The sequence below is a fragment of the Lissotriton helveticus genome, chromosome 1_1, assembly GCF_964261635.1.
Source record: "Lissotriton helveticus chromosome 1_1, aLisHel1.1, whole genome shotgun sequence".
In the NCBI taxonomy this organism is placed as follows: Eukaryota; Metazoa; Chordata; class Amphibia; order Caudata; family Salamandridae; genus Lissotriton; species Lissotriton helveticus.
The window spans coordinates 1,414,539,849-1,414,828,206 of NC_136057.1; the positions used below are offsets into that span (position 1 = coordinate 1,414,539,849).

The 288,358-nt window shown below is 44.4% G+C and overlaps 3 protein-coding genes across 4 annotated transcripts in view; 1 reads left to right on the plus strand and 2 right to left on the minus strand.

Annotated features, from left to right (window-relative positions):
• Positions 1–2,610: 2,610 nt before the first annotated feature.
• Positions 2,611–136,715, minus strand: C1_1H19orf38 (chromosome 1_1 C19orf38 homolog). Of its 2 annotated transcripts, XM_078658052.1 has the most exons (9): positions 136,616–136,715; positions 122,040–122,075; positions 104,652–104,933; positions 75,705–75,761; positions 68,670–68,759; positions 39,535–39,562; positions 7,245–7,291; positions 6,719–6,756; positions 2,611–3,024 (listed from the first exon to the last, which is right to left on the minus strand). In XM_078658052.1, exons 1-9 carry the CDS (start codon positions 136,644–136,646, stop codon positions 2,908–2,910), a joined length of 726 nt encoding a protein of 241 aa, XP_078514178.1. In that variant the 5' UTR covers positions 136,647–136,715; the 3' UTR covers positions 2,611–2,907. The 2 variants fall into 2 exon arrangements, with proteins under 2 accessions (XP_078514178.1, XP_078514187.1); XM_078658061.1 differs by lacking the exon at positions 122,040–122,075 and having other exon boundaries at positions 136,616–136,711.
• Positions 136,716–230,226: 93,511 nt separating this feature from the next.
• Positions 230,227–255,493, plus strand: TMED1 (transmembrane p24 trafficking protein 1). The gene is made up of 4 exons (XM_078685077.1): positions 230,227–230,447; positions 232,807–232,904; positions 251,420–251,603; positions 254,395–255,493. Exons 1-4 carry the CDS (start codon positions 230,259–230,261, stop codon positions 254,611–254,613), a joined length of 690 nt encoding a protein of 229 aa, XP_078541203.1. The 5' UTR covers positions 230,227–230,258; the 3' UTR covers positions 254,614–255,493.
• Positions 255,494–279,178: 23,685 nt separating this feature from the next.
• The window catches only part of DNM2 (dynamin 2), a 779,238-nt gene continuing 770,058 nt past the window's right edge, over positions 279,179–288,358 (minus strand). The window contains exon 20 of the mRNA XM_078685110.1: positions 279,179–282,183. Within this exon, the coding sequence (XP_078541236.1) occupies positions 282,144–282,183 (40 nt within the window). The 3' untranslated portion in view covers positions 279,179–282,143. The remainder of the gene's footprint in view (positions 282,184–288,358) is intronic.

Here is a 288,358-nt window from a genome sequence, read left to right on the forward strand (position 1 = left end):
AGAACACACACACACACACACACACACACGCACTACACACATATATATATATATATATATATATATATATATATATATATATATATATATATATATATATATATATATATATATTTATATATACACACACACAAACACACACACATGATGAGTGTAATATGCTATTTATTATCATTGTTGTGTGTGGGAGGGGCTATGACTGCATACATGGTTATGCCAGGGTATTTTCATGTGCATGTTTTAATAAACAGTATTTAACAGAAACCAAGAGTCAAGGTGTTGAATTTGTTCACTATGGTAAAATCACATTGAAGAGCCCGCATGAGTGTTTCCCTCTGAAAGGTAAATGTTACATGCAATCTGTGAGGCATTAAAAGGGCTTTTCTTATGTTATGTTTGAAGCGCTTTGGTAATAAACTTGAATTTGACCTTTGCACTATTGTAATAAATGTGTGTTTATTAGTACAGTTGCTATAAAGAACATGTAATTTAGCCACATTTATATTCTTGCCATGGCATTTATATATAGCCCCTCTACAATTTCCTTATTACATGCGACTAGTGACGTCTTTAGTCGCCTGTAATAAAAAAAATTAATTTAGCTACTCAAATGTAATAGTATTAACTAATTACACTTGAGTTCTGACGTCCCAATGCATGCTATCAGAACCTGAAGCCAAGGGGAGAGGCAGATCACTGACCATAATTAAAGCTGCAGTTTAAAAAATTGAAATTAAATGTGGCTTTTCCTGCTCTGTGTTTTTTAGATGAATAGTGAGCAGCAGAAAGTAGAGGCACACCCTAACCCAAGGATAGTTGTGTTATGGTTGGTAACGCCATGCAGTGCCCACAAATGTGACCAGTCTATTGTTATTCTTCAGAATATTCTCTTTCCTCTGGCACAAATGTACTTCAGTCCATCACCACCCACTTTTGTACCACTTTGTTCGCCATAAGTTGGCTGGGTATGCTCAGACGTGAGTCCCTTGCTCACTTTGCCACTGGATTCAAGCAAGCCGGGCTGAAGACGGCTGAAATGCCAGAAACCGGTCCTCGGAAGCTTGTTTCCGGTCCAGGGAAGGCATGGCTTGGCAGTTCGGGCTGGACTGTTGCCATGAGGCACAGGGTCAGACTGATTTGCATATGGCCATGTCTGAACTGGGGTGGCAGAGTGGGCTAAAGAACGTTGATGGATTACGCCCAGATCTGTTGACTGGGTGTGAGTGTTTGATTGGTTCAGATGCTCCGTCCATCACCACCCCCTTTTGTACCACAAATGTACTTCTGCCATAGCTCACTAAAGTTTGCAAATGTACGTAGCATTCACATGAGCAGACCCATTCCATTCACACTCCATGTGCATCATCACAATATCAAACCAGGCTGGTTTGCAATGGAAACCTGGTCCTTGTTTGAAAAATCGCCTAGACTTCCAAAAGCCTTACAAATGGCACACTGAGCACTATCCACATGGCAATACTATACCCTAGCATAACTGTCAAAGTACTGATGGTACTGCGGCCCGTTCTGGGTGTATAGCCCAATACCTTAACATATGACTTGATTAAGTAGGGTGCCAGTACAGACTCTTGGGGGATCGCTTAAGGGACAGGACTAACCAACACCACAGGGGAACCATTCTGCTTTCGTGCAGGGCTGTCGCCCCCCCTGCACCCTTCGGTTCAGTGCTTGAAACTGTACCTTAGCTTCTCTTCACATTCATTCGCCAGAATCAGCTTTTTCATTAAAAAAATACTGTTTTAAAGGATGATCAAAACCACAGACACAAAATTATAAATCAGAAAACAGCAAATAAAAAAAACTGGTCAATCAAGAAGTGCGGAACAAGACGAAAAACGGTGGCATCTTTCTGTAATTTATTTCTCTTACTATTAACCACTGAATTGTCTCTTGGTGCTTGAATAACAGGAGTACTCAAAAGGCAGAATTTTTAATCTTCAAAAGAATGAAAAGACAGAGTCAGCGTTCTTGGACTCAAAGCTGAAACTAGTAGCAGGTTACTGACACATACAGAACAGTCATTAACTGACCAACCTGTCTTGCAAGGAGTGAGTGCAACCTGTGAACTGAAGGTTACACTCAGATTACTGCAGAAGGCGCTCCACCATAGACTGATTTATTATGCTTTGGAAGCATGTGGCACCCCCAGACCATCCAACAACTCCTCCCCAGGACGTTGACACCACTGGATACCTTGTTAAACGTGGACAACTGGAATTTCTTTACACTTGGATCTGTCTGAGATGGGGATCATACCAAAATGGAGGATGGTAGGGGTGGGACAATCAGATGGGTATGCACCTGTTACAACGCATTCGTTACTCCGCACTACCATTACAACGCGACTTTTATAACGCATACCATTACAACGCATTGCGCTGGGGGGCGCTATAGGATAGGGAATGGTATAATTTACTATCCAACACCTTCCCTAGGGTCCACGGGGACTGGAGTTAGAATAGTAAATTATACTTACCACTATCCAGCACCCCAAAGCGCTATGCGTTGTAATGGTATGCGTTGTAATGGTCGCGTTGTAATGGTAGGTAGTTGTAACGGTATGCGGAGTAACGTCATACATCCATCAGATGATAGTTACAAATACTTACAAAAGGATGGCAACATGTATTACGTTTCTAGGTCAGGGAACTCGGCAACATGGTCACCATAAAACACGTGCACATTCATTAGGAAGAAACACAATAGTATCATTGAAAAATTATGAACACAATTGAACACCAAGCCATTTAAATTGGGTAAGTTTCCTGATGTGTTTTCACACCGGTGGTCCTTGGCTCACTGACTACAGGTGAACCACAAAGAAGTAGCTGGGCTCAGAAGGAAGGAAGGGGGTGAGAGGGTGCAAACCCAAGACGGTGTCCGACTTCACTTCCTGAAAGTGCTGAAGTGTGAGCTGGATGGCAGTTGCATCCTCTCTGTCTTGTTCGGTTCCAGGTGGTCTGTCGCGTACTGAGGGCAGGAAATCCCCTGCCCATATGATGGCTAATTCATGGAAATAAATAAGAACACATGAGTTTGATTAAGAAGGATATATTTTTTACAGAACTGGTAATTGTACATAGGGTAATGAGGACATGCAAATCAAAATGCAGTTGACGTTGCCCCACTCCATAACAAAAATTTGATCAGGTTTTCTGATTGAACGACAAATATGAAAATAATATCCAATGAAATGCGTTTTGTTGTAAAAGTCCATCATATATATTCACTATGGCTAGTTTGAAAACATGGCTGAAGTTTACTCTTCAGTGGGTGAATGCCTTGCCATTTCCTCATAACACCACTCATTAACACTGGAGATAGAGGATGGTAGGCTGTAGTGCCAGTGATCAAGAGAAGTGGGATTCTGTTTATGTGGTGATGACTTGATGGGTTCTGGTGCTGAAAACACCTTCAGAATGACACCAGCAAGTGTATTTCATTCTTGATAGTCAGATTTTGGTCAGGCTGTTAGCTGGCTGTACTATTTCTGCCATTGATAAAGCTACCATGGAATGCATGCATCACTACTTAGATCAGGGATGTCAACGTTGGTCAATATCCATGACAACTTTTTAGACTATCAACAAAAGTTAAGTCTTCGTAGAAATAACCTGAAAATCTGGCATGCATCTACTCTCCTTGTTGGACACTGGGCACCCTAGCTATGAATCAAGCACTTATGAAAAGTCTGCAAAGAAAGGAGGGACAAGGGCCCTTTATAGCATCACTCTCCCATTCTATGAAAGAGATTGTGCTCATTGAACATTACAGCAGGTTCCACACAACCTGGTGGATTCAGCAGCCTTAGGAAAATGTCTCTGAAACCCCCACCCAAACCACAAAGCAGCACAGTCCCCTGGCCAGTGAGGATTCACCCCAATTGGTGTGCACACTTCTGTGTCAGACAATTACTCTGTTGGCACAGATTATGGGCTAATACTGGTGGTGTACTTAGCTTTATACCAGGCCCTCATGGTATGTTGTGTATTAATGGTATGGTACCAGAATATTAGAGTTAGAATATTATCCGACAGAAATATACTGTCTTAAATATAGTTTACAAAAAATGTCACTCAATTAGAGTTAATAATAAAATATCTATACCCAATAGGATGATATTTTTATAAACAATATTTATGTCAGAAGGTATTTAACAACAATATTAAGAATTAAAAGGAGAGGGAGGAAAGGTACTAGAGCCAGTTCACTTCCCCTGGTATATATGTTTCATCAAAGAGTACTAGCTCTGGAGTGGGTGCTCCTAGCGTATGTTTGTTTTGGAAAGAAAACACATTATGTTTATATTAAAGCCCTCACTCACCAACCTAGTTGGTGACATGCTTTATCATCGGCCCTCACCCAAGGCACCGAGTGCACCTACTACTTAACCCCTTGGGCGCGGCCGCGATTCTGCGCTTGTGCGGCCGTTTTAATGAGTGAGCGGGTCCATGACGGCCCCCAGCCGTCATCGGCACACGCCCACCGTGATGCATGACGAGCGGGGGCCGTCATCAGCATGGAAGGGATAAGGAGCAGCGTTAGATCTATCGCCTTTCCACTAACGTACCAGGGTTAAATGACAACATACCCTAGAATAGCCTGAATCCTACCTGAAACCACAGCATCATGCGCATTGGAACATCGTACTTCCAAAGAGGCCAAATCTGGACATCATACCATCACTACTGTGAGTATAACACTATAAAACCCCTTGTCTTTTCTTCCAATTGGCCATCAGGAACCACATTACCACCTGAGTGCCAAGAGCACCACTTGAGCTATAGACTGAAATATCCTCGTTCCACACTACATTGTGATTTCAAGTGTACGCCTACGCTACACCAAACTTTTCTTCTCTTCTTTGTGATATGTTCCAAATTAACATTAAAAAATGTCACCAGCCATACTAAGAAGGCACATTCAAACTGATAACACCAACACATGCTGACTTTAGCGGTGCCTCCAGGTCTTTTATAAAATTAAATTTTATCTTTATTTTTTCTGCACACACATGCTTTCGACACTCCCACAGGGGCGTGTCTTTTCTCTATGTCTACAATCCCACAGGGGCGTGTCTTTCCTCTATGTCTTTTCTTTCCTGCAGATTCACCGGAAGACAGCTTAAACCAGCACCTGAAACCCATTAAACCGGTCAGAGCGGTTCCCAATTAACAGAACTCTCTGTTGAAACCAGCTGAGTATTTAAACCACCCCTCAGCTCCACTCATTCTACCACAGAGCTCCATGGCGGCTGAAGCAGGTATCGAGGAGGGTCCTAGACCTTGACAATGTAAGTGGGAACTTCCTAAGGCGGGTACGGTCTAACACTGTCCTTCCACCCCGCTGCTGGCAGACTCTCACAGCCTAGCATGCGGGTCAGTTTTTGAATCGCTTTTGTCTTCTTTTTTAACTTTATTCACAAAAAGTGTGACTACAGGTCGGGCCACCGCATGGAACTCATGGGGCATTTTCCGGATATTGTCTGAGTAAGAAATTTTGCTTTTTTCGCCTTTGGTTCAAGTCTCACGATGCACCATGATATGCGCATCCTTGATTATCACTTGGTACCGTATTAATTACCAGGCGTCTACTATAACCAATTACACGACACTCGGTCCTCACTGTGCCTTTGACCGCATAAGAGCACGGACACTCCGCTCCCGAAACAAATATACCAGTATGTTAAATGTTTCTCTGTATGTTTGTTTGTCCGTTTCCTTCCACACAGGAAAGCGCCATGAGAGGAAATCCTCCTCTACGACATACCACAACATAGCACGTGTGTCACATTTATGATCTTCCAATAACAAGGTTTTAGGCCATTCACTCTGCACTACAGATAGGTCCTGAAGAAAGCCATACCACTAAGAGAGCATGGCTGAAACATTTTGAGCAACTAGGATATTGGAGTTACCTAACATCTCCTTAAATATCCACTTCTCGTTTTTATCAACTGCCAAGGGCCCATTGATTAAAATAGTCTTTTTCATCCCAAGGACCCTTAGGACAGCTTTTTTAACATTCACTCACTCCTTCTCGCTGCACTCTCACGGCACAATACCAGCTCCGCTGTATCCAGGCATTGTAGCACACCCAAGGTGCACTTGGTGCCTTGGGTGGGGCCCGATGAGGGAGCATGTCACCAACTAGGTTGGTGAGTGAGGGCTTTATTATAAACATAATGTGTTTTCTTTCCAAAACAAACATATGCTAGGAGCACCCACTCCAGAGCTAGTTCTCTTTGATAAAACATTTAACACCAATAGTCTGACACACAATTGTATATATTCATCATAACGGCGTACTGGGTATTCTTTTTTTAATATATCAATGGGGCACTAGAAAGCCTTTAGTTACACTAGAAATGTGTGATGAGAGCCATGTCACTAGCCCCCTACACATCGTTGTAAGTTGGGTGCGCTTAGAAATTGTCCTAGGTACAAAAGACACAAACTTATTTCTGTACATAAAATACAGCTGTATTTTTAAATGTAAAAGGGCATGTATAATTTTGGAAGCCCTTAAGTACAATCAATGTAATTTATATAGTAAAATCTTTTCTCTTCGAAAGACAAATGGGATGCCCTCAATGTAACCATTAGAGGCAGCATTACTGAACATAAGCAGATAAAAATTCAATATTAGCATGCAGTGGCAAGGAGATGATTGAGAACTGAATGGGGTGCGTACTTACCAAACTTTCTTCAAACATAGAGCCCCTAAAGGCCAGATCTGTCAAGGAAGAAGAAAACTGGTTATGTATGTGCCTTTTTTTATCTCCTTTTTTCTATACTCAGTGAGCTCAATCAACGTGTGGCAAAAAATATGTTTATTATCAAAAAATTCAGTAGTAATCAATTTATCAACCACAGAAGGATGAAAGGCTGAGTCAACCATCCCAGGATTCCAAGCTTTGACCTGCATGCTAAATAAAGATTTCAAAAGCATGTACATGTATGAGAACATGTGAGGTGGATGTTGTATTTGCATACAGATCTTTGCAGCAGGTATTTACTTCATTAGTTAAAAAAAATATATATGCTTTATTAGATTTTCAGCTTTACCAACAGTTTACTGTGTATACATCACCGTACGTTGGCAAAGCATTTGTTACATCATATATGATCCAATGACATTATCGGTGCTGCAGCAGGTATTTTCTTCATCAAGCATTCTTAGTGCCAACATGCCTAATGTTGCAAGCTGAAGTGACATCTTACTTGTTTTACTGATGTCTGTGTTTTGCGTCCAGCAGGAATCCTTTTCCCTGTGTAAAAGAGGCATAAAAGAGAACATTTACTGTAAAATATCTTATAGAGAAGATTGCACAGTGAGAGGGCCTCATCCAAGAAACTGTGCTACAATTGGTAGGCAATCTCCTAATTGTATCAATTTCTGGAGACAACATCTAAGTTTTGTATATCATTCTAGAGACCACATCTGAACTTTTAAGTTCTGTTCTATTGATCCAATCTAAGCATTTGTATTTATTTCATATGAGGCTTTGAAGATTAAAAGGCCTGATTTTGAGTTTTGCAGACGGGGTACTCTGTCAAAACATGTCGATGTCCTGTCCATCAAACTTGCAATTCCCCCATTCTATTTTGAGTCGGGGGAAGTGCTATATTTCTGATGGTGGATCACACACTGGAAAGACTGATGGCCAGATGGACATAGGGGCGTTGTTAAAAGTACCTTTTCATGTTTCAGGTGGACTTCCAGGAGAAACCTTGCATTTTCAACAGGAAATGACCCCCTACATGCTCGGAGAAAACTCCCACTGTACAGGGACAATTACTTTTGTTCTTTCAATATTCAATAGGAACTCCTTGTTTAGGAGTTTGCTTTTGAAAAACAAAGAATTTTGCTGAGAGGATATATTAAACAAGGCACCAGCACAGCTAAGTCTTAGTGCCATCAGCATAGCCGCTTCAACAGAGCCTCTGCCGTGGGCACAAAGATTTCTGTCTGCCCGTTGGAGAGCTCTAAGTATGGTGGTCGATCTTCTCCAAGGACATCAATGAAAATCCCTTGGCTGCCCTGGTAGCCCGAAAGACCAGACGCTGTACTCTGAATGAGGGTCAGAGTCAAGAGCATGACATCCATTTATAGAAGCCTCTACTGAAGTATTATGCCCATTGCTTAAGGTCACGTCAGTAATATTATTTCCAGTTAGATGACAACACAGCGGATGTGGCCTCCAGACAAATGCACAATAGTACAGATAAGCCCTCAGTGCTGATGTGCGTGCTTGCAAATTCCCCTTCGCTTCGCTTTGGGGCCTATTTATAGACTGCATTTTGTAGTATGTTTAGTAGTATTATAATAGTACTATTGGAGTACTACAAAATGCTATTCACAAACCTACATGTGTAAATCTCCACTTACACCTCTGCTATCTTTTTCATGGGGAGATCCTTACACATGTAAGTTTACCACCTAGTAGTAAATGTGGGAGAGACACGAAGAAGTGGCTGAAAAAAGGGGTGTACTTACTACTAAATGGGAGTGGTTTAGGGTGGAGTAAGGATGGGTTTACGGAGGCTTATGGTAGGGTGTAGGGAGAGATATTCATCCTCTTACAAAGGAGTAAGCTCATTGTTATTCGTTATCTGTATTTCTTTAGTTACCACAGCCAAAAAGGGACCCAGAACAGTAGTAAATGACTCCAGCTCATAACTTGAGTAAGTCCAGGACCACACATGGCCAACTACTAGTACTCCAACACCCTCCTATATATAATGATAGAGGTAGAGAGTTAATATAAACCCCCATAGGAAATAATGTTAAATTAAATTCAACAAATGAGTCTAATGATAAATTTAAATAAAGACATCTTAATGCTAAAAATATCTAAAAAGAAAACAAATGTATTATTTATTTATAACATATTTTACCAAATGCTATTGAATTTATAAATAATTGTAACATTCATTTTGTACAAATTATATTAAAATATAAGGTAATAAGTATTTTTTACTTCAGGTGCGGATTTATTTTTTAATTTAAACATCAGAAAAAATATTTTTCCTGTTGTTTAATGTATTTAAATTAATTAGATATTTAATTCTAAATTATGGTTAACAATGCTGTAGCACTTTTGAACTTAGTTCTACATATAAAAGTAACATAAAAGATGTATTTATTTATCTTTGATTTACTTTAAATAATTAAATTTCATTTGGCAGAATTGTTTCTTGTGGGGATATATTTTAAGTCCCTACCTCCATTATTTTCTATGGTAGGGTATTGAAATACCAGTGGTTGGACATGTGTGGTGCCGGACTTACTATTGTTTCTACTTTGGCAGTGGTAACTTACTATAAGACATTGGGTTATTAGTTGCACAGGAAGCGCGCCCTTCACAAGTAACAAGTCCACAATTATCTTCCTACTGGGAACCATGTACCCCATTGTAGCATTTGACTCTGTCAGGGTAGGGAGCAGAGCAGTCAAGCGCTGATTAGGGGAGGTCGTGTGGTCTAACAAACCCAAATTGCTGGCACACAACAATAACACTCAGTATATTATTGTCCAGTCAGTTCTTGTTATTTCAATTTGAAAATTACTTTTATTACACACACTACTCTAAATACTACGCATTAAATTACACACCTCTAGCTGACATAGCACAGCTGCCTGAATCCTTCCCACCAAAATTTCAAAGGTGAGTCCTTCTTGCATTGACCCCAGAGATCTGCACTTCTTCTTTGTACTAGTGGGCCTGGGCTGCCCTAGTCCAGGTGCAGTGTGACTATCTAATTATCAAATTCGTATTCCCCCTTCCTTTCCCAGGAACTGAGCCAACCACTGTTGGTTGCCCTTTTGTGTGGGGAGGAACATCAATCCTCTGCTGGGAAGTAAAAGTATTAACTTGGCCCAATAGGGGGCACAAAGGCCTGGAATCGGATTATGAGCTGAGCCGGAGAAATCTGACAAATCGTGACGTCCCTCAAGATGTGTAGGTAGGTAGGCCAGAAACCGGTCCTCGGAAGCTTGTTTCCGGTCCAGGGAAGGCATGGCTTGGCAGTTCGGGCTGGACTGTTCCCAAGAGGCACAGGGTCAGACTGATTTGCATATAGCCATGTTTGAACTGGGGTGGCAGAGTGGGCTACAGAACGGTGATGGATTAAACCCAGATCTTTTGACTGGGTGTGAGTGTTTGATTGGTTCAGATGCTCCGTCCATTACCACCCCCTTTTGTACCGCTTTTGGCCGCCATAAGTGTGGCAGGGTATGCTCAGACGTGAGTCCCTTGCTCACTTTGCCACTGGATTCAAGCAAGCTGGGCTGAAGACGGCTGTAATGCCAGAAACCGGTCCTCGGAAGCTTGTTTCCGGTCCAGGGAAGGCATGGCTTGGCAGTTCGGGCTGGACTGTTCCCATGAGGCACAGGGTCAGACTGATTTGCATATAGCCATGTCTGAACTGGGGTGGCAGAGTGGGCTAAAGAACGGTGATGGATTAAACCCAGATCTTTTGACTGAGTGTGAGTGTTTGATTGGTTCAGATGCTCCGTCCATTACCACCACCTTTTGTACCGCTTTTGGCCGCCATAAGTGTGGCAGGGTATGCTCAGACGTGAGTCCCTTGCTCACTTTGCCACTGGATTTAAGCAAGCCGGGCTGAAGATGGCTGTAATGCCAGAAACCGGTCCTCGGAAGCTTGTTTCCGGTCCAGGGAAGGCATGGCTTGGCAGTTCGGGCTGGACTGTTCCCATGAGGCACAGGGTCAGACTGATTTGCATATAGCCATGTCTGAACTGGGGTCGCAGAGTGGGCTAAAGAACGGTGATGGATTAAACCCAGATCTTTTGACTGGGTGTGAGTGTTTGATTGGTTCAGATGCTCCGTCCATTACCAGCCCCTTTTGTACCGGTAGGTTATTGGGGACTGCAGATTTAAACTGGGCGTGCATGTTTTTCCCCAGTTTGGTACCTTGTTGGACTCGGTGAGCCTAAGTAGATCGAAACTGTAGTATAGGCAGATTTTGCATACGTAATACAGTAAAAATCCCCCAGATTTTCCAGAAAGAACTTCAGACCCCTACCATGGATGCCCACTCATAATTCAAGACCTACCACAGGCCGGTACCAATCCTTCTAGAGTCCCTTCTGCAACAGGCAATGTGTGTGCAGATACAGGGCTGTGGATCATGGTTATCTCACACAGCCCTTCATAAATGTGCACACATGGGTGCTTATGTGTTCATGTGTGACGAGCCCAGTACCTCTTTCCCGTGCTGTGCAGCAGCTGCCTTATCTTAAAATGTAGACTCTGTCGGATAACACGCTCAGTCCAATTGCTGTGAATTTACCAAAAGTGAAATTCTAGTAGTGCCACTCACTCACTCACAGTGAAAGTCGAAAAATCAGATAGTCAAAAGTGAAAAATCTTAGTGGACTAAATATACGGTAAGTCAAAGGAAAAATCCCTGGAAAAACTACTTCGCTATTTGGCTAAAGTTGCTACCTGCTATTTGTATCCCATTCGTCCAACACACATTATTCGAAAGATACGTCCAGTTAAAGTTTCCACACTAGAATGTAACGTTTACAATCTTTTATTTAAAAAAATAGGATGAACAAATATCCTATACAAGTCAATTTAAAATTTCAGCAAAAAAGTTTTTTCCTGAAAGCATATCTAATAATACAATAATTAAAAAAAAAAACATTGCACATTTCACTTCATGACATTTGAACAAAATTGTCCACAAAATCTCATACACTATAGGCACAGTCTAATAAAAACATTAGCAAAATCCTAGTCATTAAATAGAAAACACATTACATTTATCTACAGAAAACCCCCTTTGAATGGTAGCTTTAGATGTTTGTGCTACAACATTGCCTGATCCAATTGCCTGAATATCTGATTTTCCCTAGGCTCCACTTGGATTCTGTATTGAATCCAAGTGGAGCCTAGGGAAAATCAGATATTCATGAATTCTTGATAATGTGACTCCCAGTCTAATAGAAAACTTTTTTTGTTGACATTTTAAATTGACTTGTATAGGATATTTGTTCATCCTATTTTTTTAAATAAAAGATTGTAAACGTTACATTCAAGTGTGGAAACTTTAACTGGACATATCTTTCGAATAATGTGTGTTGGACGAATGGGATACAAATAGCAGGTAGCAACTTTAGCCAAATAGCGAAGTAGTTTTTCCAGGGATTTTTCCTTTGACTTTCCTTGTCTTTAGTACCCTGTTCCCTGGAACACGTGGGGTCTTCTCTCTTTTCTTAAAAAAAACCAACAAAAAAAACAAACTAAATATACGGTAACCATTTCCTACACTTCCAATCATAAATTTGGCTTCATCCCATTTTTCAGGGGGTGGAGACATGTAAGTTTACACATTTGGGTAACTTTACACTCTTATTTTATGAATATGAATGCCCAAAAGTAGTAATATAATTCAAATGTGTAAGAGTAAATTACTCACAATTGTAAGTTGCCTTTGTGAATAGCCGCATATATGTCTCCCTGGACCCCATAATCTCATTTAAGTTTATAGATATGATTAGATCCCACTGCTATTCAGTGATCTTACAAGCATAGCCTATAATTTCTCAGTATCCTTAATGACCACACATACCAATCTTTCAGCGACATTTAAGACCAAGTCCCCTATTTTTTAAGTAACTTTAAACACCTCATTTGCCAGTATCTCAATGAACTTCTAATTTTTGCCTCTAACAGCTAGATTCATGAAAGGAAATTGCGCTCGCAATAGCTGCGAATTCGCAATTCCGCTCGCAATTTGAAGGGAAGGAAGTCAAGAAACCCAAACAACCAAAATAGCGAATTCGCAATTTAAAAATAGCAAATTCGCTATTAAATTCGCAGAATCCTGGAGGATGGGCATTTGCGAATCGGAAATTGCGAGGAACCATGGATTCTGCGAATTTAATAGCGAATTCACAAAAAAGTCATTCATGAAAAATCGCTAAAAGCGAAAAACGTGAAAATCGCTATTTGCGACGCGCAATTTAAGAAGAACTCAAATCAGGTGGTAACCAGTACTGAAAAATAAAAATTCAAAAAACAGTTAGGTCACTCCCAACAGGTGCAGAGCTGATCAAACACATTTAAGGACATGCAGCTGGAGCCTGGTGATTTCCACAATGCCTGGACTTTACATGCTGGTGAGGCGGCGTAGGCTGCCGCGAGCTGCACGCAACAGACGGAGGATACAGGAGCGGATACTCCGCCAGCGGGTCACCCTTCTTGGCCAAACCAGGGAGAAAATCTATGCCAAGTACCGCCTAAGTGGGGCCATGATAATCAAGCTCATCCGGGACCTAGACCCCCTGATGCAGCACCCTACAAGGAGGACCAATGCCGTGCCCACACATGTGCAGGTATTGTGCTGCCTGCACCTCCTGGCCTCCGGGAGCTTCCAGGGGATGGTCGCAGTTGCAGGGGGGGTTTCCCAGCCCACCATGTCCCGCTGCCTAAGGAGTTTCCTGGAGGCAATGCTGACCCGGCTACACCACTATATATCATTCCCCACCAGCCAACAGGACCTCAATGATACAAAGCTGCAATTTTACAATGTAGCTCAATTCCCACACGTCATTGGATGTATTGACTGTACGCACGTCCATATTTGCCCACCTGCTGAGACGGAGTACATGTACCGCAACCGGAAATGCTACCACTCCCTCAACATCCAGATGGTGTGCAATGCCAAAACAATAATCACGGACATAGTGGCACAGTACCCAGGGAGCACACATGACTCCTTCATCTTCAGGCACAGCGGCATCCACACACGACTGGCCAGGGGAGACTTTGGGGAAGGACACCTACTGGGTAAGTACACATGCCCCAAATGTGTACGTTGTGATCATGCAGCTGCGCAGAACAGGCACTCACTCTCTGCTCCTTACATACAGGTGACAGCGGCTATGCTCTCCGTGAGTACCTCCTCACCCCATACCTCAACCCTGCAACTCCACAACAACGGCGATTTAATGCATCACACATTCGCACAAGGAACTGTATTGAGAGGACATTTGGCCTGTTGAAAAGCAGGTTCCGCATACTGCACAAGACAGGTGGGGCCATGAAATACGATCCTGAGGTCTGCTGCCGCATCGTGGCCGTGTGTGCGATCCTTCACAACATTGCTACCAAGCGCAGGATCCCTGTTGACATCTCTGTCAGTGAGTCAGAAAGGGACAATCGGCCACCTGCACATGTGCGTCACGCACGTGGGGAGAATCCAGCAGAAGGACACAGGCGCCGCAACCAAATCTGCATGAACTATTTCTAGGGCACCCACACCCATTACTCAACTCATGCATGACAACATTAATAATGACATGAGGCACTTTACGTTATTCAGAATTTTAGTTACTGTTACTGCACAATAAACATGGCATTCTGAAAAGTGTGAAAAGATTGACATATTGCGTCATATGTCCAGGTTAGTCTGTATGGCATGCTTGTTGCGTCAGCATGTGGCCTCATTGTAATGCACAACAGTTCAGTGGCGTCTCCGGGTAGTTGCCCCTGACCTCCTCTCAACGTCCTCCTCCAGATTCTGCCGTGCGGCAGCAGAGGGCCTGCTGCTGCGGCGGGGTGCTACGACCGGTGGTATGGACTGGCTGCTGTGGCTTGATGTTGCCTCACTGTTGTCGTCTGCCCCCCCCCGCCTGGCCATGGCCAGTGGCCTGCATGCCCTGCATGGCTGTTGCTATGTTCTCCAGGGCTGTTGCGACGTCCTGGCAGCACTGCACCATTTGGCCCTGCATGGCCAGGGAGCGTCGCGAGAGCTGGGAGGTGGCGTTCCCAATAATGTGATTTGACCGCGTATACGCCGACAGGCGGGTCAATAGTTAGCGGTGTCTGCGGCGATTGACATTCCGCTGCCTGGACATTGCCTGAGTGTTGGCCTCCATAGCTGCTGTCATATGTGCCACATTACGTGCCGTCTTGTCCAGTTGGAGGTGGATGGCGGCTAGGTGTCGGGCCTGGGTCTGGTGCACACTCAGCATCCTGCGCTCAATAGAGAGCCCACCTGCTCGCACAATTCTGCCCCTGCCAGCGCGGGATGTGTTGGTGCGCGGCTCCCTGACCAGACCGCTCGTCTGGCTCCTCACAGCCGCAGGGCGGCGGGTTTGTTGGCGACCTGCTGCTGGTGTTGCAGGCCCCACTGGTGGCTGTGTGCTGTGTGGTGCTACAGCAGCGCCTGTTGTCACGGGGGTGGCACGGGCCACAGGGGCGGGTGGTGGGATGACCGGTGTTGTGGCAGCTTGCCCCGATGGTCCGGGCTGTGGGGTATGATGTGTATCCCCCTCCGTGTCCTCCGTGTTCTCCTCAATCACCAGGGCCTCGCTGTCTGTGCTGGGGACATCAGCGCCACCTGTGATGTGAAGTGGACGTTGATTAGTGACATGTTCCGTACACAGTTAGGCTTGCTACATGCATGCAGTCTACCATTCCCTGTCTCGCTGCGGGATTGAATCTCACTGGACATGTCAGGCTCTATGGTACAGGATGGTAATTGTGGGCAGACTACATGTCCCACAATGCAATTGCGCTATGGAGCTGTACTTTGGCTGCATGATTGGGGTTTGTTATGGGATGCACTGGAGTCATGGACGATGTTAGGGGACAGGGGGTTGCAGTCGCATGTCACTTACCTGTGTGTCTTGGGTGGGTCGGGAGGAGTCAAGCTGGGTCACACCCACGCAGGCCTGTGGGTTGATGGTCTCCTCCACTTGGTCCTCCAGTGGGGTGTTCGGTGGGACAGTGGGCTCCCCTCCACCTGTCGCTAATTGCTCCCCCAGCCTCTCAGCAATCTTTTCTTTTGCCCGCCCTCTTAAGTCATACCAGCGCTTTTTCAGCTCGTCCACCGAGCGCTGGGTCACCCCCACGGCGTTCACTTTGGCACGGATGCGCAGCCATATGCACCTTTTGTCCGCCTCTGGTACCTTTCGGGAGTTACTGCCAAATAGGCGGTTGTGATCCTTGGAAAACTCCTTCAATTAGGTGTTCGAGCTCCTGCTCAGAAAACTTTATTTTGCGCTTTCTCCCACTGGTGGAAGCTCCTGCTGCATCCTGTGCCATGCTTGCCACTGTGGTGTCTCCTACTGCAGTCCTGTGGGAATGCTGGAGGGGAGCTCTGCAACTGCGGCCTGTACTTCAGCCTCTCACTGCTGAATGAGGGTGGGAGCTGCCTACTTCCTGGTTGTGATGTCATCACTGTGCTCAGGATGCTAATTCCCGTTTTTGCGATCTCGCAGTTAGCGAGATTGCTTTTTGCGATATCGGTAATTGCGAATTCGCAATTTCAACAGGGGTATCGGCGGAATCTGCGATTTTTTACCGATTTCTGGCTTCTCGCAATCGGCGATTGCGGCCGCTTGCGAATCGCATTTTTAACTCGCAAAACTTCATGAATGCCGTTCTGCGAATTCTAAATTGCGATTCGCATTTTATCGCAATTTAAAATTTGCAGAATTGGACATTGATGATACTGGCTGTTATTCTCTTAGTGACCTTTAAGACTGTGCTATTTATTCTCTCAATTTCCTTAAAAACTTCCCCTCCCATTCTCTCAGGGGCCTTAACTTATTGGTAAATCACAAACAGCTACAACGGTTGTGGTAGCCTGTGCTGCATACAATAACACGTCTCAAATAGGCAATACAAACTGTTTTTACTTGATCTGCATTGTGACAGTAGTTTTAAACCATGTTCTAAATTTGTGATCCAAAATGTACAATTTTATGCTATTAACTTCTTTGTGAGAAAAGTTACGGAAGGCTTATTCAAGCTGGAAGGGAAGGAGATCAGAATGACAAATTCAAGATCGCAGAAATATAACATTACTAGAGAAGAGAACCAAGCTCTGTATAAACTTAGGCTAGAAGTTATAATTGTGGTTCAGAATACTGATAAAGGTAGAAATGTGGTGGCCATGAATGAAGTGGAGGTTATACATTAGTTATCAGATGTTAACTCACCAATCCAATTTTCCAGGCCTTCACACTCATCAATACCCACTTTACACATTGGAGGAAAACAGGATTGATTTCAGGAGTGGAATTTAAATATTTGAAGGTTGATTGTCACAGATACTCCATTAAAAAAATTCACAAATAGACAGTATTTCCTCCAGGTCAACCTATAATTTATGGTATAGGGTCACTTACAGAATACATCTCAGAATTTGTGGACATATTCCTAACACCATTGGTTGTTAATATACCCTAATGTGTCCACAACTCTACAGATATTCTCTGTAAATTTAAGGATGTTGATTTGGACAGTGATGCTATGATGCTCGTTATCCTGGATGTGGACAGCTTGTATACATGCATAAAACAAAAATTTGGTATGAGAGCTTGGGATCTAGTTTTGTTCACCAGAACTGCTAATTATTACGAGCATGCACACATGCTACAGGAGATGCTGGACAACATACCGTCCCCAAATTACTTTCTTGATGATGAGCAGTTGCATCTCCAACTACAGGGGACAGCAGTGGGTTCCAGGTTTGCCGACTCATTTTAATGGATTGGAATGAAAGAGTATGCCTGGTCCCCAAAACCCTCGGATTGGCTACAGTATGTATATTTCTGGGAGAGTTACATCAGCAATATTATCATCATTTGGAGAGGATCCAAAGAGAAAATACCTGCATACTTTGTCTACTTGAATGATAATGTCTTGAATTTGAAATTGACCAGGTCCATGCACAATGTAGAGAATTATTACTATATGTCAAGGGAAAAAGACAACTAACATAGTATCTTGCAAGCTAACAGTGCATTCCTGCAAGCGTTATTAATGCTATCCACTTTGGTGAGATGCTACACAGTAGCAGAAACTCTAATGAAGACACCACGTTTAAAGCTAACCTGAAAAAATAAGCCTCAGCAAAACAAAATAAAAGATGATGAATATCCTCAGATGGGAGCTTTTGTGTACCAAACAAAAAGGCAATAGTGGTGGGAGAATAGCCTTCATTATCACATAGACAAAATCACGTCAACACATATATAAAACTTGAACAAACATTGGAATTATTTATCCACTGTACCTGGGCTTACTAATAATCTATATAATAGTCCAGAGGTGACCTAAGAAAAGGTTGTGCGATCTGAGAGTTGGCCAGCTCTAGCTACATTTTACCTACAGGAAAGAAACATAAAGCCTGGTTGTGTGAACCTCTTTGAGTTTCTATACATGTAATACTTGCTCAGCAAGTGACTTAGGCATCACTAAAAAGACAAAGTTCAGTTATTGCACCTTAAAAGAATACACCATAAGACTCTCTATCAACCGCAGTACAACACATGGTGTAGGTTATCTACACATGTCAAAGAAATCTATGTGGGCAGCACCAATAGAGAGTTAAAACATCACATTTTGGCGCCGCATTGGTGATTAAACATACCCACAAGTATCCCATAGTGTCCCAGATATGACAAAACAATACTCAAATTTCATGGTATGGACTTTATATCTGTAAAGCCTAGAGGAGGCAATTGTTATCTCATACTCAGATAAACAGAGGAACAATAAATTTACTGTATGGAATAAGTTGAAAATGGATTAAATAGAGATCAAGAACTACATCATTTTCTTCAAGGCGAATGTTTTCGATATTTGTGACTAATAATTCTTCATGTCCTATCTTGACTATATAATGGTGTGTCTCATACATAAGGATGATAGAGAGTTTCCTCTTTAGAATACAGTTTTTATGGTATATAAATGTTGGGTCTTTATCATTGATGATTACTTTGAATATGGAGGAAACATTTCTGCCACTTTGAATATGGAGGAAACATTTCTGCCATATATCATTGTAAACAGGCAAGTGAAACATCTCAAAGATACCGATTATCTAATCTATTAAATTCCGTTATGGCTAAATTTTTCCTACCGTTCACCACAGGAAATCGGCAAGTAAAACATTTTGAGGATTCTGTTCTTTTAGTATTTATAAAAAATTGTTGAGACCTATTTAGCTTATTATTTGCTCGCTTCAGAGACAGTTGTTAACATAATAATCTCTATCGTATGTATAGTATACAACACTCGAAATATATAAATGAAACATTTCCAAAATAGCATTTACTTAATGGTCATGTAGATTTTTCTTGTAGTTTTTTAATATATCATACACTTGATTCAGAGACAGTACATAAAAATAGTCTCTATCACATGCATACATTGCTGGGATATCAATGTAATGAGAGCAGATCGAATGCATGTTATTAGATGCTGTTTTTAGAATATATAGAATGGTGTTTGATTGTTATTTCTCGCACCATTTAAAGATACCGATTTTTTAGGCTGTTTTTGCACATCCAGGTTACACCTAAATTTCTTTCATTAGACGGAGCCCTTCAAGATAGCGCCTTCCTAGGAGCTCCTCCTGGGTACCATCACAGGTGATTAGCTGCGCTCTACAGATTCACATAACATATAATCAGCACAACACATAGTGCAGGTACAAAAAAGTGTGTTTTTAGCACACACTATTTTGAGGCTAGACTTATATAGCGGAACGCATTTCTTATTGCCCCCGAACATCCATTTTGGTTATGAGCAAGTACTTTTGTACATTACATATGATTCTAGTTAAAAACGATGGTATTTGGGTAGCTTGGTAATCTATACCAAGTTGCTGCAGTGACTGCATGACTGCATTTGATTGAATGTGTTGTATCTTCTACTAGAAGCCTCTTGTATGGTATTAGCCCTGCTTAGAATGTTCTGTAACATCATTATAAGATAGCGATGATTATTCATGACGCTTTTAAATTCGAGTTATACGTGAATGACTATCTCTGTTTGTATTGATTTGCAGTTATGACTTTTCTATACGTCTACACACTACCTCTGATTTAAGTCAAACACCATGGCAGTTGTGAACCTCTGTAATCTAGCATACGTTTTTGTAGTGACTATATGATAAAATAGTCAAAATAAGAGGGGTTGCTTTTTCACCCCAAACCAGTCGCACAGCTAAATGCGCAGCGCTTTTAATTAATCCATGTTTCCTCATACATACAATTCTTTGATCCTCTTTTGACTCAGCCATGCTCGATCCACACATGGGATATTATGCTGTTTTCCAAGCTTCTAGTGTTCATGATGTGACCATACGGACTTCTATCACAAACACGACCAAAGCATAATTCACTCAAGGCATGTTCTTTATTTAAGCCCAATGCATTTCGGACTGCACGAGTCCTTCCTCAGGGGTAACTGCCAGGACGATTTTTACAGCTCCGAGTTCGTCTCCCATTTAAAAGTGTGCATCCCTGTACCTGTGTGAACATATATGATAAAATGGGCCATTTTTGCATACTAGATACATCTAATATGGTATGTTTTTACCCAACCAAACAAGATCTGTAACAATATTATATAGTGGCGATAGCTGTCCAGGTCACTACTATGTTGTGTATTGTACTTGAGAAATTCACACCAACTAGGTTTCTTTTAAGATGCTGCTTGCTTTCTCCCATTTAGTGAGTTCAAATAACTTATCCTACTTTTCTATGATTTCCAACTCCAATATGACATGACAAATCTGCCAACCTTGTTTACTTCCGGAGGATGGAGACTTGGAGAGAATTATTTAGGTCACTTGTAAATTCTGAGTTACCTTTATCAACAAAGGTCCTCTATATAATGCGCTTGCTCCATACGCTGCCACGTGAAGTATACGTTTTCCTAGCATGACGGACGGGCAGAGAATAATATGGGATTTCATGCACTTTTGCCAGATGTCTTAACAATGACTTGTATTCTGGCCCTATGAAAAATTAGCCATGCTTATTATCTTTACGTGCATTTGATATAATGTGGAGGAGTTGCATACCTTAGATGTCAGTAGAAGATAGTTGTAAAAAAAATAGGATGTGCCCAAATTCTGAGTATTACTCTATTGATTTATAAGAATTAGGGATCTCCTGAATGGCATTTGCTATGAGCACTGCAATGTTTATTTTTTTTTTAAGGATTATAGTGTCATAAAATCTCACACACTATGGATAGTATATGTTATCTCTGAATGTTAACATTGTATTTGAGAGATCCATAAAAGAAGTCTTGTTTTTTGTTTAATATAGAGTTTGGTTACAATGGGTCCGCAACGTGATTGAATATGTAATCAAGGACAGGATTAAATGGAAAATGTTTAAAGGCGGTACATGGTCATTAGCGTAAGCCCCATGTACATTATTTTGCAGACAGACTATCAGATACTAGGTATGTACACAAATTCATGTCTGATGATGTTTTATAATATGTAGTATAGGACACTTTATAGATGCAGACAGACGACGGAAGAACGTAATGACTATTACACAGCAGGAAACTCAAAATTCAGAAATCAGACAGAATTATTGCATTAAGAGAGGTATGATTTAGCCATCTTTTTATTATATGAATTTTCCCATATAGTGTATTTACTGAATTGTATATGTCAATTAAATGTTATTGTGTTATTACATGAATGGATGGGCTATGCGTCCTGGCATACAAATGACTAAACAATAATATAATTGAAACACATGCTGCTTTTTGTCATAGGTTAAAAATTAACTTATAGAATTAATTGTTAGATCTTTAATAACTTATATCAGAGGTTTGGCTTCTGACAACTTGGTTCCTGCTACTCTCCTTTTGGTATGAGAGTCTGAAGATGCATTTTATAGAACCCTGTGGGACAACTGACAAAGTTCTAGATTGCCTAGGCACCCATTACACCTGCCCCCTGTAGGAAATGGCCCCCTTTTGACATGGTCACCCCCACTTTTTGTCTGGTAATTGATGCAATTTTGACAGAATGGCACTGAGTTTCTGCTATTCAGGTCCCCAGTGCAGGATCTTCCCTAAAACTGTGTAGTTGTTCCCCAATTGGTACTAAAGAGGGTCCCTGAGGGCTGCAGCATGTATTGTGCGACCCTGAAGAACCCCTCACCACACTCATGTAGACTGCCTTTGCAGGCTGTGTGACATGTGCAGACAAAGGTAAAGACACAACATTGCACACTGTGAGCCATGCCTGCAGACACTGCATGCAATATATGTAAATCATCGCTACAGCAAGCCTTACAGCCCTAAGACAGGATGCACTATACTACATGTAAGGGCATAACTGCGTGAGCAGATATGCCCCTGTGCTGGTCTGTTCCATTACTGCTAGTACAAGTGAGGACAGCGACTGGGATGTCCAATTCGATTCTTGGAATTTACCAGTGAACAGGGAAGCCATCTTGAGTATACGAAATGAAATGAATGAAATGAAAAGACCATTTATAGAGCGCGATAGCTACCCTGAGGCATCTGAGCGCTGCAGACTGCGCGGGCAGGAGAGCAATTTAAGAGATTCATCAATTTTATTAAAAAGCAGGGTTTTTAATTGTTTACGAAAGGAGAGTAGATTGAGCTCTGATCGTAGATGATAAGGAAGGGAATTCCAGAGTATTGAGGCATTATATGAAAACGACCTACCTCCACATTCTTAATCTTGGGTACTGTCACTAGGAAAGAGGATGACGATCTAAGCTGTCTGGTCGGGTTGTAGGGAGTGATCAGTGAGTGATTGATGATAGCCCCAGTTTTCCAATATGCTCGATGAGTAATGCAAAGGGTCTTAAATTCAATTCTTACTCTGACAGGGAGCCAATGAAGGCTCTTCAAACCAAATTTCACAGAGAGTCTGGGGGGAATTTGAAGTAGTGTTCATGCCGCACAATTTTGTATGATCTAAAGCTTGTTCAGAGTGATTTGGGAGGCTCCCAAATACAAAGCATTCCCAAAATCTAACCGGGATAGAACAAGCCCCTGAACCATAATCTGCCTGGCTCGAAAAGGCAGTAGGGGAAGAATCTTCCGCAAAAGCCTAAGTAGGCCACAGCAGGTAGCTGACAGTTTGGCTGCTTGGGAATTAACGTTCAGAGATTTATCCAGCCAAATACCCAGGCTCTTGATTCTGTCCTTTGGTATGGGAGCAGGACCAAGACAGGTGGGCCACAGAGGCTTGATCATAAGTGAAGGGGAGTTACCTAAGAGCATAAGCTCAGTTTTTTCGACGTTAAGTTTGAGGCATGACAGAGTCATCCATTTGGTGACCTCCTCCAGGCAATCCCTAAGACCGTTGGGCGCAGTATGTGATTGATTGAGAGCCACCGCTAGCTGGGTGTCGTCAGCGTAGGTGATGATTTTTATTTCAAACCGACGGACTATCTCAGCTAGGGGGCTCATATATATATTAAATAACGTAGGACTCAAGGAAGAGCCCTGCGGTACACCACAGTCGAGAGGGTTCCTGGGAGAAGTGATGTCGCCCTCAAAAACTTGAAAAGAGCGATCAGAGAGAAAGGATGCAAACCAGGCAATAGCTTTCCCTGAGCGATACAAAAGGGGATGATGGACGGAGCGTTTGAGCAAATCAAACACTCACCCCCAGTCAACTGATCTGGGTTTAATCCATCACCATTATTTAGCTCACTCGGCCACCCCAGTTCAGACATGGCTATATGCAAATCAGTCTGACCCTGTGCCTCATGGGAACAGTCCAGCCCGAACTGCCAAGCCATGTCTTCCCTGGACCGGAAACAAGCATCCTGGGACCGGTTTCGGATTCATAATCCTCATCAGCCAGGCTATCTTGAATCCAGTGGCCAAGTGAGCAAGGGACTCACGTCTGAGCATACCCTGCCACACTTAGGGCGAACAAAGCGATACAAAAGGGGATGATGGACGGAGCGTTTGAGCAAATCAAACACTCACCCCCAGTCAACTGATCTGGGTTTAATCCATCACCATTCTTTAGCTCACTCGGCCACCCCAGTTCAGACACGGCTATATGCAAATCAGTCTGACCCTGTGCCTCATGGGAACAGTCCAGCCCGAACTGCCAAGCCATGTCTTCCCTGGACCGGAAACAAGCATCCTGGGACCGGTTTCGGATTCATAATCCTCATCAGCCAGGCTATCTTGAATCCAGTGGCCAAGTGAGCAAGGGACTCACGTCTGAGCATACCCTGCCACACTTAGGGCGAACAAAGCGATACAAAAGGGGATGATGGATGGAGCGTTTGAGAAAATCAAACACTCACCCCCAGTCAACTGATCTGGGTTTAATCCATCACCATTCTTTAGCTCACTCGGCCACCCCAGTTCAGACATGGCTATATGCAAATCAGTCTGACCCTGTGCCTCATGGGAACAGTCCAGCCGGAACTGCCAAGCCATGTCTTCCCTGGACCGGAAACAAGCATCCTGGGACCGGTTTCGGATTCATAATCCTCATCAGCCAGGCTATCTTGAATCCAGTGGCCAAGTGAGCAAGGGACTCACGTCTGAGCATACCCTGCCACACTTAGGGTGGCTGAGTGAGCTAAAGAATGGTGATGGATTAAACCCAGATCAGTTGACTGGGGGTGAGTGTTTGATTTGCACAAACGCTCCGTCCACCATCCCCTTTTGTATCGCTTTGTTCGCCCTAAGTGTGGCAGGGTATGCTCAGAAGTGAGTCCCTTGCTCACTTGGCCACTGGATTCAAGAAAGCCTGGCTGATGAGGATTATGAATCCGAAACCAGTCCCAGGATGCTTGTTTCCGGTCCAGGGAAGACATGGCTTGGCAGTTCGGGCTGGACTGTTCCCATGAGGCACAGGGTCAGACTGATTTGCATATGGCCATGTCTGACCTGGGGTGGCTGAGTGAGCTAAAGAATGGTGATGGATTAAACCCAGATCAGTTGACTGGGGGTGAGTGTTTGATTTGCTCAAACGCTCCGTCCATCATCCCCTTTTGTATCGCTTTGTTCGCCCTAAGTGTGGCAGGGTATGCTCAGACGTGAGTCCCTTGCTCACTTGGCCACTGGATTCAAGATAGCCTGGCTGATGAGGATTATGAATCCGAAACCGGTCCCAGGATGCTTGTTTCCGTTCCAGGGAAGACATGGCTTGGCAGTTCGGGCTGGACTGTTCCCATGAGGCACAGGGTCAGACTGATTTGCATATGGCCATGTCTGAATCGGGGTGGCTGAGTGAGCTAAAGAATGGTGATGGATTAAACCCAGATCAGTTGACTGGGGGTGAGAGTTTGATTTGCTCAAACGCTCCGTCCATCATCCCCTTTTGTATCGCTTTGTTCGCCCTAAGTGTGGCAGGGTATGCTCAGACGTGAGTCCCTTGCTCACTTGGCCACTGGATTCAAGATAGCCTGGCTGATGAGGATTATGAATCCGAAACCGGTCCCAGGATGCTTGTTTCCGGTCCAGGGAAGACATGGCTTGGCAGTTCGGGCTGGACTGTTCCCATGAGGCACAGGGTCAGACTGATTTGCATATGGCCATGTCTGAACTGGGGTGGCTGAGTGAGCTAAAGAATGGTGATGGATTAAACCCAGATCAGTTGACTGGGGGTAAGTGTTTGATTTGCTCAAACGCTCCGTCCATCATCCCCTTTTCTATCGCTTTGATCGCCCTAAGTGTGGCAGGGTATGCTCAGACGTGAGTCCCTTGCTCACTTGGCCACTGGATTCAAGATAGCCTGGCTGATGAGGATTATGAATCCGAAACCGGTCCCAGGATGCTTGTTTCCGGTCCAGGGAAGACATGGCTTGGCAGTTCGGGCTGGACTGTTCCCATGAGGCACAGGGTCGGACTGATTTGCATATGGCCATGTCTGAACTGGGGTGGCTGAGTGAGCTAAAGAATGGTGATGGATTAAACCCAGATCAGTTGACTGGGGGTGAGTGTTTGATTTGCTCAAACGCTCCGTCCATCATCCCCTTTTGTATCGCTTTGTTCGCCCTAAGTGTGGCAGGGTATGCTCAGACGTGAGTCCCTTGCTCACTTGGCCACTGGATTCAAGATAGCCTGGCTGATGAGGATTATGAATCCAAAACCGGTCCCAGGATGCTTGTTTCCGGTCCAGGGAAGACATGGCTTGGCAGTTCGGGCTGGACTGTTCCCATGAGGCACAGGGTCAGACTGATTTGCATATAGCCATGTCTGAACTGGGGTGGCCGAGTGAGCTAAAGAATGGTGATGGATTAAACCCAGATCAGTTAACTGGGGGTGAGTGTTTGATTTGCTCAAACGCTCCGTCCATCATCCCCTTTTGAATCGCTTTGTTCGCCCTAAGTGTGGCAGGGTATGCTCAGACGTGAGTCCCTTGCTCACTTGGCCACTGGATTCAAGATAGCCTGGCTGATGAGGATTATGAATCCGAAACCGGTCCCAGGATGCTTGTTTCCGGTCCAGGGGAGACATGGCTTGGCAGTTCGGGCTGGACTGTTCCCATGAGGCACAGGGTCAGACTGATTTGCATATGGCCATGTCTGAACTGGGGTGGCTGAGTGAGCTAAAGAATGGTGATGGATTAAACCCAGATCAGTTGACTGGGGTGAGTGTTTGATTTGCTCAAACGCTCCGTCCATCATCCCCTTTTGTATCGCTTTGTTCGCCCTAAGTGTGGCAGGGTATGCTCAGACGTGAGTCCCTTGCTCACTTGGCCACTGGATTCAAGATAGCCTGGCTGATGAGGATTATGAATCCGAAACCGGTCCCAGGATGCTTGTTTCCGGTCCAGGGAAGACATGCTTGGCAGTTCGGGCTGGACTGTTCCCATGAGGCACAGGGTCAGACTGATTTGCATATGGCCATGTCTGAACTGGGGTGGCTGAGTGAGCTAAAGAATGGTGATGGATTAAACCCAGATCAGTTGACTGGGGGTGAGTGTTTGATTTGCTCAAACGCTCCGTCCATCATCCCCTTTCCTATCGCTTTATTCGCCCTAAGTGTGGCAGGGTATGCTCAGACATGAGTCCCTTGCTCACTTGGCCACTGGATTCAAGATAGACTGGCTGATGAGGATTATGAATCCGAAACCGGTCCCAGGATGCTTGTTTCCGGTCCAGGGAAGACATGGCTTGGCAGTTCGGGCTGGACTGTTCCCATGAGGCACAGGGTCAGACTGATTTGCATATGGCCATGTCTGAACTGGGGTGGCTGAGTGAGCTAAAGAATGGTGATGGATTAAACCCAGATCAGTTGACTGGGGGTGAGTGTTTGATTTGCTCAAACGCTCCGCCCATCATCCCCTTTTGTATCGCTTTGTTCGCCCTAAGTGTGGCAGGGTATGCTCAGACGTGAGTCTCTTGCTCACTTGGCCACTGGATTCAAGATAGCCTGGCTGATGAGGATTATGAATCCGAAACCGGTCCCAGGATGCTTGTTTCCGGTCCAGGGAAGACATGGCTTGGCAGTTCGGGCTGGACTGTTCCCATGAGGCACAGGGTCAGACTGATTTGCATATGGCCATGTCTGAACTGGGGTGGCTGAGTGAACTAAAGAATGGTGATGGATTAAACCCAGATCAGTTGACTGGGGGTGAGTGTTTGATTTGCTCAAACGCTCCGTCCATCATCCCCTTTTGTATCGCTTTGTTCGCCCTAAGTGTGGCAGGGTATGCTCAGACGTGAGTCCCTTGCTCACTTGGCCACTGGATTCAAGATAGCCTGGCTGATGAGGATTATGAATCCGAAACCGGTCCCAGGATGCTTGTTTCCGGTCCAGGGAAGACATGGCTTGGCAGTTCGGGCTGGACTGTTCCCATGAGGCACAGGATCAGACTGATTTGCATATGGCCATGTCTGAATTGGGGTGGCTGAGTGAGCTAAAGAATGGTGATGGATTAAACCCAGATCAGTTGACTGGGGGTGAGAGTTTGATTTGCTCAAACGCTCCGTCCATCATCCCCTTTTGTATCGCTTTGTTCGCCCTAAGTGTGGCAGGGTATGCTCAGACGTGAGTCCCTTGCTCACTTGGCCACTGGATTCAAGATAGCCTGGCTGATGAGGATTATGAATCCGAAACCGGTCCCAGGATGCTTGTTTCCGGTCCAGGGAAGACATGGCTTGGCAGTTCGGGCTGGACTGTTCCCATGGGGCACAGGGTCAGACTGATTTGCATATGGCCATGTCTGAACTGGGGTGGCTGAGTGAGCTAAAGAATGGTGATGGATTAAACCCAGATCAGTTGACTGGGGGTGAGTGTTTGATTTGCTCAAACGCTCCGTCCATCATCCCCTTTTGTATCGCTTTGTTCGCCCTAAGTGTGGCAGGGTATGCTCAGACGTGAGTCCCTTGCTCACTTGGCCACTGGATTCAAAATAGCCTGGCTGATGAGGATTATGAATCCGAAACCGGTCCCAGGATGCTTGTTTCCGGTCCAGGGAAGACATGGCTTGGCAGTTCGAGCTGGACTGTTCCCATGAGGCACAGGGTCAGACTGATTTGCATATGGCCATGTCTGAACTGGGGTGGCTGAGTGAGCTAAAGAATGGTGATGGATTAAACCCAGATCAGTTGACTGTGGGTGAGTGTTTGATTTGCTCAAACGCTCCGCCCATCATCCCCTTTTGTATCGCTTTGTTCGCCCTAAGTGTGGCAGGGTATGCTCAGACGTGAGTCCCTTGCTCACTTGGCCACTGGATTCAAGATAGCCTGGCTGATGAGGATTATGAATCCGAAACCGGTCCCAGGATGCTTGTTTCCGGTCCAGGGAAGACATGGCTTGGCAGTTCGGGCTGGACTGTTCCCATGAGGCACAGGGTCAGACTGATTTGCATATGGCCATGTCTGAACTGGGGTGGCTGAGTGAGCTAAAGAATGGTGATGGATTAAACCCAGATCAGTTGACTGGGGGTGAGTGTTTGATTTGCTCAAACGCTCCGTCCATCATCCCCTTTTCTATCGCTTTGTTCGCCCTAAGTGTGGCAGGGTATGCTCAGACGTGAGTCCCTTGCTCACTTGGCCACTGGATTCAAGATAGCCTGGCTGATGAGGATTATGAATCCGAAACCGGTCCCAGGATGCTTGTTTCCGGTCCAGGGAAGACATGGCTTGGCAGTTCGGGCTGGACCGTTCCCATGAGGCACAGGGTCGGACTGATTTGCATATGGCCATGTCTGAACTGGGGTGGCTGAGTGAGCTAAAGAATGGTGATGGATTAAACCCAGATCATTTGACTGGGGGTGAGTGTTTGATTTGCTCAAACGCTCCGTCCATCATCCCCTTTTGTATCGCTTTGTTCGCCCTAAGTGTGGCAGGGTATGCTCAGACGTGAGTCCCTTGCTCACTTGGCCACTGGATTCAAGATAGCCTGGCTGATGAGGATTATGAATCCGAAACCGGTCCCAGGATGCTTGTTTCCGGTCCAGGGAAGAAATGGCTTGGCAGTTCGGGCTGGACTGTTCCCATGAGGCACAGGGTCAGACTGATTTGCATATGGCCATGTCTGAACTGGGGTGGCTGAGTGAGCTAAAGAATGGTGATGGATTAAACCCAGATCAGTTGACTGGGGTGAGTGTTTGATTTGCTCAAACGCTCCGTCCATCATCCCCTTTTGTATCGCTTTGTTCGCCCTAAGTGTGGCAGGGTATGCTCAGACGTGAGTCCCTTGCTCACTTGGCCACTGGATTCAAGATAGCCTGGCTGATGAGGATTATGAATCCGAAACCGGTCCCAGGATGCTTGTTTCCGGTCCAGGGAAGACATGGCTTGGCAGTTCGGGTTGGACTGTTCCCATGAGGCACAGGGTCAGACTGATTTGCATATGGCCATGTCTGAACTGGGGTGGCTGAGTGAGCTAAAGAATGGTGATGGATTAAACCCAGATCAGTTGACTGGGGGTGAGTGTTTGATTTGCTCAAACGCTCCGTCCATCATCCCCTTTTGTATCGCTTTATTCGCCCTAAGTGTGGCAGGGTATGCTCAGACATGAGTCCCTTGCTCACTTGGCCACTGGATTCAAGATAGCCTGGCTGATGAGGATTATGAATCCGAAACCGGTCCCAGGATGCTTGTTTCCGGTCCAGGGAAGACATGGCTTGGCAGTTCGGGCTGGACTGTTCCCATGAGGCACAGGGTCAGACTGATTTGCATATGGCCATGTCTGAACTGGGGTGGCTGAGTGAGCTAAAGAATGGTGATGGATTAAACCCAGATCAGTTGACTGGGGGTGAGTGTTTGATTTGCTCAAACGCTCCGCCCATCATCCCCTTTTGTATCGCTTTGTTCGCCCTAAGTGTGGCAGGGTATGCTCAGACGTGAGTCTCTTGCTCACTTGGCCACTGGATTCAAGATAGCCTGGCTGATGAGGATTATGAATCCGAAACCGGTCCCAGGATGCTTGTTTCCGGTCCAGGGAAGACATGGCTTGGCAGTTCGGGCTGGACTGTTCCCATGAGGCACAGGGTCAGACTGATTTGCATATGGCCATGTCTGAACTGGGGTGGCTGAGTGAGCTAAAGAATGGTGATGGATTAAACCCAGATCAGTTGACTGGGGGTGAGTGTTTGATTTGCTCAAACGCTCCGTCCATCATCCCCTTTTGTATCGCTTTGTTCGCCCTAAGTGTGGCAGGGTATGCTCAGACGTGAGTCCCTTGCTCACTTGGCCACTGGATTCAAGATAGCCTGGCTGATGAGGATTATGAATCCGAAACCGGTCCCAGGATGCTTGTTTCCGGTCCAGGGAAGACATGGCTTGGCAGTTCGAGCTGGACTGTTCCCATGAGGCACAGGGTCAGACTGATTTGCATATGGCCATGTCTGAACTGGGGTGGCTGAGTGAGCTAAAGAATGGTGATGGATTAAACCCAGATCAGTTGACTGTGGGTGAGTGTTTGATTTGCTCAAACGCTCCGCCCATCATCCCCTTTTGTATCGCTTTGTTCGCCCTAAGTGTGGCAGGGTATGCTCAGACGTGAGTCCCTTGCTCACTTGGCCACTGGATTCAAGATAGCCTGGCTGATGATGATTATGAATCCGAAACCGGTCCCAGGATGCTTGTTTCCGGTCCAGGGAAGACATGGCTTGGCAGTTCGGGCTGGACTGTTCCCATGAGGCACAGGGTCAGACTGATTTGCATATGGCCATGTCTGAACTGGGGTGGCTGAGTGAGCTAAAGAATGGTGATGGATTAAACCCAGATCAGTTGACTGGGGGTGAGTGTTTGATTTGCTCAAACGCTCCGTCCATCATCCCCTTTTCTATCGCTTTGTTCACCCTAAGTGTGGCAGGGTATGCTCAGACGTGAGTCCCTTGCTCACTTGGCCACTGGATTCAAGATAGCCTGGCTGATGAGGATTATGAATCCGAAACCGGTCCCAGGATGCTTGTTTCCGGTCCAGGGAAGACATGGCTTGGCAGTTCGGGCTGGACCGTTCCCATGAGGCACAGGGTCGGACTGATTTGCATATGGCCATGTCTGAACTGGGGTGGCTGAGTGAGCTAAAGAATGGTGATGGATTAAACCCAGATCAGTTGACTGGGGGTGAGTGTTTGATTTGCTCAAACGCTCCGTCCATCATCCCCTTTTGTATCGCTTTGTTCGCCCTAAGTGTGGCAGGGTATGCTCAGACGTGAGTCCCTTGCTCACTTGGCCACTGGATTCAAGATAGCCTGGCTGATGAGGATTATGAATCCGAAACCGGTCCCAGGATGCTTGTTTCCGGTCCAGGGAAGAAATGGCTTGGCAGTTCGGGCTGGACTGTTCCCATGAGGCACAGGGTCAGACTGATTTGCATATGGCCATGTCTGAACTGGGGTGGCTGAGTGAGCTAAAGAATGGTGATGGATTAAACCCAGATCAGTTGACTGGGGTGAGTGTTTGATTTGCTCAAACGCTCCGTCCATCATCCCCTTTTGTATCGCTTTGTTCGCCCTAAGTGTGGCAGGGTATGCTCAGACGTGAGTCCCTTGCTCACTTGGCCACTGGATTCAAGATAGCCTGGCTGATGAGGATTATGAATCCGAAACCGGTCCCAGGATGCTTGTTTCCGGTCCAGGGAAGACATGGCTTGGCAGTTCGGGTTGGACTGTTCCCATGAGGCACAGGGTCAGACTGATTTGCATATGGCCATGTCTGAACTGGGGTGGCTGAGTGAGCTAAAGAATGGTGATGGATTAAACCCAGATCAGTTGACTGGGGGTGAGTGTTTGATTTGCTCAAACGCTCCGTCCATCATCCCCTTTTGTATCGCTTTATTCGCCCTAAGTGTGGCAGGGTATGCTCAGACATGAGTCCCTTGCTCACTTGGCCACTGGATTCAAGATAGCCTGGCTGATGAGGATTATGAATCCGAAACCGGTCCCAGGATGCTTGTTTCCGGTCCAGGGAAGACATGGCTTGGCAGTTCGGGCTGGACTGTTCCCATGAGGCACAGGGTCAGACTGATTTGCATATGGCCATGTCTGAACTGGGGTGGCTGAGTGAGCTAAAGAATGGTGATGGATTAAACCCAGATCAGTTGACTGGGGGTGAGTGTTTGATTTGCTCAAACGCTCCGCCCATCATCCCCTTTTGTATCGCTTTGTTCGCCCTAAGTGTGGCAGGGTATGCTCAGACGTGAGTCTCTTGCTCACTTGGCCACTGGATTCAAGATAGCCTGGCTGATGAGGATTATGAATCCGAAACCGGTCCCAGGATGCTTGTTTCCGGTCCAGGGAAGACATGGCTTGGCAGTTCGGGCTGGACTGTTCACATGAGGCACAGGGTCAGACTGATTTGCATATGGCCATGTCTGAACTGGGGTGGCTGAGTGAGCTAAAGAATGGTGATGGATTAAACCCAGATCAGTTGACTGGGGGTGAGTGTTTGATTTGCTCAAACGCTCCGTCCATCATCCCCTTTTGTATCGCTTTGTTCGCCCTAAGTGTGGCAGGGTATGCTCAGACGTGAGTCCCTTGCTCACTTGGCCACTGGATTCAAGATAGCCTGGCTGATGAGGATTATGAATCCGAAACCGGTTCCAGGATGCTTGTTTCCGGTCCAGGGAAGACATGGCTTGGCAGTTCGGGCTGGACTGTTCCCATGAGGCACAGGGTCAGACTGATTTGCATATGGCCATGTCTGAACTGGGGTGGCTGAGTGAGCTAAAGAATGGTGATAGATTAAACCCAGATCAGTTGACTGGGGGTGATTGTTTGATTTGCTCAAATGCTCCGTCCATCATCCCCTTTTGAATAGCTTTCCCTGAGACTACTAAGCTGGTGAGCTGCTGAAGTAGGATATTTGGTTTACAGTGTCGAAGGCGGCGCTAAAATCAAGGAGGATTATAGCGGCCGATCCTCCCTGGTCTAAGATCTTCCTTGCCTCCTCCGTCACTGCCACCAACGCGGTTTCGGTCACATGCATGGGACGGAGTCCTGTTTGAGAAGGGTCAAGCAGGTGGTTAGTCTCGAGGAACTCTACTAGTACCGTGTTGGCATATTTTTCCAAGGTCTTGCTCAACCAGGGGAGCAGGGAAATTCGTCGATAATTACTAGGATTTCCCTGATCTGGATTAGGTTTTTTGAGAAGGGCCTTTACCATAGCGCACTTCCAGGGGGCGGGACAGAGCTTGTAGATAGAGAAGCATTAAGCAAGTTGAGTATAGTTGGAAGGACATTATGGGTAGCTGAAAGCAGAGTACGCGGAGGGGCTGGGTCATTAGGGAAGCCTGATTTCACCTGGCGCACACTAGATTCTAATGTAGTAAGGTTGAGAGCAGGGAAAGACTCAAGGGTAGTCCGAGATTGTATATCTAAAACAGAGGGTATAGTCAGCAGAGAATCAGTTAGAATAGGGGGGAAAGAGGTGTAGATATTTAGAATTTTTTGAAAGAAGATCTCGGCAAGATTGTTACAGCGGGCCTGTATATTAGTGGGGTCAGATGGTTTTTCTGGAAGCTTAAGGGGGGTTCTCACAATGCGATAAATCTCTTTCGGTTTAGAGGCTGCTGCGTTGATTTTTCCTTCAAAGAAGGTTGATTGTGCCAGTTTAATTTCGTTTTTATAAGTTCTGAGCAATTCTCTATAAGCAATTTTCCTGGAGGGGGAGTAATCCAATCTCCATTTCCTTTATAATCCTTTACATATGCGTTTCAATTCTCTCAATCCAGAGGAGTACCAAGGGGAAGTCTTTGTGCTGTGCTTAGATTCAATACATTTCAAGGGGAGTACCGAGTCTAAAGATTTAACCCCTTCGCAGCGGGGGTAATTCCCCTGCTGTGCTGGGGGGCACGCACAGCACCCCCGTGAGGCTCAGTGCTCGTGTGCTCACGACGAGCTGAGCTCCTCGCAGCCACACCCGTTTCTGTGGAACACTCAGCACAGCAGGGGAATTATCCCCGCGTGTGAGCGTTCCACGGCTCACGACGAGCTCAGCTCATCATGAGAACACGAGCACCGTGCCTCATGACGAGCTGAGCTCGTCATGAGCACGGAAGGAGTTAAAAATCCAGCTATTATACTCCTCATTAGCTGAGATGGGGTCTGGATTATTAAGTGGTCTGGAAGTATCTAAAGCTATTAGCCAGTCATCCAAGGGAAGTTTAGCCCAGTTTCTTTGCTTGAGTATTGTAGTATTAGGGAGGGGATGCCGGTCAGGAGTGACCCAGAAGAGGGGAATCAAAAAGTGGTCCGACCAAGGGAGAGGGGAGGGAGTTCCCACTGTAAAATCTATACAATTACTAAAAACAGGGTCAAGTAGATGACCTTTAATGTGAGTTGGGTCAAGTACTAGTTGGGTCATTTGCAGGGAGTAGAGGCTTGCTATCACTTCTAGGGCAGTGTGATCGGAGATTAATGTTAAGGTCTCCTAATAGTGTAAAATTCGCTGGAGTACATGCTAGGCTGGCTATGATGGAAGGGAGGATGTTAGAAAATTGTCCTAAGGTTCCGGGGGGACGATAAATGAGTATCCCCGAAAAGGTATTGGTGGGAGAGAAGTCTATAGCGAAAGAGAGACTTTCGCAATCTGGTATCAGATTGGAGGAGCTGCAGCACTTATAGCAGTCTCTGTAAATGATTGCTAGGCCGCCTCCTTTCCCCACTTTACGATCTTGGCGTAGTATTTGATACCCTTGGGGAATAGCCTGAACCAGATCCGGCTCTGACTCTGCATTGAGCCAGGTCTCTGTTAGGTATAAGACATCTTGGTTAAGTTCTTCTAAAAGTAGGTACATTTCCAAGGAGTGTTTCAGGAGTGACCTACAATTTAAAAGATACATATTTTGCAGATTTTTATTGTTTTTTATTGGTGTTGAACAGTTGAACTGAAAGCCACAATGTAGACAAGCTGAGCACTGGTGTCGACAAGTTCACCAGCTACATGATGGCTTCAGTGAAACAAAAGATGTTTGGTACCAAACATCTCGTATTAATAAACCCACACTGATTCTAGTGATGGATTTATTAATAGGTACCCCCTGAAATCTACTCGTCCACTAGTGTGCTAGCTGACTGGTCCAGTCCAGCCTGCCACCACAGACACACTTCTGATCCCTAGGAAATGAGTGCCCTGCTCTCAGAGGTCAGGAACAATGCCTGTTCCAAACAGAATGGTTATCAATCAGCATACCAAGGCCGGAGGCTTCAAAGCCATGCTGCTTTTGATATGCTACCCCAACATGCCCCAGATCTGGGAAATGCCACCCCCTCCTCCAAGGCTAATATGGAACCAGGACTGGTGGGAAATTAGTATACAAAGTAGACGTGGAGCACACCCAGGTCAGTCACACCCCTAAAGTGAGCTGCCTGATGTGCCCCACTCTAGGAAAATCCCGCCATCTTGGTGATGGCAGAATTTTGGAAACTGGGACAGGGCTATGCCCACTTCTCACAGGAAGTTGTCATAGGGAGTGTAGTAAGTGTAAATCCGTATTTGTAAGCGTAAACTACTCACTCTTACGGGTCTCAAGGCGCTGGGGGTCGTAGTGGAAATTTAGTGAGCTATTGCCCAGAGTCACACGGTGCTGAGCTGAGCTGCCACTTGAGCTGGGGGTCGAACCGTGAACCCTTTGCTCCGAAGTCAGCTGACCTGGCCGCTGCACCACACCTCTCCACGCGATCCCAAGTGGAGGTAGCCCATTGGCTACTACTCTCCACTCCCCTAACACCCCTAAATTTAGTATTAAGGGGACTCCTTGAATCCAGATCTTTAGATTCCACTACAAAGAAGAAGAAGAGGACACTGAAGAGCTGACCCCCGCAGAAAATGAAGACTGCTGTAGACGTTTAGTGCCAAACCCTGGCTGAGGCACAGAAACTCGTCAACTTGCAAAGACTCAACTCGCACTGCAACTGTGTATCCTCCACAAGCCACGGAGGGTTGCCAGCATTTTCCCCAGTAACTGGCATCTCCTTTGGAGTAGAGGAGCTTCTCATCTGCAGACTACAGGCACTGACTGCAACATCTGGTTTAAAGAAGCTGCTGTCCACTAGGTCCACCAAGCAGTAGCTGCCCAGGAGAAGGTAAGTGCACTCAAGGGGGTCAGATCAAACTTTCTGCCAAGCCTGAAGACACCAGGATCTCCACGAGCCCTCCTGCATCAATATCCAGTGTTACCAGGCCCTTACAGCGACCAAAGCATGTTCAAAGTCCAGTACTTATGATGAAGCAAGATTTCGCATATTACGCGACTTGCTTAAATCAAGAACCTCGAATCACATTATAATCCTATAATTAAATCTGTACGTTTTACTAATTTCCTTTTATTTTGGATATGCATGTATCTTAGTGATGCTTGCCTATGTGTTTACTAATACGAATAACTCGTGTCCCTATAATGGCCGCCGCTTGATGGGTTTGCTTCTGCGCATGCGTTAGTCACACTCACGTGACGTGACGTAGTTGCAGTTCTGGTGGGAAAATGTGCGCATGCGTGCTTGCGTCTAAAAATGGCTGTCGGTGTTCTAACGTGGTGAAGCTTGTGCAGATGCTCTCGTGTTATTGTCTGTTGCACTAATTATAATGCCATAGTATAATTTTTCAATTTAAGGAGTATAAAGTAGCTAGTCATAGTATGCAGTGAATTCATTTATTTCTATGTTTTAATTTGTTTTCGCTTACTTTTCATGTACCGCGGTATTGAGGGTCTGATACAATGCTCAAAGACTCCATATTGATGTGAGGTCCTGCGCATGTCCATATTCTGCCGGTGGCATTGACCAAGTGCCAACTGAAGGTCCCTGCCAAGACGTGCCTGGGAAGATGCACCTTCACCCAGCCGGACAAGCTAAAATATGTTACATTAGAAACAAATGTTATATTTTCTATTGTATTCTGTCATTTCTATAGTGAGAACCCCAAACCTGCTAGGCAGTCTCAGAAAATGGTAATTTAGGCTTGTAGAAGTTTGTTCTGATTGGGGTGTTGACCTATCCTACTTGGGGACCAATCGAAATTGGGGATTCTGACACTTGCAACATTTGGGGGGTGGTACACTGACCCGAAAACTGAACTAGCCTAGGATTAGCTAGAGATTTTGTCCGACTTGTCTGAATAGCTGACCTGTCACTGACCCAACGCACTCAATAGGTGACTGAATACAGAGCGCTGCGGAGCACTCTGTCCGAATTTGACCATAGACTCTAAAGGTTTTACTAAACCTTAAGTGCTGGCGGAGCACTTTGCTGGGGAGTTCGCTAACCCAATCGGGGTTCTGACTGATAGCTGCAGAGAGGGTGGAGCGCAGGCGTTGCTTCCGAACTGCGGGTGCTGGTCGTGCCTTGGTGGTCTGGTCCTGATCCTAATCTGGTTTTCCTGTCCTGTCCTGGGGTGTCCAATCTGCACCTGCTGTCCCATAGATGACTGTCCTTCCTTGGGGTATTTCCTGTTCTTAACTGACCCGTGGCCAGGGTTGGTCTGCACACCTTTCTAGGTAAATATAGTGCGAAAACTCTATACTGCACCTTCTATTTTCCTGTCTTTGCTTTAATAAAGACATTTCTTTGCATACGTTAATTTTCCATGCTTTCCGCAACCTACTATAAAAGTCACACAGTATATTTTTCCTTAGCATGTTCCTATGTTTCCCTACCTTTTAGAACACATTCTCTCCATACTGTTTATGAATCATAAATGTGGTATATAATTTTCTCCTGCAATCTGATTTTGACGTAATGATGCTAGAACTGTAGCGTGTTCCACTTTTCCCCCCTCCTATAGATGTATAGGATTTCCAATCTTTACCTTGCAGTATTTTCAAAACAGTAAAAGTCTAGTTCATGATCCATTTTCTGAAATCTATTTAGTATATCGCTTTGTTATTACTTTCCTATAGACTCATAAATGGCTGCCTTAGTTTTCTTTTTATATGGTTATGTGCTCTTCATTATTCTGATTATAGATTGTTTTCTCGTTGTAAATTGCATACACTCAGAATCTGATTTCTAAGATAAACTTTTAAAACTTCCCAGTAGTCTGTGGTTATTTGATAAATACAGGAGAAATAAAGTCGGTATTTGTATTTTGCCTGCCTTTTCTTTTACAGCTAGCTCCCTGATCCGTTGTGGTCATAGGTACCCGTAATGGTGGATTGGTAAGTCGGGTACAATAGAAATAAATAGGAAGGAACCAGGGTTACTGGTAGTAGAGTTGTTAGGTCACCCGATTAATGTATATGATAAATTGGAAAAATATGGGCCTGGTACGTGTATGGTGAAAATTATTGGCCGGGTGGCCTGCGATCTCTATCACTTACTCCAACAACATCACAGACGATCAGCCGACGAAGGATATCAGCATCACAGAGGCCAGCACCAAGAGTGGCCCAGTTGTCCTCTCTTTGTCCCCCTTGCTGGTCCTGATCGACAACAGAGAGCACCTTGATGCACGAGAGCAAGCCCACTACAAATACTCTCCACCTGGGCCACCTGGCCCGGGCCTAAGGAAACCGACTGCTCTTCCATGTTCCCAGGGTCCTCACAACCCGAGCCCCCAGTGGGAGCTCCCGAACTTGTCCCCAAGTCCCCCTTTGCAGCCTATTTCCAAGTGGCTCCTCCTACGATCTACCACGTAGCGTGCAAGGCTAACAACTCAGCCAGCACCTCTGCACCCAGACTCACCTGGGAAGGTAGGACCAATCTGCTGGTTGAACTTTGGTCCTTGTCCCACTACCACCTCACGACCGACTGAATGGGGGGTCCTACGGAAACGCATTGCAAGTATATTTATGCAGGGATTGTTCTTTCTCCCATAGGAAAGCATTACGCCTAAAAAAGCACTGCTGGTTAACATTGCTAAAACTGAAAAAGTCTATTCCGAAAAAGTACTTACCTTATTACGCAGTTTTGGGCTCAAAATATATATCAAAAGACCTGTTATTTTTCTAAATTGGTGTGGCTCTCCTTTTTTGAGTGTGTGTATCATTTATTGACTCTGTGTGTGCAACAACTGTCTAACACTGCTCTCTGATAAGCCTAAGACTGCACAACCAAACTACCCTAGATAGAGCCCCTTGGGATTGCTAGAGCAAACCCCTGTCCATTCACAAAGAATGCCTGGACTCTTTACAAAGCATACCTCTTTTTGGCATACTATATGAAGGAACAGCTTCCTACACGAACCATCTCAGAAATCATCCTACTCTATTGCATGTGAGCATCTCACAAATGTACTGTAAAGTCATACATTGAGATGTGAAGGCATACATACAGACATTTCTCCAATTCTCATTCTCACCTTTGCTTTCGTTTTCTTGCGGCCAGTACTAGTAGAAAGGAAATAAACACTGCATTGTGAACAGGGTAATAAGACAAAATACTGACAATCACATTAACTGTGCATCTTTTCTCTGTTAATTGACACTTGCTCTATTTTCCCATTACCTTTATTTTGTTCTCCTCATTATTTTGTCTTTTCTCAGTCTCCATTATCCCCATTCCCTGCTTCAGACGTCCTTACCGTTTGTGGCTTTCTGGACCTTAATCCAGGCTCTCTTTGTACAAATCTCTGCATAAAGGTGCCTTACAAGGACTGGTTATTTCATGTTCTAACAGATCACTCTAAGATGTTAGTCTCAAAAAGGTGTCAAAGAAAATCAAAGTAAATCATATCCTATCATATGCACACATTTTACAATGGAACTCAATTTTGTTGCACAAACCATGGTACTGATTTTGCTGATAAACAAATGCAGCAACTTTCACCCCCCTTTTTTACATATATATATATATGTGTGTGATCAAGGTCGTGGTAACGCGACCGAAACGCGTCATGCTGAATTGCACATGATTTTAACCTTTGTACTATTAAATTAATGGCTTTGTTTGCTGTTTGTTCGAGACGAGTCATTCATATAAAGTTGTACTGATCCACTGGGTTATTGTGAATACAATAATACTGATGATCCTGAATTATATAGTTATATATAATATTGGAACCTTTATTTTATGTTGTCAGGTTTTGTACTATTTTTGCACTTAGCACTTTAAGTCATGTGCAATATCTGTGGAACTAGAGCGATTAGTCTCTGCAACTTTAAGTTTTTATCATGGTGATTTTGTATATATATAAATATATCTTTTTTTTCAAAAATAATCATGAATTTCAATGATGGAGTTGCTCTTATGTTATGTCATTTTAGCACGCACAGTTTTTTTTTTAACCAATTTAAAATCATTTTTTATATTGCTATGAGCAGATCGCACTTTATGATATCATCAAGATTTATCAGCATATGTTGTTGTTTCAAGACCAAGAGAGGATCGATTGTTTAGGTTATATATAATAAGGGCACTTGCCCATTATAGTTTTTACAAATATAACCAGTATATGATCATTCATGTTATTTTGACAATGAAATATTTTGAACTTTTGCATCAACATGTATTTATCACGTGATTTTATTATGAATGAGCTACAATGTATATACTCACAGTATCGCTCAGTCTGTTGTCCACCTCTATTGTGGGGGAGGAATGCATGCTCTATTAGTTTGCAATATAAATTCACTTGATGGGTCGGGGCATGTCATGTGATCAAGACAGGGGCTTCCCTGTCGAAACGCGTCATGTCTGCTTTGGTGGAATAAAAGCATTGAATATTGCATTTGCTGTGTGGAAGTTCGTTTCCTGATTTTGCTGTCCAGACAGCGTTTGTTTTTATCAGGACTTTGTTTATATATATATATATATATATATATATATTGATGCTCCAACAGCCCTTCTCCCAGCCGAGAGAGAGGCAGAAAAGCAGCACTCGCGGGATGGGTTTCAGAGTTTCTTTTTATTTTTTAGTGCAGACGCGTTTCGGGCAAAGCCCTTTGTCAATTTACATTGACAGGGGCTTCCCTCTCGGCTGGGAGAAGGGCTGTTGGAGCATCAATATTGCACGGCGCGTCGACCGTGTAGCGGCACCCACCGCCTGAGCCCCGTCTTTTCGGCGCGATTGGAGCGTTTATATATATATATATATATATATATATATATATATATTCACTGAAAAAACCATAGGTTATAGACCATATATAGTTAGGAATTAGCATTTAAAAAACCTTATTTTACTCACACAAAACCATTGAAATTCCATATATAGTTAGTTGTACTAACTATATATCGCGCACCCGCAATCCACTGCTGATGATGTCACATATTACATCATTCATGACATGGTCAGTGACATCACTGATGACATCACTGATGACATCTCAAATGACATCACTGATGACATCACTGATGACATCTCATTTGACATTACTCATGACATCATTCATGTGATGATACGATGAACCTCTTCAGACTCTAATATAACCGTAGATACACTCAGTGTAAACAGACACTCACAGACTGTCACTCATCCATGGAGTTACTCACACACCTAATCAGTCTTGCAAAGAATCAATCACACCTCCATTTGCTCAACTATATCGTTAAACACACCTTACTTATTGAAAAATATAATAACACATATTTACTCTGTTATACAATCCCTGATACAAGTTCACAATAATCCATACAGCCACTCACACATTCACTGGCTCTTATGCACAGTTATTTATATATGTCAACTACCACATGTACTGTGTTTTACATATGTACTTACTTTGACATGTAGCACTGAGATATCCATTCACTCACCAATACACTCATGCACACAGTAAACCGCCCATACAGCTGTTTCCACATGCACTTTTGAACCCATACATCTATGCACAGAGTCATACACCTCCCAGCCACCCACACACACTCTCAGTCTCCAATACAAATGCTTGGGCAACCAATCAATAACCCATATAGTTACTCATATAGCTAATGATCAACACATGCAGCAGTTTACAGAACAACAGACATAATGATGCACAAATTAAGACAGTTTAGTCACTAACCCATGCGCTCAGTGAGACACATTTAACCACTCACTCATACAGTCAGTCATGCACCTACTAAATTCATCTTCCAGACACTTATACATCCACTCATTCTTCAATATATAAGACATATTTTAACTTTACAGAAACATACAGTCACTGGATGTTGTCATCAGTGATGTCATCAGTGATGTCATTTGAGATGTCATCAGTGATGTCATCAGTGATGTCACTGACCATGTCATGAATGATGTAATATGTGACATCATCAGCAGTGGATTGCGGGTGCGCGATATATAGTTAGTACAACTAACTATATATGGAATTTCAATGGTTTTGTGTGAGTAAAATAAGGTTTTTTAAATGCTAATTCCTAACTATATATGGTCTATAACCTATGGTTTTTTCAGTGAATTTTCAAGGTTTTGTAAATGCTAATTCCTAACTATATATGGTCTATAACCTATGAATTTCATAGGTTTTTTAATAGCAAATCTTTATAAAAATAATACATTTTAAATCTAATTTTATATTTTATAATTTTTTTATTTTTTTTTTAATATTATTTTTAGTGCGCTCCCGGGGCGCGGACAGGTGAACGCACGGGTAAGCGCAATCTTGCGGCGCGCCCCAGGGCGCGTACTAATGCGCGTCCCGGAAGCGCTATTGCCGAGAACGAAAACAACATTGTGACGTATCGCGTAGCCGCCACGCCTTGCGTCATAAGACACGTATCGCGTAGCCGCGAGATGCGTCTTATGACGTAAGCGCACCCGGAAGCGCATACGATCGCGCAACGTAAGCGCCCCGATGCGCTTACGATACACGCCCGGGACGCGCCCCGGGGCGCGTAGCGTAAGCGCGTCAAACCATGTGACTTTAAAATAACACTTTTCATTGGTTCAGAACTTTTTTTTTTCCAAATTGTGTGAAACCCACCCATTTCTCTCACTATTGCTTTGTACTTGGAGAGAGCAAGAGCTGTTGTGTCTACTCTATCTCCTACTTTTCTGATCTCCAGCAATGGCTGCAAGAGAGTCATCCAGCAGTGATTCAGAGGGATTTTTAGATGAGGACCCTCCTCAGCAAAAGAAAAAAAACCATTTCATCTGGAAATTTTACGAAATCCCAGAAGGACAGAAAAAAGTCAACGCTCCCAAAGTAACATGCAAAATATGTGGGAGTAGTTTATCCAGAGGCAATCCTCTGAAAAAATATAGTTTTGGGAATGCTAATTTGATCCGGCATGTTAAAAGAAGACACCCTAACAACTTTGCCAGGGAGAGTGTCAGAGAGCTGGCACGGAATGCACCCACAGATGGCGGCAGCACCTCCACTGGTGGAGCAACACCTTCGGGACCACCCCGTGGAAGAATGGTCCCTAACATTCAGCCGGTGTTTGCGGGCATCAAATTTTCGTGCACAGAGTGTGACGAACTGCTCTGCTATGGGGAGCAGAGTGTTGAACTGATTGCCCTAAAGAAGCAGCAACACCGCTGCTCTGCCAGTCCCAAATTTTTCAATTTTTTTTGCTCCTGTTGAGCAGTTTTGCAATCCTTGTTTTTGTTTTTTCCCTTGAAAAAAATCCAAAAAAAATATAAAATTGTTTTTAAAAAGTCTAAAAAAATATAAAACAACAAAAACAAAAAAATATATATAAAACAACAAAATCAAAAAAAAAGTTCTTTTCAGAACTACCTCCAATTTTTAAAAAGAAGCTTTATTTTTTTAAAAGTCTGTCATTTTTAATCTCCATGGTACGCTCCCCCGTACGCTCCCCGGTGCGCGTACCGAGCGCTCACCCCCGCGAAAATCGTTTTTTTTTAAATTTATTTTTTCACCCGCGGGAGCCTTTTATGGCCCCCACATGAAACCTAGGGGGTCAGGGGGTGTGTACCCTGCCCCCTCTTGCTCATTTCCCCCTTTGATTTTTGCCACCTCTTGTGTCTCAATCCTACCGAGACACAAGATGGCGGCCGCTGCGGACTGTTTCGAATGTTTACAGACACCCGAGAACCAATCAGCTTGCCGTGCGCAAGTCGCGTTGCGCGCCTGGAGCGCTCCCCGGTACGCGTACGGAGGAGCGCTCCAGGCGCGGCTCTAGATATATATCTTTTTTTGAACGTTAATTTCTCAAAATCCACTGTAGCACATATATTGAGACCTACAAAAGGCACATCGGGCTACCAGTCCCTACAATTTTGCCAAGTTTCATGCAAATCCATTCAGCCGTTCGGGCTAAAAGTGAGGCCAACCGCCCTATGGAAAACTCAATGTTAAAAACACGTTTTGGGACCCCCCTTTTTTCTCGGCCCCCCCTTGACGAACCCCCCCCAAATTTTCAAGGGCTGCTCAGAAACAAAATGTTCCATTTTCCTGAAAATTTCAGCCAATTCCGTCTACAAACGCCAAAGTTATTAGACATAGAATTTTCAAAAATCCCATAGGGAAAAAATCCTAACTATATATACCTACTGGCGACCGCCAGTAGGTAATATATATATATATATATATATATATATATATATATATATATATATATATATATATATATATATATATATATATATATATATATATGTGTTTGTGATCAAGGTCGTGGTAACGTGACCGTAACGTGTGTCATGCTGAACTACCAAAAATAAAACTGCACGGAAGTTTATACCAGCACGCTGTGGTCTGTACCTGTGTTCCTGTATGAATGACTCCATGGGATTGTGATTCGTCATAGATATATGTATGTGATCAAGGGCACTTGATGCCCGAAACGCGTCATGTGAGGAGTGAGAGAAAGGAGAAATAATCGTACCTGTCATTTCAAGCTGCCTGGTGGGCCATTGATTTCCATGTTCGCCGAAAGGAAGTGCTGGAAGTAGTTGCTGGTAAATATATATATATATATACAGAAAATCATTTGGGAAAGTGAGCTGGTTTTAAAGAATAAAAGGTGTTTCCTTCCTCTGTGAAGTGGCGTCTCTGAGCTCGGGGGCATTGTTGGGATGTTTTGACACGACGGCCTCGGCCGTGGGAGATTGCACCGCCTCATGAACTGGAAAAGAGGTCTGTCTGGCTGTTTGAAAAACGTCAGCCAGCATTCAGCACGGAGGAATTTTGTCATTGAAAACCGGAGCACCTTCCAGGAGCCCACTGGAGGGCTACGAACATTGAGAGTAACATTTGGGGAGTACAAATAATGACAATCACACGGACCCCACCGGAGGGTGTAATTTTGGACTGCAATACCCAGCATGCCACGTATTAGAGGGTGGTTACATTGTGGGTGAAAACCTTTTGCAGTTCTACTCCGTGTTTTTGATCTTTCCCCCTCCCTATTGAATAAGATGCAGGTGCATTGAAAGAGGGACAGAAAATCATTTGGGAAAGTGAGCTGTTTTAAAGAATAAAAGGTGTTTCCTTCCTCTGTGGAGTGGCGTCTCTGAGCTCGGGGGCATTGTTGGGATATATATATATATATATATATATATATATATATCAAACACACAAGAGTTGCCCCTATGAAAACGCCACACACTTGGAGAGGTTTACTCCGTTTATTGCAGGTTTGCAGATACATGCAGTCCTCAAATTCCGGGCACATTCTTATCGCCAAACGCGTTTCGGACAGCCTTCTGTCCTTGATCACTGGCACTGAAACAAAGTCACGGCTGTCATGGGGGATGACTAATAAATGCTGAGTCCCGCCCCAGTGGGCGTATGCCCCAAGGCTTGCTGGTTCTCGTAGTCCCCTTGTGATAAAACCGCAGTGGGTGCTGCCATGATTTGCTGAATTTCATAAAAAAGTTTTACCCATGTGGGCTCCTTCGATTTGAGGCTTGCTGCTTGCACTGCCATTAATAAAACCCACAGATAATGGGCTCTCCAGTCCTTGTTGCGTGCCGATTATGCAGCCTCGCAGGTCCGCTCGTGAGCAGCAGGGCGTTTTCGCGGCTTAGGCGTACCGCTCAATATCAAACACACAAGAGTTGCCCCTATGAAAACGCCACACACTTGGAGAGGTTTACTCCGTTTATTGCAGGTTTGCAGATACATGCAGTCCTCAAATTCCGGGCACATTCTTATCGCCAAACGCGTTTCGGACAGCCTTCTGTCCTTGATCACTGGCACTGAAACAAAGTCACGGCTGTCATGGGGGATGACTAATAAATGCTGAGTCCCGCCCCAGTGGGCGTATGCCCCAAGGCTTGCTGGTTCTCGTAGTCCCCTTGTGATAAAACCGCAGTGGGTGCTGCCATGATTTGCTGAATTTCATAAAAAAGTTTTACCCATGTGGGCTCCTTCGATTTGAGGCTTGCTGCTTGCACTGCCATTAATAAAACCCACAGATAATGGGCTCTCCAGTCCTTGTTGCGTGCCGATTATGCAGCCTCGCAGGTCCGCTCGTGAGCAGCAGGGCGTTTTCGCGGCTTAGGCGTACCGCTCAATATCAAACACACAAGAGTTGCCCCTATGAAAACGCCACACACTTGGAGAGGTTTACTCCGTTTATTGCAGGTTTGCAGATACATGCAGTCCTCAAATTCCGGGCACATTCTTATCGCCAAACGCGTTTCGGACAGCCTTCTGTCCTTGATCACTGGCACTGAAACAAAGTCACGGCTGTCATGGGGGATGACTAATAAATGCTGAGTCCCGCGTGGCTGCATAATCGGCACGCAACAAGGACTGGAGAGCCCATTATCTGTGGGTTTTATTAATGGCAGTGCAAGCAGCAAGCCTCAAATCGAAGGAGCCCACATGGGTAAAACTTTTTATGGCGATAAGAATGTGCCCGGAATTTGAGGACTGCATGTATCTGCAAACCTGCAATAAACGGAGTAAACCTCTCCAAGTGTGTGGCGTTTTCATAGGGGCAACTCTTGTGTGTTTGATATTGAGCGGTACGCCTAAGCCGCGAAAACGCCCTGCTGCTCACGAGCGGACCTGCGAGGCTGCATAATCGGCACGCAACAAGGACTGGAGAGCCCATTATCTGTGGGTTTTATTAATGGCAGTGCAAGCAGCAAGCCTCAAATCGAAGGAGCCCACATGGGTAAAACTTTTTATGGCGATAAGAATGTGCCCGGAATTTGAGGACTGCATGTATCTGCAAACCTGCAATAAACGGAGTAAACCTCTCCAAGTGTGTGGCGTTTTCATAGGGGCAACTCTTGTGTGTTTGATATTGAGCGGTACGCCTAAGCCGCGAAAACGCCCTGCTGCTCACGAGCGGACCTGCGAGGCTGCATAATCGGCACGCAACAAGGACTGGAGAGCCCATTATCTGTGGGTTTTATTAATGGCAGTGCAAGCAGCAAGCCTCAAATCGAAGGAGCCCACATGGGTAAAACTTTTTATGGCGATAAGAATGTGCCCGGAATTTGAGGACTGCATGTATCTGCAAACCTGCAATAAACGGAGTAAACCTCTCCAAGTGTGTGGCGTTTTCATAGGGGCAACTCTTGTGTGTTTGATATTGAGCGGTACGCCTAAGCCGCGAAAACGCCCTGCTGCTCACGAGCGGACCTGCGAGGCTGCATAATCGGCACGCAACAAGGACTGGAGAGCCCATTATCTGTGGGTTTTATTAATGGCAGTGCAAGCAGCAAGCCTCAAATCGAAGGAGCCCACATGGGTAAAACTTTTTATGGCGATAAGAATGTGCCCGGAATTTGAGGACTGCATGTATCTGCAAACCTGCAATAAACGGAGTAAACCTCTCCAAGTGTGTGGCGTTTTCATAGGGGCAACTCTTGTGTGTTTGATATTGAGCGGTACGCCTAAGCCGCGAAAACGCCCTGCTGCTCACGAGCGGACCTGCGAGGCTGCATAATCGGCACGCAACAAGGACTGGAGAGCCCATTATCTGTGGGTTTTATTAATGGCAGTGCAAGCAGCAAGCCTCAAATCGAAGGAGCCCACATGGGTAAAACTTTTTATGGCGATAAGAATGTGCCCGGAATTTGAGGACTGCATGTATCTGCAAACCTGCAATAAACGGAGTAAACCTCTCCAAGTGTGTGGCGTTTTCATAGGGGCAACTCTTGTGTGTTTGATATTGAGCGGTACGCCTAAGCCGCGAAAACGCCCTGCTGCTCACGAGCGGACCTGCGAGGCTGCATAATCGGCACGCAACAAGGACTGGAGAGCCCATTATCTGTGGGTTTTATTAATGGCAGTGCAAGCAGCAAGCCTCAAATCGAAGGAGCCCACATGGGTAAAACTTTTTATGGCGATAAGAATGTGCCCGGAATTTGAGGACTGCATGTATCTGCAAACCTGCAATAAACGGAGTAAACCTCTCCAAGTGTGTGGCGTTTTCATAGGGGCAACTCTTGTGTGTTTGATATTGAGCGGTACGCCTAAGCCGCGAAAACGCCCTGCTGCTCACGAGCGGACCTGCGTGGCTGCATAATCGGCACGCAACAAGGACTGGAGAGCCCATTATCTGTGGGTTTTATTAATGGCAGTGCAAGCAGCAAGCCTCAAATCGAAGGAGCCCACATGGGTAAAACTTTTTATGGCGATAAGAATGTGCCCGGAATTTGAGGACTGCATGTATCTGCAAACCTGCAATAAACGGAGTAAACCTCTCCAAGTGTGTGGCGTTTTCATAGGGGCAACTCTTGTGTGTTTGATATTGAGCGGTACGCCTAAGCCGCGAAAACGCCCTGCTGCTCACGAGCGGACCTGCGAGGCTGCATAATCGGCACGCAACAAGGACTGGAGAGCCCATTATCTGTGGGTTTTATTAATGGCAGTGCAAGCAGCAAGCCTCAAATCGAAGGAGCCCACATGGGTAAAACTTTTTATGGCGATAAGAATGTGCCCGGAATTTGAGGACTGCATGTATCTGCAAACCTGCAATAAACGGAGTAAACCTCTCCAAGTGTGTGGCGTTTTCATAGGGGCAACTCTTGTGTGTTTGATATATATATATATATATATATATATATATATATATATTACCTACTGGCGGTCGCCAGTAGGTATATATAGTTAGGATTTTTTCTCTATGGGTTTTTTGAAAATTCTATGTCTAATAACTTTGGCGTTTGTGGACGGAATTGGCTGAAATTTTCAGGAAAATGGCACATTTTGTTTCTGAGCAGCCCCTGAAAATTGGGGGGGGGTTCGTCCAGGGGGGGTCGAGAAAAAAGGGGGGTCCCAAAACGTGTTTTTAACATTGAGTTTTCCATAGGGCGGTTGGCCTCACTTTTAGCCCGAACGGCTGAATGGATTTGCACGAAACTTGGCAAAATTGTAGGGACTGGTAGCCCGATGTGCCTTTTGTAGGTCTCAATATATGTGCTCCAGTGGATTTTGAGAAATTAACGTTTAAAAAAAGATATATATCTGTAACAGCGGACCGGGCAGCGCTCCAGTTCGCGTACTTTTCGCGCAACGGAGCTTTGTGAAGCGAAGCTGATTGGTTCTCCGGCGTCTGTCAACATTCCAAACAGTCCGTAGCGGCCGCCATCTTGTCTCTCGGTAGGATCGAGAGACAAGAGGAGGCGAAAGGGAAGGGGCAAATGACGATAAGGGGGCATAGTAGATCCTCCCTGACCTCTTAGGTTTGATGTACCATTTTGCCAAGTTTGGTGTAATTCCGTTCAGCCATTCAGGCTGTAGACGTATCTAAATGTCAATAATCGAACGGCTGAATGGATTTGCACGAAACTTGGCAAAATATTAGGGACTGGTAGCCCGATGTGCCTTTGCTAGGTCTCAATATATGTGCTCCAGTGGATTTTGAGAAATTAACGTTCAAAAAAAGATATATATCTGTAACAGCGCTCCGCTTCGCGTACTTTTCGCGTTACGGAGCTTTGCGAAGCTGATTGGTTCTCCGGCGTCTGTCAACATTCCAAACAGTCCGTAGCGGCCGCCATCTTGTCTCTGGGTAGGATCGAGAGACAAGAGGAGGCCAAAGCGAAGGGGGAAATGACCATAAGGGGGCATAGTAGATCCTTCCTGACCTCTTAGGTTTGATGTACCATTTTGCCAAGTTTGGTGTAATTCCGTTCAGCCATTCAGGCTGTAGACGTATGTAAATGTCCTATGGAAAATTGCATGGGGAAAACACATTTGAAAGTGTTGAAATTTAGAACCAATTAAAATGTTACTTTGGTTTTGTATTTGTGTGTGATGAAAGTTAATTGGTTATGTATATATGTCAAATGAGAGGAAACCACAGCCATTTTGTGATACTACTGTCTGAGGTACATTTGTGAGGAATTTTTGGTGGTGAATTTCTGGTGTTTGATTTACACAGTACTAACACTTCTCCTACTTTTAAAAAGGTGAGTTGTTAATTTGTAAGGGGAACTATGTTGTACACTTGAAGATAATTTGAAAAATGTTTTCTGTTATTTATTTGCAGTCCTTCTGTTATACTAAATACTTCATAAAGTTAGTTTTATATTATGTATTACTAAAAACGATAAATGAAAGTGATTATTTTTTTCTGCAATTTACAGCAAGCAATTTCAAAATAAAATGGCTCACAATGAAGAGACCGTGGCAATTTCTTTTGAATTGTCCACTACATTGATTGAAATTGAGAGCACCAATAATGAAATATTGTCACAAGGAGGAGATGACTTGTATGATTCCATTAGATTGATTGAAATGGACAGCACCAATAATGAAATATTGTCACAAGGAGGAGATGACTTGAATGATTCCACTACATTGATTGAAATTGAGAGCACCAATAATGAAATATTGTCACAAGGAGGAGATGACTTGTATGATTCCATTAGATTGATTGAAATGGACAGCACCAATAATGAAATATTGTCACAAGGAGGAGATGACTTTAATGATTCCACTACATTGATTGAAATTGAGAGCACCAATAATGAAATATTGTCACGAGGAGATGACTTGAATGATTCCACTACATTGATTGAAATTGACAGCACCAATAATGAAATATTGTCACAAGGAGGAGATGACTTGAATGATTCCACTACATTGATTGAAATTGACAGCACCAATAATGAAATATTGTCACAAGGAGGAGATGACTTGAATGATTTTTTTGATCAATCTGTTGATGGCGAATTTATCGAATGTTTGGAGACCATAGAGTTACAAGAATCATCATTGCAGACTTTTCATGAGGAAATTGCTGATGAGGACATGTTACTAGTTCTTTCAAATTTAGAAAATTCTGAAGAATAAATTTATATTTAGAAATCAAAAATTGTTTGAGACATTATTCATTTTTATTTTTAATTTATGAGGTTGTAGCGAAGTGATTGTAGTATAAAATGAGACTTATAGTATAGAGTGCAACATTTTTATGTTACATGGTAAGTTTACTCATATTTACTTCCCTTCTGCCACTATATTATCTCCAATGTGTATTTGACATCTCTTCTTCATCTCCGGCCTCCTTTCTCTCACTGTGTGTCTCCGATGCATCTTATCGCTGCTATTTTGTGTAATTACAGAAGAGAGTAAAATAAAATAGTTCGGAACGTGAAAAGGGGGCAAAGTAGAGTACCCCTCACCCCCTAGGCCTTTTCAGGCGGTCCCAAAAGGATCAGTTTCTGCTTTCCTGAGAGATTATGGTATGAGTTCCATATACCACAATAATTTGCATTACAACATGCAAGATATCTATCTCCTATTACCAACTTTTGGAGATATTCGCGCTAAGCGCGAATATCTCCAAAAAGTAACACCTGCCCTGAGCAGTTCTTAGCCATGTTATCCAATGGGAGGTGGATAACATGGCTAAGAGCATTAGCTCGGTAATGCATGAATATCGCTGACTTTTTAGCGATATTCATGCATTGCGGCCGTTTATTATCGCATTTGCGATAAACCTTGATAATAGCAAGGTTTATCTTCGATAATTTCTGACGATGCTTAGCGGTAAAAAATTCGTTGGTAAGCATCGTTAGCGATAAATATCGCTTAACTTTGGTAATATGCACCAACGTCTGTTAACGTTCGATTCGAAGGAAATGAGGAAGTGTTGAAAAACATTGTTTGCGCCATCTTGCCTTTTTTGAAATGCCACACTTTTGTCGTGCACGGCAGCCATTTTAGATGCCTTGACCAGACCCACTCTCTGCACGCTGTCGATTCGTAGCATGGCTCCCCACCCTCGCAAGCATCTTCCCCAGGCACTGGTCACCCCCGCTCTCTGTCTTATGCATGGGCAATAAACCTCCCCCCATCTGCGCTGCTCTTCCCTGAGAATCACACTCTGTGCCCGCCCGACACCTCCCTTTCGCCCTATTCACTACTGCACCCTCTGACACTCCTCTTCCTCTGTGTCCGATTGTCCAGGCTATCAGCTAGCCCTGCAGATGTAGTTTATGGCTCCAGCTGTAAAGAATCACCCCTCTTCAAAGGAGTTATAGTAGATCAAGGCCCACACCCGATGAGATCCGTCACACCACACGTGTTCCTACTATCTGAAAACCATCCTGTATTGTGATTGGGGAGGGGACCGAGCCTGAAGCGGAAGATTCCAGGAATGACTATTTGTACATCAAAGTTTTTACAATTATGTGTCACATTAAAAATATATAGCACTCCAACAAAGTAGTAGGAATATAAAACTTTAATAACATATAAATATATACAACAAAACAAAAACAGTAAAAACATTTAAACAACGAAGAGACCGTGGCAATTTCTTTTGAATTCCTGATGAGGACATGTTACTAGTTCTTTCAAATTATGAAAATTCAGAAGATGTTGCCTGGGGGTGGGTCGTCAGTAGCAGTCTGTTGTGCGAATAGTTCCAAGGCAGCAGAACGCGCTGAAATCTAGATGGCACGAAAGTGATGTCTAGTAAGTTGCCGCCCAGCAAATAACGGCGTGGGGCGCCGCGGGGGTGAGTGAGTCCAGTAGGCACCACAGCTATTCTTACCGGCATTGCAGAATTACTGCTGGGGACAATGCCTGTGCTGTAGCAGGGTCACAGCAGAAACAAAAAGGATTCTGTTGAAGATGTTGTTGGTTTTCAATTTGAAAACAGTTCTGGTGTCAACTGCTATGCTAATGTAGTGGTTAATGTTTTGTTTTCTCTAGAAAATGTAAAAGAGGGGGAGGCAGTCCAAAGTTCCGTTAAAAGGGCAAAGGAAAGGATCGGTGGTTTGAACTATCAGTCAAAAAGGGGAGGGGGTGCAACAATTTTTCCTACCGGGTCACACTGTGCTTTCACCGGAACTGAGGTCTGCAGGATTCTAGTAATTCAAAGTGAGGCTGGCGCCAGCATGGGAGCGCCGACGTCCCGCGGATACAGTTTCGTCACTCCACGGGCGATCATGGCAGTCATTCCCCATCGGGGGTCGGAGACTCCCGCGGCTCCTCTAGAATCTTCAAGGTCGTGGAGGACTACGGTGGTGGAGTCAACCAGTGACCGGGCCATTTCTTTATGCTGGGCCCGCTCTTGCCAGGTCGACCGCCATTTTGAGAGTTCGGTAGCTACTGGCGATCGCGGGGTCAAATGAGCGGACGGGCTCCACCCTGCCGGGCGAGACGTTGCAGCATGGCCACAGTGGAAGAACCCTTTTCCGGGCGCCTGGAGCGCTGAGGGTGCAGCTGGGAAGCCTCCACCTGGGGAGGCGGGAGAGGCCTGTTCGCACCGTCTCTCCCTCCCAGTGCACCCCACGGCGTCTCGCTTGAGATTTGTTATGGCCGGACCAGGCGATGAGGACGAGGGGGGGGGGTCGGAGGCATGTGCAAGACATCCCCCCCCAGTGTTATCGCAGCCATTATTCAAGAAAGAAGAAGTGTCCCGTCCGTCTTCGGGCCGGGCTTCCGGTGGATGTCGGCCGGACGCCCCTGGCTCTGGCCCCATGAACGGGTTCCTTGGTTTATCGGCTGCAGCCGGATCCCGTCGGCCTCGGCCCCCCGACCGTTGGTGGCCGGACCGGAAGAGCATGTGGCGGGACTACCTGAAACTGTCAAGGGCCACCGCGGCCGGACTGGGAGAGAGAGGGGAGGGTCGAGGAGATATTCCCCCCCTGCAACTCTTCAGCGTTGTAAAGGCAATCCCCTGGCCGGGTCCCGCTGGCCTCGGCCTCTCCTCCGGCTACACCCTACGTTAGGATCTCCTGGCCGAGGCGTGGCAGCAGGACCCGCCTTATATGGGCTGCTCCCGGCTGGGCGTAGCCGCAACCCTGCCCCACCTTGGAAGTTTCCAGAGTGGGGGCGGATGTTCTACTGACTTGCATTTTCCCTAGTCTATCGATTTTTTTGGCGTGGCAGGCGGTGGGACAGCGAGGGGTGATTTGGTTTCTCTTACTGTTTTTCTGGTCTCTCACCACTGGCATATTTTAACGTTTTCTTGTTTCTAGGACATTAATAGGTTTTATCATTACGTTATGTTATCGTTTCTTTGTTCGTTGTTTAATAAAAGTTCATGTTCATCAGTGGCCTACTGATTTTCGTTTTCCTATTCTTTTCTTTCCAGGTTGTTTCATGCTAAAGTTTCTGTTAACAGGATACAGTGATCACTTCGTTATTATTGCATATGTCCTTTTCACTAGGGGTGCTCTCTGGTCGGGCCAGATGACGTATCTCTAGTAAATGGTCCGGGTGAAACAGGTGCATCAATCAGTGGGGAGTAGATAGGCATGACAGATTACAACGGGGGAGAAAGGTCCGCATTACGTACCCTTTCCCTATTGCAAAGATTTTCCTACGTATATTTGCAAACAGGGAATACCTCCAAAAAGAACCAATTCCCAAACAGTCAATGTTTGGGGAAACAATCAATCAATGAGGAACGAAATAGGCACGACGTGTTAAAGGTTTGCGTTACCTACCCTTCACTATCTGCAAAGGGAGAGAGAATATTCCTATTCTTCCTCGTTTGCAGGCAGAGAAGATTCTTAAGAGAACCAACTTCGAACAATTCAATGCTCGATTCAAACAATCAACAAGGGGTACTGTGAACACAAATGAACGCCGCTTATGTACATACACATTGGTATTATCAACAGGTTATTCCTAATGTTTCTATTTTAGGGAGGTCAAAAAGAGATCCCATTAGTGGCCTACTGATTTTGCTCGATTCCTTTTGTTTTTTTACACGATTTTTCGCTATCTGCAAAGACTAAACAGAGTATTGCGACTCTGTGCTTGTTTGTAAATAGAGAATGAACCAAAGAGAACAATCAATCAAATGGAGAGAGAAGCAGGCACGACGGATTACAACGGGGGCAAAGGCCTGCGTTAACTACCCTTCACTATCTGCAAAGAGAGAGTACTCCTAATAGAAATGAGGGGTGGGGGGCAGCATTCAAAGCAGATCAGTGTGCATAAACACGAAAATGTTTTTACTTACCACGTACTTGACATTCGACAGCTTATGATATTTGCTATTAAAAAACCATTGAAATTCACTGAAAAAACCATAGGTTATAGACCATATATAGTTAGGAATTAGCATTTAAAAAACCTTATTTTACTCACACAAAACCATTGAAATTCCATATATAGTTAGTTGCACTAACTATATATCGCGCACCCGCAATCCACTGCTGATCATGTCACATATTACATCATTCATGACATGGTCAGTGACATCACTGATGACATCTCAAATGACATCACTGATGACATCACTGATGACATCTCATTTGACATCATTCTTGTGCTAATACGATAAACCTCTTCAGACTCTAATATAACCTTAGATACACTCAGTGTATACAGACACTCACACACTGCCACTCATCCATGGAGTTACTCACACACCCAGTCAGTCATGCAAAGAAACAATCTCACCTCCATTTCTTCAACTATACAGTTAAACACACCTTACTTATTGAAACATATACTAACACATATTTACTCTCTTATACAATCCCTGATACAAGTTCACAATGATCGATACAACCACTCACTCATTCAGTGGCTCTCATGCACAGTTATTTATATATGCCAACTCTCACATGTACTGTGTTTTACATATGTACTTACTATGACATGTAGCATTGAGATATCCATTCACTCATCAATACACTCATGCACACAGTCAACTGCCCATGTAGCTGTTTCCACATGCACTCTTGAACTCATACACCTAGTGAATAAACTGCTCACACATCTATGCATAGAGTCACACACCTTCCAGCCACCCCCACACAAACTCAATCTCCCATAGAAATACTTGGGCAACCAATTAATAACACATATAGCCTCTTGTATAGCTAATGATCAACACATGCAGCAGTTTACATCACAACAGACATAATGATGCACAAATTAAGACAGTTTAGTCACTAACCCATGCATTCAGTGAGACACATTTAATCACTCACTCATACAGTCAGTCACGCACCTACTAAATCCTTCATCCAGACACTTATACATCCACTCATTCTTCAATATGTAAGACATATTTTAACTTTACAGAAACATACAGTCACTGGATGTTGTCATCAGTGATGTCATCAGTGATGTCATTTGAGATGTCATCAGTGATGTCATCAGTGATGTCACTGACCATGTCATGAATGATGTAATATGTGACATGATCAGCAGTGGATTGCGGGTGCGCGATATATAGTTAGTGCAACTAACTATATATGGAATTTCAATGGTTTTGTGTGAGTAAAATAAGGTTTTTTAAATGCTAATTCCTAACTATATATGGTCTATAACCTATGGTTTTTTCAGTGAATATATATATATATATATATATACATACATACACACACACACACACACACACATACAGACATATAGATGTATATATATATATATCTCAGTAACCACAGCACCAATCACAACACCTAATACAGCATTGGAAAGGGCAGTTGCAGCAGAAGGACATAGGCTATACAGATGGCCACCATATACATTTAAAAGGTAAAAGAACCTTGCCAGCAAAGTAGTCCCTTGTGGGCGTGTGCGGGGCGGGGCGCGGCATGACAACAAAAAAAAAGTGTTCTTTAAACGTGTGCGTTGTGCTGGGGGCGTGTGCTGGGGGCGTGACAAAGGCTGGGGGCGTGTGCTGGGGGAGTTTGCTGGGGGCGTGACAAACGACAATGGGCGCGGCAATTGCGCAATTGCGCGGGAGTAAGGGGCAAGACAAACGACAATGGGCGAGGCAATTGCGGAATTGCACGGGAGCAAGGGGCGTGGCTAATGGGCGCGGAAATGCATGGGAGCAAGAGCGTTCAATGGGCGTCTGAGTTCAGCTGGAGGTGCGCCAATTGCGGAATTGCACGGGAGCAAGGGCCATGGCCAATGGGCGCGGCAATCAGCTGCCAACAATCGCGCTACATTCCTAAATTATTATGCCAATCGCGCACCTGGGCGTATGCGTTCAATGGGTGTTTGCGTTCAGCTGGAGGCGTGGTAAGTAAACGTTCGCTCTACTCACTTGTGGGCCTGCACGTTGTGCTGGGGGCGTGTCACACATACTGGGGCCGAATGCAGTGTGTGCCTTGTGCTGGGTGCATGTCGAACAGACTGGGGCCCAATGCCGTCGGTGCTTTACTAAATTGCCATTACATTCCTGCCTGCACGCCATGTGGGTCCTAAAAAAATAATAATACCGGGAAATAACTTTCAAGGGTCACATAATTCGCATTGTAATACGGTGGCCACTGGAGCCAGGCCTCAAGCGGGGACAACGCCACTGAGCGTGCCTGTGGGGACAATAACTGCAGCGTCTCCTGCGCGCTGTCACTCAACTCTCTGCATAAACGAATTTACACACGGCGCCCAACATCAACCAGGGCTGAAGCCGGCCTCAAGCGGCGGCTGACGCGACTAAGCGGCCCTGCTGGCCCACTAACCTTGAAACTGACTGCACTTTCCCACACGCGCAGCGTCTCTAGCACGACCTGTCACCCACTCAACTCTTCATACCCAGACAACATCGGGACGGGCTGCTAGTATATATATATATATATATATATATATCAAAACAGCAGTCCATTGACGTACGCTCTCAGGACAGACTGTTTGTCCCAGTTTAATTACTCCAAGTTTACAATTGGTGTAATTAAACTTGGACAAACAGACTGGTGTCCTGTCCTTCTTTCCTGAGAGCGTACGTCACTGGACTGCTTTTTTTAAACTACTTGCCGGTACGCTCTGCCGACGTGTAAGCCACCCTTCTTGGGTCCCTGCACGGAAGGAGCAACGTGTTTTTTGGAGATATATACATACATATATATATATATATATATATATATATATATATATATATATATATATATATATATACATATATATACATGTTTCCTGGTAACCCGTTGGAGCAGGGAGGCCGCTGTTCCCCACACAGACCTTAATTAAGTGCATATTTCCATGCACGGACCATAAATGGAATCGAATAAACTGTGTTTTTTAATAACAAGGAAAAAACGCATGGCTGTTTACCTACATGTAAGGAAACTGCTCTTAACAAGAGAGCTTTTAATCCTCCCCCGCACCCAATAAAATTAGATGGAGGCTCCAACTGGCATAACAACAGAATTATCGTAAAAGGGCCCAATTAAAGAGGCAGATACGGTGGTGAAACACTTGATCCTCCGAAGATTATGTAATTGATTAAACATAATCCAACAAAGTTTTAAGAAAAAAAATTCCGTTCTGATGAAGGTGAAAATATTGGTCTAACACCGAAACGCTGCGTCGCCTGTTGTTTTTAACTTGACTTGTATGGTTGGTATATCCACATGATTAGATTGTAACCCAATAGGGAGGATTATGAATAAGGATATGTGTATAAATATATACTGTGGTTTTATTGAATACATTTATCTTTTTTACACACTTGCAACCGTACAGGAGCATTTTTTGAGAATTTGTATGCTGTGCTGTGATACTAAATATAGTGGCAAAAACAAATGTGGTTTAATGGTAGATAATGTCAGGATAGTTGACATTGTCTCAAGAGAGAATACTAGAATAGTAGTTGTGTTTAGACACCACACTACAGGGTTTTAAGTTTTTTTGGTCACACAACAAGACGTCACCGTACCTCCACCACTAAATGCAAGGTTGAACATCACATGGTGCATTACTTAAAAGGACATAGTAAACAGACTCAGCAATGCACACTAATGCCTGCCAATTTGATGAAAAAGTTGGGGACTGACACCAACATAATTGTGCGGGAAGCAGATAAAGGGGGCAATATGGTCCTATGGCCAAGACAACTTTATATGAACGAAGCAGAAATACAATTGTCAGATCTTACCTGTTATAGGAAAAGTAACATCCAGGTGGTCAAATCAGCTTTGAATGATCACTATATGAAGCTTCTAGCATGGAAAAGTGGGGGACTGATAAGTGAGGCAGAATATCGATTCCTCAAGAATGAACACCCAGTTATCCCCACGTTTTACTTAATTCCAAAAATTCATAAAAGTATTGCCACTCCACCAGGTAGACCGATTATATCGGCAATTAACAGCATTATGGAAAATACTTCAAAGTATATTGACTATTTCCTTCAGGAATGGGTACAGGGTTTGAACTCATATGTTCAAGACACTTCAGATTTTTTAAGAAAAATTTCTAATATTGAATGGAGTTTGGACTTTTGGCTGATGACAATGGATGTAATATCGTTGTACACCTCTATCAGACACAGTGACGGCACAAGAGCATATTGAACATTTTTTGAATAGAAGGCCCCTTAATTGTGCACCGCACAACAAAATATTATTAACTATGGTGAAGGGTTGCCTTGAGCAAAACTACTTTCTCTTCAACAACCAAATATATCACCAAGTGAGAGGGGTAGCGATGGGGTCCTGCTTCTCCCCCAGTTACTCATGTATTCACTTGGGGCTGTGGGAGGAGCAGGTCCTGGCAGGCATTCATAAGAAGATCATGGAAGAACATGTGGTGATATATCTTAGATATATTGATGATCTATTTTTTATTTGGAAAGGTACAGAATTAAGTGCTATCCAGTTTGTAGAAACTTTGAATACCAACTATTTCAATTTGAATTTCACTGCCAGTATTGACAAGTTTACTGTATGTTTTTTAGATGTAGAGGTGTACATTGAAAATAATGCATTAGCTACTAAACTATACAGAAAACCCACAGCGGGCAATACTGTGTTGCACGCTTCGAGTCACCATCCTCAGCATCTGATACGCAGCATCCCCTTTGGGGAGATGTTGCGTATCAGACGCATATGCAGCTTGGACGTGGAGTGTCAGATTGCTCAGCTGGCAAGTAAAAAACGCTTTATTGCTAGGGGGTATTCTGTCAACATTATTGATTAAGCTATTTTTAAAACCAATTCCATTGTCAGAGATGACGCACTGTTACCCAGGTCTCAAAAGGAAGGACAAGCTGAGAATAGAGCAGGCTCTCAAACCAGAATTATTCTCACATACAATCGACAACATCGAGAATTACGCAAAATCTACACCCACAACTGGAATCTAGTACAGGGTGACCCTGTGATTGGAGGTCTTGTATCCAGCCAACCAGCACTCACATTTAGGAAATCACAATCAATGGGCAACTGCCTGATGAGTAGCAGCCCTGAGTTGGTGACTCAGGGAACTTGGCTGGCACAAATTAAAGGCTTTAGGAGATGTCCTAGTTGCAAGGCCTGTAAGATCGGCAGCAACAGGACACACTATGTCAGTCCCTTTAAATCAGAACCCATCATGATTAACAAAAGATTGACATGCAGGACCGACTTTGCTATCTATGTGCTGGAGTGTCCGTGTGGGCTAAGATACATCGGCAGTACCAAACTGTCAGCCTACAAACGAATACTTCAGCACATGAGGGCAATCACAGGCAAAGACCAAGCCTACCCATTAGCGAGGCACTTCGAGCAGGCTCATAACAGCAACCCTAACCATTTACAGTTCTATCTTGTTGACACGGTTCTCCCTACAAAGCGAGGCGGCAATCGGGAGGCCCGATTGCGTCTCCTGGAAACCCGATACATAATAGAACTCGATACTAAACATCCAGGGAGGCTCAATTCCAGCGAAGATTTTTATACTTGTCTATAGTTCATAAGGATATATTTTTTATAGATTATATTATTATATTTATATAATTTTGAAATGTATCATTCTTGCTGTTTCCATTAAGACTATTAATTTTCCTGATATACATTAGAGTAGTTTGCAGTACCTTTGCTGCCCCTCCAGTAAGAAGAATCAGCAACGATTCCTTAACTACTGAATATTTCCAGAATAACTCAAAAAGTCATACATACGCCCTTTACTGAAGAAAACAAACTTGGACCCGCTGAACCCTGACAACTACAGACCCATTACAAATGGACCTTTCCTGGGCAAATTGATAGAAAGGGCAGTGGTCGCCCAGATGTCACAATTCATTGAAGAGAATGACATACTTTCAGACTTCCAAACAGGATTCCGTCCGGGAAGAGGCACTGAATCTGCCCTCCATGCCATCTGGGATGACCTAAGGAATACAGTTGACCGCAAAGGGGTTGCTGCGCTACTCCTCTTGGACCTCTCAGCTGCCTTTGACACAGTTGACCATGACACTCTGAAACAAAGACTTTATGAAGCCGGCATAGAGGGAACTGCTCTAGACTGGATTGCGTCCTACATTCAAAACAGAACTAATGTCATCCATACCCCACCTTTCTCATCCACACCGTACTCCACAAAGGCAGGGATCCCTCAAGGTTCTATCATCTCGTCCATGCTTTTCAAAATCTACATGAAGTCATTACCAGTACTGATCAATAAATTTCACCTCACATGCTACAACTATGCAGATGACACGCAAATACTCCTTCAACTGGAATGCCCAAAGACATTGGAAAATCACCAATTTTCAGCTCTCAGAGCCGTCGATCAGTGGATGACTTGGAGCCATCTCAAATTGAATGCTTCAAAAACTGAAATACTCACGTGTGGCGATTGGAAAAATTACAACCCGCTTGCCGAATGGCCTGATAAATTGGGATCACTGCCTCAAGTATTGAAGGAATTAAGAAACCTCGGAATGACCATGGACTCCAAGCTGTCGATGAATGCCCAAGTGGATAAACTAGCAAGATCAAGCTTTGCTGCTATAAAAATGCTGCAACTAATTTTCTCTCATTTGGGATTTCCACACAATGTCAAGCTATCATCTCCCTTGTTCTGTCCAAACTCGATTACACCAATAGCCTCTACCCCGGATCACCTTTAACGACCATGAAAAGACTACAACGGATTCAGAACTCGGCTGCCAGACTACTCTTGCATATCAAACCGCGAGACCACATCTCCCCTGCCTTGAAAGCCCTGCATTGGTTACCGGTTGCCAGAAGATCCACGTTCAAGCTGCTTTGTATCAGCCACAAAGCAATACATGGAATAGGACCACTCTTCATCAGGAATAAAATCACCAAACACATTCAAGAAAGGAACCTCCGCTCTAAAGGAGCATCTCGCCTCAAAATCCCACCATACAAGAAAAAAATCATGGGTGGCACATCCTTCTCTGTTCAAGCAGCCAAACTATGGAACTCCTTACCCCCCAACATAAGATCCATCGACAACCACTTATCTTCAGAAAACTACTCAAGATTTGGCTCTCCCCCACATAAGCACCATACGCAAACAGAAATTTACAGCACATCCCTCTGTAGAAAAAAGGGTATATGTATATAATCTTTTGTTTTCACTATAGATATGTTCCTATCTTTGTGTTTTACTTTGTATAAACATGTAAAATAATTCTGTTGTTAAGAGAGAAAAATAATAATAATAATAATAATAATAATAATAATAATAATAATAATAATAATAATAATAATAATAATAATAATAATAAAATAAATAAATATCATCTTTGGTCTACATGTACATACTTCCATTGTGAATCTATGTACCTTCCATGTACTTGGAACTGTGTGTCTGTTACTTTTCTCCTGAAACAGCATATCCAATGCACTACCCTATTTTTCATCCTGTGCCTCTATCAATATCTTTAATCTACATATACTTACTTCCTTTATGTATCTATATACTTTCAATGTACTTATGGATCTATATAGTTATCACTTTCTTCTAATTTAGCATTTCCAATGCACTACCCTATTTCTCAGCCTACACTTCGCTCAATATATCTTCTAGCCCAACCTTCTGACTCATCTCAAACTTCTTTCTACTACTCTTTCCAATGCACTACCCTATCTCTCATCCTATACATCTATCAATATATCCTCTACATCCACTCTCTCATTTATCCCAAACCCCATACCACTACTATGATCGCCAAAATAACCCTTTCTAGACTCTCTCCTACTCTACCCCTCCTTGCATCATCTGACACCTCTTTTTACTATACCGATCCCCTAAAACAAACCTTTCTAAACTCTTCCCTCTGACTCCTCTCCTCCAAAACTCCTTTTTACTCATCCAAAAGCCTCCTCCTACTGCTAAGACCTAAAATAAATAAAAATAAAAAATCCTTCACTCTTTTATCCCTCCACTATCCTTTTCAATCAAAATTAACAGACTAACATGTTCACTTCTCAAATTCCATATTCAACTATACTAATATACTACCCAAATAACTGAATAACACATCTACTACTTAAAATTACTTCATATTTATACTATACTAATTTTCAACACTAATCCTTTATGGGTTCCGGAGTGGCGTGCTACTCACCAGAAAAGCGCTTCAATACCCGTCAGGGGTAACAAGTGCTATATGAATGCAAATCTTTATTCCCCTTTTATCCATCCGCTATCCTTCTCACTTCATGTAACAGACTAATATCCACCACTGAAATTACTTCATATTTCACCATATTAATTCACCACTAATCCTCTATAGGCTTCCTGAATAGCGTGCGTCAACAAGCGCTAAATAAATACAAACCTTTGTCCTCCTCTATCCATCTGCTATCATTCCAAATCCAAATAACTGACTAACCTATCCACCACTTAAAATGTACTTCATGTTTCACTATACTAATTCAACACTAATCCTCTATGGGTCCCGGAGTAGCGTTCTACTCGCCAAAAAAATGATTCGACGCCTTGTATGGGGTAGTAAGCACTATATAAATGCAATTACAATACAATACAAAGGCTACTTCTGTGGGTGGTGCATGCAGCACTGCAGGCCCACTAGAAAAATTTAACTTACAGGCCCTGGGTATATGGGATACCACTGTATAAGGGACTTACAAGTAAATTAAATATGCCAAACAGGTGTAGACCAATCACACCATGTTTAAAGGAGAGAGTGCATGCACTTTAGCACTAATTAGCAGTGGTAAAGTGCCCAGAATCCTAAAGCCAAATAAAACAGGTCAGATAAAATACAGGAGGAAGGCACAAAGTATGAGGATGACCCTACAAAAAGGGCCAAGTCCAACAGCCACTCACACATCCACTCACTCATATAGCCACTCACACACCCACTAACTCCCCCATACAGCCACTCATGCACCCGCTCACTCACCAAGGCAGCTACTCACTCATCCAGTCATACAGATATACTGAAACTCGCACAGCCACTCAATCACCCATATAGGTACTCACACACCTTCACACTCAGCCATACAGCAACTCACACTGCCACTCACTCACCATTATAGCAACTCAAACACCCACTTATTTACCCATACAGCCATTCACACACCCACTCACCTACCCATACAGCCACCGACACAGCCACTCACTCACCCATACAACCACTCCCAATTAGACACCTACAGAACCACTTTCCATACCCATTCACATATCCATACAATCACTCACACCTACCCTTACAGCCACTCACACAGACATTCACTCTCCAATACAGCCACTTATACCCCACTCACACCCACTCACATATCTATACACACACTCAAACAGCTACTCACTCACCATACAGCCATTCACATAGCCACTCCATTACCATACAACCACTCACATAGCCACTCAGTCACCCATACAGCTACTCACACACTCACTCATATACCTGTGTAGCCACTCACACAGGCACTAACTCTCCAATACAGCCACTCACACAGCCACTCACTCACCCATAAACCTACTCACATACCCGCTAACATATCTATGCAGAAACTCACCCATACAGCCACTCATGCACCCACTCACACACCAATACAGCCACTCACACATCCAGGCATACAGACATAGAGAAACTGACACAGCCACTCACTGACCCATACAGGTACTCATACACCCACACACTCACCCATACAGCCACTCTAACTGCCACTCACTCACCAATATAGCGACTCACACACCCATGTGTTTACCCATACAGCCACTCACACACCCACTCACTTACTCATACAGGCACTGACACAGCCACTCACTCACACAACTACTCCCACACACCCACTCACATACATACAGAACCACTTTACATACTCATTCACATATCCATGCAACCCCTCACACACCCACTCACTCGCCCTTACAGCCATTCAGACAGACACTCACTCTCCAATACAGTAACTCACACCCACTCACTTACCTATACACATACTCAAACAGCTACTCACTCACCCATACAGTCACTCACACAGCCACAAACTCAGATATACAGCCACTCACACACCCATTCACTCTCTAATACAGCAACTCACACAGCTACTCACTCACCCATACAGCTACTCACATAGCCACTAACACATCCATACAGTCACTCACACACCCATACAGCTACTCAGACATCCACTCGCACACTGAAACATACAGCCACACAGCCACTCAAATGAGATGTTAGAAATAGTATGACTAATTACTTGTACATAAAGAATAGTAATTTAACGTATGCTGTAGCTTACTATATATCGTTAAGTCTCAGAAATGTTTACAAAACACTCACACTCACTGGGTGATGTCATCAGTGATGTCACTCTATGCCACTCCACTCTTCGCTATTCCACTCTATGCCACTTCACTTTATGTCTCTCCACAATATACCACTACACTCTACGCCAGAGGTCTTCAATCTGTCATGACAGGGAAGCATATCAGTACTGCTAGTACAAACATGTGTGCATTTTCCATAAACAAAGGATTTTTTTGTGAATTTTCAAGACACTTTTTCATATTTTTACAACGGTTCTGGACTACTATTGCAAAAATCTGCTTTAGGTTGACAAGGAAAAATATCTTGCTTATGACAGTGATGGGGCAATACTGCAAATGTATTTCAGGAGTTAACCCAATGCTGCATTTAGTGCTGATTTACTTAAAAATTGCAATTTTAGATATGAGGCATCAAGGGAATTTTCCAACTATTCTGTTACTTTTGCCGTCCTACTGCCAACCTCTTTCTGCATTTCAATATATTTATGCGATTTATAAGACATATATCTATAAACAGCCATTATCTTTTTACTGTTGGAGCTCTCACAATAGCCCTCTAGCAAGACTTGCACCACGCACAATTTACCCTGTGTAGTATGATTTACAAAAAGCTCTGATAATGCACCACCATCTTGACCATCAAGTACCCAATCCCAGAACTCAAAATATCATAGTTTCTGTAACTTCCCTGCAGTATATTAGGATACACCCATAAGAAGATCAAATGAACCAGTTGCCATGCAAGCCTCTTTGCTTAGCAAAGAACAGGCACAACTTAAACAGCCTCACCAGGTGCATCCATCACACACACAGAAATTGAGAAAAAGGATCCAGTTGGCAAGGCCGAACTAGAAACCCAATTCAGCCCTGGCGACCATGTTTAGTCCAGCACCACGCATATTGCAGGAGGTGAGGACTAGAATGTGGCAATGGGGGCTTTCATGTTTGCGTCATGGCAGCCCATCTAGCTCTGACGTCAGCCCCCTAGCCTGCAGCCCACCAGAAAAAGTCCAGATTAGCAGAATGTCCAGTTCAGCCCTGGCGATCTGGGAATTAAGATGAGGTCAATAGATTAATAAGAGGTTATAAAATAATATTAGACATGTGGGTTGGCTGTTTTTAATATCATCTATCGCCAATGTTGATGCTGTCTCTATTAATCACAGGGCCAACTCCATTCAAATGATGAATTCAAATAAAATAAATATTGATACTGAATGAGGAATCTTCAAAGATACTAGGACTGGTGATTTTTTTTTTAAATGATTGAGCAAATCAGTACTGCGTCTTGTACGTCCATAGAAACATATAAGGCATAACATTTCAAGTGACATTATTCCAGGAAACACACACAATGTTGACAGCCGAGGGTGTCAAATCACTGAAGCAAAACATAATTGAGCAAGAGTTGATTTCAAGGCTGCCAAACAGGAATCTGAGTCAGTAACCAAGATCAGTCGTGTGACAGCCCAGGCAGCAGACAAGGGAAGAAAAACTTTCTCCCACTGCAAATCGGAGAAAGAATTAATGTACATTCTTACACAAAAGGTATGCCAGGACCCAAGGACATGGTGGGTAAAATCAGCCATTCACACCAGATAGTTTCTAGGACAGATAACTTTCACCGGGCAGTGAAAATTCTATCATCAGCCTTTGAGTTTAAAGCTCGGGGACTGATGGACACACTGATGTGTGTGATACTGCTCAAATGGCAATCTTTGCTAAAGAAATCACCAAAGAATTCCAAGTTGGTGAGGAACTGCTCTACCTAAATCAAGTGAGAAGCGCAACAAATGATCAGGACACTTTCGATGGAGCTGAGCATGTCTTACTGAAAGTTAAGCTTTCTGAGACCAAAGTCTGTGGTTTCTAATAACTGATGGGGCTCGGACAATTGCTTGAAAGAACATTGGATTGGTTAGTTGAATGCTGAATTTGGTGCCTGACGAGGATATCAAACATCACTGCACTATTCACCAAGAACAACTATGTACAAAAACCCCAAGTATCAAAGACGCGAAGAGAGATAACTGTTAAAAGCTCCCAGGATCCGAATGACAAGTTTCTCAAGTACACACTGCTGATAGGATCCAAATAAAACCAGTTAGATATCTGGTTGTTATCTGTTTTTTTCTCATTTGCAAACACACCAAATGCAGCGGGACTAAAGGTTCAAATGTTCATGTTAATGGTTAAAAATCAAGATTAAGTTGTCCAAGAAAACCTACTTGAATACTGTTGACGGAAATGTGCTTATATGTTGTTGCTTTCTTTTTCTGGCTGATATGTTTTGTTTTCCAAGCATTATCATATTTATTCAGCAGTCCTCTACTTCTAATCTAGTAGATAGTATATTCTTCCTTAGGAATGTATGGTCTTTTTATGTTTGGACTTTGTGATACACAACTGTCTCTTCCTGTGATGTCACTTCCTGTGAACTAACAACACTGCCTTTGATGTTCTGTTCAGCCAGTAGGTGAGAACAATTTGTAACTTGGCCCCCTTGCTTAAAAAGATGGGACACCCCTGATTTAGAACTTTAGTGCAAATGATTTATTGAGTGGAGCCAGGACCACAACTCCCAGAAGAAATAGAATCGTTAAATAAAAGCCTAGGAATGGGACGTGAGGCTCTTGAAGGGGTCGAGTCATCTGGTAGAGTGGCTGCACATGCCACGGAAAAGCAACAAAATGAATACCAAAAATGAAAAAAGACTCACCACATTTGACAGCCACCACCGCAACAAGTGCAATGACAAGAAGAAAGGCGATGGCTCCTCCCACTGACACTGGCACGATCCATGCAGGTGCTGCGGGAGAAGCAGATTGATGTTTTGACTTGAGTGGAGGACACCATACTTACTAAGTCACAAAGCGGCGGCAGAAAATATCCCTGGGCTATCAAGACTTCCCCTTTCTGTACCTACTCTAGAACTCAGAGAACCTGCATAGTCTCTAGCTTTGCCCTAACTCTCCCTTCACTATGCACATTCATACTCAATATTTAGATCTCTCCACCTACTTCCTAACAAATATTTCAGATCCAGGACGTGTTCAAGGCATCAGCAAAACTTAATAAGGTATAAGGGGTCTGCAGTTCCTAGTGAAGCAGGGGGGTCTGTGAAGGTCAATGGGAGCATGACTCTGCAGGAACAAATGCCCTCACACACCTAGATAAGTGTCATGCTTCATCATTGGGCATTTGCTCCACGTCGTGCCGGTGCTGCAAAGCCCGAAGGGCTACCTCAATGGGGCTTTTTAACTGAGATCTTTTCATTCGCTGTAGGAAGTGTTGAGTTAAAAATAGGATAAGAGGTACTTCTCAGAAAAAACTTTACTACACAAATTCTCCTACCTATATTAAAATACGCTGTGCTATCCGCAAGAAACTAGTTATCTAAGGCAGCTGTAGGTCAACACGTTTCAAGCTTTAGATGAGTCATAACAATGATCTGGTAGCTATTCTTCTGGACCAATGTTACCTAATCTACTTCGTGATTGGATTTTCAATATATAGGTTCATGAATCCGCTCCCAATCACACATACCTCTGTTTTGGCGTTGATTTTTAAGAAAAATATTTTGGCGATGGCCCTAATTAGGTAATATTCAAGACTCCTTGAGTCGTGTACACCGGCATGCTGTTTGTGTCACTTTTGTTAAGAGCAGCACACTGGGCGGCCTACCCTCGTTCGCCGACTCGGAAGTTGGAGAACTTGTTCATTAAAGTTTTTCCTGAGAAAAACCTCTTATCCTATTTTTAACTCCACACTTCCTACACTCAAACACAAATCTACTTTTTAGTTCCCCACACCCTTACTTCACCAAACAGCGGACGGAAAGATCTCCGGTAAAGAGCCCCCATTGAGGGTGCCCGTTGGGCATTCCAGCGCCGGGGCGACGTGGAGCAAATGCTCAATGATGAAGCATGACACCTATCTAGGTGTGTGATGGCATTTGTTCCTGCAAAGTCACGCTCCCAGCGTACCCTGCGGAACAGACATTGACCTGCAGAGACCCACAACCCATCAGAGATAGAAGGCGTAATATAAATGGAAACCTTTTCCCCTCTTCTATCCGTCCACTATCCATCTCAATCCAAATAACTGACTAACATATCCATCACAAAAAATTATTTTAGTTTTTCACTATAAAAATTCACCACTAATCCTTAATGGGTTCTGGAGTAGCGTGCTACTCGCCAAAAAAAAGCTTTGACGCCTCGTATGGGAAAGTAAGCGCTATATAAATGCAATTGCAATACAATACATACTTCACTCGGAACTGGATACCCCCTATACCTTATTTAGATTACCTGGAGCACGTATGCTAGACCTTGATGCGCTCTAAAAGTACCTTCAACTAGTGCATAGTAATTAAGGGCTAGATGTAGGTAATCCGTAAATACCGATTCTAAAATACCGAATTTTACCGATTCGGTATTTCAGAATCGGTATTTGGGATGTATATAATAATTCGGTAAAAAATACTGAATCGGTAAGATTCTGTATTTACCGAATCGGTAATTACCGATTCGGTATTTGCCATTCAATGAATGTCAATTACCGAATCGGTAATTACCGATTCGGTAAATACCGAAAAAGTCAAGGGTGGCAGGGTGTCACTTTGACACCCTGTTGCACCCCTGATTAGTGCTTGTGTACCATGTGGCACACATACTGTCACATGGCACAGGTGTAAATGCACATATTTGCATTTACATAGGAATTCGTTATTTACCACCAACTAATAGTTGGTGGTAAATAACAAATCCTTAAAGCCCTGTAACACTGTTTACAGTGCTACCTACATTTCAAAATACAGATTCGGTAAATTGACCAAATCGGTAAAATTACCGATTCGGTAAAATTGCCGAATCTGTATTTTTTAAGGCCCTACATCTCCGTATCCAAATACCGGTCGGTAATGGCCGAAAATACAGATTTTCGGCCGTTACCGACCGGTATTTGGATACGGAGATGTAGGGCATCTTAAAATACAGATTCTGTTATTTTACCGAATCGGTAAATTTACCGATTCGGTAAAATTACCGAATCTGTATTTTCAGATGTAGGTGGCACTGTAAACAGTGTCACAGGGCTTTAAGGATTCATTATTTACCACCAACTATTAGTTGGTGGTAAATAACGAATACCTGTGTATATGCAAATCTGTGCATGTACACCTGTGCCATGTGGCACACATACATGCCATTAGGGCATGTATGTGTGCCACATGGCACACAATCCCTAATCAGGGGTGCAACAGGGTGTCAAAGTGACACCCTCCACCCTTGAATTATTCGGTATTCCCGAATCGGTAAATACCGATTCGGTAATTACCGAATTTTACCGATTCGGTAAAAAATACTGAATATTTACCTACATCAGATTTACGGAATCCAAAATACCGAATCGGTAAAATTCGGTATTTTAGAATCGGTAAAAATGATTTACCTACATCTAGCCGTAAGTTTCTTAATTCCATTAACAATTACCTCACATGGGGGTCGATTCCGATCCCGTAAAAAGCGCTCCGAATCGTCGTACGGAGCATTTTTTTCCTTACGAATCGTACCCGTAACCGTCTCCGTACGAACGGTGTAGTACGATCCACACCCGATGCAGCTATCCGTCCGAATCGTACCAGGGACCGTACGAATGAAATCCCCGTACGAATTGCCCTCGGAAGCCGCTGTACACGACGTCCATACGTTTCGCGGCTGCTTTTTACGACCCGGCAAGTACGATCCCTGTTGTGTACGCTCCGTACGACCCTTTTTCTACGGGAGCTGGAAACTGTCGTACAGTCAGAGTTCGCCCCGAAACAGGTACGGAACGGCCCCCCCGGGTACGCCGCGTACACCCCATGATCGCAGGGGTACGCGCCGTACCCCTGCGATCATGGGGGTACGTGCCGTACACCCAGCGTACATGGGGTACGTTCCGTACCCCATGTACGCTGGGTGTTCGGCACGTACCCCCCATGTACGCTGGGTGTACGACACGTACCCCCATGATCGCAGGGGTACGGCGCGTACCCCTGCGATCATGGGGGGTACGCGCCGTACGGTGTGTAGGTGATCGTGCGCTTTTCCGTACGAATCGACGTGGACCGTACGAATCGCGTCCGGGTCGCCCGATCGGGATCGGAATCGTCCGGTCGTACGGCGTCCGTACGAGTCGTACGGAAACGGCTCCGGATGCGAGTCGTACGGAGATTTTTAACGGATCGGAATCGACCCCATGGTGGGGTCAGCAAGAAAACTGGGTAATATAATTCTGCGGCTTCTTGCTCCAAAATCTCCCTTTTGAGTGTTCCTAGATAGTGCTACGGTTGTGAGCCAGACATATGTACATACCGTTAAGGCAGATTTGTGAAAGAGGCGTCCACAGGCAGGTCAAGTGCCTCCCTAATGCAGGGTCAGGAAGCAGCATTGGCACCAGCAATAGGTGGCGTGAACTAACAAAGTCCTGAAAATATGCCTTTTTCAGTGAATGGGGAATTAACCTTTTCAGTGAGTGGGGAGCACTCAAATGGCAAAAAGGTATTGTGCACGGAGTGCCGACGATCTTTTGCCCACACCCGAGGGCAGTATGGGAAGATGGGCCAGGGAAATGCAATTCAGTTTTTGTTTAATTCGGGGCATGCATATATTTCTAGATGTGCACTCCTCAAACTTCTGAGAGCATCTAACAAACAATGCCCAATCCGAACCTCTGCAAGGGCTGCTGTACCCATAGCAAAGTGTTCCAGGAAGGCCGCTTTCTTAACGTAATGTGCCGGAAGTGATGCAATTTATGGTTAGAAGCAGACCTTGATGTGACGGAAATGACGCAATGGATAGAATATAATGAGCAGCATAGAGGCGTTTGTATTTGTGTAGTGAGCCAATAACAAAGAATTAACCTTGTCGTGATGGGCAAGGGTTAGCTGCATGTTCCAGTGCCTCCTGCATATCCATAAGTTGTTGCCCTGTGCCCTGGTAGACAGTGGCTAGGGTTGCCACCTGGTCGTTTTTATACTGGCATGACCAGTATTTTAATGTCCTGCCGGTTCAAAAATTAGAAAATGACGTAAAGACGGTAATTTTCTCCATTTCAGTAACATACTTTAAATAGTAAATGTTCGAAGAAAGCACTTTAAAATGTGTTCTACACCTGCCCTAATGACACCTGACTTAATTGAACTAAATAAAAAACAGAAAGCCATGTTAAGAATGAATAAAGACAACTGTTTGTAAAGTTCTACTGAAGAATCATGTCCCGCCCTTTTGCAAAACATTAAACTGTGAACGATATTTTTCTCTGGGGAAAGGTGGCGGCCTTACCCAGTGGCGTTAACAGAAAATGAAGGTCTCCCCTACAAAATGATGGAGAGGCCGGACCCCGAATTTCTCATATTCCATTAAAATGTATTGGCCTTAGGCTGACTGGAGACCCTCTGTAGAACTTGGGGACCCTCTGTAGGGCTTGGGGCCCCCTGGAGGGTTGGGGGCCCTCCTGAGCCCCTTTGGCTGCAGTGGCCCGTGTTACGCGCCTACTGTTAGGGAGGGCTATAAATTGTCTAGGCTGTAACTTTGAGGGCATTCAGAAAGCAGAAGGCATATTTAGTGCACTTTTATAAGTAACTGACCTACAAAAAACCAAATGAAACATAAATGGCGCAGATAGTGCGAAGGTGACCAATGTCCAACCAGGATGGTCGGATCCATGCCAGATTTTCAGGATAACCTCCGATTTATTTACATTTCACTTACTATGTTAATGATTTACATTTATATTAATTTTAAGTAAATTTATCTTATGTACATATAGAGAAAGTCTGGCAATGATCCGACCCGTCTTAAATAGGATATTAACGAGTAGCAACCTGGGCAAGCTTTACATGACGGGGCAGATTTACAAGCCCCTTGTGCCTCTTCTATGCTGCCGTTTTGTCACTTTTGTGACGCAGCGGCGGCGCAAACGATGCGCTGCGGGGTATTTACAACGTGACGCATCTTGGAGATGTGTCACGTTGTAAAGCCCTGCGCCAGAAGTAGGCGTTACTGCGCAGGGGGGGCGTTCTGGCGCAGGAACGCCTTCCAAAAGTGGCTGAGTGATATCTACAAGATTTCACTCAGTCACTTTTGAGCCCATGCTGCATCAAAAACCCGCGCCTGCTTGAAGCAGGCGTAAGGATTGACACAGCATTGTAAAGATAGGGCCCCCCAGAACATTGCTGATGCTGCGTCGTGCTTGCGACGCAACTCCAGCAATGCGCCGCCTTTACGGCACAGATGAGTCACGCATTTGTGCCGTTTTTGCCCCATGGTGCGCCGCATTGTAAATGCAGCGCATCCATTGTGGTGGACCCGTGGCGCACAATAACTGGCGCATCCCTGCAGATATGCAGGGATGCGCCAGTTATTGTAAACCTGCCCCGACATGCTTAGTAAGGACTGAAGTGCATGGAAAACAATTTATTTCAGGAAACAAAACTGAGAAAGAAATTTGGTTGTGACGTTTTCTTTTTCCCAACACTAGATGTACGTAATATACCAGGGTTGTTCGAGGTGGGTGCAGGAGAGCCAAATCAAAGCCACACCTTTAAGATAGCACTTACCCTACTATGTGTGCCTCTGACACATGCACCATTTATTTTTCTTTATTTCAGCCAATTTCCTACGGCTCATTTACAAGATCACAATCTCTCCTCCCTCTGCTGAAAGTTTATACCTATGCAACCTGACAATATCTAATCTCCACTAACTCCTGTATTAATCCCACCAACCGTGTGTTTGAGTTCACCCCTCCGAACAATGATTGCGACCAACCGCTAATACTTCAGTCCACCATAAAAAACTGAAAAATGACTGAATGGAATGGTTTGCCCTGAGTGCGCAAGACTAATCCCAATAAATAACAAACAGTAACCAATAACACTGAACTAACCGTCAACCTTGGGTCCAGGCGCAGCGTGCTGCCCGGAGTAAAGCGTTTCGATGCCGCATCAGGGGTAGTAAGCCCTATATAAATGCCATTACAATACAATACCTCTGTAAATTAAATCCATTTAGAGATTCATGGTATGTAAATTTATCTCATAAGGATGTCCTGAATATCTGTCATGGATCTGGCTACCGTGGAAAAATGGTTGGTCACATCTGAGGAGAAGCGTGGCTCAATGGTTAGAGCAGCAGACCCTGATGCACAGGTCTGGCCCGGGACCAGGGTTCAATTCCCGCCTCAGCGGCTCTTGGACTCAATTTCCCCGGACCTGATCATTCTCGCCTTGGTGCTTAGTCTAATCATGGGTCCCACTCTGTGACTCTGGGCAATAGCTTGCTTAATCTCCACAATGGCCCTAGCAGCGCTTGGATGCCTGGCTTCACCTTGGGGGTGCCCAGGAGTGGACATTTCACAGGAAAGCCAGGATGGGTTCCACAGCGGTATGAATACAGCGCTACAAGACCTCTGGGTAGAAGTGCGCTATATAAATACAAACACATCTGTAATATAGATGATGTTATACACTGTATACATCTTTAGTTAAGAAAAAATGGGTGTTTATTCTTTACTTAAGCCATTACTATGCAGGTACTCGTTAATTTTTATCAGACAAATATAACTTGCTTATGCAAAAAGCTTAGCGAATCAACCCCCTATGCCTAAGCTAATGTCTAATCTTCTTGGCAGAGTCCAACCCCTCTCCTATAGGCCTTTCTTTTAGCCTTATATGTGCCCAGGTTTGTGCACAGAAACATGTATTTACCCGCATCCTTCACTGTCGCAGTGTCTTGGGTCACTGTTGGGGTGCGAAGGGTGTATTCTGCAGCCAAAAAAGACAAAGATGGAGTGATAACTTGATAGCATACTTTGTTGCAAAATTATGCATGTTACGTGCAGCACTGTAGCGCAAACAAATAAACGAATAAGCTAGTCAATCCTAGTGAAATGTCAACGTTTAATTTCAGCTGTCACATCAGATCATGTTTCCACAAAAATCATTATATATATATATATATATATATATATATATATATATATATATATATATATATATATATATATATATATATATATATACATATACACACATCTCCAAACACTTACCGCACGCGAAATCATCGAGCCAGACTCCGACACCGCCATTCCAGTACACAAGTAAGCTTTTATTGTTCCATTTATAGGGCAGTAACGCGTTTCGGAAGGATCCCCTGCTTTATTCACACAGCGGGCTGACATACTTCAATGACTTTTAAAGCTAATGCAAAAAACGCCCTGTAACATGATCCTGTGGACATGGACAACATACTTTAAAATACACATGCTTTGTTCTGCTTAGAACTGGATTCATTATTTCTATCATCATAATACTCTCGTTATTTACACATATTTTGAAGTACTGTCGTTCATATGGTTATAATTCATTTCAATTTTTTAATATTCCAATTTTATATTGGTTTTACATTTTTTCTTTTTTATTGGATTTTGTGTATGTTTATTCCAAACTCTAAGTTTGTACCTAATGTGTAAATTAAGTGCGTGTTTATATCAAACGAAACCCCTTGTGTATAACCAATTTTTTCTGTACCTAATACTAGAGCCCACTCCTGTGTCTACATCCATTTCTCTTATCGGTATAAGATGTATTTGCCTCGTACTTTTCATTCAAAGTGCAAGTGCACAAATTGACAATACGGTTGTCTAAATTGTTGTTGCCCCAAAGTGTGCAAATATGCAATTGCAATGCAAAAAGTGCTGACTGCGAGAGCTATTCGATTTCACTGGGGATCTAAATTCTCACTTATACATGGAGCCCATTCTCTATTCCATGTGAAGTATTTAATTTTCTTTTTCTTAGTTCTGAAAGTACACATGCTTTCATACAAATTGGATTTTCTGGATGAAGTGCAAATGCTATACCTTAAAATCAATAAAATACATGAAACCACATACTGCTGCAAAGTCATAAATACACACACACTGGCAACCTGCAGTAAGTTCGGCACTGACTGAGCTACGAAAATGAAAAATGAAAACTATTTTGCTCAAACAAAAAAACATTTATGTTCCAGTTGCATTGTGGTACATTGATGCTAATTATGTCACGTGATTTTAAACATTCAAATTGCGCGCATTCACGCACTTGGTGGTTGGCTTCCTTCCGTGACCAAGGCCCACCCACCGAAACATGTTGGAGTAAGGGAAGCTTTCCGATGCCGCATGACCCTGAATAAAGCCTCTTATCCTCAGTATTGGGCCTCTCATGTTTGCTGCTGATGTAGATACTTGACGGGTTTCTCCGTGCCCGTTGTCAGAGGCCGCCCTGAAGGGTCGGGGGCTCCAAATTGGAGGTTCTTTTGTGTATATATATATATATATATATATAATATTATATATATTACCTACTGGCGGTCGCCAGTAGGTAGTTATAGTTATAGTTAGGACCTGGTTTCCATAGGAAATCCGCAACATTCTATTTGGAATAACTTTGGCGCCGGTTGACGAATCTTCGCGAAATTCTCAGAGAAGAGAAGATGACCTGCTCCGCTCCGCTCGGGGTGATTTGTCAAGTGCGGGCCGAGAAAAAAGGGGGGTCCCAAAACGTGTTTTCCCCATGCAATTTTCCATAGGGACCTTTAAGTGAGGCTACAGCCCGAACTGCTGAACGGAATTACACCAAATTTGGCAAAAACGTAGAGTTTTGTTCGGAGATTACGCTTTTTGTTAAATGGTGTAAATCCGTTCAGTAGTTCCTTAGAAATCAAAAGTAAAATCATAGATATATTTGCGAAGTTGTACCGTACGCGTACCGTCCGAGGATTATACGCGTACCATTACGAGCACGAGCTGCATGCAAATTGGCTGTAAACTGTCTGTCAACACTCCAAACCCGGAAGTGTTGTCAGCCATCTTGTGCCTCGGTAGAACCGAGGCACAAGTAAATTGAAAAACAAGTGTGCAAAAGGCACAAATGGGGCAGGGTAGAAACACCTCAACCCCCAATGCCTGCTCAGGGGGTCCCACAAGGACCCCCAAGGCCAAACATTTTTTTTTTGGGTAAAAATCGCGGGGGACCGCCACCCTTCTTAATAGTAAATTTAAAAAAAACTCTCTGCAAACGCGCCCCCTGGCACGCTTGCAGAGGGAGAACTAAATCCCCTTGCATACTGGGGGCCAGCTAGCCCACCAGGAGCCTCCAGTATGGGCCAGGGGGCTGCATTGCAGAGAGGTGTAAAAAGGGGCGTGGCTTCAGAACACCTCTCTGCAACGCAGCCCCCTGGCGCATACTGGAGGTTCCTGGTGGGCTAGTTGGCCCCCAGGGACCCCCAGTATGCAAGGGGAATTAGTTCCCCCTCTGCAAACGCACCAGGGGGCTGCGTTGCAGAGAGGTGTAAAAAGGGGCGTGGCCTCATTACACCTCTCTGCAACGCAGCCCCCTGGCGCATACTGGAGGTTCCTGGTGGGCTAGTTGGTCCCCAGGGACCCCCAGTATGCAAGGGGAATTAGTTCCCCCTCTTCAAATGCACCAGGGGGCTGCGTTGCAGAGAGGTGTAATGAAGCCACGCCCCTTTTTACACCTCTCTGCAACGCAGCCCCCTGGCGCATACTGGAGGTTCCTGGTGGGCTAGTTGGCCCCCAGGGACCCCCCGTATGCAAGGGGACTTAATCCCCCAACTTAGAACGCTCTACAGGGCTCGTTTGCACAGTGGTGAAGGTAGGGGGCGGGGCTTGAGGTGATATGTGTGCAAACATGCCCTGTGGCACGTTTTAAGTTGGGGAATTAATTCCTCTTCAATCCAGAGGTCCCCTAGGGGCCAACTAGTCCAACAGGTACCTCCAGTAAGCGCCACGGAGCTGCGTTGCAGAGTGTTGTAAAAAGGTGGCGTGCCCTCTGAACACCTCTCTGCAACGCAGCTCCCTGGCACATACTGGAGGTACCTGGTGGGCTAGGTGGCTCACAGGGGACCTCAGGATTGAAGAGGAATTAATTCCCCAACCTAAAACGCGCCACCGGGTGTGTTTGCACATATGTCACCTCAGGCCCCGTCCCCTTCTTTCACTATTGAGCAAAATATTCCTCTAAAATCAGCCAAACTATGAATTCGATTTACTCACCTGTTATCACGAGAGACGTCAGTGCTGCATCTTTGAGCCCAGTACGGACCCTGAAAAGTAAGTGTAAGCATACTTACCAGTTACTTGTATTTCCTTCCATAGGAATCTATTGTGTGGTTTTCACCAGAAAAGTTTCTAAGTGTCTATTTTTGAAACGTACAAATATTCCTCTAAAATCAGCCGAACTACGAATTCCGATTTACTCACCCATTTTCTGGAGAGTCCTCAGCACTGCATCTTTCAGCCCAGTACTGATCCTGAAAAGTAATTCTAACCATACTTACAGTAATTTGGATTTCCTTCCATAGGCTAACATTGACTGGTTTCACTTGGAAATTCTTCTAAGTGTGGAGTTTTGGAACTTAAAAAAATTCCTCTAAAATCAGTCGAACTACGAATTCTGATTTACTCACCTGTTATCAGGAGAGACCTCAGTGCTGCATCTTTCAGCTCACTACTGATCCTGAAAAGTGATTCTAACCATACTTACAGTAACTTGAACTCATCTGTGATGTCATGAGTGATGTCACTGACCATGTCATTAGTGATGTAATATGTGACGTCATCAGCAGTGCATTGCGGGCGCGCGAGATATAGTTAGCTGAACTAACTATAAACGGGGAATTTCAATGGTTTTGTATGAGTGAAATGTCCAGCTAACTATAAGGTGGCTGAAACCTATGGTTTTTCAAGTGAATTCTGACAACAGCCACCCCGTGAGTGCCGTTTTCCTTCCTTCCCGGCTGGGAGAGAGGGGATTCTGGAGCGTTATATATATATATATATATATATATATATATATATATATATATATATATCTATATATATATATATGTATATATACACACACATGATCACTGTCGAGAAATCTTAGACAGATCTCCACAGCCGACTTTGAAAAAAGGGTAGGATCACTCCTGCCTATGTCCACGGATGATCTCTCTACAACGGAACTCACCACTCACTACAACTCTACTATGACTTCCATCCTAGATCAATTAGCCCCCTGAAACTAAAAAAAACAGGAACATTCCGTCCAGATCCTGGTTCAACTCAGACATCAACGCTGAAAGAAGACAACTAAGAGCCACAGAACGACTATGGAGGAACAACCCCTCTACAAGCCTCCACGAGCAACTTAAAGCAACCCGAAGGAATTACAAAAAACACATTAACAAAAAAAAAACACCTTCTTCTGCACCATCTTGGAGAACGCGAAAAACAGACCCAAAGAACTATTGAACATCATCAGACAACAAACATCCAAGCCCTCCGCTACCCCAGGTCAGGCCTCCAAAGACCTGTGCGACAACTTCGCCAACTTCTTCATAGACAAAATCACCAAGCTGGAGCTCTCACTAGTCGTCAACCCCAATACCTCATGCACAAACCCACCCCCAGAAAAGCGAAGCCAGCACATGCAAGCACCCCATGAAAGTCTGGAAATCCTTCAACACCATACCTGAAACCGAGATTCTAAAACTGATCGCCGCCTCTAAAACTGCATCTCACGCACTAGATCCTTTACCCACCCAACTGATAAACAAACTGAAACTCTCCATAGCTCTATTCTGGTGCAAGATCATAAACAGCTCCTTGAGAACTGGCGTCATACCTGACTGCCTCAAAGTAAACCAAGTCACACCATTCCCGAAAAAACCTGGCCTTGACCACAACGATCTGAGCAACTCCAGACCCGTTTCCAATCTCCCCCTTCTTACCAAAATTCTTGAAAAGTGCATTCTTTTACAACTGACTCGGCACATAGACAGCTTCAACCTTCTAGATTCCCACCAATCAGGATTTAGAAACGGCTGTAGCGCCGAGACCGCAATCCTAAACATCGTGGATGACATTCGCAAATCTCTAGATACCGACAAATGCTGCCTACTCATCCTCCTGGACTTATCAGCAGCCTTTGACTCTGTGGATCACAATCTACTCATCAAGGCCCTTCAAGACAAGGTAGGTGCAGACGAGGTGGTCATACAATGGTTCTCCTCCTTCTTACACAACTGCTCCCCAAGGATAAAAATCAAAACCTTCACGTCTGACTCACACTACGTCAACAGAGGTGTCCCCCAAGGATCAGTGCTCTCCCCTCAACTATTCAGCATATATATGGAACCCATCACCTCCCTATTGAAAAAAGCCAACATCACCTTTCACCTCTATGCAGACGACACCCATATCTATCTGGAAACCTCCTCCTTTGAAGATATTTAGAGTCTAAATAACACTCTCAAAGAAGTCCAACACTGGCTATCTATAAACCAGCTCAAACTCAACCAAGACAAAACCGAAATCTTCCCCATCTTCAACAAATAAGAAACCCCCCAAATCATGGAATGGCTAAAAGCAATCGATGCTCTCAACTGTAATCTCACTCTGGCCAACTCCATAGAATCATTAGGAATCACCCTAGACCCCAAACTTGACATGGTCAGTCACATAAAGAATTCTGCGAAGAGTGCCTTCATCAATCTGAAGCTTCTCAACAAAATAAAACCCTTCTTCCCGCCCAATGACCTCAAACAAGCCACCCAATACCTGGTGATATCTAGACTCGACTATGGCAATGCTATCCTCACCGGTACCACGAAATCACACCTAGCGCCCCTCGAAACAACACTAAATGCAGCAACCAGAATGGTCACCGGCGTCAGGAAATTTGAGCACATTGCACCCGCACTCAAAGAACTAAAATGGCTCCCAGTTGAGATGCTTGCCAGCTTCAGGACTGCCTGCCTCACGCACAAAGCCCTCCACACAGGGAAACCCGAATAGCTGGCCTCCAACTCAAAAAGGCCGGCCAGACAAGAAACCTCAGGAGCTCCAACTCCCTACTGCTCATACCTAAAAACATGCAAACAGAAAAACGCTGCACGATCCTTCACTGGAAACACACCCAAAATCTGGAACTCCATCCCAGCAGGCATTAGGACTATCCCACCCTTTGTAAAATTAAAAAAACTCCTAAAAGACCTCTTCCTCAATCGTGCCTTCCCGAACAGCTAACCAGCGCTGAAGGGCACATACCTGCATTCCGCAGCACCATGACACTTTGTCACCAAAATCTACCACCTACTAGCGCCCCTTCGCCCCCTCCCCACTCCCCCTCCCTGAAAGTGGTTCCGCATAAGACAACGTGCACTCTGCGATTCTCTAAGGACTGCCTTACCTCAATGTTGCACCACACGCCGGGACTTCCGAACCAACATGTATACCTATGCCTTATTTTGAGATTCCTGTATTATAACTGTTGTAAAGCGCTCCAATACCCTCGGGTCTGGCCAGCGCTATATACAACTCCTTAATAATAATAATAATAATAATAATAACGTGTATAAATATATATATATATATACACACAGATATATATATATATATATATATATACACACACACATAACTATATACATATATCTATGTCTATAATATATATCTCTGTAAATATATACGCACACATCTATATATACATATGTATGTATGTATGTATGTATGTATATATATATATACATATAGTCTGTCCACCACCTCCTGAGGTTCATATGCCTGAGTCAATACACCAAACCGGACTTGGTGAGAATGTTCTTCAATCAGATAGCATTTAGCAGATATTACAAGCACTTCCCGTACATGCACCCACCTCTCTGGAGCATCACTAGTGTGTTGTATTTCGTTTTTGACCAAGGCAGCATTTTCAGGAGTACACTACATATGTACCCTGTAGGTCTTGGGAATCTCAGCAGCGGTAACTCTTCTATGTCTCTTAACGCTGCCTCTAACACTCAACATGACTCCACCACGCTACTTTTTACACTTGAATTTTACGCGTCTGTGGTTTTACTTTTAAACACTTGTAATTTGTTTTCAATATAGCACAATTTTAACTTATGATTTCAACAACATAGAATTTACAGTTATATTTATGTTTGGTTTTCCTTAAGTGCTAAACTGTGTGCATCAACATGATTGACATACCAATTCTTCTATGTCCTTCAATGAATGACGGTTGCTGTGACAACCATTTTCCTTTGTGCTCTAAAACATGTAGATAAAAGCAATACATGGCAGAGATACCTGATGTAGTGAGCAAGGCGGTTTCGCCTGTCGAAACACGTCTGGGTGATCTATATGGAATAAACACTTCTCTTTGACAGAATATCCCACGGAGTCAGTATATATATATATATATATATATATATATATATATATGTATATATATATACATACACAAGTATATGCATATATGTGTGTGTGTATATATATATATATATATATATATATATATATATATATATAAAACCTGCTGGCAGGGAAACACATATTGCTCCTACCTGGCGGGAGCAAGTTTAAGCAGCTGCTCAAGCCGGGCAGGGGCAACACTGGCTCCCACAGTATGAGGGGAGCATTAGAGTATCGGGGCTCCACCCATGGCCTGCAACTTGCTGCTTGGTATGTGCTCTGGGTGGGCACTGGGGTACCCACCTACAGATGAATGATGCACAGCGGGATGTGGTCCCCAGGGCCACAATAGGCTCAGGGAAAACAGCCATGCACCCTGCTCCATTTTATAATGGCTTTCAGCCCCAGGTGATGGGGTCCCTGGGGTCGAATAAGGCTCAGGGAGGGGATGTATGACAGAACTATGCATGCCATTACCACATATGCCTTTACAACGTATCCATTACCACGTACATGTTTATACCATGCACATTTTTATCACACATATGCCTTTACCACGCATTCCTTGACAACGAAAAATATTAGTTCACACACATACACTGTTTGTGTGTGTGTGTGTGTGTGTGTATATATATATATATAGATATATATATACATATACACACACATATATAAACATATATATTCATTGAAAAAACCATAGGTTTCACACATGTTATAATTAGCTGGACATTTCACTCATACAAAACCATTGAAATTCCCCCTTTATAGTTAGTTCAGCTAATTATAACTTGCGCGCCCGCAATGCACTGCTGATGACGTCACATATTACATCACTCATGACATGGTCAGTGACATCACTCATGACATCACTGATGACATCTCAAATGACATCACTGATGACATTATCCTTGTGAAAGAGTGGCAGACCTCCTCTCAGCGTAATATGACCTTTGATACACACATTCAAAAATAGAAACAAAAATTTTCCAAAAAATGGAGATACAAATACAAGTTCCAACAACCTATTCAGTAATTCCACCATCTATATACACATCCACTCATTCACTAACAGTTCTATACAGTCACTCATACATGTACTCACTCATCATATGTACTGATACACCTATACATCCTGTTACATACCGACAGTCATCCATAGAGTTACTCACACACATACTCACACATGCAAAAAAAACTATCAAACATCCATTTATTTGCATATACAGCTATACACACACTACCACACTTACTTCTACGAAAACTTACACATACTTACTCTCTTAAACAATCACTTATACAAACACATACTTATTTAAACAGGAACTCTTCCAATCTCTCACTCTCACATATACTCACTTATATACATCAATACTCACATATACTAGATTAAAACATATGTAGTTACTCATAAAGATACTATTAAGACAGTCATTCACTCACTAACACACCCATACACACACTCATCCACCCATACAGTCCTGCACACATGCTGTCTTCAAAACACTTACAAACAGTGAGTCAGACATTCATGCATCTATGCACTAATTAATACCCCCCACCAAACCATACAGACACTCATACTGAGACTCAAAAAACAACTAATAACCCATAAACACACTCATGTAGCTACTCACCAACCCATGCAGTCACTTATACACAAAGTGAGATACTGATACATATATTGAAATATTTAAACATTACTCGTTAATATATGTATTCACTAAGATGCACTTAATTAGTCAGTTAACCAATCAATTTTACAAAAAAAACATCCATTTAGACACTTATTTACCCATTTATTCTTCCATCGACCTTTAGAGATACATATATAAAAAATATTTATTTTTCAGAAAGACACACAAACACTGGATGATGTCATCAGGAATGTCATTTGAGATGTCATCAGTGATGTCATGAGTGATGTCACTGGACATGTCATGAGTGATGTAATATGTGACGTCATCAGCAGTGCATTGCGGGCGCACGAGTTATAGTTAGCTGAACTAACTATAACGGGGGAATTTCAATGGTTTTGTATGAGTGAAATGTCCAGCTAACCATAACATGTGTGAAACCTATGGTTTTTTCAATTAATTTGCAAGGTTTTTTAAATGCTAATTCCTAACTATAACGTGTGTGAAACCTATGGTTTTTTCAGTGAATTTCAAAGGTTTTTTTAAATGCTAATTCCTCACTATAACGTGTGTGAAACCTATGGTTTTTTCAGTGAATTTGCAAGGTTTTTTTAATGCTAATTCCTAACTATAACGTGTGTGAAACCTATGGTTTTTTCAGTGAATTTCAAAGGTTTTTTAAATGCTAATTCCTAACTATAACGTGTGTGAAACCTATGGTTTTTTAAGTGAACATAAATATATATACATTTTATATATATACATACTCAATGAACACAAGGGCTCTTTTTAGAGCCAACCAACATCTAAACACTCAAACTTGTTATTTAACTGTATTTTTTTTTTCTGACGTGCGCGATTTAAAAAAAAAAAAATGTTGTTGCCTTTCGAGGTCCTTCAGGGACCCTCTGAGAAGGCCTAGGAGGTCAGGGAGTCTCTACCCTGCCCACTTTTCACGTTCTCCACTTTTGCTTTTGACTCACTTCTGCCTCGAGGGTGCGAGTAACGTGCGCGCACCTCGCGATTTAAAAAAAATATTATATTTTTTTGCCCTTCGGGGTCCTTCAGAGACCCCCTGAGAAGGCCTAGGGGGTCAAGAAGTCTCTACCCTGCCCCCTTTTCACGTTCTCCGCTTTTGTTTTTGACTCTCTTCTGCCTCGGGGTGCGTGCAACGTGCGCGCACCCTGCGATTTTTTTTATTTTTATGTTTTATTTTTTTAGGCCTTCAGGGTCCTTCAGGGACCCCCTGAGAAGGCCTAGGGGGTCAGGGAGTCTCTACCCTGTCCCCTTTTCACGTTCTCCACTTTTGTTTTGGGCTCTCTTCTGCCTCGGAGCGACAAAATGGCGGCCTACACTTTCTCGTTTCCACCAAATAGAATGTTGACAGACGTCTAACAGCAAATCAGGATTCCGCTCGCGCACACCCGATTCGCGCACGGTGCGCGCTTATAGATATATATATATATATATATTTTTTTGATTTTCTCAGGAACTACTGGATGGATTTACACCATTTGCGCAAAAGCGTGATCTGCGAATCAGACTCTACCATTTTGCCAAATTTCTTGTAATTTCGTTCAGCCGTTCGGGCTGTAGCCGTGTCTAATCGTCCTATGGAAAATAACATGGGGAAAACACATTTGGGACCCCCCTTTTTTCTCAGCCCCCACTTGACGAATCCCCCCAAAACTTTCAGGGAAGGAGCGGAGCGGGCCATCTTCTTTGAGAAATTTGCGAAGATTCATCAACCGGCGCCAAAGTTATTCCCAATAGAATGTTGCGTATTTCCTATGGAAACTAGGTCCTAACTATAACTACCTACTGGCGACTGCCAGTAGGTAATATATATATATATATATATATATATATATCAACGCTCCAAAATCCTCCACCAAGATCTTTTTGTTGGGAAGAAGTATAGCACTCACGGGATCATCAGCAAAAAACGCATTTTATTTCAAAGACAAACGCGTTTCGGGAAGCGTCCCTTCCTCGGTGTCTCACTGAACGAGCTGCGCGGCGCCACTTTTCAAGAGCCAACAATGCATAATAGACATAGATGAGGGACTACGCTGCACATGTAAACATAGGCGCCATCTTTAAGATTCTTATCGCGCACATTGCCAACATAACAATTACAAAACTAAAATAGTTTCTATACGTAATTTGTACATTGATTACAATCTTGCCGTGTATCGGCAATGGCAATCCTCAGCGGGGATTGCACCTCCCTCTTATTAACAATTTTGTCAATATGCTTCGCCCCCAGCTATGCGAATCTTTTCGTTGGCTGGTGGGAGGAGCAGGTAGCCTGGGCCCCTGGGAACACCAAATGGGTGAATAAGGCTGTGGCTTGGTACAGGTACATCGATGACTTGTTTCTTGTCTGGGATGGTCCAATAGATGAAGCGGAGGAGTATATCAAATTGCTTAATACTAACACCTGCAATTTACAATTCACTGGCCAGGTCAATGCAGAGACTGTCAACTATCTAGACCTGAAAGTTGAGGTCAGTGGAGCAAAATTGAAAACCTCACTTTATCGAAAATTAACTGCAGGAAACAGTGTCCTGCACGCGTCCAGTAGTCACCCACATAGGTTGATTAACAGCATTCCCTATGGGGAGTTTCTGAGACTTAGACGCAACTGTTCGCTTGACAGCGACTTTGAAAGAGCTGCTGACGAAAGTAGGGGCAGATTCCTCGAGAGAGGATACAATGATAATCTCCTACAGGAAGCACTGAATCGGGTACGAAAACAATCAAGGGTATCGCTCTTTTCAAAGTCCAAACAACGATCTGTGGGGATGGGGGAAGGGGGAAAATTCAGATTAATTACCCCTTACTCGGCAAATTCAAACAGACTAAGGGCCATACTTAAGAAACATTGGCATGTCTTAAAAACGGACAATATCGTTGGTCCAGATATTCCTGATAATCCACTAATAACCTTTAAAAAGGCAAGATCATTACGAGATCAATTGGTTAGCAGTCATCTTGAACCTTTGGTAAAAAAGACTAGAACTTTGAAAGATGCAAAAGGGTTCTTCCCGTGTGGGAGATGCAAAGCCTGTGCCTCTAGTAAACGTACTTTATCATACGAAGTTAGAGGTTGTAAAGAAGGCAGGAGGCTCAACAAATTTATGTCCTGCCATACTAGCCATGCCGTGTACTGTTTACGTTGTCCATGCACTCTGAGGTATGTTATGTTATGTTATGTTATGTACTTTTATTAGGCGCACAGCTGCTCCAGCGAAGGAGCGTCCTGGCGCCGCGACAAGGTAGCAGCACAACACAACGAAATAAAACACAGTGGAATGAGGCTAAGGGAACAGGAAAGTTTTCACCGCTCGACGGAATGAGGGCAAGTCCCTAAGGGCGCGAATCGCCGGGGGAAGGGAGTTCCACAGCATAGCAGCGCAGACTTGGAAAGAACGTCCACCAGCTCTTCTGCGCTTAAAGCGAGGGACAACCGCTAGTTCCAAGTCAGCAGATCTTAATGCTCGCGCAGGGGTGTAGTGGGCCAGGAGTTTAGACAAAATCACGGCAGGAGATCCCTTGAGTATTTTGTAGGCGACACAGAGGACCTTAAACTGAATCCGCTGAGCCACCGGGAGCCAATGCAGCGATCGCAGGGTACTAGAGGTCGGACATGATCTAGGTAGTCCTACCACCGCTCTCGCGGCGGCATTCTGAATCCGTTGGAGACGGCCAATTTCTGCTTGGTTTAGCCCAGCGAATAAAGAGCTTGCGTAATCCAGCCTGGAGATGACAGTGGCTTGGATCACGAGTTGCCGGGTGGCGGCATCAAAAAACGTAAGCACCGGACGTAGTCCCCGTAGAATGCCAAAACAGCAGGCCGCCGTACGTTTAGTATGACATACAAACGTAAGAGAGGGATCCAGCCATACTCCGAGGTTTTTAAGCTCGGAGACTGGGAGAGGTGTAGGACCCAGATCCCCTGGCCACCATCTCCCTCCCCAAAGTTCCGGTTGTTTCCCAAGAATCATGACCTCGGTCTTACTAGCGTTCAGCTGGAGACAGTTGGACGTCATCCAGCCAGCGACCGCCCGCAGTCCTTGTTGGAATCTGGGTGCATCCACGTCGGCATCCCCGCTGATCGTGACCGCTAGCTGGGTGTCATCGGCGTATGACACCATAGTCATACCCCATTGACGAACAACCTCAGCTAGCGGCCTTACGTATAGATTAAACAACGTAGGACTCAGCGAGGACCCTTGGGGGACCCCCAGATCCAGCAGATGGGATTTGGACTGGTATGGAGGGACGGTTACGCTAAAGGTCCGATTAGCTAAGAAAGACCGGAACCATTGGAGAGCGGTACCAGTGACACCGGCCTCCTCTAATCGACGCAGAAGGATGGGGTGTGATACGGTGTCAAAGGCGGCGCTCAGATCTAATAGCACCAGCGCCGCCGTTTGACCCGCATCAAGCACGGAGCGCGAATGCTCTACCATATACAGCAGAGCCGTCTCCGTGCTGTGGCCCGCTCGAAACCCATTCTGCGTCGTATCGAGGATATCGGCTTGGTGAAGATGTTCTGAGAGGACCGCGTTGACATGCGCCTCAGTCACCTTGGCGGGCCATGGCAGCAGTGAAATTGGCCGATAATTTTCGGGCTTACTACCATCCAGGCTTGGTTTCTTGAGAATGGGCCGCACCACGGCCTGTTTCCACTTGAGTGGAACTACGCCGGATGTAAGCGACGTGTTTATCAAAGAGCATAGCGGTGAGATGTCATGCACCGCCAGATCTTTGAACACAGCCGGGCAGAGCGGATCTGCTGGGGACCCCAACCTCACTTGGCAAGCCAATTTGCCAAGGCTTTCAGTTGTTAAGGTCGGAAAAGAGTGCAATTCCTCAGTAGTCAAGGGTTTAAGAGGTGTGTCTGCGGGTGGACTGGCCGATGGAAAAGCCCGATAGATAGCGTTCACCTTCTCCACAAAGAAATCCGCCAGTATTTCGCAGTGCTCCACGGAGCTCTGGAGAGTAGCAGTCACCTTTTTGGTGGTAAGGTCTTTCAACACCTTGAAGATAGTTTTAGAGGGATTGGCGCTAGTCCGAAATTGTAAGGCGTAAAAGGCAGCGCGGGTTCTGCACACTGCTCGATGGTAGAGTTTAACAGTGGCTTGGTACAAGGCCTTCTCCTGGTTGTTGTAGGTTTTACGCCATGCCCGCTCTGCACGCCTACAGGAGGTCTTGAGTACCCGCAGCGCATCATCGTACCAAGGGCTAGTATTCCTGGCCCCGGATTTACACCAAACTGTCGGGATGAGGGAATCTAATGCCCTAGTCACCCAATTACAAAAGCCATCATATCCTTGATCTACCGCCCCAGTTATGTCTAATGGGTCGGACGATAGAAGGTGGTAGAACTCGTCCAACTTTAGTTTGTTCCAACGCCGTCTAGGGGTTGGACACGCCACTGGTTTGGGCTGCATAACAGGTACGGGGCACTGGATCTGTATCAAATAATGATCAGTCCAAGCCAGCGGTGTAAGGCTAGTAATGCTGGCTTCCGCCACGTTGGTAAAAAATGGGTCGAGAGTATGCCCCCCTGTATGAGTGGGTTGTGCAACCATCTGAGCCAGCTGAAGCGACTCTAAGTCTGCAATAAAACTAGACACCGACGGGCTAGAAAGATTATCAAAGTGCAGATTCAAATCCCCAATAATGGAGAAATTAGAGCACCCAACCGCCAGCTTACAGATGGCATCTGGTAATGCAGCTCTAAAGGCCACCTCACTCCCGGGGGGTCGATAGATCAGTAGCCCCGACCAGGTGAAATTGGGCATGATGGCAACCTTAAAGATTGCGCTTTCACAGCCAGAAATCCTCTGTCCCAGCCACGAGCATGGGTAACAGGACTTGACCGCAAGAGCTATCCCTCCGCCTCTAGAGCCTCGGTTGAGGGTGAATACCGAGTATTCCGGCGGGAACGCCAAGTTGACAATGGCTGTATCGGCATCCTGCAGCCAAGTCTCTGTCAGACAGAATATGTCTGGCGAGTCGTGGCATAGCAGGTCGGAGATGTCCAGATGGTGCTTTGCCAGCGACCTGACGTTCAAGTTCCAGATGGTGATAAAAGGAGATGAACCAGCAGCCACAGTAACACGCTCCTTAATCCCCCTTCCTAGGGGGGCGGGAAGACTGAACCGCCCACAACCACATGAAAGAGGGCCACCTAAGGGGTCCACCCGCGTTATCTCACAGGACCCCGAAGACAAACCGATGGCAACAAGTCTGTCTCTGTCATAGCACAGCATTATGGACCGATGGAATAGACCACAAAGGGCCACAAACCTGCCCCGTCCTGCACGGCCTGTCGCGGACGGGCGCAGACGGGCAGGACTCTGGCACGACTCCGGCCACGCGAGGACACGCCCGCTACGCGATCCCGCTACGCTGAGGGAGGAGCGTTAAGAAGGCGACCCGTCCCAGGAGCATGCGCAGTCACGCGCTGACGAAGGAGCCTCCCCAGCCCAGGCAAGATGGCAACAACCCGGGGACCAAGCCCGCCAAGCGGCGGTGGGGGCACAAAATTAGAGTGCAGGTGAGGGGGGAATTAAAAACGGGCAGCCCAGAGGACCCTAGGCTCAACAAGCAATTTTAAAAGCAAGAGGTTAAAGAAAGTAAAACGCGAGCGCGCAGAACGCTCTACGCAGCAATGCGCTCCGCTACCGGAAGCACCATCAACCCCGTAAAACTCAGAATCCTCGAACATATGAGAGCCATTGTAAATAAAGATTTCACCTACCCGGTTGCTCGACATTTCGCTATCAAGCACAACAGTGATAGGAGTCTTTTACAATACTTTTGTATAGACTATATTGAAGAAAGTGCAAGGGGAGGGAACAAATTACAAAGGCTAAGGAGACTAGAGTCACGATATATAGTTGACCTAGAAACCAAGACACCAGGGGGTTTGAATATTGGAGAAGAACTGTCAGCCCATTTGGGCTAAGGATAAGGTTAAGTTTCATGGACTTATACTTTGTCAATTGAAATTGTATATATGTGTAAATATATATATATATATATATAAGATCTGGATATATGACTGGCGTATTGTAAATAATGCTATTTGTTCCTATAATTAGGTATTCTTCAGCTACATAGTAACTCTTGAAAAAACTGCAAAACTGAGAAATGTAATATTTAGAACTGTGATTATTGTAATGTCAGATCAGAAGCTGGGTTGAGGGCTGGTGTTTTTGTTTTGTTTTATTTCACGATATAACAGAGCCCTAATTGATCAACGAGACTATCTTTTGCCTTACATATCCTTAGAAGATGTGAGACTAGGAGCAGCCATATTTAGGCTGCAATAGCCGATCCACGGCTTAGATTGAAGAAATGTAGCAATTGATATGCTTTGCATGATGTGCTTAAATCATAAATCACTATTCTCATGAATTGGATATGGGCAGATTAAATGCATATTGACGAAATTGTTAATAAGAGGGAGGTGCAATCCCCGCTGAGGATTGCCATTGCCGATCCACGGCAAGATTGTAATCAATGTACAAATTACGTATAGAAACTATTTGTTTTGTAATTGTTATGTTGGCAATGTGCGCGATAAGAATCTTAAAGATGGCGCCTATGTTTACATGTGCAGTGTAGTCCCTCATCTATGTCTATTATGCATTGTTGGCTCTTGAAAAGTGGCGCCGCGCAGCGCGTTCAGTGAGACACCGAGGAAGGGACGCTTCCCGAAACGCGTCTGTCTTTGAAATAAAATCAGTTTTTTGCTGATTATCCCATGAGTGCTATACTTCTTCCCAACGAAAAGATCTTGGTGGAGGATTTTGGAGCGTTGATATTTACGCGGTACACCACCGCGTTATAGCACCCGCCATGAGAGTGACTCACAGGATGGTGTGTTTGGAACAGTAATATATATATATATATATATATATATATATATATATATATATATATATATATATATATATATATATATATATATATATATATATGAAATCAAGGCTCCTCCTCAGCATGCCCTGCGCTCGCAGACACCGCTTCCGCGCCAGCAGAAATGAGGAACAGACCAACGAAGTCAGCAAAAGATGTTTTTATTACCAAACAGAACCAGCGACGCGTTTCGAGCTAGAAAGCCCTTGTTCACACACACACACACACACACACTACTGGCCCTCGCCAGTAGGTAGATATAGTTAGGACCTAGTTTCCATAGGAAGAGCATTTTTTCATTTGACAATAACTTTGACGTAGTTTGACAGATCCTCATGAAATATTATTTTTTTTATTTTTTATTTCGAAATGTTTTATTACATTTTCATACAAGAAAACATTAGCAATTCTGTTACAGGGTTTGCATTGATTACTCCGCTCGCTTTTTAGCTAAAATAATACTTAGCAAGCCCTACATGTCATAACAGTGAAGAAGAGAGAAGGAAGAACAGAAAGAAGCAGGAAAGCAATGGGCGAGAGAAGAGATAGGGGACAGACATCTGATATACAGTGGGGATGGAATTACACCTGATAACATCCCTGCCACTCCCAGTGGGCCACTCTGAATCCAGTAGGGCCCATTTAGATTCCTTGACAGGGAGGGGCTCGTTGTTCACGGGGGCTGAAAAGAGTCTAGGAATGTGTCCAGAGACAGCCACATCCTTCTGGAGGCCGGTTTCCAGGGCGAATTCTGTATTTCCATGTTGTCCACTCCTCTAAGATGCGTGATCCAGTTGAACCATCCTTTGTACAAAGTCTTACTTGTGTCTTTCCAGTTAGTGAGGACCATTTGCACAGCTGGTGTCAGTAGCAGGTCCAGAAGGTCCCTATTGTATACTGATCCTAGCTCTGTGCTCATAAATGCTGTGGTGAGGGTGGATAATTCTTTTGTTAGTGTACAGCCAAACATTTTATTTAAAAACCTAAAGATTTCCTCCCAGAATGTTTTGAGTGAGGGGCAATATAGGATAAGGTATGCTAGATTCCCTTTATCTTTGTTACAGTTCCAGCATATGGCCATCTCCATGAGGCCTAATGGGTATAATCATGCAGGTGTCCAGATGGCCTTGTGGAGCAGCCAAAATGTTGTTTGCGAGAGTACTGGGGAGATCTTATTGTGTGATGCCGGTGCCCAAAGTGCACCCCATTCTCGATCGCTGAGTGGGGTGTGAGTTTGGTTATTCCAATAGGCTACTGTCTTGTTGTTAAATTTAGAGGGTTTAGGGCGGAGGAGTTTATAGAGGTGTGAGACCTGGTGCCCTAACTTATTTATGTTTGATAAGTACCGGAAGATTGACAGTTGTGTGGTGGAAGATTTGGCTTTGGACACGTTCGATCTGATTTTCAGAAAGTTATAAAATTCTATAGCATTTAGTTTATATCTTTCCTTGAGGGCGGTGAAGGTGATGGGGTAAGCATCTTTTTCTAATTGGTAAGTGTAGCAGATCCCTTTCTCGATCCACGATTCGAAAGCTAAACTTTTCCCTTTATGAAGAATCCTGCTATTGGCCCATAGTGATTCCATTTTAGAACCTTTGATGCTATTTTCTAGTTTCTTATCTATCTTTAGTAGGGCGATTTTAGTGTTTTTAAAGATTGGCTTTGAGATCTGGGGATATCTGTTTGCCGTTCATAAAGCGAAAGGGCTTAGGTTGTTTAGGATGGCCCTCTCAACCTGCAACCATGCCGGCGTATACCCGGCCAGCAGTGCGACCCAGTATGATCCCTGTTTTGCCAGAAACGCTAGATGGAAAGTTTTGAAATCTGCTAGGTTAACCCCTCCTTGACTTTTCTCCAGTCTTAGTTTTATGCTAATTTGCACTTTCTTCCCACGCCAAAGGAATTTGGATATCAGGATTTCGACTTTGCGATGGAAATCGTCAGTGAGGAGGAGTGGGAGCATGCTGATCAGATAGTTAATCATTGGTGTGTTTATCATTTTAATTGTTTCTGTTCTTCCCCACCACGTTATGAACTTTGGTGACCAGGAGTCCTGGAGTTTCTTAATTTTCTCTGGCATTATTTTCTCGTTATGATGTAGTGTGTCAATCAGGTCATTACCAAATTTTATACCTAGGAATTTGATGTAACCCGCTTGCCAGGATAAGCCTGACCCCCCTACACTGTCCCTCTCGCAATGGATATTTAGTGGTTTGCATTCTGATTTGTCCTTACTTAACTTATACCCTGACAACCTGGAGTATTCTGCTATTGTATGCATCAGGGCTTCAATTGAGGTCCTCGGCTGTTCTGTTACTATTAGTATATCATCAGCGTAGGCAGCTACTTTTATGTCAACGCAGTTGATTCCTACGCCTTTTATGTTCGTGTTTAGTTTGATGTCTTGGATGAGCGGTTCCAGTGCTAGTAGGAATAGCGCAGGGGACAGTGGGCAACCCTGTCTGTTACCCTGTTGCTGTGTGAGTGGTTCAGAGAGTGACCCGTTGATGACTATATGGGCAGATGGTTCCCCATAAAGGGATATAACCCTCAGTATGTAGTCTTCTCCTAAATTGAAGGATTGCATGCAGCGCTCCAGGAAAGCCCAGGAGACTCTATCGAAGGCCTTCTCAGCATCTAGTGTGATGGCCACTGCAGGCTCTGGTTTGGTGGACGCATGCTCCATAATATGGCAGAGAAGTCGTGTGTTGTCATTAGACATTTGGGTGCGTAAAAATCCCACCAGGGAGTTGCTTATTAGTTTGGGAAGGGCGGAATTTAGTCTGAATGCCTTTAGCATACATTTTGTGGTCCACGTTAATCAGGGATATGGGTCTGTAGTTTTTTGGCGATAGTTGGTCTTTACCTTCCTTTGGAATGACTATAATGTTAGCTTCTGACATGGATTGTGACACCGCCCCTCTAGCTGCAGCATAGTTAAAGACCTGTTTCATAGTTGGTTTCAATTGATTTAAGAAAGTCTTGTAGAAGGTGGCTGTATACCCATCCGGCCCAGGGGCTTTATTGTCTTTCAGAGATTTGACTGCCATTTAAATTTTGGCCTAGTTAATTTCTTGACCTAGCCTAAGCATCGCTTTGGTGCTTAGCTGTGGGAGCCCTGGGTTATTGCGGTAACTAGAACAGTCCACTGTGTTGAGGCTCTGATCTTTCCTGTATAGTGCATGATAGAACTCTTGGAAGGTCTTAAGGATGTCTTTGTGTTTTGTGTGGGTCTTGTTATTTGAGTCTGTGATGGAGGAGTTGGTAAATTTGTTACGTTTGTGCTTTAGGTAGGAGGCAAGTAGTTTCCCTGCTTTATTGGCCTCGCACAGGTTGAGGCCTTTATATTTATTAATCCAAAGTCCCACTCTCTCACTCAGTATTTTGTTATATTCGTACTTCTTCTGTGTTAGTTTGGTTAGGAGCCCGCTATCCTGTACTGCCTTAGCATGGGCCAACTCCAGGCTTTTAACCTCCTCCTCAAGCTGGTCTAGTCTCAAATTCGTACTTTTGTTTATTTTTGACTTAATTTCGATTATTGTGCCTTTAACCGTTGCCTTCATGGCATCCCATAGAGTGTTGGGGCTAGTATCCGGGGAGTCATTATATTTGAGATAATCCGTTATAGCCTCCTAAATCTTTTTTTTGTCCACAGGGTCTGACAGCACATCGCTGTTGAACCGCCATCTAAGGGGAACGGCTTTGTTGTGATATCCGCTCAACTTTAGGCTGATACATGAGCGGTCTGATACTAGTCTTGGGGCTATGTCTGAGTGTTCGATTCGATGTTTGTGGGTCCCAGATATTAATATGTAATCTATCCTGCTATAAGAGTTGTGAGGGTTCGAGTAGAAAGTGTAGTCTCTTGTGTCCGGGTGCTGGAGGCACTACACAACTTTTAGGTTATATTTGGTGCAGATATTTTGGAGGGCTGCATGCGAGTTTGTGGGGTGACATTGACAGGAGGATTGTCTACCTTTTATGTGGTCCATTGAGATGTTAAAACCCCCTGCCAACACCATGAGGTCGTTTTGGGGGAAGCTCTCTAGCGTGCGTGCCACCTCCGCCCAGAATGTTGGATCGTCTGCGTTGGGGCCGTATACATTTGTCACGTGGATTAGTTCCTCCCCCCTTCTCAGGTGAGTCACCAGGAGCCTACCTCCGCTGTCGTGAGAAGTGATTCTATTGGTATGCTGGATATTTTGGATACAAATGTCATCACCCCTCCCCTTTTATTTCAGCAGGTGAGCAAGCCGACTGAGAGATCCAATTACCTCTCACTAGTTTGGCATCCTTCTCGGATAGTTTGGTCTCTTGTAGTAAGATTATATTGCCTTTAGTTTTGGCTAGGTAGTCTACTATCTTCTGGCGCTTAATGGTGTGGTTTAGACCTTTCATATTGAGGGACACTATGTCGAGGTCCATTGCTAGACTGAGTGTGCTGTTACAGGCCATCATCTATGGTGTCGCGTGGTGTTTGCCTTAGTGTTATCTTTCTCTTCGCCAGTTCCTTGCTGATGCAAGGCTAAATAATTGTGCAGATTCCCCATATCCCCGGTAAGGTGCATCTGCGCTTCCCCAGTGCTCTGCAAACAAAGTACCTAGCCTGTCTGGGTATGCATATATGTGAGGTCTGTTAGTCAGAAAGAAATTCCCTTTGGGCAGGTTCACAATAGTACATAAGTACTCACAGACATACAAATAACTACCAAACAGCCCACATATCACACGGAAGCAATGTAAACATGTGAAACTTACAGTATATGTGAAAACACTCTAAAATTATTTCAAATTGTTAAAACAATTTATTAAAGATACATTACATCAAATAAAAACTAAAAATTGGGAAACACATGAGGACGGTACAATAATCAGTAAAAACAACATTCAAGTAAAAAAGGAGTGTACAGGGAGAAAGGATAAAACTCAAACAGAAGACAATAATTTTGAATTTCTCCTTAATTTGTATTCCCAGATTTGCTCCTTAGGCGTCGACGCGTTTCGGCGGTGCATTCAATTTAATCCGCCTTCATCAGGACAGTATATACATAACGTTTCCCAAATAATTTCTCGAACGAGGGATAAGTCTAAAATGTATTATAAGGGGTATTCAGCCTCCTTATCATCAAGTCAAGATATTCGTCCAGCGAATTATTTTCCTCTATATGTACAAACACTATTTAAAAGTCAATGGTATAAGGCGTAAATACGTCTTTCAAAGTCATGATGATCTCCAGCTAAATGACTGGAAGAAACAGTTAAAAAGCTAGTTCGTAAGCACGCAGTAGTGATATGTTCTGTTCCGACTTCGGCCTCTTTTAATCAAGCTTTTTCATAAATTAGCCACATCAAGGGTTCCAGGAGTTGTAGTCCGAAGATACCCACTGTACGAGGAGATTCCTCTTTGTAAGCCCTTAAGCGTCTTGATCGAGGACGTCCTGCGTGCTTCTCTTCGTCTTCCCGGCTTTTATTAGAGATATATGTGAGGTCTCCCAAGATTGTTTGCTAGCAGGGCCTACCAGGTTAAAGAGAAGAAAGAGGGGAAAAAGATAAGGAAAGCCGAGAGTATAGAAAGCAAAGAACTGGGAAACCCTAGTGCGGATTCCTCTCCCCCCTGCACCCCCTCCCCCCCTACTATACAATCTTGTGTGTCGGACATGCGATGACAGGATCATCATCCCGTCTCTCGGAGATTAATTGTTGTGTGGATTACATAGCTGTAGCCCCAAGAGTGTCTATGAGTAAGCACCAGTCTCTACATCTTGTGAACCCCCCCTATGCATTATAAAAAACATTATTAAAAAACCTGAGTAGCGTTCACTTCTGCAATTACACTGAAAAAAGGATACTAGGATATGACTTTAGTCTGTGCATGGAATCCCATGTCGTTGTCTTGCCGTTGCCGGATACTTGCTGCTCCACTGAGAGACTCGGGTATCTATTGAGGTAGACGTGTGTATAAAGTTGAGGTAGATAGTGTATATAATTGAGGTAGATAGTGGGTGGGTTTATGTCGTTCCCCGTAGGGGTAATGGCCCCCTTTAGCCACCAGAAGGGTGGGCTAGTGAGGTAGCTGTGTTCATCCGGTGACCGGCTCTGGTGACGCTCTCCTTTTGCTGGATCCAGTTTGTGATGTCTCCATTAGTTGGGGTGTTGGGCCGTCCAGGTAGGTCACTAGATCCTTAGGGTCATTGAAGTAGTGTCGTCTTCTGGAGTCGTTTATCCTGAATTTGGCCTGGGCTACGAATGAGAACTATATGTTTTTGGCTCTTAGTTTGTCGTGGAGGGCAAGGAATCCTTTCTTGGTGTCGACCGTGGGCTTTGAGTAGTCCTGCGTATAAATTATATTGTTGCCTTTCCATGTTATCTGGTGGTTTTTACGTGCAAAGTCAAAGATTGCCTCCGTGTACTGTGCCCTCAGTGGTCTGCAGATGATCGGACGGAGCGCTTGCCTTTTTGAAGATCTAAAAGTGGGGACTCTGTGTGCCCTGTCCAGTTCAAATTGGCGTTCGAACTTTAGGTTTGTGATTTTAGGGATCAGATCTTCAAGAAAGGCTACACAAGAACCCACTGGGTCTTCCGCTCCCTCGGGGAGGCCCAATGTTCAAATGTTCCCCCGCCGATTACAATCTTCCAGTTCCGCTGTCTGCTTCTGGAGTGATGTTTTTGTTAGCGCCTTCGACTCTTTGGTTGATCTGTGGGATAAATCCTCCACATCGCTGATTCTCTGTTCAGCTGCGGTGAGCTTATTATTGCCTATGTGTAGGTCAGCCCTGACTACTGCGCTCTCGAGCTGAATTATGTCTGTGGTGTTTTTTGTTGACTTAGCCAAGTCGTGCACCTCTGCTAGCTTCTTCAAGATCATATCTAGGGTGCTATTGATATTTGGCTTCTGTTTGATAGGGGAGGCTGAGATAGCTGGCTCTGCCTTGTTTTTTTTCTGCTGTTGTAGTAGTCTTGATTCCGTCTCGGCCATGGCTGTATCGGTTGGGCGCCCTTGATGTATACCAGAATTGTGCGGAATTATGCAGGGCCCTGAAGACTCTTGTACTGTTGTGGTTGTTGTTTTAATTCCCTCTTTATCCTGTCTGGCTGTGTTGGGCCTCAACGGCTTAAATGTCTCCGTACTATTCCTTACAGCATCTTCTGTGGGAGTACATCTGGTCTACTTTGAGGGGGGCAGCGGTGTCACTGGGTCACTAGGACGCGGGGTCACTGGAAGTAGAGAGGGCTGCAGGGGCTGCACGTTTGGGATCAGACAGCGTGAACCCTCTCACTTCGCGCCTCTAAATTGTCTCTAGCTTGCCGCACACATAGTTTGCCTTGGGCCCCTTGGATTTCCGTGTGATGCCTCAGAGTGTACTGGCGGAGGCGTGCATCACCACCAACAGGTGTGGTCACTATAGATAAGCTGCTCTCCCTTCCTGCTATTGTACGTCCCTTATTGGGGGTTTGGTTTCCTTTTTTCCCAGATACCCGTGTGGTAAGGGTGATGTTCCCTCTTGCTTGCCTCTTGATGTCACAGTTTGCTGCTGCTATCCGCTCTATACTGGCCCTTCACTCTGTGTGGTGTAGCGATCTGGGTAGGGTTGAGGCTGCTGCCATTTTGGAACGGCTCTGCTAGTTTTTGACTGAGTACATCCCCCTTCTCTGAAAGGATCTCCTGTGCCTCAGGCTCCGTGTCCTCAGGCGCCCGTGTCCTTGTTAGCTCCCACCGCTGCCGCCGTCATGCACACCTTCCTGCTGGAGCCTTCTCCTGTTTTTGTGCACTCGGTCTCTCGTTTAGAGCTTGCCCGCATACAGCCCCCCCCACGCTGCCGCCGCCTACCTACTCACTGCTTGTCTTTTGCTTTTCACGCTGCTCAGAGGTGCTCAAAGGTACGGACGCAGGGTGTACTGGCTGTTACGTAGGTCTGCTCCCGGCACTATTTTGGGTTGCGTGGTTTTGTTTTTGTTTCCTCTTTAGCGGGAGACCTCCCCCGGTATTCTCTTTGTGTAAGTACCCACTGCTGCATGGACAGTTTCCCTTGGTCACGGACCCATACTGTTTGTTCATGGGATCTTACCAGACTGATTTGGGCCGGTGACCTCTATTTTGTCCCTGTTGGTGTTGCTTTCCTGCACGTCTCGTTCCACTCGATGAGCCAGCCTATATGCCCCAGGTCGCTGAGTTTAGGAATATGCTCAATGCTGACTGCTGCCTTGGCTTGTTTGGGCAGCCGGTTATTGCATCTGGCGCCAGTGCTGGCTTTGTGCTGGCTTCGTCTCCTCGCTATCGATCCCCTATTTTCCCCATGTTGCTGGTTTCAGTTTCGGTTCCGCCATCTTGCTGCTCCTCACAGTACACCGTTCTCCCTCCGTGTTATCCCAATTTTGTTTCAATGCAGAAAGGTAGCTGTTAGTCCAGAAAAAGTCCTTTTGGTCAAATGGCATTAATCCATTCAGTAGTTTTAGAGTTATTTAAAGAAATTTCCAGTTGTATATATAGGGACGCGGTGGATCCACGACCCCTCCTGATCTTGTGCTGAGATCTGATTGGCTGCCAACACTTCAAACCAGGAAGTATTTGTGCCCCTCTTTTGGCTCTGTGTGAAGCCGAATCACAGAAATAACATTAAAAAAAAGAAAGGGGGGCAGGTTTGAAATACCCTGACCCCCTAGGCCTTTAGGGGGGTCCCGCGACTCCTGCCGAAAATATATATATTTTTTAAGTGCAGGCTTCCGTGCTGATTCATTAATAGGCCCCTGGGCGGGCCAGGTACTGGGGGCCTTTGGAAACAAAGGAGGTGGGCTCACTGGGCCCCCTCCTCAGTCTATTCGAAGCCCAGGGGACCATCACCTACCCAGGGCACAGATTTAAATTTAAAATGATGCGGGGAGCCCCTATGCCTCTTTCACATCCCCGGGAACCGCTATCTCCCTCTAAATATTGTAAAGCAATGCAGGCCCCAGGGTCCTTGTCCCGGAACCAAAATCAATGGTGGGGGGGGCCACGCTGCTTCTCTCCATGAATAATCAATGGCACTGGGGACCGCCACCCCCCTAGGGCCAACTCCGCTAAGTCCCATGATGCCCACCACGGGACATAGCTTGTTTGCTGTGGCTTGGCGGGAGCTTTACCGCTCCCGCCAAGCCAGAGTGAAAACTACTCCACTTACAACAAGCAAGAGCATTAAAAATGCTCTCACTTGTTGAAAGTAGAGCCGAATTGGTTTCCCAGACAGGGAGCTGCCTTTCCTGCATCACACTGTCTGTGAAATCAATGCCGGCTCCTGCAGGATGAGGGGAGCCGGCAGGGACCGCCGGGGCCTTGAGGCTCTTCCGCGGTCCCTAACAAATGTCAATTGGTGCCCTGGGTGGGACCAGGGTATCCAAAATGGAGGACAGGCCAGGGGGGATGGTGTCCCTGTAGTCAGAATCGGCCTGGAAGTGTGGCCCCTCTCCCCTTAGTATTTTTTTTTAAATATAAATTGCAAAGGGTGGTCCCCAGGGGATAGCGTCCCTGGTGCCATAATCGTCCCAAGGTGGAGGGCCGCGAGGCCCCCCTATGATTATTAATTTATAAAAAAAAGAGAAAGGTCAGGTTGGGGTCCATGGATCCGAAATCAGCCCGGAAGGGGGCGCCGCGGGTCCCCTCCCATTATTAATTTATAAAAAAGGAAAGGTTGGGCCCCAGGGATGGGGTCCCCAGTGCCAAAATCAGCCAGGAGAGGGGGCCCCGCCACCCTCCTCCCCATTCTAAAAATGTATAGCCTCGGGCAATCGGGTCTCTGGAGCCAAAATTGGCCTACGGAAGGGGGGCTATGCAGTCCCCTTCCCTAAAAATAGAAAGAAAAAAAAGCCCAGTAACTTGCCGAAGACCCCATCCCCTTTCTCCAGTACTTTGTAAACGCACTTACTGGTGCGCTGCTGGTTAGGAGATGAAGTCTCCTTGCCTCCAGAGGGTCCTTGGGGGCAAACGCCCCTCCTGTTACCTCCAGTAAGTCCCACACAGCGGAGTTCCTAAGAGGTTGTCGGAGTCCATGCACCCCTTCTCCACCACTCTGCAAACGTACCACCTGGCATAGAACTGGTTGGGGAAGGAATTCCACTTTACTCTTGATGGCCTCGGGACTAAAGTGGACTTCTTCCCCCAACCAACCCCAAAACTAATGAACAAATATATACCAAATTACAAACAGCACTCCTTCTGGACCAAGATCTAGCTTTCTGCCAAATTTGGTGTAATTCTGTTCAATGGTTCGGGCTGTAGCCAAACAAAAAATGCTTTTCCTATGGAAAATTAGGTCCTAGCTATAACTACCAGCTGGTGACTGCAAGTAGGCAATATATACATATATTCATTGAAAAAACCAAAGGTTTTAGTTAGATGAAAATTTCAGTAAAGTTTTGAACTATAAAAAATACAGAAATCACCAGTTATAGTTAGTGGAGCTAACTGTATCTTGCGCCTACACCAGGCACTGCTTATGACCTCACATACTACACCATTCATTACATGTTCTATGACAATATTTATGACATCACTGATGACATTTCAAATGACATCACAGAGGACATCACTGATGACATACTGCAATGAGTGTGCTAGTTTGTTTCATAGTTTATATAGTGGCAGATAAGTATTCTCCACCTAATTCTGCACAACCTCTTTACTGCTAATGGGTGTGAGTGTTTACAAAATGTTTATGCTCCTAATCGATCATAGGTGTGTAGAGGTATTGAGCCCATTATGAATGCTGTGTCCAGAACTAACACTGTCTGCAGAGAATAGTTGATGAATTGCATACAAGCTTTTTGGGTTTTAAAAAAAAGTTTGTAACAGTGCAATGATTGTATATAGTAAATACTAAGTATTGTAAGCACCCTTCAGTATTCTAAGGGAATCATCTCAGCATGATAATGTCTTTATAAGACAGACAATGAAAGTGTGTGTAAGGTACTTACTTATGTATATGTGCTTGATAAGCTACTGAAGCTTATGTATCTATAATGGTTGCAGTATAAAGTGTGTGGGTAGTATGACTTTTAACACCTTTAGCCTTAGGTGTCTGCAGAGAGTAGTCTCTCTTTGGAAAGGTTTTGCATAGAGTGAAGACTGTTCTTAGTAGATACTGTTTAATAATCTATGATATATTTTCAGGAAATTTTGGCTGAATACCAATAGTGTGGTACAGCGTAAACTCTCTACATAGGGTACACACTCTTTACAGTACACACTTTTTTACTCATGTCCACTTAATTTCTCACAAGAGTTTCACTAACTGTGAAGGTTTTGATACATGCTAAAGGCTGTCAATATGTGGCTTTGAATTGAGGAGGAGTTTGATGCAGAAAACTTTGGATTATATGGTATATTTTGTTCCCAAAGATATGACTTGCCATTGGCATGGACGTCATTTAGGGGTCCCCAGGGGTCGCAGCTGCGACCCCCTGGCTTGCCCCCTTGCTACCCCTGTCACTGCTTTTGAAACCCCTGGACTCAAAGGTGGCAAAATCAGTGCCTGGAACACAGGGACAGCTCTTCCTAATGGATGGTGGCTAAAGCTCCACTTGCATGGTTTCTGTCAATTAAAAAAAAATTATAAATAGAGAATGATATTATTCGCTATTATTGTAATAAAAAATGGAGTAGTTGGCACTAACTAAATGCATGTTGTATGCATGCTTGCGAGTGAGAGTGTGCTTATGTGCGTGAGAGCGTGTGAATAAGTTATTATGTGTAAGCATGTTTGTGTGAGTCAAAGTAAAGGTCAATTGGCGTGTGATGTCACTACTGCTACTCCTGACATGTCGGTGAATTGGCATCCATGGTCATTAGTGTGACTCACCCATCGTGCCTAGCGTCAGAAGAGAGCTGACCTCTGAAGTCATGCGCTGACCTGAGCTCCAAGCGCTGTAGGAGCACCAGTAGCGGGCTGGGCGTGGCACTCTTGGTACTGCGAAGTAGACGCTGTGCCTGGACTCTGGGGCTTGCAGCTCCTCGACTGGTGCGGACTGCCCTTCCCTATACAGGAAGAACGTGCCCTCTGGATAGGTGCTGGGTGCAGTGCACCGGATCCTCACAGCCAGGCTTTCCCCATCTACAGCAATTTCAGGGGGCGGCAATGACACTGGGATCAAAAGAAAAACAGAATTTGTAAGGTTTGTATCATTGTACTATATTTGCACCAAAGGCAGAAACAGAAATACTACCAAACTCCCTGACACCCATTAAAATATGGAATTGCTACCTGTAGACAAACACTGCAACAAAAAATGTTGAATTCTTCTTATAGCATTACATGTTTACCCTTCTCAGCGAACAAGCCAGCTGTTGCTTTGCTGCAATTGAATTTATATAGTGCTTACTACCCCTGATGAGGCGTTGAAGCGCTTTTCGGTGAGTAGCGCGCTACTCCAGAACCCAAAAAGGATTAGTGGTGAATTAGTATAGGGAAATATTACATTGATTTGAGCGGTGGACATGTGAGTCTGTTATTTGGATTGAAAAGGATAGTGGAGGGATAGAATAGGGAAAGGTCTAGAGAGTGTTCATTTGGAGATCATAGCAGCAGGAGGAGGATTTGGGTGAAGATTCAGAGGGAAGGTTTTAGAAAGGCTTGTTTGGGAGATCTGAATAGTAAAAGAGGTTTGAAATGATGCAAGGAGGGGAGAGTCTAGAAATGGTTATTTTGGGGATCATAGTAGTATAATGGGGTTTGCGGTAAGTCATAAAGTGGAGGTAGAGGATATATTGAGAGGTGTACAGGGAGAAATAGGGTAGTGCATTGGAGAGGGTCGTAGATTGAGATTTGGTATGAGTCAGAGAGTGGAGATAGAGGATATATTGAGAGAGGTATAGGGTGAGATATATAGGTAGTGCATTGGAGATGCTGAAATAGGAGTAAAGTAAAAAAAAATAAAGATACATAAGTACATGGAAGGGATATATGTATAAGTAAGGTATTCGTTTTAGATGTGTGTTGTACTTAATAAACTCAGATTTTCAAGTGTTGCTGTACTTTAAGCTAAAACATTTGTATTCATTAGTGAAGCAATTGTAGATGAATAGTTATGATACAAAATATACTTATGTATGCAGTGATCTATATACACGTTAAACATAGAATAATATAATCATAAGTAATAAGTGTATTTGTTAAGCAGAAATAATGAATATCTATATATTTATAAACATGATTATCATACACATGTATACAAAAGAATACACATATCTAGGTACACATATATAATCCAAATAACTGCTTATATACACCGAGATATGCTGTATATTTCTGTTTGAGTATGGTGGTTATAAATGTAAACTTCATGTAACACTTTTTTGTGCTGACTGGATCTCCTCAATGGTCACATTTTGTAGTAAACCTGATACTGCTTAAGAAAAGATAAGATTAACTTCATCTTTCCTTTTTCTGGAGGATGCCATAGTGGAAGTGCATATGAGTCAATGTGCTACACTCTAGATGATATTAAGCAATAATTGCTCCTAGGGTATTTGATTCCATTAGTTCAGGATCAAAGTAATCCCCCATCCTTCAACTGGTGTTATCTAGTTGAGTGGTGCAAGAAATTGGGTTGTTGCTTGAATGAGGGGTGACCCATTCACAACAGGCACAATCCATGTCAGGGTGAACCACATAAGTAACTAAAATAACCTGTGCCTATCCCTCTGGTAGTTTGGCACATTAGCAATCAGGCTTAACTTAGAGGCAAAGTGTAAAGTATTTATGCAGCACACAAACAGTAACAAAGTAAAAACACAACACAAGAAAAATCCCACACCAATTTAGAAAAATAGAGTAAAAATAAACAAATTATTTGACATCCAAGCAACAAAAATCCAATTAGTAGAACCAGATTCATGAATTTTTAAAGGTTAAGGAAAAATAGCACCTAAAAGATGTAAGGGCCAACTGCGGGCATCTAGTTGCATGAGACCTGTAAAGTCGAAAAATACGGCTGATTGCAATGGAATCCGAGTCGGATACAAGAAGTGGATTGGGTCCGGTTTGCACTTACCTTCGGATTTAGAAGGATTCTGAGTAAAATTTTCTGAGAAGGTAAATTTCAGGAGGTCAAGGCTGCAGGCAGTGTCCGAGGAGGGTACATCGTCGTTGGGGAGCGGGTGGACAAAGTCGCAGAGAAGAGTTCTATCTTCGGACTTAGTCTCTTTTTTGAAAGTTGAAAATCTCCAGCAAGATGAGGCTGGAGGCTGTAGCAGACGAGGATACCCCTTAGCGAAGGACCACTGAACAGGATTCGCTCCTGTGCAGAACAGAGCAGGAGTTGCCACAAAGTAAACTTGGTCGGATAGATGAGCAGGTTAGCGCAAGTCTTCTCTCAGAGCAGTTTTTAGCCAACGTGTTGTTATGTCCCAAAGTTTGGATTTCGGCTATCTGGGCACTTTTAGCACTACCACTAAGGGTCAAGGACTGGAGGGGCACCAGTTGGGGGGGTTTAAGGCTCACTTAGGCTGGGTCGAGGTACCGGTTCAAGGTGGTTGGATTCCTTTCTGTCCCTGAGGCTCTGATCATGATGGCAGTCAACTAGTGCTTGGAGTCACTCTGGTAATCCTGGCCTGGATTCAAGTGATGAAATAGAGCAAGCCTCTGACGGTTTAAGGCAGTCACCATGCAGCAAAGCAGTCCTGCCAAGTTCAGCAAAGCACTCTTCTGAAGTACACTACAGGCCACAGCAGCAGGCAGTTCTCTGAGAGTCCTTCCGCAGGTTCAGAAAGTAAACTAAAGAGTGGGTCTGAGGGTCCTATGTTTATACTTGGTGCCTCCTTTGAAATAGGAGAAGTTCCTAGATAATTCCCTTTGAAGTGCTTGAAGCTTTCTGCTTACCCTGCTCTGGCTCCAATCTCGCTGCATGAATAATGCAGGGGTGACAAGTCCTTTGTGTAAAGGCAGAGCATAGCCTATTCAGTTGCAAGGGGGGGCTGTGTCCAGCTCCACCCCATCCCATTCTGCCAATTGATGGTTCATCCAGACACACCTACAATTCCTCAGACACCAAACATGAGACGTTTATCCGTACCTGACAAAGGTTAGCACTTATTACATGTAATAAGGCAATCCCATTCTATCATGTGGGAGAATTGGGCCTCACAGTACTGAAAAGGAGTTTTTCAATACCAGGACATGTCAAACTTAAAAGTACATGTCCAACCTCTCAAATCCAATGCACCTTGCCCTATGCACCTACCAAGAGCCTGATGAAGGCTGATAGTCAGAAACCGGTCCTTGGATGCTTGATTCCGGTCCAGGAAAGACATGGCTTGGCAGTTCGGGCTGGACTGTTCCCATGAGGCACAGGGTCAGGGCTGATTTGCATATAGCCATGTCTGACCTGGAGTGGTGTGGAGTGCAAAAAAACAATGGATTTAGGCCCAGATCTCTGTACTGGGGTGAATGTATGACATTGTTCTGCATTCTGTCCCTCAATTGTTGTTTTTGCAATTGTTGTTTTTGCACCTACCAAGAGCCTACCTTAGGGTTCACATTTTTTTTTAAAGGGGAGTTTAAGGCTTGGCAGGGGGTTATATTGCCAAGTCACATCAGAAGTTTAAAACTGCATTTAGGCTGCAATGGCAGACCTGGGACATGTTTTAAGGGGCTACTTAAATGGGTGGCACAATAAGTGCTTCGGACCCACTAGAAGCATTTCATTTACAGGCCCTGGCTACATGGTATAGCACTCTACAAGGGACCTATCAGTAAATTAAATATGCCAATCGAATGTAAACCAATGTTACCATTTTTAAGAGAGAGAGAGAGAGGACAAGCACTTTGGCACTGGTTAACAGTGGTAAAGTGCATAGAGTCCTAAAGCCAAAAAACGAATTTCAGAAAAAGTGGAGGGCAAAGGCAATAGGTTTGAGGGAAGACCGCCCTAAGGCTGACAATACCTTTTCATCTTATTTTGCAGCTCTTCAACGCACTAGTATGACAGATGCGTTTCGAGGGACTGCCTTTGACCTGATGGCAGCCAACATGGTTGATCTCATTTACAATAAGGTAATCAGTGTTGGAAGGCCTCCACAGATCGCGCTCTATCTGTGTCTATCTATATCTTTTTTGTCCAGGATCTCATTAACTACTGGTTTAAAGAAATACCCCATCTATTGTATAGCATGTTTGTAGTTTTGCTATGAGCAAAAGAAAAAACCTGATATTATCACTCACGATTGTCTGACAACGGATGTATGTCGTTACAATGCGTGGTATTACCACGCGTACCGTTACAACGCAGGTTTTACAACGCAAGTCATTACAACGACTTGCGTTGGGGGGTGCTGGATAGTGGAATAGTTTAATTTACTATTCCAACTGCAGTCCCCGTGGATAGTAGGAAACGTGTTGGAAGGTAAATTAAACTATTCCCTATCCTACAGCGCCCTCCAGCGCAAGTCGTTGTAACGACTTTCGTTGTAAAACCTGCGTGGTAACGGTACCACGTTGTAAAAGATTTGTGGTAAAGGATGTTCCCCCTGACAACCAATATGCTGGTCTTATCCTACTTACAGGCAAAATCTGCTCCATCTAAAGCAAAATGCATACAAGTATCAAAAAGAGGATTTTCAACCTTGGTTACAAGGCAGCTCTGTTTCTTCCCTTTGATACCTCAAAGCAGCACAACGGAGCTTGTGAAATAGCAATATGCCAATTTATTATTGCCACAATAGCTACTCTTATCTGATATACAAATTTACTTACACTACTTGTCGAGTGGAGGATATTCAACAGTACCATGCACAAAATCTATTTTGAGATGTGTGAACGACCATGGTGTCACAAAGATCATGGGGCCAAATGCATCAGCATAAGGAATTGCGATTCCTAAATAGTGATTTTTAAGGAACCGCTATTTAGGAATCGCAATTCCTTATGCATATAGGAATCACAAAATAAATTGTGATTCCTGAGCATTACCAAAAAGCGATTTGCAAATTCGAGTCGCAATTAGGCAATGTCACTCAATTCATAGGCCCATAGGAATGAATAGGAATGCATGCGCAAATTGCGATTACCAAATTGGTAATCGCAAATTGTAAGTGCAATTCCAAGGGTGCCAGGTGGCCTAAGGTCACCCTGATGCACCCCCCAAAAAGGTAAGTGTGCACATGTGTGTGCGCCACATGTCACTTTGAAAAATGCACTTTTGTGCCTTTTTTCAAAGAATTTGCAAATTACAATCAACTTGAAGTTGATGCTAATTAGCGTTTCATAAATGCACAGTTTGCATTTAGGAAAGGCTTGATGCATCTCCTTTAGGGAATTGCAATTTGCGATTTCCTTAATGCATTCGCAATTTAGGTAATCACAAAAAATTGTGATTACCTAATTTGAGAATGTAAATGGGTTCATGCACCAGAAAAGGACTTTTCCGGTCGCCCGTTTGCGACCGGAAAAAAGCTTGATGCATGTGGCCCATGGCTTCTTACAAAAACGGAGCCCTGAGGGTTTGCTTTAAATGTGTGTTCTGACTTTGAGTGTCACTCAGGGCTGGACTGGCCGTAGCAGGCACCAGGCGTTTCCCCGGCGGGCCTCCAGGGTGGGATGCCGTTTTTGTTACCGGGGGGGGCGGTTTTGCAGCATAGCTGCAATATGGGCACCCTGCAACTACATCAGCACAAAGCTTTCCAGTAGCAAGCCTCCACCCCCGGGGCCAGCCGAGCTCTTCGCCAAAGCCGGTTTCTGCCCTGGTGTCACTGCTCTGGTTTCAAGAGCTCTTTCAAATTTCCATGGATAGTTTTGGTGCAGAGACTACACTGTCAATCTGGGATATTTCCTACTGGTCTTTTAGCGTCCTTGAATGTTAATTTTCTTCTCTTTTTTCTAAAGAAGACGCACTAGTGATTGCCTTTCTGGTGATTGTGGAAAAATGTTGACGTGTTGGACTTATATGTGTTCTACGCTGTCTAGCACTTATGGTAGAATGATCTGTCTTTGTGGAGTATCAGTTTTCCTGTCCAACTCTTTAATGTTTGTGGTATTTGCCCTCTTCTGGAGGTGGTGGTCAAGCCACACAAAAAGGTCCATTTCAACTCTTTGGAGAAGAATTATCAATGCTCCTTTTCATAGGCGAATGCCCCAGGATGCCCATGGCTCGTTTTCAAGTGGTTGGTTTTCAGGGTCAATCACCCGCTCGTCGATGACACTTTGACCAGGTAAGGGTCTCACTTCAGGGATAACCTTTATCAAGGAGTTAAAGCTCCTTTCAAGGCTTATACTGTCATTGTCAGTGCTTGGTGCTTTTAATGACACTTGACAATGTGTACAATTTACTTGGTCTAGCAGCAATGTCTGTCCTGAGTATTTTAGGTTACTGTAGCTGCCCTGGATAATCGTGGTTTCAGGGATAGAGCATCAACCTGAAGAGGGACTTGGCTCCTAACCTAGTTCCCATGTTTATGATAGCATATGGTTCAATTTTGTGCCTTTGCCATGGATATGTGTGTTATTGGCACTCTTCCTCAACCCACCAAGTTAACTCTGTTTTGTAAGTCCATTTGCTCCACTGCAGTGAAGCGTAACCCAGTGAATATCTCTACAATGCTGAATGGGGTTTTTGCAATAAATGTCTCTCATGCTGAGCAGCTATGTATGTCGTAGTCCCTTGGTAGACATAAACTGCAAACACTATGGAGGTTCAATCAAAGGATTTGAGTAATAAAATTTGGACAAAATTTAAAGGGAGTATTTCAAGAAAGACTTATGAATGAGAAACAAGCATTGAACATTTAATCAGCCTCCAATTCAGAAAGGACCTCCAGACCTGGCTCTTCGGATTATCCCTGCACTCAACGGAGAGACCCCCCACCCCTAGCGCCTTGGAACCTCGCGGGTGAGTAGCTAAGCTTTACAAACCAGGTGGTTTGACTTGGTTGACTTTTTTTAAAAAAAAGGAAAGATATAAGAAAACTGTACATCCAGAACAAACGCGTTTTATTATTGAAAAGTGCACTTTGCCTTTAAAGATCCGGGCTGACTATGCTACTATGAAAGTCGAGTTACTGCAGTTAATCCTCAGTTAAACTTGAAGCTTCTACAATAGGTACTGATTGCAGGCAAGTTCTTCTTCAGTTCACAAGCCTAATTTCATCAGAAGGTGAAGGGGTTGCTGATGAATTCAGTGCAGAGTCCTATAATGGAGAACAAGAACATTATCCTTAACAATCATGGGACTGGTACTGCCTGATAATCCTGTACACAGAATAGCATTGTGACAAGCTGGCCTGGTATATGCTATCCACTAATGTAAGTGGGCACATTGCACCAGTACAAAAACCATTATGGTTATTTAAGAGGTCTTAGACAACCTTAGAAGTTCTCTAAGTGGTAGCTGTGGAGAGCAGCCTTCAAGCGTTGTCCAGAAGGAGTTTAAGCAGCTTGTTTTACTAGAATGCAATCTTATAGTATAGATTAAATGAAAGAGAACAACACAAGGTATGTATAAAAATATGTATTTATTATAATATACTCTTTAACATGTTTAGATATCTCCTACCCAGAGATAATGACAATGTACACAATACTTTGCAAAGAAACACAGTAAATGGCACGTAATACAGAGTGGACCCCAGGGGTGGACCAAACAATATACTAAGAAAGTGGTATAAGAAGCACGACTCGGGTCAAGACAAGGATGAGAGGAAGTGCTGGGGACCCAAGGAACCACCAAGTTGAGTAGATAGGTACCCCACGGAGAGCGTGTGAGGTGTGGGAACATGACTGCATGCTCGGTACAACTCTATGGGTATGTTGCGTTGGGTTTTTAAAGATTAATAACCCTTCCCAGTGGACCCTGAAAAAACCCTGTGGAAGACAGAAGGTTGGAGAGCCACCCCACCCGTGGATACCCTAGTAACCATGTTACCTACACCAGGGAAGTTGGGTGCATACGTGTGAAGTGGTGTCCGAAACTGCTGTCAAACCCAAAGGAAGACTTCAGGAAAGTGCCGCTGCTGAAGGAGAAGAAAGTGTCCGGTGGAATCCGAAGGTGGATTTTAGTTGAGAGGTACCTGCAAGCAGAGGGGATAGAGTCTATGTCACTCAGAGGTGACCAGGAGACTTGGAAGACGAACGCCCTCCGATGTCAGGTGTTGACTCTGCAGCTGTGAGGACCAGGCAATGCAGAGAAAGACCAGGAGCCATGCACAAGCTGTCCCACAAAGGATGTCGGGTGCTGAGGGGTCAGTGTTCGGCAGGAGCACCAACAAGCCTTGGCAAATGCAACCAACGCAGGAATTGAAGAAGGAGCAACGTCGGGACAGGAAGGTCCAGGAGACTCACCAAAAGCAGTGGAGTCAAGGCAGGCCCTCAGCAATCAGGAGAGCCCAAAAGAAACAACAGTGACTCTCAAATAGACTGACAGGCCAGAGGCACTGGATTTGCGAGAGGACCTCAAGCAGCTCACCAAAAGATGTAGGCCACAATGCACAAAGATATGGTGTGGCTGAAGATTCTAGTCTCAAGACATGCCCGCAATTGGGGCTACTTGGAGCCCAAAGATCTTTTTGGAAGGAAGCCAACAAGCGTTTGCAACTGCAAGTTGACCCTGTGCACAGAGGTTCAGTTATTCCATGCCTCACAAGGGATACTGGCCTTAAACTTGGTGAGAAGGCAGGGCAGGCCTTGGGAGCTGTGGAAAATTACCACTTTTGTTGTAGAATCTTACAGAGTCTGGAGGAGCTCAGGATCAGCAGACCGGTCGACTTAAAAGTGGTGCCTGTGAATGCAGGGGAGTGACTCCTTCACTCCAAGGGAGATTCCTTCAGGTGTCTTTGATGCCCACAGACCTTGGAAGGTTCCTGTGTGGTGCGCATGCACAGATGATGCAGCAGACTAGAAGTGAGCCGAAGTCAAGCCCAAACGAAGTCCAGCGAAGCCCAGAGTGTCCAGACGGTAGAAGTAGATGTGGTGTCTGATCTGAATCTTGTCCCACAACGAATCTAGGGACCCACCCACAGGTAAGCCCTTAAGTACACTTAGGAAAGGGTTGGGACGATTCAGGGGAACCTCCCAGTGGAGGGTCTGGACAGTGGGGAGGTTACTCCAATGCCCTTTGTCCAGTTTTGCACCAGAGCAGAAGCCAACAGCTCCCAGAGCTGGTTTGAACTAGGACTATGCATGGGGATACTAAATGTGCCCCGCATACAGACTGAGTGGCACTGGCAAGCGCACCCATCCTTCCCCAATACTCTAAATCGTGCCTGGGAGTTGGTCAAACTTCCCTGTGACAGGATGCCTATTGTTATGCCTTCCCCTGCTTGAGCTTGGCACAGAATCATGTCTCTGGTCAGCAGCAACCATTTTGTGCTGTCTGGGTCAAGAAGGCAGGTACCGGGAACAGTAGGAGCCTAACGGAGAGCTCTTCCAGTGCTTGGAATCATACCTCCCACACCATTTACGGTGTGGGGGTATGATTCCAACATGTTTGATACCAAACATGATAGGATTCGTTGCAGCCAGTTTCGAGATGGTCATTGCGTAAATACGCGATACCCCTCTATATAGTATATGATTGCTTCACTTACAACCCAGGAGAATTGGCTCCGTAGGCTGTAGCGGTATCCTGCTCATGCAGGGGCACCCTCACACTTGGAACCAGGCACCCTGCCTTCAGGATTGATAAGGCCTGCTATAGGGGTGACTTATAGGTTTTAAGTACAGTGACCCCAGATATAGGAAACCTATATCGGTAGTAAGTGGTGCTTGCACCAGCTTACAAAGGCTGCAATAGCAGGCCGGTAGTTCCATTTTGAATGGTCTCCCATAGGTGGCATTATGCATGCTTCTGCCCATGGGGACCTCTGGGTACTTATGCCCTGGGCACCTTAGTACCATATACTACAGACTGATAAGGGTACCCCAGTATCCAATCTGGGATGTACCTAGGTACTTACCACAACAATTTAAGGGAGAAAGCAGATATACTGTGGTCTTGATTAGCAGGATCCCAGTCAGACTGGTCAAAAACAGCTTAGCTCCAGGCAAGCAAAATGGGGTTAACCATGCAGAAGGATCCTACCTTTCTAAAAGCATGCTAAGACCTCACAAGCGGGAAAGATCAAGAAAGACAACACAAGGTAAGAAGACAAAAATAGATTTTTTTTGTTTAAAATATTTTATTGAACAAAAGCAGAGATAATGTTTAGCAAAACAATCATGAGTTACAATCTTGCCATAGAACACGTACATTACAGCAGTGCACCACAATCGCATTTACAAGGGGGGATTAGGTCTGGTCATTTCCATATCTGCTGAGGGGGAAGTACACAGTTCGCCTCTATAAATATTCCACTGTCCCCATTTCTTATCCCAAACACCAGGACATCCCCTGATCTTGTAGACCGTTTTCTCGGACAACATGCACACATCCACAGCGGTCACCCACCTAATCAGGAATGGTTTAGATGGTGAGCCCCACTGCATAGCTATTTCACGTTTCAGTAAGAGAAAACCCAGAGCCGCCCATTGCTGTTCTATTGCAGTTAGATCTGTGGGGTCCCATACATTGAGGAGTGCACATTTGGGGGTCAGATGGACAGGTTTTCCTATTGCATCAGTCATTTTCTGAGTGGCGCGTTTCCAGAGGCCTTGAATCACTGGGCAATCCCACATAGTGTGGTAGAAGGTACCAGTTTGACCACAGTTACGGAGACAGAGGTCAGATGAGCTTCTACCAATTCTAGCCAGAAGAGGAGCGAACATGTATGTTCTGTGCAATAGCTTTAATTGTATAAGTCTGAATCTGTGATTGATAGCTGATTCGCGCGGGGACATCAACGCCGCCTGCCACTCAGCCTCATCTAAGATTCCGATGTCGTTCTGCCATTTATCTCGTAGAAGGTGGAAAGTGTTTGGCATGTTGTTACATAATTTACGGTAGGTGTAAGATATCGCTTTGGCCTGGATGGGTTCTGACAGGAGTCTGTCTTCGAGGGGCGAGGATTGTGGGAGAGAAGAGAGGTCAGGGACGTTGGCAAGTATGGCATGTTTAATTTGGAGGTATCGGAAAGCTTCAGAGTGGGCCAAGTCATGTGCCTTTTGTAGCTCTTCAAACGTCAACAATTTGCCCTTGCGAAGCATGTCACCTATGGTGGATATGCCAATTGTGTCCCATTTGTCGAAGCCTCGATAGTGACATAGGGTGCCAAGCTTATGCGAAGTCCAAAGTGGGGTGGACAATGTGAGGGTGTTAGTCCATCCGAGTCGCTTATTCGCACGGTGCCAGATTGTTATAGTGTGGGACATCGGGCCTATATACCGGGCACGGGAGTGTTTGCCATACAGAGCCTCGAGGTAGCCCCCGCGGCCCGTCTGGAATCTCTCTAGGTGAAAAGCAGGGTTCGTGGGTGAGCCATAAATCCACGAGTTAGTGGCGACCAATTGAGTAGCCCAATAGTAAAGTCGAACATTGGGAAGGGCAATACCTCCATCGTACCATCCCTGTGTAAGTGAGATGAGAGCAATGCGGGGAGAACCGCCGTCCCATAGGAGGAGGCGAAGGTCTCCTTCGAGTGAGTTGAAGTAGGAGTCGGCTATGGGAAATGGACAATTTTGTAGGGCATACAGAAATCGAGGGAGTGCTAGCATTTTAAATAGGGCCGCTCTACCTGGGAGAGAGAGAGGGAGTGTTCTCCAATGAGAGATGTCAGTATGAAGTCTCTGAAGTGGGCCTTTTAGGTTGCGGTCATGAAATATTTTGGGGTCTGGAGTGACAAAAATTCCCAGATATTTAAATCCGTCCCAGGCTATTTCAATTGAATAGCCTCGCGGGAGGGGTGGGGGTGGGCCGCGTAAAACGTACAGTATAGATTTAGACCAGTTAATGGAGAAGCCCGAGTATTTGCCAAAATTGGTGATAACATGTAGCAGGCTGTTAAGGGAGGACCTGGGGGAGGAGACGTAGACGAGAATATCATCTGCGTATAGCGAGATCTTGTCGATCGTGTCAGCATTCCATCGGAGGCCGCGGATGGAATTGTCAGTTCTGATCCAATGAGCCAGAGGTTCAAGGGTGAGTGCGAACAACAAAGGGGACAGAGGGCATCCCTGTCTTGTACCTCTGTGTAAGGGAAAGCGCCTGGACGTATGCCTGTTGACATAAACTTGACCCCAGAGATCAGTGTATAGTAGTCGGATCCACTGAATGAATTTGGGACCAAAGCCATAGGAGTACCTCGAAGAGGTACGACCATTCGATAGAATCAAAGGCAAGTGTAGCGACAAGGGAGAGGATGGCTGCATCTACCTGAAGATGTGGTATTCTGCTCATAACGTTGTGAACCCGACGGAGGTTAAGCGCTGTATTGCGGCCTGGCAAAAAGCCCGACTGATCCTCATGTATCAAGGTGGGGAGGACAGTCATGAGTCTGGTAGCAAGGAGTTTCGCTAGGACTTTCACTTCGGCGTTGATGAGAGAGATTGGTCGGTAGGAGCTGCAGTCATCAGCCGGTTTGTTGGGCTTACGAATGACCACTATTGATGCCAACCGCTGGTCCAACGGTAGGCATCCGACATCGCGGCTCTCCTCAAACATTGCTTTGAGGTGTGGGAGGATCTCGCCCGCCATGCCCTTCAGGAACTCGACAGGGACACCATTGGGGCCCATAGCTTTACCTGATTGGATGGCAAACAAGGCATTTCCAACCTCCTCCGCCGTGAGGTCTGCCTCCAACTCCTGTACGTCAGGCTCAGAGAGAGTGGTAAGTCTCATCTCGGCCAGGAGTAGTTTAGATTCTTCAGCGTTGTAGTGAGCTCTGGCTGTGTAGACACCTTCTAGGTGGGTGGCAAAGGCCTCTGCTACATCACCCGGGTCCGCGACGGTAGAGTGGTCTGGCAGGGTCAGTTCTGGGATCCAACGAGATCCCTGCTCACGTTTTTCAAGCCATGCCAGCATTTTACCTGTCCTGTCCCCCAGTTCGTAAACGCGATGACGGGTCTTCAGGAGCTTGGCTTGCGCCTTCTCAAGGGCCAATGCTGTGTATTCTGGTTGTTTCGCGCAGAGGCGGGTCGCCGTTTCGTCTGTGGGGTTTGCATTGTGGAGAGATTCCAGGTTGGTCAGGTCTGTTTCTACTTGTAGTAGGTGTTCACTTTGTTTGTGGATGTAGCCAGTTTTTAGGGCTAGCGCCTTACCCTTAAGCACTGCCTTGTATGCCTCCCATATAGTTATGGCTGATGCCACAGAGCCCACATTTTCCGCAAAGTAGTATTCTGTATGCTCTAGCAAGCAGTCTTTTATGTCAGGGATTTTTAAGAGCCATGACGTTATGATTATGGGGCCGCGTGTCCTCTGACGGTGGTGTGTGAACTTCACAGTGAGTGGAGAGTGGTCGGAGATCCCTCTAGGGAGCCCTTCCGGGTGGCGAAAGAACTCCAGATCAGTGGTAGGAGAGAACAGGTAGTCTATACGAGAGCTGCTGTTGTGGGCGTTGGAGTAGTATGTAAAGTAAGAAGTAGTCGGGTGAGACAGGTGCCATAGATCTTCGAGCCCCATTGTTTGTGTGAAGTCAAAGAGGTCTGAGCCCGGCTTATGTGAAGTACGCTGGGGGTGCCGATCTTGAGCGTATTTCATCGTCATATTGAAATCGCCCCCGATAAGCAAGGTTCCTTGTGGGAGATCTAACATTAAGCGCTGTAGGGCCTGCAGAGCAGCTGTGCCTAAGGTCGGAGGGATGTAGACCGAAATGACATTCAGCGGTTTGCCTTCCCAGGTGGCCTCAAGTACAGCGAAGCGACCCAAGGGGTCGGCCCACGTTTTTATACACGTCAGCGCCACATTCCTCCGAACCATAATTCCGGTCCCTCTGGATCCCGAGGTGAAGCCTGCGTGTACAAGTAGTTTATAGCCTCCCCGGTGTAGTGCTTGGTACGTGTTACCCATTAAGTGGACAAAAATAGAATTTGACTTTCTTTCGAAGCAAGCACCACCAGCCCCACTCAGGTAAGCGTGGAAATCATGCGCTTTGACGTTAATGACTTCAAGCTCAAAATCTTTACTCAGGTACACAAAGTTTCCATAAAAGCACAAACATATACAATCAAAATAAATAAATACATAATAATATGCAATGTATAAAAACAATCTTTTAAAAAGGATCTTTGTCTTCAATGTAATCACAACTCTTAGTAGCATAATCAATTAATCCAAATTAATTGGTATTCATAGAGCTAGGAACCTGCACGTCCGTTCAGTGCCTATGTGAAGTTACCTCTTTATCAGAAAGTTGATATAACATATTAAAAGCTACCTTAAAATCAATAATATTACATCTCTTTTTACGGGAAATAAGAACTGTTATTATGCACTGAATGAAAGCCACTAAAAGAAAATAGGAAATGAAGTGTGGTTTGCCCAAATCTCTCATCACAGGGGCAAGGTATTAGATCAAGATTTCTTTGAAAACCCAGGCGGAAGCACAGTAGGTATTTGATTGTTCCGGCCCTATATCGGAACATTAAAGTGCGCCCACAGTGACCCGTTTGTCCGAACGGATATCTTGTGACTGGGCTATCTGTTGTCCTCTTCAGATAGCCTACCACAGTCAACTTCCTCATCTCCGTAATCATTCTTTTAATGTGAGCTAATTCATACAAAGCTTGCTGAAGATGTTTTTTGTTATTTATGGACCCTGAGCACTCCATTGGTATGTTGATGACTTCTACCGCATACATTACCTAGTCTTCAATTTTATCTCCATGAGATTTTGTCCTTTAACAATGGCAGTGGGCATGCTACGGGGACTTGGATGAAGAATGCAGTGCTATGATCCAGGAATCATTTTCATAGCACGAATGATGTCTCATCAGATATTGAGTCGGATCATACATGACTCTTTTTCCTTAGCTGTTGAAAACCAACAGCGTGGTCAAAGAGTTATCTCAAGTGCTGCATGCAGCCGCGGCCCCTGCAGTTAAGAGCGGTGGGCCGGGTGTGGGAGGGGATTTCGAGGGACTACGAGGAGGGAAAATTAATTCTATATTTAATTTTCCTTTGTCATCGTCCACCTAAGTCCCCCCATCCGGCCCCAAGCCCTACCGCTCTTACCTGTACGGGCCGCGACTGGCTGCATGACATATCACTTGACACCCATCAATCAACATGATACTGTGTGCCCAACGTTGACAATTACGTGAATGGGCGTGATGTCCTACAGGAGTCATTTCCACTCACTGCACAAATGATGTCTTGGCTGTGGTGGAGAAAGAATCTACTACAGGTGTGGACTAGCCGTGGCCCGTGCAGGTGAGAGCGGTGGGGCCAGGTGTGTGGGGGGATTTCGACAGACGATGAGGAGAGAAAATGTATTATTTATTTAATTTACCCTAGTCATCGTCCATCGAAGTCCCCCCACCCGGCCCCTCTGCTCTTACCTGCATGGGTCGCAGCTGGTGTAGGCCAAGCCCAGCAGTTTATAAGAATGTTCCCAAGTGCTCCCTACCACAAAACAGATGTATCACTAATGTTTCAGAAATCCCCTAGACATTTGTTTGGAAGAAGAAGCATTTGTGGAGTGTACGACTGTCAGTCAAGCATAGAAGAGATTAAATAAGACGATTTTCTTACATTTTAAAAGAAATGAGGCTCCTATAAGATCAGATGGAGTTCTAGAAGGTTCTCTCGATATTTTCTAGGCACCGGGCATTTTTGAAAAGAAAAGCCACTGCAGGGGTAGTGCTATATTCACAAATGGCGCCAATATACAAGAGTTGTAAATGTCTATACGTGGAGCACCATATTGATATCATTATTGTACAACAACACACACATACACACACAATTCACTGAACTCACAAAGAAAGGTGACTGTTGCAAGTGTTCACATCCTTATGTTTGCCTACTCGTCTAAGCACCGCATGCAGTATACAGGCGCTGGTATGGGAAACAAGTGAATTTTTTACATTTTGTTCCATAAACGTGTTCCCTGCAATATATGCCCTTTCTCCCCCACACTCTAAGATCTGTTCATAGTTTAGTGCATTTTGTCACACTTACGACAGTACATACAAATGAATAGAGTAGGTGTGATTCAGATGTAAAGATAGGTGTGAAATTGCAGTGTCAAATCTTTGTGAAAATCAATTGACTTAAAACGGTGACTGGTCCAACTCAATTCACAGCTAAGTCAATGCACAAAAAACATCTAAATACAATTTAAATGTTGAATATCGTTATTTAAACTATTTATAATAAGTAACACACTCAATGAGGGCAGAGAAAGGCAAATACAAATTAAAAAAACAGGAGTGTGGCTATCAATAGTGAAGCAGGTGCAGTGGCACCGAGACCAGAGGGAGTGGGGGGCCTGCTGTCCCCAAATATACTTTTTTTTCTACCAAACTAGCAGTCGAGGCCTATTTTCCTTGCTTACAGTTGAGCCTGCGGTACGTTTACCAGGCCCCGTTACTTGCCAGTCTGAATACAGTGAAGAAACCGGTATGTGGCTTGTAGAGAAGCAAGCTCTCTCCACACAATAGCATGGATACTACTTGGGGAGAATTATGTTGGACTGTTTAGAATATTTGGTAGAAAAATGTGTAGGGGTAGTTGTGGGGAGAATGATGAGGGCTTGATGAAAGAGCACCCGCCATGCAAGCAGGGACGTTTGAGGGAAATTAAACCTCCGCAAATCTTCAATCAATTCAAAATGGAAGGCAGTATGTGGAAGCCTCAGCCTGGACGGAACATACCTAGCGCTCTGAACCGACCAGTTCATTTATTAAGATGCAGCTTTAGATGAGCTTGCGCGGAATTAAATGAACCCAATGGAATGTGGTTTAGATGAAATGCGTGCACTGAAATAACATAGCCGTTTCAGCACACCTGCACTGCATTTCCTAGCCCCTCCCCTCGACTACACATGCGTTTTGGACGTATGGTGCGTGCAACACACACCTTTTGTTGCGCAAAATACGCACTTTGAATGAAATGCATGCAGGGCTATTTCATTCATGCTTTGAGCACCAGATTTAATGTACACATGCACGAGGTGCGTCTTTTTGAGGGAGTAAGCTAGGTTTATTTCTCGAGAAAGCTTGGCGAATCAGATTATATATACGTAACCTACACATCGCACATGCAAAGTAAATTAATAGAAGACGCATATAGATCTGTATACCAAACTGCTGTGTGTTGCAGTAACCCAATTCTGGCAGGCGGTACCTTTAAAATGTCCAAAGTTGCAATAAATAAAATGACAAACCAACCTGAAGCGGTCCCCCGAGGCATCCCAAAGACGACACCTAAAGAGATGGAGAACAGGACATGTTTATTGAAAATCAACAAGAGGATGGCTTGCGTAAAATCTAGCATACACTTACAGTGAGATGCGCCCTTACATTCCTAGTTTTAAGTAGAGCCCCGTCATGTTTTCCGTGAGCATGCAGTTTCACAAGATCATGGCATGGCTACTCGTCATTGTGAATCATTCATACCACGCCCGTAGTTCCCGCACTTAGGGCCTTTCTGGGGACTTCCTGTATAAACCAGCCCCTGTGTACTGTGTGCCGTTTAAATTGCTGAATTTCATAACACACATCGACAACTGCTTTTTTAAAGCTTCGGTAGCCTGTGTACCTGTTACCCAACTCAAGGGTGCCCATTTTGTCGAGCTCGGAAGGTTGAAGGCTGAATTGGCCATAAAGGGAGTCACAACCACTTACCAACAGGTCTTTTGCGTCCCTCAGCGTTACTTACTTCCACAGGCAATCTGAGGTTTCGTTTTCATTCCACCTCGGAGAGAGAGATGGTCTAGAAGGCTTCTTGAATTATGCAATGCTGTGACCCAGGTGCGCAACGGCCATTGGGCTCAAAGTGCTTCAGTCAACCCCCACAGCCCCCCCCCCCCCACTCCTGTCGTGTGTGTCTGCTCGGCTAAGACAGCTTCCCGGGCACACACACAGCCGCACCTGAGTACTTAGTAGGTCTTTAAAAGACCATTTCTCGCTAACGAGGCTTTGTTGTGTTTTCACCCATTCTTAGAGCCCCTGCATCTCCACCCTGCATATTGCTGAAAGACTCAGCCCCCCCCAAACTTTTAGTAGCCCCCCCCCCAATTTGGCTCTAGTTGCGCCTCTGCTCTGAGCACACTTGCCACATAATCGACCACCTGCTGCATAATTTCCCAATTGTAAGACATTCAGGGAAACGTTTCTAGCTCGAACAGATCAAAAGTTTCGAAAAGCTGCGTGTGGAATGCATTGCTTAACTGGCGACCTTCAATCAGCTGGTTCCACATTTAAGGACTAATGAGGTGAGAATGTTTCTCGAATCGTGTTAATAGCTCACATTGGTAGGCTGGAGAACATCCTTTGGTCTGCAGCAGGGAACAAACATCTTGCACATGTAAATGCAATGCAAGCATTGTGGAGAAAAGTTTCCCTTTTCACTTATGAAAATATTTTGTTTTAGTAGGCCTGGGTGTAGAAATTCTGCTCCACTTGTGGCATTTGCGGAGTTTTCCTACTCTGCATAGCGCACAGAGTTCCGAAAAACTCAGGGCCTTATTTATGAAGGCCTTGCGCCACCGGTGCGTCACTTTTAAAATGGAAAAAAGTGACACACCAGTGGCACAAGGTCTTCATAAATAAGACCCTCAGTTTTTCCCTCACTCACGCTTGTCAACGTTAAGTTGGTGAGTGCAAGCACTTACTCCAGACCACCTCCCAGCGAGATTTCTCAATGCAGGAGGTCGCGGATGCCCGGTAATGTTGTTGTTGAGAATCTTTCAGTTCAAGTTGAGTAAGCTATCACTCGAGTAGAGCATTTACTCAAGCAAGCATCTACTCAAGAGGCAGAAAGAAGCAGCGCCCTCTTGTGCTGGGCATGGTGCCATTTGCGCTGATTTTCCAGTGCGGAACAAACACCCGGCACTAAACATCAGTGCGAACAGTGCAACCTAACGCACTCTGCCACTTGCGGAACTCTGTGTAGTGCGGCGGAGATTTAAGGTCACTTCACGGAATTCCGCATAACTCCAAGAACTCAGCCCAGGCCTAGTATTCATGCAAATTAACAGCAGCTACTTGACAGCCGCTAAGGCAGATGAGCGGTGTCCCACTGCTCCCGCAGCAGTATAAAAAAAATTATAGTAATAGAAGTTATTTCTGTTATTATCATATCTTTTATTTTTCAGCGAGGTTGGATAGGGCTGGGACTCCGTGACGTCCGGGAGGAGGCATGGTTTCTGCACTCCAAAGTGTGCAGGACTGCTTGGCCGGCCCTCTCGGGTAGCCAAGCAGGCCTGTGCATTTTGCATGTTTCCCACCAGGCCGCAATTACACAGCCTAGTGGGGAACATGCCCAGCCTCCCATTACCCATCTGAGTGCTGAGCCACGGCACTCAGATCAATCACAACGCTGCATTGCAGCGTTGTGATTGGCTTAGGGGAGGGAGCCTAGGTGCTTCTGGCAGAGAGACGCTGTCATGACGTATGACACGGAGGAGAGACGACTCAAGACCCAGCAATAAGGTAAGTGTTTTTTCTATTTTGTAAACCCTCCTCCTCCGCATCTCCCTCCCCCTGCTCCTCCTCTCTTGTTCCCTGCCAGCCGCTACAGGCTACTTAAAGGGATCACTCTGGCTTTAGAAGAATCCTAAGTGCGTTTTTTTAAGTTCTGAAGCTTTGAATCTTAGGGCCCAATTTAGAAGTTTTGGCGGACAGGGTACATCAGTCGCAATGGCGATAAGTACCCTTCTTGCCAAACTCTCAGTCCACAGCCCTAATTTGAGTTGGGCGGACTGCCAGCTTCACAGTGCTGGAGTAAAATGTAATCCATTGGTGTAAACCTTCCTCTACCGACCCAAGGGAGTACTGGCCGTTGAAGGTAAGCCATTCAACAATCCACCCTATTTAGAGTGGGCGGTCAGATTGTTTTTTTACCATGCTGTCGGATAAAAATCGAATTATGCTGGAACCAGTGGTTTTTTCTCTTCTTAAAAACAAACTCCAGTTTTGGGAGTCTGTTTTGGAAAAGAAAAATCTTCTAAAAGTTTGGTATAAGCATCCGTCATCAATGATAGGGGCACACCAAACTTGTAAACAGCTCTGTATGAACTGCGGTGATGACAGTTCAAATAAAACCATAGAGTTCACTGCAGTGCCCAATGTGAACGCTAAGGGCCAGATGCATCAAGCATTTTTCTTCACGCAAACGCGTGCGATCACAAAAAATGCTTTTGCGATGCATCACACCCAATTTTGCAATTCAGTAACCTGTTACCGAATCGCAAAATGGGTTTGCGATCCGCTATGGGGAAGGGGCGTGTTTACGGTGTCCCTTTCAAATAGCGAATCCTAACAGTATGCATGAATGTTTCGTGACCGTGAATGCGGTCGCAAAACATTTGCATATTACCACCTACTTCAAGTAGGTGGTAAGACATTTACATTTGTGAATGTTTGTAAAAGCATTTTTAAGAGCAGGTAGTGTTCCCACTGACCACTGCCTGCTCTTAAAAAATGAAAAGAAACCTTATCATTTTTCTTTTTGTAAAGCATCTAGTTTTCCTTTAAGGACAACGGGCTGCTTTACAAAAAAAAATTATTGCTTTATTTAAAATCAATCACAGACATGGTGGTCTGCTGATCTCAGCAGGCTACCATCCCTGTGATTTTTGCGATTCCTAGGGGTAGGCAAATTACGGCCTACCTCATTAATATTCATAAGATAGGTCATTTGCGACCCCTTAGGAATCGCAGAAAGGGTACTGCACACTTTCATGCATGCTGTTTTGCGGTTCCCTAATTGAGAATCGCAATGAATCGCAAAACATTTTCTTGATGCATCTGGCCCTAAATTTAGAGGATGGACTAAAGACAGGGTGGGGGACGTAAAGTCTTCCATCTCCCTGACTCCCTTTACTCCATCTGCCAAAGTCTAAATCAACCGCTTAATATTTAAGTTAACAGTAAAGCCTATGAACAAGCGGTAGAGACCTTCGGCCTTGGGAGTGGGCAGTTTCTACACTATCAGGGGCTGCGCGATGTAGCACGGTCAATTTGGGCTCAATACCCGGAGGCACCCCCAATGACCCACACTTTAAATGTTCTGCTATCATGCGGCAGAGGACGTAGGCTCATTTCCCTGCTATATGCCGCTATGCGTAGGGACTAGGCACCGACAGTGCCTCCGGCCTGGGCAGCTTGGGAAGCAGATTTGGGCACGCCGCTGGACCAAGGGCACGTAAGCGCATAGGAGGTCTAACATAGAAGGTCTCATGTAATGCACGTTTTTAATTGATACATTTTAATTTCCTACACCGTACCTACCTTACGCCAGTCATATTGAAGCGTTATTCGGCAGACAGGGGGATAGTTGTCCCAGATGCAGCGCAGAGAAGGTGGTTTTCCTGCACTTAGCCTGGGACTGCCCGTTAATTAATTGCTTTTGGGCGAGCATTGTAGAGTCCATCTCTGCTGTTACGGGGCTCCGTATTCTTCTGACACCTTTGCACTGTTTGTTGGTGCTGGTCCCTAGGCCGAAGAAACGTAAGCTGTCCTATAGATTATTGCAATTGATGTTAGTGTTGGCTAGACGCAGGGTGGCTATCACCTGGATGGGACAAAGAGCTCCGGAAATACACACATGGCTCAAGGATGTGAAAGAATGGTCCCTAGCCGAAGAAACGCATATGCAGCGCAGTAGGAGAGATGAGAAAATACAGGAAGACCTACTTGCCTGGTGGGCTATGTGTATTACGGGCTTGGGAGGGGGGACAATCTTCCCACAGTGATTCAGAGGGGAAGAGCGGCGAGTTATTTTCGCCGCAAGGATCAGAGTCGGGTGAGGAGGCTAGGGGAGATTCCTAGGTTGTAGGCGCTACAATCTATAGTGCAGGGTCTGGTTGTTTACTCACGATGTTGCTTCTTGTTTATATGATAATTTTTTGCTATGCCTCATGGGTTTGCGCGGCTCTGGGTGACTATATCCAGCATAAGTGCCATAATGAGTAAGTCGATATTTGTACGTGTATTGTTTTGATGCCAATTGGGGGGGGGGGGGTTGTGTAACTGTAATAATACAAAACTTGAAAATAAAGTTTAAAAAAAACCAAAAAAACAGTAAAGCCTGCTAAGGCTATACGCTTAACTTAAATATGCTATCTGGAGGTGGGGCTATTAACTCTTTATTACCAAATAAATATAAATCCTCCATTCAACCACTGCTTACACATTTTTCTTAATATTTACAAGTCCTGAATGTATTTCTGGCAATAGTGCCTTTTTTCTTTTCTTCAAAAATTATTTCTTTTGAAATCTTACATGGCATGCTTTTTGGTGCTGTAGTTTATTGTAGCCTTCTGTTCTTTTTTTGATTTACAACTATTGTTATGATTTAATTTCTGAATCCGTTAATTAATTCAAGAGCGTACAACCCCTACAATTGGACTTTCTAATTTTCTGTAGTATTTTCTTCATCAATCATTTAAAGAAAACAAACAATCATTTAAGAAAACATATCTTAAATATGACAATTTTTATTTTTAAACAGACATTATTTTATTCCAAGGATCATCAATTTTATTGCATTTGAGCGTGTTAGGTCCCTATCAGATTGAAGCCTTCCAGACAGTGCTGCGATCTGATTGCTAAAGACTTCTTGGGGATATTCTGAAATCTAACCTAAGAATGCATTTGGCCAATTGCTTACCATCGGCTTTGTGGTTTGTACCTCAGATTTGCTTGCTTTCTATTTTCTGGCTTTATTTGTTTTTGGCTGGCCAGCATGTCTTTGTCCCTCCCGTAGTTAAACTTTAAAAAGGGTTAAAATATAAATAAATGAAATCCACTATATATCTAATGCTATTAGCTGCAGGAAAGTGCTATGTGCTTTTGTGACAGATCTGAGAGATTAAATTCTGCCTTGGTCAGTTAAAATTTGCCCCTGCACACCATACCAGTTGTAAAACAATACAGTGTTCATATCGATCAGTCTTCAATTGAGATAGAAAGAAATGCTAGACAGAAGCAGAAGAAGTGATTTTTATCCTGTCACATTTGCTGTGCATTCAAATACAGAGGTCGAATGTCAGGGTCTCTCTTTTGATTAGGAATAGAGTTACATTTTCTTTCTCTGACTTCAGAGTGAGAGGATTTATCTGACAATCTGGGGGTGTGAAAGGTAAAGCTTTTTTCTAGTACACAACAACATTTAAATGTCCGTAAATGAACTGTGCAAATATTTCAGACTATCTCAGAATTAGAAAAGCACAAATGTAGCAGATTTTTTTGTAAATTCTGAAGTCTGCTGGAAACAAATATTTTTAATCTGATCAAAAAAATCAATACATAAGGTTTTGCTATTTCTACACATTATCGTTTATGCGCTGTATAGTTATAGCAATAACATTGTATGCCTGTGCAAATGTAATGGTCAATTCCAAAATATATTGTCTATAATGGCAAGGCACTTCCACACCATGCATACTCAACTCTATGCCACTCCACCCTACACCACTTTACTCTATGCCACTGTACGCCCCTAAACTCTATGTCACTCTATGTAACACTACACCACTTCACTCATTTCTATGCTACTCTACTCTTAAGTCACCCTACTTCACTCTACGCCACTCCACTCTATATCATTCAAATCCACCCAACTCTACTGCACGCTATGCCATGCTATTTCACTCTATGCATCTACTCAACTCTACACCAATCCACTCTACAACACTCCTCTACGACACTCTACAACACTTTATGACACTCCACTGTAGTCCACTCTACACCACTTTACTCTACTCCACTCTATTTCAGTCTACTTTATGACCCTTTACTCCACTCTACAACACTCCTCTATGACACACCACTCTATTTTACTCCACTTCATTCTCAGCCGTGGCCCGTCCAGGTAAAAGTGGTGGAGCCGTATGGGGGCTATTACAACGGAGGATGACGAGGGAAAATCTATTATTTATCTAATTTTTCCTCATCATTGTCTGTCGAAATACACCCCAGACAGCCCAACCGGCCCACCATCCTTACCTGGACGGGCTCCGGCTGTTCACTCTATGACACTCTATGACACTCTACTCCACTCTACTCTATGCCACGGTATGACATTCCAAGACACTCTACACCACTCTACTCTATGACACTGTAGGCCACTCTACGCCAGTCTACTCTACAACACTTTATGCCGCTCTACTCTATATTCTACTCTACAATATCCCACTTTACGACACTATTTGTCACTCCACTCTACGTCACTCTAAGTCATTCCACTCTACGACACTCTATTCCACTCTGCTGTACGCCACTCTACACCACTTCATTGTGTGCCAATCTATGACACTCCATTTTACGACACTCTATGTTACTCTATGCCACCCCCCTCTACTGTACTCCACTTCACTTGTTTCTACTCTATGACGCTCCACTCTATGACTCACCACTCTATTCCCCTCCACTCTATGCCAATATTTAAGACTCCACTCTACCACATCTATGGCACTCTACGCCAATCCACTCTATGCCATTCTACGATACTTTACCATATGTGACTCAACTTTACTACAATTTACGATACTCAACTCTATGAAACTCTATGCCACTCCACTCTACTGCACTCCACGACACTTTACTCCATTCTACGACACTCCATGTTTTGCCACTCCACTCTATGGCTCTTTACTCCACTCTATGCTACGCCACTCTACTCTACTCTAGGACACTTTACTGCACTCTATGCTACGTCACTCCACTCTACAGCTCTTTACTCCACTCTATGCTTCTCCACTTAATACCTCTCCACTGTTCAACGCACCACTCTACGACACTCCACTCTACGTCACTTCACAGCACTTTTCACCACTCTCCTCCCCTCCACTCCACTCTATGATGCTTCTCCACTCTACAGCAAATTATACAACATTCCACTCTATGACACTTTACTCCATTCTATGCCCTCCATCACACACCCCTCCCCTCTACATCCCTTCACTCTACCCCTCCATTCTACTCCCCTCCACTCTATACCACTTTATGACACACCGTGACACGATATGACACTCCACTCTATGCCACTCCACACCACTCTACAACACTTTACTCCCCTCTATGCCACTCCAATGTATGCCACTCTACTCCACTACACTTTGAGCCACTATGCTCCATTTTATGTCACTCCACTCTACTCCACTCTTTGACACTTTATGCTGCTCTACGACACTTTACTCGACTCTGTGCTACGCCTCTCCTCTCCACTCTACTCCACTACACTCCACAACACTCCCCTCTACGATGCTCCACTCTACAACACTCCACTCTACTCCACTCTACGCCCCTCTACTCTACTCCACTTTAGTTTACCACACTCTGCCCCAATCCATGCTGCTCGACTCCACTCTGTGCCTCTCCACTCTACTCCTCTGTATGATACACTATTCTATGACACTCCACTCTACAACACTCTACATCACTTTAAGCCACTTCCCTCTATAACACTTTACTCCACTCTATGCCAATCTATGGCACTCTACTCCACTCTACTCCATCCCACTCCACTCTACTCCACTCAATGACAATCTACGCCTCTCTATTCTATGCCACTTTACTCCACGGCATTTTATGCCCCTCTACACGACTCTACTCTACCACACAGTACACCACTCTATGACATGCTATGGCACTTACTCTAAGCCACTCCACTCCTCTCCATGCCACTCCATTGTATACCACTCCATATCACGCCACTCCACTTTACGTCACTCCAATCTACGCCATCACACTCTCTTCCACTCTTCACTCTATGACTCATCAAGTGGCAACCCCCCATACAAGAGACGCACTGTGAAACAAGCCCTCATCACCAGTCAACTGAATTACGGCAATGCCCTCTACGTAGGAATCGCCGCACACCTCTTACAGTGACTTCAGGCTATACAGAAAATCACAGCCACGCTCATCCTCGACCTTTCCTGACGAACCTATGTCACACCCCATTTCAGGAAACTCCACTTGCTCCCTGTACAGAAGAGATGCTAATTCAAGCTGCTGACCCACACACACAAGGCTCTACACAACCAACTACCTGCCTACATTAACCACCACCTGAACTTCCTCCAACTGTCGAGAAGACTATGCTCCACCTCCCTTTCACTTGCTCATACTCCTCGCATCTACCGAAGCAGAAGTGGAGGATACTCCTTCTTCCACATTGCAATAAAGATCTGGAACAGCCTCCCCACGCAGACCAGACCAACACCTCACTTCCCTCAATGGCCCTCAATACCTGGCTGTTTGAATAAGCCTCTGGGACCGGCAAGTGCCTGGCTACCCTATTGGGTGATAGCCACGCTTTAATAATCCTGATTGATTGATATGACACTCCACTCTACGCCACTCTACTCTACGCCACTCCATGCCACTCCACTTTACGCCACTGTATGCCACTTCACTGTATGTCACTCTATGATACTCCACTCTACAACACTCTATGCCACTCTATGCCATTCTACGCCACTCTAGGCCACCCCACTCTAAAATTCTCCATGTCACCTTATTCCATTCTACAACACTACAATCTATGACACTCCACTCTACACCATTGTATGACACTCCACTCTACCACATCTATGCCACTTCCCTCTATGCCATTCTGTGATACTCCACTATATTTGACTCTACTCTATTCCACTCTACGAAACTCTATGCCACTCCACTCTACTACACTCCACGCCACTTTACTCAACTCTACGACATTCCATGCTAGGCCTCTATGGCACTTTACTCCACTCTACGCTATGTCACTCAACTCTCCTCCAATCTATGCACTTTACTGCACTCAATGCTACGCCTCTCCACTCTACAAAACTTTACTCCATTTTATGCCTCTCCACTTTACGCCTTTCCTCTCTACCCCTCCACTCTATGACACATCACTTTTCGACCACTCCCCGTGACTTTCCATCGGTCTCTGCCCATCCACTTTGTGACTCTTTTACATTCTATGACACATTCTATAAAACTACACTCTATGACACTTTACTCCACTCCACTCTATGCCCCTTCACTCTACTCCCCTCGGCTCAACTCTCCTCCATTCTACACCACTTTATGACACTCCATGATACTCTACGCAACTTCACTTCACTCTATGCCACTCTACTCCACTCCATGCCACTCTACTATATTTAATTCCACGTACATCACTCCAATCTATGCCACTCTGCTCTCCTACACTCTATGCCACTCTAATTTATTCTACTCCAATCTACGACACTCTACTCCACTCTGCACTTCGCCACTCCACTCTACTCTACTCCACTCCAGTCCAGTCCATGACACTCCACTTTATGATACACCACTCTATTCCAAGGTGCCCCTCTACTCTACTCTACTGCACTCTACACCACTCTCCCCCACTCTAAACTGATCTTCTCTACTCTACGCCTCTCTACTCTACTCTACTCCACTGTACGACACACCACTCTATGACACTACACTCTATGACACTCTACAACACTTTAAGTCACTTAACTCTATAACACTCTACTCCACTATATGCCACTCTACTCAACTTTACGACAATTCACTGTTCTCCACTCCACTCTATCCCACTACACTCTGCTACACTCTACATCACTCCACTCTACAACACTGTACTCCACACCACTCTATGTCACTCCACAACACACTATGCCACTCTACTCTACGACACTGTACACCACTCTACGCCACTCTATGACACGCTACGCCACTTCACTCTAGGCCACTGTACTCCTCTGTACTCTACTCGACTGTATACCCCTCCACATTACGTCACCCCACTCTATGCCACTCCACTCTACACCTCTCTATGACACTGTATGGCACTCTACAACACTCTAAGCCATTCCACTCTATGTCACTGTGCGCCACTCCATTATACTCCATGTCATTTTACTCCACTGTATGCCAATCCAGTCTACACCACTCTACGCGACTCCACTCTACGACACTTTATGCCACTCCACTCTATGTCATTCTATGACACTCCACTCTACGACACTGTATGACACTCTTTGCTACTCCACTCTACGACACTCTGCAACACTCCGCTCTACAATATTCCACTCTACATCATTCTACGCCACTGTAAGACACTCCACTCTATGACACTCCATGCCACCCTACTACACTCTATGCTATTCCACTCTTCTCCACTCTATGCCGCTTTACAGCACTCCACGCTATGCCACTCCTCTCTATGATATTTTACGCTACTCTATGCTACGCTACGCCACTCCACTCTACTCCTCACTGGTCCGCTCCGCTCTATGGCACTCCACTCAATGCTACACCACTGAACTCTACTCTACAACACTTAACACTTTGCCACTCCACTCTAGTCTATGACAATGTACTCCACTCTATGCTCCTACACTCCACACCACTCTACACCACTCTATGCTACTCTATGACAATGTACTCCACTCTATGCTCCTCCACTCTACACCCCACCACTCTACACCACTCTACGCCACTCTATGACACTCTACGCATCTTTACTCTATGACCCTCCAGTCTACGACACTCTACAACACTCCACAACTCTCTATTCCATTCTGACACTCTATTCCCTTCCATCCACTTCCCTCCACTTTACACCACTCCATTATACACCACTCCAATCTACGACCCTCCACTCTCTGCCACTCACCACCACCTGTGACACTCCACAGCACTCTATGCCACTCTACTCTACACCACTCTACTCTACTGCACTTTATGCCATTCTATGCCACTCCACAACGCTCAATGCCACTTCACGCCACTCCACGCCACCCCACTCTACACCACTCTGCCCCTTTCTGTGCCACTCCAATCTACAACACTTTACTCCACTCTGTGCTATGCCATTCTACTCCACTACACTCCATGACACTCCACAACACTCCTTTCTACAACACTCCCGGACATTTTACGTTATACCACTCTACTCTATCCCACTCCACTGTACTCCACTCTACACTATGACACATTACTCAACTTTACTCATCTCCATTCTACACCACTCCACTCTATGCCTCCCCACTCCACAACACTCTATGCCACTCTACTCCACTTTATGCCCTTCCACTCTACGCCCTCCACTCTACTCCAGTCTACACCACTCCACTCCACAACACTCCACTCTACTCCACACCACTTTACTCCATACCACTCTACGACAATCCACTGTACTCCACAACACTCCACTCTACTCCACCACACCCCACTCTACTCCACTCTACTCCACACTACGGCACTCCACTCTACGGTACTCCACAACACTTCTCTCCACTCTACGCCACCCAAAAATCCTCCACTCCACTGTGCACCACTACAGTCAACGACACTCTACTCCTCTCTACGCCACTCCACTCCACTCTACACCACTCTCCTCTATGCCACTAAGGTTTAGCCATGCTGAACAGGAGCCATGCTGGTGTACAACATGGCTAAAGCACAATGGCAAAACCAATAGCTCTTGCATAGGCAAGAGCTATTGGCTTTGCCAATGCTTGTTTATTACTTCCCTTTATCCTCCTTTGGATTTTGGACTCATGAAGTATTTAATGCTCATATAATTACATATATTACTCCTCCGTTATTAATTTTTGACTTGATGTGTTTTAATCTCTTTCTTTGGAACTTAAAAAGTTTGTGAAGTCATCATTATGACAAAACAATCCGGTATATAATTTTATCATAATTTAATTTATAATTCCGTATCCCATGGATTCCATATTTCTATTATTTGAGGCTCCGTCCCTGGAACAAAGGCCGGCGTGACTTGCTCTTCGTAGTGGGTGTGGATTTGTTCCAAGGACAGAGACAGCCCGTAAGGCAACACACTGCCATAGTGAATGTAATGCATCCCCTGAGCTGAATAAAAAAGATGCTACAACAGATTTATATGTTTTACACCAGTGCTTAATCTGTGCCAGTGTTGCCGGTGCTTGGCACTGGCACCTTTTTCTAAACACTGGCACATATTTACCCACCACATGGTGGCCCTGTTTGTCTATTTTTTTAATCACAATTCCTCAGTGGCAATTTAATATATAAAAAAAAACCTAGAAAATAGTTACTACTGTCACTAGCATTTGGCAGTAGTGGCAGATGCTGGGGCGGCGTCAGCTACAGTGGACTGCCAAGAAATATTTTGGGTCCCTGGCACTTCACTTTTTACAAATTAACCACTGTTTTATAAAAACTACATTACTCTGGAAGGTAGAAAGGACAACTGTAATAAGAATAGTACATGCTTCAGTGTAAGAAAAAAATTACCTTTAAAAGTGCTTGAAATGGAAATATTAATGTGAGGTTCTCACTAAGCAAGAGTAACTGCTTGCTTCTGATAAGTGTTGCTGGTCTCCCATTAAAAACATTACACTAATGCAAGTGCAGGTACTCTCACTTTTTAAGAAGAAAGAAGCTCAGAAACTCCTTACCTGACAGTACCTACCCCTTTTATGGCTTTTCTTTATGCTTATATAGACAACCTTGCCTCAAAATGTGGTTTTCCCATCCCACATAATTTAGGAGCACCAGATTATCTCTAAAGTTGTATGCCTACAAAAACGAGGCCACGAACGCTGAAACAAAGTATTTTAACAAATAGGCCTTTTAGCATTTGTTCTGTTTGGAAAATAATCATTTTTACGCACTGGAGTGGAAAAACATAGTGCTTTACACTGCAGGTTTCCACGTCTAAGTACAATATGTTACCTAATTTCATGATCCTACATTTACTGGCTTCAGAAGGATAGAAGGCTGAGTTGGCCTTGCCATGATTCAAACTCGTGACCAGCAGATCAAACAACTTGTCGGCATCTGCTGGCTTCATTGAGCCACAAAATATTACATGTCTTTGACGGAACATGTTTACATATAGTAAAAGCAGCCTCTTTGAAAGTAATAATGAAGAAAGAAACATAAAAAATACAGCTTTCTTGCAATGTAGATAAATAGTGCCCGGGACTCAGGCCTACGTGTCTAGAAAAGACTTTGCTACTAGCCTTATATTTAGGGCTCTCGGTTTTATTTTTATTTATTTTTTTATTTTTTTTTAGCCTTTCCATCCCTATGCATCCCTATTTATTTTATGGCCATTCCATTGGTATTTATCCATATTTTATTTTGTGTTTTGATAATAAATGGCGTCGAAAAAGGGTGCATTTTTTATTTAATTGATAAACATGCGCTCACACATCACTGCCTGTCTCGTTTTAGTAACACTACGCCCACAGGTAAATATTAACATTATATACAAATATATATATGCCCGTATTTAAAGAAATGCCATCTTGTTTCATTAACTCCCCATGCTATCTGCTCAGCTGTTGGCCTGGAATTCACCATGAAGGACACCATTGAGAGTCGCTCAAAAGAAGTACTATTTTATGTATTTTTCCACTTTTAAAAATAAATACAGACAGGAAACACATTGTTTGTCTGTCTGTATTTATCTGTCAAAATCAGTAAAACCAGAACATGGGAGCTTTACTTATATTATGCAGAGGGAGCACAGAGAGTGACCCCGGGCACCGACCAGGGATGTTTGTGCGTCGGAAGGTAGAATTAGGAAACCTCGCTTTAACACAATTTAGGAAAACAAATGGAGAGCTCATGGTGCATGTTTACTTCCGGGTCTGTTAACCCGACCGGCATCCACGTACATGACGTCGCCGTGTCTACTGACCTATAGACTGAATGCATAAGGGGATCATACCCAGACCTTCTCAACCAGTTCCCAGTTCAATTAATACAAAGTATGGGGGCCTGCAATATAAAAAAAGAAAGAAACATACCGAGGTATAGCAGCAGAACTGATCGTAGCATCGCAAGCGTGGGGGCAGTGGTCCCTGAATGTTGTGTATGACCGGGACACGCCGAGGACCCGTTTGCCAGCCTCTGTGGTAGAAAAGGAGAAGTTGTGTTAGGCAATTTTTCTGTGTTTCTTGAGGATATGAGTCACTAACAGGGGCTGAAATGATGTGGTATTCGCTTTCATGTTCTCAGTCGCTGGCATTGACGGTAAAATCTAGTGGGTGAGCAGGGGCGAAGTGTATGGGGTTTGGAGTAAGTTTATCAGAACATTGTCGGTCACTCAGAGCTTTCATGTACCCGAAATGTATAGACAATAACAATCGGAAATGTTACACAAGCAAAAAAATAAGATGCAAGCCAGAACAAAAACTATGAGATTTAAAAAACACTAAAAAACGATTAAACCTAAATAAAACAAAAAGTAAAAAAAAACGTATTATTGGTGACTATCTCAATTCAAGGAGTAAAAGATTATGATTAAACGTAAAAGTGTGGTTTCGCAGCCGTGATTGTCCAAGTTGGTGTAAGGAGGACCCTCAAGACCGACTAATCATGAGTGAGTTTGGCCTCCACAATGTGACACTCACTGTCCAAGAGGGAATCACGCGGTGTCTGACAATTGGGCAATACAAAGCGCTCCAATATAACCAAGCATTGAAAAGACACAGCCCGCGACACTTTGCTCAGTCTGGGATGGATGAATTTGAGTAGGAAATCTTTGTTGTGAGGAGAGACAGTGGTTTGCTTCAGGCCACACAGTGTCTGTGAGTGAGAACCAGACTTCCACGTGGCCTTGAGAGTGACAATTCCAAGAGCCACAATTCTACCAATGCCACAAAACATGTCTCTGCCAGAACTGTTCAGAACCGCTGCAGGATGGTTTCAGAATCTGCCCCAAAATATACATTTTTCCATCTTCACGGAATTCTGGGGCGGTGGTTTCCTTCTACACAAAGGGGTCAGTGCCGGAGCCTGCCTCACACAAGCCAAGCCTCCTAAAAAGTAGATGTTAAAAAGATATCCTGTGACTAATTTGACTCAAATGCGGTTATATGTAATTCGAAACAAATAGTTTGAAAAATAATTATTGAGAAAGTAACCAGGAAAACATAGGAAGCAGATTGAAGCGTACCAGGAGGTTAAACAAGCATTGGCTTAGCCAATAGGTCTCGCATTTGGGACCTTATAAGTGTTTAGCCATGCAACAGTGGTGTTGTTGCACCAAGGATATTCTGCTGCATAACTAAATACTTATAAAGGGTCCAAAAAGCGAGACCTATTGGCTATGCCAATACTTGTTTGTTTTTTGCTGCAATTTTGTTTAAGTTGCCAGATCTACAATAGCTGGACATGGTTTTTGTTAACAGTTCTTTTCATCAAATGAACTTGTTTTCATTGCTCTGAATGTTGTTTCCATTCTGGTTATAGGAAGCAGTCATTCCCGGGGGTGTGGGGGCTGCCTAGCTGTGCGCATGCGCTGAACTTTGCAAATGAGAAAAAGCCTAGTGCAGGCGCAATTTACAAATGTGGAGTGAGTGAGTCCCAAGCAGCATGACTCACTCACACAGGAGTTTATGCACTGCACCTGCATACTCAGCATGGTTTAAGGAAACTCGACCCACTCCCTCCCAGGCATTGAACACATATTTACCAAGAAACTCTGAGAAGAAGCAGCCTGCTGCACTGACGGCTGGTGGTGTGTGTGTGCCTGGTGGAAGCGTGCACTGATGGCTGGTGGTGTGTGTGCCCGGTGAAAGCGTTCACCGACGGCTGGTGGTGTGAGTGTGCCTGGTGAATGCGTGCACTGACGGCTGGTGGTGTGTGTCTGGTGGAAGCATGCACCGACGGCTGGTAGTGTGTGACGGCTGGTGGTGTGTTTGCCCGGTGAAAGCGTGCACCGACGGCTGGTGGTGTGTGTGTGCCTAGTGAAAGCGTGCACTGATGGCTGGTGGTGTGTGTGCCCGGTGGAAGTGTGCACTGACAGCTGGTGGTGTGTGTGCCTGGTGAAAGCGTGCACTGATGGCTGGTGGTGTGTGTGCCTGGTGGAAGCGTGCACTGACGACTGGTGGTGTGTGTGCCTGGTGGAAGCGTGCACTGACGGCTGGTGGTGTGTGTGCCTGGTGGAAGTGTGCACCGACAGCTGGTGGTGTTTGTGCCTGGTGGAAGCGTGCACTGATGGCTGGTGGTGTGTGTGCCTGGTGAAAGCATGCACTGACGGCTGGTGGTGCGTGTGCCCGGTGAAAGCGTGCACTGACGGCTGGTGGTGTGTGCCTGGTGGAAGCGAGCACTGACGACTAGGGGGGTGTGTGCCTGGTGGAAGCGTGCACTGACAGCTGGTGGTGTGTATGCCTGGTGGAAGCATGCACCGACGGTTGGTAGTGTATGATGGCTGGTGGTGTGTTTGCCCGGTGAAAGCGTGCACCGACGGCTGGTGGTGTGTGTGTGCGCCTAGTAAACGCGTGCACTGATGGCTGGTGGTGTGTGTGTGCCCGGTGGAAGTGTGCACTGACGGCTGGTGGTGTGTGTGCCTGGTGAAAGCGTGCACTGATGGCTGGTGGTGTGTGTGCCTGGTGGAAGCGTGCACTGACGGCTGGTGGTGTGTGTGCCTGGTGGAAGCGTGCACTGATGCCTGGTGGTGTGTGTGCCTGGTAGAAGCGTGCCCTGACGGCTGGTGGTGTTTGTGCCTGGTGGAAGCGTGCACTGACGGCTGGTGGTGTGTGTGCCTGGTGAAAGCATGCACTGATGGTTGGTGGTGCGTGTGCCCGGTGAAAGCGTGCAGCGATGGTTGGTGGTGTGTGTGTGCCTTGTGAAAGCATGCACGGACGGCTGGTAGTGTGTGTGCCTGGTAGAAGCGTGCACTGACGGCTGGTGGTGTGTGTGCACTGACGGCTGGTGGTGTGTGTGCCTAGTGGAAGCGTGCACTGACGGCTGGTGGTTTGTGTGCCTAGTAGGAACATGCACTGATCGCTGGTGGTGTGTGTGCCTGGTGGAAGTGTGCACTGACGGCTGGTGGTGTATGTGCCTGGTGGAAGCGTGCACTGATGCGCTGGTGGTGTGTGCCTGGTGGAAGCGAGCATTGACGACTGGGGGGTGTGTGCCTGGTGGAAGCGTGCACTGACAGCTGGTGGTGTGTATGCCTGGTGGAAGCGCGCACTGACGTCTGGTGGTGTGTGTGCCTGGTGGAAGCGTGCACTGACGGCTGGTGGTGTGTGTGCCTGGTGGAAGCGTGCACTGATGGCTGGTGGTGTTTGTGACTGGTGAAAGCGTGCACTGACAAATGATGGTGTGTGTGCCTGGTGAAAGCGTGCACTGACGACTGATGGTGTGTGTGCCTGGTGAAAGCGTGCACTGACGACTGATGGTGTGTGTGCCTGGTGGAAGCAGGAGCATTCACAGTGATAGAAGACACAAATTAAACTGACGAAGAGGGAAGGGGAGAAGGGAGGGGAAGTGGAGCAGAGAAGCATGATTCACAGCTAGAAGACACGAATGAAGCTGACCAGGAGGGAGGGGGAAAAGGGAGGGAGGTAGTGCAAGCAGAGGAGCCTGATTACAGCAATAATAACACAGATGGCAGCTGTGCACGTGCACAAGCTCGTGAACGCAAGCTGTAGGCCAGCAAAAGCCACTGGTGGCACTTTTAAAAGCCACTTACTAAATGTCTCGAAGAGACAGCGCAAGCGCTGTCTCAGGTGAGACCTAAAAACCAAGGTTTGAGGACTAGTGGTAAAGAGGATGGATAAAGAAAGACACAAGGTATTATATAAAAGTATAGTAGAGGGCTGCACCCTTTTTAGAAGAGTAAAAGGGAAAAACAGAGAAGGAGGAGGGAAATAGTCAAGGAAGAAAGAAGGCAGTCTGTTGGAAAAGAGGATGATGTGAAAGAGAGAGAGAGTAAACCGAAGGAAGTGTATCCATCTGTCCCTCTTGTTTGTATTAAAAAAAAACTTGAACCAAACATCATTTCAAGATTTGAAGTAATAGCATAGGAAAAGCTTAAATGTTTCTATATTTTGAAATTGATTACTGGCCAACCTATATTTAGCGCAAAAGGCCAATTAACCAAAGCATGTCTAAACACAAATTTGTTCTTGATCAAGAGTGCTAAACCTAAGGATATATATTTTATAGTCACAGAAAGGCGCATGTGTTTCCTGATTTGACCTGTATCTGACGCAAGAAATTGTAACTGTGAATGCAAATTGTAGTTATATAGCGCTTACTATCTCTTTTTTTATTTTTATTGATTTGAGCAAGAAAATGTGCCTGGCAATACAAAAAGCTCATACATTGCTAATAGAAATTCAAGTATAAGGAAGGTAAAAACAAGTTGCATCAAAGAATCTTCTAATTCTTCCAACTTCAAACACCCTAAACACATATTTCATATAACAACAACATTCATAACCTGTTCCCTTTTTAGAATCACATAGTGTCACGATTTGTATTTGTGAGATGATGTCCACTAATGTAAGTGGGCACCCTGCAGCAGTCCAGACAACCCTTATGGTGATTTAAGAGGTCTTAGACAACTTTAGAAAGCTCTCTAAGCGGTAGCTGTGGAGAGCAGCATTCAGGAACCACACAAGTATGTATTTATTATATAATACTCTATAACACATTTAGATATCTCCTACCTGGAGATAAATGCAATGCACACAATACTTTGCAAAGAGATACAGTAAATATCACAGAATACACAGTGGGCCGGGGAAGGGGGACCAAACCATATACTAAGAAAGTAATATAAGAACCATGACTCGGGTCAAGACAATGTCGAGAGGACGTAGAAGTGCTGGGGACCCAAGGAACCACCCAAGAAGGTGAGCGAGTAGAAACCCCATGGAGAACGTGTGCAGTGTGGGAACATGACTGTGCGCTCCGTACAACTCTAGGTCTAAGTCACATTTGGAATTTTAAAGATTAAGGACCCTTCGCAGTGGACCCTGAAGAAATCCTGTGGAAGACAGAAGGTTGGAGAGCCACCCCACCCAAACAATGTGGTGTGGCCAAAGTTTCTGGTCACTGGAGGTGCTCGAGGTTGGGGCTAGTTGGAGCCTGAAGATCTTCTTGAAAGGAAGCCAACAAGCCTTTACAAATGTAAGTTGATGTGGTGCACAGGGGTTCGGTTATTGCAGCCCCCACGAGGAATACTGGCCTCAAACTTGGTAAGAGGGCAGGACACACCTTGAGAGCTGTGAAGAACCACTATCTGTGTTGCAGAACCTTTCAGAGTCTGGAGGAGCTCAGGATCTGCAGACCGGTTGACTCAGTTGTGGTGCATCCAAATGTAGGGAAGTGACTCCTTCACTTCAAGGCAAATTCCTTCAGGTGTCTTTGATGCACACAGGCCTTGAAAGGTTCCTGTATGGTTCACAGGCACATACAATACAGCAGACTGGAAGGGAGACGAAGTCGAGCCCAAATTAAGTCCAGCGAAGTCCAGAGTGCCCAGACGGTAGAAGAAGAAGTGGTGTCTGATCTGAATCTTGTTCCACAACAAATCTAGGGACTCACCCACTTGTAAGTCCTTAAGTACCCTCAGGAAAGGGTTGGGGCGATTCATGGGACCCTCCCAGGGGAGGGTCTGGACAGGGGGAGGTTACTCCTATGTGCTTTGTCAAGTTTCGCGCTAGAGCGGGAGCCAACGGTTCCCAGAGCTGGTTGAACTGGACTATGCATGGGGACACCAAATGTGCTCCTCATGCAGACTGAGTGGCACTGGCAAGCGTACCCACCCGGCCCCAATACACTAAATCCTGTCTGGGAGGTGGTGACACCTCCCTGTGACAAGATGCCTATTGTTCTGCCTCCCCCAGCTTTAGCTTGGCTCAGCAGCAGGAGGGTAGAATTGTGTCTCCGGTTAGCAGCAACTATTTTGTGCTGTCCGGGTCTAGAAGGCGGACACCGGCAACACTCAGAGCCTAACAGAGGGCTTTTCCAGTGCTTGGAATCATACCTCTCACACAGTTTAAGGTATGGGGGTATAATTCCAACATGTTTGATACCAAACATGATAGGATTAGTTGCAGCCGTTTTTGAGATGGTCACTGCGTAATTACGCGGTGCCCCTCTATATAGTATGTGGCTTCTTCACTTACAACCCGGGAGAATGGACTCCGTAGGCTGTAGGGGTGTCCTGCTCATGCAGGGGCACCCTCACACTTAGAACCAAGCACCTTGCCTTCAGGATTTCAAAGGCCTGCTATGGGGATGACATATGTTTTAAGTGCAGTGACCCTAGATATAGGAAACCTATATCTTTGGTAATTGGTTCTAGCATCAGCTTACACAGGCGGCAATGGCAGGCCTGTAGTTCCATTTTGAATGGTCTCCCATGGGTGTCACACTGCATGCTTCAGCCCATGGGGTACCTCTGGGGTACCTATGCCCTGGGTACCTTAGTACCATATACTAGGGACTAATAAGGCAGACCCCCCAGGATTTTTAGGCATAAATTAGTACATTTAGTGACACAAGAACAGAAATTTAGCGGCGCAGAAATTGAAATTTTGCAGCATTTTAGGGGCAAATTATTTTAGTATTTTAAAAAAAAGAAAAAACGTACCCCAACAGGTCCCGCCCCATGCTCAAAGGATTTCTTTTAGAAAACCTCAGCAATGTCATGTGACATGTGCCTATAGCTCAGATGCTGTTTAATACGCTATAGAAATGTTCTTAAGTACGATAATAAAATGTGTGCACCTGTTCATTAAATAATCTATGCAATTTACGTAACACTTAACGCATGTAAGAATGCAGTCCCTCACATTACAAACGTACACAAACATCTAGCAGATTTCTGCAAAATTTACAATTTAAAATGAAGCATACCCAATAGGACAGTATACATTCAAAATTGATTAACACACTGACTGCAGTGAAGTGCTTCATTGTGTGCACAAGTTAAAGAGCACAGGCAGGCATTCCCCCCTCCCTTCACCACTCTCACCTATGGGCCCTGTGCCTCTCCTGCTCCGCCAGGGCACAAAGCCCCTTCCCAGAATAATAGCGCTTGGTTTCTAGGCACTGTTACTTGCTGTCATTTGTTTGCGCCCTTCTTGCGTATTCATTTTCTAGGCTGTCACCAAGCTTCCCGAATTGGGTAGCAGTGGCCATTACTGAGAGAATGGCGTCGCTGGGAGTCAGCCTTGGAGCTGCCAGGGAGTTCTGCAGGGCAGGTGTACAGGGCAAGTAGTTCCGGGTACAGCGACGTCCTGAGGGAGTCTGCAGTTTAATAAATGCTCCTTCAGTGCCTGCACTCAGCGTGCCACTGCCCACCCATCCTCAATCATAAAGCATATGTGTTCAGTCCAGCTAGGGGCTGCATGGAGGCTTGGGGATGCAGGCCTTGAAAACATAGTGTCTGCTAACTCAGTGCCACGCTGGTTCCACCTCCTTGGCCATGCCGGTAGCAGGTTCCCGGTGCCGTGCAGTGTAACGTAGCAAGCCTATGGCAGCCCCTGTAGGGAAAACAAAGCTGCTGCGGGTTTACACGCCAGAGGATCACACCCAGGCACCAGTTAACTATATGTCTAGCCTGCCTTGTACATTATAAGCGCCGAACCAGTAAATTAATTTAATGTTCTGGGTATTTCCTGACAGCTAATACCGGTGTGGAATAGACTAGCAGAGGTCAGCTCAGGGCACAATGAACCACTGAGGCCCAGAGCCCATTAGCAGACCCCCCAGGATATTACCAGTAAAAAAGGAATTTTGCTGGAACTTTTGTAAAAAAAGCTGCCTTATTACAATACTGCAGATTTTGCGATTGTTTTGCAAATCGCGAAATCGCGAAATCCTGCAGGGTCTGATAAGGGTACCCCAGTATTCAATCTGGGATGTACCTAAGTACTGAACACAACAATTTAAGGGAGAAGGCAGATAGACTGGGGTCCTGATTAGCAGGATCCCAGTCAGACGAGTCAAGAACAGCTGAGCACCAAGCAAAAAGTGGGGGTAACCATAAAAGCCGATCCTTCTTTCCTACTGTATTTTTCTTACCAGTTCTGGCAAGTTGGAGTGATTGTCGACTTTGGTTCTTGAGGGTTCTGGTCTGTCCGAGGTAAGGATGACCCTTTTCTGGTAGTCAAGGTGCTGCAGACAATGAAAAGCGAGAGCAGACTGTGCCTTCCAAAAGGAGTCACAAGAGGAAAAACCCGTAGGGAAAATCCTCTGCTGAGCGCAGAGACTCCAGGAATGGAAAGGAAGGAAAGGGCCCACAAACAAGGGCAAACACCAGCAAGGAGTGGAGAATTGAAGACAATAATTCCAAATAGGAGTGGAAGGCTTCAAGGGATCCAACCTGGAACAGGAAGCGATAACCGGAAGCAAAAGTGCACGAACAGGAGGGAAAAGTACCCCAGGCAGGAGCAAAAGGCCCCAACAGGGAGCGAGGACACACCAGGAGGAGGAAGGAGTGTTGCAATGGACGAAAATGAATGAGTCAGCCCCTTATATACCCATAGACAGGAAGTGACATACCAGGAAATAAGCATTTGCCATCTTGGATAGGGAAAAGATAATGCAAACAATAGGAAAGACTACCATCTTAGAATGGTAAAACAACAACCTTGCCAAGGTCCTCTGTGAAACAGGACTGAGGAATCATGGGAAGAAGAAAGCAACAAGATAACCCCAAGAGAAGAGTAGAAATCAAGAATTTGTATTTGACAAAAAGATATGTGTAATATGCCCAAAGGATTATGTTACTGGAAGCCGCAGTTTCAGAACTGGAGCTGCGGCATTCCTATTGTTCAAAATATTTCTTAACCGGCCGCTGCGTGGAGCTGCGGTGTGCTCCACTCAAAAAAGAAATAGGCGTCGCAGGGGCGATAACAGTGGGCTGCTGTGCAGCCCTGCGATGCGTCCAAGAAGGTGAGGCGCCGTGGGGGCGTTGCGGACTTCACCCTGGCACGTGGCGATGAAGCGGCTAGGATTGCGAACCAAATCGTTGCCGGCAGAGTAACACATAGTAAAATGGTACATTAAAAACGACGACAATACATGTGCAAAAAACCCATACTAAAATCCATAAAGCAGCATTTCCCTCTTCCACCAAGAGCAGAAGTTTGCCATACTCTGCAACAAATAATTCTTACGCCTAGCTTACATAGTGATCTTTATCTTGGATTGCGAGAGAAGCAGAGTAGTCTGCCCACATAGCTTTGAATTTACGGAGTACCCTCTTTGCATAAGCCTCCTCAAACTGATAGGTCCGGGCCAATTTAATAAGCCACTGACCTATTGTTGGTACCTTTGATGATTTCCAATTCTGCAGCACCAAAGACCTAGCCACCGCTATTTCAATACTAATAAAATATTGCCGATATTTTGTTAGCTGGAGTCCTATATGAGAGAAGCCAAATAAAACCAACAACGTTGATGGAAGGATAGCCAATGACATGCAGTGACTAATAATCCTAAAAACCTCCTCCAACAAATGGTGTAGGCTAGGGCATGCAAAAAATATATGTAACCACCTACATACCCCATACATCTTGCAAACATTGATCCGGAGTTGATGGAAATGTTTTATGACGTCTATGAGGCGTGTAATATGCCAATCATCTTAATAGAAAAGTCATTCTCTTAAGGTTTGCCGCTCTCAAGGCCTTGTGACCAATCTCACTCAAGAGTTGCCATTCTTAAGTGTTAAACCTGCAGCCCGTTTCTTGCAAAATGTTTGGTCGGAGCTCCTCAATAAGCTTACTATTAGCACTCTGACGTAGCAAACGGAACCAGTTTCCTATTCCACACCATTTCTCATTGTTAAAACACCTTTTTAATACTTGTACTGTTTCATTAATCATCATATAGTTGTTTTTAAGAAAATTGGTTATTTGGATAAAACTTAACCATAAAGCTTGATTTTGGCTATCAAATTACTGTAATATTGATTCCCATGTTATCAGGTTAGTAAGGTTATAAAAGTTACCTAGCTTAAAAAAACCTTGTTCACTCCATGACTGCAAGAACCCTTGTGAAAGCTGTAGGCCACAATCGCACATTCTTGGAGACAGGTAAGTGCATTGCATACTTGTACATTTGTGCTTTAAAAAACAGCTGGGTGCATAAGACCACTGTCGTTATGACCTTATACCTTGTTTTCTTGGGTAGCCTCGTTGACTGAAGAAAAACTGGTAAACTAATTGCATTTTCTTTTAACATATGATTTAGAATACAATTATCATATTTCGAGCCAAAGAGTTCTGATAATATGTTGGAAAATTTGGTAATACTAGCCACCCCTTGCTCTGCGTCTAACTGAGATTTTTTTTTGCCCATACAAACTCCTGAAAATCTCTGTCTACTTCCCTAAAATAAGAGTTTGGCACTCTCATTGGGAGGTCCAGAAACAAAAATACAAACTAGGGGAGTATTGACATTTAAACTAATGAAACACGACCCACTAATGACAAGGGTTATAACGTCCACCTCTCTAGTAGCCTTTTTACCTTTATAAGGGAATTCCTATAGTTTAAGTGGAACAATTGTGTAAAATCATTTGCTACATGTAGACCTAAATATCTTATGGGCTGTTGTGGTCGAGTCTGTAGCCCTGCTGGCCACTGGGCCTTAATAGAGTTAAACAGAAGCAACTCTTTATTAGACTGATTGGCTTTATAGCCACCTAGGCGTGTAAAAGCCTGGATTTACTCCAGCACTTCCTGAATATTTGCACTTTCGGCCTTCAGATATAAGATTATATACTCAGCAAAACATACATTTTTTTCCATCCTGTTATCAGGGCTCAGATTGATGGATTAGAGAGGATTTTGACTGTTATTGGCTCAATAAAGAAAGAGAACAGGAGTGGGGACAATGGGCATCCCTGACGGGTGCCATGCCTAATCTCAACCTCTCCGACCTGTTCCACATTAATCATTATCTTTGCTTCACCCCCTTTGTATACTTCCTTTAACATCGCTATCAACTGAGATAGGAAGCAAAACTTCCCTAAAATATAAAAACAAAGCCCGCCAGTCAACCAGGGTGAACACTTTTCTGCGTCCATCATTAAGATTGCAGCCTTGTCCTTGTTGACTATAAATGATTAATAAACTGGGTCAAAAAGAAAGTATTAGCTGCCATTGATCTGCCTGGCAGGATCCTGTTTGATCAGCAGGGCACTCAGAGCAATTCTATTCACCCAGATTTTCATAATAAGCTTGCGGTCTGCATTTAAGAAACTTATTGGGCGATATGAATTGGGGTCGCTTGGATATTTATCTTTTTTAAGAATACTAATCACAACTGACTACTTGAATCTTTTGGAGATAGGGATCCCATCCATAATTTGGTTAAACAGAAATATTAAAAATGGGGAAAGATCAACTAAAAACATCTTGTATACCTCAGGAGGAATACCATCATTCCTGCTAGCCTTAGCACTAGCCATACCTTTTAATGTTTCGGCCTGTTCTATGGGCTCAATGGACTTATTTTAGGCTTTGATATTGTCCCTAGTAATTTTGGAAGCTGGAATGTGTTGAAGTAACTTTCTAACTCTTGTGGGTCTACTACCTGGATTTCTGCATTAATTTGTTTAAAATGGAGGAGAAATATTTCTGCTATCCTGTCTTTATCTTCCACCATAGTTGCAGTACTAGGGTCTCTTATTTGTGTGATTATTTGCCTATTCCGCTGCGTTTTAGTAGAACATGCCAGATATTTGCCTATGTGCTGGCTTTCTTCATACACTTTCTGTTGGTATGCCTTACTCCTCTTCTAAAATAAAAAAAAATTCTTAGTAGGTCTTTTGCCCTCGCCAATTTTTGCCGTGATGCCTTATCATCGTAATCTCTTGAGCTCGCAGAGTTAAGTATTCCTAGCCCATTCTACTGTTTTGTAGAATTTCTATCTTCTGTGCCCTCTGCTTATGTGTCCCAGCTTTATAGGAGAAAATCTGTCCCTGAAAAGAGGCCTTAAAAGTTCCCACACCATAAAACTTAGGGCCGTATTTATAGTATCCTTAAAAAATTGCTGTATAAACCTACGCATTTCTTCAATCCATTTCAAGTCCGTAAGAAAAGATTTATCAAACTGCCATCTGGCATTTCTTTTTCGAGACATACTCAATATTATGTCTAGGGAGACTATAGAGTGGTCCGAAAACAAGTTGGTAATACTCTCCGACCCTCCTCTTCCTACACGCTTATCTACCAGATAATAATCCAATCATGAAGCTATTTTGAACATTGAGGAATAACATGTGAACTGGGAAAGGTCCGGGTGATCTGCTCGACATGGGTCTATTAAGGCAAAATCTTCCTTCATAATCTTAATCAATTTCGAGGTCTGGTTTTAATTGTTGCTTAGTCTTATTTGAGGTGTCTAATCCTAGTTCTTGTATAAAGTTAAAATCTCCCCCCATAACTATGGGACCTTCAGCGTTTATTAAGGGATCATAAATCTGCTCTAAAGCTTTAATATCATCATACATTGACCCATATTAATTCAAAAAAATAAGAGGGACCCCAAGAATTTTAACCTCAAGCCAGATCCATGTTGCTGCCTCATACTGGATCACCTCTCTCACCTCTCAATCCAACATACTTGAAAACAGAATACCAACTCCCCCAACTACCATATTGGACAAAGCAAAATATGCTTGTGAATATTTCCTTAGCAACAACAGTTTGGGAGTATTAGACATAAAATGCGTTTGCTGTAAAAATTGTTTAGAGAAGAAGTAAGGAATAACCTCTACTAAACTGAATGGACGAAAGCATGCAACAAATGGTTTTGAGGGGAGCAGGAGTTGGAGCCCCAGCATTGATCCCTTCATCAGTAAACCTGAGGGCGAAGAGGAAAGAAGCGCAAACGTGCATTCTGGAGGTGAGGAAAGAGAAGAACTCAGCAAAAAATGGGGGAGTGCCAGATAAATCAATGGAGCAGCTATCTCCAGTTTTCTCGACTACTATATCTTCTCCCCCTATTTTGGCTTTATCTGGTTCCCCAATAGAACTAGTCTCCGCTGATGTGGGCTCTATGCCAGAATCTGTCATGGGACGTGTGGCTGACAACTCTTTGAATAAGGTGAGGGTGGAAAATGTAAAGGCCATTATCAACCAGTAACATACCAACAGCAGTGGTAATGTGCCAATAGTCATACCTTGCGAAGCTATAGAGGGGAGTGTGGCTGATAAGACCCACAAGGATTATCCACTATTTGCAAAAAGTCGTAAACCAAACTTGGTGGGCCTAAATTGTCAGCCAGAGGGTCAAGATACAGGTGGAGTATCATCTAGCGTCCATGCTGCAAATCTGGTACTAGCTTCAATGGCGAATGCAGCAGTGTGGAGCATTGGTCCAATGGTGGAAATGGGAGTAGGGAAAGTTCCAGATACACCCCCACAAGCCACAGGTGTATCAGGACCCATGAGCCCAGTACAGGAAGGGCCACCTCAAAGACTCCAGGAAGTGGAGTACGCTAATGCTATGGGACGACAAAACCAACAGCAATTAAATGAGCTACCAACTGGGCTATCTAGCCATAGCCAACCCTCGATGCATCAGGTCTACCAGTTCTTTGAAACTATCTTAGCTGAGATTTGAGAATGCAAAAACTTACAGGCCCAGGAAATTGCCACTGTTCATCAAAAGCTAGACAAAATTGAGGGCATGGTGCAACAAATTCCAGAAAAATTAAAGAATTCGAGTGTCAGATATGGAGGATCACTTCTTGAGCTGGGACAGCGATATTGCCACTCTATGAAAAAAAGTACAGGCCTCACAACTGAAAATGGAATAAATGGAGAATTATGAGAGACAATCTAATCTGTGCTTCACGGGGATTCCGAAGGATAATGAACATATAAACGGCCAGTCTAACCCCTTGTTATATATGGAACCAATGATCAAAGAACATTTACTTGAGAATGCACCGAAAGATCTGACCATAATGAGAGCACACAGGGTTCCGGCCCAACTTTCCGTTGGGACCAACTACCCAAGGACAATATTTGCAAATGTCCAGATTTTCGCATAAAAGAAGTCCTTCTAAGTAAGACAATTCAGAAAAAATATATTTTGTTAACTGGTGGATCAAATGTAGGAGTATTCTCTGATATGTCGGCATTTGCAGCACGCCGGCGAAGGGAGTTTGTAGGACTGATTGGCCAGTCTAAGAGTGCAGGAGCACAGGCGTCTATCATCTAACAGTCCAAACTGAAAATGTTATTTAAAGGTCAATTCCATATATATTTTACTCTTGAGGAAGCTCATGATGTATTACAAAAAGTGGCTCAAGCAAGTAAAGACTAGTGTTAACCAGGGGGTAGACCTGTTGAAGAGAGAATGTGATAATAAGAGAACATAAAAGATTTCTGTGGGTAAGGGGAATCATTCGGGCTATTGTTACACTGATTACTGGGGGGTGTCGATGGATAAACACTAGTAGTTTTGCTCCTTGGCAAAGCCAGACGCAAGGTTTTGGCTATGATATACAAAGCTTTCTCTATCAATGAATTTTTTTAATCTATCAGGTCCAGATCTTTTGCACTTTATACACTTTGCACTTCTATATATTAGCACTTTAGGAACATCTTATAGACTGAAATTAGTATTTCTTAGGTTTATAAACTGTCAGGAGTAACTCAGAGGACTCTGCACGTTGCACTTTTTAGGTAGGATTACTGTGGCTGCTGGCTTGTTACCTTATCTATATAAGATTTGGGTTTCTATGTTACAAGAGCTCTTCAGGGATTAGTGCATGCAAATTGGGTCTTAATCAGGGTAAAACGAGCTGTAGAATTGTGGTAAGCACGCATGGCTCAGCCAATTTGAGCATTTTAAGAAAGTTTCTATCCATCTAAACAGCAAGGGTTTAGGGCTTAGGGGGGCACAAGCTAATGCACTGTTGGACATCATCCAGCCTGCGGGGGGGAAAGTAGGAGCCATTTTGTCGCTCAAGCACTTTTCTTTCTAAACTGTTTGCAATTTATTGTTATTTTGGTGATGTCGAGAAGTGATATCTAATCATCATAGCGGGGGTGGGAGCAAAAGTGTGTGGGCACGTGATATCATTTACTATCTCTGAGGAGGCATTGGAGTTTTTTGTGGTGAGTAGCACTGTGTTTGGACCAAATATCGAGCCAAAAATTTCTTGTGGATAAATATTGTGTTGAGAATATGGAGAACACAAATATTGTGATGATAAGTTTCCATGGGCAAGGAAAGTTTTACTATACTTAACTACAACCTATATGTACCTTGTCAATATACATATCTTCAAGGTATGTAGATGTGGAGTTGATAATAATAAATCTGTACTTAGCTATTTGTACTTACCTTCACGATAATTTGGTCCTCGATTACTTTCACGATAATTTGATCCTTTACATTTTTCACATGATATTCTGTCCACACAATATTTTTAGCATCAGACATCCAGGAGCATGCGACTACGGAATCCAAGGTTAGAGGTAAATAGGTAATAGGTTAGTAATCTGTGCTTCCTTTTCCTAGAAGTAAGTTGTGGTAAGTATGTTATGTTCTTGCGAGCTCCTGTATTTACTCAGGTTTTCGGAATCTGTTGCAGTTGATCACAGTGGGAGAACTCACACTACGGTAGACCTCTGCGTCACCAAGTGGCACGCAGCCAACCATGGATGCATTAACAATGTTCACATTAGATAATCGAGGATATCGTAATAGGAGAAAACATTGCAAGGTAAACAGAGCCAGCATTGGCACACTTAAGATGTATGTTAATATTTGCTCATCAGATGATTTATTCCCTCAGTAGTAATGCCAGGATTTCAATCTGTCGCCGGTTATTAATATGTTGGACTTTGTATGTAGTATACAAACAGATTACAATAGCATTTCTTCTGCCTGAAGGTGACATGAATATACAGAACAATCCACGCTCGAGGACACAAGTTATTTATTTTATACCCATAGGATAATCCAGGATTTGCCCACATTTCAGGAATTCTGCTAAAAGCTGTCCAATGTTCTCAATATAGAAGTTAGCTAAAATTCTCCCCATTCCCTGAAATGTGTCAGATTTAATGTATCTCCATTACATTGAAAATACTCAAATCTTCACACGATAGCCGATTGTGGTATTTAGTCATTATATACAGTTCATAGGGGGAAAAAGTGGAAAGTCTTGACTTCACCTGAACCACGGGTAGTTACTCTGTTGTAATATTCCATGGTGCTGTTGTTTAGCACGTCTTTGCCATTCCTAGACGGGAAGTAACTCTGTGCAAGCCTGTGTGAGCCGTAGACGGAGATGAGCAGACCAACCTAAACTGCTACAGCATAGGGGTCTCCGAAAGGGACCAGAAGGAAAGTCTGACACATGTTTTCGCCTTGCTCAGCTTCCTTTCTGTGGTGCAGCTTGAATTACTATGACAAAGAATGCTAGGGAGCCAAGCCTGAGAATACCTGTGGCACTTTCCGGCGTTCTCCTCTACCGACCCCCAGGTTCCCGCCCTGAATTCCTTTCCTCACTAGGCAGCCTATTAGAATCAGTGGCAGGTGAAAACAACCTCACCATCTTAGGAGACTTCAACTTTCATCTAGAGGCGCACAACGATCAGGACACCATAGCTCTTCTAGCCGAACTAGAGGCTGTAGGCCTCACACCAAGAGTCACGTCCCCCACCCACTCTGCTGGACACACCTTATGTAAATGTAAATGTACAGGAATTTATATAGCCCAAATCACCAAGCGGTTTCTAAGCGCTTGCTTAGGGAACCCTTCCTGGTATTCCCCTGTGAGATAACCCCGGCAGGGTATCCGCAAGGCGAAAGCCAGTCATCCCGCCGCGAGGGGCCGTTGTGGAGATTAAGCAAGCTATTGCCCAGAGTCGCAGAGTGTGAACCCGTGAATCGAGTAGGCACCGGAGCGAGAATTGTCGAGTCCATGGACATTTTAGGACTCAAGACCCCGCCGAGCCGGGAATTGAACCCTGGTCCTGGGCTGACCTCTGCTTCCAGGTCTGCCTCCTCTAACCAGTGAGCCACACTTCTCCACCTAAGATGGACTATTCTCCAATCTCCAATCCATTGTCTTAGGGAACACTTTACCGCTACCTTGGTCAGTGCTCTTTGACTTTCAATACAACAATAATCCCTCCCCTCATATAAAACCCCTCCTCCCCAGGCAGTTCAAATCCTGGAGTAACATTGATCCCCTTGAATTTCAATCCACCTTAAGCACATCTCAGCCTAACTTTCCTACTAAGGACCCTGATGGAGCAGCCAATCTATTCACTCAGTGGATAAACAATGCGGTTAATAAAACAGTACCCATTAAATGCAGATCCAGTAACAGAAGGACTGCCTCTGCGCCTTGGTTCACGGAGACCCTTAGATGCGCAAAACAAAAATGCCGACAACTAGAACGTCGCTGGCGCTTGCACTATGATCCTTCCCATAAAGCCATTTATAAACAAACCCTTGATGATTACAACGACTTCTGATTACCACCAAAAGCAACTTCTACTGCAACCAAATTGAATCAGCCAAAAACTCTCCCAAACAGCTTTTCCAAGTGGTATCCAGACTCTCAGGACAAGGGTCATCTTCGCCAATTATCGCCACCCAAACACTCTGTGACTCACTAGCGGCATACTTCCAAGAGAAAGTCTGCACCATCTACAATAACTTTGCCCCCAGTAACTCGTCAGTTAACATCATCAACTCCAACACCTCCACAACCGCCCCAGTCTTTCCAGATCACACTAACATCCACACACTTTACTCTCCAGACTCCACTACTACCTCCATGCCCCCCTGCCACGCTTAAAATCAACCCAGTCATTATAGGAGACAATCTAGCCATTATACTAAACTCTATGTTCAAGACTGGCGTATACCCGTCCATCTGGAAAAAGACGGTCATTAAGCCTCTCATCAAAAAGCTAATCTCGACCCTGCAGATACAGCTAGCTATAGACCCATTGCCTCCCTACCACTTCCAGCAAAAATTGCAGAGAAAGTTATGAATAGCCAACTGGCTCATTTCATCGAGCAACATCAGCTATTAGATAACACCCAGTTTGGCTTCAGAAAGGGACACGGCACGGAAACCGCCCTCATCAAGGCCTCCGATGAGATCAAGAGAATTTTGGACACTGGAGGAGCCGCAGTTCTCGTCCTGCTGGACCTCTCGGCGGCATTTGACAGGGTCGACCACGCTACTTTTATCAACCGTGTCACTGCACTGGGCATCATTCATAGGGCCAAAGATCTACTTGAATCATTTCTGGCTGATCGATCACAATCAGTCAAGCTTGGCACTTTCACTTCCCCCTCAGTCACATTTCCCTGTGGGGTACCCCAGGGATCCTCGCTAAGCCCGACACTATTTAACATCTACGTTTCGGACTTGGAGAGGGTCAATCAATCAATCAATCATGGCACTTGTATAGCGCGCTACTCACCCGGAAGGGTCTCAAGGCGCTTGGGGGAAGGGGTATGCTACTGCTCGAACAGCCAGGTCTTGAGTTGTCTCCTGAAGGCGAGATGGTCCTGGGTCAGCCGAAGGTGGATGGGGAGGGAGTTCCATGTCTTGGCAGCCAGGTAGGAGAAGGATCTTCCTCCGGCGGTGGATCTTCGGATGCGTGGGACGGCGGTGAGGGCGAGGCTGGTGGACCGTAGCTGGTGGGTGGGCGTGTAGAAGGTCAGGCGGTCGTTGAGGTACTTGGGGCCCAGGTCGTGGAGAGACTTGTGTGCGTGGGTGAGGAGCCGGAACGTGATCCTCTTGTTGACGGGGAGCCAGTGCAGGTCTTTCGGGTGGCCGGAGATGTGGCTGCGTCGGGGGATGTCCAGGATGAGTCGTGCGGAGGCGTTCTGGATGCGTTGGAGTTTGTTCTGTAGCTTGGCTGTGGTTCCGGGGTAGAGGGTGTTTCCGTAGTCTAGTCGGCTGGTGACGAGTGCTTGGGTGACCGTCTTTCTGGTTTCGGTCGGAATACAATCGGAAGATCTTTCGGAGCATACACAGGGTGTTGAAGCACGATGAGGAGATGGCGTTGACTTGTCTGGTCATCGAGAGGGAAGAGTCCAGGATGAAGCCCAGGTTGCGTGCGTGATCGGTTGGCTTGGGTGCGGTGCCCAGGGCAGGGGGCCACCAGGAGTCGTCCCAGGCGGAGGGCGATGGTCCCAGGATGAGGACTTCCGTCTTGTCTGAGTTCAGTTTCAGGCGGCTGTTCTTCATCCACTCGGCGACGTCTTTCATCCCTTCGTGTAGGCAGGTTCTGGCGGTGTCGGGGTCTCTGGTGAGGGAGAGGATCAGCTGGGTGTCGTCGGCATACGAGATGATGTTGAGGTTGTGTTGGTGTGCGATGGCTGCAAGAGGTCTCATGTAGACGTTGAAGAGGGTGGGGCTGAGTGAAGATCCTTGCGGAACGCCGCAGATGACTTCGGTAGCCTCGGAACGAAACGGGGGGAGGCGGACTCTCTGTGTTCTTCCGGCGAGGAACGAGGTGATCCCCTCCAGTGCCTTCTCTTGGATGCCAATGTTGCTGAGGCATTGAACTAGGGTGCGGTGGCAGACAGTGTCGAACGCTGCAGAGAGGTCCAGGAGGATGAGTGCCGCTGTTTCCCCGTTGTCGAGCAGGGCTCGGATGTCGTCGGTGGCTGCGATGAGGGCGGTCTCGGTGCTGTGGTTGGCTCTGAAACCGGACTGCGAGGGGTCGAGGGATCCGTTCGTCTCGAGGAAGGCGGCAAGCTGTCTGTTGACGATCTTCTCGATGACTTTAGCAGGAAAAGGGAGGAGCGAGATGGGGCAGAAGTTTTTGAGGTCGGTGGGGTCCGCTGTTGGTTTCTTCAGAAGGGCGCTGAGCTCGGCGTGCTTCCAGCTCTCCGGGAAGGTGGCGGTGTTGAAGGAGGTGTTGATGATGTTCCGGAGTTGGGGTGCGATGGTGGAGTCGGCCTTGTTGAAGACGTGGTGTGGGCAGGGGTCGGTCCGTGATCCGGAGTGGATGGTGTTCATCGTGCGGGCTGTGTCCTCGGTGGTCACCGTGGCCCAGGTGCGGAGGGTGGTGGTGGGGGGCGTTGGTTTGACGGTGGGGTGCGTGGGTGGTGCGCTGAAGCTGTTGTGGATGTCGGCGATCTTGCGGTGGAAGAACGAGGCGAGGGAGTCGCAGAGGTCTTGTGACGGAGTGATGTCGTTGTTGCCGGTGCTGGGGTTGGAGAACTCCTTGACGATGCTGAAGAGTTCCTTGCTGTCGTGGGAATTGTTGACCAATCGTTCCTTCAGGGATTTCTTCTTGGTGGTGCGGATAAGCTGGTGGTGCTTGCGGGTGGCGTGTTTGAGGGCGGTCATGTTGTCGGTGGTCTGGTCGAGGAGCCAGGCTTTCTCGAGGGTGCGGCAGGTCTTCTTGGAGTCCTTGAGTTCGTCGGTGAACCAGGATGCCTTCTTGCTTCTGGGTCTGCTGGGAGGGTTCTTCAGTGGTGCGAGGTCGTCGGCGCAGGCGGTCAGCCACTGCGTGAAGTTGCGGGCTGCTTCGTTGGGGTCCGTTGCACTGGCGGGTGGGTTCTGGATGAGGGAGGTGGTGAGCTGGTCGGCGGTGATCTTGCTCCAGCTTCTGTGGGGAACCTGAGGCGGGTGGTGGTGGGTCGTGGTTCTTCTGAAGCTGAAGTGGACGCAGCTGTGGTCGGTCCAGTGGAGTCCGGTGGAGTGGCTGAAGGTGATGTGCTTGCTGGATGAGAAGACGGGGTCAAGCGTGTGGCTGGCGTAGTGGGTGGGGGTGTTGACCAGTTGCTTGAGTCCGAGGTTGGCGAGGTTGTCCAGCAGGGTGGCGGTGTTGCGGTCCTTGTTGTTCTCCAGGTGGAAGTTGAGGTCCCCTAGGAGGATGTAGTCAGCGGAGGGGAGGGCGTGCGGGCTGATGAAGTCTGTGATGTCTTCGCTGAATTGTGTGCGTGGTCCCGGGGGTCTGTAGACGAGGGTGCCTCTGAGGGTCGTTCTTGGGTCGGTGTGAATCTGGAAGTGGAGATGCTCTGCTGCGGCGAAGGTGTCGTTGGAGTCGGTCGTGATGCGGATGGTGTTCCTGTGGACGATGGCGATGCCTCCCCCGGTCTGGTTGATGCGGTCCCTCCTGATGATCTTGTACCCGTCCGGGATGGCGATGGCAATGTCGGGGGCTGAGGAGACGTTCATCCAGGTTTCCGTGAGGAAGGCGACGTCTGGTGATGTTGCGTCGAGGAGGTTTCAGAGTTCCACGGCGTGTCTGTGGACAGAGCGGGTGTTGAGTAGGATGCACTTCAGGTGGTTGCTGCTGGTGCTTGGCTTGGCGGGTGCGGTGCCGGTTCGGAGGCAGGTGAATTTGCAGGCTGGGCAGGTGAAGGGTCCGTGGGTGCGTCTCGGGGTGGCTCGGTAGCAGGCAGGGTTCCGGCCGGCATTGAGTGCGTTGAGGGCGGCGGCGTCGTAGGTCCGTCGGGTCGTCCTGCGTCGGTGGGGGCCAGGGGACCTGGCGCTGGGCGCGGTCCAGGCGCAGACGGGCGCAGACGGGCTTGCCTTTGGCGCGCCTTCGCGCACAATCGGCGCGCCCGCTGCGCGTCAACGCTGTGCGTGCGTGGGGGCATCATAAGAAGGGAGCCGGAAGGGAGGGTCCGCTGGGTGGCGGGAGCGTGGGGTCCAATCGGCTGTCGGGGGGCGGGGCCGCAGGGAGGCAGCGGCGGGAAAATCGAGTGCGGGCTGGCGGCGGCGCGGCGGCGGCTGGGGCGCCTGAAGGAGATGCGGTCAGCGTGGAGAGCGGCAAGCCAGGTATCGGGTAGCAGGTAGCAGGGTCAAGAGGAGCGTGGGGCAACCAGGCCTGTTAAAGGCGCAGTGGTCGCTCATCAAAACTTATAACCTGGGCGTTACCTCATATGCTGACGACACCCAATTAGTATTAGCAATACACAACCCATGGCGCTAGGGTCGCTGCCAACTTTCAGATGGGAATGTGTGCCATAAGCTCTTGGATGGCAGACAACTCCCTTAGACTGAACTCCAGCAAAACCGAAGTGATGATTTTCGGCAACCTCACACCGGCATGGTCTGCCCAATGGTGGCCAGCAGACTTAGGGACTCCCCCTGTCCCGGTCTCAAAAGTCAGAAACCTCGGGGTCATCTTCGACACCAAACTCGCATTTATGCACCATGCTAATTCTGTAGTCTCCTCAGCCTTCCACACCATTAAAATCATAAAAAAACTTCTCCCTTACCTCCCGTCCTCAGCCACAAAAACCTTGATTAGCACTCTCATCATGTCCAAAGTGGATTATTGCAACAGTTTATTCGTTAATGCACAAGAAAGAGTTCTTAACAAATTTCAGTTGATACAGAATGCAGCTGCTAGGCTACTGACAGGCACTCCCAAATTCAGTCCCATCTCCAAAGTAATACATCAACTCCACTGGCTACCGATCAGAAACAGAACCAAGTTTAAGGCAGTATGCATTGCTTATAAGGCCATTCATTCCCCCGGACCTGACTTCCTTAAACAATCCCTTCGCCCCTACAATCCTCCCAGACAACTACGACCCTCCACTACCAATCTCCTGACTGTTCCGCGCACGAAGAAAGTATCTTGGGCGACAGATCTTTTCCCTGTGCTCCTACCAAACTCTGGAACAAGCTCCCCCTCCACATTAAGACTAGCCCTACATTGCTCACCTTCAGGAAACAGATAAAGACATGGCTTTTTAATCATAAATCCAGTATATTTACCTATCCGGCTTCAGTCCCCAGTGCCGAGACACCATTGGGTAGTTGTGCGCTTTATAAATTGCATAAACATAAACATAAACACTTTGGGTGTCTACATTTGACTGAACAAATCATGCATGGAAATGGTCGAATTAATACGAACACTCGCTTTTTGTGTATTCCTTCATCATTTTAGCATGTCTGTGTCATTCAAGGAGAGAGCCACCCATATGCAAATAAGCCCTATCCCTACCCCAAAAAAAACAGTCCGCTCCAAAATGTCAGTGTTACAAATCTCTACAACTGTTGGAATGTCGAACCTAACCTCTATTTTGTTTGTCATGTCTCTACATCCCTTTCCTAACTGGACTAGCTTTTATAGCAAGGGGGAAAGCCATTTTGCAAAAGGGGAAGCCATTTTTTAAAAGGGGAAGAGGAGCTGGGTCAGCCTTTCCTCGCTGGCTGTGGTAGCCATCATCTGACCGGGCGGACCTCCTTTAACATGGCATCGGGTTGCTCCTGGAGGATGTTTCCCGTTGTTGGCTTCGCAAATTTCCCAGCCTATCGATAGTGTTTCTGTCAGGAGATGGGAATCGGCAGCCAATGGCTGTACGAGTATATGAGGCAGATAGGGGAAAGTTGATAGGGAGAATGAATGACACCCAAACTGTTCCCTGATGCCATGTCTCTGTTCTTCCTTTTCAGGCAAGTGTAACTGCCACTGTGAACTTAGAGTCTAGGATTGTATCACCGAAGTTCCACCAGACTCAAGGTCCTCAACCACCTTGTGGTCTTGGCTACTCAGCTTTAATTGAAATTCCTCCGCTAATGCCAATTCTTGTAAATCAATATGCCAAAGGTCAACGTTGGGCGCTCTTTGTCCCATCCAGGTGATGGTAACCTGCGTCTATCCAGAACGAGCACCAGTTGCAGAAATTTGTACGACATCTTCCTACCCTTTGGACGTTTAGCGTTCCCCAAAAGGCAACACTGTGGTGTGAGTTCAAGGTGAAGGCTCACGGACCTCTTGAGATCTGCAACCACCCGGGTCCAAAAGTACTGCCCAGCCTGGCACTGCCATGCTAATTTCAAAAAGCCTTCCCCTCTAGTACCGCATCAAGGACAACTGTCAGGTCGGGAAGAATTCATATGGTGTAGGTCTCATGGAGTAGGGTAAGACCTGTGAAGAAAATTATAGAGAAACAGCTTAAAGCGGGCATTACACAAGACCATGTGTGTGGGGTCACTGACAGGCGCCCAATCCCCATCACCCAACTGGACATCAAGGTCGGCATCCCTAGAGGCCTGTGACCGCGGAAAGGGCCCCCCGGCTTCCATTTGTATTGCCTCGTATAACAGCGTGATCAAGTGGCGGCCTGAGCCACATGACAAGAGTATACCTAGATTATGTGTGGGACAGGGTGCCAAGGGAAAATGTGCCAAGCCTCCCTAGCTATGTCTGCCAGGCCAGCATGGTGTAGAAAATGCCCAGGGACAAGTGTAAAAGTAATACAGGCTTCCTCAAATGATATGAAGGCCTCTCTGGGGTACAGGTCCCCAAGGAGTTCACACCAGCCCCCACACCAAGCCTGGAACGACCCGTTTTCCGTCATCTGTCTGACGGGGTTCAATATTCAGATCAGAAGTTCTCAGTGGAATGGGGCCCGCTTCAGCACAGTTTGGACAAAGCGTTACCAGATAGTGGCAGTGTGTCAAACTATGCATGGGACATCTTGTGGAATCCCACACCCTCCATCAGGAGCTCTGGCAGGCACTGCAGTGGGACTCTCCCAGTCAGTAGACGTTTTTCCTAATTATCTCCAGGATCCAGCCACTGGGGTTTGTGTTGTAATTGAGTGGCTAAGTAGCATAAAGCGAGACTTAGAGCTTCCAGTTCCCCCTCCTCATATGTCCTATTTAGAGTCGTCAGCGCCACTCTGCTACCTCTACCCACCCACAAAAGGGATATAAGCAGTAAGTCTAATTGCCTGAAGACCTTCATTGGAAGGGGGCAAAGGGAGTTTGGTAGAACTTACAGGCATATCAGAAGAAGCACCATCTTGGCAAAGGTCAGTTGGCCCAACAGCAAAAGAGGCAACGTGTTCCAAAAGAAAACGGAGGACCTTAATTCCTCCACTATGCTGTCGATATTAAGGCTGAGCTATAGTGCGTCAGTGTGTGCCACTTTTTTTTTTTTGGCATAGTTTTATATAGCGCGAACTAGAACCGAACCGAACCGAATCAGTTATCAGAGCGCTTTATATAGCACCAGTTACGTTACATGAGGACACACTTTCATTTTTTTTAGGCACGGGGAGATTAAGTGATTTGCCCAGAATCACAGGGGGTTTTTGGCGTCGTTACCGAGACTCAAACCCAGATCCCCAGGTCCGAGGTCGAGCGCCTTAGCCGTTAGGCCAACCCCTCTCCCCACTTTGATCCCCAGGTGTCTAAACTGAGAGTCTCCCAATGCAGACCCATATCTGGTAAGTGCTCTGGCGTAATCCCGACCAGCGAGGCAAGTGGGAACAACAGGAACTTGATGCAATTGAGCCAAAGTCTGGAAAAATTCCTGAAACCATCTAACAGCTGAAGTATTATTGGCAAATCTACCCGGGAGGAGGGGGGGGGGGCATGTAAAACAGAGCATCGTCCATGTAAAGCAAAATATTGTGACGGGCATCTCCAGAGTGTATGCCCCAGTCCTGCGGCTTCCTGCGTGTCCATATCGCCAAGGGCTCTATTACAAGCGCAAACAGGAGCAGCAGGAGAGGGCAACCCTGTTGCGTCCCACATTCCAGTGTCCATGCCTCTGAGAGACTGTGCCCGACGCGTACTCTAGCTCTCGGCTCAGTGTAGAGCACACAAATCCACCCGTGAAACTGAGGCTCGAGGTCCTTGCAAGACCTCGAGCAAGTAGCCCCAGTCCACCATGTCGGAAGCCTTCTCCAAGTCAACAGCGATCAGTGCCATCTACTCATTGCTGCCCTGGACCACATGCAGCGCATGGGACAATCGTCTCAGATTCATCCCATTGTAACATCCAGGTATGAAGCCACACTGGTCTTCTTGCACCAGATAAGTCATAGGCGCTGTCACTCAAGTAGATACCAGTTTGCATGTCCGAATTAATAATTATGAGGGGCCTGTACACAGCATGGTCAGCCTCATCCCCACCTGTTTTGAGGCGCATGCGCATCTCCCCCTCCCTCGTAGACGAAGGTAAGATACCTTTGTGGAGAGCCTCCAGGTATACCTCCAGAAGACTTTGGGTTAATCTTCCTGAGAATGCCTGATAAAATTCGGTTGGGAAGCCATCTCCTCTAGTGCCTTAGACCGCGGAAGAGCCTGTAACACCATCCTAAGCTCCTCTTGGTCCAGGGGGGGGCGTCAAGGGCTTCTGCAAAAAAGGAGTGTATTGCCATGCCTTGATATCAGGGTCTTCGGTGTATACGCGCCGTAGATGTTGTTTGAATGCGTGCACTATGTCCACCCACGATGTGACCGTAGGGCCCCTGGTTGTCATTAAGTGCATCACAAGCGTTCTCCCTACGCAAAATCCAGGCTAAGTGCCTGCCCGACCTGTCTCCCTCCCGGTGCAGTCTCTGTCAGTATTGTCTTAGTGTGTATCTATCTAGCCGGTCCCATACAATCTTCTATTCACCGGCGGACCATGTGTTCCCTCCTACATATTTCAGGTCAGGTCTGAGCATCTGCCTGCACTCGTGCCAGTTTGGGTTCTTCCCCAGGCAGGTACCCCTCAATACCACTTTAAGTGCTTCCTATTCCATGGACCTATGGGCTGGGGATCCCCAATTGAGGCAATGTAACCTGTAAATGAGTATGCTAACACCTCGCGCCCTACCGGGTCCTCAAGGATGTCCACCGGCATTCTTCATGACCTCGCGCCATGTGCGCCCTGCGCTCACCCTAAAATAGATGGGAGAGTGATCAGATAAAAATCGTGCTAGGTGTGTCACAGCATTATGTTTTAACACTATGTAATGAGAAAATCCTGAAATCTTTCCCAAATCCTTTTAGACACCTCTTTGTAAAATTTCAATAACATCTTCCTGAGTGATCACACACAACTCAGAGCGGTCTTCTTTATCCTTGAGGATAATTTTGTGCATGCAATAGAGACAGTACCAAGTTTTATCACACTCAAAGCATTCCTTGAAAATACTTAGGCATGTCTTAATCAAGCAACATGAAACTGCGAGCCACAGCGAGTACATCTTTTTTCATCTATGGGATTTGTCCATAGATGATCCCATCCTTGATTTCTCAAAATTACCTTCAGAAATAGTAGCCACATCACTAAACCCCAAAATCACATTTAAAGTATTCAAAGATGCCATGAACTTCCCCACAAACTTCTTAGTGTCATTCATGTCAAGAAGAGTTGGGTTGCGTGATCTGCCCTTGAATCTTTTTATTTGAGCACCTAATGATTCTCTGATATACACATCAGCATTAGGCCCAATGTCATAACTTGAGGCAAGTACTCTGGGTGTGGCAACATACAAATCAACAGACTTATTAACATGTTGGGGAAGTGTTAAGTTATAAATGTAGCTGAATTGTATGTTGCTGATTTTAATTGTAGAGTATTTTATGATCTATGTTTATGGACTATGTATTTATGATGATGATAATGATCAACAACTTGTTGGTGATAAGTAAAACACAAATTTATCTCTTCATTACTTCATGAGATTCTTCTTAGAAGTGCACGTTTAGTCTTTCCATTGTTACAGTGAAACATTTATAACCTCTTGGATCAACACCTAGTGGATCTGGAATGTTCAAAACGTTTCTCACCCTCCATATGCAAAAGATTTTAAAGTATTATTTTATTCCTGTGTGAATTAAAAGGATTCCCATCAATTGCAAGCATATAGTTTTGAAATAGTCGTTGATGTTTCTCTGACGTTATATATAGTTAACTATACTTATTTAAGAAATGTAATGGCAGATTACTATACTGCTTTATGAAATAATCCAAAACTTAAATGACACTGAAGAACAGCTGATATGCGTGCGAAACTTAAAAGTTACAAGCATCTTGCAGAAGGAATACTAGAAAAACAAATGTACAGGAAATATAATCCTACTAATCATTTTTTAAATCGAACAGAATTACCAGAATCTTCCATCACATGGATTGCTGAAAAGTGTTAAAGGATACTACTGCTTCACAAAACAAAATGAATCCTTGTCAGCCAAACAATGAACTCTCTAGAAATACACAAGCTTGTGACTGCGTATCTTAGGTTGTATGGCATTACAACGCGGGCTTTTACCCTGCATGCCATTACAACGCAGGGATTACAACGACTTTCACTGGAGGCCCTGGATAGTGGAATAGTTTAATTTTCGATTCCAACTCCAGCCCACGTTGACAGTAGGGAAGTTGTTGGATAGAAAATTAAACTATTCCCTATCCAACAGCGCCCTCCAGCAAAAGTCGTGGTAACGACTTTCGTTGTAATCCCCTCATTGTAATGGCAGTGCGGGGTAATCCCCGTGTTGTCATGGCTGTTCCCCGTATCTCACACACGCTGGATGGCTTCCTATGGAGACAACACAACGACCCTGTTGATGTGTTTGATTTTGTCATGTACAAGAATCAGGAATCAAATGGTCAAGAGGCCAAAACACACTTGGAATGGTAGAAGTCCAAAGCAGGTGACTAAAAGAAATAGGACACTTTGCCCCGCATGCTCTTACAACGTGTGCCATTACCCCGCAATATTTAATCCGCAAAATATTTTACAACGCAGTGCTTTACAACTCAATCCATTACAACGCATTCTCCATTACAATGCAATTTACTATTCTAACTCCACCGGGGCGTTACTTTGGGGAATGTGTTTTCATGGTTTTGGGTGTAAAGCCCTGCGTTGTAAAAGATTTTGTGGAGTGAAAAATGCAGGGTAACGGCATGCGTTGTAAAGGATGTTTCCCAACTAAAAGGAGTGTAAGTAAATAGGTGCAATGCCTGGTGTGACAATCACTCCATTTCGTCCAGAGTGCTCTGCAGATTGAAAACAGCTTGTTGCCATATACGTGGTAAGAAATGACCACAGCCTACTTAAGACCCTGCAATTTGCAGTTGTTGGACTTGGTCATGGGAACTACAATGTTATTCTGTAGCTGAGCTTTCCAGATATATGTGATGTGTGTGAAGAGAGGTTTGGTTTGGAGAGAATGAGGTGTGAATGGTTGTTTGTGAATTTGGTTGTATCTCTCTACCTGGGGATAATAGTAGTTAATACATTTTTCCTTTTTTTCTGTTTGTATATAAATGCTTTATTAGTTTTCCAATTGAAATATGTGTTTTTTATTGTGATTACATGTAATGTGTTTTTTATGTATGTTCGAAAAATAATTTTGTACTGCAGAAAAAAGAAAAATAAGATAATGAAAACAAAAATATTTTTCTGAAAAGAAGAAAAGGAATTAAATAAAAAAACTAATTTTGTTATTTGATTGAGTATTTGAAACTTTTTTAGTTCTCACACTTTGTTATTCAATCAATGTGGTAAAAGCAAAATTAGAGGTGGTGAGGGAGATTTTTCTTTTTTTATGTTTTGCATTTCCCCTCTTCTCCCTGTCCTTGAATGTCTTTTTTCAAAGGGGTCCCCTATAGATTGCGTAAGAAATGAGCACCACATCAAAAAGGAAACAACTCCTTTATTAGCAGAGCCCACTCACCGGGCGGTGAGGCAATGCAACCCAATAACTGAACTTGAAACTCCCTTTCCAACAGTAACAGAACTAATAAGAATACATAGCAAGTAATGAGAGTGTAGAACTAGAATGTGGAGAGGAAAGAAAAGAAAAGAAGGGAAAGGGTATGCAGTGGGAAGAACAGCATGGCAAATAGCAATTTGCACAAAGCATTACATTACCACAGTTTAGCACATGGAGTGGTGGTGGCAGTGTTTGTTGAGTGCTGAACTTTCGAACCCACACAGTAACTTCCTGGGAAGCTGTAGACTGCTCGCCATCACTACCAGTGACATCATGCCAAATGACTCCCCGGGCAGACTTTCAAGCTCGCGATCGGCTGCTGCCAAAGCGTAGCCTGCAGAGCCCTCCTCCTGTGCCTCCTCCTGTGCCCATCCAGCGTCGGTGTTGCTGAGGCTCCTCCATTTGGCCCCAGATGATGTGGGACAGCTTTGTGGCGTGTTCTCCCCTGCTCCCGGGACTGCCTCCCGTTCTGCGAACAGCTGTCTTGGCACCCGTGGTCTTTCTTCCCCGACCCCTGGTCTCCGGATCAAACTCCTCTGCCCCAGCTCCTCATGGACGATGAGGCTGTGACTTTGCTGCGGACTGCCTTTCTCCCCCCGGACTTGCTGGCTATGGCAGCACTCTTCCTGGACTTTCGGACTTGGACCTCTGCACTCCCCGCCATTTTCTTTTCTTTTTATGACTCGCTTCTTCTTCTACCTTTCTCCTCCGCCATTTTAGCGACCTCTGACCTCTCCCCTCTCTGTCCTAGTGACCTTTCTATTGTCTCTCCTGTTGCCTCTGACACACTCCTCGCTGTCTTAATCGTTACAATCTGCTTCCCTCTCTCGTTTGTCTCACTTTCCTGCCCTTCTCTGTCCCTCCCCTGGTGCTGTGACTACATCCCCCCTCCGACTGCATTCCCCCTCCAACCCCACTTAATGGAACTCTGCTTTTCTGTATATAGAGATAACTCTAATCACTAGTATATACAGTAGACCGTTGTGCCTTCTACCATTCCTATGTGACTCTTAAAGTATATCCAGTCATTTCCCTTCCCTATGTATATAGAGATAACTCTAATCACTGGTATATGCAGTAGTCCGCTGCGCTCTCTACCATTCCTATGTGACTCTTAGAGTATATCCATGTGTATCCCTTCCCTATGTATATAGGGATAACTCTAACCACTAGTATATGCAGTAGTACGCTGTGCTGTCTACCATTCCTAAGTGACTCTTAGAGTATATCCATGTGTATCCCTTCCCTATGTATATAGAGATAACTCTAATCACTAGTATATGCTGTAGACCGTTGTGCTCTCCACCATTCCTATGTGACTCTTAGAGTATATCCATGTGTATCCCTTCCCTATGTATATGGAGATAACTCTAATCACTAGTATATGCAGTAGACCTTTGTACTCTCTACCATTCCTATGTGACTCTTAACGTATATCCAGTCATATCCCCTCCCCATGTATATAGAGATAACTCTAATCACTAGAATATGCAGTAGCCCGCTGTGCTCTCTACCATTCCTATGTGACTCTTAGAGTATATCCATGTGTATCCCTTCCCTATGTATATAGAGATAACTCTAATCACTAGTACATGCAGTAGACCTTTGTACTATCTACCATTCCTATGTGACTCTTAGAGTATATCCAGACATATCCCTTCCCTTTGTATATAGAGATAACTCTAATCAATAGTATATGCAGTAGACCGCTGTGCTCTCTACCATTCCTATGTGACTCTTAGAGTATATCCATGTGTATCCCTTCCCTATGTATATAGAGATAACTCTAATCACTAGTACATGCAGTAGACCTTTGTACTATCTACCATTCCTATGTGACTCTTAGAGTATATCCATTTGTATCTCCTCCTTGTGTGACTTTACATCTTGTACATTTGCAAATTTTATTTTTTTCTTCTGTTTGTATCCTCTATGTAACGCATGTAATCCTAAGTCCTTATGTTTTTCAACTGGTTCTTATGTAAAGCGCTCTGACACCTTCGGGTAAAGTTCGCGCTATATAAAATCGCATAAATAAATAAATAAATCAAGTGCTGAAGGGGTTGTACTTGGTCCAGTTGGCGTAACCATTGTAGGATGGACCCATCCATATCAGAGGCAAACTACTTCATCCCCCATGGTTGATGCCCAGATGCCCAGTAGCCACAATCATGTGATGGCATATTTAAGAAAGTATTTTGTTTACAAGGGCTCATCCATGCACTATTTTTCCAACTGTGAAACAATTTTTTCAGGATAGTTCAATGAGTAAAACCTTCATAATTTAAACAAAGAGGTTACAGGTTTGAATCCCGTTGCAACGCTTGATGGCGCAAGATTACCAGCTCAGGATATTTCTAAACAACATACTCACCTGGGCCCATTAAAACACACACTCTAAACCGGTAATCTCTTTTCCTCTGCCTATCAGGAGTTTTATAAAAATATACCTGAACACCATAACTTACCCATCCCTTGTCACTTTTTAAATTCACTGAGGAACATGGATCTGGCAGTTACAATAATAGGTAGTATGACATTATTGCTTTATCATAAAATAACCACAGACTCAGGGGTAGTTTTAAACACTTTATCTATGCAATGTTTTGTGAGTCAAGTACCAGTGTAAACAGTTCAACAGTTTCTCAAGAATAAGAATAAAGATCAAAACGAAAATCTTTGAAGGCTTAATTAGAAATTTAGACATTGGTACATGGGAAGAGTGGAAAAAGGGAGACAGCACAAGGACATACCACACAGAATTTATATTTACCTAGAATGGTGCAAGGACCAATCCCTGGCCAAGGGCTGGAAAAGCAATGGGTTCTCGACTAGACAGGAGCCAACAGGTCAGGACAGGTGCAGGACAGGACAGGTAACCTCCGCTAAGTGCAACGCCAACATTACACCCCTCTCTACAGCTACTCTCGGACCCCGACTGGGTAGATCGATTCTTCTCCCTCCGCCAGCTCGCGATTCTTCTGTCAAAGTGCTCGACCGGCACTCTGCTCTCGATTCTTCTTCAGCGTACGTTGGGTCAGTGACAAGTCTGTGACAAGTCTGACAATCTAACTGACTGAGCCTACCTTAGTTATACCAATTTTCGGAGTATGTACCACCCCCAATGTTGCACATTTGTGTATTCCCTTTATTTGATTGGTCAGAAAGATGGGGAGAGGTCATCACACAATACCAGTATGAAGTCATTTTCCCTTATTTTAATTAAGCAAACTTCTCAACCATACGTTTATTTTCCCATGTCTTTTTATTCCACCCAGCAACATTATTTTCATGTAATATACAATGTTAATAACATTTTCAGTTCTTCTTCCTTTCTCCGGGTCATGGGGTCAGATTCCCATGCACATCACTGGTAAAATGAGATTTGGCTGCTTTTCAATGACAGCTTCAAGGTTTTGGGTGTTCGGACACACACGCGCACAAATTTCAAGATGAAGATTTTTCTGTACCCTTACGTCATACTACGTAGATGCAGTAGACGCATGCGCAGAAGAATTCCCGCGTTTTCGGTGGCCATATTAAGACACTCTGATTATTTGTTTGTAAAAGCACATAAGCGAGCTTCCCCATACTGAAATGTTGTGTGGTGCAATTATTAGTACTTACAAAACATGTTGGTTAATAAGTTATATGTTATTTCGAGAGGGCTGAATCCAAGCAAGTTTTGTTTACATATGAAACCTTGCTCCATCAATCCCCTCTTTGATGGCATTCTATGCCATCACTAATTAGTAGAACCAGATGCCAACTTTTAGTAATTTCCCAATTCAATCTCTTCAAATACTTTAGTATTTCCTTTTTTCTTTGAAAACCTTTAATAATAATATATAATAAATATCCCCTTTAAATTCTTCAAGTTGAATCTCATAAATTTTTCTCTTCTTTCCCTTTCCATTTACTGCATACCATTTTCTGTTTCTGCAGCATTTGCACCAAATCATTATCATTAATACTAATAAGGCTATTCCCATTATTGGCATCAGTATTTGTCCTACAATGCTTCTTCCTACATTAGAAAACCAATTCCCTACATTGGTGAGACCATCTATTAGTCTCTTCCATGCACTATCAACCTCCAGTGGTTTGTAAATGTAAATGTACAGGAATTTATATAGCGCAAATCACCGAGCGGTTTCTAAGCGCTTGCTTAGGGAACCCGTCCTGGTATTCCCCTGTGAGATAACCCCGTCAGGGTATCCACAAGGTGAAAGCCAGGCATCCCGCCGCGAGGGGCCGTTGTGGAGATTAAGCAAGCTATTGCCCAGAGTCGCAGAGTGTGAACCCGTGAATCGAGTAGGCACCGGAGCAAGAGTTGTCGAGTCCATGGACATTTTAGGACTCAAGACCCCGCCGAGCCGGGAATTGAACCCTGGTCCCAGGCTGACCTCTGCTTCCAGGTCTGCCTCCTCTAACCAGTGAGCCACACTTCTCCACCCTCAATTCCTCTTCCAAATGTGTGACATTTCTAACATATCTCCCAATTTTAATACTTTTGTCAGGTATGTAAGTGCAACAATGTTGTGCCTTCAACATTTTACAGACTCCGTCCTCATTTGCCAATAATATATCAAGAGCAAGTCCATTTTGCAAAACCATAGATCTTACCGCAACTAATTCGGTATTGATCAACAAAAATCTTCCAGCAGTGTCAGTCGATAAACGATCAACCACTGTAGACAATTTACAGATTCTTTGCAATGCACTAAATATATCATCTACAATTTCTGAAAAGCTAGCTCTTTTCTGTCGTGTTAGTCCATTATTTTCTTCATTGCTTCGAGTGACTCTTTTTACATGGTACACCCTTGGGAATACTATTCCGAAATAGCAACTCCCATACCAATGATCAGGCAGCTTAAAATAAGCTTTGTTCCCACAAATATAATAAACTTCAGAAAATACTGGATCAGTTCCCCCTTTTAGTCCCCAACCCCCAATTAATAGAAAGTTGTTTTCACATTCACTGGAACCAATGAATACATTGTTATACTCTGTTTTTAAACTATGGAGACAAATTTCCCCCCTTTTTTCAAAATCCAGGGACATAGCAGCATAAGTCTTTCCAGTTGCAAATAAATCCTCCCTCTCAGCCCATTTGGGTATTTGAAATTTTGGTTCAGTTGCCCTTCTGTGGAAATCCTGTCTCCTTTTCTCTATAAATTCAAAAATATATTTTCTTCTTCATGTAACTTGCATGTTAAATTATCTTTATGTGCTTCAGCTATATCTCTAGTTTTCATTGTTTGAAAATATTCACCCATAAATTGTGAGTCTCTACTGCTAAGGACAGGGTTCATATTCCTACGCAGGGGTAATTCAGAAAAAGATCACATCTAGATTAGAATAATAATATTGTAACTTCCCAGTTCTATAAAATAAACTAGCTAAAATGCTACATGAAATACCATATGTCAGTGGTAAATGATGATATGTCACTCCTTCTGCTACTGATGTCGGTTATTTCATACAGACGTAGCAATCACTAACTTCCATTGTTTCTACATAATGCACTAACAGGTTAGCGAAAACATTTAAATCTGTTTAATTTCTACTCATTCTGTTGTGTAAATCTGTCTCGTCATCTGGTGCTTCCAGCTCTACTCTGCCTTGCTTAAAGGTTGCTACTTTCCCATGTATCTTAGTATTATTCTGTTTACTTGCAGTAATTAGATAAGGTATGGCTATTGTCAGTCCCAACCATGCGATGAGCACTATCAATATACTGCATATTCATATCCTACAGCATGTCTTTATACATTTTCCCTTCAGATTTCCAGCAGCTCTATTACCAGCCATTTCTGACTAAGGAGATTGAATCCCCTCTTTGAAACTTTTCACACATTTTTAGACTGTGAACTAAATTCTCAAGTTGGTCTCACTTCTTCGTCAATTTGATCAGCAATCAATTCTTCATCACTGTCTCTACTTATTTCTAAGTTCTCAAAATGTTCAAGAATTACATACGTCCATTCAGGACCTTTGAATTTATTATTCAGTCTTTTTAAATGTGGACTTCTCCTTCTTGGTTTCTCCATTGATGGCCCAGACTGGCTTGTTATTTCGTCTACTTGGTCTGGTTCTTCACTTATTGTCTTAAGGCGATACTTCAGCCTCCTGATAACACCAGGCCAAGTATCACCTTTTTAGAGTGTTTTAGCTTGCACTGTGCTTTTATTTTCTTCAAAAGCTCTTTTGTTTTCGTTTTGTTGTGGTACACTGGTATTATTTTCATCTTCCGTTTCCCTCTCTGTCTGACCTTGTCCAGGGCGTATTACCTTAGTCGTTTCTGCCTGGATGGATTCTTCTACACTAGTCTGACCCTGTTCAGGAGTTTGTTTGCTATGACTTTGACTTTTTCCTCAGTTTTCTTCCTGAACTTGTTTTTCTTTTACCTATCTGGTCCTGCTCAGGTCTTATAATCCCTTGATTGTCTTCTGCCTGTGCGTTTTCTCTAAAGCCTATCTGTCCCTCCTCAGACTCAGGAGAGTTGTTTCTACTTTCTTCTGTCTGTGTGCATTGCTCTTTCCTTATCTGGTCCTTCTCAGATCTTATTTTGGCTATTGTTTCTGTGATCTGAGTGTATTCTTCTATTCCTGTCTCATTCTCACTATCACTCTGACTGTCTAAATAAGTTTGACTTCTTGGTCGTTCTGTTACTTCTACTGTCTACTTACTACTGTCTACTATAGGGATCCAATCGTCCTGACTTGTGCTCAGTCGTTCATCATCAGCTACTTCAGGATCCAATTCTTGCGATCCTACAGCCGTACAACCTTCAGCCTCTGCTCTGTCAGGTAACATCACTCTTTTGGTATGGCTGCCATGAATCCAATTAGGTATACCTGCACATTTTACAGCCGTGGTGGTAACCAGTATGACTTGATGTGGTTTTCCCCACCTTGGTGCTAGGCATGATTCTCTGGTGAGATCTTTTATCACTACCCAATCACCTGGATTCAGATCATGTGTTTGAATCGACTATCTGGCCACTGCGTCTTCCCCAACCTGGTGAGAGATAGAACACACTTGGTCAACCAACTCTTTGCAATACTCCAATACCAAATCATCAGATATATTCAACAGCTTGTGTCCTGGTACACATGCTTGCCTCATTGCCCTTCCCATTAGGATCTCATTGGGACTCAAGCCTGTATTGTTGTCTGGTATGCTTCTGAGTCCCATCAGGACAAGAGGTAAAGCATCGGGCCGCTCCAATAGGGTGGATTCACACACCTTTCCCAGTCTTGATTTTATTGTGCCATTCAGTTGGTCTACCACTCCAGAAGCATCTGGGTGGTATGCGCAATGCAGCTTTTGCTCAATTTTGAATGCTTCACAAATTATCAAATTATTTCATTATTAAAATGAGACCCTTGGTCTGATTCAATCATTACTGGAAATCCGAATCTAGGTATGAGTTCCCTCTTCAAGAGTTTGGCCACTGTTAAACTGTCATTTCTCCTGGTTGGGTACGCTTCTACCCACTTGGAAAATAAACAAACAATTACAAGGACATAATTTAATCCTCGACAAGTGGGTAACTGAATGAAATCAATCTGGAGTCTGATACATGGACCTTCAGCTTTCCCAATCTTTCCAGGACTGACTATAGTTGTCCTGCCTGGATTCATTTGTTGACAAATTAAGCATTTCTGGCAAAGGCTCTCTGCTATGCTCTTGAACCTCGTGTTAAACCAATCCTGTTTGAATAGTCAAATCATTGCATCCCTGCCTATGTGTGTGTCTCCATGGTACTTCCTAGCCATAGGTGCAAGCATGCAGTCAGGTAAAACGGGTCTTCCATCCAGGTAAACTATTATACCATCATCAGTTCTTCTCTGACACCCTATTTTCTCCCATTCTCCCATCTCTTTGGGTTCTGCTTCACTTTGTAAATCTCTTACTTCCTCCCATGTTCTCACACCCCAAAGCAGCATAAGTTGGCAGCTGATTCCACATCCATCAATTCTCTTATTCACTGCTATTTTGTATTTAGCACAGTGCTGGGCTACTTGGTCAGCATAACGGTTACCAGCTGTCACTTTGTCGTTTCCAGATTGGTGAGCAGCACACTTGACCACGGCCACGTCTTTTGGTAAATGAATTGCTTCAATTAATTCCTTTACAAAATGTCCATTTTTAAAAGGGGTTCTTGAAGAAGTCATGAAATCCCTCTGCATCCAAAGTTCGTAAAAGTCATGCACAACCCCGTAACCATACTGACTGTCAGTGTAAATGGTTACTCTCCAATTTTTCCCAATTTTGCAAGCTTTTATTAAAGCTACCAATTCGGCTATTTTTGCAGACTTGACTCCTGGTAAATAAGATGCTTCGACTATTCCAGCCAATGTACACACAGCAAATGCAGCACTCAAACTTCCTTCCTCATGACGCATACAGGAGCCATCTGTAAACAGCTCATGTTCTGGATTCTTTAAAGGTTCTTCTTGTATATCTAGGCGTGGTTTAGTACTGTATTCGGTGAGGTCGATACAATCATGTTCGACTTCATTTTTTACTTCTTCAAAGTGTGACTCAGGTAACAGAGTTGCAGGATTTAAAACAGTACACCTGACTATCGTCACATTTTCTGCACCTAGTATAACTCGCTCATACTTAGTCAGCCGACTAGGAGTAAGGTACTTTGTACTTAGCAAAGTCACAACTGTCAGTGGCCCCACAAGTCTTACCTGTGACTTGTAAGGTAATCCTGCAGAGACGACAGGAGGTACCACCACGGTACCCACCTGACCTCCCAAACTGGCTAACACAGGTTAGGGACATTGATGGGCACAGGGAAGGCAGCCAATTATATACACTGGGATGAGCTGGGCGGCTTGTGACTGAGGCTTCCTCTGTTTGAGTACCACCATGCACACGACCACTGTATAGGGAAACAAGATCCTCCTATTACTACAGAACACTAGCATTCAGTCAAAGTCTCTTGTTAGTTTACATATACCTCATTGCCCAGTACCTGTAGTGGAAGTCCAGGAGACCATCAGCATAAGGTTCCCCGCGTGGTGAAAGAAAAATCCGCAAAGCGCCAATGGCGCGGAAAGGTAAGAAAAGCTGTGCTCCTGCACGTTCGCGGTGTGCCCATAATCCAAAATCAGCAAGGAGGTATAAAGTAAAACCAGCGCTCCAGCGCGTTAGCTCTGTCCCCCCTAAACAAAATCAGCAAGGAAAGTAACATGTACTAAAGCGCTCCTGCGCATTGGCCCTGTCCCCCCTAAACAAAATCATCAAGGAAAAGAACGGAATGCAAGCGCTCCTGCGCGTTGGCAAAGTCCCCCAAACAAAATCATCAACAAAAATAACGGAATGCAAGCGCTCCTGCGCATTGGCAAAGTCCCCAAAACAAAATCATCAAGGAAAATAACAGAATGCAAGCACTCCTGCGCGTTGGCAAAGTCCCCCAAACAAAATCATCAAAGCGAATACAGCGCGGGTAAACAAATCAAAGTGGCCCCTGAGAAGAGCATAGGGCGAAGCGCATTGCTACAGGACGAAACAATACTAAGCTTACCCGACAGCGTGGGTAAAAGCAGGCAGGTCCAGGACAGGCACGAAGGCTCCGGCGCCCCAACGCCAAGGGAACCAGAATCCAAAGCGCCGAGCGGGCGGAAACCACGGGTCTTAAGTGATTTCCCCCAGAAGCGCTTCTGCAATGCCGGCCGCCGCGAAGAACAGCTAGACCGCTGACATCGTGACCCGGAAGTGCTGGGAGCGTGAATTCCCCAACGATGGTGTAGCGTCTACTCTGCATGGACGCCCGACCGCTGCCTGCAGGTAGGATTCCCCAGAACATGACAGGACCCCCCACCAAAACACAGCCCCCACCCTACGCCTCAAACAGGAGTGGCAGGGCGCGGGCGGAGTGGGTGGCTGAGATGAAAGGCCATAACCAAACGGGAAGCGTTGCGTACATGAAACAAGGGTTCCCAGGACCGTTCCTCCGGACCATAACCCTTCCAGTCCACCAGGTAAAAGAGTCTGCCCCGGGAACGACGGGAATCGAGGATAGCCCCCACCTCGTATTCTAGATGATCGTCCCGAAGGACGGGAGCCGGAGGAGCGGAGGTGACACAGTCCGGGTGAACAGCACGCAGAAGGGAGACATGGAAAACAGGATGCACCTTCATGGGGGAAGGCAGAGAGAGTTTCATGGAAACACGATTGATCACTCGCACAATCAGAAACGAACCCACAAAGCGGGGTAGCAGCTTCTTGGGACCATGTACGTTGAGGTTGCGCAAGGAGAGCCACACCCTGTCTCCTACGGCGTAGGCCGGTTCTGGTTTCCGATGTCGGTCGGCTTGGTGCTTGTACCTCTCCTTGGCCTTTGCTAGTTCAAACCGGGCTAGTTGCCAGAGACTGCGGAGCATGGCGGGGGATGTCTGTATGGAAGGCAAGGAACAGGCTGACTCCTCCTCCCAGGGTACCGTGTGTGGATGCTTTCCTTGAAGACAATAGAACGGAGACATGCATATAGCCGAGTGGGTGTTGGTATTGTAGGCATATTCCACCATCCATAGCACGTCCACCCATTCCTTATCAGTAGCCAACAACAAACAGCTTAGGTACTGCTCCATGGTGTGATTCGTCCTCTCAGCTTGACCGTCGGTCTGGGGGTGATAAGCCGATGATAGCCGGACGTCAATGTCCAGGGTAGCGCAGACCTCATCCCAGAATTGAGACACAAACTGAGGGCCCCTATCAGTGATCAGAACAGACGGCAGTCCGTGGAGACGAACGACTTTGCGCAGGAAAACCACAGCCAGTTCCGTCGCCGAAGGCAGCTTCTTCAAAGGTACGAAATGCGCCATCTTGGTAAGGTGATCTGCAATGGGCAGGATCGTTGTGTAACCGGACTTGGTAGAAGGCACTTCCACCACGAAGTCCATGGACAGGGTGTGCCAAGGGCAGGGAGGAACCGGTATGGGGTGTAGCAGACCCACAGAAGAACCAGACATGTTCTTTCCCTGTGCACAAATAGCACATCGAGCTACGTAGGCATGTACGTCTTTCTCCATGGTCGGCCACCAGAAGTGCCTTTGTATTAAATCCAGGGTTTTACCAACACCCGGATGGTTGGCCAATGGGTGGTCATGACACCAGTACAGGGCTTGTTGTTGACTGGTGACCCATGGTAGAAAGAAACGGTCCTCTTTGTACATCAGGCCATTCCGTAGAGTAACCCCTTCATGTTCTTTCTCCAGGGATGCAGGATCGATACTTCTCAGCTCCTCCCTTACCTGTGTCAAGAAGGCTGATGACAAGACCACCCCTTGAAAGCAATTGTCGGGTATGATCGGAGCAGGTGTGGGCGGTTGTGTGTTTTGTTCATCTTCTTCTAAGCAGGACAACGCATCGGCCTTGGTGTTTTCCCTGCCGGGTTGGTACGTGATGACGGAGTTGTATTCATTGAAAAACAGGGTCCAACGGAGTTGTCTGGCGGTCAAAGCACGGGCGGAACGAAGGAACTGCAGATTCCAGTGGTCGGTGTAGATCGTCACCGGGTGTTTGGCGTCTTTTAGATAGTGGCACCAGACCTCAAACGCTGTTTTGATAGCCAGCAACTCCCTATCAGATATAGCGTAGTTTCTTTTAGTCGGTTGCAGTTTTCTGGAGTTAAAGGCTACTGGGTTTCCTCATTTCCCGGCTTGGCCCCTCGGGATATGGACATAGCAAAAGGCTGTCTACCATTTGATCTCCCAGGTTTCACAGGACATTCCCTCACAAAGTGACCGCTTTTGCCACAATACAGACACTGATTCTGTTTTCTTCGCTTATCTCTTTCTTCGGCGGTAAGGGGTCCCCTAATACCACCTATCTGCATAGGCTCTGGTGTGTCGGCGGCGGACTTCGTTTCTTCTTGGGGCTTTTCTTTGTACGCCAGAATTCGGGTGTCGCTTCCTTTGGCCTTCTCTGTTTTCACGTTCCTGAAGTCTGTAGTTTACCTTTACGACCAGGTCAATGAAGGGCCCAATTTCGTCTGGTGGATCGGGCAATCAGGTCCTTCAGGTCGTCTCGCAGTCCTCTATAAAACACCAACACCTTCTTGGATTCAGGCCAATGTGATTCAATAACGAGTCGGCTGAAGGTAGTGATTTAGGTTGAGCAGTTCATTGTCTGCCGCCTGAACGAAGGTATGACGAGCGAACATTCGTCTCATCGTCTGTTTGAATACAGGAAGATTGTACAGCATAGGGTCGTCGTTCTCAACCAACGAAATCGACCATTGAGCGGCGTCGCCTCCCATGTAGGAGAGCATGAAAGCGACCTTGGATGCGTCATCAGGAAAGGCCGCTGCACGGGCCATGAAGTGGATGTGACATTGGTGGATGAAGACGCTATACTTGGTGCTCTCACCATAAAAGCGTTTGGGTGGTGCCAACTGAACAGGGTGCGGCGTCAGCACCTGGATGGAGTTGTCAGGTGTTGTGGGGTGGGCAGCCCCACCGAAGGTAAACGTGGGAGGACGGAGCAACCCTTCTTGCCTGACTCTGGAAGTTGTAGGCCCACCCAAAGGGTTGGCAGCCCCTGCAGCTACCTGTCCTTGCAATGTTATCAAGTCTTGTCGCAGACTAAAGTTTTCTGCCTGAATCCCCGCTAATAAGGCGGCTATGTCCTGCAGCGCGACTTCTGGGTCACCCATGTCGCCCGGGCAGGATGTGTAACTTGGGCTTTGGATTCTGTCAGTGGCCCCACAAGTCTTACCTGTGACTTGTAAGGTAATCCTGCAGAGACGACAGGAGCCACCACCACGGTACCCACCTGACCTCTCAAACTGGCTAACACAGGTTAGAGACGTTGATGGGCACGGGGAAGGCAGCCAATTATATACACTGGGATGAGCTGGGCGGCTTGAGACTGAGGCTTCCTCTGTTTGAGTACCACCATGCACACGACCACTGTATAGGGAAACAAGAGCCTCCTATTACTACAGAACACTAGCATTCAGTCAAAGTCTCTGTGAGAAGTTGGCCTGATGTGCAGTGTTCACTATTCTAGTGATCACTATATATCAGTCCAAACAACCCTTATTGATGATTGGTTGTAAGTCAACCTTATAGACCAGCTATCCTAGTAGCGTGGATACGAGCAGTCTAAGGCTAAGACTCTAGAGGGCGTGTTAAGCCAGCTGTTTTACCATCACATTACCCCTTGAACACCCAGTGAAAGGACACCACACAAGTTGTTATGAAAATAAACAGTGTATTTATTTATAACAAGACTACCCTGGCTCTTTATGAGACAGGGAGCTAAGCACACAACAAAACTCTTATAAAAATACTTAAGTTAGCACAGTATATACAAATGCCCGAGGGGCACGGGAAACCATATACTCAAAAAGTGGAATGCGAAATTACTAGCAGGTAAGTACAGTACTAATAGGCTTTGGAATCGCTAGGACTTGACTATAGCATCGTTAGATTACTTCTAGGAGGCCCAGGGGACTCGGGTGCAGAGTGTGCACTCTCACGCGGGATGCGGGACAAAGTCTATGATAGCTAGTAAAGTTAAAGTTAGTGTTCACGGGCGAACCCGACCTGGTAGGAAGAAAACGACAGTGGATCCTGACCCTTGGATAGTGAGGCTATGCTGGGGCACCGAAATGCCGAAGTTACCTAGCCCAGGGGCTGCAGCTGCATATGTCTCAAAAGACGTCGGGAATCCTCGTAGACGAACCAGGAGCCTGGAAAAAAGATGCTGGCAGGCGACCAGTGAAGAGAGTTCGAGTTGATCCAAGCCTGGATCTTGAAGATGGATGACACCTGAAAGCAGAGGGGACCAAGTTCGTGACTACTAGCCAGTAGTCAGGGGCACCAGGAGGGCACCGGAGGGTAGTCACCTCGACTAGGTGAGTGGGCGACGCTGTGCTCTGCAGATCTCACGGACCAGGAGGCGTTGTCGGCGACCAGGATGGAGGGGCGAGCTGTCCCACGATGGATGAAGCTGTCGGCGTCGAAGGACCCAGGATTGGGCAACAAAGCCTTGGCTAATTCAAGCCCACGCGATGGACTCAAAATGGCGTCTTGAGTGGACCAGGAGGGTCCGGGGTGCTCCTCTTCTGGAAGGGAGCAAGAACCAGTCTGGAGCAACCAGACCAGCAGCAGTGATGTCGTCGGGCGTCGTTCAGAAGGCCACAAGCCAGCGGGCTAGTAGCCAAACAACGCGGTGAGCAGCAAAAAGCAGAAGGGCCCCACGCCGATTGTGGAGATGCTGGGGGCTGATCTTCGGTGCTGGAGCTGCTCAGGGTCGGGGCTTCTCGGACCCCAAAGCACTCGCCAGTAGATTACCCGGCGGGCTTGCTGTGAAGAAGTTGTGCAGTCTTGGCAATAGTCGGTCCCTTGAGGTCTCGTCGCACTCACGGTTCTCAGCTTGGCTGTAGAGGTGAGTAGAGGTCGGAGGTGCCAGGGAAGCCGGGTCTTGTCGAGCTGGGCAGTCGGATTCCGGAGGAAGGACTTGCAGCAGACCGCAGTGTTCTTAAGGTGGTGCCTGCGGATGCAGGGTGACTACTCCTTAGTCACAAGGGAGAATCTTGAAGAAGAAATCTTGATGTCCTTTCGTAGAAAGTCGTGTCTTGATTCCAAAGATGATCTGATTTGGAAGGGGGCCAGTTCCTACCTTTATCCTGCAAACAGGGGCTGGCACGCGACTAAGTCCTGCCCTATGGGTGGGACTAGGAGGGGGGTGGTTACACCCCTCTCCTTTGGCGGGCTTTCCCCAGGCCAGGGGCTGGAGTGCCCCTGGAACTGGTTTCAGCCGGCCTATGCACAGTGAGCACCGGGGTGCCACTTGCAGTCACCTTCCTCTAAAGCCCTGCCTACCTAGAATACACAAAACCCTGTCTGGGACGGTGCTGGCACCGCCCCTGGCAGGAAACCCTTTGTCCTTGCCTCCTGTGCTGGGAGGACTCCCAACAGCAGGAGGGCAGACTTGTGTCTCCGTGGCAGCATCCATCTTGTGGAGCTGAGGCTATGTCTGACTTTAACCGGGGTTACAGGTTACATACATGTCGTGTCCCTCTAGAAGGGTGGAATGCTAACCCCGTCGCCAGAATTGGCGAGGGGTTAGTATTCCAATTCGTATGACACCTTACTCGACATGTTTTGATAAAGCGATACCAGAGTTGGCATATAACCGCAAGGATTATAATGCACTTAAGAGTATATGGTATGCGATATCATGGAAACGGCTAAGGGATGGATCCCGAAACCCGCAGACAGGCCCAGCTCATGCCAGAGCACTATCTCACACGATTCCAAGCACTCTGCCTTCAGGATTGTCAAGGCCTGCCATAGGAGTGACTGATAGGAGATCTGTGTGTCCATTTTTAGGGTTAGATATAGGTATACTATATCTAAAGCAAAGGGTGATTACACCACCTTGCCCCAGCTGTCAAGCAGCCAGTTGTGTCAGATTTGGATGGCCAGCCAGGGGTGGCATAATACATGCTGCAGCCCCTGGTAGGTCCTGGGTACACCTATGCCCTGGGTACCTAAGGTACACTGTACAGGGACTGATAAGGTGACTCAGTATCCAATTTAGATATGTACCTAAGGTACATGGAATGCATTTTACAGAGAGAGCAGTAGGCCTGGGGTCCTGAATAGCAGGGCCCCAGGTCAACTAAGTCAGAAAACCAGCAAAACACCAGGCAAAAAGTTGGGGGCAACCATAGTCAGGGATCTACCTTCCTACAGTCTCTTGTTAGTTTACATATACCTCATTGCCCAGTACCTGTAGTGGAAGTCCAGGAGACCATCAGCATAAGGTTCCCTGCGTGGTGAAAGAAAAATCAGCAAAGCGCCAATGGCTCGGAAAGGTAAGAAAAGCTGCTCTCCTGCGCGTTCGTGGTGTGCCCATAAACCAAAATCAGCAAGGAGGTATAAAGTAAAACCAGTGCTCCAGCGCGTTAGCTCTGTCCCCCTAAACAAAATCAGCAAGGAAAGTAACGTGTACTAAAGCGCTCCTGCGCGTTGGCTCTGTCCCCTAAACAAAATTATCTAGGAAAAGAACAGAATGCAAGCGCTCCTGCGCGTTGGCAAAGTCCCCCAAACAAAACAGAGACAAACGAAACTCCTGAGGCGGAAGCCGGGAGATAGCGTAACCTGTGTATCTTTTAAAAATTGTGTATTTCAATTGTATTTTTAACTTACTCGTTCCCCCTTCTGGGCACTCGCTTGGTGAAACTTCTAAGACTCTGGCAGTCCCGCGCAGCTGATTGTAAGAGCTGCAGCGGTACCATACCATTCTTGCCGTCGCCATTGTCCAGAGGTCACTGACCACGCCCCCCTCAAACAGGCCACGCCCCCGCCTAACCTTTAAATCGCGCTGAATGCGAGCGCGCAGTAGAGACAAACGAAACTCCTGAGGCGGAAGCTGGGAGATAGCGTAACCTGTGTATCTTTTAAAAATTGTGTATTTGAATTGTATTTTTAACTTACTCGTTCCCCCTTCTGGGCACTCGCTTGGTGAAACTTCTAAGACTCTGGCAGTCCCGCGCAGCTGATTGTAAGAGCTGCAGCAGTACCATACCATTCTTGCCGTCGCCATTGTCCAGAGGTCACTGAACACGCCCCCCCTCAAACAGGCCACGCCCCCTCCCCCTCTTACAAATCATGTGCTTTCCCCGTTCGCGCAGTGGACGGGCGCAGCGGGCGCGCCGAAGGCGCGCCAAAGGAAAGCCCGTCTGCGCCCGTCCGCGACCGGACTGCGACCGCGGCCGGCCATGCTGCCCGGGAGGTATGGGCGGGGGGCCAGATTGCCTGGTCATCCACAGACCTGTGGGCGCTAAACACTGACCAAGGCTGCAGAGATCACCCGATGAAGCTGGGGGCGAGGTCTTCGCCTAAGACATGTGAGCGATGCGTGTTCTTTCTAGGGGCTTACGGTAAGGCGGCCGATGAGACACCTGCAAAAACAGCAGTGCCTAGGTCCGTGTGCTTTAAAGCAGCCCTCCTAAATTGTAGATCGCTGCCTAGGCACGCGGCCGACATTTGGTCGCTCCTCGAGGACCATGAGTGGGACGCTCTGTTTTTAACAGAGACCTAGCTTAGGGAGGATAATATGACGGCTATCGCGCTAGCTGTTCCTATGGGTTACAAAATGTGTTTTGCTAATCGAGGTGAGGGCAAGATAGGGGGAGGTGTAGCGGCGATAATTAAGGCAGCTTTCCCGCTTACCTCATCGACCCCTATCCAGATATCAGGAGCAGAAGGCCTACATTTTGGTATCCAGATGGGCCCTCAGGTCACACTGGCTGGGCTATTAGTATATCGCCCCCCGGGAGGCTCCACCGCCAGCTTGGAATCACTGCTGGATATGATTGTTCAGAGCTCACTCTTACATTCCCACTTCCTTTTATTAGGGGATTTTAATGTTCACGTGGATAGGAATAATTGTACCCTAGCGGAAACCTTACTGTCCACACTGACAACTGCAAAACTGACGCTGTGTAATGAGGGCCCCACACATAGCGCAGGTCACACGCTAGACTTAATCATTAATAATGGGGATACTGTAAAGGTAGAGTCGGCCATGCCGCTGACTTGGTCAGATCATTTTCTTATTCCTTTTTCGGTGGAAATAGATACGTCCAGACCGGTTATGAGTAAATGCACCTTTATTAAAAGGCATTGGAATAAGTTAGTCCCTGCGGCTATGGGCTCGGCCCTGGGCCTGAATAAACCTGTTTTAACTGCTGATAGCAATACTGATGCGCAATTATTTAACAACTGGATCAAGAACATGATGGACTCAGTTGCACCCGCCAAACGCGCAACTTCACAAAGGGAGTCTCCATCGGCCCCCTGGTTCTCGAGTGATCTCAGAGCCGAAAAGAAGGCATGTAAAAAATTAGAGAGGTCATGGAGAGTAAGTTATGGAGATGTAGAAAGGGCCCTATATAGGGATGCACTAAAAAATCTGCAGAAGGCAGTGAGAAAGGCCAAGAAAGCCTTCTTTGCGACCTCTATCCGAGAAGCAGAGCACTCAAGTAAGGAAGTTTTTAAAGTGGTGCAGTCCTTCTTTAAACCCAGCTGCATAGAAAGGGAGGTTCCCCCATCCCTATCATTGTGCAACAGTATCTCAGAGTTTTTTGAGGGTAAGATCCAAAAAGTGTACGATTCCTTTGGCCCGGAGGTTAGGACGGAGAAATCAGACATAGCAGTAAAAATAGTGCCAGGGGTAGGACTTGAGCAGTTCCTTCAGATAGACTTGGATTCTGTCATTAAGGAGCTCCAAAAATGTAAATCGGGTTCTCCTGATTATCCCTGCCCGCCCAAACTCTGGAAATCTATAACTGAATTTGTGGCTCCCACACTACAGTACATCTGGAATGGGTCCATTACTTCAGGGGTATTCCCGGACGCATGGAAGCATGCCACTCTCCTCCCATTAAAGAAAAAAGCAAATGGGGATCCGCTGTATCTGAGCAACCTGCGGCCAATCTCTCTCCTGGCGGCCCCAGGAAAAATGCTTGAGAAGATAATCCAGCGCCAGCGTAACAAATTCATTGAGGACAATGACGTCTTACATGAGACTCAATCAGGCTTTAGACCGGGCTTTAGCACGGAGACTGCACTCATTGAAGTAGCAGAATCAGTGAGGTGGTCGATGGATGCCGGGGAATCAGCTATGCTGGTTCTCCTGGATCTGTCGTCCGCCTTCGATACGGTGGATCATGATAGGCTCATACAACGGCTGGCAGAGATAGGGCTAAAGGACCAAGCATTGGGACGGGTTCAGTCATACCTGTCACTGAGAACACAGAAGGTGGCATTGGGTCATATTGTACCTAAACCCTCCAAGATAAAATGTGGTGTTCCCCAGGGGTCGGCACTGAGCCCGCTACTATTTAATGTTTACTTGGCACCTCTGTTTACACTCATTTCAAACTGGGGGGTCAAGGCAATATCCTATGCTGACGACACCCAGCTGGTGTTTCCATACTCGGAGGTGTCGGAAGAGGCTTTTGCAACTTTTAAGGGGTGCCTCCGAGATGTGGCCAGATGAATGAACACTAATAAACTTAAATTGAATGCTGAGAAGACAGAGGTTATCTTCTTTGGCAAGGGGTCGCCCCCCCCTGCAGAGCTCTGGTGGCCGGTGGAAATTGGGACGCCTCCGTCGCCGAGCCAGAGTGCTAAAAATTTGGGAGTCCGCTGGGATAGCAGTCTCTCTTTTGCCTCTCATATTCGGCAGGTAGCAGGATGCTGTTTAACCAAGCTGAGGAACCTGCGCAAGATCCTGAGACTTCTACCAGAAGAGTGTCGTAAAACTGTAGTCCACGCCACAGTAACATCGAGGCTTGACTACGCCAACGGACTCTATCTGGGTCTTCCCCAATATTTAATCCAGCGCCTACAGACGGTGCAGAATGCGGCTGTGAGACTGCTGAGGTGTATTCCTTTCAAGCACCCAGTCTCTCTGCATCTCCGGGCACTGCACTGGCTCCCAGTGGCCAGTAGGATCAAGTTCAAAACCTTGACGCTGGCCTTCAGGTCCCTGTTTGGCATCTGTCCTAACTATTTGAGAGCCAGGCTACCCAGGTATCATCAGTCAAGGACCCTCCGCTCCAACGGGCGGGTGCAGCTCGTGGTCCCTCGAGCGCGAAGAGTGCGGCTGGGTGGAGAACCTTCTCGGCCAATGTGGCGGGGTTATGGAACTCTCTCCCTCCTGCCCTACAACAGGCCCCTTCTGAAACTTGCTTTAAACGACTGCTAAAAACCTGGCTATTCACTACACAACGCTAAGATCTGCCACACAACATATGGCTAGTCTGTTCTCACAGCGCCGGGACACCTCCATGTGAGGTAGCTGTTCGCGCTCTATAAAACCCATCATTATTATTATTATTATTAAAATCATCAAGGAAAATAACGGAATGCAAGCGCTCCTGCGCGTTGGCAAAGTCCCCCAAACAAAATCATCAAAGCGCATACAGCGCAGGTTAACACATCAAATTGGCCCCTGAGAAGAGCATGGGGTGAAGCGCATTGCTACAGGACGAAACAATAATAAGCTTACCCGACAGCGTGGGTAAAAGCAGGCAGGTCCAGGACAGGCACGAAGGCTCCGGCGCTCCAACACCGAGGGATCCAGAATCCAAAGGGCCGAGCGGGCGGACACCACTGGTCTTAAGTGGTTTCCCCCGGAAGCGCTTCTGCGATGCCGGCCGCCACGAAGAACAGCTAGACCGCTGACGTCGTGACTCGGAAGTGCTGGGAGCGTGAATCGCCCAACGATGGTGTAGCGTCTACTCTGCATGGACGCCCGACCGCTGCCTGCAGGTAGGATTCCCCAGAACATGACAACAACTGCATGTGGGACATACACTGTTACAGGGTTTCCCATTACAATGAATTCACTTTGTTCGAGACTCATTTAAGTTGCAGCTTCTGATTTTAAGCACCCTGGTAATGCAGATGCCACTGGGTCCAAAGTGGCAGAGAAATATGCCACAGGACGTCGCATTAGGCCATGTGTCTGCGTTAGAACTGAAAGAGCACAATTGTCTTGCATCACAGAATAATGCAAATTCTCTCGAATAATCTGGCATACCTAATGCAGGGGCTTTGCATAGACTGTTGCGTAATTTTAGAAAAGCTGTTATACTTTCATCATTCCATTCGACTGGATCTTTTGCTCTTTTCTTTGTTAATTGTATCAATGATTTTGTTAGTACAGCAAATCCCACAATCCACTGTCTGCAATAACCTACTACTCAGAGAAACATCCTGATTTCTTTCTGAGTCTGAGATAATTTCATATTTCTGATTATTTTTATTCTTCCTGAAGTCACTCTTCTGACCCCTCTTTCTATTTGGTGTCCCAAATATTTGGCCGAAGTGATGCAAAATTGTAGTTTCTCAGGTGACACTTTATGTCCTCCTTCAGCCAAGTGATTCAATAATGCAATTGAGTCAATGACACAGTCATCTCGAGTCTTGGAGGCGACCAGTAAGTCATCAATATACTGCACCAAGGCAGATTGTCTGGGCAATACCTAAGATTCAAGAAAGTTTTTCAAAATCTTATTAAAGATCAATTGACTCTCAGTGTACCCTTGAGGAACACGATTCAAAACGTAAAAATGCTGTGATAAATTTCAATATGCGGGAGGGAGTAGTAATAAGCACTACAGCGTTTTAGTTTAAGGAGAGTTATTTATTTCTGCTATCTTTCCAATATAGATATTTATATTGTCTCTCTTCTATCTCTTTCTTCTCTTCTGGGTCTTTGTCGTCAGTTCCCTTTAGTCGAAATCCTCCTGGCCAGCATTTTCCCTCGGAGAAAGGAAACGCTCATGCAAGTGTTTTCTGTTTTTCTTTTTTAATAACTCATGGGGAAGGGAGTGAGGTTCACCAATCCAATAAAAAAAGAAAGAACCCTGTGAAGGTGGTGTTAAGTTAAAGGGAGTGTAGAAGAAGTATGTGCCCAAGTGGAAGGGACAAACCCGGAAGGAGCAACCACACGGCATAGGCAATTCAAAAGGAAATAGGAACAATAAACAAACAAACGTTCTTTTCCTTCTTGAGCCTCACCCTAGTACCCCTCTCCTTTGTTCTCCACCTCCCTCGAGAACCCCTTCTGTTTTCCCCCTAGAATATTCTCTAGTCTTCCACGCACCTGGAAGAGCCATGACCCTCCAGGGCAGTGGCGGGACGTTTTATCTGGAATCGGGATGGCGCCGTCTACAGGTTGGCCTCGCGGAGCGCTGGATCTCTCCCTTTCCTCTGTACTCTTCTTCTTTACTGTGGGAACTGCCACCTCTGCTGAATCCTCTCATTCCTCACGAACCTCCGATTCCGGCGTCTTCCGTCTTTCTCCTTCCTCCTCTTTTGTACCATGTGATTTTCCACGTGGGACAAAGCAGCGCTGTCCGGAAAGGGACCAGACACGATCCACTTGTCTTCGACTGTGCATGAAGGAACTCCTGTCATCAGGTTGCATGCAGGCTGTAAATACAGATGGGGAGAAATATGAGATGGAATGGGGTCATGAAAGACCGTCTCAGGTATACCGTCATCTCTGTCAGGGGCTTCCTGACACATGCTCATCAAATTTAAATGAAAATAAAAACTGACTGTCTGGATGCAATGGAATGGAGAAAAAGGCATAGCACAAATCAATTACAGTGAACCATCCCGTACTCCAAGGTATCTGATATAAAATCACTGCTGGATTCGGCACTGTTGGACAACATGGTACAACAATTTTATTTATTTTCCTCAAATCTTGGACCAACCTATATTTGCCATTTTGTTTCTTTATGCAAATTATAGGTGAATTACAAGGACTGCTCATTATTTCCTTCAATATGACTTGTTCAACCAAACGTTCAATTTCTGCTGCAACACCTGCTTTTATTTCTGGGCTCATTTTGTATTGTCGGGTATTTGGGTAAACTGCACCCTCTTCTACGGTCACTTTTACTGGGTCTACATTTGCCATCAGACCTACTACTTTTCCCGTAAAAAATCCCAGACCTACTTCTTTTCCCGTAAAAAATCCCACACTTCAGGATTTGCAGTATTTCGGATTTCTTGAGGTAATTCATTTAGGGTCATCTTTTTAATTGTGTCATTTACTGCAGTTCCCTGTCTGGCTAACATGATTTTGTACACTCCATCTTCATTAGGAGTCTGAATTGCGACACCATCCGGTGTGCAAAAGATTGTGCAGTTCATTTTGCACAATAAATCTCTTCCTAGCAAGTTTACAGGACTCCAGTCACAGACTACAAATTTATGCATTTCTTTAAAGTTGCTAATGCATACCTCCATTGGTTCGGTAATAGGGGTCCTAATTTGTTTATTAGAAACGCCCACTACTTGGATCGCTTCTCCCGAAAGGGGTAGGTTTGGGATGTCTGCTGTTCTCATAGTAGAAAGGGTAGCACCAGTATCTAGCAAGAAGGTGACGTCATTTCCTTCAACCTTACCATCAATGTAAGGCCCTGACTGATCTACCGGTAAGGATGCGCCAAGTACACATTCCTCTCCCCCCCTCTCAGGCACCCTCAGAAACTATCTTCTTCAAAAAAATGTGTCCTTTAAAAGAAACTGTGAACTTACAGAGTTTTCCTTACCACTTCCCGCCCGGTATCCGTTGTCCACACTGTACTTGGCTTGACTCACAAAATCTGGCATAGGGGCAGGTGGCAACTGATTCTGTATTACCTGTTGCGGCTGTCTCATTGACACCTCATTCTGCGTCTGCGGATTTCAATTTTTAGTTTGGACATTATTATTCTGTATAAGTTTACACTCGTTTTTCCAATACCCCAATTTTCCGAACCTGTGACAGGGAAACTTTTTCTTAGCTTCTTCATTACTCATTCTTCCTCTGGGTTTGCCCCCATTATTTTCACCTTGACCTTCCCCTCTTCCTTGATTACTTGCCTGTTGACTTAACTAAAGTTCCTGTTGTTCTGCTAATTTCACTTGAGCCCACATTACTTTTTCTTCTAATTTCTTCCGCTTATTATCAATTTCATCCCCACAGTATTTTGCATACTTAAGGATCTCGTCAATGTGTTTTGCCTGCCAGCATAACTTATGCTCTTTGATCATTTGGGATATATCTGATCTCAACTCAGACACAAACCGATACACAAAATGCGTCATGTCCTTATTATCAATATTTTCCAAGCCACTGTACTGTTTGAATACTTGTAAAAGGCGATCATAATATGCATGTACAGATTCATCTTTTTCTTGGGTAGTTCTGTCTATTTTTATCCAATCTGCTTCTTTTGGGGGAATCTTTCCTTTCAAATAAGTAATTACTTGGTGATATTTTTTCATTACATCATCTGATGGGGCTCCTGTTTTTGCATCTCTTGGGTATTCATCACTAGGCCAATCCACAGAAATGTTACATTCTGTCCATAAATCTGCAGGAACAACTTTTTTCAAACAACCCATCTAAATCTTTTAGCAACACCTTTTGAGACCTTCACAAATCTCTCAACTTGCCTTTACCATTCTACTGGCTTTTCTCTAAGTTTTCGAAAATCATTTGTAAATGACAAAATATCCTGTCCGTACCATGGAACATGTCCATAACCTCCTCCTGGAACTTCTCTCATTGGACACAACCTTTCAACCTTTCCTGTTTCTTTCATTACATACTCAGATGTTGTCCGATTTGCCTGTGCTTCTTCCCTTTTCTTTGTCCATCTGACTTTCCATCTATCTAAGTCTCCCCATTTTTGTAACAATGTCATTAATTCTTTTATTTGTCATTTTCTTCCTGAAACATTCATGTTTTCTAAATCTTTGTCAGAAAAATCTGCTCTATATGGTTTTTGCAATACTTTTGATTTACCTATGTCAATTGACATTTCTGAGGCCAGATTCATCAGTTTCTCATGGAATATTGTTGTATTTCGGGTAATACTTCTGCATATGAATAACAAATATTCTTCGCTAAAAGAATTTAATCTCTCTAGCCCTACATTCCCTGCTATCATTTCTTCCAATTCTACCCTTAATTTAAAAATATCTAATACATTTGGCTGTGAGTTTGGCTTTTCTATATCTCGTGTCCATATTTCTATTTCTTCTGGAGTTACTACAATAGCACTTCTCGTTCCTGTGGAGGTTTCAATCCGAACCTCTCTTGAGCATCCAGGGGTAACTTTTCTGAGTGAATCATTCATTGGTTCTCTTATTGGTAAATCCATTAGGGAAATTACTGCCTCATATTCACTTGCTTGATCATCAACTATTATATTCTCTTTTCTAGTTTACGTGATTGGAGTAGTCCGAACAGGAATTTTAGGACCAATTTGCTTATTCCCATATAAAGGAACTACAGGACCTATAGTCACTGGGAACGTTAATGCTTCAGGGCTTGTATTCAATTGAGTTATTTTCTGAATTAACGCACTTCTGTTTTTATTTATTGCTTGTCTTTCTTTTTCTTGGAGTATCCTTTCTAATGTGTTCTCATGTACAACCTGCGGAACCAAAGGAGTTTTTAGAAAGGTGGCACTAGGAGTAATTCTGTTTGTTTCTTCTTGATAAGGTGATAGATGTTTCATTAAAAAGTCTTCCAAGTAATCGTCCTCAAAATCTCCATTACCAGTTTCTAAATGCTTTGTGTTTTCTATACTTTTACTTCCAGTTGGTTCTTCACTGGTAAATACATGATATAATCCTTTGATTAGCATAGACTGTCTCCATTGTTTCATCTGCTTATCTCTTGGTTCTCTGGGAAATCTAGGGTAAAATTTACTTAAATTCCTGTCACATCGGGGTCTGTCTCCTCAGACTCCCACCCTTCTAATGCTTCATACTGGGTTAATCTAGGTCTGGGTTCTAGTTCGTTCATACGAGTTCTAATTGTGTAAAATTCTTCCATTAAATGTTCCGTACTCTGGGAATTCAAATATTCCATCATTTTTGTGTATTCTATCCAATTTTCTAACCATACACAAGTGTGGTAGCCTCTTTCTATCATCATGTATAATGCAGGCGTTTTTGGAGGTGGAATAATCATTTCTTCTCTTATTCTAATGGGCTTATCCTTTTTTAAATAATTCCTAATTTTCTGGAAAAATTAATTTTTTCTCTTTTCTCCGTACATTATTTTCAGTCTTCCTCTAATGTATTGTTTGTGGGCGAAACCTAGTATCTTCTATCTGGACGCGTCCCTATTATAGTTGGATCAGGGTTCCACATATAATTACCGCTATATATTAATACTGAAAGTTCTATTTTTTCAATTTAATCAATTGTTTACTTCTCTGAATGGATCTATCCAATAACAGCACGTCTCTTAATTTATTGACCAATCAGCATTTAATTTACAGAATTGCTTTAACCAATGCTTACGCTGCTTTTCTGTGACGTGAGGTTTACTCTCTGCACTCACCCTCCTTTATAAATTTTACCTCGGCTACACGCCTGCTGTTTCTACCAATCCCAGCGTGGCTCACGGTGACATCAATGCAGCACCCGTGACTGACCCCTCCTTTGCAAGGTAATTACGAAACTCAAATTTCTTTCAATTTTACTTACGCATTTCATTAATTAACAACCTAAAAACATTCGCTACTGTACCTGATTGACTAAATTCAAAGAAAGTCACATTTCTTTCACAGCGAGTAAAACTTTTCCTTTTACCCTTCACACATTACAAGTAAAACCTCTTCTGCTTACCCTTCATTCAAGCACCGAAGAACCTGCTACTCCTTTAGACTTACCCTTTCTAGATGATATAAGACCAAAATTTCACCAACAAACTCCTTTGCTATCAATCACTCTCACATTTATACAAGAAAATAATCCCTAACTGGCACTTCAAGTTCTACCTAACTTTCCACAGTTACTTCATCAAGGCAAGTAACCTCACTGCAGTGTGGTTTCCATTTACCACCCGCTATTCAATATCCCCGGGGATTTCTGGACAACAAATAACAATACAAACGGGTTTGGTTAATTACATAAAATCAAATATATACACATTTTCTACTAACTACCTATCTTAACTAAAACCTAACCATAGCTCTGCTACCAAGAAATACTGAATGGCGCAAGCTTACCAGATCAGGATATTTCTAAACAACATACTCACCTCTGCCCATTAAAACACACACTCTAAACAGGTAATCTCTTTTCCTCTGCCTATCAGGAGTTTTATAAAATATACCTGATCACCATAACTTAACAATTCCTTGTCACTTATTTAATTCACTGAGGAACATGGATCTGACAGTTAGAATAATAGGTAGTATGACAATATTGCTTTATCATAAAATAACCACAGACTCGGGGTAGTTTTAAACACTTTATCTATGCAATATTTTGTGAGTCAAGTACCAGTGTAAACAGTTCAACAGTTTCTCAAGAAAAAGAATAAAGATCAAAACGAAAATCTTTGAAGACTTAATTAGAAATTTAGACATTGGTACCTGGGAAGGGTGGAAAAAGGGAAAAAGCACAAGGACATACCACACGGAATTTATATTTACCTAGAATGGTGCAAGGGCCAATCCCTGGCCAAGGGCTGGAAAAGCAAAGGTCTCCCGACTAGACAGGAGCCAACAGGTCAGGACAGGCAACCTCCGCTAAGTGCAACGCCAGCGGTACACCCCTCTCTACAGCTACTCTTGGACCCCGACTGGGTAGATCGATACTTCTCCCTCAGCCAACTCGCGAGTCTTCTGTCAAAGTGCTCGACCAGCACTCTACTCTCGATTCTTCTTCAGCATACGTTGGGTCAGTGACGTCGGACAATCTAACTGACTGAGCCTACCTTAATTATACCAATTTTCAGAGTATATACCACCCTCCAATGTTGCAAATTCGTGTATTTCCTTTATTTGATTGGTCAGAAAGACGGGGAGAGGTCATCACACCATACCAGTATGAAGTCATTTTCCCTTATTTTAATTAAGCAAACTTCCCGCCCATAAATCTATTTTCCCATGTCTTTTTATTTCACCTAGCAACATTATTTTCATTTAATATACAATGCTAATCACATTTTTAGTTCTTCTTCCTTTCTCCGGGTCACAGGGTCCGATTCCCATGCACATCGCTGGTAAAGTGAGACTTGGCTGCTTTTCAATGACAGCGTCAAGGTTTTCAGTGTTCGGACATGCACGCGCACAAAATTCAAGATGGAGATTTTTCTGTACCCTTCAGGCCCAAATAAGAGGTATTAATAAAGTCAAAGAAGGACACATTAGAATACGAAAATCAATGAATGCACTGTATACAACTTATTTCTACTCTAACCCCATTACTTTAGTTTATCTATTGCATTAATACTTAAGCAAAACACACAAGGTTTAGTTTAAGGAGTGGCATATGCATTAGCATGTGAGGTTAAAAGCAGCCATCTTAGAATTTACTGCGCAGCTGTAAAGAATTCCCACCAAAGCGAAAATACGTCATACTACGTAGATGCAGTAGACGCATGCGCAGAAGAGTTCCCGCGTTTTCGGCAGCCATATTAAGATACTCAGATTACTTGTTAGTAAAAGCACATAAGCGAGCTTCCCCTAGATACTGAAATGTCATGTGGTGCAATTATTAGTACTTACAAAGCATGTTGGATAATAAGTTATATGTTATTTCGAGAGGGCTGAAATCAAGCAAGTTTAGTTTACATATGAAACCTTGCTCCATCACCCTTCAGGAGCCTGAAGGTAAAATAAGTACCATGCATTAGATAACAGTTAATGTCTGTTATTTACAGCAACATGAAGGACTATATGAAACAAGCATTTACAATGCAACGGTCTCGCCTTTGAAAAAGTTAGAGCTATTGGCATTGTAAATGACAACATTTTTATTTATGTGTTGGTTTTGAAAACAGATAAATAAATGGCCCTGTCATTTACAATGCCAATAGCTTAATTTCTCGCAAATGCCACACACAAACACAGAGTCCCACACATATACATACTTACAGAGTAGTAGAGTGAGTAGTAGAGTGAGTAGTAGAGTGAGTAGTAGAGAGTGAGTAGTAGAGTGTAGTAGCGAGTGAGTAGTAGAGAATGAGTAGAGAGTAGAGTAGTAGAGTGATTAGAGAGTGAAGTAGAGTAGAGGAGATTGAGTAGAGAAGTGAGTAGTAGAGTAGTAGGGTGAGTAGTAGAGTAGTATAGAGTGAGTAGTAGAGAGTTGTAGAGTGATTAGAGAGTGAGTAGTAGAGTGATTAGAGTGAGTAGTAGAGATTCAGTAGAGTAGTAGAGCATAGTAGAGTGAGTAGTAGCAATAGAGTGAGTAGTAGAGTGAGTAGAGTGAGTAGTAGAGAGTAGTGTAGAGTGAGTAGTAGAGTGAGTAGTAGAGACTGAGTAATAGAGTAGTAGAGAGTGAGTAGTAGAGAATGCGTAGAAAGTAGTAGAGAGTGACTCTTCTTCTAAGCGTAGATTTGTACACAATATAATTGTGTAGGTTTCCCACAAGTGATCACAACTGCATTAAATACGTCAAGTTTGGAACAAATGTGTACAGAAACATGACAAAAGATATGGCCAAGGAAATGCCCATTAACATGGAAAAAGTTCAAAGAATATATCATTGAAATCCAGGGGAGGTTTCAATCTGGTACCCTGAATAGAGCAGTGATACAGCAAATCACAACCTTGGCAAGAGGCTGTTCACACTTTCAGCTGTTTAGGATTTAAAACACACCCATATATGCATTGGGGCCGTAAGTATTTGTGGCTAGTCTTAGAAAAGTTAAATTTTCTCTCCTCAACCTCCTTAGCATAAAGATTGTCTGCTTCCTAAAGGAATCCTGTGCCCCCCAGAAGCAGCTGAAGCTGCAGAGAGAGCCATTTGTGTGCAAAGAATCGAAGGCATTGGAACGGAAGTCATGTGCCATGCAAATACCGATAGAACAATATAATATTAAAACAAACAAAAGCGGCTCAAAATAAGATAAAAGAAATTATAAACTACTACCACTGCGTGAGAACCTGAGGTGGGAGCAGGGTAAATGCCCCCGGCCTGCCTTTAGCTAATGCTGCAGGATCCAAGCTGTCAATCACAGGGAACAGATGAAAGAGATGACGCCACGGGGTGGCCTTCCTCGTCCCATAGGCTCGGCTTAACCTAAAACTGACCTCGGATTAAGATATGTTGGTGACATAAACCAGAAAGCCATCAGCTTAGATTCTTGAGCAGAAGATGTAAGCATTGCCACATTTTCAAACACTCATTAAGGGTGCAGTAGGCCACAGAAAGGCGCAGGGGGCAACTGTGTGGGAGGTAGTGACGCACTGCTACAGAGCACGACCGCAATGCCCCCTTCATTTCAGAAAACACCCTGACATCGAGCAGCCAGAACGTACACTCTCTTTAATGGCACTGATGTCAAAGGCCAGCTGCCAACCAGCCGCATAATCAAAGAATGGAAACATCTTTCAGTCAACAAATCTCCAGTGGCTACAATCCATACCCTATAATCTGAGGTTGATACAAATTACAAAGGCTTCTCGGTAAATAGTGCTTTACGCTCACAGAAACTGAGCTTCTACAACATATTTTGTTTTGCCTCTTGGGATCTGATCTGGCAGATGTGGAAACGCTTAGAATGGAAATGCAATCATTACAACTTTATTGCACTTTAAAAATGGATTTTGAGGCGTCCACCGGTGCAGAATGAACACGAGTGCAACGGGCAAGCTGAGCTAAAACAACTTTTCATGCAAACACCGCTCCCCCCAGAAGACCCCCGCGCTAGCCATTGGTAGGCACAGTCACCCTGTACCACCGGACTCCCGCTCCTGCGAAGAATGTAAAATATTCTGCGAGCCGAGATAACTCTTTGCCGGATAAAATCTGAGTGTGTCGGGCCGAGGTGGCCAGTCTGCGGCTCCCGGAGGCCCTTGAAGTGTCCGGCAGGTACAGTGGAGCCAGCGGGACTGTGCCTGGGAGGAGGCAATCTGGAGGCCGGGGCGGCCATGGGCCCAACTCCACAGGGAGCGGTGATCTAGCCCCATCCACCAGATGGCGTGGGTTTCCAAAGCCTCACCAAACACACACCTATATTCACATTCCCAAAGCCTCACAAACCCCATACATCTGCACATACACATTCACACACACAAGCTCACCCGCATACACACCAGCAATATAAACGTACTTTTACAACAAAATGCCCACACACAATCCAAAAAAACAACGTTGTACACCCAGGTGCACACTCTACAATTCGGCCATTGCACACCAAACTGCACAGGAAGTACACTGCCCGAGGCAAACACATACCACACACATACACAAACCACGGTCGTACATAAAAAATGCACCGCACACACATGCATCCTCAAACACAGACAAACGAGCACAGATACACAACAGACTACCCATGTCAAACAAGGAAACACAAGCGTTCACGCATGCACACATGAACACAAAATCACCACACGCAGGGCGGCTCTATTAAACGCTTCCCCAGCTCTGCGGTGTCGGAGACGAGCTTCGTTGAGGGCCGCAGCCCCGGCTCTACATCTGCTTCGGATTTGAGATGTGATGGGTGCAGCTCAGCACACCAAGCTTGTGTCTGGAGCTCACCTCAGTGTGCCACTAGTTAGAGTGTTAAAATCAATGCACGTCTAAGCGTTTATCTGTTTCGGGCGCCTCGTGAAGACAAGTGTATGTAGGAAGCGAGCTGCTGCACTAGAACTAAATTTTGAACGTATGCGTGCGGTGCATATACACTGTACTTCACAGATCCTGATTGTTATCTCCTGAATCTGTAACGGTTAACCCGAATCAAGTTCAATGCCGTGAATGAGAGGTAATTGCGAAGAGCTGGTGCGGAGGTCCAAGAACACTTTGTCCCAGTGCTGAACTACTATTGAAAGTGTGGAGGGGGTGTAGCTCGAACACACACGTCCTCGTGTCAAAGGGCGCACGTGGCTTTCGCAATAGTAAACCTTTAGAACAGGTCTCCGGTGGCGCTGCTAATGTCTTTAGTTTTATGTCTGTATTTCGTGGTACCCCGGGCTTACCTTCGCTGTCTGTGTCGCTGCCATCATGATACACTGCGTCTGGGCAGGAAGTCTCGGCCGCTTGGAGGGCTGCGCGTTTATCATGGTAGGAGGAGGCGGCGTTTTCTCTGCAGATACCTTTACAGAAAGGCTCGGTGTCCAGTAGTACCAGCACTTTAGTTTTCCGCTAGAGCGTATGCGGTAGTGTTAATGTAATCACCATCTTAAACATATAATGGACTTCTTTTGATAAGATAAGCCTCTATTTTACACCCATTCCAACATGGCTGCCGCTTTCATCAGAAGTCCTGCTGAAGGCGCGGCAATACGGCTTTTTATAGTTCACAAGTGACTGCAAGCTACTTTAAAGAAAATTCAGTATGCTGAGTCATTTCTTCCCTGATTTTGCACTCAGGTTTCCTGATTCTACATCCGAATGCCAACCCAGACAAAGCTGTCTACAATTTTGCCATTTGCAGTGTATACACCATAAAAATTCAGGATTAGAATTTTCAGAAGTCATACATAAAAAATGTGGACACTTGAGTCTTGAAATATCCTCTGATTCAAATATGTGAGAGCCACCCTAGGCAAGAATGGCAACAACGGCACAAAAGGGGGGCAGAGGCTTACCTAAAAGCCTCGGTAGACGCTGCTCTGAAAGCACAGCGTCCTGTAGGGATTCGGGGGCGTGCTCCCCCCTTCCCATTGGCTGGAAGGTAAAATTCCAGCCAATGGGAAGAGGAGAGGGCGTGACTTAAAAAAAGACACGGAAACGCCCCCGAATCGCGTTTTCACAGGGAGAAAGTGATTGACGCAGATGTCTTCCAATGGCTAGCCTCCATTTATGGAGCTAGCCAATGAAAGACAAGGCGGGACTAAGCCCCACGCTGTAAGAACATGAGATTTCTCCTGGGCGGAGCTAGGAGCTCCGGCCCAGGCGAAACCTAAAAATGCTAACGTTAATGGATACCCCACCCCTAAAGAAGCATTTTCATAGCTAATTGGTCTCTCTTTGTTGACCTACTCGCTATGCCGATGCTTAAAAAAAAAAAATGTAAAAGAGGAAAAGACGTCCAATAATGTACCTCTGATGTTGTCAACTGCATCATTCTGTAGGTGCATGCAAGTGTTATTAGTCTGACCAAGGCTCCCAGTTTTCCATTTGTACTGATTGTCACACAAAAATGCTAACCGAAAACCATCTATTTTTCAGTCTGTATTTATTTTTAAATAAGGAAAAATAAGGGACATAGGTTGTCTTTTGGACATTCACATTACTGTCAATCAACAGTGTCATGCCTCTCGATGTGCAGATTGAGATAGGGGAAGTAAAAAAAACATTTTCATATTAAGTTTCAATATCTCCAGTTGTGCATTTCCAAAACTTCAATGTTTTCAGATTACTGTATTGTAAATGGCTAAAACCCAATGAACATTCAAATATGAATATACATTTATTGATTAAATAAATATGGAAATATACCATTAAAAAATAACTACCATAAAATCAGGAGTCCTAGTTAAAATCTAAGATGGCGGATGTCTCTTTTATATGTAAATTAAACAAAAAACAATTTATGGCTGGTATAGCGCTCAACAGCAAGTGGCAGCTGCTGGGCCTTCCCAAAACAAAGAGACCTTTTTTTTTTTTTTTAAATGACCATAAGGGGTGGGAGGGTATCGGAAGAGCAGGTGGGATGCAGGGGAGGGCAGGGCCGAGGCACTGGGGGTGTGAGTTGGAGGGGATCAACAGAGATGCGTAAAAGTGTTTGTTATAGCAGCTACTTGGCCCTCAAAACTCAAAATATAGTTATGTACTTCTAGGACTGCAAGTGCTGCAGAGTAACATAAGAGTGAGTAAGAACCATGTGAATGGGAAGCAATGGGGGACGGGTTTTTCTGGTGTATGCAGCACACAAGAGAGAGTAAGAAAACATATTCACATTTAAAAAAGTAGTTCCGTAAATGTGAGCAGTAGAAGGACACAAGTCAGTCAATCAAAAATATGGTAAAAATACTCCAAGAGAAGAACAAACACAAGAAGAGGAAGGCTAACCACTGAATAAAAAACAAGCAAATTAGAGTGACAGTAAAGCCAATCAATGGTAAGCAATGGTTGTGCTCTAAGTACACTGTACATTTTGATATAGTCCTCAATAGGCTTTCACCACTTCTGCAAACTCAATAAAAAATTCTATAGAGGATTTGACCAAATAGAAAATCCAACTATCAAGAAACTTGCTGACAATACTGCAAATCCTTTTGACCATTATCTTGTTGCCCATCACATCTCTGACCCAACTTGTGTGACAATGTCGCACAGATTGTAGGAAGCTGGCTCTGTATGTGATATTATAACGAGGTGGTAATACTATACACAGAGTCCAGGGGTTTCTCAAAAGTGTACAGGGCTGAATGCAAAACCCAAAGAGCTCTATCTATTAGTGGTGGTGTGGGCGAGCAGCCTTAGGCCTTACACAGAGGAGTGTAAGACATTTATTGCACAGCCGTGATCAATAATGGATACACAACTCAAGAAGGAGATCCAGATCAATTTTATAAAAATTATACTTTGTTTGTATTTTATTTTAAGACCCAGGTCTTCGGAATAAGGTCAGTACGTTTCAATTAAAGATATTTACACATTCAAAAATCGATAGTATAATATTCGAACAGTTCAAGGTTATCCTATGGAGGAAATCAATTGAGGGATGTATCAAGCGAGTATACAACTTACAGTTCCAGTCTTCGGGGTGGTTAGAACCCCATTGAATGCAGGGTCGGTGTGGGGTACTGGGGCACGCGTAAGGTGCGGATTTCCGTATCTTCGCCGAGGTGGTCGATACCTGCAATTATCTTCACCCTCTCAGTCGGTGGGGGCAATGAGCAGGATAGGTTTCAGCAGGCGGCCAACACAGTTATTGTTGAGATCGCTGGCAGTCGATGACTGTAGATCAGATGGGGGTCCGCCATAGTCGGATCATCTTGAAGGGATCGCAGTTGGGCAGGCATTGCAGGAGGCAACCGGCTAGTCCACTAGCAGGAGGGTACAGGCTCTCGGGCACGGCGCTATGGATAACTTGGGTCGTGAAGCCAAGACGATCCCTCAAGGTTGTGGAGGTCGTCCAGTTGCAGTGCTTTCTTCAGGCAGAGTAGAATTGCATCGACACATGTGCCGGTCCTATACCACTGCGGTCTTTGGGAGATCTTTGGTAGCAGTGAGTCGCATCGACACTAGTTTCGGTCCTCAATTGCAGCAGTTCTTGAAGTTCTTCTGTAGCAGGGAGTTGCGTGGACAAGTGTTGGTCCCCCCTGTGGCTATTCTTGGAGTTAGTTTCTTCTTGGACAGGTCCACTGTCCTTGGGAGATGGGAGTCATTGTCGAAGGCATCATTCCTCCGAGGGTTTCAGAGGTCGCTGGCTTGAAGACGGGTTGCAGGTTCGCACAAGCTGGAGGTAGGCCGGTAGGGCTGGGGCCAAGGCAGTCGTTGTCTTCAGTCTTCTCTGCAGAGTCGTCTTCTTGCTTCTTAGGTCATCACAGATCTGAGGGTCAAGTCTGGGGTAGCCCCCTAATTATTACATTTAGGAGGCGTTTTAGGGGAATATCAGGTAGGGCCAATGGGTACCCTACCTCAGGTGGCTACTACTTCTACTAAGCCACCCTCCTACGGGAAGAGGCATAGACCTAGCGCTGATTGACGGGCCCCCCATCTTCAAGATTGCTGGGATTGAAAGTTGTGCTTCACCTTCTTTTCCCCCACCTTAGGGGTGGGGTTGGCAGAGGTGGTCACATTGCCGATTTTCCCACCCAAAGTGGGGGTGTAAACGGGGGGCTGCCATCTGCTGCTAGCTGCAGAGGCTGGGAGTTGCATTATAAAGGCGGCAGGCCTTTGAAGCTTCCCTTTTCGAGTACTGGCCCATTCTTGGGGTGGAGGCATGACACCTCTGCCCAGGTTGTGCATTGTTTCAGGCCCCAGAGAGCAGGGGCTCTCTACCCAGGAGTCCAGAAACATGTCTGGTGGTATTTGGCTGGCTACAGCCGGTCAGAGACCACACCAGGGTTGGTTTGCAGATAAGAGGGCACCTCTGAGGTGCCCTCTGGGTACATGGGACAATAAATCCCACACTGGTATCAGTGTAGATTTATTGAGAGGAATAGTTTGGTACCAAACACTCCTATGTTAAGTAAAGCTATTGTCGTGCTGTGGAACTTGAGTTGTCGAGTTCCCAGTCCATGTACTCTCTATGGTTTCATGGGCCCTCACAACATTGGGAAAGGGTGCCCAATATTGTTGGGGCACATCTGCTCATGTTGATATACCTTCTCCTTGAGATTAGTGCACCCTGCCGTAGGGCTTTGAGGCTTGTTAGAGGGGTGACTTACCTATACTGTCAGGCAGTGCTAGATGGCATGGCACCAAGGCAGGGTGCCATGTCGACTTTGCCATTTTCTCCCTCACAGGGGCATTCAGGCTGCAAGGGCAGTAGCATGGTCCCAGTGAGGGGGTTCCCAAGGGACCGCCCTCAGCTTCCAGGTCCTATGTACCCACGGTACCATTTGCTAAGGACTTACAAGAGGCAGAAGTACCAATTGGGGATTTGGTTTTATGCAAGGAACACTGGCACTGGGGACCTGGGTGGCAGGAAGCATGTGCACCACATTCAAAACCACATCAAAACGAGGCAAAAAGTGGGGGCTAACCATGCAAAAGAGGTACTTTCTCACACAGATCAACAAGAAAACATAATTGTGACTAAATATTTAAAAAAGAATGTGGAGTTATGAGTCTCAAGTCTCTGTATCCAACACAGACCCAGTCAGATCAAATCAGACTGCCAGAGAAGAAACTGGTTTGGAGACAATATAGGCTTCCGCCTACAAGCTGGTAAAAGATGCTTGGCAGGCCCTACAAAGGTTTTTGCCGATTTCAAAATGCATGTTTGGCCTTGAGATGGCATAATACCAGTCAGTAATATAATGGCCATTTGACAGCCCTTTGCTAGGGACTAAGATAACTTGAAGTGTTCCATCCATCACTTCTTTGGTCGTTGCAAATGGCTATATGCTAAACTGTAGGAAGCTGGCACTTTATATACTATATCAAAAAGAGATATACTGTGCAAAGAGTCCAGGTATTCCCTTGAGTGGACAGGGGCTTGCTCTAGCAATCTCAAGGTGCTCTTCTGGGCGAGTGTGGTCAACCAGCCTTAGGCTTATCAGAGAGGAGTGTTAGACATATGCAATTACACGCAAAAGTCAATATATGATGCACTCGATTCAATAAGGAGAGCCACACCAATAAATAAAAATAACACGTATCTTTATATAACTTTAGGCACCAGAATCAATCAGATCAGGTAAGTATGTTTTTCAATAGAAATACTTTTGCATTTGAAAAGTCGACAGTGCATTTTCAGAAGTAGCAATGTTATCCTATGGGAGGAAGATCAAGTACAGCATTCAGGTACAGTACAGCGACTTACAGGACCGACCTCCGGGACTTAAGGTGAGTGGTGGGCAAGGTACAAGGCAGCACCGGCAGAACACCATCAGAGGTACTAGGGCGGCCGGATGCAGGGGTGCAAAACAACATTTGTTTCCCATGTTAGTCTATGGGGATCGGTCTTCACGTAAAGAGGCTTTCGCTTTGGCAGGGGGAGGGCAGTCAGGCTGAACCAACAGGGGTGCTCAGGCCTCATGATGCTCGGGGATGTATGAACACCTTAGGTCCTCTTCTTCATGGCCCAGGGGCGACGGGTGCAGAGGTGTCTTTAGGCAACGGATTTTCCTTACCAGGAGCAGTCACGGTAGGGGGGACCTGCGAACAGAGGCTGCAGGCGACGTCTGGGAGTTCACGAGAGGGAAACAACAGTGGACTTGGTCTCTGAAGGCCTGGTGGACCACGTTGGCACTGTTGGCCCACATCAACTTGGGCTTAGAGTGATGGGTGCCCTTAGGCATCAGGTTTTCATGGTCTTGAAGTCCTCTCACTTCTCTTTGGGTGCCTGCAGGATGCAGAGAAGCAGGTCTGCTACTTCACAGGAGTTTTGGTTCCTGGGTGAAGTGCTGGCAGGTCTTCCGGCCTTTGGGGGTTTCATCAGCTGTAGGGCAAGTCGTCTTTTGGCAGAATTGTTGAAGTCAGCTGGCAGGCCTGCAGGGTTGGTGCCAAGTCAGTGCTTGCTTTGTGTGACTCTTCACGTCAGTCTTCTTTCAGGTTGTCAGGATCTGATTTTCTGGTGCCAGGGTATCTCCTAAACACTAAATTTAAGGGTGTTAGTGGATAGGGTAGTAGTAAATGGGCTACTTACCACTGGGGTCACTACGTCCCTTATATGACCACTTCCTGTGGGAAGTGGGCATAACCCTGTCCCAGCATTCCCAAGCTTGCTATCACCAAGATGGCCAACTCTGAAAAGTTGTGTCCACTTCAGATTAGGCCTACCTGACTAGCTAATTTTCCTGCATGTCCAGGTGCCATAGGTCTCTGGAATAAAGAGATTTGGCTTCCTCTCATGTGAGGGAAGCCAGACTCGCATTACAAAGTTGGTAGCTTCTTTGAGGCTCCCCTTTCTTGGAAGCAGGTCATCCTGTGGGAGGGCATGCAAACACCCTCTTCCCGTGCAGACTTTCTTTATGACCACCCGAGAGCACAGGCTCTCACCCTTGGGTGTCGGAAACTTGGGGAACTTGTTTTCACCAGTGTTCAGAATATGTTTTAAAATGTCTTCCTTGTTCACTTGTACTGGTAGTATTTGATTTGATTTGATTATTGTTTATTGTTTTCAGTTAATAATAACCATCACAATACAAATACCGGTTAAATACATGTTAAAAGGATGTTATTCCATTTTCATTAAAACATAATTATATATTAGTATATCACATAACATGAATTATAAAATACAATTTTAAAGAATATATTCAGGGCATAATTGCAGGTACTATGCTGTTTTCAACAAATTATTCATGTGGGGTATGCAGGTGATGTAGCAAACATGATTCAACGGTTCTTAATATCGTCATTTGCTACAAGTTTGTCCATCTATCAGTGTCATACAGTATTGGAGCTTTTGTTGTTGGATACTACTTGCAAGCCTGTTTTACTGCTTTGTCGTGAAATTGCAAAAACGTCACTAATTTACAATTTAACCGAGGGTCAGTAGAATCCAAGCTTCTCAGGATTGCTGTTCTGCATGTACGGATCCCTCGCTCATTGAATAAGTAATTTAAATGTAATCGACGCGCATTTGTCAAGTCCTCTTCTGCAGCGTCACATAGTCTACATGTTTTTGTTCCATTGTATCGCCAAAGTGGTTTGTCTGATTAAGACGGCAAATCGCCTAGGCGCATGGCCAATAGTTATTTCTTGAAGTGCACCGGATAGGTTAGCTGAAGGTAAGTTGCAGGTTGCAGTGTGACATACATTTGGATTGTCATCCATGCATGGGCTTGTCGTGAAAAAATACTTTTATCCTCTATCAGTGAGTGAATTTTTGACGCTTTGTTCATGGCCTGGCAAAACGTGGGATGCAGCAATTTTAAGTCCCACATATTACCCGCATTTATTGATTGTAATGATGAAAACAAGTATTTGCTATAAGTTGAATTAGCATCATTGACCAAGGCTTCCCATAACGTGTTAAGTAAAACACTGGATTGATTGTTTCGTATTTTATGCATGGTTTTAATAAACTGATACCTTCTTGCTATATTTTGCTGTGTTAATCTAAATTCCAGATGGATTTTGTCTGGAGAGGCATTACGGGGCAGATGGAATACCTGCTTATAAGTTTTGGTTTGTAAGCTGTCTAACATTTTAGCATCCCTTCCATAGATCACCACACTTGCATAAGTTAGAGAAGGGAGCAACTTTGCTTTAATTACTGAAAGCAATGGTTGATAGGAGGGACCATCTAGTTTTTTTGCTAGCAAGCTGAATGCATGAATCAAAGCATTGTTCTTCCTAACCATGTAATGCTGTTGCACATGAAAATTAAGATTGTTATCGAAATTAAACCCCAAGTACTTGTAGGTACTGACTTCTTCTATGGCTAGACTATCCAGCTTGATCTTTAAGGAAGCACCAAAGTTCTTCCCGATATGCATAGCCTTTGTTTTGGAGATATTTATTTCTAATTTGTTGAGTTTTGTATACATCGCTGTTTCTTTGATCAGTCTTTGGAGTCCAATTTCTGTATGACTCAGCAGCACAATATCATCAGCATATGCTAGATGGGATATTGTCAGTGGCCCTAATCTTGGTGCGTGAGCATTAACTGAATCCAGGTGGAGAGTCAAATCCGCCATAAATAAATTAAACAGATGTAGGGCTAACACACACCCTTGCTTAAGCCCCCTAGCCGTTGGTATTTTCCTTGACAGTTTGGTCCCATCCCCAACTTTAATTTTAATCCACGTATCTGTATATAATGATTCGATTGCTCTTAGCATTTTTTCTTGTATACCCCAACGTCTTAATTTGGCCCAAAGGAGTGGACGATCCACCCGATCGAAAGCAGCCTTCAAGTCTATAAAGCAAAGTTGTAATTTCTTCTTTAGACGTTTGCTTTTTTCCGCAATTACTGCTACTGTTAACATGTTGATTGAGGTAACGTACCCCTTCCGGAAATCTGTTTGCTGGGGTGGAATCAGATTCTTAGCGTTTGACCACTCAATTAGCTTTTATATTATTGATGCATAGTATTTTGCTACTGTATCAATAAGAGCTATTAATCTGTAATTGGATGGGTTTGTTTTGTCACCACTCTTATAGATAGGGTTTATTATAGATCCTCTCCAACCATCTGGAATCATACCTGTATTTTCCACCTCTTTAAATAGCAGCATTATGGGATTGGCCCAATATTTTGGGTCTGTATTGAATAGGGCTTGTGGGATACCAATTGGTCCGGGAGCACTGTCACTTCGTCCTAATTTAATCACTTTTTCGACTCTAGTAAGCATACACAATGTATCATCAAGAGTGGGTACGTGCGCATGATGTGATGATGATTCGATTGTTTGCTTAATTTTGTTATTTTCATTTGCCCGCAATTGGTCTTCGGCAAAAAAAAAAAAAATTAAATACGCAGCCCAAACTTCTTCTATTACGTTTGATGATACTGTTATGTTGTGAGTCTTATTTAGGCCGTTTATTGTTTTCCAAAATGCTTTGGTGTTTGATTGTTTGCAATTATACACCAACTTTAGCCAAAACTCATCCGTTGTTTTTCATTTTTCTTGCCAGACATGTTTCTTAAATTCCTTTTTCCGTAATTTTAGCTTGCCCCAAGCGTCTGAATTGTTACCTTGTTTTTTTACCTTCCTTATTTCGCTTCTCAATTCTTTTTTTAGCACCTTAATTTTTTTTGTTAGTGAATGAGTATGAACTATCGTCTGTCTCATTGTTAATTCTGAGTTCTATTTCGTTACTTCGAACACAAATTTAATCCAAGCTTTTGATATTGTAGGTGATAACGCTATACTATCCCTCAGTATTGCTTTGGCTTTGCCTACGAGTTCAGGTAGTCGTTCAGTTGACCATTTCACTCTTTTGTAGGTGGTTACTATACTTCCCTCATCCAATGTTGGAACCGATTGGAATCTGTCCAAATAAGTGTTTATTACTATTTGCTGCATCGAATGATCACTTTCTATAGTACACTTAATTTTGAACATACCGTACGTAATTGTTGAATTAGTGGCACGCTTAGAATTGTATAATCAATGACAGACCCTGAAGTTGGACTGTAGGAAGGTGGAATGTGACTATATGGTTACCCCCACTTTTTTACTGGTGTTTTGCTGGTTTTAGACTTAGTTGGCCTGGGACCCTGCTATTCAGGGCCCCAGACTATCTGCATCCTCTATAAAATGGACTCCATGTACTTTAGGTACATACCAGATTGGTTACTGGGTCGCCCGTGTGAGCCCCTGTATAGTGTACCATAGGTACCCAGGGCATAGGGGCATCCCAGGCCTACCAGGGGCTGCAGCATTTATTATGCCACCCCTGGATGGCCTTCTAAACTGACACTACAGGTCTGTTCACACAGCCTGGGTAAGGTGGTGTAATCACCTTTACATATAGACACATAAACAGCTATAAGCCACTCCTATGGTAGGCCTCGACAATCCTGGAGGCAGAGTGCTTGGTTTTATGTGAGAGGGTGCCCTAGCATGAACTGAGCCCCTCTGCAGATTTCGGAACCATCTCCTTATAGCTGTTCTATGATATAGTCATACCATATACTCTTAAGTGCATTATAATCCTCACGGTTAATGCTAACTTTGGTTTGGCTTCATCAAAACATGTCGTGTAAGGTGTCAAACACTTTGGAATACTACCCCCCCCCCGCCAATTCTGCCACAGACACGAGTCTGACCTCCTGCTGCTGGACGAAACTCCGGCAGGGGAGGCCTGGACAATAGGTTTCCTCCCCAGACAGGGGTTTTGTGCATTGGGGCAGGGAGGGGTGCATTCAGTGAATGCATCTAGACACTGCCTTGGGCACACAAGGTGCTCCATGCATACCCCGGTTCAAACCAGTTGCTGGGGCACTCCAGCCCCAGCTCTGGTGCGAAACTGGACAAAGGGAAAGGGGTGTAACTACCCCCTTCTCAGGTCCACCCATAGGAGGGACCGAGTCAGGTAATTCAGCCCCCTTTCTAGGTATAAGTATAGGAGCTGTGTCCCTGGGACTTTAGATTATCCTGGATGAATCTTTGAAAGACATATCTTGGACCTTCGACATTCCATTCTGACTGAAGGACGGAAGACATCTCTCTTGTGGTCAAGGAGTGACCACCCTGTGCAAACAGGCACCAACAGCAACGTTGCCAGTCTGTAGTTCCAAGGCTCCCGTTGGAACCCGAAGTCTTTGTGACTCAAGAACTGGACTTCAGACTTCTCTGACCCTGATCCACATCCACAGCAAAGCTGAGACCCGTGGCAGACACGAGAGACGTGGGACTGGACATCTTGGACATCCTGCATTTTGCTACCTGCACTCCTTTCCTGAAGCCTCAGTAAGTTGTGCATTGGGGTACGAGAAGCCCCAGCCCCGAGCACCATTTGCACTGAAGCCCAGGCCCCCACACTAAGCGAGTGTCCCGTGGGCCCTGCCTTTGCATTTGAACTTGACGAGTCTTCCCGGTTCCTTGCCCGTTGGCTAGTGAGCCCCCTGAAGACGCCATCTTGAAGTTACTTTGCTTTCCTGGTTGCTCCAGGCTTGCTCCAGTTTCCCTGAAAAGGAGAAGCGCCACAGACCTTGCTGGTCTGCAACAGAGCCAATCTTGACATTCTGCGTGGGTTGCCAAAGCTTGTTGGGTCCAATTCGGAAACCGACACCGCAGTCATCTAGATCCATCATGGGACAGCTCGAATCCAGTGCCTGGTCATCGTCGATGCCTCCTGGACCTCATGGCTCAAGAGACAAACTCACCTTCTTCACATTAAAGCACCCAACATCGCCTGGTTTCTTCCTGGTACCTTCCTGGTCACTGGCTAGTGACCCAGACTCTGTCCCCTCTGCTTTCAGGTTCTTCACATCTCCGATCCACCCTTGGATCCACCTGGACACTTTTCCTCTGGACGCCTGCAGCACTTCTTTGCAGCTCTCCATAGAAAATGCCGACGAAACCCAACACAAAAAGACACCTATGCACCCGGCTTCCCTGGGTGAGGTAACATGAGTACTCCAGTGCTCCTGTGGGTCTTGACTCTCGAAGTGTCCTAGTTTAAAAGGGTTCCATCCTAGTCCATCTGGAAGTGTCCTTAAACTGTAACTTTGTATATTTTACGATCTCCATAGAAAGTCAATGGGAACCCGCGCCTGTGTTTAGACACTGCACGCGTCTCCCGTGGGTCTCCTACTTCCTAACGCTTGGTTTTTTAGTGTAGCCCCAGCGATTCTACATGCCCTAGGCCTGCTTTCTCTCACGTGGTACTTATACCACTTTCTTAGTATATGGTTTTTGAAGCCCCTAGGGCATAAAGTATACTGTGCAACTTATCGTATAATAACTATGTGACTTGTATTGTATTTTTACCTCTGATCTCATAAAGAGTGCAGAGGGGTTGTGTTTAGATTAAATACATATTTATTTGATATATACCTTGTGTGGTGTCCTTTCATTTAATATTCAAGGGATTATATATGGTAAAACAACTTGCTTAACTCGCCTACTGAAGTCTAAGCCTGAAGACTGCTGGTTCATGCTACCACTAGGATAGCTTTCTATAAGATTGACTTTACAACCACCACCAATAAGGGTCGATTAGACAGGTGCAAGGTACCCACTAGAACTAGTGGACATCATATGCCAGGCTAACTTCTCACATGGACCATAATGTGTTAAGCTTCGTGGACTGTCATCCAGCGTTCTCCCGTTGATTACTCTCAAACCCAAATTTTCCAGCGTAGTAACTAGTTCTATACCCACTTTATTAGGCTTCCTCCATTGATGGGCAGTTTGATGGTTTATCGACCACATTTCATTTTCTGCAATTAACTGGCCGTCTCCTTCTGGTGTAAAAATAAGTGTGCGTAGATATTAAACAGGATTAGTGAAGTTATCCAGTGACCGCTACCAAAGTTAAGTCTTATTATTTGTATATTATTTGAGGTTGTCGACATTTGTTCAGATTCTGCCTTAATATTATTTGATATGTAGACTGAAAGACCACCCTTTGGACTTCCATAGAGGTTCGTTTTTACCACATCCACCTGATGTACTATGAATCCAGGTAGTTGAATTGAATCTGTCAGACAAGTTTCTTGCAGTACTATGATATCATATAGAGAACAGATTTTAGTTAGGGTCCTATCAGTAAGCTTTGTAATTGCACCTGCAATATTCCAGGAAAGTATATTTAATTTGTCAATTTGCCAGGCATATGTTGATTCAGTAACTGGCCATTGCCTATTGTGTGTTAGTGGTGACCAATTCCTGTCATTACGCCAACTTTTTGTTCTAGATACTATTTCTGTACCTGTTGGACCTTGGGCATTGTGCAAAATCAAATATACTGGAGAATGTGTGCTCTGCTTATGGACCCCTTGTGCCAATGGAGCAGGGTAACGCTGCGGTGTTGATTTTATTAAAGTTATACCCCACGATTCAAATTGCTCTTTAGCATCTACAATTTGATTTACTATTTTGTCCGACTTCCATGATGATATAGTTATCTCTGTAAGTGGATTATGTGTGTTTGGCAAAAACTTGACCAATAGTAAATCTGTTGTTTCAATAAACTGTAATGATCGCACCTCTCCTAGTAGCCTCAAAATATTTCCCCTATTTAAGATGTCTTGCTTACCTCTTGACGTGTATAGCGGTATTAATGTGATTTGACACCGGTCACTAAAACTCCTTCTTTCTATTGATGAAGTGTGTTCAGACAATTCTTCGCTTGCTTGATCCTTCATTGGAATGTTATATTTTATTTGCCCAAGGCAGTAGAAGGGATTGTTTCTTTTAGTTTTTTCTTCTTTACCAAGCTGTGTACTGGCTGATGTGCAATGAGACTTGTATTCATTGTTCCTGTCTACTGGAGGACATGTGATCACAATTTTTTTATCCACGCTGGCGGTTACTTTACGTACGTGATTATTATTTTTCTTGCAGTAATTACTTGCTAGGACCATTGGTGGTTTGTTGTTAGTGATTTTAAGGCTTTCCATACGGTTCTGTTCAGAACATTTACACAGTGGTATCTCTGGGCGACTGATTTGCTCTTGCCCTTTTGGCGTTTCTGTTGATGTATCATATTTTCCATCTGTAGTTGGTGTCTCTGTTTGCGAGATATCTAAAAGTGCAACCTTTTTTTTGTTTTTTTCTATTTGCATCAATTTCTTTCGAAAGTGAAACTGGTTTTGATTGGGTGAGTTTGTCTTTGTTCTTCTGACTCACTTTCCGGTTTTTCGCACTATTTTCACTGACCTTATTTTCTGTGGTGTTAGAACAAGAGTGCATAGTGCTATCCACCAGTTGATCTAGTAAAGTACATTTTCTTTCTGTGTTTTGTAATTCTGGAAGAGATTTCTTTTGTTTCATGGCACTAAACAGAGGATAGCACATGTTGACCTCTGCATCTTTTCGCGCAGGACCATTTGTGTTCTGCCTTCCTTTCCCAGCGCGTTTCTTCTGCCTTTTTGTTAAGACTTGGGTAAATATGTTTTTGGGTTTCGTTGTGAGAGATTCTTCGCCACTATTCGATAAGTGGATCAATGACATGTCGTTTTGGATTTCATGTACATTTTCACAACTTAACTCATTTGATTGCCCACCCTGTTGCTCATGGATGTCATTTTTTGGTAGATTTCCTATTGGCTGCAATCGCTCTTGTGTATCTTCCGGTGGGTTTTTCTCTAAAGTTGGCCTGTACTTTATTTCTTTCAATATATCGATTAATATGGCTGGTAAGATACTTAATTTATTTCTTATTTGATCACATTTACAGATGCATTGCGGATCTATACTCTTAGCTGGTTGGGCCTTCTTCAGTTGTTTGGTCAGTATATCTATTTTGGTATTAATACTAGAAATGTGAGTTGCCATATATTCATAAGATCGATCTGGACGTCCAATTTATCTGATTGCATATTTAATACTGATATCGACGTTTGCAAGGTGTTTAATAATGAAGAATGTAAAGAGGATACGTTATCTATCTCAATTTGGTTGGCATATTTTTTCGGCTTACCTCCTCCTTTTTCAGGATTATCCTGCTGGAGTGCCAAAATACTTAAACTTATTTCTGTTTGAATATCGGATTGATCAATTTGATCCTGCCTTGTATTGCCTACTAAACCATATAGTGAATTATACTTTACCTCCGTAGAAATCTGGGTAGAACAGTGACTTGATATTTCTATAATTGAGGAAGGATCCTGCTTTGATTAAGTGACAATAGGCTTATTGCCGAAACTTGTTTTTTTTCAACTTTTTGCTTTGTAGATTCTATTTGCATGATAACGGGGGTAATTGCCGAATTTGATTGATTTGTTGATTTTATTTCCAGAGCTTCAACCAGATCCACATTCTCCATTATTAATGTTGAGGGCAACCATGAGGTTTGCAGTAAGTCCTTATTTGAGGCCTTTATATCACACGATGTTACAAGGGGATCGTGGCATTGATTATGCTGTACTTGGTTGTTCCTGTTCGGTGTAGAGTGAGAATGCTCCGGTATTTTAAGTTTGTGTGTTGTTGCTATTTCATCCTGTTGCGGATTTCTTTTTATCGGATTCCATACTCAGATCAATGCATATTTGCTTAGTGTCTCCCAAGTCATTCTTGTTATTGTTTACTGAATGTATAATTGCCTGTGCAATTGTTTTTTTCGCACTTTTCGTTTGGTGGGTTTTTGACGAATTTTTCTAATTTCTTAGATCTGTTGTTATTTGATCCATTATTCCTACACTTTCCTTATATCCGGGCACTATGTAGGATGCCGTTACATGAGGTACTAGTTGTTGCACTTCTCGCAATTCAGCAGCCTTTGATTTTTTTGTGGAGCAAGAGGTGTAAGCAAACCCTTTATGCTACCTGTTTCCAAAAAGATGGCTGCTGTCGAGTCTTTCAGAAATAAATATTTGCTGTTTTGTACTGGCGGTAATGGAACTGACCAGCATGGGGCATATCAGCTCATGCAGACATGCCCTCACATGTAGTCATGGCCGGCTTTAGTGCTGGTGGCTGCCGGTGCAACAATCATTTTTGGCGACCCCACCCCCATGACCTCTGCCTCGGATTCTCTCACTACCACCAGGCAAACATGCCCCTTATTTCTCCAATCATAAGTTATTGCTAAACACAGTGCACTACCTGAGGTCAACGTTCCCCCCTCCACAGATCAGCGCCCATTGTGGTCGCACTGTCCTAAAGCCGGTCCTGCATGTAGTATAAGACACCCTGCCTTAGGGCCTCAAGGCCTGCTGTAGGGGTGACTTACAAACACTACATGCAGTGTTAGGGGACATGACACACAGGGATGTGTGTCATGTTGTGTTTTCACTTCTGTCTTAACCAAGACATGCAGCCTGCAGTGGCAGTCATACATGTGTGTGGTGAAGGGTCTCTTAGGAGGCACAATTTGTGCTGCAGCCCTTGGGGATTCATACTTAGTACCTCAGGCCCCAGGTACCAGGGTTACCATTTACTAGGGACTTACAGAGAATGCTAAATTATTGCTGATTGGGGAAACAATTGTATAGTTTTGGGAAAGAGAGCTGGTACTGGGGGGCTGGTTAACAGGGACCCAGTACACTTCCAGTCGAAATCACATCTAATACCAGGCAAAAAGTGGAGGTGACCATGTCAACAAGCATTTGTAATGCAATAGGTCTCGCATTAGGAAAGTTTGAGCTATTGGTATTGTAAATGACACATTTTTTATTTATGTGTTGGTTTTGAAAATAGCGAAATTAATAGCTTTGTCATTTACAATGCCAATAGTTATAATTTTCGCAAATGTGACACCTATAGCATTTGTAAAGCAATATGTGTTGTATTTACGTGACTTAGATGTATTGATATTACAAATAACAATTACTTTTAAGTTTTTTTAAATAATTAATACTTAAATAAAAGTTATTTTAATTTAATGTTCAGTGTATTTTATTGTGACGAAAATCCAAGAACAGAAGTGAAATATTAACATCTTTTTGTGACATTTGTAATAAAGCTTGAAACATTGATAGAACATATTTGAACAAGTTGTTGTTGAATGGTTGCACAGATTGATGCTGTGGTGGCGCTGAGTGATGTTGTGGTGGCGACAAGTGATGCTGTGGTATTCAGTGATGCAGTGGTAGCACATAGTGATGTTGTGGTGCCCCTGAGTGATGCTGTGGTGGTGCTGAGTGATGCTGTGGTGATGTGATAGATAGATAGAGTGAGCGCGATAGATAGATAGAGTGAGGGCGATAGATAGATAGAGAGAAGGCGATAGATAGAGGGAGGGCGATAGATAGAGGGAGGGCGATAGATAGATAGAGGGAGGGCGATAGATAGAGTGAGGGGGATAGAGAGATAGATAGAGTGAGGGCGATAGAGAGATAGATAGAGTGAGGGCGAGAGATAGAGTGAGGGCGATAGATAGATAGAGGGCGTTAGATAGATAGAGTGAGGGCGATAGATAGAGTGAGGGCGATAGATAGAGTGAGGGCGATAAAGTGAGGGCGATAGATAGAGTGAGGACAATAGAAGAGTGAGGGCGATAGATAGAGTGAGGGCGATAGATAGAGTGAGGACGATAGAGTGAGGGCGATAGATAGAGTGAGGGCGATAGATAGAGTTAGCATTTTTTCTTGTATACCCCAACGTCTTAATTTGGCCCAAAGGAGTGGACGATCCACCCGATCGAAAGCAGCCTTCAAGTCTATAAAGCAAAGTTGTAATTTCTTCTTTAGACGTTTGCTTTTTTCCGCAATTACTGCTACTGTTACTGTTAACATGTTGATTGAGGTACCGTACCCCTTCCGGAAATCTGTTTGCTGGGGTGGAATCAGATTCTTAGCGTTTGACCACTCAATTAGCTTTTATATTATTGATGCATAGTATTTTGCTACTGTATCAATAAGAGCTATTAATCTGTAATTGGATGGGTTTGTTTTGTTACCACTCTTATAGATAGGGTTTATTATAGATCCTCTCCAACCATCTGGAATCATACCTGTATTTTCCACCTCTTTAAATAGCAGCATTATGGGATTGGCCCAATATTTTGGGTCTGTATTGAATAGGGCTTGTGGGATACCAATTGGTCCGGGAGCACTGTCACTTCGTCCTGATTTAATCACTTTTTCGACTCTAGTAAGCATACACGATGTATCATCAAGAGTGGGTACGTGCGCATGATGTGATGATGATTCGATTGTTTGCTTAATTTTGTTATTTTCATTTGCCCGCAATTGGTCTTCGGCAAAAAAAAGAGTTTTTAAATACGCAGCCCAAACTTCTTCTGTTACGTTTGATGATACTGTTATGTTGCGAGTCTTATTTAGGCCGTTTATTGTTTTCCAAAATGCTTTGGTGTTTGATTGTTTGCAATTATACACCAAATTTAGCCAAAACTCATCCGTTGTTTTTCATTTTTCTTGCCAGACATGTTTCTTAAATTCCTTTTTCCGTAATTTTAGCTTGCCCCAAGCGTCTGAATTGTTACCTTGTTTTTTTACCTTCCTTATTTCGCTTCTCAATTCTTTTTTTAGCACCTTAATTTTTTTTGTTAGTGAATGAGTATGAACTATGGTCTGTCTCATTGTTAATTCTGAGTTCTATTTCGTTACTTCGAACACAAATCTAATCCAAGCTTTTGATATTGTAGGTGATAACGCTATACTATCCTTCAGTATTGCTTTGGCTTTGCTTACAAGTTCAGGTAGTCGTTCAGTTGACCAGTTCACTCTTTTGTAGGTGGTTACTATACTTCCCTCATCCAATGTTGGAACCGATTGGAATCTGTCCAAATAAGTGTTTATTACTATTTGCTGCATCGAATGATCACTTTCTATAGTACACTTAATTTTGAACATACCGTACGTAATTGTTGAATTAGTGGCACGCTTAGAATTGTATAATCAATGACAGACCCTGAAGTTGGACTGTAGGAAGGTGGAATGTGACTATATGGTTACCCCCACTTTTTTACTGGTGTTTTGCTGGTTTTAGACTTAGTTGGCCTGGGACCCTGCTATTCAGGGCCCCAGACTATCTGCGTTTTCTATAAAATGGACTCCATGTACTTTAGGTACATACCAGATTGGTTACTGGGTCGCCCTTGTGAGCCCCTGTATAGTGTACCATAGGTACCCAGGGCATAGGGGCATCCCAGGCCTACCAGGGGCTGCAGAATTTATTATGCCACCCCTGGATGGCCTTCTTAACTGACACTACAGGTCTGTTCACACAGCCTGGGTAAGGTGGTGTAATCACCTTTACATATAGACACATAAACAGCTATAAGCCACTCCTATGGTAGGCCTCGACAATCCTGGAGGCAGAGTACTTGGTTTTATGTGAGAGGGTGCCCTAGCATGAACTGAGCCCCTCTGCAGATTTCGGAACCATCTCCTTATAGCTGTTCTATGATATAGTCATACCATATACTCTTAAGTGCATAATACTCCTCACGGTTAATGCTAACTTTGGTTTGGCTTCATCAAAACATGTCGTGTAAGGTGTCAAACACTTTGGAATACTACCCCCCCCCCCGCCAATTCTGCCACAGACACGAGTCTGACCTCCTGCTGCTGGACGAAACTCCGGCAGGGGAGGCCTGGACAATAGGTTTCCTCCCCAGACAGGGGTTTTGTGCATTGGGGCAGGGAGGGGTGCATTCAGTGAATGCATCTAGACACTGCCTTGGGCACACAAGGTGCTCCATGCATACCCCGGTTCAAACCAGTTGCTGGGGCACTCCAGCCCCAGCTCTGGTGCGAAACTGGACAAAGGGAAAGGGGTGTAACTACCCCCTTCTCAGGTCCACCCATAGGAGGGACCGAGTCAGGTAATTCAGCCCCCTTTCTAGGTATAAGTATAGGAGCTGTGTCCCTGGGACTTTAGATTATCCTGGATGAATCTTTGAAAGACATATCTTGGACCTTCGACATTCCATTCTGACTGAAAGACGGAAGACATCTCTCTTGTGGTCAAGGAGTGACCACCCTGTGCAAACAGGCACCAACAGCAACGTTGCCAGTCTGTAGTTCCAAGGCTCCCGTTGGAACCCGAAGTCTCTGTGACTCAAGAACTGGACTTCAGACTTCTCTGACCCTGATCCACATCCACAGCAAAGCTGAGACCCGTGGCAGACACGAGAGACGTGGGACTGGACATCTTGGACATCCTGCATTTTGCTACCTGCACTCCTTTCCTGAAGCCTCAGTAAGTTGTGCATTGGGGTACGAGAAGCCCCAGCCCGAGCACCATTTGCACTGAAGCCCAGGCCCCCACACTAAGCGAGTGTCCCGTGGGCCCTGCCTTTGCATTTGAACTTGACGAGTCTTCCCGGTTCCTTGCCCGTTGGCTAGTGAGCCCCCTGAAGACGCCATCTTGAAGTTACTTTGCTTTCCTGGTTGCTCCAGGCTTGCTCCAGTTTCCTTGAAAAAAGAGAAGCGCCACAGACCTTGCTGGTCTGCAACAGAGCCAATCTTGACATTCTGCGTGGGTTGCCAAGGCTTGTTGGGTCCAATCCGGAAACCGACACCGCAGTCATCTAGATCCATCATGGGACAGCTCGAATCCAGTGCCTGGTCATCGTCGATGCCTCCTGGACCTCATGGCTCAAGAGACAAACTCACCTTCTTCACATTAAAGCACCCAACATCGCCTGGTTTCTTCCTGGTACCTTCCTGGTCACTGGCTAGTGACCCAGACTCTGTCCCCTCTGCTTTCAGGTTCTTCACATCTCCGATCCACCCTTGGATCCACCTGGACACTTTTCCTCTGGACGCCTGCAGCACTTCTTTGCAGCTCTCCATAGAAAATGACGACGAAACCCAACACGAAAGGACACCTATGCACCCGGCTTCCCTGGGTGAGGTAACACGAGTACTCCAGTGCTCCTGTGGGTCTTGACTCTCGAAGTGTCCTAGTTTAAAAGGGTTCCATCCTAGTCCATCTGGAAGTGTCCTTAAACTGTAACTTTGTATCTTTTACGATCTCCATAGAAAGTCAATGGGAACCCGCGCCTGTGTTTAGACACTGCACGCGTCTCCCGTGGGTCTCCTACTTCCTAACGCTTGGTTTTTTAGTGTAGCCCCAGCGATTCTACATGCCCTAGGCCTGCTTTCTCTCACGTGGTACTTATACCACTTTCTTAGTATATGGTTTGTGAAGCCCCTAGGGCATAAAGTATACTGTGCAACTTATCGTATAATAACTATGTGACTTGTATTGTATTTTTACCTCTGATCTCATAAAGAGTGCAGAGGGGTTGTGTTTAGATTAAATACATATTTATTTGATATATACCTTGTGTGGTGTCCTTTCATTTAATATTCAAGGGATTATATATGGTAAAACAACTTGCTTAACTCGCCTACTGAAGTCTTAGCCTGAAGACTGCTGGTTCATGCTACCACTAGGATAGCTTTCTATAAGATTGACTTTACAACCACCACCAATAAGGGTCGATTAGACAGGTGCAAGGTACCCACTAGAACTAGCGGACATCATATGCCAGGCTAACTTCTCACATGGACCATAATGTGTTAAGCTTGGTGGACTGTCATCCAGCGTTCTCCCGTTGATTACTCTCAAACCCAAATTTTCCAGCGTAGTAACTAGTTCTATACCCACTTTATTAGGCTTCCTCCATTGATGGGCAGTTTGATGGTTTATCGACCACATTTCATTTTCTGCAATTAACTGGCCGTCTCCTTCTGGTGTAAAAATAAGTGTGCGTAGATATTAAACAGGATTAGTGAAGTTATCCAGTGACCGCTACCAAAGTTAAGTCTTATTATTTGTATATTATTTGAGGTTGTCGACATTTGTTCAGATTCTGCCTTAATTATATTTGATATGTAGACTGAAAGACCACCCTTTGGACTTCCATAGAGGTTCGTTTTTACCACATCCACCTGATGTACTATGAATCCAGGTAGTTGAATTGAATCTGTCAGCCAAGTTTCTTGCAGTACTATGATATCATATAGGGAACAGATTTTAGTTAGGGTCCTATCAGTAAGCTTTGTAATTGCACCTGCAATATTCCAGGAAAGTATATTTAATTTGTCAATTTGCCAGGCATATGTTGATTCAGTAACTGGCCATTGCCTATTGTGTGTTAGTGGTGACCAATTCCTGTGGTTACGCCAACTTTTTGTTCTAGATACTATTTCTGTACCTGTTGGACCTCGGGCATTGTGCAAAATCAAATATACTGGAGAATGCGTGCTCTGCTTATTGACCCCTAGTGCCAATGGAGCAGGGTAACGCTGCGGTGTTGATTTTATTAAAGTTATACCCCACGATTCAAATTGCTCTTTAGCATCTACAATTTGATTTACTATTTTTTCCGACTTCCATGATGATATAGTTATCTCTGTAAGTGGATTATGTGTGTTTGGCAAAAACTTGACCAATAGTAAATCTGTTGTTTCAATAAACTGTAATGATCGCACCTCTCCTAGTAGCCTCAAAATATTTCCCCTATTTAAGATGTCTTGCTTACCTCTTGACGTGTATAGCGGTATTAATGTGATTTGACACCGGTCACTAAAACTCCTTGTTTCTATTGATGAAGTGTGTTCAGACAATTCTTCGCTTGCTTGATCCTTCATTGGAATGTTATATTTTATTTGCCCAAGGCAGTAGAAGGGATTGTTTCTTTTAGTTTTTTCTTCTTTACCAAGCTGTGTACTGGCTGATGTGCAATGAGACTTGTATTCATTGTTCCTGTCTACTGGAGGACATGTGATCACAATTTTTTTATCCACGCTGGCGGTTACTATACGTACATGATTATTATTTTTCTTGCAGTAATTACTTGCTAGGACCATTGGTGGTTTGTTGTTAGTGATTTTAAGGCTTTCCATACTGTTCTGTTCAGAACATTTGCACAGTGGTATCTCTGGGCGACTGATTTGCTCTTGCCCTTTTGGCGTTTCTGTTGATGTATCATATTTTCCATCTGTAGTTGGTGTCTCTGTTTGCGAGATATCTAAAAGTGCAACCTTTTTTTTTTTTTTTTCTATTTGCATCAATTTCTTTCGAAAGTGAAACTGGTTTTGATTGGGTGAGTTTGTCTTTGTTCTTCTGACTCACTTTCCAGTTTTTCGCACTATTTTCACTGACCTTATTTTCTGTGGTGTTAGAACAAGAGTGCATAGTGCTATCCACCAGTTGATCTAGTAAAGTACATTTTCTTTCTGTGTTTTGTAATTCTGGAAGAGATTTCTTTTGTTTCATGGCACTAAACAGAGGATAGCACATGTTGACCTCTGCATCTTTTCGCGCAGGACCATTTGTGTTCTGCCTTCCTTTCCCAGCGCGTTTGTTCTGCCTTTTTGTTAAGACTTGGGTAAATATGTTTTTGGGTTTCGTTGTGAGAGATTCTTCGCCACTATTCGATAAGTGGATCAATGACATGTCGTTTTGGATTTCATGTACATTTTCACAACTTAACTCATTCGATTGCCCACCCTGTTGCTCATGGATGTCATTTTTTGGTAGATTTCCTATTGGCTGCAATCGCTCTTGTGTATCTTCCGGTGGGTTTTTCTCTAAAGTTGGCCTGTACTTTATTTCTTTCAATATATCGATTAATATGGCTGGTAAGATACTTAATTTATTTCTTATTTGATCACATTTACATATGCATTGCGGATCTATACTCTTAGCTGGTTGGGCCTTCTTCAGTTGTTTGGTCAGTATATCTATTTTGGTATTAATACTAGAAACGTGAGTTGCCATAATATTCATAAGATCGATCTGGACGTCCAATTTATCTGATTGCATATTTAATACTGATATCGACGTTTGCAAGGTGTTTAATAATGAAGAATGTAAAGAGGATAAGTTATCTATCTCAATTTGGTTGGCATATTTTTTCGGCTTACCTCCTCCTTTTTCGGGATTATCCTGCTGGAGTGCCAAAATACTTAAACTTATTTCTGTTTGAATATCGGATTGATCAATTTGATCCTGCCTTGTATTGCCTACTAAACCATATAGTGAATTATACTTTACCTCCGTAGAAATCTGGGTAGAACGGTGACTTGATATTTCTATAATTGAGGAAGGATCCTGCTTTGATTAAGTGACAATAGGCTTATTGCCGAAACTTGTTTTTTTTCAACTTTTTGCTTTGTAGATTCTATTTGCATGATAACGGGGGTAATTGCCGAATTTGATTGATTTGTTGATTTTATTTCCAGAGCTTCAACCAGATCCACATTCTCCATTATTAATGTTGAGGGCAACCATGAGGTTTGCAGTTCGTCCTTATTTGAGGCCTTTATATCACACGATGTTACAAGGGGATCGTGGCATTGATTATGCTGTACTTGGTTGTTCCTGTTCGGTGTAGAGTGAGAATGCTCCGGTATTTTAAGTTTGTGTGTTGTTGCTATTTCATCCTGTTGCGGATTTCTTTTATCGGATTCCATACTCAGATCAATGCATATTTGCTTAGTGTCTCCCAAGTCATTCTTGTTATTGTTTACTGAATGTATAATTGCCTGTGCAATTGTTTTTTTCGCACTTTTCGTTTGGTGGGTTTTTGGCGAATTTTCCTAATTTCTTAGATCTGTTGTTATTTGATCCATTATTCCTACACTTTCCTTATATCTGGGCACTATGTAGGATGCCGTTACATGAGGTACTAGTTGTTGCACTTCTCGCAATTCAGCAGCCTTTGATTTTTTTGTGGAGCAAGAGGTGTAAGCAAACCCTTTATGCTACCTGTTTCCAAAAAGATGGCTGCTGTCGGGTCTTTCAGAAAGAAATATTTGCTGTTTTGTACTGGCGGTAATGGAACTGACCAGCATGGGGCATATCAGCTCATGCAGACATGCCCTCACATGTAGTCATGGCCGGCTTAAGTGCTGGTGGCTGCCGGTGCAACAATCATTTTTGGCGACCCCACCCCCATGACCTCTGCCTCGGATTCTCTCACTACCACCAGGCAAACATGCCCCTTATTTCTCCAATCATAAGTTATTGTTAAACACAGTGCACTACCTGAGGTCAACGTTCCCCCCTCCACAGATCAGCGCCCATTGTGGTCGCACTGTCCTAAAGCCGGTCCTGCATGTAGTATAAGACACCCTGCCTTAGGGCCTCATGGCCTGCTGTAGGGGTGACTTACAAACACTACATGCAGTGTTAGGGGACGTGACACACAGGGATGTGTGTCATGTTGTGTTTTCACTTCTGTCTTAACCAAGACATGCAGCCTGCAGTGGCAGTCATACATGTGTGTGGTGAAGGGTCTCTTAGGAGGCACAATTTGTGCTGCAGCCCTTGGGGATTCATCCTTAGTACCTCAGGCCCCAGGTACCAGGGTTACCATTTACTAGGGACTTACAGAGAATGCTAAATTATTGCTGATTGGGGAAACAATTGTATAGTTTTGGGAAAGAGAGTTGGTACTGGGGGGCTGGTTAACAGGGACCCAGTACACTTCCAGTCGAAATCACATCTAATACCAGGCAAAAAGTGGAGGTGACCATGTCAACAAGCATTTGTAATGCAATAGGTCTCGCATTAGGAAAGTTTGAGCTATTGGTATTGTAAATGACACAGTTTTTATTTATGTGTTGGTTTTGAAAATAGCGAAATTAATAGCTTTGTCATTTACAATGCCAATAGTTATAATTTTCGCAAATGTGACACCTATAGCATTTGTAAAGCAATATGTGTTGTATTTACGTGACTTAGATGTATTGATATTACAAATAACAATTACTTTTAATTTTTTTAAATAATTAATACTTAAATAAAAGTTCTTTTAATTTAATGTTCAGTGTATTTTATTGTGACGAAAATCCAAGAACAGAAGTGAAATATTAACATCTTTTTGTGACATTTGTAATAAAGCTTGAAACATTGATAGAACATATTTGAACAAGTTGTTGTTGAATGGTTGCACAGATTGATGCTGTGGTGGCGCTGAGTGATGTTGTGGTGGCGACAAGTGATGCTGTGGTATTCAGTGATGCAGTGGTAGCACATAGTGATGTTGTGGTGCCCCTGAGTGATGCTGTGGTGGTGCTGAGTGATGCTGTGGTGATGTGATAGATAGATAGAGTGAGCGCGATAGATAGATAGAGTGAGGGCGATAGATAGATAGAGGGAAGGCGATAGATAGAGGGAGGGCGATAGATAGAGGGAGGGCGATAGATAGATAGAGGGAGGGCGATAGATAGATAGAGGGAGGGGGATAGAGAGATAGATAGAGTGAGGGCGATAGAGAGATAGATAGAGTGAGGGCGATAGATAGAGTGAGTGCGATAGATAGATAGACAGATAGATAGAGTGAGGGCAATAGAGTGATGGCGAGAGATAGAGTGAGGGCGATAGATAGATAGAGGGCGTTAGATAGATAGAGTGAGGGCGATAGATAGAGTGAGGGCGATAGATAGAGTGAGGGCGATAAAGTGAGGGCGATAGATAGAGTGAGGACAATAGATAGAGTGAGGGCGATAGATAGAGTGAGGGCGATAGAGTGAGGGCGATAGATAGAGTGAGGGCGATAGATAGAGTGAGGGCGATAGAGTGAGGGCGATAGATAGAGTGAGGGCGATAGACAGAGTGAGGGCGATAGATAGAGTGAGGGCGATAGATAGGGGCGTTAGATACATAGAGTGAGGGCGATAGATAGAGTGAGGGCGATAGATAGAGAGAGGGCGATAGATAGAGTGAGAGCAATAGATAGAGTGAGGGCAATAGATAGAGTGAGGGCGATAAAGTGAGGCCGATAGAGTGAGGGCGATAGATAGAGTGAGGGCGATAGATAGAGTGAGGGCGATAGAGTGAGGGCGATAGATAGAGTGAGGGCGATAGATAGATAGAGTGAGGGCGATAGATAGATAGAGTGAGGGCGATAGAGTAAGGGCAATAGATAGAGTGAGGGCGATAGATAGAGTGAGGGCGATAGATAGACTGAGGGCGATAGATAGCGTGAGGGCAATAGATATATAGAGTGAGGGCGATAGATAGAGTGAGGGCCATAGATAGAGTGAGGGCCATAGAATGAAGGCGATAGAGTGAGGGTGATAGAGTGAGGGTGATAGATAGAGTGAGGGCGATAGATAGAGTGAGGGAGATAGATAGATAGAGTGAGGGCGATAGATAGATAGAGTGAGGGTGATAGATAGAGGGAGGGCGATAGATAGAGGGAGGGCGATAGGTAGAGGAAGGGCGATAGACAGATAGAGTGAGGGCGATAGATAGATAGATAGATAGATAGATAGATAGATAGATAGATAAGATAGATAGATAGATAGATAGATAGATAGATAGATAGATAGATAGATAGATAGATAGATAGATAGATAGATAGAATGAGGGCGATAGAGTGATGGCGATAGATAGAGTAAGTGCGATAGATAGACAGATAGAGTGAGGGCGATAGATAGATAGATAGAGTAATTATGTGGCGCGTAATTATGTGGCACTGAGTGGTATTGTGTGGAGTGTGTGTTGCATTCAGTAGAGTGTAATTATGTGGTGTGTAATTATGTGGCACAGAGTGGTATTTGGAGTGTATGTTGCGTTAAGCGCAGTGTAATTATGTAGCATATAATTATGTGGCACTGAGTGGTATTGTGTGAAGTGTATGTTGTATTCAGTAGAGTGTAATTGTGTGGTGTGTAATTATGTGGCACTGAGTGGTATTGTTTGGAGTGTATGTTACATTGAGTGCAGAGTAATTATGTAGCATATACTTATGTGGCACTGAGTGGTATTGTGTGGAGTGTGTGTTGCATTCAGTAGAGTGTAATTATGTGGCACTGAGTGGTATTTGGAGTGTATTTTGCATTGAGTGCAGTGTAATTATGTGGCTTGTAACTATGTGGCACTGAGTGGTATTTGGAGTGTATGTCGCATTGAGTGCAGTGTAATTATGTGGCGTTTAATTATGTGGCACTGAGTGGTATTTGGAGTGTATGTTGCATTGAGGGTGCAGAGTGTGTGAGGGTGCAGAGTGTGTGAGGGTGCAGAGTGTGTGAGGAGGGGAGTCTTATGTGCTTATCTGTGTCCTGTGGGCTCATTCCACAAGGATGTGCATAGCAGATAGAAGCGCTGTATGGAGGCCTCACACCGCCCAAGAGTGCGTGGAAGGCGTGGCGTCAAGCTTGCAGTCTTGACTAGGCTGTCCCCTCTGACTGACCTATCCGCTTTGCTTGCATGAAGCATAACTGGTATCTCCAACTTCTGCACGGGCCATGAGCCTCTCATCATAAAAGCAATTCTGGCGCAGGCCGCAGCGTTTTCAATTGGGTCAAAGTATGTTGTAAAATGTGACATATGTATGACTTCATGTTACACGCAGCTTTACCACACTTGCCTTTTGTTCTGTCTGTTGAACAGCCACTGCTTTGTTTTTACCTCACTCACTCTAAAACAAAAGTGAGGGAAAGTCATCCCTTTAAAGTCAAAATGTCTCCAGTTACTGACCAAAATGTCCTTCGTTCTAAAGCAAACTGTTACCAGCGGAAAGAACCATGATGAGACTAAAATCATGTAGGAATCATCATGCATGCGCGCGGATGCATCTTGGTAATAAGGCACCCCATAATGATGATGTATGTCCATGCATGCATCCCCACGTTAATTTTTCTATTCTTTATTCCAAGATGGCGTTCACCACTCTTGGAGCTGTACATAACATTTTTTTAAAAATCTACGTGTAAATCCACATTTGAAAAAATAAGTGTCCTGGAAGCAAAAGACAGCTGCTAGGCCATAAAAAAAAGTCAAACTATTTTATTTTTAAAGAAAGGGTGCTACAGGAGGGTCTGGAGGGGGAGCAATGGCGGAGCGCTTGGGGAAAAAGTAAATGCCTGGAAGGTCTTGGAAGGACACAGCTACATTCTGTTATATTTGGAAACAACGCGACTGGAACCTTTCATCAACGTTTTATCGATTTCACTTCTACGAATAGACAAAGATACAGTTTATTCTTTCACTCAGGTAATTGCACCAGTCATCAGCTTTATTAGTAAGCCGGTCTCCGCAACACTAGAGATTTATGTTCATAAGTTTGTCATTTTTTAGATTCTAAGATCGTTTTATCCACGTCCCGTCAACATTTTGTGAACATATGGACTGTGAAAATTTGACATCCTAGGACATTTACCGCTTCAGGAATATATTTCACCCATTAGCGCCGCATCTATCTAGGTTTGCAGTCTCTAGACAACATTCCCATTGGTGCTATTATTATATCTTTCAGCCCTTTAATATCCGGTGAAGAGATTCTATACCACTATATTTTGCGAACTTGAACCAACCTCCATATAAGACAAATCAGACCTTTTTAAACAGGTACTATGACAAATGATTAACATGTGTGTCGCATCAGAGAATTTTTCTCCCTATATTAAGTTAGGAGTATCATCAACATTAATCCTATATATGTATCTTTCCAATCCATTTGAAATCGTATTGTATATATAGAGATAGGAATTTACACATATTTTTGCATCAATTGGGCAACGTGTTGTTCATTTAATTCGTTAAATTAACTTTTAGTATCGATTGTCCTGTTGCATAAATTTGTAATTATTTGTTATATAAACTCTAAACCATAAGCTATATATATATGTGTTTCATAGGTACATGTTTGACCTGTCCGCTACATGAAATCATCATCTTTTGAATTGGTTGGTTGCTGTCTATCCATGTAAGTTTGTTTTTACCAACTTTTGCAAATATCCATGCATTAGAACCTATATCTTTTTTGAAAAACTATAATGAGTCACTATTGTGTCACTCAGAGTCCTTGAACGTGAACCCCAGAGTACTATTCAATCACTTACTAGAAAAATGTGTATCATAACACTAGTTATACATAAAGTAGGAACATTGGACCCTCTCATGCTAGGTCTGTGGCTATCAGATATACAATCTGTGTGGAAATTATATGTATTCTGTGTTGATGCTACTGTATTACTTAGTAGATGCAAACTGCTATAGAGATATACAGTCTGGGTGGAAATCATATGGATTCTGTGTTGATGCAACTGTATTACTTAGTAGATGCAAGCTGCTAGAGAATTGTAGTTTATAAATTTCTTTTTTATATGTAATTACAGATTTTTAATTGTGGCTCCTGAAGAAGGCGTTTTCGCCGAAACGCGCGTCGAGTTAATTCTTCTTCATAAAGTTCTGGACACCCTGCAATAATCATTTATGGTGTCGTTTTTAATCATTGGTTGTTACTGTATACATAGTGCTATTATATGTACTTATTGCATTTCATAATTTTAATTGTATAATGTCATATAAATTGAATTATGTTAGTTTCATGTATGATTTTTACTGTGTATATTAAAAACACTTTTGTCCTGTACGTATGATTATCTATATATTTTTTATTCGCCTGTTCCTAGCCATAATTGGGCCCCATGTTCTGTCGTTTAACATTTAGTCTGCCTAGGAATTTTTTGCATATATTTGGTTTACCCTGCCCTAGGAGCTCTCAATAAACACTACCCAGGGGGTCCTTGTTTTTCACATATAGGTCTTGGAAGGAGCCACGAGGAGAGGTCCAGGTGGGCCACATCTGTTGGCCATTGGTAAACAAGCTCTGGAATTGTTCGGAGGGGGGGCGGGGGAGCGGATTCCTTTGAAGTCTGATGGGGGGGGGCAGGGAGCGGCTTCCTTTGAAGTCTGATGCCGAGGCATGGTGTGGGATGTGGCTGGCGATGTGCACGCGCCTGGCTCACATGAAATGTACCCGATCCGCAGTTTGGGTAGACTTTTTGAAAGCCTTACTATAATCTCGCCCACCATCCCTACGGGATGGCTTAGACGAGACATAAAAAGGGGCACTTTCCTATACAAACCTAGCCACAGTATGTTATAGGGTGGCCAACCGTCCCACATTTTGCAGGTCTGTCCTGCAATCCTCGGTCTTGACCCATTGCCCGCCTAGAGGCACTACATAATGCCCATTGTCTGCATTTCGGTTCCTATGCACTTTTAACTCTCTCAATGGACATGCAGCTCTCACTCTAACAGCCCTTTATGAGTTGTAAAAGAGTTACCTATCAGTGGCTTGGAGGGAGGAGCTGCAGCACAGGAGGGGCCCTGCAAGGTGCAGCTTCGGAAGCAGATTCAGTGATTAAGATGCACATTGGGACACCTGCCGATAAACTGCACTGAATGTGTGATTAAAAGCCATATTGGGGTTCTGATTTGGGAGTATGCAATTTGTGTTTATTTCTTTATTCAAGACTGTTTACTTCACACCGCTCGACACCACTCCGCTCAACACCACTCTGCTCAACACCACTCTGCTCAACACCACTCTGCTTTACTCCACTCCACTGTCCTATACTCCTCTCCACTCTCCTGTACTTCTCTCCACTCTCCTTTACTCCTCTCTACTCTACACCACTCTACTTTACTTCGCTCCGCGCCACTCTGCTTTACTCTACTTCACTCTTCTTTACTCTGCTCTACACAATAGCACTTCACTATACGCCATGCCACTCAGCTCTACGCAGTGCCGCTACATGAAACACCACTCAATGAAATACCAATCCATGCAATGCCACTTCACTCTATGACACTTTAACTGTACTCATTTTTTTTAAACATGATCCATTTCGTTTTTGTTAAAAATTAATTTTATGTTTGGCGCTCAACCAATACAATATTTAGATACCAAATGGCTTTCCAAACTAAACGTGCATGCCCAAGCCATTTATACTTTATTTAAAATATGTATCTGTGACCATGCTTAGCTCACAAGGTCCTGTTACAGGGATTTACTCATTTACAAAAACCTTGAAGCCCACTGCCAGTAATCTGCATATAAAGCAGAATTACCTGTGCGACTTGCATTGTCCCAGCCCTTCCAGATTTTACTTTTATGGTTATTTTATTGTGGTTTGCGGACAGTTGACTAAAAGGGCAATACGCCTAACTGTAATGTGCAGCTCACCAAATGCTAATATTTCAACTTCATAATTAGGAAACCTGTTGCTGACTTTACCAGTAATTGCCATTACTATTATATAAACTCATGAGTTACCAACAGGCCAGTAATATCAGTGTTTTCAATTGAAAGTTTACTATTATAAATAAGTTACATTGGTCCATGGGTAGATGTATATTAAATTTGCTCTTATTGTCTTTTAATAGTTTTCAGACACGCATAATTAATCTAATTACAATTTTTTGTTGTTTGTTGTTGTAAAGATGCATATACCATCCACATTCATCCCATCAACACACACCACTGTATTCCACACAATGCCACTGCCCCCACATCACCGCACTAAGCAGAACTTAGACACCAAGGGGCAGATTTACAAGCCCCTTGCGCCACTTTTGCATAATTTTTCCCATGTTAAAAATGACGCAAAAGTGGTGCAAGGGGCTTGTAAATCTGCCCCCAAGTTTGCAATACCTAGCACAGCAGCCACACTGCTCTACAACATACCTTAAAAACATTGCCAAAGCCAATATCTCTGACTAAACGCTTAAATGGTCCCAAAGGAAGACCTCTTGGCTATGCCAATGCTTGTTACTAGGCTTTTTCGAAGACTCCACGATAATTGTTGGGAGTTTTCGGGCCCTTTGGGCTTAATCCAATTGGTCCAGGTCAGCATGCCAAGCCCCGCCCACGTCTGCATTGTGCCCATAAAACGACCTGCAGCTGACACCAAATATAACTTGGCCCGCCCCCTAAATGTGCTTCAATTGGCTGTCAGTCACAATGACACACCCGCAACTCTTTTGACGTGTGGGAGTTCTGTGATTAGCGTCCACAAACTGTTAGCCATTTTCTATTGGTTTTATGACCATTTATGCAGACAGCAATGCGGCTTGCAGTAGTTCTAAGATGGCGGCTGCTTCTTCCGTTCAAAAATGGTGCCTATACTTACGTCAAGCGTGACGCCATCTTGGATCGGAGTCGTGTTCTGTTTCTTCCTACGGGCGGCATCGTTTGATGCTGGCACGAAAGTGTGCCGTGCGTGTTACGTCACTTCAAGATGGAAAGTAGCGTTTCTTAAAACGACCGATGTCCTGTCAGTGCCAACTGGAAATGGCTGCTCTCAGGTGGCTCTCTTGGTTTAGTCTACTTTCCGCGGCGATAGCCGCTTTCACGCAGCCTCAGGACACCGAGTTCACCTTTCTCCTGCCGGCGGGCCGGCAGGAGTGTTTTTACCAGACGGCTGGGGCAAATGCCACCATGGAAGTGGAATATCAGGTGAGGGATACGAGTGGTAGTGTATTACTGCAGTGGGCGCTTGGCAGTATGCTGAAATTAAGTAAACATTTTGGCAAAGTGTGGCACCTGTTGCCCTTTGTACACGGACGTGACAAAGTGCGCTACTGCCAAGCCCCCCCTTGTCATGTATAAAATATTGAGGTAGTTCCAAGTTTTGAATGCTTTGGTGAAACTGAATCCTATGTTGCAATGTTCTGTTGGCCAGAGCACCTGGAATGTCACACATTGCATTGGACTGCTTGGCAAGTGCAATACCTTTCATTGAATTATATGCTTGTTTTATTTCCCTCAGCAGTTTGGTTATATGTGTTTATATAATGGGTTATTGCCATCAGCATGTGCCTATGTGTTTATGCGACTTGCTGTTTATAGTTCTGGGGTCCTCGTTGTTCCAGAAGCACACATAGTTGTTGGTTGTATTTCCATGGTTTATGTATAAAGACGTTCTTTGCTTAAAAAGGACTCCATAAGAGTCTGCAAGTAGTGCTATGTAATAAGAAGCATTGGCTAAGCCAATAGGTCTTGGATTTGGCACCTATTGGCTTTGCCATTGCCTTTTGGAGATGCTATACAGTGTTGGGGAAAATGCTGTGTAGGTTCGTCAAAACAGTAAAAAAATGCAGATATCCGACAGCTGATGGTGGATGTGCCATCTCCTGATGCATATGTGTATGCATTCATTACAACACACGAGTACCAGTGGGCTGACTCGGACCTCATTTGCTTTGTCTTCTGTCTGTCTTTCTTTTTTTTAATCAATCCAAGATGGCGGAAGCCACTTCATTCAGTAAATAAAAAGTTCTGCACGAGCACTAAATAAGGCAAAAGGGTGGATGGGGACAAAGGGTGAGGAAGGAAAAGCAGTGTATAAGTAACACTGGGATGCAGGGTGTGGAGTAGCACAAGCAAGAGCAACATAGGCAGGTGGGAGGAAACCAAACTGAAAGAGCAAACAGCTGCAACCCATGAGTGCTGGGAAGAAGAAAATGAGAGCAGCACACGCCTGAGAGCTCAAAAAGGGGGATGGGCACTTGTGGGAAGCACAGGAGGCAGAGAGTTGGAAAATATATGCACTCTCAACAGAGTGCTGTACGAAATCTACAGTTTCTGCCTGGTCATTCTGGATTTTTTTGCTGGCCTGTATATTTTTGCGCGCTTTACAACTCTGTGCACTTTACATTTCCTAACCAGCAGGAAAGTGCCTGTGTTCCCCCTTTAAACTGTTGAATTGGCACATTCCTTATTGGCATATTGAACTTGCCTTTAAGTCCCTAGTAGATGGTACAAAATGTATTCATGGACTGAAATTTAAATTCCTGTACTGGACAGCAGCAACTATTGTGCCATGCGCCACAGTACCAGTGCAAACATGGCTTCTGGCCAACCGTTGTAGCCTGACCGGAGCAATGTAAAACATGCAGTTCGATCTCTCAAAATAAACCTTTTTGGCATGTCAAAACTTACTTTTTAATTAATAGTTCATCTCTATGTAGGCCCTGTGGCTTACAAGGCAGGATGCATGGTATTTAAAAGTAGGACCTGTATAATTACTTTTCTTGGGGGTTACTCTGGGAGAAACCAAACCTTGTTTTCTCATTTCATCATGGGTTCCTGGCTTTGACATGGTCTTTTTTTTTTTTTTTTTTTTTCTCCATGATTGGGCTTACCTGGTTCTTTGACAATAGGTGCCTGTGCTACTGCATTGTTGCTTGTGACCCTTTTAGATGTATTCTTTTGTAAGTTCTTGTCTCTGGAAAGTTCTGGTCTCCAAGGACAAAGTGTTCCATTAAAATATGCAGCAAAGCAAACCTGGTACTGCTATCTGAAGGAAGCCTGGAGTCTGAATACATGCTGGCCCCACACATAGATTGCACATGGAACGATTAGATCTTGTTAACATAGGGCACGAAAGAAGGAATGTTGGTGTGATGTCTTTGGGTGGGAAGTGAAAGATTCTAGCCTGAGGTCAAGTGGCAAAATGGGATATTAAACCGGTTTTGAATACCAGGAATGTTCAGTAGTGGCACATAGTGAGAACGAAACATTTCTGTCCTGTAGCACAACTAACTCTACTGCTTGCTATTTTGTGCAATCTGCTTACCAACAAAAAATACAATGGTTATCCCTCATGTCGAGCATTCCTGTGCCAATTCACACCAGTATTCTGAATTAATTCGTGGTTGCGCTTTAGATCATAGGTATATCATCTAATTGTCCATCTACTGAGTGTGCCTGACTTTTTCTTGTTTGTAGGTGTTTGCTTGTGCTGTGTAAAGGCATATTCTATTTGTTTACTCAGTGACTTAATCCCAAACTCACATGTCTTCTTATCATGTAGGTCATTGGTGGTGCTGGCCTGGATGTCGACTTTATCCTCATGAGCCCTTCTGGAGCTATGCTTGTGGCAGAGTACAGACGATCAGATGGAGTGCACACGTGAGTCTGGGGACGGGTGCAGTGAGATATAGTCTAATCCTGAAACCCTGTCAATTCTCACAGCAGAAATAAACTGAACTGACTAGAATTAATTTCCCTCTCCACCTAATATACAAATTTTGTTGGCCACTATGACTGAGATTATTAAAACTGCATTTGTTTAAATTATGCTCTTGTTTTATCCCGTACCCGGTCACATGAAATAATAAAGCACGTTTAACAATGGCTACTGTAGGAAACTTTTTTTGTTGCAGCCCCACACACTTTGTGCCTAGTATTTGATGCAGCTTTGACTGTAGTGTCCTGGGTTCCTGCTAACCAGGTCCCCGGTACTAGTGTTCTGTCCCTAAAAAGGTTCAATTGTTTTCCACCAGTTGGCAAAAGCTTTAGTACCCTCTGTAAGTCAATAGTAAATGGTAACCCTAAGGTACTAAAGCACAAATTGTGCCACCCTAAGAGACCCCCCCCCACCAAGCACATGCAAGCCTGCCATTGCAGGCTGTGTGTCTTGGTGCAGACAAAAGTGAAATCGCAACGTCACACATCCTTTTGTGCCATGCTCCCTACCACTGCATGCAACATTTGTAAATTATCCCTACAGCAGGCCTAACAGCTCTAAGGCAGGGTGTTGAATATTACATGCGAGTGCATACCTGCATGAGCAGATATGCCCTAGTGCTGGTCCGTGTTGTTACTGCCCTTACAAGTGACCAGGTAAGCTGTCTTAAGACATGTGTTGGGCGCTGGTGAAAACGAGTTCCCCCAGCTACATGGTGGCTTCAGGGGAAAGCCCACTCTGATGCCAGTGTTGGATTTACTAATACATGTACCCAGAGGGCACATTAGAGGTGCCCCCTGAAGGCCTACCAGCCTCTGGTGACCTTGCTGGCTGGTTTCTGCCAGCTTGCCACCAAGACACTGTTCTGACCTCCTAGGGTGAGAGCCTCTGCTCTCAGTACACCCAGTACAATAGCCTGTCCTGGAAGTGGGTGTAACACCCCCTCAGACAGGATGACCTGCAGATTAGCCTTCCTTGAGTGGCAAGCCTCAAAGGGCTTCCGCCTTTGAAATGCAAATCTGGCTCTCCCTCACAGGAGAGGAATTTGACCCCTTTGTCCAGGGCCCCCATGGTACCTGTAAAGGCGGGAAAATTAGATAGTGAAGTAGGCGTGCCATCTCCAGGCTAGTACCACTCCTAAGATAGGCTACTGTGAGGTGGACACTATTTTTCAAGAGTAGCCAGATGGCATACTGTATACCAATTAGCATTACACATGTATGAAAAGACTAACCTAGCCATGTTCTGCTTGCAGGGAAGATGGTGTGACGATAATCCGACCACTCCCCATGGTGTTCAGTTGGCGAACAAGCAGTCTCGTTCCCCAAAACTGTGCACCCAAGGAATGGGGGAGTGGGTAAAATAAAACAGAATAGAAGCCCTCCTCTCTCATTTTGTCCTGCCCTTGCTGTCTCTTCAGGGCACTGTCTGAGGTAAACAGTCTGCTAATTGTCACCTCCTCGCATGTAAAACCTGCAGTGACCAAAATAGAGAAAAACACATTACCTAGGCGTTCCCCTCTGGTCATTCACTCCATATATACATTCCCTCTAGTTATAGGGTTCACTCGTATGCACGATTTAAGGCATGATATTAGCACTCTTTACTCATGAAGGAGTAAATTTCTTGGCACTCCAATAACGTAAATAAATCAAATAACCATGATCTGTCTCGCAACAAACACAATGTCAATAGTTCATTTGTTAGGGACTGTTTCTCGTGGTAGCAAACCCTTAAAGTCAAACTACATATCGTACAAGGATTGGGTGCAGCGCTCTATGGGGCTGAACTCTGGGGAGTAGGCACTATTGACCAGCTTTTAAAATCTGAAAATACATTTTTAAAGGACCTATTGTCCCTTCCCCATAGCACCCCTATGCTTCCATTGTTGCTGGATATGGGTTGTCGCTCGATAGGTGAGGCCAAATTGCGCCCGCTCTTATTGTGGGCTCGCTTATGGAGAACCCCCGAACTTGCAAGTTATGCAGAAGGGTTAATGGAAATATTGTCAACACCCGGGTGGTCAACAATTGGGTGGCTTACCAACGTTAAAACACTGCTTGACAATTTGGGTCTTGGAGATGCTTGGGGATCTAGGAGCGCTCCCCCTAAACAAGTTCTTAAATCCATGTATTGGCAGTGGGTAGCTAATAAACTAAACTCAAACCCCAAGCTCAGCAGGACCTCCACTGAGTTCCTAAGGATTAAGGATGTCTCCATATGTGAACCCTACTTGGACCTGATCTCCAAATCCCTTGACTGAGTGTTGTATATTAAATTCAGGGTGGGCTTACTTCCCCTGAGAGAATTGACCGCCCGCTGGAATATTCCTGCACAAACTTCTCCTTTTTGTATATTCTGTATCCTTAGAGTGGAGTCAGTGGCCCACTTCTTATTTGAGTGCCCGGCCTACAAATCCCCAAGGTCCCTGTTGCTAAAACCCGTATGCAGGGAGCTGGGTACCAGACACCACATTGCCGCATTGTGAATTTTGAGGTCGGCCAAGCCTTGTGCAGCGCTCCGATATATGGCGTCACACCCACGTAGCTGCGCTGACCTGGCAGCAACTCAAAGAGAAGAGCTTGTTGTCGATTCCAGTGGTCCAGGAAGAGACTGTCTATGTAGGATACACAGGAGCTCACCAAAGGTGCTTCAAGAGGTAGCTTGGAAAAGAGTGAGCAGCAACATAATCCAGGTCAGAGAGCATGATCGGGTTTAAATCCGCCAGGTCAAGGAAAGATTAGCAAGCGCTGATGCTTGCTTCTCGCACTTAAAGACTAGGGAGCGTATGACGCCTCCTGTGGTTAACATCTTAGCCCGCCCCCCCACCCCCCCCAGCATCGCAAGTCCTGATCCCACTTGCTGGTTCACTCAGACTGGCCTTCCAGGCAGAGCCTGCAGCCTCTTTTCACAGTGACCAATCTCCATAGATACCTAGTGGACTCCCAACTCTGTTTTGCGCCTTGCACCCAGCCGCCCTCGTGCTGCTGATGGTGTACTGCTTGTGCTGCTTTGGATCTTGCCCACCAGTCACCGTAACTCCTGGAGATCAGTCATGTAAGTCGCTGTACTATACCTGTTTGCAGAACTTGTTGTTCCTTCTATAGGATAACATTGAACTCCGAAATTGCAGTGTCCACTTTTTAAAGGGATTTTTTTTATATTTAAAAACTTACTTACCAGAACGATTTTTCTTGCATGCCTAATCCTACATAAAGGTACTTGTTATTTTGATAAAATGGTGTGGAGCTCCTTGTTGAGTTGTGTGTCATTTATTGATCATTGTATGTATTTCTAGATGTCTTGCCCTCCTCTATTAAGCCTAAGGCTGCTCCTGTGTTAATTGTTTGTTTGACGTAGCAGTTTTTTTATTAACATAACTGGATCTCCCTTTAGAATTTCAGAGAAAGTAGGTTGTGGTTCTTGCATGAAGTTATTACTGGCATGTCACAGGCTCATCACCTTAACTGGCAGTTTATGTGACTTTTTTTTCTCTTGTGTGTGTAAAGCATTAGTATTTGTATGTAAAGTATTGTTGAGTGGAAGCTGCAAGGTAAGGAGGGTGGTGATGTGTTTTGGAAAAGAGTGTATGAGAGGGAATGAACAAGAGTTAAGTGTTTGTTACATTTGATTGCTAAAAGAGTTAATGTGTGGTGCAGTGGAGTGTAAGGGTTGTGTGTGTTTTTTTGTAAAAAAAAAAAAAAGGAGGGAGTTGGTGGGTGAAAAGATGGAATGTTGAGTGTAGGTTTGTTTGACAGAAAGGGGTATATTAGGAGTAATTAGAGTAGGGAGTGTGTGTACCTGGATGGGATATAGTGTTTTTTGTGTTTGAGTGAAGGTACAAATGTGTGGTAGTTGGGGTATTTTGTAGTGGGTGTTGAGACCTTGAAATGTGTGTAGGGTTTGTTTGTAGTAAGAGTAGAGTATATTCACTGTGAATGTGCTAATATGGTTGTGGATTGGTTCAGTTGGTGCTGGTGAATGGGAAAATGGGCAGCATTTCTGGCTCTAGCCCCGACCAGTCCCAAAAAGGCAACTGCCCTTGTCCTCTCTGCCCGGGCTGAGACATCCTGAGCCCTAAGCCTAAATAGCCCTAGTGATCAGGTGACCCCCTTCGGCCAATGAGAACCCTAGCCCTAACTCATCACACCCCAAGTCCAACAGGAGACCAAGCCCTTACAACCAATCACAGCCCTAGTCCTAACTGCAATCTGAAATGAAACCCGAAGCTCTAGGTCCTATAGAAACCTGAGCCCCAGGACCCATTCAAAAAAACCATACACATATCCGCCAGTCAGAACACTAACCCCAAGCCCTACGTCCAATAGAATCGCCAACCCAGGGGCCAATCAGAACTGTGGACCTATCAGAGCACTAACCCTAATCCAAATAGGAACACGAGTTACAGGGTCCAATCAGAGCACAGATGTAACGTCCAATAGAAAACTTCTATAAGAAGCATGTGACCTCAAGCACAGGCTGATGGGCAGGGAGAGCTGCCCCTGAAGTCAGAATCACCTGGGATACAGACCGGCTCAATCCACACTTTTCAGGTCCTGTTTTAGCTAGCAGGTAAGGCCCAAATATAACACCAGTAAAAATAGTACTTTTCGGGCACTTAATCGAGCCAAAAATGAGTGCTACATGCACTTTCCAAACACAGTTTAAACCATACAGCAGATTAAGCAGTCTCTTAAACCCACTCTGCTTAGCCTCTGAGGGTGTAGTTTGCCCTTTTAATTAAAACATTTTTTTTTTTTTTACTTATGAAGACACCAAAGGGGGTGGGTTGTGGGAGGAGACCGGGGAGTTGCCCCTGCTGGCCTAAGCACAATGCAGGGAAAACTAGGAGAGAAATTAAACGGTCACAGGTAGAACAAGCATTTGCAATGCAACAGGTCTCGCATTTTCGAGAGTTTAAGCTATTGGCATTGTAAATGACAATGCCTTTTATGTGTGTTTTTAAAAGCAACACACATCTAAAATACACTGTTATTTATAATGCCAATAGCTCAAACTCTACTACTTTAAAGGTGGCTGCGCCCGTTTCTTTAGACGCAGCTCGCCATATTCAGGTTGCAGTGAGCAGCGTCTAAAGAAAGGGGCATGGCCAACATTAAAGTGAAAGCACGGTATGGGGTGCTTTCACCCAAAAAGTTAAAAGAAAGAAAGGTTCTGTAGGGCGGCAGCTAAACTGAATGCAGACTGCGCTGTAAATTAAATAAATATACGCATCCGCTATAGTTAAAGCGTACCACGCTCTAAATTAAATAAATAAATAGATGCAGCCGCTATGGTTAAACCGGACTGTGCTAATAAATAAATACGCGGCAAGCGCGACCGCTATAGTTAAAGCGGACCGAGCTGTAAATTAAATAAATATATTACTGTTAAATATAAAAGCGGGCGGCGTGCTTGTTTGTAGGAAAGCACGTCGCGGGTGGAATAGTGTTAGATCTTTACATAAAATAGTGCTCACCGCTTCGATAAACCATACTGTGTAACAACACAAGTAAAAAGTTGAGTTCTCATGGGAGGTTACAAATACAGACAAGGTGGTACCAAGGAGGGACTACTAAGCCTATTTATCAATTAAAATCAACAATTTCGAAAGGACAGCAACAGGAGCCAGTTGAAAAGATGGGTGGGAAATGGGCGGAGCTTGTATTCCATACCTGAATACCGCATGCCTCACAGAGCAACGGACGCGCTGCCCAGGCTCGACTTAAAAATAAAGTAATGGTCTTGTGTGTTAAGAGTGTAGGGTGGCTACGGGTTTCACACTTTTACATACTCTAGGAGAAACTGACAGCCTGGCTCTAAAGTGGGGATAGAATTAATTATCTCTTTCTAAAAATAATTTTGCAGCCTCTTGTCTTGTGACGCCCCAGGAAAAGTTCTGGGTGTGATTGGTGACTAGAGCAGATCTGCTTCTCTCTACAGCTTTAGGCTTTATCCTTCTCTAATTTCCGAACATCCGTCAAAACCTATGAAGTCTTCCTGTAGATTTAAAGGTGCTCCATGTGTCAGACCTCATTTGGGTGCCTCTGGGCAGATGGGTCACTGAGCTTCCACGGTGGTGTTTACGTTGTTTGTCTCTGATGCCCTTGGTCCATCCTACAATGGCTCAGCAATCTGTGCCAAGTACAACGCCCTCTGCATTTGACATCGGGCAGTTATTGTGGGCGTGCAGGAGCTCGGAACTCCACAATCAGCTTATATAATAACTTAAAAGGTAAGCCCTGGGCTGGATGGTTAAGTAAAATAAATTGCATTTAATCACACAGCCCACTCAATGCTCCACTTTTCAATATAATCTACCAATTTCGCTGCTGTGTTTTCTCATTCTCCATTCTGTGCTAAACCCACCCCAGATGACTATATAATGGTTGATCCTGGCTAGTAGTGAAGCTAAAGGCGTAAACTAGGCATAGGTGCGGGCTATAATGTCTCCCACAACTCGCATGCGCACTCAGTCCACAGTGTTCCAGCTTCTCACCGGGGGTCTTCTGGGTATACAGCAGTTCATGGTGCTCTCTCTAGAGCATGGGTACTCACAAACTTTCTGTCGGGGGCTAAAATTACAGTGTGGTTTGTGGCCGAGGGCCGCTGCCGTAGGGGCGGGGTCAGTGGGTTGGGGGGCGGGGCTAGAGTTAAAAAAAAACCTTTTTTAGAACATTATGCAATGCTGTATTTCAAAAGCAGATGTAACTACAAAGAGCACATTTTGACAATACATTTTTTTAGCAGACAATAGCAATCTAAAGAAGCATTGCCTAGCTTCATACACACTTTGACCCCAAATCCATCAGACTCTCTCTGTAAGTCAGACTCTCTCTGTAAGTCAGTCTCGCTCTCTGTCAGACAGTCGCTCTCTGTCAGACAGTCGCTCTCTGTCAGACAGTCGCTCTCTGTCAGACAGTCGCTCTCTGTCAGACAGTCGCTCTCTGTCAGACAGTCGCTCTCTGTCAGACAGTCGCTCTCTGTCAGACAGTCGCTCTCTGTCAGACAGTCGCTCTCTGTCAGACAGTCGCTCTCTGTCAGACAGTCGCTCTCTGTCAGACAGTCGCTCTCTGTCAGACAGTCGCTCTCTGTCAGACAGTCGCTCTCTGTCAGACAGTCGCTCTCTGTCAGACAGTCGCTCTCTGTCAGACAGTCGCTCTCTGTCAGACAGTCGCTCTCTGTCAGACAGTCGCTCTCTGTCAGACAGTCGCTCTCTGTCAGACAGTCGCTCTCTGTCAGACAGTCGCTCTCTGTCAGACAGTCACTCTCTGTCAGACAGTCACTCTCTGTCACAGTCACTCTCTGTCACAGTCACTCTCTGTCACAGTCACTCTCTGTCACAGTCACTCTCTGTCACAGTCACTCTCTGTCAGACAGTCACTCTCTGTCAGACAGTCACTCTCTGTCAGACAGTCACTCTCTGTCAGACAGTCACTCTCTGTCAGACAGTCACTCTCTGTCAGACAGTCACTCTCTGTCAGACAGTCACTCTCTGTCAGACAGTCACTCTCTGTCAGACAGTCACTCTCTGTCAGACAGTCACTCTCTGTCAGACAGTCACTCTCTGTCAGACAGTCACTCTCTGTCAGACAGTCACTCTCTGTCAGACAGTCACTCTCTGTGTCAGTCTCTCTCTGTCAGTCTCTCTCTGTGTCAGTCTCTCTCTGTGTCAGTCTCTCTCTGTGTCAGTCTCTCTCTGTGTCAGTCTCTCTCTGTGTCAGTCTCTCTCTGTGTCAGTCTCTCTCTGTGTCAGTCTCTCTCTGTGTCAGTCTCTCTCTGTGTCAGTCTCTCTCTGTGTCAGTCTCTCTCTCTCTCTCTGTCAGTCTCTCTCTCTCTCTCTCTGTCAGTCTCTCTCTCTCTCTCTCTTTCAGTCTCTCTCTCTCTCTCTCTCTTTCAGTCTCTCTCTCTCTCTCTCTTTCAGTCAGTCTCTCTCTCTCTCTTTCAGTCAGTCTCTCTCTCTCTCTCTTTCAGTCAGTCTCTCTCTCTCTTTCAGTCAGTCTCTCTCTCTCTCTTTCAGTCAGTCTCTCTCTCTTTCAGTCAGTCAGTCTCTCTCTCTCTCTCTCTTTCAGTCAGTCTCTCTCTCTCTCTCTCTTTCAGTCAGTCTCTCTCTCTCTCTTTCAGTCAGTCTCTCTCTCTCTCTCTTTCAGTCAGTCAGTCTCTCTCTCTCACTCAGTCTCTCTCTCTCTCTTTCAGTCTCTCTCTCTCTTTCAGTCTCTCTCTCTCTCTCTCTCTCTTTCAGTCAGTCAGTTTCTCTCTCTCTCTCTTTCAGTCAGTCTCTCTCTCTCTTTCAGTCAGTCTCTCTCTCTCTTTCAGTCAGTCTCTCTCTCTTTCAGTCAGTCTCTCTCTCTCTCTCTTTCAGTCAGTCTCTCTCTCTCTCTCTGTCAGTCTCTCTCTCTCTCTCTCTTTCAGTCAGTCTCTCTCTCTCTCTTTCAGTCAGTCTCTCTCTCTCTCTTTCAGTCAGTCTCTCTCTCTCTTTCAGTCAGTCTCTCTCTCTCTCTTTCAGTCAGTCTCTCTCTCTTTCAGTCAGTCAGTCTCTCTCTCTCTCTCTTTCAGTCAGTCTCTCTCTCTCTCTCTCTCTCTTTCAGTCAGTCTCTCTCTCTCTCTCTCTCTTTCAGTCAGTCTCTCTCTCTCTCTCGTTCTTTCAGTCAGTCTCTCTCTCTCTCTCTCTTTCAGTCAGTCTCTCTCTCTCTCTCTTTCAGTCAGTCTCTCTCTCTCTCTTTCAGTCAGTCAGTCTCTCTCTCTGTCAGTCTCTCTCTCTCTCTTTCAGTCTCTCTCTCTCTCTCTCTCACTTTCAGTCAGTCAGTTTCTCTCTCTCTCTCTTTCAGTCTCTCTCTCTCTTTCAGTCTCTCTCTCTCTCTCAGTCTCTCTCTCTCTCTCAGTCTCTCTCTCTCTCTTTCAGTCAGTCTCTCTCTCTTTCAGTCAGTCTCTCTCTCTCTCTCTTTCAGTCAGTCTCTCTCTCTTTCAGTCAGTCTCTCTCTCTCTCTCTTTCAGTCAGTCTCTCTCTCTCTCTTTCAGTCAGTCTCTCTCTCTCTCTTTCAGTCAGTCTCTCTCTCTCTCTTTCAGTCAGTCTCTCTCTCTCTCTCTCTTTCAGTCAGTCTCTCTCTCTCTCTCTCTTTCAGTCAGTCTCTCTCTCTCTCTTTCAGTCAGTCTCTCTCTCTCTTTCAGTCAGTCTCTCTCCCTTAGTCAGTCAGTCTCTCTCTCTCTCTTTCAGTCAGTCTCTCTCTCTCTCTTTCAGTCAGTCTCTCTCTCTCTCTTTCAGTCAGTCTCTCTCTCTCTCTCTCTCTTTCAGTCAGTCAGTCTCTCTCTCTCTCTTTCAGTCAGTCAGTCTCTCTCTTTCTTTCAGTCTCTCTCCCTTAGTCAGTCAGTCTCTCTCTCTCTCTGTCAGTCTCTCTCTCTCTCTCTTTCAGTCTCTCTCTCTCTCTCTCTTTCAGTCAGTCTCTCTCTCTCTCTTTCAGTCAGTCTCTCTCTCTCTCTCTCTTTCAGTCAGTCTCTCTCTCTCTCTCTCTTTCAGTCAGTCTCTCTCTCTCTCTCTCTTTCAGTCAGTCAGTCTCTCTCTCTCTCTTTCAGTCAGTCAGTCTCTCTCTTTCTTTCAGTCTCTCTCTCTCCCTTAGTCAGTCAGTCTCTCTCTCTCTCTGTCAGTCTCTCTCTCTCTCTCTTTCAGTCAGTCTCTCTCTCTTTCTTTCAGTCTCTCTCTCTCTCTTTCTTTCAGTCTCTCTCTCTCTCTTTCTTTCAGTCTCTCTCTCTCTCTTTCAGTCAGTCTCTCTCTCTTTCAGTCAGTCTCTCTCCCTTAGTCAGTCAGTCTCTCTCTCTCTCTTTCAGTCAGTCTCTCTCTCTCTCTCTCTTTCAGTCAGTCTCTCTCTCTCTCTCTTTCAGTCAGTCTCTCTCTCTCTCTCTTTCAGTCAGTCAGTCTCTCTCTCTCTCTTTCAGTCAGTCAGTCTCTCTCTTTCTTTCAGTCTCTCTCTCTCCCTTAGTCAGTCAGTCTCTCTCTCTCTCTGTCAGTCTCTCTCTCTCTCTCTTTCAGTCAGTCTCTCTCTCTTTCTTTCAGTCTCTCTCTCTCTCTTTCTTTCAGTCTCTCTCTCTCTCTTTCTTTCAGTCTCTCTCTCTCTCTTTCAGTCAGTCTCTCTCTCTCTCTCTCTTTCAGTCAGTCTCTCTCTCTCTCTTTCAGTCAGTCTCTCTCTCTCTCTCTTTCAGTCAGTCTCTCTCTCTCTCTCTTTCAGTCTCTCTCTCTCTCTCTCTCTTTCAGTCAGTCAGTCTCTCTCTCTCTCTCTTTCAGTCAGTCAGTCAGTCTCTCTCTCTCTCTTTCAGTCAGTCAGTCTCTCTCTCTGTCAGTCTCTCTCTCTCTCTTTCAGTCAGTCTCTCTCTCTCTCTTTCAGTCAGTCTCTCTCTCTCTCTTTCAGTCTCTCTCTCTCTCTCTCTTTCAGTCAGTCAGTCAGTTTCTCTCTCTCTCTTTCAGTCAGTTTCTCTCTCTCTTTCAGTCAGTTTCTCTCTCTCTTTCAGTCAGTCTCTCTCTCTCTTTCAGTCTCTCTCTCTCTCTTTCAGTCTCTCTCTCTCTCTCTCTCTTTCAGTCAGTCAGTCTCTCTCTCTCTCTGTCAGTCTCTCTCTCTCTCTCTTTCAGTCAGTCTCTCTCTCTTTCAGTCAGTCTCTCTCTCTCTCTCTCTCTTTCAGTCAGTCTCTCTCTCTCTCTCCTTCAGTCAGTCTCTCTCTGTCAGTCTCTCTCTCTCTCTCTCTCTCTTTCTGTCAGTCTCTCTCTCTCTCAGTCAGTCTCTCTCTCTCTGTCAGTCTCTCTCTCTCTCTGTCAGTCTCTCTCTCTCTCTGTCGGTCAGTCTCTCTCTCTCTCTTTCGGTCAGTCTCTCTCTCTTTCAGTCAGTCTCTCTCTCTCTCTCTTTCAGTCAGTCTCTCTCTCTCTCTTTCAGTCAGTCTCTCTCTCTCTCTTTCAGTCAGTCTCTCTCTCTCTCTCTTTCAGTCAGTCTCTCTCTCTCTCTTTCAGTCAGTCTCTCTCTCTCACTCTTTCAGTCAGTCTCTCTCTCTCTCTTTCAGTCAGTCTCTCTCTCTCTTTCAGTCAGTCTCTCTCCTTTAGTCAGTCAGTCTCTCTCTCTCTCTTTCAGTCAGTCTCTCTCTCTCTCAGTCAGTCTCTCTCTCTCTCTCTTTCAGTCAGTCTCTCTCTCTCTCTCTCTCTCTTTCAGTCAGTCTCTCTCTCTCTCTCTCTCTTTCAGTCAGTCTCTCTCTCTCTCTTTCAGTCAGTCAGTCTCTCTCTCTCTCTTTCAGTCAGTCAGTCTCTCTCTCTTTCTTTCAGTCTCTCTCTCTCCCTTAGTCAGTCAGTCTCTCTCTCTCTCTGTCAGTCTCTCTCTCTCTCTCTTTCAGTCAGTCTCTCTCTCTTTCAGTCAGTCTCTCTCTCTCTCTCTCTCTTTCAGTCAGTCTCTCTCTCTCTCTCCTTCAGTCAGTCTCTCTCTGTCAGTCTCTCTCTCTCTCTCTCTCTCTTTCTGTCAGTCTCTCTCTCTCTCCCTCTGTCAATCAATGAGTCTGTCTCCTGCTGTCAGTCAGTCTCTCTCTGTCAGTCAGTCTTGCTCTCTTTGAATAGCAGTATTTCTCTACTATGAGCAGACACGCAACAAAACCTAAACATAGATTTTTAGATCGAACTCCGGCGATGTATACACATAACTGACACGGATCGCCTGGGTACAGGGCTTTAAGTGGGATGGAAAACCTGCGAATCCGAAAATAATGTGCCAAAAAGCTGATAAGGGAGGAGCTATGGTAATACTAAATACATCGTTTTATGAAAGTACAGTCAAAGAACATCTAGAGGATTTGAATCTATATATGGAAATTCAAGCCAATCCTACAACAGAAATGACAAAGATACTACAAGACATTTTAAACAGAGGAGTGAATAACGGTACCATTAGTGAAAAAGTAAGAAAGTACCTAACACAAGAAAGTCCCAGGAGTCCATATATGTACATGGTACCTAAAATACACAAAGACTTGAACAAACCACCCTGTCGTCCAATAGTTTCCACAAAAATGACCATTCATGAAGCAGTAGGAAAGTACATAGACAAACATCTGCAGCCACTTATATCTAAAAGTTTGTCTTATATCAAAGACACTACAGACTTCTTGATAAAATTGCTACAAGTGAAAATCAATGAGGAAAGTATAATGGCAACAGTTGATGTAAAATCGTTATACACTTCGATACCTCACCGACAAGGCTTAGAAGCTATAGAAAATGCATTACTTCAGAGCACATACCCTCACGACCTACAAGTGTTTTTAATGGAACTAATGCAATTCACACTGTACAATAGCTACTTTTCCTACAAGGACCAATGGTTTAGTCAGTTGAATGGAACATCGATGTGGAAATTGTGCCGCACCGGCGTATGCCAATGTGTTCATGACGTCATTTGAAGAGCAAAATATTTACCATGATGATGAATGGGCAAGAAACCTCCTAATGTTTGTGAGGTTCATCGACGACATCTTCTTAATATGGAAAGGAACAGAAGAATCATTAAAACTAAAGTTAGAAGCCCTGGATACCAAAAACGACAGAATCAGATTCACGTGGACCATGAGTAAGGAAACAATACAATTCTTGGACGTAGAAATCTCTAAAATGGGCACAACTTTCATCACCAACATATATCGAAAGCCGACTGATAGAAACAACCTATTACAATACCAGAGTCATCATCCTCAATCATTGAAAACGCATTTATCATACTCACAGTTTCTTAGAGTGAAAAGAGTGGTCTCAGAAGAAAACACATGCCAACGACAATTGAACATCATGGCAGCTAGATTTGAAGCGCGTGGTTACCCACAAAACATCATTAGAGAATCACGAAAAAGAACTGAAAGCAAAACCAGATCGGAGTTGCTAACAGCAACATTCAAAACTAAAGAGCAAAGAATCACATGCGTCAGCAAGTATTCCAATGTAAGTACAAGTTTTAAAAACATCATTCGAAAAAATTGGCAAATGGTCCAAGCAGGACCGGATTTCAATGGCATATTTCAACAGGAACCTTTGTTTGCGTTCACGAGAGGGAAAAACATAGGAGACCTCCTAAAGACTCCCCAAGAGCAACCTAAAAAGAACATATATAAAGGCACAATACCATGCTTAAACTGTGCCAATTGCCACAATATAATGAAGGGTGCAAGCATCACCCACCTGATGAAAGGACATAAAATTCCGTTGCATCTTAATGCAACATGTGACACTACCAACATAGTATATCTGTTGAAATGCCCATGTGGACAGGGATATGTGGGCCACACAGAACGGAAATTTAAAACTCGCTTGAATGAACACAAAAGTAACATAAGAACAGGCCAATTGAAATCCACAGTGGCTGCACATTTCATGGACAAGAAGCATAACATCAGCCAATTAAAGGCCTGTGTGCTAGAAATAGTACCAAAAAAAGATGGACCGTTAAATAAGAAAATTCTTTTACAGAGAGAAAATTACTTGATTTACCATTTGTGTAGTCTCAAGCCCCATGGGCTCAATGAACGAATGGAGTTTACTTGTTACCTATAACAGACTACTGCTCTTGTAACTATTTATCTGGTACCTGCCATTATACATCAATGTACAGAAAAGATCGTATAATTGCTTTGAAATTTATTATGTGTCAAGCGTAGGACTCGCGATAATGGCCTCCATTAGTAATTCCGCTGTAGTAGAGTATATCCCCTTCAGTTGATAAAGTTAGAATTGAGTGATTATTAAAAAAAACTCTGCACCTCTTAACAGGTGCGCATGCGCCAGAATCGCGTTTGAATTTACAGCGCAGCAAGACGTAGAGACTCTGCTTGCCACGGAAACGAACCTCGTTTGAACTAAGGTGAGATACGAGGTTAGGGAATGCCCTTTACCGATAGATAGAACGGGGAATGTAACGTTTAAAAGCCTAGATGGGCGGCAGTAAGCGTAGAATGATACATGAGCCTATGTTTAGAACACTGTTGAGCATGTTACGAGTGATTCACACGATAAGACGCGTTGAAACGAAAACAGCTCAGACCGCGCTATATAATGTGTCAACTTGAGGGCAACAAAGTATATGATGAATGAATATGTTATCTTGAATTTAAGAGGGTAATGAAATCGTTTGATTACAATTTTTTTTTCCATATGTTTAATTTACAGGCGTGTTTCCTGATGAAGGTGCCTAAAGCACCGAAATGCATTGAAATAATTGACATGTACGCCGTATACGAAATGATTTGAATCTAAAGTGAAAACATTGGTGCAAATAATGATGAAAGAATTAAAAATCACCAATCAAATCACAGCATGAATGACATTGTTTATTATTGCTGGGACTCAGCGTTTAAAGCTTGTTCCTAGGGTGACACTCCTGTGAGTGAACAGGGGTGCAACCAGTAGAGGTTCTCTAAAAGGGCCATGACCGATAAAATTAAGGGCATGGCTTAAAAGCATGTAAACAAAAATCTGTGCTTAGCATCGTGTGCCACCCTACTGGTATTTTGCTGTTTGTCATGATATATCAGATACAACCAGTAACATTATACCTGCAACAAGTCAGGACTATTGGCTTTGCCAATGGTTGTTAGTTGCATAAGATAAATAAGCAACAACTATGCTTTGTTGTATATAAATTATAATATTGAAAATGCTTCAGCTCTGAAAAGATGACAGTGAAAGAACTAAAACTAGTATATTTGAAATTACATCAAAATCTTTGTGCAATGATGCTACGGAGATAAGATTTATTTTTTTTGTTCACCCTGAGGGCCAAAATGGAAACCCCGATAGCTGGTTGCATAGGATAAATAAGCAACAACTATGACTTTGTTGTACATAATATATAACATTGAAAATGCTTCAGTTCTGAAATGATGAAACTGCGAACAAACTTAACCACATGCGCGCTAGCGGTTTTCCCGCTGCGCGCTGCGATTAAAAAAAAAAAAACCCGCGTTACATGACGAGCTCAGCTCGTCATCCGCGTAGCGCAGGTTACGCTCATGACGAGCTCAGCTCGTCATGAGCGCCGAAGGGGTTAAACAAGCCTATTTGGAATTACATCAAAGGTTGTGCTGCTGTTGAGTCGAGATTTATCTAAGGGCGAAAATGGAGACCCAAGTGGTTGTTAGTTGCATAAGACAAATATGCAAAATCTATGGCTTTGTTGTATGTAATATTTGCTTCAGGTCTGAAATGATGAGACTAAGAATGAAAACAGTCGATTGGAACTGACAAAGGCTTTCTGAGCAGTAGTGCTGCTGCAGAGTTGATATATATATTTTTTTCACCCTGAAGGCAAAAATGGAGCCCCAATAGCTATCCGTCTCAGCACCTGCTTTGAAGCACCTGGCCCACTAAAACCCCTGCCTGTTATCTCGGGGAGAACAAACTCTCATAAAAAGTAAATTTCAGCTGATGATTAACTCTCAATTGGTCACAGAAAGCGGCAACAGCGCCATCTACTGTCACGTTCACCTAAATTAATATGTAAAACCTAACCACTCGCAATAAATCGAAGAGAAATACATACATATCTCTGCCCAAGATTTTAAGCCCCCTCGAAAACCACAAAGGATATCTTTACCTTTTGTGCATGAACAAGGAGGTCTAGCAACAGAAAACCACAAAATATGAGGCCAGCAATAACAATGATGGCATTGGCTTAACGTACTGCTTTCAGAGGCGAGGGTGCTGCAATTAGTGCCAGGTGTCAGTGAATCTCGGCTCTGTTTCAGCTGGGCACACCCTGCTTCTACCGGCGCTGGGGTGAGCATGTGAGACACTATTTGTCTGCGCATGCCCCTTTCCTGGCAATTGTGGCCCCCGAGGAATTAAAACAGCAGTAATGGTGCCGAGTCCCTGACTGCTGTTGTTTTCAATGGGGGCTGCAAGGGATGGTCTGGCGGGCCGCAACTGGCTCGCGGGCCATACTATGAGTACCGCCGCTCTAGACCGTATCCGGCAGGGTGTTTTCACTCAAATCCGAAGGCTCTGAAGTACATTGAAGTTGTTTTTGCACAAACTCCTACAAAACGACAAACCCGCCCGGAAGCAGCATGTGCAGACCAGGGTGCGAAAGTGTCGGGCGCATATATCGCTACGAGACCTTACTAACAGCAACACTGCACCATTGCCCTGTAACGTGTGCATTACAACCTTTTTCAAAAGGAAAACGCTAGAAACAATTAACAGGAGCCCGCTCACCCGCAAAAATAGTTCCATGAATGTGATGGCGCCATCCTTTGGATTCTAGAAACTGAACGAGACAGCTGAGCAGGTGTAGGCGCCTGCTGCTGAAATCTGGTGCGTTCACATTAAACTGGTTATAACCAAGACCTGGGTAACTTAACCTTTCAGTTATTCGGGTCAGTAAAATATTATCTGTGAGTTTGGTTCATAATAAGAAATTATACTTAAAACTCTTGGAAGCTGCTAGACGGGGAAAACAAACATATAGAAAGGCAAATGGTGATTAACGCAGAACAGCATTTCCGGTGGGAGCGCAAACCTCGCCCAGACCCCTTCCAACAACGAAACACTGCACACATCTCAGGGGACTGAGGGAGAGGAAAGGGGCAGCGACGCAGCAGCTTTTAGAAACTTCAACTTGATGAAGCAGCTAAACACCAGAATGCAACGCGATGTGGGGGGTGATTTATCACCAGCCGCAATCTGCCAGGGAACCTTCCCCTCTCCAATAAATACATTTATTTTGGGCTGTTCTGCTAATCTAATCTCGTATTGCGAGGGCTCCGTGAAAATCTTAGACCCCAAACATGCAATTCGCTTTTTTCACCTTGTTTCCGTTATTTTTGTCTTTGTTTACAGCAGGTGTTTTTTTTTCTCACTCGGCAGCGGAGGCAAGCGTTTTTTTTTCCCTTCTTTCCCGATCGAGTGAGAGGAAAGGGTTAAGGAGCCGCTTCTATGCGAGCAGCTCTGGTTTGTCACAGAATCGGGCCAGGAAACTGCTTCGCCTGCCTGCTCAGATAATCGCAATCTGCCTTTCCCAGTCACTTCCAGCGTTGGGAAGTGGACGGAGCGCTCTCGGAACTTGGCGTGCGAGCCATCACTCGGGCGACTTCACACTCCTTCCCGACAGGAGGTGGCGACCCATCGCTGGTCCGGGTCGCAGACTGTAACAAGCTTTCTCCGTGGAGCCGACCGGGGAGGGGGGGTGGTAGTTAAAGCGCGCGATGCACGCATGCATATCTCCTGTCCTGCGTGCACATAGACAGGGAGGGAGAGAGAGGGAGCAAGCTGAGCCCTACGCACGTGAACATCTCCTGTTCACGCGCGCGTCCACATTTCCAGTCCGTCTTTTGTGCGTGGCCATCTCGTCTCGCATGAGAGGCAACTCCGTAACAATAGTTCTCGCTGGCGGCAGCGCTGCGTTCGCCAGGCTCGACCTAAAAACCAGCAGTTTTAAAAATACAGATTGAACCGAAACAAAGAGTTCAATTTAAGCAGTCACTGATTAAAAAAATCAAAAAAAACAACAGTTTTAAAGTATCAAGAATACACAGTACAAGACTATGTTCTTACCACTGTTTCTGTTTGCTCACTGGGCTATTTAGGGCACAGAGAGGCTGGAGCTACAAGATGGAGGGGGTTGTCTTGGGGTTCCCTACATAGCCAGTGTTGCACTCTCAAAATGGGTCCTGTGTCCAAAGCTACCTGGTTTGGAATACTTCTTGCTGAGTTGGGGATTCTTCCCTGTTCATTTGTGAATTTTATTTAGCAGTCTCACACCAATTTGTCTCTTTCATCAACTGTGGTCTTGGTCAGTTAATCAACCTGCAACATACTTCTCACTTTTGTCCTTTGCTGTCACATGATGCAAGTGATTTAGTTGAGAAACAAATTCAAGTCCCTAACTTTGTTGTGCATGTTGGTTCCTTGGTATTTAGTTCCTAACCTGCATGGCTATATTTGAAGAGAAAAAAAGTCTACCTAGCCAGTAGATCTGGTGGTGAGTCTTGTGAAATTTTACAATCAGTTTAGTGTTAGCAGGTTCATAGGATTTGAACTATTATGATCTTTGTATTGTATCCCCTGTGTAGGACCATTTAGACTGGTAAAGCTGCACTGTTCGTATCAAGTGTTTAGGGTAGGCAGGAAGGGGTGCTTAATGAGGTATGTTGTTGCATGACTGTGTGTGTTTCTTGAGCCGCAGTCATATACTAACATTAGATTGTCTGAAGAAGGTAACCAATGTCTTTGTGATGACCCACGTATGTGTCTATATAGAATGCTATACGGTGGTCAGCTAAACTTGGCTTGCCAATAAAGGACTGAATGAAGTGATCACCAAATAAACCAGCTTGGAGTTGCATGTCACATTTATCTCTGAGTGTATCTCATGCTTGATGTTAAAGGTTTGCATCAGCGTTAGTTGTCCTTCCCACTTGTAACACTGGAATCCCTTTTCCTGCTTTCTTCTAGCGTAGACGTGACGGAAGAGGGAGACTACATGATGTGCTTTGATAACTCCTTCAGCACCATCTCTGAGAAGCTTGTGTTCTTCGAACTGATTTTTGACACCCAACAGGGGGATGATGAGGCAGAGAACTGGGCTGAAATGGTGGAGCCAGATGAACTGCTGGACATCAAGATTGACGACATTAAGGTACAAATGCAAAGCGTTTACCCAGAAAGTAAAAAAAAAAAAGACTGCTACATTTGTACTGGCTTTCTGATACATAGGAATAACTGCTGTGTCTGCCCTAGAGGGGGGATCCCGCCACTGCACATAAGAGCAAGCAATAGAGTTGGGTGTTAGGACAGAAAATGTTCCATTCTCACTCTGAGTTTTTGCTAGTACCCGCAGAGGGGCCTTGTTGCATGAGAATTTGACCAATGCCTTGGCAGTGTTGCAATTTTTTGTTTTGAAGTGCAATGTAGGACTTGATTAACTGGTTCCACTAACTCTTTTATTGCAATGGTTACCCTGTTTAGCTGAGAACCACTTCCAATTTGTGCCAGCCTGGCACCACAGTGTGGCAAGGCTAGGGATGATCCCTTTAGAGCGACTCCCCTCCTGGTAGCTTGCGGCCCTTCTATTATTAAAACCTATGGGCCTGCACCCTTCACAGTTCTTTAGATATCTGCAGCTACGTCACGTCCTCTACTTACACGTACCTCAGGGCACATCCCTCCCGGAGTATAGTCCCCCTGAGGTGCAGATAAGTGGAGAAGTGTGGCTCAATGGTTAGAGCGGCAGACCCTGATGCAGAGGTCTGGCCCGGGACCAGGGTTCAATTCCTGCCTTGACTGTTCTCGGCGGATCTTGGGCTCATAATTCCTTGGAACTGATTTCTCGCCTCGGTGCCTACTCTAAGCATGGGTCCCACGCTGCAATCTGGGCAATAGCTTGCTTAGTCTCCACAACTGCCCCCTACAGCGCTAGGGATGCCTGGTTGCACCCTGGGGATGCCCAGGAGTGGACATTTCACGGGGAAAAACCAGGAAGGGTTCCCTAGCGGTATGAGTACAGCGCCAGGACACTCAGGAGTATCAGTGCGCTTTACAAGTACGGCTACATTTACATAATGACAGGTAACCTAGGAAAGGGGGGTGCCTCTCGTATCTACCGCTCCAAAACCAGTAACACTCCAAACACACTGGACCGGCTACGAAACTTGTAGGACCTCTTGAAGAGGAATACTGGAGAGACACTTTAATGGCACCCAAGACAGTCGCCACCTCCGTCTGGTCCAACTATATTATTTACATGCTACCTACTTAACACCCAAGCACCTCTTTAGTGCAGGTATGAAGTCAAATGCATCTTGTGCGTGCTGCGACCACAACCAAGCAGACTTCTTTCACATGGTATGGGCCTGCCCCGTCATTGCACGCTATTGGGACTCCATAGGAAAAGAAGTTGCAGAGGTCCTGGGCTGGGAGGTCCTGCACAACCCCTTAAATATACTCTTGGGAATTACGGATGGACTAGATGGCTCCCGAGCTGACAAATCATTTCTTACTACTGCCACAATGGTGGCCAAGCGAGACATTGCGGCTAGTTGGATTAATCTGGTATCCCCTGGCATAACAAAATGGCGCAGAGGTGTGGACTGGTGCGCAGCACAAGAGAAACCGTTGTTCGAGGCTAAAGGGTTTCCAGCTAAATACAGTAAGGTTTGGGGCAAATGGCTGGGGAAGATAGAATAAACATATTTACTTCTGAAACTGTGTGCACTGTGTGGGATCTCTAGGACCATGTACTGCAAACCCATCTCCCCCATATATGTAAACGGGAAATGTCAGACGAATGCTGTGGTATACTGTATTTGACTACTGCTTGTATTTTTTTGTTTAAAAACCAATAAAATTGTTTATCCAAACAAAAAAAACCTATGGGCCTAATTTACAATGAATTGGCGTAGGGCAGCGCCACAGGTCGTTTTTTATGCGCTGCCCTACGCCAATTTGAAAGGGCAGGAATGCACTATATTTTCAAGATGCGGTGCACTCCTGTGGGCGCACAGTTTGATGCCTAGCACCAACGCAGACACCCTTGCACCGTGGTGAGATGGTGTCTGTTGTTGGCAGGATTGTTTTTGTGCAGGAAGGGACACCTGCCTGCACACACAAAAACAATCCATGGAGGTTGTTTTCCTCTTTCTTTGTGTGCTGCTGAAGCACACATAGAACGAGGAAAAAACAAGGCGAAATAAAGATTTGTCCTCGTTACAATGAGACCCCCCACCACTAATTCCCAGGTTTACAAATCCTTCTAAATCAGGAAATGTGTCAAATCCCATGGGTATTGCATGGGAAAGCAGACCGCAACACCCATGGAATGCCTCCTTACGTAGTGTAAGGCAATGCAGCGGCTTGTCCTGTGTTATCGAACACCATATCTACGAGGCCGGGAAAATCCCTGCAAAATGGCTTTGCATGACCTCGTAGATAAGGGTCTCTACTCTGTGCTGCAGGAGAGTCATAAAAAGTGACACCCCAGCGGCGCATAGGGCTTGTAAATAAGCCTCAGTATTCGCATTTGAAATTGGTTATCAATTGGCCTCTCAGATCAGTGAAGCAGCACCTGAGGGGAGGTAGCTGACAATATGTGGTATAGGGACTGCACAATGCATTCAGTTTCATGCCCTTTCTGCGTGGTTGTAGAAGTTTGAGCCATTCCTGCACTGCAACTTCCAGTTCCTGGTAAGAAGAACCGAAAAAGCAAAGGGGGAATAATGTGGTTTCTTAAAAGGGTGCTTGGGTTAAATGCACTGCTACACTGGCAGAGTGAACTTACTCTATTTTACAGCTGGAGTATAGTGGTTAAGTTAAAGGAACAGGTTAAGGATACTGCTATATCTATTTTCTGTCTGCTAATGCTCACTCTCGGTAATTCTACAGCAGGTAGATTAATTTCTGATTTCCATGGGCGACCATTTTCCCCCCCATAGGATGCCATTGAAACCATGAAGAGCCGCCTGGAGAAGAGCATGCAGATGCAGACTGTGCTGCGGGCGTTTGAGGCCCGTGATCGCAACCTGCAGGACAGCAACCTGGACAGAGTCAACTTCTGGTCAGCTGTTAACCTGTTTGTGCTAGTAATGGTGGCTGTGGTGCAAGTCTACATGCTGAAGAGCCTATTCAATGACAAGAGGAAAATCCGGACGTAGCTTTGGAGCCATGTTGGAGGGTGGGCTTGGGCCATCTGAATCCAGGGTGTGGTAATAAGAACAATAACGGTGAGTTGGGAAGGTGGATGGGTTAGTTGCTTTTGGTACACACAAACTGTGAAAGGAAAAACAAAACTTCAGAAGCTGAAGTCCTTCGTCCTCTTTCATACACTGCTTCAGTTTCTGATATTTCCAGTGGCAAAGATTTTGGATGGGTGCCTGAAGGCTGGTGCCGTGCTGCTCAGGCACAGTCTTAATACATTTCCTTACAAGACTTTGCCGATGGAATTCGCCTTGGGCTCAGGAGGCCAAGAAAGATCATCCACAAACACGATATGCATTGGTCACCTTGGTATTTCAAGCGGAAACAAACATGCAGGAATTCTGACAATGTGAACATTGGTGTTTACAAACGTTTACTAAATGGGGATGAGGAAAGGCACCTTTTAATTGTGTTTATTTAAGTGTTGAGGTTTTTATTTGAAGACCCCCCCCCCCCCCCCTTTAACTTAAGAATTTGTGATGCAGCAAATGCCGGGGGGCTTCCCTTTTAGTTCTGTAGTCTGTTCCTCCTGGATACACTCTTGCAGTCGCCAGTCCAGCGTTGGCATCCATCTTGGGCAACAGAAATCTTTCTTCTGTCTCGTAACCATTGTTGTTGTATTCTTCTGTTAGTGTGTGCAGGTAACGTGATCTGTGGCATTGATAGACACCTGCATCTTTAGTTTTAAAAATTGTCCAGGATGAAATAGTTGACTAGTTTAGATTTTAGGTAAAATAATTGAAGGTAGATGACTTTTTGCAGCTTTGAAGGAGAGAAGGGGCGGGGGGTTGACTTCTGATTATGTGGCCTTTAAAAAAAAATAAAAAATTAAATAGTCTAGCGGCCTCATGTATAACAATCTTAGTTAAAAAAATACGGACAAATATACATAGATAGTGGGACTTTAGGTCATTCCTCTTCACTCATTGGCCTGTACAACTGTCATTTAGAGTAGTGGAGTAGTGTGGCTCACTGGTTAGAGGCGGCAGGCCTGAGAGCAGAAGTCAGCCTGGGACCAGGGTTCAATTCCCGACGCGGCAGGGTCGTGGACCTTGGTCAGCGGACTCGATAATTCTCGCTTCGTTGCTTACTCTAATCAGGGGTTCCACTCGGCAACTCTGGGCATTAGCTTGCCTAATCTCCACAACGGCCCCACCAATTCCGGGGATGCCTGGCTCCACCTTGGGGACTCCCAGCAAGGGACCATCCCACAGGGAAAGCCAGGACGGGTTCCCCAGAGTTATACAGCGCCGGGACGCCCCGTTGCTGGGGCAGCTGTGTGCTTTACAAGTATACTACATTTACATTTTTCCCATGACTGCATGCATCTCTGGCTCTGCCCACTTCTGACATTGACTGTCTTGCCCTGGGAGTGAGAGCATTTAGCCTGATCACACCTGCACATGGCCCCAAAAAGAAGTGCACTTCAGTGCCTGGGCTGATTGGCTAATATTTTACTTTTACAATGCTTTCCATTTTTTTAAAAACGTTTTTAGTCATCCCGTGTATACATGTTTAGGGAACAGTAATTCACTACCAAATTTCCTTTGTGCCAATCAGAATATTTTCTTGTGATATGGCTTTAAAGTAAAAGGGGTTTCTGTTCGAGGTACACATGCCTGCAAGAAATCCGCCATAGTGTGCTATTGTAGGAGAAGGGTATTTATATTTAAAATTATTGCAAACATATGCCACCAAATTTAGGTGCAGTTGGCAAAGTGCGTTTTCATTTCTTACAATAAAATATATATATATATATATATATATATATAGCCGACACCAGCTTGTGAAGGCCACATCCGTTAGCTTTGCTTGTATTATACCGCAGAAAGGTCAGTGTGCTGTTCTTTTCCTGGTGACTATCCCAAGGTGCCGGTCACCTGTATGGTGTAAACCCCAAGAGACCCCCATCCCTTGTTTTATCCTGATTTGTTGCTTCTATACCAGCACGGTTGTATTCCCGTTAGAGACATTTTGGGAAGACAGATTTTCATAGAATACTGTTAGTATAAACTGAGCAGAGTCACAATCAATAGCAGCTGCACCTCTATTTTGCAGGTGCACAGAGATGTGAAAAGGAATCTGCCCCCCCTCCACGCTGTTACTCTCTAAGACACTTTTTATTACTTCGCTCAGGTGTTTGAGTTTTTCTTTTCCTGCCCGTTACACCTTAGATATGCATATCACTGACTGTCGCAAGAAGGACCAGTTTATACTGTGCAAACTTGCATTGACCTGTCAGTACCTTTTAAAAGTCTCAGCTCTGGGACTGGTAGCAGCATAACTGTCACAAATCTAATGAGTGGATCGACTGGAGCTTTAAAAGGATCTCTCCCGCTAGGGATCTGGGTGGTTAGACTTAAAGGGCAGCTCAAGCCAAAACACAGCATATAATGTCCACAGGGCTACTGGCTCAGGGTTGACTCATCCAGTACCACACCAAGGTATATTATCCTTTCTGGTCTCTGCTGAGTGTGAGGGACAGGAGGTGCAAGTTGATGCAGTGTTTGCGTGGAAGCATTTCACTATTTACTTTTAATTTGAGTAGTTAGCGTATGAAAGCTATATTCAAATTCTCAAATGTGTATTTAAGTGAACCGATTTGTAGCCAGTAAGTCTCGAGTTTGTGTTTTTTTTTTTCTTTTCTCATTTTTTTTCTAAAAACTGAAAGCCCTCTCAGATCAAACAGCAACAATAGTAATGTGACCCCTCGTGGAATGGCGCTCCTGACTGCAGAAGCTTGAAGGAAGTCAGAGAAAGATCCTTTTACTCCTTTTTTTTGGCCATAACTTTAAGTTTTGGTTAAGAATATTGAACTGAAATTAAGGAGTAAATTAGCTCCACTCCTCTGAACTTTTGACTTCTTTTACCCGAAGATATCTGAAATGAGAACTATATTCTATTACAACAGGATTCTGGTTTATGCAATACTTTTCCCACCAAAATACACCGCCCATGTGCCACCACCACCTTAAAGCGGTGCAGATCTGCATGCATTTGTGAGCACCTTTGTAAGTGGAGTTCATGTGGTGCACAGAAACAGAGATACTTTATCTGTCACAGGTGTTTGAATGGGATAAAGACCTAAACATGTAAACTCCCAGCCCATTGTAGTATCTCGGAACTGTGCACTTTTTCTTGATAAAAAAAAATCTGTTACCTAAAAGAATGCACACGTGGAAAAATGAAACATGCCTGTTATGAAAAACATTTACAAAACTAGAATATAAGAATTTTATTAATAAAGTTGATGATTTTGCATAGTTTTTGCTTAAAGTTCATGGTATCACTGCATGTGTGCACCAGTTGAACTCTGTTCACGAGGGCCCCTGTTAAAACAAATTGGCCTGAGGTGGGTTAGTGCTCCCAGTCTTGAGTGCAAGTTGTGACTCAAACTTTGATGAAGAAGGAAAAGTGCAGCTCATGCTTTTTGGCCTATGTAAACAGAGGCATTTGACCTGTTTTTGTCATGACCTCACAGTGCTGTCGGCCTAATAGGTGGTCTTCCGTACGACTCTGGTTTGCATCGCAGACTGAGGTTAGAGTTGACATATGAAGATTTGTTTTGGTAATTGAGTTTTCAAAACTGTGAAGACAGGGGGGGGGGGTATAATAAGGGGCCTACCGATGTCTGATTATTTGATCAGCCACGCACCTGTTACCGAAAACTACTTGAGTCTCCCCTAACCACCATGCCTCCCTATTTTCCAGCATTCCCCCCCCCCCCAAACTGGAAGGATGTTCTGCCAGAACAGAATTCTAGGAATCAGATATTCTTTATGCTTAAATGTTTTTTAACTGTGGCCTGCAGACTGTATTGGTAAAATTGTGATGACATATTTTCATAAGACATACCCTACTGTACATAGTATTTTTCCTCCTAATTTTTCTGAATCTTTTTGCTCATGAACTACTTTTTATTTATCTGGTTAGATAAAGTAGTCTAACAGTGATGTGGCTGAACGTTGCTCCTGTGTGGAAACAGAAGCATAGGTTGATCAGTTTTTTTCCCCCATTTATAAGGCTATGCAGCTCCAATTTGTGAACATATTGGTTTGTCATTAGAGCTTTGTTTGGGGTTACAGTGTTTTAAAGGCCGTTTTTTAAAATTAACTTAAGAGCAGACGAGCAATTCTGCCCACGTTGGTCTACTTGATGTCTTACTCTGCACATGATGGTGTTTACAACAGGAATACGTATGCCAGCCTTCTTTAACACATTACTAGTTTTGGCAGGTGACTGTTTCAGCATATTAGATGATGCACCCCCCGCCCCCATACATATAAACCAGACCCTGAACGTGCCATCGTTCTTTAAGCTGGAATGTGATGTAAGGAGTAGTTTCCTGTACCAGGGGATTTAAGTTCAAGAATTGTATTGTGTACTACTTTGTGCTTTAAAAAAAAAACTTACTAAATATGCAAACTTGTGATGTGGGTGACAATCTGACTGATTCTGCTGCGTAAAAAGTCCTTTGTATGATTGAGCTATGGTTGATACCGATTTTTTTATCTATGCAAGCTACAGTTAGACAGTGGTGTTATTAAATATGAGCAGATAAGAAGTTCACATTTTGATTTTGTTCTGTCTTTGCCTTAGCCCCAAAGCTGCTTTCATTACATTTTGCTTTCCAGTCAGAGATATTTTGAGCACAACAATCTTGATTGCTCCAAAAAAAAAAGTGTTCCCGTTTTTGTGACATCACGCTGTGTTAATGCGTGGTCTCTATGCACAAATGGAAACTGTGTTTCTTAATTTTGTGAGTGCCTTTGTGATCTCAAGAAATCCATGGATTCTGCAGCTCCTAAGAGTAATGGGGTTTGTGCCTTTATGGGTAAGGCTGTGGTTGACTTCACGGGTCAGTGAATATGCTCTCCATGTTTTTGGGATACAGCTTTTGTTGCAGTTCAACACGCGGAAAACTGATGGAAGTGAGAAACCAATCCATGGTCCACCATTAGAGCACTTTTACTTCAGCAACATTTAACGTGAGATCAGTGTTTAGATTTCTAGCAATTTTACAAGGATTCACACCTCTTGTTTGCAGTTAGTTATCCCAAAAAATGGTTTGCGTACCTTTAACAAGTGTTTCGGGGCTTCAGACTTATCTCGATTCACATGCTGAAAGTTATTCCACCTACAACTGGGCATGTCGTATTGTATATGAAAAAGAAACTGTCCACACCAATTTACCTATAATAGTCTTCCAGTATATGTTGTTCAACTGAATAGATATGGATTAGGAATATAAAATGTAGCCTTTTCTTGGTAAAGAAATGGCTACAGTAGCCCAACGTTTACGTGAAACATGGTCTGGTTTAGAATTCAAATGTTTTCTTGGCTCCTCCTGTCGATCACTTTGAAATATTTGGGTACAACGGCTGCTTAATAAGGTGATTTACTTTATTAATCTTCCGTTAACATTATCTATCGCCTTTGAATGTGTAATTTTACAGTGGGTAACACTATTTTCTACACCCTATCTGCCATCAAGAGTCCCCAATTCTGAGAAGTATCATTGTTTCTTTATTACTTCACTGTTTAAAAGCTGCTTTTAAATAGTTTTATTTTAATTATGGTGGTTCCTTTTTTCTTTTTATAGTTAATGCCATTTTGGTACAAAATCTGACTGTATTTTTATAAACAGATTATTTTTGGGAGGTATAGGAAATTGGGACACATGTCTATGCAGTAACATGAACAATAAATGATATTTCTCCATCAGCCTAGTGTTTTATTTCTGATTGTAGTGGGATCGAGTGCTTAATAACACTTTCTTTGGACCTCCATTTCAGTTGCTTGTAGCATACAGGTGGTTTCTGCAATAGTGTATATCTCATCTATACTGCTGGGTACTGAAATAAAGTCGAAGACACCAGGGTGATTTCAGCACCCCCATTGGAAGCCTAATTCTGCTTCGCAACAAAACCTACACTGCTTTTTGTCAATCTTTAATATCCCAACCCCAGATGGTACCACAACTAAACTCTGCCAGTTTTCAAAAGTCACAACTCAGGCCCAGTAAAATGCGTCTAAGTCTTGTGTAGCAAATCGGCAATTAGTCAACAAAATTAGGAATTCGAAGCCATCATTGACTTAAGTGATAAGAACAAGCATTGGCTAAGCCAAATTGACTTGACAATCCTGCAGTTATTTATTTTTGCAAGCATATGCAATAGGCCACTAGCTGAAGGTGTGTAAGTTTGCAAAAAAGTAAACCTGACCCATCATGGAAAAAAAACATATAAATAGAATTCTAGGAATTAGCCTACCGGCTCTGGTACCGAAGTGAGATGTTCTGTCACTCATCGTAAAGATAGGCATTGGCGGAAGTGGGCTTACACATTACCCCATGCTTCATGTGGTGGGCATCAGCAAATTGCATTCAACTGTAGCCAGAAGGATATATTCCCAGCAGTCCATAGGAAAAAGGTGAGACAAATACTTCTGTTGGCTTATCCATGGTGTGAGTGGCAATGCCCCAAGCCAGTGGAAAAAGGTTCTTGAGACAAATCCACATAGACAGTATAGAATACAAAATAACACAGATAACTTCACTACAATGCTGGGGCTAAGTCAGTTATGTGGGTGATGTAAGCGGCCTTTTTGTGGGAATTTGGGAGACCGATGTACGGACTTGCACACCTGCAATTTCTGGAGTTCTTGCTGGCCACTTACACTCATATTTGGGGACCTGGTCCACTAGAGTGGTTTGGGCGGAGTACCTCTACTTTAGAAGCAAGTTCGACAGCAAACATTTTTAACAAAAAGAAAATGGTACCAATCTACGCTGTATTCTTAATATTTCCTGGTACTTAATTCAGCACAGGCGAGAAGCTCCATCTGTATCCCTTCTCCAAACACACGGTTTCCATGAACATTTGTTTCCAAGTAAAGATAGGCTTAAATAAGCCTGTCTTGCAGCAATTCTTTGACCTAGCCCACAGGTGCAGAGATTAAATCAGAGCCCAGCTTTTCCACCGTCCCTGTAACCAGCTAACCCCTCAAACTTGGCTGAGGAGTCGTCCTCCTTTTGCTTCCTTCTTAAGAAGAAATGTTTTTAGCAAAGAGCTTTCAAAAGCCCAGGTTGACCTTGTAGAGTGACTTTAGCCCAATTGTTTAGGAATTCCCACAGTCTATCCCCTTTAATGTAATGGTCTGCCTTTTAAGTTGGTTAGACCCTTTAGCCCCTCTTCCTGGTTTGTTAGAATCCTCTGCATTAGGTAAACCCAAAAGGGAAGATTTTCCTACTATTTAGACAAAGCTCCTCTCCCAAATCCCCCAGCTAACCACCAATCATTGTTTACAATTTCAAACAGGTTTATACCAATCTTAGATCCCTCCCAGTGTACCATCCTACAGAGCTTTGCAGCTCCTTGTAATTTGTTGTTCACCTCTCCAGGGCACAGGTTATGATCCCTTTAAATTCCCAGTACAAAGATCCACTGGGTAAACAGCATTTACAGCGCAGGCATTACCACACATGCTTTTACAAGGAAAGGCAAGTATATTTAAGGGGTGTGTGGATATATGTAAAAGCTATTTACCTTCAGTAGAGTAATATCTGGTAGAGACAGTCTATCACAAAAAGGAGCTCAGAGGGAAAAGAAAGAACAGGGTTGCCCTCCACTCAGAAAACGTCAACAACCAGAAAACCCTGTCTTTTGGGCGTAAATCATGTCAGTATATCTTGCAACAGGTCAGTCTTATGTCAGTAGTCGCTGTTACACTCCCCTATCCACTACAATTTCTTCAGGGGTATTTTACTGCAATACGTCCGATATTTTTAGAGAATTAAAAAGGGAAAATATTGGCCAACATATCTTGACATTCACATAGAACCAAACACACAGGATGTCTGAAACCTTATTCTACATAGTGCATCCACCAAATGAAATAAAAATGTAGCAGAGAAAATTCTGCAAGATATACTGACATAATTTACGCCCAAGAGACAGACACAGTCTAGCCAAATATTTATTAACTTTTTAATTCTCCCCAGGCGCCAGTCTGGATTTGGAAATTTTTCAGCAGTACCTCTGCGCGCCAGGGGACAGCGTCATATGGCTCTACGATGATGTTGACTCCGTTCCTGGCGTCAGTGGAGGCATATAAGTCCCCTCTGGTGCGCGGACGTCCGTTTCTTCTGTGAAACCTTCCGCGTCAGAACACAGAGCCACTATAGAAACTGGTTGTGGAAGCAGTGTGTAAAAATCTTTAAAACATATATAAAGAAGAACATAATATGGTATGTTAATACCAGACATGGAATTTTAAAAAAACACCCCTTCCCAAGAATCAACAAAGCAGAGAGTTAAATGAAATCCTTGACCCTGGTGAATAACCACCATGCAAGGGAAGAAAACCTTATACTTTATAGACCATTCATCAAAAACCTTTGAAACCCTGTGCCTTGGTAAATAACCCCCATGTAAGGGAGGAAACCCATACACAGTGTAGCCCATTTATTAGTAGTAATGAGTGGCATGATAATAGGAAAACAAAACCAATAAAAACAGCACCAAGCTGATTGCCATTACGTGATTATATTGATGGTGCCAATACCAGGTATGATGACACCAAACAAAGACTTACAAATAAATCAATACCTCCCTCTGGTGTCCAATTCAGTGCGAATAGAAAACCTCCCCAACCACACACCTTTGGAAATGGACGATATGACAATGTCCAAGCAAGACCGATGTGGCCAGGCCCTAGTGGGCTGTTGAGTCCCACATAAGTTGAGATAGTGATCACTGGTATATAAAACCAGTACTGAAAAAGGGTATTACACTTACAGGAGATTCTCAGAGGGGGGGGGGGGGGCGGATTAGTAGGGAGTTAATGAATCTGCAGCTAGAGTGCGTCTCGACCAGATATTATGTTACCGAAGGTAAGTAACTTTTACATTTGGTAGAGACATTTAGCCACAGATTCCTTCACTTTTAAATTAAATGTCATATCTATACCCCCTGGAGGCGGGTCTGTGAACCAATCCTACCAAAGTTCTCAATGAGAACGAGCTGGTCATAACTAACAACTGACCAAATGTACGTAGGAATAGCTAAACAAGAGCTTGGCACACAATAGAATCCATGATGACTGTCACAGAACATATAAATAAATAATTAACAACCTTACAGGCCTTGAGAGAATTGTGCTTGAAAGAAAAGGGGGGGGGGAGGAAATCCCCAAAAGAACCAACTGTCAGTTATCAGTCATTAACCTCGATTCCCCCAAGGGGATAGAAACCCGTTGACTAAAAGGGCTGAGTGCAGGACAAGTCATATAACAACGATAAAGAAATATCTGAGGAAAGAACTTTCCTGATAAAATCCCATTGAAAGACTCTCAGAACCCATTCCATTATACCAAGATGAATGAGCACCAAAAGAACGGTAAACATGAATACCTCCTTGGTATTAAGAACTTTGTATGAACAAAAAGATCATCCAAAGGTTACATAAGGCACAGTAAGGAGGTTAAAATGACCCCAATTGATTTGAATTTAACCTGTTCGCTGCGGGTGTCGTCCAACGGCCGTCGCAAGCACTACCTCTGTAGTGCTGCGCACGTCCGTTGGCCGATGCGGCCCACCCGCTTAATAAAACGTTCCGCACTGGCGTGTAACGTTCGAAGCAGTTAAGGTGTTAATATGGATATGCATTAATTATGTCAGATGTAAAAAATTAAAAAAAAATTAATACCACAAAAGTGCATCACCTGGACATATACATAATACATGTAAGATTGTGTTCCAATTGACTCCAAGTGGGCTGACAACACACAGAGCATTGCTTGCCGACATTTACTGCAGGTATCTACAAAGCCTGTGCCTGCATGGCCTTCAGTGTCATGGTCCTGAAGTTCTGAACAAGACTGAACCGTCGGTACGCTCAAAATCCCAACATAAGTGAAAGAAGGAAGGGAAACACACCCATTAGAAATAAAATCAATCTTTGTTAGCAACAAGTGCATGCAACAACACTTGTGAAACGAAGCCCAATTTGCTCACAAGCCTGCCGCAAGTAGTACCAGTAATGATTCACAAGGACTTGTAAAGCACAGTGAAAATTGACACCCAAAAAGACACGTAGTATATACGCTGCATCAGCTTGCATCCCAAAAAGATGGGCACCATCAAATGGCATGTCAGCCAAAGTTGACTGGCCGGCCTCCAAGAATCCCGAAGTTGCCAACCAAGATCTATGCCTTAATGCCACTATGCGACCTACAGAGTCTGTGGAATGCAAACCTCACCTTATGGTAAGCCTAGCAGCCTGTGGATCATCTTTAATCAAATCACCAATCTCCGAGCTGACATTATCCGGAAGAGATGGCAACAAATTCTGTAGTGAATCCCATAAGGCATGGGCATCTCGCTCCGGCACACAAGATGTATTTGCGGATCCCAAGGTTGAACTTGCCAAAGCAAAGATTTGTTCACCACATGCATCACGATTCCTAGACTCCTTATGCACTGGATTCTTAGGAACAGAATCTACATCTTGCGAAGAAGTTGCAACCTGAGTCACCAAGCTACAGGTGGAAGGGTGTCTGAAGACAACATGGGTCCCCAGGTGCAGGCAGGTGTCTACATGCAATATCACAGTCTTCTCAAACCCCCGACTCAGGCTTGGCCCAAGAACCTAATAAAATATCAAAACGGGCCTCCCCAAACGGAAGAACAGGTGCTATCCCGGTCTGTCCCTGAAAAAGGACCTCAATCAAAGGTCTGTGGACCGTTGCACCATAGGAGGTGACAAGTTTAAAATTGTAGCCACTTTTCTTAGCATGTCTGCAAAGCGGGAACTTGTGTCCGTGGCAAGGCCAGGGGGAGAAAGCAACCCTGAAGCTGAATCCAGGCCACTAGCCTCTCCCAGAGCTGACAACCAGCTCTCCTCCATCTGAGGCACATTAATAACAGAAATGGGCTGAAAGGGCCCTGCCTCAATCGACACAGGCTGTCTTTCAACAACCTCTTCCTGATAAGGAATCAAAACCTGCATATTCCCCTCATTCAGAATAGCCTATTCTGCATCTGTCGTCATACGGCACCTACACATAGGAGGAGAAGCTACTTTGACCGACGTCAGTGTCTGAGTCAGCTGATCAAAGACCGGCGTCGTAGGTCGAGGCCTCGACACTGTGGCTCACCCAATTCTTTTGGAGAGACTGAGACAGGTAGGAGTGCGGGGTACTGCCTTGTCCAGGCTCCAATCATTCGTGGAAAACTGCTCAAAGCAGGTATATCTACGTCCCTATGTCTCCACCCAGAAACCCCTTGTCTGTGGGGTACCTCAGGGTTCAGCGCTGAGCCCGCTTCTTTTCAATGTATACCTGGTTCCCCTGGCAACTTAGGCGAGACATGGGCGGTGAGTGTAGTCTCCTCCCCTGATGACACTCAGCTGGTGTTTTCGTTTAAAGAACACTCTAAGGCTGCCTTTCTCAATTTTAAGCAATGCCTGGATGATGGAGAATTGCTTAAAGCTAAACACCAAGAAAACAGGTCTTATTTCAACCAGGCGGAACCCCCACCCTCTAATTTGTGGTGGCCCTCAAAACTAAACCCACCACGTGTCCTTGTGAATTCAGCCAGAAATCTGGGGTTTAAATTTGACAATGACCTCTCTTGAAAGACCCAGGTGCGCCATGTCTCCTCTATATGCTTCTGGAAGTTAAGAGCACTGAGAAAATGTCTTCACTTCCTGCTGGAGGTTTGCAGGAAGACAACGGTCCATGCCCTGTTAATTCCCAGCTAGACTATTCCAATAGCCTCTACCTAGGGCTTCCAGATTACCTGGTTTGCAGGTTGCAAATAATTAAAAAATCAGCGACCATATAAATTAGGAAAGTGCCGTTTCGCCTTAATATTTCCCCACATTACGGCACCTCCGTTGGCTTCCGGGCAAAAGGAGGATCGAGTTCAATGTGCTTACCTTGGCCTAAAGAATCACCAGAGATCAGGATCCGGGCTATCTGAGGCAGAGATTGCAAAGATACTGGGCTCTGAGATCAAACCACTTGTGACTACTCGGGGTTCCCCGCTTCATTAAGGCTAGGATAGGGCGGCAGAGCGTACACGGTGAAAACTGTGAAACTCTGGAATACAATGCCCCCCCCGCATGAAAAAGTTAGAGCAGGCCTTTGGGAAGGCCTTAAAAACCTGGCTTTTCAGCTTGCCTTAGTTCGACCCTCTTATTGCCCCCTTCTCAAATCTGCAACTTAGCACCAGGACACCGCTGTTGAGGTAGCGGCCGCTCTATAAATTTCAATTGATTGATTGAACAACTGCCATAGGATATAATGGCATTAGGCCATTCATTTAATAACTTATCTATGTCCTTTTATAAAAAGGACCAAACTCTTTAAGTACAGCCAATCAGCACCCTCTAGAACACTCCATGTAGAGGCAGTTTCCTGCAGATTTCTCAAGCACAAGTAGGAAGTAAGTATCCCATAAAACAAAAGAGGGAAGTCTCTACAGGGATGAGGGTGGGTTGCATGGGAATCCATGAAAGATACCAATACTGGATAACTATAGTTACAGCTAAGTAACTTATTTTCTTATCTATTGTGGCATCTTTCATAGATTACTGCTTGCTATTCTGATTCAAGCATGTGAATGTCAAAGATCATAATGTCCACAGCGGATGGGGGGGGGGGGGGTGGGAGACATCTAAAGTATACACATATACACCTGTATAACAAAGCAGATACCCTTGTAGGTGTCCTTATACCCTTCCCATGTGGTAAATGTCATTATATATCTAGTCTGAAGAAAGAAAAAAGGAAATGCCCGAACATACTCTAAAATAGAGAATAGGGTAACATACATGTATGCTCAGAGAAGATACTTATGTTCTTGTACATATAAATCTTTTTTCGACTTCTTAAACATAAACTTATACTAACTGTACTTTCAAAGAGCCCTTTAAATTTGACAATCTTGTCGTGAAGAGAAAATGCAAACAACATTTCACTATATCTAAACGTATAACAATATTTAGATATGTAAATATACATTTCCATAAAGTAACCTCTGTACTCGAAAGAGGCTCACCTCAGTTGAACAGATGACTTGATACCGCCGGATTGACAGCTGCATCTCCACGCTGCACAGAGTTCATGCATTAGTGCTGCGTGAAACTATGGGTGCTTTTCCAGGTTGCAGCACAGCACATTTTCTCCAGCGTTACTCCAGTGAAAAGAGCTGAAGCGAACACTGATCTGGTGGAGTGTTCCTTGGTAAAGATCTGTCAACCTTATCATGACAAAGCTGAATTGCCATGGAAACCCAAATACCGACAGTGGCTTTTGTGAATGCAGTTCCTTCCCTGCCTTGACCTTAAGCAACTGATCAGTCTTTTGAATGTCCTTTGTTCTATGCAGGTAAAATTTGGGACATCGCCGGCTCTGCTGGTGTAGCTGGATTTGGGAAGAAAGATCGGGTTATGACTGGCTCATTAAGGTGAAACTGAGATGGAATTAACCCCTTCCATGCTGATGACAGCTCCCATCCGTCATGCAACACGGTGGGTGTGTGCTGATAACGGCTGGGGGCCGTCATGATCCCGCCCACTCTTTAGAAGTGCCGCACAGGCGCAGAATCGCAGCCGCGCCCAAGGGGTTAAGGGATAAAGGTAGGATTAGTCCTGACAGTCACAAAGTCCTCTGTGAACTGAAGAAATGTTTTTTGATAGTGAATGCCTGTATTTCATTAACCTTCCTCGCTGAAGTGAGAGCCAGGAAGAGAGCTACCTTCTATGTGAGGAATTTCAACTCCGTTCTATGGATTGGTTCAAATGGCAGCTTCATCATTTGTGCGAGAACCACGTTGAGTTTCCAATCCAGAGGGGGTGCTCGCACTGGAGGGAAGACGTGGAAAAGACCTTTCATTAATTGTTTCACCAGACATGGGGTACAGAGGGAAGGAGCCTGAGTGGCTCTTCTGTACAGAAAGATTGAGTCAAGTGCACTTTGACTTATGCAAATGTATGGCCTGATTTTGCTAAGGAGAGTAGGTATGGCAAAATATGTACTGGGGATGCTTGAAACAGATGTGAAATTGTTTCACTGGCACCAGAAGCAGAACTGTTTCCATTTAAACCTGTACATTTTGTTAGTACTTTCGGCTCTAGACCTTGCGAGGGTGTCCCTGCATTCCTGAGAGATATTCATGTCCCTAAACGCCAAGCATGTAAGTGAAAAGATGCTGTTCTGGATGACATAATTGCCCTTAGTCAGGAGAGATGGTGATGGTTGCAGGTATATGGGCCTGGACTCCGAGATGCAGTTCCAGGAACCATTGTTGCCTGGGCCACCTGGAGGCTATTAGTATAAGGCAGCAGTGCTCCGCTTTCATTTTCGTAAGTACACTGTGGATCAATGGGATAAGGGAAAGGCATAGACATATATCCCTGACCATCACATCGAAAAAGAAAGTGGAGAATGTGGTTCTGTCTGGTACAGTGTGGATTCTTGGTATATGAAAATTAACCAATAAAACAACAATACTCAAAACTTTACAGCAATAATCAATAAAACGAAAAGACCAAATGAGTCACAAATCGAAAAACACACCAAAAATAAATCCAACAAAGTTTGCATTTAAGGATAAATCCGTATATTTCTTTACATTTTATGGCGTCGAGCTGACATTGGAAGGCTGTCAAAGTTCATGACATACAATTTGTTTCAACGGCGCAAGCGATATGATGCAAAAAGTGCAATAAAAGTGCTAAATGTGAACAAGATGTATACAGTGCTGCAAGAATTGTTGAAATTAGTCATTCAGAAAACATCCATCCCTAGGTACATGAAGCTCCACACTGCTTTGGATTTTAAATTTCCATTTCACAGGTGGAGAGAGTAGGGTCAGGATTACCACAAGTACGTCGATTTTTTGACCCAGAAATGTGCGTGATTGACTAGTAGGCACAGCGGATCTTCCTCAGGACTAGACGAACCAAGGGACAGCCCGAATCAAAGGAGATTTGCAGGGTATGGTCCACCGTTCGGTTGGATTCAAAGCAATGACTGAAGTGAGGTCCTTGATAGTTGTGAATAACATCAATGGCACGGCACAATACTGTAGCTACCGGGACAGTCTTGAAATGGGTCACCCCATTATACTAGATGCATCACATCGAATGGGCATCCCCTAATGAACCTGGGAGAGGGAACCTGCTGGCAAGGAACTGACATTTGGTGTTTTCCTTTGTGGCAAAGAGGTCTAGCCCAGGGAAGTATTCAGCCTTGAGAGAGATACCATGTCTGTTGTCCAATCCCACGGTTTTTGCGATAGCGTAAGAGACTTAGTTCCTCTCTGTTTATTTATGTAGGACATGCTGGTCATATTGTCCATTTGAACCAGCAAGAAGGCACCCATTATTCTTGGTAGGGAGAGGAATATGGCTTTGAGCTCCAGACTGTTGATGTTTCAGTTTTTGAGTACTGGACCATTTGGCCTGAATATGGAGATCTTGTAGATGTCCTCTCCAGCCTTCCATGGAGGCGTCCGTTGTTAGAATGAAATCTGGATTCAATTGGAGAAAGGTAAGGCCTTTCGAGAGATTTGCCTGTGGTACCACCATTGCAGGACTTCCTTCATGACTAGAGTGATATGTAGCATTTCTTCGAAGGATCCAGACATTTGAAGTCACTGACGTTGAAGTTCCTCCTGAAGAAGTCTCATCTTTAGCCTGGCTAGTGGGAAGAGGTCTATCGCTGCTGAGCACATGCCTAGGTGCGATTTGTACTTTCTTACAGAAACCGACATTTTTCTTGAAATGGCCAGCGCTAACTGCTGCAGATGGACTTGACGTTCGTCTGAGAGGAAAGCTTTGCACCAGACTATGTCCAACCTGGAGCCCAGAAATTATATGACCTGGCTGGGAAGAAATGATGACTTATCTTGATTCACTGTCAGTCCTACAATGTGGAACAGCTAAAGACAAGTCTCTGAAGTCTTGGTGACATGTCGTGCTTTCAGCAGCCAGTCATCCAAGTAGGGGAATACTTAGTGACCTTGAGATCGCAGAGCTGCAGCTTCTGTATCGAGGCACTTGCTAAATATCCTTGGTGCAGATTTGAAGCCGAAAGGGAAGACCTTGAATTGGTAGTGGGTACCAGCAACCGTAAACCTAAGAAATTTTTGATCGATGGGGAGGTATGTGTCGACGGCACCACACTCGTCGACAAGCACCACCGTCTCATGGTCAGCTGGTGGTGCTTGTCGGCATCGGCAGTTTCTCGTCAGATCAGTGCTTCATAGAAGCGAAGGAAGGGGTTCGAGGGACGGTCTTTCTTTTTTCAAAGGCGTAGAAGGTAAAGACAAAGCAGGCTCTGAGGAGACTGTTTTCTCCTTTTTTTTTTTAGTCCTTACTCTCATGGGAGAATTTTAGATATTTCCTACGCTCTCCAGAGGTATCTTTTTAGGGTCTGGCTCTTTTGTGAGGCCTAGAAGATCCATCGCTCTCCTCTTCTTCAGACAACGTTCTCTGTTTATTCATCTGGAGGCATAATAGTAATCTCCCTTCTTATCCGTAGACTTTTTGAGGAGAAAGTGCTACAAATCTGGCACTGTCTTACCTCATGCTTTGGGATGAAGGCAGTATATACAACCCTTGTTTGGATCATCCACATGAACTCTTTTTCTGGCACAAGTCTTACATGTGCGCAAAAGGCCTTTCTTATCAGACCTGATGGTACAGCTGGTTATTCTAGGATACAATCTAGTTGAGACTGAAGAAAACTGAGTAGAACTCAGGGAGACTCCCTTTACACATGACGTGCCGTGACAATCTGAGGGAAACTGCCTCTGCTTGGAGTGTTCCGGAGGGTTTGGTCCTTATTTAAAAGGACACAGGCTATTAAATTCATGGCCTAATGCCGTTATAGCCTACGGCAATTGTTAACTTCTTGATTATGTTACCGTGGGACTCTAATCCCGACGACGGGGAATGATTCAAGCATGTGAATCTATGAAAGATACTCCAGTACTGGATAACTATATATTAGCATCCTTATAAATCATAAATCTCCGTGTTGAGCAGATTTTCCAAGAAAGTGTTAACTAAAGTACTAGTGAGAGGGGATTCGATTGTCATTCATTGGCGGGTGTGCCTGGCCAGATGTATGGTTTATAGGCAACAGAACCAGAACCTTTCACTTTGTCTCAATTAACTTTCACAGGTTGTTCACAGAGGAGGATAGTGACCTCTGATCATACCTCTGTTCCTTCCCATTTAACTCAATACCTACAATGGGTTAGGAGCCAGTACTTACAATTATTACAGAAAGATGAATAGCGCCAGTCAGGTGAGTACAAAGGAGGCAGACCGTTCCAGAGGGAGTGTGAGAATGGAAAATCAGTAGCCGGTTTTTGTCACCAAAACAGCAGGGCATTCCGTAGATCCTGGGGGAGGGGGAGGCGGGATATGAGGTTAGAAAAGGAAAATAAGGAGCCAGCGTGTCCAGGCGTGCGTACTTGTATATACACACACAATTTTAAAAGTTAACATCGAAAACATTCAGGAAATTTGCCAGTTACAGTTTGAGTCGCGCACCACACACAATGTTCGTATTTCATATACTTTCCTCCTTCACCTTCAGATGTCTTGTAATCATCGAAGTTCAAAAGCAGTGCAGACCCCTCTCCCTTGCTCAATTTCTGTTTGCAGAGTTAGTGGGTTACTCTTCTTGTACTGAATTTCTTTTCTCCAGGAGAAAGTGTGAAACATTCTCACATCTTAAGATATTTTTTCTACAGCCATATTCTGCCCAGTGCTAATCACACGTGCAGATGGTGGTCCAGGAAGCACCTCATCAGCTGTGGCTGTGATGAGAAATCAGGGAATGACTCTCTGTAGCGACGGCCATGGTCTCCTGCTATTCAAAAATGATCAATGTGGCTACTGTTGCCAATAAAAAGACACATTGATGTGGCGGGAGAATATGTAACATTTCAGTCAATGAAAACCTCCGTATACTTTTAAAGGAGCCAAAAAGTCAGAGAACTCGAGAGAATATAGAGCAAGTCTCACTCTTGTTGATAGGTATACTGCGTCTTCAGATTTTTTGTTTTTGTTTAAGGTCTGGGTTTATCTCCTTAAAGACAATGTGATACTAGCCCTCTTCTAAACTAAAAATATAGGGAAATAAAGCATTTACCATATTTTAACTGGGATCCAAATGTGTTTGGAGTTTGTGGACAAACTTAGCTCAAACAAAGTAAAACGGGGTGAATAAACACAGGGTGAGTTTTGGCGCTCACAGTTCACGTGCTAATAGGACAGGCCTCAATGTGTGTCACTGTGCTTCTAAGGAAGGAGGAATCACCCTGCCCCTTCAAAATTGGATCTCAAAGATCCCTAAGCTTATGCAAAAACCCAGAGCACATGCTAAAATATCACAATTCATGCAAATAATGAATGCACATTGGTTCTTCTTTGTTGTCTTTATTTTCTTAACGTATTTTGCCAAGCCAACATGTATTTCGTCGTATAGGGAGTTCCCCGCGACTTCTTCCGGGCTAAAATATATAATAAACACCTTTGTTGCAGTGTGCAGAAACATACCACAATACAACACCTCGTATCGTGGTGCTACATGGTTCTAAGTACACACTATGCCAAGCGGGGTGTGTAGCAGGTGGAAACCCATGCACAAAGGTTAGACCATCATTCCGATCAATGTCATGTGTATCCAAACCAGTATGCCACATCAACATATAAAATTGACAATTAAAAAAAATATCATCTTTAATCGAAGGACGTGGGGCAATTCTGAAAACAATTTGAAGTGCATTCTCCGAGTCAAATCTAATTTAGCCGGCAAAATTATGCGCGTTGTCATGAACTTTGCTCAAGGTTTCCAAATGTTTGAAGAGAACCCAAAATACTTCCCCAGGTTTTATTAGTCTATAAACTCTACTCAAGATTCGCCAACGTTGAGGTGTGTTTGCAGACTTCAAGGCCTTTTACCCGCTTCAAGTTTATAGACCTTGAAAGGTTTGCAAACCCAGTGCAAAAGTCTTTTATTTATTATCTTAACTTGGGAGGAGGGTTGCTTTCCTGTCAATCCCTGCACCCAGTGTCCCAAATTCCGGATCTGGCGTAGGGTTGCACTCAGCATGCCCAGTTATAGGGACTTGCATTTTTTTCTAGGATGCAGGGACCATGCCCCACATCCAGTAACAGTTATGCCACGTTTGGTGCAATTCTGATCAGCATTTTAATTCTGTAGAATAGAGCAAACGTTCCAATGGGAGTTAAAATGGTTATTTTATGACTCCCCTTTTGTTTCCTCCTCTTTTCCTACTTTTGACAGATCAGCACAAACCCTTAAAAGGCAAACCGTGGCAAGTTTTGCAACTTTAAGTGAATCAAAACGCGTCTTGACAATGGAAACTCTCACCTAACCAAACTACACAGTCGCTATCCCCAACCAGTGCTTAATTTGAGCGGGCGGGGTCCCTCTGAACTCATCTTTGGGGAATGGCACTTATATTTCCTCATTGGACATTTCCCCCGAGAAAGAGGGAAACAATATGTCCAAAGGGGAAAGAAGAAGGAAGAAAAAGGAAAACCGTCACAAAGGAAGAACGCAGGAAGCTCCAAGAAAGAGATAGAAGTATCTCGCTGCGGATTAAAGAGGAGCAAGTTGGTTTCAAGACTACCAGCCTTGTTATTTGATGCACCAACTTTTAATAGTGCCAGCTGCAGGCTTCTGAGCAGAGCTTTCTGCACTGGCACTCATTCTTGTATAAATTAAGGACTGCCCTGACTGTTTAATACATGTATATATATTTTAAATTCACCTATAGGTACCCATGCCTAGGTTATCTGCGAGTTGTGCAGTGAACAAGAGAAAACACGCTTCCACTTATTTCAAAATGGATTGAAGAAAATAATTAATTACACATATAACAATGTAAAGTCCAGTTTGGTTGCGAATGTGCTCATGATGAGGCGAAAAGCTGAGAAAGGGATAGATTGGTGGGTGGATGCAGGTACACGCAGACCTTACATTACAAGGGCCTTGGAGTATATGTAAGCAGCCCTAGAACAGGCAGGGGTTAACTTCCAAAACGTGTTTTCTCTCAAAGCAGGAACCCATGATGACTGTTGTGACAGTGCTGTGGGTAAAGGTGCAAAAATAAGGGATGCGTCTCTGCAGTACTTGGATTAAAAACAAAAAATAATATTGAACACTGTTTACTCGTACATCCTCTCTTTCATCTGTCAAAATCAGCAGTGTGTAGAACACTGCAATTTACTTGGAGCACGAAGGAAAATGACAGATGCTATATTTGAACCTCTTGATTTATACTAGACATATTTATGACCGAACAAGCGTTCCATTATGTCCATTTCACTGTCTGAGCCCCATCTTGCAGCACGAGAATTAACGTAGGTGCAGTTGCAATGGTGTTCTACTGAAACTCTCTTAATTGAAGGAGCCAGTTAAAAACAGATTGCAAAACCAGGCTTCCAAAATCGCCTCCACGCATAAACATCTTGTTGCAGAAACTGGGGTCTCCTGCCCCCAAATCTGATACAACTAGAGTTATAATAGTGAACTAGTATTAAAAGCGAGTAACTGAGTCTGGCGGGATTTGCGAATACTATACAGGTCAAATTTCTTTGTTGAGAGATATTTCTGTGATGTTGAAATGTTGATAATCTAGATTTGGGGGTTTCTATTTTTTACATGGAACCCAACTGAAGCACACCAGGTCGGAGTTAGCATGGTAACTTGCTCCCAAGGGCGAGACCAGCCATTAAATAGATTATAGCCAGTGACTTGAGAGAGTGGTCATTTAAATACTAACAAATCTATTGATGTTAGGGATATGACTTTATGAGATCATGACACACATTAAGAGCAGAATCTCCCCTAATAAACTAAGAGAAGGAAGACTGAGGAGTGGGTGCACGGACATCACACTGTTTTAAAGGATACTGTGTAATGATGAGAAGTCCACACAAGATATAGTATTTAAGATGCTTTAATCCAAGTTGTATAGAGAGACCCCACCAGGAGCATCCATCATGGTACTCAGCCCAGCCAACTGTAATCTCTCAGGCAGATCACCAACATTCTGATAGATGCATCACATGAACATTCTATTAGAGGTGGAGAAGGACAGCGTAGGGAATACCAAGATACTACATTATCCTCTCTTATTAACGGAAAACAAAAAGCTAAAAACAGCAACGGAGAATAGGAGGAAAAGAAAGCAGATGAATTGAGTGAAAAGATCAGCAAAGAGAAAACATTGATAAAAAGAGAAGAAAGAAGAATAGAATGGAAAAAACGTTTAAACCATACTTCTTTCTTAAACCATATGAACTATCCTCTCTTCTTATATAACTTCAAAAGGAAGGAAATAAAAGAAGACAATAAGAAAAGCGAAAGAAGGTTACATTTTAAGAACAAGAAAAATGAGGAATAGAAAAGGTGAAACCTCATCAAAACACTATTACCTCTAAGCAAACTACAATACGCAATGCAAGAGATAACAGTGCAAAAAAGTTGCAATAAAATTACATTAAATCTAAACATATTTAGCATATAAAGCATAAAAGCATATAGATAGAGAAACACAAGCTAAATATGTGGATGTAAAACTTTAAAAACCTAGACTCTTAAAAGTGACTGGTAAACTAACATATGTGAATAAAAACACAATAATGCTATCGGACTATAACCCAAGCATAGCTCCCCTGAAGGAGACAAAATACACACACTCAATAGGGCATAAAACAAACATTGACGAGGTCCGTGTGGACAACTGACAGTGTCAGGTGGGACTAAAACCCACTACAGCAATTTATATTAAGTAGATGGGACTATAACCCACTACAGACAAATGGGACTGAGACCCATCGCAAATAAATAGAAATTGCGCAAGTAGGACTAAAACCTACAGCAAGCAAATGAGACTTTAACCCATAACAAAACATTAAATAAAGTAGATGGGACTAAAACCCACTACAAGCAAATGGGACTATGACCCATCGCGAACATTTAAACTACACAGGTGGGACTAAAACCCACAGTAACTGTAAGCAAATGGGACTGGAACCCATTGCAAAAGACAATAAAATATAACAGAAGGGACTAGAACCCACTGCAAATAAATGGGACTGATACCCATTGCAAACATTTCAAATACACAAGTGGGACTCAAACCCACTGCATAGAAATGGAACTAATGAACCCATTGCAAGAAAGTCGAAATTAAGCATGTAATAAAGAGAACAGCTGGGACTAAAACCCACTGTAAACAAATGGGACTGGGACCCATTGCATAAACATTGTAAAAATAAACAGATGGGACTAAAACCCTCTGTATGCGAATGGGACTGGGACCCAATGCAGATCATTAAAACAGAACAGCTAATAGTACACAGCAGAGAACACATAAATTATGTGGGCTGTGAGGACCACAATGCTAAACTAGTAAGAAATAAAACGAAGCACACTTCCTGCCGCCCTGCGCTTACAAATAAACACTGCATTACCAGAAATGTACACGCTGCACTGCCCCTTAATGTAAATGTAAATAAAAACGTGAAAAAGTGCAGCACAGGAGTTAAAGATCACACATAGGCATACAGTCATGTTTATAAACACCGGGGCTCGATGCTTGCCCCCGAAAAATGATGAATACACAAGGATTCAAGACAGCGCTTCATAAGACTCCGTCGCTATGATGAAGAGAAATGCACAGTACCTTAGGTTCATGACGAAACTCCGTTATTAAATAATTGAAAACAAAATAGTACTTGTCTTGCTGTCAGCTGCATTTACTAGTCTCGCTGTCAAAAGCATTTCAATGACTAAACTGAGTGAAAAAACACAAACGGAGCTTGAAGGTTAGAAAAGAAATTCGGTACAACGCTGAGGCAAACGCTGAACAACGCTGGTAATAAGGACTCCCAAAGGTAACATGGCGGCACGTACAGTGACGCAAGACCGGGTGGCTCACAGTGCTTCTTGACACCAAACTACATCGGGAGATCCAGCAGAGAGGACGATGCGTCACAGAAGCTCCACATCGGCAGCAGGTGAGAACGTGCACACACACGCGCTGCATTTTTAAAAGAGGAAACTGACAGTTGAACTGACGATAGCTTCAGAGGCTCGTTTTTCTCTCAAAAACGATAAAAAAATTATGAACCTACAATAGTATCACCACATCTGCCTTCAAACTCTGGCAAGCCATGATGATCTAAACTGCTCTCAGTCACACGTTTATAAAAGGACAAAATAAATTCTTTACTGCGCTATTTAGACATTGTGTGGTCTAATAAAAGCGGCAGGAATGATCCTTGGTGAGACTGCAGACAAGATCAAATCCTATGGGCAAAAAAAACACTTTAAAAACGTATGAGACTATTACTGCAGCGTTCAGTTTGCTCTGGGCAAAGAAAAATTGCAAAAATTAATTTTCAGTCATTGTTGAACTGCTGCAATAACACTAGAACAGCTACACTTCTCTCCCAAACAGCGCAAGTCAATGCCTACTCTCAAGTGAAGGGATAACAGAGGATGAGCCAGGAGCAACGATTTTGGTTTAACCCATTAAAGGGCACAGCTCCAACACAGTGAAAATTAGACTCTCCTTGTAAATAGGACAAAATGCAGAGTTGCCCAATAAAATGCTTACCCTGATGTGAGGATACAGCATGAGTCCCAAAGTCAAAACAGATAGGTTTACCCAGCGTCAGGGCACAGTTCCAACTTAAAATTTGTAGACTCACTGGTACACAGGACGACTGCCAGACTGCTGTGGGCGACCGGTTGTAGGTCACTGGTGGGGTCTTGCTGGCAGTTGGGGTATTTTTTCTTGTTGCAGGAGGTCTTTTCATTAATTTGTAGTTTTCTTGCTTAATATCTTCTAGTTTGAAGTACTTCTTGACTTGACAGGTGTAGGTTCTTCCTTAAGATCGTCGCCATGAATGTAATGATGAGAAGTCCGCACGAGATATAGTATTTAAGATGCTTTAATCCAAGTTGTATAGAGAGACCCCACCAGGAGCATCCATCATGGTACTCAGCCCAGCCAACTGTAATCTCTCAGGCAGATCACCAACATTCTGATAGATGCATCACATGAACATTCTATTAGAGGTGGCGAAAGACAGCATAGGGAATACCAAGATACTACATACTGTAACGTTTGAAATGGTATATGTTTAAACATTGCCACCAGATAAAGAGAGAAATTAGTAAACTACGGATTTTTGACTGTCTAGGAAGCCTCAACTTAGAAGGGGTTGTTTATCACTTTGACCAGTCAAGCGCACCCCTTTGAATTCCCTTTTCAAGAGAGGGGCAGTAGCAATGCGTAAACATAAGATTTCTTATAGTGCACGTTTTGCTTTGCTGTTTCTGGACTCGGTTCACTTTAAATTTACAACCACAACCCATCCATAGAGCCCAATACATCAATATGGCGTTAACTTCGAGACCGTTCTAGCAAACATGGAAACAACCACAAGACACATGTAATAATCAAATTTTATATTTAGAAAGGGTATAGAATTATCATTCTGTTCAAGTAACAGTAGTCTTTGCACCAAGAAGGAAACAATCCAAATGCGGCCAGCCACGCTCCAAGATTACTAAATGGAGCGTGGCATATAAGACATGTTCCTGATTTAAATGTCCCTTAAGTTGTACGACAAATTATATGCAATAAATATCTGAAGCATTGTATGAAAGAAGAGCAAGACATTTTTCAAGGAGCAGAAGATATACATACACAACAGAAACAGATTATTGAGCTACATGAACCAATTTCTTTGTTAGGAACCCCAAACAACCAATACATTAAAAAATCATGATAGGTGCGGAGGTATATCTATATATGTATAGAGATATATAGCTCTCTCTCTCTCTATATATATATATATATATATACACATAGATATATATATATATGCTCCAAAAGACTGAATGTTTTAAAAATAAAACGCAGAGATAATTTAGTGACAGCTCCTTCATGGATACTGCAGCGTAAAGAGAGACAGTCTTCTCCAGAAACCGTGATCCATTCAGGTATAAGCTGGAGAAACTGGCCACCTAAACAGGACATACTCTCCCACGAGTAATGGCTGGAGCGAGCCGTCTACCTATAATGTGTTCTTTTAGAAAGGCCTTCAGTAGTTGGCTTCCCTTAAATGTGTTCTCCTTTGAGCCATGGCCGAGCGTTCTTTGAGCTGCTGATGTTCCTAAAACATGCCCTTCTTTGAGCGAGGGCAAGAGTAGCTGGCCTCCTGAAAATTTGCCCTAACTTTAGCAATAGTTTTAGCCACTGATGTCCCTAAAATATATCCTTCCTATGAGTGATCGCTGAATTCCTAAAATGTGCTTTGCTTTGAACAAGTTATATTTTTCAAAATATACCCTCCTTTCAGGTGGGCTCCAGAGATGAGCCACCTACTTAAAAAGTGGCCATTTTTAAGCAAAGGCTGTTGAGGTCAGGTTTACCTAAATGTACCTCCTCTGAGTGAGAATTCCAGTGATTAGTCTTCGGACGAAAGTGGGCCCTTCATTGAGCGAGGCTACAGTACTTGGTCTCCTTCCTGAAGAGCGCTTAAGTTTGAGCAAGGACTAAAATGGTTTGCCCATTGTTGTAGATATAATCTTAGTCTCCTCCAAAAGCAGTTGTGTAGCTCAATAATTTTTGAGCACATGCTCTTCAAATTTGTTCACTTGCGTCAGTTCATAACTGCAGGCCATACTTTTTTGGGAAGGTTTAAAGGCTCCCACCCAATCATCATCCGACAATGTTCGGACTGAGCTCTTACCAACGATGGGTAATGTGAGAACAGGGTGGGTCAGTGCTCTCCCAGCTTCTCCTCTAAAGATGTGCCACAGTGAGAAAAAAACACAGAATACTTCTCAACTGCCCACAGAAGGGCCATGCCAAGAGCAAACACTGTGGCATATGCATATGTACCTACCAACCCCCGATGTGCCCTGTGATAAACCAGAACTACCCTCTACCTAAAAGCAATGGAGACGTTTTGTTTCTGTGATCATCCATTCACAGCCAGGCGGGTTATCCTCAGTGCTGCAATACAAAAAAATCTCTGTCCCGTACCTTGTCCAAAAAAAAAGCATATCAAGGCATGTCTGAAGACCCCGTTAATGAAACCTTCATGTTGTTGTTCTATCTGCATAGGTAAAAAAAAAACATGGTGGAAAACGTAGGCAAAGGGGGCTACTGGACCACTAACCCACTACAGGTGTTTGGAGTTTCATACACACGTCTATTCTGCACATACATCTCTAATTTGGATTCTATCCCCAGATCACAATGTCAAACCTCATAATATTGCAAGACAGAAATCAGATCAGATGAGCACAAAGCAACATTTAGGCAGACTGTTAGAAGGAACGAGAATCAAGCTACACAGAATTTATTACCCTATTATCTTTCACCAGGAACTTACATTTTATATATCGTTTTACAGCCTGCCTGGATGTCCATATTCATTGTTGTGGGGCAACCAAGGCTTTCTCGAATTTTCTGCACTATCATCTGCTAAATGTACTTTAAAAAACATTGTAGAAGTGCAGAAATTGCTATAAGTGCTCAAAGATTTAAGTTGCTGCATAGAAAAATAGAAGAAACGTTGCTCGCTAATGCACGGCATGCGGCCATGCTCTAGATCTTGCCTGGCCACCTTGGTTGCTGCGTTTCGTTTTTGGAGAATTCCTGTTCTAGGTGATTTTGAATACACCTGTACATTTCAGAAGATAATGTTCAGCATATTCCTCTCTCAAAATGATTTTATGTGGGTTATCACAAACATTTTCAAGTTCATCACTGACTGCCAATCTCCAGGCCAAAAGTGTAATCAGATCACTTGCAGGACTGAGCCTAATTTAGCAGGCTAAACATTTATCTGGAAACAGGGTATTATGCTGGAAAAAGCTCAAATATGAAGGGGAAGGGTAATACATTTTTTTAGCCACATCAAACAACATCAAAGTAAGTAATGTGCAGTCAAAGTAATTTCATATTTTCTACCCCCAAAGAAGAGCTTTGAAAGAATCCCACCTGCATTTTTAAACCTGTCCGTCCGCTGTAAAGAGGTTAATATAACTCTGTTCTAATATACTCCAAATTTTTCAACCAATCTAGTATGGGGCGGGAGTGGGGCTGTTTCTTACACCTGTACATTATTTAATAGTGACTAAATCACAAGGGGGACGGGGGTGATTGCCTAATCCCCCACAAAAGGGAATCAACTCTTTCAGGCAGATCAGCTTCATTTGATCAGGAGATTCTCTCAATTAAACATCCAGCAGGAAGATTAATGTCATGTTCAGGCATCATCCTTCCCAAGTGGTGACCGAGAATGCTGCCTCAGTTAAGTCCAAATCACACCAATGACATGCAGGAGCAATTCTGTCCCTCTTCATGACGCAGCAGCATTGTGTTGGAGGAGACGGCACCTCATCACCAGAGAGGCTTGAACTGAGAAGTTGGTGGAGGACGCCTAAACACAAACCAGAAAAAAACGATCACCAAAAGTAAGAAAACATTTGCGAAAGCTCAAACGCAGCTTCTTTTCAAGGGAAGTCAGCTTTTGTTTTTGCGAAATGTTATTTTTAATTTTTTTTTTAGTTTTAGCATTTGGGATGTGAAAGAAGTGCTTATCAGTAATGAAAACGTAATATGGACTTATTGTATCGAGGCAGAAGTTCCACTACCTCGAGGGCAGAATTTTCTGTGTTTCAAGGAAGGGAGCTCACAAATGTTTAAGGTATAATGTGGGACTGGTGTCAAGGGCAAGTAGTTTGGTGCGTCTGTTTTTAGGTTGAAGGAAAAGAAAGATCCTCACATTTAGGACATGAGAAAGCAGATACCAGGTAGCTGATGCAACCCTGTGGTCACACCCCAGTGTTAAGCTCAAAACTGCCTTTTCATTGCTGCACCATCTCAAAGCAAAACAGTGGTGGCCGGTAATTCAGGCAGGAGGAGGGGTGGGTGGGCTACACACGCATCCACTCACCAATCTACATGCGCACTCACAACCCCATGGATTCACAAACATATACACATATATTCGTAGATACTCACATGCACACCACATCAAAAATTAAAATTAAAATAACAAACTGGCTGCAGTAGAAATCTTGGCCTCAAGGTTCCTGCAGGATTGGATTGCTGCCTCCTCATTGCTTGTCCTACCTCATCACCCAGTGGGATGGGGTCATTGAGACTTGCTGAACACACCCCACACTGTGACAAGGCCTCAGTGATAGACACTCAGCGCATCAAGGCTTAAAACTGAAGCACTCGGGACCAAGGCTCCCTCTCATCAAGAGGGGATATCCTCCAAGCATTTTCCCATACTGAAGGGTTCACAGCCACAGGGCTGTGACATTTTCAGCCTGGCGAAGTTTCCCTTTAGGCAGCCAGGTACCTGCACATGTCTAGTGCCAGGCCACCTGAACATAAATAGTGTTTGTGAGGCTGACCTTTGCTCAGCCTGACAGACCCTCTTAATATTGGCCAAAAGGTGACGGGGCGTGGCCCCTCCACCCTTAAGAAAAGACCACTGCTGCTGCAGCAAAGAATTCACGGTTTAGGTTAAAGATGTAGTTGAGATATGGTCTGGGAAAATATGAATTTTCAGCATATCAGCACAATGCCCTCTTAAGATTAGTATTTCTCAATTATGTAAGAGCCTTGTGAATTACTTTTTTTCCCCTTACGAGTGGGGCGGACTCTTCAAAAACCCATGTTGCTTGGCAGCCACAGATCCTTGTCCACCATAAACATCAGCAGCTCCAAAGCAAGTCACTACAAATAAGTTGTTATGTTGCATCTCCAAGTAACCTTTTTATCATTTGTTTTCTGCTATAATAAATCTCTGGTCGGTCTGAGTATGACAGGTCAGACAAGACTCCTGGGCAGAGTGTTCCGTCTATTGGGTTTACCTTTTGGGAGTGAGGACCTACATTTAATCCAGCTGTGGATGCACTGAGCGTTTGCCAGGCTAGGGTTCGTCATTCTCTTGAGCAATAGCCAGGCGTCCAGCTCGAAGAAGAGCATGAACAACCTATTGCAAGACAGAAAACGGTTAGTGGGCTCCTGCGGCTCCCAAAAGGTACAGCTAGACGCATGGAGTGCCCTGGCCACTGAGGAGGAGAGGACCCATGCACCACTGTGTGAGGGCAGGTGTGTCATGTTTTGGTGCACCTAACCTCATAGCCCGGCAGGAGGCCTTCCTGAGAATTGCTTCCAGTGGGAAGCACAGCCCTGCATAGCAAAAGACCAGATGATCCTTATGTAACGGGTCTGCCCTGTGCGCAAAGGGAACCTGGTGCAATTTGCTATAATAGACAAAAAAGGGGGTTAGTTCAGAACTTATGGGGGTTAGCGGTGTAACAGAGTTTGTGTATTAACTATGTAGAGGGCATTTGAATACTGATTCTTTAGTCAATTCAAAACTACAATACTGAATATACAGCTTATCACAGTGATAGCCTTCAATCATTTTTGTCAAAGAAAGCACATGTAATTATTTTGCACATTCAAATTATTTCAAATTAGAATACAGTTCTGAAGTGTATGAATAATAAATTACAGCTTTTACAAATACTTCAAGTAAAGTGAAAGTGCAGCGGTGATTGTGATCTCAGTAGTGGGGGTTCAAATCGTAGGAGAAACAGAGCACAGCCAATAGGAGTACAGCGATGACAATATTTGGCACATTTACTTTCCAAATCAATGTCCCGTCCTTTCAGGCAAACATAATCCCATCACCATGCAGACGAGGCCTTGTGCCATGGCTTGTCTCATTTTCACTTCCTTCCAACCCCTTCAGCAAAGAGGAAGTGATCAACCAACCCTAGATCCCAACCCTTTTCCATCAATTTCCTAAATCCTCTTTTTAGCCAATTACCGCTAAACGCGAAACCACCTCGCCCTCCATGCATTACTTCGCCCTCTTTCACACTGTCGTCATGTGAGGGTTAACTAGGTTTTGAGGCGAGAACCAGTTCTATAAGTATCCAGAGACGACAAGTTGGGATTTCATGTCCATTCTCTTATCACCACAGTGACAAATGGGAAAGCGTGTAGGCACTTTGGAATCATCCTTTAATGAAATTTAGGAGCTGCTGGCAGCATGACCATATCTCTGAGTAGCAAGCAGTAACTGTAGCGTACTTGAAACATCACATTCTTAATGACATATACAGGTTCTAAATGACATGTGGAAATTCTAAACATAGTTAACATTACTAGAGTACTAATAAAGAATAAGAACACAACGCCTCCCCCTTTCTTTGGAAAAGGAAAAAAAAAAAATTAAGTAAGAAAAATAAAACCAAAAAGCAATACATAAAACAGACAACGTAAACTTCCAAAAAATACTTATTACTGACATTATAATCTTTTACTTATTACTGACAATATAATCTTTCAACCACAACTGAACCATCCTCTTCCTAAAAGAATGACGAGAAACATTCTCAACAAGAGTGGATGAAGAAGAAGATGGCTCTTGCGAAAGTTGTAAACCGTCAGCAACTTCACCACCAGAAGAAGTGGTTGAGACATCAATCACACGTTCATCAGTGTTACTACCACTGGAAGAAGCAGTAGAGTCAAAATTAACATTACTGTCATTGGTGTTACCACTACTCGAAGGGGTAGCTGAGTCAAGGTTAACATTGCTGGCCTCAGAACCCACCTCACCAGGAACACCACCACTGAAGTCATCAGATAACAAATCATAATCAACAGTTTGTTCATAAGGAACAAAGTTGCTTCTAGCAATTCTGTTTAGATTCCAAACCTTTATCACTCAACAAATGGGGGAACCGTGGAGGACTATGTTTAACGGGGTCCAGTGTACAAGTCCGAACAACTAGTGACACAAGGAGGGTACAAAGTTCCCCGATAGGAATGTGAAAAACAGTGTGTGTATAATGTAGAGGACAGAAGAAAGGGGGGACATTCCCTTTTTGGAACTAAAATCCTCACACACCCAGCAAGCTAGGTGTCATGCTTCATCATATGGGTTCTGCTCCTCGTCAGACTGGCGCTGCAATGTCTGACGGGCTCCCTTAAAGGGGCTCTTTATCGGAGATCTTTTGTTCCGGCCATATGGTGCATGCGTGTGAGAGGGCAGGAGGAAGTGTAGTTGTGAAGTGAAGGTGGGTTAAAATAAGGTGAGTCAGTCCACAATCAACTTTATTGGCGTGGTTGACTCCCTTGGTTAAAAAGGGTGGGAGGGGAGATATATACCGGTGAAGATTCACAGCAAAATATCTACAACCCTCAGGTCAGGTCAACGTGTTTCTCGCCGTCATGGCAATTCTTCAGGACCTAAGTGCTCAGTACTACACAGTGAAAATATATACAAGTAGTATAAATTACAACCTCATTCTGTAGGTCAGTAAATGGGCAGGCCGAATGGTCCTACTCTAGTGATGCGACCTAGAAAAAATAAATACAAGCGACAGAGGAATATGGTAAGTGCAATGCTCTATTGCTTACTAGTTCACAAATACTCTACTTAGTACACACAAACATAAAACATTAAAAAGAGTGACAACAAGGGCATTGTGGAGGCAAAAAACCCATAGTTGCAGTGGCAATCTCAATTGAGACTGAGGACGAAGACGTTGCGAATTATGGAAGGGAGGGCTTGATGCTTACCCTGGGAGGTTCCCTAAGGTGCCCCGCAGACTGCTCCCGTGGGACCGGCACAATCGGGTATGGTACCTAGGGGAGAAAAAGATGCCATGCAGGGGGCTTATCTAAAAAGGAAACAATAGGGGATAAGTGTACAAGGACCGGGCTCACGAAGCTCAAGGTGCTCGTTGAGAGACGCTCAGGCAGGTGACCACCTCGCATATAGCCCCATACCTGCTCAGTGTGAAGATGGTAGTAGCACCAAAGGCACACAGAAATCGCTGAGGCCGTATAGCCCCGGTAGAAGACGCCAGCCAGCCGACCAGGACAACACCCGCACCCGACCCCCGCTAGTAAAAACCTGCGGAGGGAGGGGAACGGGGCAAGCCCCAACCACCAGGCCAGCAGCATCCGCCGAGAAAGATAACTGTACCCCACATGAACCGTGGCATAAAGGTAGCACTAGCATACTGCTTACGACGGCCTGGACCGCGCGCCGCCAAGGTAAGCAGTATGCGAATTTCCATTCTCTGCCGATGCCTCGGATCATGCTGTCGACGCGCTAGCAACGTGTGCATCATCTCCCTTAGGCAGACCCTGGCCTCCGCAGTCGTGGTGGACGCTAGCGCTACCTTTATGCCACGGTTCATGTGGGGTACAGTTATCTTTCTCGGCGGATGCTGCTGGCCTGGTGGTTGGGGCTTGCCCCGTTCCCCTCCCTCCGCAGGTTTTTACTAGCGGGGGTCGGGTGCGGGTGTTGTCCTGGTCGGCTGGCTGGAGTCTTCTACCGGGGCTATACAGCCTCAGTGATTTCTGTGTGCCTTTGGTGCTACTACCATCTTCACGCTGAGCAGGTATGGGGCTATATGCGAGGTGGTCACCTGCCTGAGCGTCTCTCAACGAGCACCTTGAGCTTCGTGAGCCCGGTCCTTGTACACATATCCCCTATTGTTTCCTTTTTAGATAAGCCCCCTGCATGGCATCTTTTTCTCCCCTAGGTACCATACCCGATTGTGCCGGTCCCACGGGCGCAGTCTGCGGGGCACCTTAGGGAACCTCCCAGGGTAAGCATCAAGCCCTCCCTTCCATAATTCGTAACGTCTTCGTCCTCAGTCTCAATTGAGATTGCCACTGCAACTATGGGTTTTTTGCCTCCACAATGCCCTTGTTGTCACTCTTTTGAATGTTTTATGTTTGTGTGTACTAAGTAGAGTATTTGCGAACTAGTAAGCAATGGAGCATTGCACTTACCATATTCCTCTGTCGCTTGTATTTATTTTTTCTAGGTTGCATCACTAGAGTAGGACCATTCGGCCTGCCCATTTACTGACCTACAGAATGAGGTTGTAATTTATACTACTTGTATATATTTTCACTGTGTAGTACTGAGCACTTAGGTCCTGAAGAATTGCCATGACGGCGAGAAACATGTTGACCTGACCTGAGGGTTGTAGATATTTTGCTGTGAATCTTCACCGGTATATATCTCCCCTCCCACCCTTTTTAACCAAGGGAGTCAACCACGCCAATAAAGTTGATTGTGGACTGACTCACCTTATTTTAAACCACCTTCACTTCACGACTACACTTCCTCCTGCCCCCTCACACGCATGCACCATATGGCCGGAACAAAAGATCTCCGATAAAGAGCCCCTTTAAGGGAGCCCGTCAGACATTGCAGCGCCAGTCTGACGAGGAGCAGAACCCATATGATGAAGCATGACACCTAGTTTGCTGGGTGTGTGAGGGTTTTAGTTCCAAAAAGGGAATTTTCCCCCCCTTTCTTCTGTCCTCTACACTATACACACACTGTTTTTCACATTCCTATCGGGGAACTTTGTACCCTCCTTGTGTCACTAGATTCCAAACCTTACCATCACTTACTTTAACTGCATTTAATAAAACTTCACTCACTTGAATACGTTCAGAAAAACGGTTTTCACTCTTAGAAACCCAACCAGGTTTTTTGATACGTACCCAGTCTCCAATACTTATCAGAGAAAGTTTAGTACCATGCTTAC

Coding starts and splice junctions, on each gene's coding strand:
- TMED1 (XM_078685077.1), top strand. CDS start 230,259: ATGTCCTGTCAGTGCCAACTGGAAATGGCTGCTCTCAGGTGGCTCTCT. Junction 230,448..232,806: donor CCATGGAAGTGGAATATCAG/GTGAGGGATACG, acceptor CTTATCATGTAG/GTCATTGGTGGTGCTGGCCT. Junction 251,604..254,394: donor TCAAGATTGACGACATTAAG/GTACAAATGCAA, acceptor TCCCCCCCATAG/GATGCCATTGAAACCATGAA.
- C1_1H19orf38 (XM_078658052.1), bottom strand. CDS start 136,646: ATGCTACGATCAGTTCTGCTGCTATACCTCG. Junction 75,762..104,651: donor TCTGACGCTAGGCACGATGG/GTGAGTCACACT, acceptor TTTTGGCTGCAG/AATACACCCTTCGCACCCCA. Junction 68,760..75,704: donor TGCGACAGTGAAGGATGCGG/GTAAATACATGT, acceptor CTTCTCCCGCAG/CACCTGCATGGATCGTGCCA.